At 52.7% G+C, this 246472-nt stretch overlaps 8 protein-coding genes and 2 non-coding genes across 28 annotated transcripts; 4 read left to right on the forward strand and 6 right to left on the reverse strand.

Moving 5' to 3' along the window:
• Window positions 1-11141: 11141 nt before the first annotated feature.
• LOC122366414 lies at window positions 11142-28977 on the reverse strand. Its single transcript, XM_043338661.1, has 5 exons — window positions 28905-28977; window positions 24467-24617; window positions 16078-16334; window positions 14383-15550; window positions 11142-11452 (listed from the first exon to the last, which is right to left on the reverse strand). Exons 1-4 carry the CDS (start codon window positions 28973-28975, stop codon window positions 14398-14400), a joined length of 1632 nt encoding a protein of 543 aa, XP_043194596.1. The 5' UTR covers window positions 28976-28977; the 3' UTR covers window positions 11142-11452; window positions 14383-14397.
• Window positions 28978-29368: 391 nt separating this feature from the next.
• LOC122366407 (sister chromatid cohesion protein PDS5 homolog B-like) lies at window positions 29369-54646 on the reverse strand. Of its 11 annotated transcripts, none has more exons than XR_006253882.1 (25): window positions 54444-54616; window positions 48762-48910; window positions 43860-44060; window positions 43202-43386; window positions 42727-42934; window positions 42208-42345; window positions 41520-41641; window positions 41076-41213; window positions 40407-40623; window positions 39917-40107; window positions 39036-39564; window positions 38450-38671; window positions 38034-38183; window positions 36877-37085; window positions 36497-36620; window positions 35898-36117; window positions 34736-34874; window positions 34314-34437; window positions 33405-33543; window positions 33002-33128; window positions 32242-32328; window positions 31616-31706; window positions 31103-31276; window positions 30461-30641; window positions 29369-29616 (listed from the first exon to the last, which is right to left on the reverse strand). XR_006253882.1 is itself a non-coding variant. In XM_043338643.1 (25 exons), exons 2-25 carry the CDS (start codon window positions 48867-48869, stop codon window positions 29575-29577), a joined length of 4185 nt encoding a protein of 1394 aa, XP_043194578.1. In that variant the 5' UTR covers window positions 48870-48910; window positions 54444-54646; the 3' UTR covers window positions 29369-29574. The 11 variants fall into 11 exon arrangements, 9 of the variants coding, with proteins under 9 accessions (XP_043194578.1, XP_043194579.1, XP_043194581.1 ...); XR_006253883.1 differs by lacking the exon at window positions 54444-54616 and adding an exon at window positions 54276-54356; XM_043338643.1 differs by having other exon boundaries at window positions 32242-32365; window positions 32920-33128; window positions 54444-54646.
• A 4857-nt stretch (window positions 54647-59503) lies between these two features.
• LOC122366408 lies at window positions 59504-64243 on the reverse strand. The gene is made up of 4 exons (XM_043338651.1): window positions 63805-64243; window positions 63363-63608; window positions 62910-63009; window positions 59504-59969 (listed from the first exon to the last, which is right to left on the reverse strand). Exons 1-4 carry the CDS (start codon window positions 63971-63973, stop codon window positions 59918-59920), a joined length of 567 nt encoding a protein of 188 aa, XP_043194586.1. The 5' UTR covers window positions 63974-64243; the 3' UTR covers window positions 59504-59917.
• A 131-nt stretch (window positions 64244-64374) lies between these two features.
• Window positions 64375-73828, reverse strand: LOC122366405 (chromosome-associated kinesin KIF4A-like). Its single transcript, XM_043338639.1, has 16 exons — window positions 73728-73828; window positions 72348-72583; window positions 71839-71993; window positions 71312-71527; window positions 70745-70910; window positions 70170-70369; window positions 69066-69229; window positions 68750-68867; window positions 68335-68370; window positions 67849-68022; window positions 67398-67433; window positions 66978-67013; window positions 66497-66676; window positions 65502-65701; window positions 64446-65273; window positions 64375-64402 (listed from the first exon to the last, which is right to left on the reverse strand). The coding sequence occupies exons 2-16, from the start codon at window positions 72553-72555 to the stop codon at window positions 64375-64377; spliced, it is 2745 nt and encodes a 914-aa protein (XP_043194574.1). The 5' UTR covers window positions 72556-72583; window positions 73728-73828.
• A 7943-nt stretch (window positions 73829-81771) lies between these two features.
• Window positions 81772-83756, reverse strand: LOC122366406 (acid-sensing ion channel 4-like). Its single transcript, XM_043338640.1, has 2 exons — window positions 83749-83756; window positions 81772-83053 (listed from the first exon to the last, which is right to left on the reverse strand). The coding sequence occupies exons 1-2, from the start codon at window positions 83754-83756 to the stop codon at window positions 81772-81774; spliced, it is 1290 nt and encodes a 429-aa protein (XP_043194575.1).
• A 7088-nt stretch (window positions 83757-90844) lies between these two features.
• Window positions 90845-216882, reverse strand: LOC122366404 (dynein axonemal heavy chain 12-like). 5 transcript variants are annotated; one of them, XM_043338634.1, is made up of 72 exons: window positions 216844-216882; window positions 216570-216700; window positions 214385-214693; window positions 213959-214136; window positions 198879-199051; window positions 196632-196787; window positions 194892-195087; window positions 191183-191347; window positions 190405-190582; window positions 184491-184656; window positions 182689-182793; window positions 159992-160114; window positions 159565-159703; window positions 158719-158982; window positions 154288-154421; window positions 153041-153224; window positions 152003-152112; window positions 140792-140944; window positions 138034-138146; window positions 136046-136197; window positions 135607-135877; window positions 135292-135425; window positions 134971-135075; window positions 133032-133130; window positions 132558-132727; window positions 132034-132316; window positions 131430-131549; window positions 131029-131148; window positions 130407-130572; window positions 130004-130227; window positions 129643-129777; window positions 125331-125494; window positions 124854-125040; window positions 124381-124607; window positions 123590-123780; window positions 123118-123325; window positions 122676-122853; window positions 122322-122488; window positions 121787-121979; window positions 120988-121193; window positions 120390-120546; window positions 120052-120230; window positions 119738-119901; window positions 119167-119357; window positions 118732-118926; window positions 118401-118519; window positions 117972-118149; window positions 117400-117504; window positions 117018-117141; window positions 116634-116794; window positions 116075-116305; window positions 115685-115771; window positions 115118-115247; window positions 114510-114645; window positions 114150-114318; window positions 113608-113894; window positions 113168-113302; window positions 112664-112823; window positions 112143-112348; window positions 111809-111949; window positions 111483-111634; window positions 110904-111055; window positions 109989-110213; window positions 109563-109742; window positions 109128-109290; window positions 108567-108682; window positions 106649-106882; window positions 106043-106225; window positions 105752-105907; window positions 102161-102313; window positions 92711-92937; window positions 90845-91628 (listed from the first exon to the last, which is right to left on the reverse strand). In XM_043338634.1, exons 3-72 carry the CDS (start codon window positions 214540-214542, stop codon window positions 91370-91372), a joined length of 11850 nt encoding a protein of 3949 aa, XP_043194569.1. In that variant the 5' UTR covers window positions 214543-214693; window positions 216570-216700; window positions 216844-216882; the 3' UTR covers window positions 90845-91369. The 5 variants fall into 5 exon arrangements, with proteins under 5 accessions (XP_043194569.1, XP_043194568.1, XP_043194570.1 ...); XM_043338633.1 differs by having other exon boundaries at window positions 216570-216882; XM_043338635.1 differs by lacking the exons at window positions 216570-216700; window positions 216844-216882 and adding an exon at window positions 216701-216831.
• Window positions 216883-217131: 249 nt separating this feature from the next.
• On the forward strand, window positions 217132-226501 carry LOC122366410 (glycerol-3-phosphate phosphatase-like). Of its 5 annotated transcripts, none has more exons than XM_043338656.1 (7): window positions 217132-217226; window positions 217652-217752; window positions 219188-219348; window positions 220082-220219; window positions 223458-223665; window positions 223939-224080; window positions 225756-226501. In XM_043338656.1, exons 2-7 carry the CDS (start codon window positions 217671-217673, stop codon window positions 225937-225939), a joined length of 915 nt encoding a protein of 304 aa, XP_043194591.1. In that variant the 5' UTR covers window positions 217132-217226; window positions 217652-217670; the 3' UTR covers window positions 225940-226501. The 5 variants fall into 5 exon arrangements, with proteins under 5 accessions (XP_043194591.1, XP_043194592.1, XP_043194590.1 ...); XM_043338657.1 differs by having other exon boundaries at window positions 217138-217166; XM_043338655.1 differs by having other exon boundaries at window positions 217165-217232.
• Window positions 226502-227567: 1066 nt separating this feature from the next.
• On the forward strand, window positions 227568-235699 carry LOC122366413 (zinc finger protein 628-like). Its single transcript, XM_043338660.1, has 4 exons — window positions 227568-228372; window positions 228683-228802; window positions 229240-229384; window positions 233573-235699. The coding sequence occupies exons 1-4, from the start codon at window positions 227976-227978 to the stop codon at window positions 234345-234347; spliced, it is 1437 nt and encodes a 478-aa protein (XP_043194595.1). The 5' UTR covers window positions 227568-227975; the 3' UTR covers window positions 234348-235699.
• On the forward strand, window positions 234387-234458 carry Trnap-cgg. The gene has a single exon. It is a non-coding gene; the product is annotated as a tRNA-Pro (tRNA).
• Window positions 235577-235648, forward strand: Trnap-agg. The gene has a single exon. It is a non-coding gene; the product is annotated as a tRNA-Pro (tRNA).
• Window positions 235700-246472: the final 10773 nt, after the last annotated feature.

The raw sequence follows: 246472 nt of genomic DNA on the forward strand, positions 1-246472 counted from the left end.
TATCCTATTAGCGACCCTTCCCGATTTGCGACCCAACTCCTCTTGAGTAAATAGGACTGGAATGGAATGGAAATTTGGAAGTAGGTATACACGTAAACAATTGTATTGCATGCATTTCAACAAAATAAGACTCGTGTTCCATTCAAATGCCCTGAGACAGTTTGGTATGAGCCCATAAAGAAAAATGGGGTTGGGAACTCGATTTTTTAAGAATGCATGAAAATGATCAAACTATTTTCACAGAATTTATGGTGCATACCATTGCCTCATAAAATCAATAAGCTGAGAGAAATGGGGGAAGAAAGATAGGAAACTTGTTTTGAAAAGTTCTTGAAAAAAGATGCTCTTGATGCTGTTACGTCACATGTCACCTTCTGCGGTTGACAAATAATGGCGCATCTGGCGCACCACAGATTACATGTTATATCAATGGGTGAAAGATGTTGTTTGCTTCACTCTGCCATTCGCGCTGTTTTTAACTTTAAATTATGCTAAAACATCTACGGATGAAATGTTCAGTGTCAAAAATTGATGTGCCTGCCGTGTACTATATTCCCACTTAACATGAGCGCGTGATAAACATTTTATGTACCTCGAATTTTCAAATGATAAAGATGATGAATCGGAGGATGCTGAAAAGCAAAAGCTCATTCCAATATTTGGACTACTTTACGATTAAAATGTTTACATTCCTGTCATCTTATTGATCATTTATTTGTTCTTTTTTTATGAAAATTACTTAAGGCGTTGAGAACCGAGGTAATTTCTATCTACCGTGCCTTAACTTACCAGCAACAGCAATCTATCTACGCCCTACGGTGGCAAGGGAGACTGTGAAAGAAGCGTAAGATGGATTATAAACAATTCTTTTGTGATATACTGAAGGGCAAAGTGCAGAGAAGAGCGTACAAGTCCTGTTTTGTGCCAGGCTGTTGCAGTAGCACTTACGAAACTCCGAAAACGATCTTCGTTCATGTCCCGAACAACATTACCCTGAGGAGATGATCGTCTGCAATAGCAGGAAGAGCTGATGCAAGTACTTTGAAATCCACTATCAAGTCGGTGCTATTGTTGTAATGATCACTGTGAGGTGAGATATTTTGTGCAAGGGCTGAGTGTAATGCCCAGGAAATGACCTCCATTCGCCCCCTGACCGGTCAGGGTTATAAAATTTGAGTGGATGGCAGTCCGTTTGGGGTTCAGATGTCAATTGTATTTTGTTACTGTCAAACAATACATGTTATGCTGGCAGCGAATGTGTGTAACGTCGTTTTTCGAAACAGAAGTTAGAACTGTAACGGCAGAGTGCTTGCTGGTCTCATCGTAAGTATTGTAAGTGTTGTAAGCAAAAGCATTGTCAATATTGTAAGTATTGTGAGCATTGATGTATGGTAGATATCACCTCACATGATCTCGGCTCAGATAACACTCTCCGGTGTCCCTGTCAGTAAATGGCACCTGGATCATTACAGATAAGATAATTTGTCATAATTCTTAAAGAATTGGGTGGTTTTGACTCGTTTACTCGAGGTGCAGGTCGCATTTCAATACTTTTCCATAGGCTTGCCCTAAAGGTCACGACTCTGACCTAACCTCAGGTCACAGATCAAAAATTCTAAGATATACAAACGACACAAACTGCAGGTACTGTTTTGAAGACTTGATGAGAGGAAATAACTTCGTGAAAAACTCAAGCTCTGACGTGTTTGCAAACTTTTCTGAGGTGGGGTCAACAAACCCGCTCTGGTTACCTGACCTGACCTGACCCGGCATTTTTTTTTTTTTTTTTGCTGAGATGTGCGCAATGAGCATTTAGGAAAAGTCACCAAATATGAGCTGAATGTCTCGCGGCGTTTGGCAATTGTACAAGAAAATCCTGAAAGGTCTCCCCGTCCGAAATAGGGTTAATGTGTATATGAAGAGTTGCAGATGCCAAACATACCCAGATCTAAGACTGCAGTTCCCAGCGCCGCTGCAACGTTTTTAAAACAAACATACATAGGACATACAAACATGTTTATTTGCATCTGTTTTGGATAATAGCAACTCATGGCGCCATCACCCGCGATAACTGTTAGGATTTGAGATATATTTTTATTTAGGCCATTAGTTTGGCTGTAATGTTTATTAATATTAGTTGGCCGGACTTTGGTAGTTTTTTATTTAACTTGTGGAATGTTGTGCTGATTGCGGGTTGTTCAAACCTTTCAAATGTAAGGACCTTATTGAACTCCACCCTACCCCTACACTACCCTACATACGACTGGACGCTTTCCAAGCCCACAAGCATCACGACGCCGAGATGGAATGTAGCCGAGAAATCACCCTCGCCATCTGCTCTAGAGCTAATCGTGTGGGGCGGCGTGTGGGGCGCCGCTTAGCCTATGGGGGTGCACTTCTAGTGGATGGGGGACGGGGGTGCACCTGCACCCCTTTCATATGGAAAGTTACTTCCCTGATTACAGCTCCCCGTATTGCACCTAATCAGGGCACGGCCAGCAAACGAAGGAACAATTCTGGATGACAGGCGAATAACCGCTCACGCAAGGAGCGGAGCTCCGCCCCGTCCAAAGTGGCCAACAAAGCAGAGACAGAGGCAGCATCACATCTTCCATCAAAGAACTGGTTTCTGGCTTGGAAGATGAGCTCCATCTTTGCATCTGAGTCGGTGCTGTCAGGAATCAGCTGGTCTAATGGAGTGAGAGTAGTGAGACGACTAGCTATTGTATCAGAGCTGCCTGGTCTTCGTAGCATTTGCACCGATTCTTCTCGATCGGACTCTGAATTCTGTCCCTCCTGCGTATTACTTGAGGCATTGCTATGTAGCTAAGTCTTTGGCAGAGTTTCATTATCCATGCTTTGCAAACAGTGCCATAACAACAGTTAATTAATCACCAAGCTTCTTTGCAAGTTCCAATACAGTTGAATCGCACGCGATTTGAGTGCAAAAATCAAGAAAAGTGCCAACTTGTTCCCGTGAAATATTTTGAATATTGACCTAAAAAATGAGTAATTTCCAGATAAAATAACAGCGAAATCAGTTTTCGCTTGCCAATAAAACTCACAGATATTGAAGCTCCATTATAAAAGGAACATTTTAGTATATGCCATTATTGATAAAACTTCTTAGCCACGCAATACCAGCGCAAAATAAAGAGACCTTGAAAACACGACCAATCACTCCGATTTACCATAGGAAAATACATAGAAAATGTATGTCTCAACTGCGCCAAATATACAGACAGTTATATACCTACATGTGACGTCATGATTAGCCCGACCAATCAGAAGCAAGTTGTTTTCAGCCACAAATAATTAATTTCTGAACTAACTAGGCATTTTTTTAACAAAGTGATTTTAAATTAAATCATTAAAAATTCTGAGCTTTTTTATTTTACCAAAACATACAGAGCATGCAGATAGGTCCCAACCCTATTGTGATTTCTTACACAAGTAGGCCAGCTTAGAAGTGCTGGTATGTACCTAAATACCGACATTCAAACTGACATGACTGTTTGTTGTTGCATTTATGCGTGCTCGTCGTATATTTTGAAAAGGCATCCATTGTGCTGGCTCATCGAGTTCGTCAGCACTGCCGTGATTCTGTCGCAACATCAAATCCCTATTTCGCCAAGAACAGAAGGGTGGCTAAAATGTAAACGTCAAACTGCATTATGAACACATTACGGGGGTCTCATCCGTTTTATGTTACTATGCTTGCAGATTGCACATGATTTAAGATTGTGGGTATTATTGGCTTGATAATGCGAATACGATTGATTTCACACTTCCTTATGCGTCCGTGGTATTTTTGCTTGTACATTTTTAACTTCTATTATTTTTCGGCTAGGTATCGTACTAAGGCCAGATTGCGTCGTCAACAAGAGAAGTTGAGCCTTTAAATCACTATGATAATTGGTTTTAACATATTCCACCCATATTGAATCCGAAAAAAAAATACCCGAAAAGAGTCATTATACCGCACCGTAGATAGTGTTTAGTATAATAAACCGCGAGAAGGTAGAACAAATCGGTTAAACGTCGGGCCGATAGGCGCGACGTTTATAAGATTTTCTACCTTCAAGCGGTTAAATAATTTTACCCCGTACCGCAAATATCTTTCGGGCGCTTAGAGGTAAAAAATACATTTTATATAACAATGCGACATATTTCAGACAAGACGAAATGTCTACTAGACGCTTAACAGTTTGTTAATCGTCTAGACGCTTAAAGGGACTATCCCACCTTTAACATGGGGTTTGAGTTGAGATAGCCAAGTTTGCGGCGAGGTTCAGAAACCACTATCTATCTAGGTTGCATCCCCCGCGGCCTCTTGGTGTTGAAGAAATTCGTTCCCTTCATTTGAAAATGGGCCTTGTACATTGTACAAGGCCCTATCTTCAACATGGAGCGACCGTTAGTGTGACGTCACCTCGTTTAGTCATTCTGATTTAAATGGGTTTGTTCGTTGAAAAATCACTTAAAACTTGGTCTGAACTTTGTTGTTTATTGTTTATTATTGTTTATTGTTTATTATGCATTGTCAGCCACAGGCAAAACCCAATGACGGCTGAGGTCAAAGTAAAATATAAACACGCACACGCACACACGCACACACACAAGACACACACTATTTCATCACACCTGCCTACGCACATGCATATGCCTATACCCACCACAGACAAAAAGCCGCGGGACACTTTAAGACAGCAATAGCTCGTATAAAAGTGGCAAAAGGCCAAAACACTGAGATACAATTGATATGATTGATGATGATTGATACAGTTGTGGTGCCTACAGAGTAAAAAGAATCAGCTTTATGACAGTAATGTGGCCTGGGGAAGGAGGTAATTTTGGGTTGTGACGTCGTCACATATTTGAAAGTTTGTGTTTGGAATATGGGAAGCCTAAGATGTTAAATGAAAAATAAATGCCAGAACCGTGTTCCTGGTCATCCAATCTATAAAGTCGGGCACAATTTAACTGGTTTTAACCAGGGCCCTATATAGAAGGTATGCTCATTAGGCCAAAGCAGCGATTTCCGTGACGTCACAGGTACGAAGGGTCGGACGGCTGTAATGCAATCCCATGGAAAATGACCCAACTTTAGGGCTCTCCCACATAGCTGACAGACTCGACACTAAGGTAAAAATTATATCACATAAAACCTCAAATCAAGACGAACAAGAAACCTATCTGACGTTTTTACGTATTACTAACGGCTTAGACTCTATTTAAGTATATTCAGGGCTCTGCCTTAGCTTACTTTTTCTGCCGTCAATGCCACTACAAATGCCTGGTCGGCGCACGTGCGCTTGTCAAGCGGGGACCACCAGTCCGGGGATTCGGAGCTGCCGCCCAATCATAACGCCGCAATGCTGTGACGTCATTGGTCGCACATGACACGTTACGGAGATAGGGATGAGACAGCCCGGGTTTTAACAACATTTTAGAAGGTGGGATAGTCCCTTTAACAAATCAGTTACACGACATCTGATAATTTTCTCTCTTTGCACGTGAGGCAATTGTAAACACACTGTCTACGGTGCGGGATAAATTGCTTCACGTGCAAAGAGAGAAAATTATCAGATGTCGTGTAAAGGTCTGGCTATGCTATGCATTTTCTGAGTGCGTTTTTTGCGGGTTTGCTGGTTTTGTGTAATATCGTTCTAGAAAAATAAACGATATTACGTTTTGTGATGATTTTTTCCCGCGCATGACTAGGGTATTTTCCATAACGCGAGTGACGGGGGGCTCTCCAGAGCCCCCCTTCTATCTCAGAAACTACTAGCCCGCGCCCCAGTGGCGGTCTCAGCCAACTTCGCCCTAGTGGGGGGAGGGGGCATATGTTACCACCCACCTCTAACTCAAAAACTAAGAGGGCTAGAACGACGCGGTAAAAAGCAGTCGATAGCTCTCAATGCGTACGTTTGAAAGTATTTCGGTCATTTTTTATCTTAGAGCAATATTTGGTCATTGGAGGTCATCAAAGGTCAAAATTTGTCAAATGTCATTACCTATATTTCTCAGAAAACATGCATTTATCTCAGGAACTATGATAGCTAGAAAAACGCATGGAAAAGCAATCGATAGCTTTTGAACCTTTGTTTTGATAAGGTCACATCAAAATTGACCTCAGGTCAACGGTTTAGCCTCCAGAGGGCAAAAAACTCCAAAAATAGCTGTTTTTACGAAATGTGTTTTTCGACTATAACTATTGGCATAGAAACACCACAACATTTCTATTGCCAGAATCGTGTTCCTCTCGCCGAGACGCGTCAAATGAACTATAATTTGACCTTGAAAGGTGAACTTGAAAATTTGACCTCAGGTCAAGGTCATGACCTGACCGGAAAGGTCATGTTGCATATCACTCGATGCGTCTACTCTCAACAAGACAAACACAATGAGGCCATCCCCAGCGTCCTATCTCAGTCTTTCCAATCGAGAGCTATTGGCAAAAATCTGTTTGTAGCCTAAAATGACCTCGGATGACCTTTCTAGAGGCTCGCAGCAAAAAAGACACCTTGGTCGTCACGGGTGGTCTAAATCCTTGTGATTCTGAAATATTTGAACTGTTCATATGCGTACACACGGATCTAGAGGCATTTTCATTTTTCTCCATTGCCTTATAATGGTAAGGTCACGCCTACTGGTTGACCTGACCTGACCTGACCCGACCTGGCCTTAACCCGCGACCGCCTGGGGGGTCGGATCCGACCCCCTCCGTTTTTCTTGAATAACTCATGAACCGCTTACGCTATCAACTTGAAATTTGGCATACCTAATTCTCCCCCATCAATTTGACGTCTCCTGTGTAATATTTAAGAAAAAAAATTCTAAAAACGTTTTGAGATATATCGATTTTAGTGATTTAACTACATGTCGTTTTCAGTCAAAAAGTGGTGAATGTTTTGAAAAATCGCCAAAAATCAAGGTTTAGAGCAAATTGCAAATTAAGGATAGGGGAAGCCGGGGGAAGCCCGGCATAGTAAGCTCTTTTTCATTTTTATTACATACCATACGTGCTGTATAAAATGTTGATATCCTGCTAGCTAGCTAAGTTCATTGGCCGTGTTTTCCCAAAAATTCGGTTTCGTGGAATAAGTATAAGGTTGAGAAAATCGAGTTTTAAAAAAGTGATGATTTTTCTGGGGTAAGCCCGGCATAGGGGTAACGCCGGCCACCTCCCCAGCGCTTTACAACGAGTTGATGAAACCATTATGTGTTTTCCAAATATTAACCCTCGCCGGACCTATTGGTTTTCTACATACGCGCCGGCCGAGGGGGGGGGGGGGCGGGTACGACCCCCCCCCCTCGCCGTTTCGCCCCTGGTGGAGCTAGCGCGTCGCGGAAAAAACGAGCGTGTGCGCCGTTACGAGACGCAGAGATTGGTACCCGATTTTAAGGTCCTAGGTCAACCGGTGACCTCTGAGGTCAGGTCAAGTGCCCCAAGGTACGGTTCAGTTTTTGGTGAATAACTTCGCAAAAAACGGCCGCAGAGCGCCGATTTTGGCAGCATCGTGTTCGTCTCGCTCAGGCGCGTCGAATGATATACTTTTTGTCTGGGTCAGGTCAACTTGGGGTGTTGACCTCAGGTCAAGGTCAGGTCAGCACCCCCAGGTCACGAAGTTGGTCGAAAGAGGTCATGTCGCATATCATTCGATTCGGCAGGTCTTCCTGAGTCCATTGGTGGCTTTCCCGACTCGCTAGCTCAATTTGATCAAGAGTTATTGACGAAAAACTAATATGACCTTGATGACGTCATAAATGACGTCACGCAAGGTCAACATTGCAAAAGTGACGCATCTAACCTTGCAAGGAGTGCATAAAATCACGATTCTGTGTGCTTGAGATAGTTGGAGATCGTTCCCGGCGCCAGAATAGCAGTTTTCATTTTTCCCCATTGACTTATAATGGTGAGGTCACGAAAATGACCTGACCTCATATGACCTTTAGGAAAAATCCGAGATATACAAGTTGTGGGACTCATAATGGATACTAGATCCTGCAAGTTTCATTTCCCTGTGACATCTCCTCTGGCAGTGAGGGCGTTGCGAAGTTGCGACATCTGAAGACCGTGCAACTGCAGAGGTTCACTTATGACGTCATAGGTCAGTGACCTGACCTGACCCGAAAATGCGGTTGGTGTCAAAAGATGCGGCTTGGATCAAAGGTCAGGTATGCCAAGTTTCAGCTCTCTATCGCCAGCGTGTTCGGAGCTATCGCGAAAAAACCCTATGGGGGGGCGGCACCCGCCCCCCCCCCCTCGGCCGGCGAGGGTTAACGGAAAGTGAAATATTAAGGTACTGATTAGCTCTGGACATCTTAGAGTTTATGTCACTACTGGTATTTTAGCTAGCGTCTACTACATATACAGTACAGGTCGATGAAAATCGTGATGCAAAATTGACAAAAAATGTGTATTTCAAAATTCCTTAGAATTTATTTTTCTTTTTACCTTAATGCATCATATTGCATATCATTCGACTCGGCTGATGAAGAAGAACACAACGACACCATTTTTGAAGCTTTAGCTTCATTGTCTGTCGCGTTATCTGCAAAAACGTAGTTTGACCCTAGTTGACCTTAAGTGACATGACTGGCCTTGTCTATGATAACATGTTTATTCTCGAAATTTATCTTTGATCTAGGTGTAAAGCAAACCTGCTCAGTACCTATTATCTCATGGAAAACAGTGGTTTAGTGGCATTGCTCTCGGTTGGGGGTAAGCTTGGCCACTCGCCCGGGGTTACCCCAATGTGATGATTTTTATTTTAGAACAGCGATATTCGAAAAAATGTCATACTTAAGCCAGCCTGCCTCGTCACCCCTCACTACAAACACTTAAACGGTCCTTACATAACATTCGTATAAATATTAGTACTGTATGGTATAACATTAACAGTGCAACATATCTCACTTTTTAGCTAAAAACCCTTAAAATATCATTTTTGCGCTATAACTTTAACAATATGCAATTTTTGTCAGCCTTAACTTTTTTGCTGGCGTTACCTTAGCTGCCACGCTGAAAGGACAAACAGTTGAGCATTTTATTGTGAATAATTTAGCCGGAAACGGGGTGGCCGGGCTTCCCCCGCGCCCGGGCTTCCCCCGGCTTCCCCTACCTACCTATGAATAGACGCAGCTCAACGAGTTCTTTAAAAATGGCTATCTCGGAATTTCCATAAAATTCGTTTTTTACCCCTAAAAATTCAAAAAAACAATTTCTTGGAAAACAGCTAATAAAATCCAAAATTTTGAGAATTTCAAAAAAACGGAATATATGTTATAGAGCTCTATTAGAACATTAGATGTCCCAAATTTCAACGTTCTATCTTGATTTTTGACCCCCAAATTGTAAAAAATAGCTCCAACATGCATGGGGCATGGTGACGTCAGTAAGGTCATGTGACGTCATCAAAGGTCACCAAAGGTTGTTTGCCAATAACTCCTTACGGGAACAAGATACAGCCGCGCGGATGGTCTCATTGTGTTTAGCTCGTCAAGGCGCATCGAATGATATACCTACATGATGACCTCGAGGTCACGTGACCTGAGGTCAACCTTTGAATTTGACCTTTCGAGGTCAACATACCTATTGTTCGATGCGGATTGACGAGAGGATCACGATGGTGTCCTTAGTTTGTTCCTAGCTTGACCAATTCGAAAGTTATTCGAGAGAAACTCTTCATATCTAGTGCCGCCATTATGACTTTTTTGACCCATGTGACGTCATCTTTGACCTGACCTGAAAATGACCCTCGTAAAAATTGTAGACCTTGTCCGTGCGTACCCAATGCCGTTTACCGCTTGTCGCTGTCTCTTGCTTCGTTCTCGAGATCTCAGGGGGGTCATCGGTCATCGGTCATCCAACCCCCCCCCCCCGTCGGTTCTAAGTTGGCGCAGACCCCCGTCGGTGCGCGGGTTAACCCGCGCCCCGTAGGGCTACCGGCGGACCCTACCACCCGTAGGGGAGGGGGGGGGGCGTTTCGCCCCCCCCCCCCTAAGATCTCAGAAATTTACCGGCCGATTTTCAAAATTCAAACGGCGTTCGATTGCCCCACTCGGGAACTACCTTGTGACCGAAATTCATTGACCTAGGTCAAACCGATGACGTCACAGGTCAGGTCAAAGGTCGGATTTTCACCGTTCACAGGCATTTCAAGAAATGTGTTGTGAAATCGAGTAAATTGGTAAGTAATTGAAAACCATCGATGGTAAATTGTTCGTCAAACACATACTTTGCTATCTGAGGTCACAAATACCAGGTCAGGTCACAGCGAGGTCAGGTCACGGGGGGTCACATTACGAAAGTGTCGTGTGATACATGTTTTATGGTCCATTTTACATGACAAATGCGATTATGTGGGTTAGGCAGCCTTTGGGGCCAGCCTAGGTCACGTTTTGGTGAAGGTCAGGTCAAGGTCAGGTCAAATTAGATCAAATTTCAAAGTTGATATTTTTGTATAAAATGGGTATCGATTCGATGCAGCTCGTCACGGGGAGTCCAATGGTGGTCTTTGTTTTGCTCTACGAGGTCTAAAATTGCCAAAAATTGAGTTTGAAAATTTGACGTCATCATTTTTGAACAGTTTTTTCGCTATAACTTGGCCAAAAAACGAGGTTTCGATCTGAAATTTGGTATGTAGATAGAAGACGGTAGGTACTATCACATATATTCCGGTTTTTTCGAAACTCAAAAAAACTTTTTGGATTTTATGGCTAATATATCCAAAAAATGCATTTTTGATTTTTGGGGGTCAAAACTCAAAAATTTCAAAAATCTGAGATAGCAGTTTTGTAGCCCTGTCAATTCTACACCTTTTATGTCTTGATCATTTTTCTGTATCTTCAAAGTTGTAGGCCTGACAGGTCTTCTCGCGAAGGTCTTTTTTCGGTCGAAAATGGCAGAACATGACGTCATTCTGACGTCATTTGTGGCCAACCTATGAGAACCTCTGGAAAAAATATGTAGTCCCAATGTGTAAAATTGATGCCCGGAGGAGTCCTGAAAGTTTGGTGGCGATATCTCCAGCCGTTTAGGAGATATTGACGGAAAAGGACAGGAGGGGGGCCGTTTCGCCCCCACCCCCTACGGGGCGCTCAGTTCGGAGCCTTTTACATAACATTCCATTGAAACGGGTTTGATTTGTAGTGTATTTCCTGTGCATTGTGGAGCAGCGGCTGGTCACGGCACATTCGTTAGGATGTCTGCATGTTTGTATGAACACTGTGAGCGAGGTATGTCACTGGGGACGGCCGGCGCTCGCGGCTGGTCGGCCGTCGTCTCGCCGACAGGCGCGGCGGTGCGAGGGGAGCGCGGCGACCACATGCCGCTGCTGGACCGCCGCTCGGCACGGCGGCAATGTCGTGATATATCCGTCCGTCTGCCAGCCACCGCCGGACTGCCCTCCGTCGAGTCCTGGAATCTTCAGCAGTCGTTTCAGACCTGACAAAAAGGGTTCGGCAGCTATGTTAGATGGTCTGAAGTCCGAACTAACCATGAATTTTAGTAAACACCTCCTAACCGGGCCTAACTGGGGGGATATTTTCGTTCCCCTATGTATGACATCGATCTGATTTTTATTTTTGTCATTTCCATTAATTTAGTTCGAACTTTTTAATGAAAGGCTTGAGGAAGCCGCGTTAAGTCCGGACACGGTCATATGTCCGGATACGGTCGTATGTCCGGCCGCGGTTACATGTCCGTACATCATGAGCAGGACACAGTCACATGTCCAGACACGGTTACATGTCCCGGTCACATGTCCGGACACAGTCATATGCCCGGACAGCAGGACGCTGTCCGTCCTCCTACTGTCCACCTCTGGTCACCACACGGCAGTAAAATGAACGCGCACACCTCTAGGTCAGCTCGGAGACACCTGACCTGACCCCGCCCCTGACCACTCACCAGCCCTGCGCAGCCATTGACCACTCGCCGGTCTTGACTGCAGACCTGACCCGTCCCAACCGACCCACCACCCCGGCGCTGGTCAAACGGGCCTTTAACCCGGCAGGCGGTGGGCCTACCAGCCACCTTCCGCGCGGTGGGGGGGGGGCATTTTTTGCCCCCCCCCCCGTATCTCCGAAACTACTGGACGGATCCGGAAAATTCAAACGGCATTCGATAGCCCTGTCAAATTTGTCACAAAAAAAACACATTTCGTTGACCTCGGGGTCACCGATGACGTCACAGGTCAGGTCAAAGATAAAATGTTTCACCGTTCACGGGGCTTCTAGGGAAAGCGCTATAACACCGAGTAAAACGCATTTTGTCGAAAATCAGCGATAAGGCGTCAGTTGTCTAGTACATATGTTGCTATTAGAGGTCACTGGTCACACAAGGTCAGGTCACAGGTCAGGTCACCAAAGGTCACCAAGGGTCACCACATGAGCCCAACTTTACTAAGTTTATGCGATGCATGTTTTATGGCCAGTTTTTCATTTCCAACTCAATGGTGTTGGTTATAAGACCATCAGGTACGGTTTAGGTCACTTTCTGGTGGAGGTCAGGTCAAGGTCAGGTCAAAAAAGGTCAAATTTCAAAGTTGATATTTTTGCATAAAATGGGTATCGATTCGATGCAGCTCGTCACGGGGAGTCTAATGGTGGTCTTTGTTTTGCGCTACGAGGTCTAGCCCTCGCCCGTAAACGGTGTTTTGCCACCTTCGCCCATGCAGGGGGGGGGGGGTTGGTGCGACCCCCCCTGGCGTTTGAAAACGGAGCGTCGTAGAGCTTAGCGGAAAAGACCAACGGATTGCTCTCAATGAGATCTCGCGATTGGTGGTATATTTTTTGGTCCTAGGTCAACATTTGACCTACTTATGACCGGTCAAAGGTCAAATTTTCGGAAAAATCTAACTTTTTCAGATTTCCGCGCTGATTGCGGCAAAACGGTAAGAGATATCGACTTGAAACCTTCACTATCGTGATCCTTGATCAATTCTCTATCGTTTGGTGTGTATTTCGATGTCATAACTCTAAAAATGATGCGTTGGGAGCATCGGAAGTCTGCAAGGTCATTTGTGCATTGGGTCACGTCAGGCGTGTGACGTCACTGACCTGACCCTGACCCAAAATGGACTACAAGAAACAACCGACGATGCCTGAAATGGATAGCAAATTCGAATTCAGGGCATCAAAATACCCCGAAAAGGCATACAAGTGCAAGAAGTCATTACAGGTCAACCGAGGTCACTGACCTGACCTTGACCTTTAGTAACCTTGAAAAGGTCAACGGACATTGTGCCAATGTCAAATCAGCCAGGTATGATTCTAAAACAATCCATCAGTGTGTCAGGTCAGTCGGCATTTATACCAATGTGAAGCAATCTCCAATATAACGTAAATCTGGCCGGAGGTTGTTCCCTTTATGACGTCATAATTCCGTGACCTGACATGACCTTGACAAAAAAATACCAAAAGTTGCGCAAAGGATGCCCCATAAGGTACTGAAAATTTTAGCAGGCTATCTGAAACGGTTCGGCGTGTAGCTAAGAAAAACCTCAGGGGGGGGGGGGGTTGCACCAACCCCCCCCCCTACATGGGCAAGGGCTAGAATTGCTAAAAATTGAGATTGAAGATTAGACGTCATCAATTTTGAACAGTTTTTTCGCTATAACTTGGCCAAAAAAAAGAGGTATCGATCTCAAATTTGGTATGTAGATAGAAGACGGTAGGGACTATCACATATATTCCGGTTTCAAAAAACTTTTTGGATTTTTTGGCTATTATATTTAAAAAATCTATTTTTTATTTTTGGGGGTCAAAATCCAAAAAATTCGAAAAACCGGAATTGCAGTTTTGTAGTCCTTTTAATTCTACACCTTTTATGTCTGAAACATTTTTCTGTATTTCTAAAGCTGTAGGCCTGACAGCTCTTCCCGCGAAACCTTTTTTTGGGTCGAAAATGGCAAAAATGACGTCACTCTGACGTCATTAGCGGCCAACCTATCATAGCCTTTGGAAAAAAATTTTTGGTCACCATGTGCGCTAGCTGCTCCCGGGAGGGTACTGAAAGTTTGGTGACGATCGGCGCAGCGGTTCTCGAGATATATTGAAAAAACTAAAGGGGGGGGGCAAAAAAATGCCCCCCCACCGCCCGGAAGGTTAAAGCCGCCCCTGCCCACCCACCGCCGCCGGCCAGTCCCACTCACCGCCGCCGGCGCTGGACAGAAGGGCCTAAGGGGCAGCCCCTGCCCACCCACCGCCGCCGGCCGGGTCAGACGGGCCTTCAGAGCCGCCCCTGCCCACTCACCGCCCCCGGCGCTGGGCAGAAGGGCCTGAGGGGCAGGCCCACCCACCGCCGCCGCCCCTGCCCACCGACCGCCGCCGGCCGGGTCAGACGGGCCTGAGGAGCCGCCCCTGCCCACTCACCGCCGCCGGCGCTGGTCAGACGGGTTTGTAGAGCAGCTCGGTGATGAGCCCGCGACACTGTTTCATGTCGGCGAACCGGATGTCGCGGCCCTTCTCGATGGCCGCCTGCAGGAAGTAGAAGTGCCGGCCGTCGTCCGTCCGCACCCGGCTGGGCCCGCTCTGGCCGCCCCAGATGTTGAAATCGCTCTGGGTGTACTTCCAGCGGTCCACCTTGACGGTCACCTTGTAGCAGCAGCCGCCCTCGACGGCCACCGGCTGGTGGAACAGCACGCGCATGTCGGCCGGCGCCGCGCCCACACAGTCGCCGCTCACACGGTGGTACTGAGAGAACGCGTCCGTCCACTGGACGCGCTCGAACGGGCCCTGCACGCGCACCGTCAGGCCCAGCTCCATCTGGCTGAAGATGTAGCCCAGGTGCAGGCCCACCAGCTGGAGGTCCTTGTCGGCGCGGAAGCGCAGCTCGTGCAGCGCCTCCATGTCGTCCCTGGCCAGCTTGTAGCCGGCGCGGTAGCGGAGGCAGCGCTCGTGCGGCGGCGGCCGGCGCCGGTGCGGCTCCATCAGCATGCGGCAGGCCGACTGGTTGTCGCCCAGGTCGATGTTGCGCGGGATCTCGATGCCGCGCACCATGAAGAAGCTGATGAGCTCCTGCGGCCCGACCAGGCCCGACGGCAGCACCGTCTTGACGAAGTCGCTCTCGTCGATGCGGTCCATGTGCACGAAGGGCAGCAGGTCGGCGCACGTCTGGCGCAGCGTCTCGTGCTGGGCGCGCTGGCCGGCCGCGCGCAGCTGGTGCTCGCCCCACCGCTTCACCGCCAGGAAGACGACCAGCTCATCGCCGACGTCGAAGGTCTCGCGGTCCAGGATGGTGGCCACCATGTCCTTGGAGAGGCCGCTGAAGTCGGGCGTGCCGATGATGCGTGCCGCGTACTGGTCGACGTAGCCCCAGCAGAGCTGAGTCAGCTCGACGTCCGCCACCTCGCGCGAGAACTCCAGGAAGAAGAACAGGTTACCGCAGGTGAGCGGCGTGAACCGGTAGCTGCGCACCGCGTCCGCCACGAACTGCGAGATGTAGCGCACCAGGTCGGCGCACTGGTAGGCGCGACCGATGTGGAATATGTCGCGCGCCTTCTCCACCGACGCGATGATGCACTCGCCCGAGTAGATGAACCTGTCACAGGAGAGGTCAGGTGGTCAGTCGGGACATCGCGCTCCCACTGGGGCTGCTGAGGGCTCAGCGAAGTCGGTAGGTGTTCAGGATACGTTACGGTATCGTAGAAAAAAATTATAGGACCAATAAAATATTTACCCTGATAATAAAATCTAACCTCTTAGCCAAGCAGTTAATGTCGTTTTATATTTTGAGCGACGTACATTTTAGCGCAGACCCTCGGCCCACTCAAAGACAAATGCCTGAATGTGTTTTCGTTTCGCCTCCACTTTCGAGTCTCCGGTGGACGGTGGTAGCGCTCAAGTCCCGTCCTACCAGCTTCATTTGAGCGTATGCGTGTCCGATACCAGGGCGGTGTTTCACGGGCTGCTGCTACCACGCTGCTATCAAATTGCGCGAGCTGACGTCACACTTGTGGTAGTGTTGGAGCAATGGGCCTGTTGATGTCTCCATGGAAACCCAATTTGACAAGTCGTAAAATCGGCGTGCTGCTATCACCGGTGAAACAGGGCCCTGAGCGTACTCACTCGATCATGAGTTTGAACGTGCCGGGGTCCCAGTCCCTGACGACCACCGGCCGCTCGGGTGGCTGGCCGCCGTACAGGGTGTTCTGGAACACGGCGCTGGCCATGCCGAGCACCAGCCGGTGGGCGCCCACCACCAGCGCCGGCCCGTCAGCCGACTCAGAGTCCGAGTCCGAGTCCGAGTCGGAGTCGGAGGGCCCGCCGTGACCGTTGGTGACCGCTGACCGCCGCTCCGGGGGCGCCTCGTCCCCCGCCGCCTGCTGGGGGAGCCAGACCGCGGACTGTTACTCAGGGACACTAGATGGGCCGCTACACAGTGAGGTGTCAGATGGTCAGCAGGGTAGCTGAGAGGAGGTGTCGGACTATATCCTCACCGGTCAGCTGGGGGAGGGAGGTGTCGGATCGTCACCTGGCCGGTCAGCTGAGCAGTAGGTAGGTGTCGAACCGTCACCTGGCCGGTCAGCTGAGCAGGAGGGAGGTGTCGGACCGTCACCTGGCCGGTCAGCTGAGGAGAGGTACCTAGGTGTCAGACCGTCACCTAGCCGGTCAGCTGAGGGGAGGTACTTAGGTGTCAGACCGTCACCTGGCCGGTCAGCTGAGGGGAGGTACTTAGGTGTCGGGCCGTCACCTGGCCGGTCAGCTGAGGGGAGGTACTTAGGTGTCGGGCCGTCACCTGGCCGGTCAGCTGAGGGAGGGAGGTGTCAGACCGTCACCTGGCCGGTCAGCTGGGGTAGGGGGGTGTCGGGCCGTCACCTGGCCGGTCGGCTGAGGGAGGGAGGTGTCGGACCGTCGCCTCACCGATCAGCGACCGTGATGAACGATGGCCGGTGACGCCGGCGACTGCTTCCCCTCCCCCTCCCTCCCCCGCCCCGCTCGTACTGTCAGCGAAGGCGGCGGGACCCCGGATAGATACCGGCGCCGGACCAACACTGAGTGGGTCGTGAGACCAGCGGCTGCCTCCCGCTCCGCTGCACCGTCAGTGGAGGTGACGGGACTCGGGGAACCGGCGCCGGACCAGCCGTGATGTGACTCTGAGACCAGCTCCCTGGAGCTGCCCGCAGAGCCGGCCAGGCGAGAGCGTACTTACCTGTCCGCTACCGTACTTTCCAGAAGCTCTAGGCAGAAACGCTCCTTACCAGCACCCGGGTATTGATCGACACTGAGTTCTATGGCTTCGGCGCCCAGTATGTCGGCGACTCTGCGCCGTTTCTCAGAACTGATCACGGTTAGGTGGTGCCAACGGAGCACTCCTGAGCTGTTTAGTCCGTACCCACTACCCACTACCCAGACCCACTGCGACCAAAAATAACCCGTATCAAATCAGGCGCAATTGACAACACACGGGTTGAACGTCGCCAGCACCCTCCCCTCCCCCCTCCCAAGGGAGGCCCGAGGAATACTCCCCCTCCCTCAGCCGGGCAGGGGGAGGCCAAGGAAATAGCTGGGCTGCCGGTCAGTGGCACAGCTATTTTGGCGCGCGGGCCGCGCGGCGCGGCGGCCGGCGGGGGTTTTTGCCGGGCCCTGTCAGCCGGCCGGCCGGCCGCGCTGCCGCCGCCGACTCGCCCGTGCCGTCCGAACAAGACAGATGCCGCGCGGCACGGCCGCCGCGCCAACAATGGGAGCACGCCGCCGACGGGCTCCAAGTAGGTTGGCGACACCGATTTCGTAGACAACTACGAACATCGGAACACGTTGAAACATACAGCAACACGCATACATTTGTGCATGCATACATACGGAGATACAGACGGACAGACGGACAGACGGACAGACGGACAGACAGACGGACAGACAGACGGACAGATAGACGTGTAATTCTACGGACGGCCTGCTGATCTGTGCAATCTATGGAATCTGTGTCAGCAATCTAAAGAAGGGCCGTCCGTGAATACAACAGCGGGCAGAGCCTGGCGGCGCGGACTGGTGTGACTCCCGTTACGCTCGCCTGGAGCGCCCGAATCGCTGCGGCACTTGCGGTGCGGCGAGCGGTATCGGTGGGTGTCAGCAGAACGCTGTTGGGCCCGGCAGACTGGCGGTAGCCGAGCACTCGCTCTTAGGAGAGCGTCTGGACTGGCAGGCGTGTCCGCTAAGACAGCCTGAGCCAGAGCCAGTGGCAAGGTCCGTGTCAGTATACCGGGTCCGACCAGGGGTACCGGCGTGGCTACAATCAGAGGCGTCTTTAAGGGCGTGTTGCCCACCTCGCTCGACCGTAGCTCGGTGCGACCTTGAAGGTCGGTTGTGCGTGTGTCTCTCCGTCGTCAGCCTTCAGCCTCCTCCGTCTTCCTTTCGCCTCTCTTCTTCAAAGTCCTGCTCCAGTTAGAAGTCGAATGTATTTGCACACAATTGGGCGACCATTGTACTAACAGTACCAAGTGGTAACGAATAGTGCGCATGCGCTATCATGTAGAACGGTGCACAGTTCCTGGAGGTCCACACGCGCAGTGGCGGACACATTAGGTGCCAGCTAGTAACTTTCCCCTTCCCCCGGCTATAGCCACTTGGCTTGCCGGGAGGACAAAAAAAAAAAAAAAAAAGAGAATATATACACGATACAAACATATGACAACAAACATACACAAACAAACATAACATATGTACACTACGCGATCGGGCACAGCTCGTCACTGACTCTGGTGCACTGGCGGCCCGGTGGTGACGATATGGTGTGTCACACTGTGCTTGACTGGTGCCGGGCCGGGCGCTGGCGATGTTACGTCCGGGTAGCGGGCGAGGACGGCGGCATAGCGAGCAGCAGCCTGCTCGTGGATGAGGCGCACGCCGATGGAGCACAGTCGTGACCGCTGGGCGCTGGCGCACACGGTGCCGTCTCGCAGGAGGCGTTGGCTGGCGACGTCGACGACGAGCTGGTGTGCGGCCAAGAAGTCGGTGCCCAGGATCGGTGTGGTGACATCGGTGACAAAAAATCGGTGCTTCAGGCTGTGATGGCGGCTTAACGTGACGTCCAGCAGACAGGTGCCGTAGACGGCGATTGGCGAGCCGTTTGCCGCGACGAGCTGCTGGCCGGCAGGAGCAGGGGTCAGCGTGGACTTCTTGGGCAGGCAGCGGCGTGGCAGCACGCTGACCTGCGCTCCGGTGTCAATCAGAAATTGATGATTGGTCTTCGTGTCCCGCACGAAGAGGAGCGGCGCGGCGGTGGGAAGTGCGCCCGCGCATTGCGCCAAGAGCGCGGGGCCGCCTAGTTTTCCGCCCAACTGCATGGCGATTCGCAGCGGCGTGCCCTGCTGCCGAACCGCTGATGGTACCAGCAGAGGTCGTCTTCGTTCGTCGGCGTCGGAGAGCGCGCTGGTGTCGGCGGCCGTGATGAGCTAGGCGCCCGTCGTCGGCGGGATTGGCTCCGGCCACGATCCCGTCGGAGCGCGTCTTGTAGGCGCCGGTTGCTGGCCTCGAGGCCTCGGTGGCTGGCCTGGAGGCTGTCCATCTTGGCGACTAAGGTCGCTACGACGGCCTCTAGTCCGGCTGAAGGTTGAGCCGGTGCCGGTGTCGCAGGCTGCGGCGGCGGGGCGGTGACGACCGCTACCCTCGGGTCCGGTCCGCTGGCGTCCAGGTATCGGTCTGCCGCTTCTGCCAGCGCGTCCAGTGCGCTGTCGGCCGGCAGTAGGGCCAGGGCAGCGCGGACGGGCTGCGGCAGACGTTGTTTGAAGAGTGTCCGGAACAGCTCCGTGTCCACGGGAGCGTCCCCGGCGGCGGCCAGCTCGTTCCTCATGGAACGGAGGAGCGCCGTCGGCTTTTGGTCGCCGAGCTGCTGTCGGCTGAGTAGCGACTGCAGCCTGTCGGCCCGGGATTGCGCAAGGCGAGACTTCAGCGCGTCGCACAGGGCGGTGAATGACCTTGATGTTCTTATCACGTCCTTGACCTGGACGGCGATAGTCGCTGGCAGGTTGGCGACTAGAAGTTTGTACCGGAGCTCGTCGGAGCTTACGCCGCTGATGTCGAACGCGCATTCGACCTGTAGGAGCCATAGATCGGGCTCTTCTGGCGTGTATGGCGGCAGGCGGAACGAAGCTAGCGGCCGTTGAGCGGTCTCAGCTGGAGGCCCGTTGGACACCGTCGCGGGAGGGGCGCCACGCGGTGCTGCGTTGTCCAACTCCGTGGCGTCCGGCATGACTGGGTTGGAGAATCACGTCGGGGTCACCAGTGTAATTCTACGGACGGCCTGCTGATCTGTGCAATCTATGGAATCTGTGTCAGCAATCTAAAGAAGGGCCGTCCGTGAATACAACAGCGGGCAGAGCCTGGCGGCGCGGACTGGTGTGACTCCCGTTACGCTCGCCTGGAGCGCCCGAATCGCTGCGGCACTTGCGGTGCGGCGAGCGGTATCGGTGGGTGTCAGCAGAACGCTGTTGGGCCCGGCAGACTGGCGGTAGCCGAGCACTCGCTCTTAGGAGAGCGTCTGGACTGGCAGGCGTGTCCGCTAAGACAGCCTGAGCCAGAGCCAGTGGCAAGGTCCGTGTCAGTATACCGGGTCCGACCAGGGGTACCGGCGTGGCTACAATCAGAGGCGTCTTTAAGGGCGTGTTGCCCACCTCGCTCGACCGTAGCTCGGTGCGACCTTGAAGGTCGGTTGTGCGTGTGTCTCTCCGTCGTCAGCCTTCAGCCTCCTCCGTCTTCCTTTCGCCTCTCTTCTTCAAAGTCCTGCTCCAGTTAGAAGTCGAATGTATTTGCACACAATTGGGCGACCATTGTACTAACAGTACCAAGTGGTAACGAATAGTGCGCATGCGCTATCATGTAGAACGGTGCACAGTTCCTGGAGGTCCACACGCGCAGTGGCGGACACATTAGGTACAGAGAATATATACACGATACAAACATATGACAACAAACATACACAAACAAACATAACATATGTACACTACGCGATCGGGCACAGCTCGTCACTACAGACGGACAAGACTTCAGAGATAGGGTAAGGTGCCTAATTAGCGACCCCCTTAATTTGAACCGTCATTGCTCACGCTCTGTGGGTGCCACTGTGTTACTGGCTTGATTTTCGGAGAGATCGTTCATTTTTCTATTAAAATATAGTCATTTTCTGCCCCAATATTCACTAACTTAATTGTAGTGAGCATTTTGGCAAACCATTGCAAAAAACGCTAATAGGGAACACTTCCCGATTAGCGACCGGGGAGGGTCGCTAATAAGTCTATGGGTTTCCCCATATTAAAAATGGCAAAAAAATGCGACGCCGGAAAAGATGAAATATGATCTCAAAAAGATAACCTATACGCAAAGCACTCAATCACTCGAACAGGAACGTTTATCCAACACATTTACGTGAGTAAAAACTGATCACGTGATGCACCGAAGGCGAAAAGAAGGCGGAAACCCACATTTTGCGGGCTATCTTGTATGATATTCGAGGTCCGCCCTGAATTCGGCACCCCTGCAGTCAGTGACGACATTTGGCATCCCCTGCCACACATTGCAAGCTTCAGCAACACCTCATTTTCATTTCTCTCTTTTCCCCTTTCTTTCCCTTCTTGAGCTATTTGCGACCATGTCAGGCGCAAATAGGAAATATGAGTTGCGACACATTTTCAACCCGCGCCCCAGTGGCGGTCTCCGCCAACTTCGCCCTAGTGAGGGGGGGCATATGTTACCACCCACCTCTAACTCAAAAACTAAGAGGGCTAGAAAGACGCGGTAAAAAGCAGTCGATAGCTCTTGATGCGTACGTTTGAAAGTATTTCGGTCATTTTTCATCTTAGAGCAATATTGGGGTCACCAGAGGTCATCAAAGGTCAAAATTTGCGAATTGTCATTATATTTTTCAGAAAACATGCCATTATCTCAAGAACTATGATAGCTAGAAAAACGCTGGGAAAAGCAATCGATAGCTTTTGAACTCTTCTTTTGATAAGGCCATTATCAAAAATGACCTCAGGTCAACGGTTTAGCCTCCAGACGGCAAAAACTCCAAAAATAGCTGTTTTTAAGAAAAGTGTTTTTCGACAATAACTTTTGACTACAAAAAGCTAGGTCATTTCTAATGCCAGAGTCGTGTTCCTCTCGCCGAGACGCGTCGAATGAACTATAATTTGACCTTGAAAGGTCAACTTGAAAAATTTGACCTCAGGTCAAGGTCATGACCTGGCCGGAAAAGGTCATGTTGCATATCAGTCGATGCGTCTCGACAAGACAAACACAATGAGGCCATCCCCAGCATTCCATCTCTTTCCAATCGCGAGTTATTGGCAAAAATCTGTTTGTAGCCTCAAATGACCTCGGATGACCTTTCTAGAGGCTATCAGCAAAAAAGACACCTTGGTCGTCACGGTTGGTCCAAATCATTGCGATTCTGAAATATTTGGACTGTTCCTATGCGTACACACGGTTCTAGAGGCATTTTCGTTTTTCTCCATTGACTTATAATGGAAAGGTCACGCCACTGACCTGACCTTAGGTCACGCATATAAAAAATCCGAGATATACAAATTGTAGGCACCCATAACGTCATGTAATCCACCAAGTTTGAAACCTCTCTGACAAACACTGCAGGCTGGACATGATTGCAAACTTTTTTTTAGGCTTGGTCAGTTAACTTGACCTAGTGACCTGACCTGACATGACCTGGGGTCAAAAATTTCACACATTGTCCAAAATTGATGTATCAAAAGCTACCCCAAGCGGCGCGGCGCTACGCGCCGCGGTTTTTTTATTTATACGAAAAAAAACGCGACAGGGTGGTAACATATGCCCCCCCCCCCCCCACTGGGGCGAAGGTTAACCGCCATGCTGTGCACAGTTGAGCGATTCACTATGGGAAAACGGCAATCAATTAAAAAAGGAATGTCGATTCAGAATAAAAAAGGTGCATCATCCTAATGTGCATCGCTTTTCATCAGAGGGCCCAAACACACACGTTTTGGATAAGAAACTCGTCATTTTCATTTAAACTCACCTGAAACGTCCCACCAGAAACATCGACGACCGGAAAATAATTTAATTTGATAACCAAAGTATGGCTGACCTTTTGACGATGTTTTTACCCCGTCTTCTCCTGCCAGTTTTTCTGTAGGGAGGTAGGTCGCAAATCGGAAAGGGTCGCTAATTAGGCACCTTACCCTACTCATGACTGGGAGGGATGAACAGGAAGTGCGAGTGGGGGGTAGAAAAAATAATCGAACCTTTTAACCCGACGCTTTATGTACCGAATAATAATTAACCCGTCTAATAACTAATCAGTAACCCCTAATAACTAACGACTAACCTGTTTAAGAACTGATAAGTAACCCTTCATAACTAACAATAACTAACCCGTCTAACAACTAATAAGTAGGTAGCCCCTGATAACTAGCAATAACTAACCCTTTTAATACCTAACTAATAAACTAATAATATTAAACCTAACTAATAAATAATAATAAACAACCTCTAATCACTAACAATCAATAACCCGTTATAACTTTTAAAGGTAGTGTGCCAGCTTTCTTGGACCATATGGAGTTAATGACCCGGATAAGGAGAACCGGATTTTTAGAACTTATCCATACCTTCAAAACTTATGGAAATGTCTTAAATTCTTCAAATTTTGAGTACCCCAGTGCGAAATTCGCCCCGACGGGTTGTCGGTCGTACCCCAACCACATTTCACACCACTATGAACAATAAATGCACACACTAAAATCGCTATTACCGACAGGCTCATCCAATCAAGTTTCGATAAACCCGTTCATCATCATCTCCTGCGGTTTCGAACACGCCTGTTAGGTGGCTTCTGATGCTCGTCGAGGTCGGAATTTCCAAATACGCGTGGTGCGTCGGGCCGCGCGCTCTGACTTCGGCCAAGAAAAATGCGTCAGCTGATCATTGTCATTTCTGCCACTTGCGTGTGGTGTAATGGGGTCATTTAAGAGACGGCTGTTTCATATCAATTATTTTACATAAAATCATATTTCAAACCACAAATTAATGTTCGACAGCCAAATTTAAGAAACAATACCAATACAGGCTTACAGTTTAAGGCTCGACATTGTGTTGTCTACGATTAGACAGCTGATAACTCATTCCCGTACGTCGTATGGTCGTAACACTATAATGACCTTTGCTTATTGTCACAAGTGCGCCGCATTCGCGATTGTTGCCCGACGCCTGTTTGCAGGCGAGCCCACTACAGTTGTTATACATATCTAAAAACCGATAAACTTTTAGGCGAAAAAGGCACTATTCCAGGTCCATTTTTGATTTTTTTTCCGATATTAGGTAAAAACAGAAGCTTCTTATCCTAGGAAAAATAAAACGGGAAATCTTTCAAAGGTGGCACACTACCTTTAAGTAAACCTAATAACTAACAATAACTAACCCCGTACATCGTCTCACCGGCTGGCGGCTCGTATATACCCCGTCTCACTGGCTCTTATGCCCGTCTCACCGGCTCGTACAGGTGGAAGGTGACGTCGACCATGATCTGGTTCTCGTAGAGGTAGCGCAGTTTCTCCCGAAACGGAACCGACGCCGACCGCCAGTCGTCGCCGATGACCGGGGACGGCGCGCCGATGCTGCATCGTGACCGCGTCCGCACCCTGCACCGGGAGGCACGGCGCCGGTCATTGGGAAGGGAGCAGGCAGGGGCGTAGGCAGGGGGGGGGCCACTGGGCCATGGCCCCCCCCTTGGGCGCCGAAGGCGCCCTTTGCGATTGGAGGGCGCCGAAGGCGCCCTCCAATCGCAAATGCAATTGTGATATAATCGAATCGAAAAACAATCGCGACTGGAGGGCGCCCTCCAATCGCGAATGTGTTTACAGGGAAAATACGGATGGAGGGCGCCCTCGGAGGACGCCCATTCCAAATACGCCCTCCAAATACGGTTGGAGGGCTCCCTCAGGCGCCCTCCAACCACATTTGTAGGCTGTAGCTCTCTAAGCGTAACGGTGGTCGCCTATGTAAGCCGCTGTCCTGTAAATAAGCGCCCTCTCACCCGAAGGCGCCCTCCTGTAGGTCGCCACCCTGCTACACATTGCCGCCCTTCTGCTGATCGGTGTCCTCATAATTATTGGCGCTCTCCTACCTATTGAGCCCTCATGTGAAATTTTGAAGGCCGCCTTTCTCCCTTTTGGCACCCTCTTGTTCAGTGCCGCCCTCCTACCTATTGGTTCCCTAGTCCTTCCTGTTGAATGTTAATCGGGGCCCTTCTCCTATTGGCGCCCTCGTGTAGATCGCCGCCCTCCTAACCACTGGCACCCTCCTGTTGATCACCGCCCTCCTATCCACTGGCACCTTCCTGTTGACCAGCGCCCTCCGCACAGACGCCCTCCTGTTCGTGTCATCCTCTTGAGCAAAGGCGCCCTCCTCACCATTGCCACCCCCATTTTAATCGTCACCCTTCCGCTCATTGGCGACTTCCAGTTGATGACCGCCCTCCCACCTATTGGCGACCTCTTGTTGATCGCCACCCTCCTATTGGTGCTCTCCTGTTCCTCGCCACCCTCTTACCTGGTGGCGCCCTTCTGTTGATTGTTGATCGGCGCCCTCCTGCCTATTGGTGCCCTCCTGTTGATCGCTGCCCTTCTATCCATTGGCGCCCTCCTGCTGCTCGCCAACTTCCTACCTATCGGTGCCCTACTGTCGAAACTCGGGATGTTGATCGGGGCTCTTCTACCTATTAGTGCCCTCCTGTGGATCGCAGCCCTTCTACCTATTGGCAACATCCGTTGATCGCTGCCCTCCTATCATTTATTTACTCCTTTGGCATGTTTTTCAACTTAGTCGTTCTATTGCACATAGTTGATGTCTTGCCTGTGAAAACTGCCACAAATGAACGTGCATTCAGCACAATGAATGAAGTATCTATACCTACCAAAACTATCTACGCTCTACGATGCATAAAACACGTCTTTGGTCTTAACGGATTGATCCTACTTTACGTGCATCATGGCATCTATATGGATTACGATTAAGTATTGTCAACAGGTTCGGGCGCAACAGCAGGCATCTGAAGTTTCGGTGATTGAAACTGGTTATGTGAGTACACTGTATGCATCTGTGAGAAGGCTATGAAGGCTGGTCTGAGGTAATTTGGATGATGTTTACGCATCTCGCGCTCCGGTATCAATCCGATACGGTGATCTGGTGCGTAGATATGCCACCGCCAATAAACTTTTATACATCGACACCCATGAGCCAAGCTTTCTGTACAGTTTGTGTGGCAGCGGCCCGACCAAACCTTAGGTATTTTTTACACCTTCAAATTTGGTAGAAGAGCGAGAGGAGCTTTGAACAGTGATCGTATAAAAGGCGTGCCTAAAAAGCGGAGGAAAAGGTTGTTTTCAAAAATTTCGCGCGCCTTCGGCGCAGCATTTCAAGAACACTTGACCTTTTGTGACCTGGAGTATAAAGAATACACACGATGCAAAATCAATGCAGCACGACCTATACGAGGTTACGCAAAAAAAAAACTGGTGGCATGGTAAAAAACGCCTCCCAACCCCCCAACCCCCACTGAGCGATTTTTTATCTCGCGACCGTATGGCGCCCTCCTTGGGTGAGGTGGCGCCCTCCAAACCCTTGGCCCCCCCCTTCGCGATTTTCTAAATACGCCGCTGGGAGCAGGGGAGAGGTGCCGCGTCCGCACCCTGTGGGGACGGCCACGTCATGGGTCAATGGTCATAGGAGAGGGGAGAGGTGCAGCGTCCGCACCCTGCACCGGGAGGCACGGTCAAGGAGCCGGTTATAGGGAAGGAGGCCGGTTCCGCATACATCCGCACCCTACAGGGAGGCACGGCGCCGGTCATTGGGAAGGGAGCAGGGGTCGGATATCCGCACCCTGGGGCTATCACGGCGCCAGTCATGGGGAGGAGGGAAGGGGCGGACGGTGGGAGTCATGGGGAGGGGGGAAGGGGCGGACGGTGGGAGTTATGGGGAGGAGGGAAGGGGCGGACGGTGGGAGTCATGGGGAGGAGGGAAGGGGCGGACGGTGGGAGTCATGGGGAGGCGGGAAGGGGTGGATGGCCTGGGAGGTCACACCGGTGCGATGACACTGAAGCTGTGGGCCGTGCGGTGACTGTCCGCTGCTCGCAAACGTGCAGTTATTGCCAAACTGCGCGTGGCAACTGGTACTGTCTATATATGGCCTTGGGTACTGGTATGACGGTGCGTAAATATTTTAGGCTTATGCCGACTCCAGTTGTTCATCACTGTGCTCACACATCTACCTCGTTTCTTTAGCCGTGGCACAGATTCTGCGCCATCCGCTGCTGCGACTCACGACTGTTTGTCACACTCACGGCGCGTCTCCTGTCTTCGTCCGTCTCACGTCTCCCGTCTTCGTCTGTCTCAAGTCTCCCGCGATCAAAGGGTGCTTCCATTCTCGCCCGACCCATTCAGACATTCCTACCTTGAGGCTGGGGGCGGGGTATGAGCCGCAGGCTCGCTGTTACGCTACGGAGTACGGACTGGTACATTTTCATAGAAAGAGCGAATTGGCCGTCATGGGCGCCGGATTTATAAATGCGACATTTCAACCGTCGACTGTTGTCAGCTGTCAGACCTCAACGGTGCCATAGCGGGCCCATATGCTTCGCGAGTCCCGGGAAAGCCACACTTACTCTGAAAGATCGTTCAATTGATGCGTCTCGATAAGAACAGCGCGGTGCTGGTAATATCATTATTGAACATTTTTTTTTTGTCAAGTCATTGCAGAAAAAGCGTTTTCACAGGACGTCAATTTGGATTATTTTCGACCTAAGCCCAGTCGCTAACCCTACCGGACGTTTTGTACGTATCGTGTAGCACATTACTCGAATTTGCGGTTCAATCTGTGCGCATAGGTGGTCGTCACCTACATTTCCAGACTCTTGAGTTGAACTTGCTCTGGGATAGCGTGGCAAAAACTGAGATGACCTCATATAACCTAAATGACGTCACCAATGGCACATCGCAAGACTCAAAATGCGGAGATGAAGTAGCCAGCAAATAAATACACATAGCTCAATTCAAACTGTTTGAGATGCCAGACTTCAAATCCGAGATATATGTACAATAAAATTTACAGTTCCATTGCCTAATCTGTGGAGCGCCCATTTTGACAACACAATCCGAACCAGCTAGGACACTGCTCCTACTTTCTTTTTGTCGGATCATTAGCCCGCGCGACATTGCAGTCGGGCGTAACCGTTCATAGCTCAGTTGTCTAGCTGTCACAGGCAGTCCCGGGCATCCCTTTTGGCCTGGGATTTACTACCTGTCAGTCTCGGCATACCGCGCCGGCGGCGACTGAGCAGACCAGAGCAGCGCGCCGCAGACAGGTAGAGGGTTCACCTGAGCAGACTGCCCCCAGTCCTCCCCTTCTCTCCTGCCGAGACCAGACCGGCAGTGACGCCGACCCACACATTCCCCTGACCGGCACCGCCCCGGCCCCGGCCTGCCAGTTCGCCGGCAGTTCCGTCCCTCCTCCCCTCCCCTCCCCCGGACCACGGCAACTACCGGCCGCCCGCAGCTCCGCGCTCCCTCCCCGGACCGGGGTCCCTCCTTCCCTCCCCGGACCGGGCAGCTCCTCATCCCCTCCCTTCCCCCGGACCACGGTAACTACCGGCCGCCCGCAGCTCCGCGCTCCCTCCCCGGACCGGGGTCCCTCCTTCCCTCCCCGGACCGGGCAGCTCCTCATCCCCTCCCCTCCCCCGGACCACGGTAACTACCGGCCGCCCGCAGCTCCGCGCTCCCTCCCCGGACCGGGGTCCCTCCTTCCCTCCCCGGACCGGGCAGCTCCTCATCCCCTCCCTTCCCCCGGACCACGGTAACTACCGGCCGCCCGCAGCTCCGCGCTCCCTCCCCGGACCGGGGTCCCTCGGGCCGGCTCCGACCAGACAGCTCACCGCTCGTAGCCCACCGTCAGCAGCTCGGGCCCGCCGCCGCCGCCGGCCGCCTCCGCCCCACCATTGTCCATCGCGACTGACCGCGGCGGCGGCGGCGGCGGCGGCGGTGGTGGTGACGGCGGGCTGGCGGCGCTCCCGGCAGCGTCACACCTCTGTGCCCGCAGCGCTCACCGTTTGGGCGGCGCCAGGCGCTCCCTGCTGTCGGCCACGGTGTCTGTGCGGCCCGGCCGCGCTGACCAGCCGGGTCGTCCCACTCCGCCCGCCGCCGAGACTGGACCGCACTGCCGCGACCGCACCACTCCGTCCGGCGCCGAGAGCGGGCCGCGTGTGACGGACGAGTCGGCCGTCAGCGCGGCGCTGTCACACCGGCGGCCGAGATGAGTGCCGACCCCTCCCCTACCCCATTCACCCACCCCCTGTCAGACCGACAGCCCCCCCCCCCCATCCACCGGACAGACGGCGGCCGCGGCCCCAGACAGTGTGTATTCGGTACGGGCGGGGCGGCGCGCGCATTAAAAAACACTCTGAAGTTTGTACGCTTTAACATAACTCGCTCAGTTGCACGGAACAGGCGCGGCGCGGCATACAGTGGCGCAGCACGGCATACAGTGGCGCGGCGCAGCGCGGCGGGCGCCGCTCGTCAGGTCAGGTCCCATCACGGCGGCCGCTCTCATTTTCGCGACCTCGTCAGTCGTGTGTTCTTTCCGGCGGCCTGCGGGCAGGAGGGGGGAGGGGTCAGAGCCCTGCAGCGGTACAGCGTCATACGCACGAGGAACGCAGGATTACTGGCACATAACGACAGACCTTCGTCCGAAAACCAGCATCCGAATTTCGCATTTTCCAATGTCCTGCCCAGAACAGTGATTACTTATAATTCGTAAAGAAATGGTCAAGAGACCTATGTAGAGCAGATCTATTAGATCATGAAAGTCCGATCGTTAACCTTTCTGGGCTTACTGCACATCAATGGGTAAGAGGTAAAAAGGGTTGAATGTAAATATACTTGACAGTTACAATTCAAACGCAGAATATGATTTATGAGACGATGAAACATGGGTCAGCTGTCCGACAAACCCGGGCCAACGGTCAACTCGGATCTACCCGACACATTTCAGACGGGCAGCCGTCAACCGAATCACATTACGACTGGAATCGCTTAAAAAGCATTTTCTAGAACAGAAACTACTAGCAGTAACTCTCTTGCCACAAACCATTTCCGAAAATGGCCAACTCCACCAGCTGTTTACACTCCAGCCAGTAATGTGGAAATGCAACACTTCAGTCTACAAGGCACTTGAAGTGCACACTTAGCTTTGCGATAGTAAATAACACCACACCATGGTCGCGTGCGCAGTATAACTTGAAAATAATCCCAAGCGGTCATTGGAGGCCACCTCGACCGACACGCACAAAAAAAAAAAAAACAGGTGACCCCTCCCCCCGGACTGTTTCGTCCCCACAGTCCTACTCCACCCCACCGTGTGGTCCCACAGCCCCCACTGTGTGGCCCCACAACCGCCCCGGACTGGCCAGTCCGCCAGCCGGCCCGGACTCACCGCGTCCTCCTGAGCTGGCGCGGCGTGTCGCGCCGACTTGCGGCTCGGTTCCTCCGGCTCCGGCTTGGCGGCCGGCGCCGGCTTCCTCTTGGCGGCGGCCGCCGGCCGGGCCGACTCCGGCTCCGGCTCAGACTCCGGCTCCGGCTCAGCCGCCTGCCGCTTACCGTTCACAGAACGAGATCTGCGCGGCCCAGAGAGGGGATGAGTCAGAACTGACGCTACAGCAAACATGGGTCTCAGCTAGTGATGCCAATTACGGTAAATCTGAATACCGATACCAAACCAAATACCAACCAAACCCATGGGGAAATACCGAAACCAAACCAACTTGGAAAAATGAGGGAAATACCAACTTTTTACCGATTTCTTAGCCTCTTATACATTAGTGAGGGTTTATGATACCAACAAAATACCAAACACATTAGGATTGAAATACCAAATACCAAGTTGGTATCGGTTTGGTATCGGTATACCAAAAAGTTGGTATCCGATTGACATCTCTAGTCTCAGCGTGGCGACAGCGTGCGGATGAATAATAATTACCGATGGACAATATATCACGTTCACATGACGGACAGGGGGGACAGATACGAGTGGCACAGGGGACAGGGGGACGGACAGAGGGACAGTGTGGCCACCTACCCAGACGCCTCGGCGGCCTCCTCGGTGGCCGCCGCCCTGGTGCGGGTGGTGCGCGGCGCGGCGCGCTGACCGGCCTCCTCGCCGGCAGCCGACGAGTCGCCGCTGCGGCCGCTGCGTGTCGAGCGCTGACTGCTCGGGGTCGGGGACGCCGTCCGCGGCGCCTTCTTGAAGTAGCTGTGACCGGGGCGGGCCGCAGGTCAGAACTGGTGCACCGAGCCGCTGGGCGCCGCGGGGACAGTCTTAACATCACATACAACTCCTGCCGTCAACTCGAGAGAAATCCCCCACGCGAGAACATTCAGAGCATTGGATTCTATCTTGTTTGTCCTCGGAACTTGCATGGTGATTTTGTTCTGTTTGTCCTTGGAGGAATAATTGCGGGAGGTGTACTTACTGGGTGACAGTACTTACTTGGTGATTTTGTCCTGTTTGTCCTTGGAAGGACTGTCTAAGTGTACTTACTTGGTGATTTTGTCCTGTTTGTCCTTGGAAGGACTGTCTAAGTGTACTTACTTGGTGATTTTGTCCTGTTTGTCCTTGGAAGGACTGTCTGAGAAGGTCGATGACTGCTCCGACAGGTCACCACCGGCCGCGCTATCCACCGCTGCGGCAAACAAATATATACGGGTCAGACATACAGATAGAGACGGTCTCAGAGACAGATATAACGGGTCAGACATACAGATAGAGACGGTCTAAGAGACAGACACAGACAGAGACACGTGGACACACAGACGGAGACACAAAAGGCGGATGGGGATCGGACACTGTAACCTACAACAGCTCAGACGGACGGGCCATAGACACACTCGGTCAATGACCTCCCGACAGGTCCCGACCGTTAAATTTATTTTAGCTTAGTTTATTTGGCTCAACATCAAAGAGCATGTGCGATCAATTACTAGATGAAACCATGAGATAAAACTGGAGGAAAGAACTGAGAAACCAGACGGGCCATCTGACATCCCAACACATATTCAACACGGGCGGACACAGACGTGTGCCAAAATATTGAGCTACACAAACCTATCAGGTCACGTCTGACTGGTACGCCTCAGCACGTCACCCAGCGCCTAAGCGGCATCCTCTCCAATTCTCCATACATTTCCCTCGTCCCTTCCCGTCCCCGGTCCACTCACAGTCGTCGTTTCTGTCCCGCTCGTGGGCGGCGCGCCGGCTGTAGGTGGCCGGAGGGTCCCGAATCAGTCGCGCTGCCGCCGCCGCCGCCGCCCCCGAGCCGGCAGAATCCTCCTCGGTTTCCGCCTGAGCCGGAGGACAGAGACGGGTCAGAGGGGGGTCACAGAGGACAGAGACGGGTCAGTGGGGGTTATACAGGGTCACAACTCACACTGGGGGGTCACAGCAATTCAGACGAAATAGTCACACACCAGATCCCATCTGAAGCCTGCCGCTGCGGGAAAGCACGGTGTGCTCGGATAACTATTGTTGCCTGTCTATTTTTCGCAGGGTTCGATACGTTTTATTGGCGTTATTTCAAAAAGAAAAAAAAAATGCTGAGGTAATATGCAGTTGCCGTGAATCATTACATGATTGAGGCAATTAAGCTTTTACTGCTCGTCCGCTCATAAAACTCGATAGATTAAGGCATCCCCGGACACAGTAATTCGAACAGTAAAAATAACATTGGCTAGGGCCCCCACCGGCAGAAAATCACGCATTATTGACAAGTCTTTACGTAAGAATAGCAAAACTAGTGAGGGAAACAACACAACAGCCAGTTCCAACTCCCCCTTTTCGGAAAATCTTTTCGCGCGTTCTGATTACCGGCAGTGAAGGCTTCCCCTCCCCACACGCACCTCTGCGGCGGGCGACTCCTGCACAATCAGGGTCAGCTCCTTCTCGCCCCCGGTGGCGGCGGCGGCGGCCGCCGCGGCGCCGGCCTTGGAGGCGCGGATCTGCTGCGCCAGCTGGATGCGCTTGTTGATCATGCTGTGGCTGTGCGCCATCGACACCATGTTGTTCCGCTTTCCCAGGTGCTGCAGCTCGGGCGGCAGGTAGATCTTCCCTGAGGGTGACGGAGGGGCGGGGCGGGTCAGGTGAGGGCCGGTACAGACTGCAGCGCTGGGTGAATCAGAAAACACGGAGATATTGCAGTTATCGACGGAAGTTAGTTGTAACATTCGGCCAGAAAACTCAGACATTAGCCCCACGTATCGTTGCAGTTTTCGGAACGCACAATTGATACGTATGTCAACAACTACAACTTTATTAAGGCCAGTAATACAAAAAAAAAGTATCGTCGGCCCCAACCTGCGGCACGCGCTGGTCTACTAAAGCTCACCGTTGACGAAGTTGGGGTCGGCCGGCTTGCGGAAGTACATGGGTGGGATGCGCGGCTCCGAGGGGAACTCGCGCATCTCGAAGTTGGTTGTCTTGGTGAGCAGCAGGCCCATGGCCAGGTCACAGACGGCCCACAGTTTCTGTGGATGGACAGGCCAGGTCACAGACAACCCACAGTTTCTGCGAACAGACAGGACAGGTCACAGACGGCCCACAGTTTCTGAGGACGGAGAGGACAGGTCACAGACGGTCCACAGTTTCTGCGGACGGAGAGGACAGGTCACAGACGGCCCACAGTTTCGGCCGGACGGAGATAGGTCACAGACGGCCCACAGTTTCTGTGGATGGACAGGACAGGTCAGACGGCCCACAGTTTCTGCGAACAGACAGGACAGGTCACAGACGGCCCACAGTTTCTGAGGACGGAGAGGACAGGTCACAGACGGCCCACAGTTTCTGCGGACACTGGACAGACAGGGCAGGTCAGTCGGCCCACAGTTTCTGCGGACGGACAGGCCAGGACAGGTCACAGACGGCCCACAGTTAATGTGGACGGACAGGCCAGGTCACAGACGGCCCACAGTTTCTGCGGACGGAGAGGACAGGTCAGACGGTCCACAGTTTCTGCTGACGGACAGGACAGGTCAGACGGCCCACGGTTTCTGCCGGACCGACCATCGGGACATTGTGCCGGGAACATAATGCGGGATGAATCACAACATAGCACAGACGCCCATATGGCACCAGCTCGCCCACCCGCTCACTGCGGAAGGTGATGTCAGTCCAGTTTCACCACTCGGCTCTGATCGTTCCCGAATACCTGAGCGCTGGTGGTCACAGCCCCCTCTAACCCTTCCACTCACAGCACCCCCCCCCCCCGCTGTGCTATCAGCGCCGCTCCCTCACTCACGTGGTTGGCGGCCTCCTCCTCACTGCGCACTGCGTCCAGGTGGTTCTTCATCCGCTCCACCAGCGCCTTGTAGAAGCCGAAACAGTAGTTGTCGTTCTTGGTGATCAGCGGCTCAAGGATGAACCTGGGAATGGGAACGGGCCATCAGATAGTAAACAACGACGGAAAGACATCGTGGTTCGTTGGGCATAATACCTGATTTGGAACTAACTGACCTCAGGTCCCTAATCAAGCTAAAAACTAAGAAGAAGTGAATACAACGTACGATAGATATTGCAGGTTGTCCGTAAGTATATGCAATAACCGAGCAAAACAAATTTATTAACGTCCGGCCTGTAAGCATCCTAAAGAAATAGGTTGCTTAGGCCATACGGTTTGACACGTTTGAAGAGGCTCGCGGCCGGTTCCACCGGTGTACTGACCAGAGGCAGGCGCGGATCTTGGTCAGGTACTCGACGTCGTCGTACTCGGTAAAGTCGGGGTCGTGCGCCAGGATGGGCACGGCGAACACCAGCATGTAGTCGGGCATGATGTGCGGCAGCTGGTCGGCCGCCCGCTCCGCTGCCAGACAAACAGACACACAGACACGGTCACACACACGGTCACATACCAGCCGTTAGCAGTGGGGCAGCTGGTCGGCCGCCCGCTCCGCTGCCAGACACACACGCACACACGGTCACATACCAACCCTTAGGAGGGGGCAGCTGGTCGGCCGCCCGCTCCGCTGCCGGGCACAAACATACAAACAGACACGGTCACACACACGGCCACAGGCCAGCCGTTAGGATGGGGCAGCTGGTCAGCCGCCCGCTCCGCTGCCAGACACACAGACACACACACGGTCACATACCAACCCTTAGGAGGGGGCAGCTGGTCGGCCGTCCGCTCCGCTGCCAGACACAAACATACAAACAGACACGGTCATACACACGGTCACAGGCCAGCCGTTAGGATGGGGCAGCTGGTCAGCCGCCCGCTCCGCTGCCAGACACACAGACACACACACGGTCACATACCAACCCTTAGGAGGGGGCAGCTGGTCGGCCGTCCGCTCCGCTGCCAGACACAAACATACAAACAGACACGGTCATACACACGGTCACAGGCCAGCCGTTAGGATGGGGCAGCTGGTCAGCCGCCCGCTCCGCTGCCAGACACACAGACACACACACGGTCACATACCAACCCTTAGGAGGGGGCAGCTGGTCAGCCGCCCGCTCCGCTGCCAGACACACAGACATGGTCACAGAGGAGCCGACGCGACGGTGGTGCGCGTAGTGGTGCCGTGGTGCCGACAGCCGCGCCCACCGGTACCGACAACAACACGCGACGAGGGATGGCCCTTCCCCGCGGATACACGAATTAGACCGTCAGTGATGCCAAAATGCGCCACTTGGAAGGAGCATTGCGCTTAATTGTGATAGACGAAGTTGGCGTGATAGACGAAGTTGGCAAGTGTGGAAATCTTTAGGTCGATCATTTTACTTACATTATCGCGCGCTCCGGCCGGCCCTACTCCTGCCCAGTTTTACTTCCCCATTCACCACCCCTCCCTCCACCCTCCCACTACCCCGGCGGACTCACACCCTCCGTTGAGCAGCAGGCTCTTGATGACGTCGCGGCGCTTCAGGATGTCTGCGGCCATGTACCCACGCACGGTGGCCTTGAGCCGCTTGTCGGGCTCCTGGCCGGCCAGCGCGTACATGCCCATAAAGTCGAGCGGCAGACACTTGTGCGGGATGCCACGGCTCAGGCCCTTGTGCAGCTTGGCGGCAAACCGCTCCCGCACCTGGAGACACTCGTCCTGCAGAGCGCAGACAGGGAGGGAGAGGTCAGAGCAGTCACAGCGGCTGACTAGACATCACCGGTGCCCGAACTCACAGGCAGGCCACTTATCGAGTGTTCATACCTGATCCCATCTCAATTAAAAAAAAAATCGGTAGCCAATGCAATCCCCCAACTAATGACAACTTCACGACACTCCGTGTGATAGCAGTGGTCAGCGATTGTAGCACCTCCCGGCAGAGGAGTCCTTCGAAGGAAAGGAACGCCACGGTTTCCATTGGCCCTCGCGTCTGTTCCGACTCGCCCCTGTGTAAGTGAACCCCCTCAGAATGGAGAGTAGACCGACCAAAACTGAGAGGACCGCCCCACGGACCCGGCGCCCCGCCGCGCGGACTCACGGCCATCAGCAGGGAGAGACTGTAGAACTGGTCGGCAGTGAACTGGTCACCGACGCCCTTCTGCTCGCAGATCTTCAGCATGGCGGCGCCGGCCGCGTAGCGCAGCCAGGCCGCCTCCGGCTTACTGTCGGTAGGCGGGGCGGGGCGGCGTCAGCTCACTCCCAGGACGGAGACGGGCAGGCCGACACAGGGTCGGTATGGGCGACAGGCAACGGAGGCCCCGGTCAGTAGCGGCTAACGGGCTAGGACGTTTGGGCATAGACAGCAGTATTCAAAACAGAGCATAATAATCACATGATAGTGATTGCTGTAGGTACTCGTACAAACATCACAATTTATCGCGATAGGCACTGCCTCCCACGGGGAGCGGCTGTACTCACTTGACCTTGCCCTCCTCGAGAAGGTCGCCGCGGTGGATGATGAAGGCGATCAGCATGCGGAACGTCTTCTGCGCCGAGATGACGTCGTCCTTGAGGCCGATCAGCCAGCGCGCCATCAGCTTCATGCCCTCGATCTTGCAGCGGATGCCCTCGGGCAGAGCGTCCTCATCACACCACTCCTCCTCGCTCTCCCCGCTGTCCGTCAGGTCCTGGAGGGGAGAGGGGGGGGGAGTCAGGTCCACTGGGCAGAGCGTCCTAGTCACTGTCCGTCAGGTCCGGGGGGGGGGAAGGAGAGGGGTTATGGGGTCTTATCACACACCTCCCCACTGTCCGTCAGGCCCTGGGGGGACAGAGGGGAGTCGGTCAGGTCCACTGGGCAGAGCGTCCTCGTCACACCACTCCTCCTCGCTCTCCCCGCTGTCCGTCAGGTCCTGGGGGGGGGGGGGGGAGTCGGTCAGGTCCACTGGGCAGAGCGTCCTCGTCACACCACTCCTCCTCGCTCTCCCCGCTGTCCGTCAGGTCCTGGGGGAGGGGGGGGGGGAGAGGGGACTCGTCACTGTCCGTCAGGTCCTGGGGGGGGGGGAGAGGGGACTCGTCACTGTCCGTCAGGTCCTGGGGGGGGGGGAGTCAGTCAGGTCCACTGGGCAGAGCGCCCTCGTCACTGGTTCGTCAGGTCCTGGGCGGAGAGGGGTACTTACTACTTACTCAGATGCAGGAGACAGAGGGGACTCGTCAGCCAGGTCGCGGAAGGGGTGGGGGATAAGGGATCCTGTCGGCTGTCACACACCTCACTGTCCGTCAGGCCCTGAGACAAGGGGAACTGGTCACTGGTCACACCACTCGTCACCGTTCTATCGCCCACCAGATCCCGTCCAGCTCGGTGTCCGGTAATACCAGGCTTGTGAGCAAGATTGTTTGTTTGTTTGTTTGTTTGGGAGGGGGTTAGGGAACAAGATGGGGCAGCGTGTTGGAACTCGAGAGTTAAGGCATTGTAAAAGAAAAGCGTTCAAATCAGCGTTGGTTGAGCCCAAGGAAACGCACTAAAACGTGCAAATGCATCACACCGAAAAGACAAACGGCTATGGCTGCCTAAAGCACAGTGAAGCAACAAGGCATAAAACTCAGCGCGCTGCTACCTCAACCTGTGGACAACTTACCCGCATCAGCAGGTCCTTGACGATTTTCCTGGAGACGATATTTTTGATCTGGATGGGGAACTTGTTGGAGAGGTGGAGCGCGATGTGGCCCAGTGACACGATGGACGTGCGGTAGTGCTCGTGGCCCAGCTCCAGCTCAGACTTCAGACGCTGCGGCCGCCAGACCGGAGTGGTCAGATGGGTGGGCAGGACGGAGAGCAGCACAGCAAATCAGTAAATCACAGGAAACATCGAGCATACTGATCATGAAATCACGCGGAACCACACTGCCGGTAGTTGGTAGTAGAACAAAGGTACACACTGCCTTCCTACCAGAATACGCGGAAATGTTATATTGCCATTTCTAACACCAAACAATTGGTTCCCGTTCCGACACCTTCCATTCCTGCTCCAGCCGGCCCATCCTCGTCACTGACCTCGAGTATCTCGGTGAAGACGCCCTCCTGGTTGTCGGTGACGTTGACGAACAGACAGCGGATGGCGTGCTTGGCCTGCTTGGGCGAGCCGGCCGTGGCCAGCTGCTGGCAGACGGGCACCAGGCTGTCCATCAGGTCGGGGAACTCGGACGCCAGCGGCCGGTACTTGCCCACAAAGTGCAGCACGCCCAGCACCTTGGGCGTCACCGTGTCGTCGTCCGTCTGCCGTGGGCGGTGGAGGTCAGATCACGGGCGGCTCACAGGCGACAGATCACGGGCGGCTCACAGGGGTCAGATCACGGGCGGCTGAGCACAAAATGCTCTGATAACGCACAACATTTAGAGCCGGATGTGGCATGAACGTGAGCAGGCGGATGTTTGAAACTAGCCACTGGTAACTAATTGGCATGCAAATAAGATTGACATGGACGTGTGCAAATAACAAGGAAATCGCCTGAGTAGTGAGTACTTAAAATTGATCTACCCCATTGTTAACGCCTCTCTCGATCACATGCTCGTACAGGCCGACTTCCCCGTCCCGCCTCGTCCCTGCCCGGGAGAGCCTCGTTCCCGCCTCGTCGCTCACCTGGAGCATGCCGAGCAGCACGGCCAAAATGTCAGCGTGCAGAAACTGCGCCGCCTGCACGTACGACAGCACGAACAGCAGCCGCAGGCCGCGGCCCACCGCCGCGCCCGGCTCGATGTTGAGCTCCTGCGCCGAGGCCGGGTCGCGCACCGCCTCCTCCACCATTGAGACCAGCGCCAGCAGCGCGTCGTGGTCGATCATCACCGACGAGACGCGCTCCAGCAGCTGCTTGATGGTGTTGTAGTAGAGGTTGGTCATCACCGGCTGGCCCAGCCGCTTCAGCACCATGTTGACGCTGTCGACGCTCTCCCGGCAGGAGACGGTCGGGTTGATGACTGTCTCCATGAGCTGCAGCAGCGACTCCTCCTGCGCCAGGTGCTGGGAGAACTTGCGGATAAACTCCTGCGCCTTGACCGGGTCCGGCAGGAACTTGGACAGGTGGTTGATGCGCAGCACCTTCTCCCGCTCGCGCTCCTCCGAGACGGGCGTGCGGTGCAGCTCCAGCAGCTCCTGCACCGTCTTACGGACGCTGCCGGTGCACAGACATGGCGGTGAGGGGGGGGGGGGGGCAGATATAACCGTCTTACGGACGCTGGAGGTGCACAGACACACGCAGCAGTGAGCGGTGAGAAAAGTGTACGGATATAACCGTCTTACAGTCTTACTCTTGCATCGAACGGGTTGATAACAAGCCGAGGACCCGTAAGGAATATTAGTGTCCCTGCGTGACTCATATTCAGCCTCATGCACAATGAAAAAAAAAACTGAAAGCAAGCGCGAATCAAATTATCGTATGACTCAGATCGCGGCTAAGGAACGAGAACTATTATCGGAACAATCAACAATGACTGCACCACCACAGTGACTGAATCCCCACTCACGCCAGCTGCTGTTTCTGCATCTCGATGAAGGCCTTGGTGGCGTTCTCGTCGAGCGTGGCAAACAGGTAGTAGAGTTTCTTCATGCGCTCGCCGGGCGGCAGGGTGAACGGCACCAGGCACGTGTTGACGATGCGCTCCACCAGAAGTCGGTCGTCCAGGCTCGTCATGTAGTAGCCGTGCAGGATCTTGTCCTGGGCGCCAGACGGACAGACAATGTGACGTCAATCCGGAATACAGGATATCACTCTGCACGTGGGGTGTGAAGTATCCCCTCCTATTCTCGTAACAAGTCTGATTCCTGACAACAGCATCTTGGGTGTTTCTGCACGAAAGTGGCATACGAGCAAGCGATGTTCGTTAGATACAAAAGTCGCCTGGAATGATCAGTCGCACCTCACAAGTGCTCAAAGCAACAGACTCCGCTGTAAGTACCGAACTGCCGGGAGGGCCGCAGCAGACTGACAGACCCCTAAGACTCACGCGCTCCTACCTTGATCCATGTGACGGCCGTGCGCGTGGCCTCCGGTACGTCCGGGTTACTCAGGTACTTCCGGTAGATCATGGCCAGACCGCACATGGCCTCCTTGCGGATCTTGAACTTTTTGTCTAAGGTGCGCTCCTTGACGAAGTTGAGCAGCGCCTCGCTCTCCGAGACGATGCTGAAGTCTCGTTTGGCCGTGGAGACGATGGCCATCACCACCTCGTACCTGGAGGCGCGGGGGACGGCGGTCAGTCGAGAGCGGCAACTGCCGGCTCTGGACAGGGGGCAGTCGAGACAGGGGCAGAAGAGACTGGCGAGCCGCGGGTCATCCTATTGACGTGCTACGTAGCCAGTTGGAGCGTCCGATGTCATCCTGGCAGTCGTATTTTTTTTTTGGGGGGGGACGGAACTGGTTCCTGCATGTGGCAAGCAAATCCAAAAAGTTTGCAGATTAGAACTTAAAACTGAAAAACATCAGAAAATAGGTGAAAGATGAACAGTGAGTACTGAGTGGTTTAGCACCCCCCCCCCCCCCCCCGCTATCCACCAACAATAACAGCTGCTCAACTCACTGGTTTCTAAACACGAATCAGACCCCCCGCCATAACAATGCACTATACGCCAGCAGTGCCGCGCGGCGGCCGGCAGCCCTGCCCGGCTACTGAGCGGTCCGCTCACCTGACGGCCTCGTCCGAGTCGTGCTGCCGGAATTTCAGCGTCTCCGTGATGTCCGAGCGCAGCTCCGGGTGGTTCAGCAGAAAGTGCATCGAGTACTGCACACACTTGGTGCGGATCTTCACAGAGATGTCGTTAAACCTGCGACAGGGGAGGCAGCGGTCCTTAGCATGACAGGGGCGACATCACTGCAGTATGGTAGGCAAGTAAGGAGCCAGCCATTCAGTATCTGTTTATCGTAGTATTTTGAATATCTGGCAAGAATCTGTTTGGGATATTGTACAACAGGTTTGACGTAACATTTGATAATAGTAATCGGTTTTAGGACGCTCAACTGTATATGGGGCCAGGTCAACATAAAATTTCAACAATTCGTGTTACAAAAAAAAACCGTCCACCGGCTGATGTCAGCCGTCTCTCTCTCTCTGTGGCGCGCTGAGCCCTGACCTGCCGAGGAAGGCGAGCCACAGCTGCCGGTGGTGCATGGCCAGGTTGGACTCCTGCTCGGAGAACATGCGCGCCAGCAGACTGACGGCGTGGAATCGTTCGTCCTCCTCCGTCGACTTCAGCTGCCGGTCACATAAGAGGGGAGTCAGACGTGGAGGGGAGATGGTGACGTCAGAGACGGCGGGAGTCAGACGGAGAGGGTGACGTCAGAGACGGCGGGAGTCAGGCGTGGAGGGGAGAGGGTGACGTCAGAGACGGCGGGAGTCAGGCGTGGAGGGGAGAGGGTGACGTCAGAGACGGCGGGAGTCAGGCGTGGAGGGGAGCGTGAGGTCAGAGACGGCGGGAGTCAGACGTGGAGGGGAGCGTGAGGTCAGAGAGGCGGGGGGGGGGGGGAGGGAGCTGAGTGTCAGACACGGGGGTCCCCAGACACGAACAGACTAACCCTTCAGACATAGAACGAGCATGGCGAGGCCAGACAAACCAACCCCCTCACCGGTGCGGCGGCTCAGTCTACTCGCGGCTCACGGCGAGCTGCGACTGACCTTGAACTCGAGCTGGGGCTCAGTCAGTGGACAGACCCCCCCCCCCCTACCGACCGGCCCTCCCCAACTGACCTTGAACTCGAGCTGGGGCACCACTGCCCGAAGGACCCCCCCCCCCCCCTACTGACCGGCCCTCCCCAACTGACCTTGAACTCGAGCTGGGGCACCACTGCCAGCAGCACGGTGGGACAGATGTGGTTCAGCTCGTAGATCAGGTCGTACACCTTCCTCGAGATGCCCAGCTTCTTCTCCTCCTTGCCCAGAATCAGCACGTGGTTGAAAAACTGTAACGGCGCGCACATGCACAGGTCAGGGATAATGCCGGTAACGGTGCTTGATAGAGTTATACCTATCAGCAGCCGTCGAGTGCTAATTTGCAGAAGTTCCGCTGGACACAGGATGGCAATGAAGGCCAACAACCTAAGCATATAGGCCTATCTGTGATCATTTTCATAATAAATGTTCGCGAATATAACAAATATTAGCCGAAGAACTGACCGGGACACGGGCCACTGACTGGTCTACAGGCTAGCCGTTGGTCGATGACCCGGACCGGGACCGGTCACTGACCGGGGACCATGGACCGGGTCTGACCTGGACCATGGACCGGTCACTGACCCGGACCCTGCCCGGGGACCCGGAGCCGAGTCCCGCTGAGCGCTCACCGCCTGGATGTAGGGCTCCAGTGTGTCGCTGCACTTCATGATGAGCTCCTTGGCCAGGTGATAGGCGTTGCGCCGTGACGACTTGGCCGGCTCCACGATGTTCATCAGGATGATGTCCATCAGCTCGTTGGAGACGACGTCTGACTCGTAGATCAGAGGACAGAGCACGTCCAGCATGAAGCTCTTCACCTTGCCCGAGTGCTCGTCACTGCGGCGGCGGGGAGGGGTGGGAGGGAGGGGGTCCGTGATTTGGATACACGGCGCTTTAGCAGCCATATTTCACGGCGGCAACGGTCTCTGGGATTAAATTCTCAATAAGTCGTTTTTATATATGTTTCGTGATGTGCATTTCTAGTGGGTCGCATGGTATATTTTCAAAGTATATGCGCATGAAACACGACAAAATCGTTGCACTATGAAGCCAGCAATATATTGACATAATTAGAAGTTATGCTTGTTGATCTGAAAGTCTTACTTGACAATTTTGAATGTAAGCGAGAAGAGGCTACAGATGATCTCGTTGCTATCCTCCAGCTCGAGGCACATGTTGAACGACTTGACGTAGGCCAGGTTCTCCAGAAGGTAGAAGTAGCGCTTGAACGCCGGGTCCTTGGGGTCCTTCAGACCGGCCAGCTGCTTTATCAGGAACATGAAGATCATCTGAAACCGAGATAACGTGTGTCAGCGACGATAAAAATGTTCAATGTATGAAAATACGTTCTGCAAACTGCAGCATTGTACGGAGAGACAGGTTATTTGGAACTTTCTGGATCCTAGGGAAATTAGGGATGTCCTATCAACCTCCGTATGTACTCTCCAAGGCGGGACGGTCAGGACGGGGTCGGAGCCGTGCCCTTGACCTGGACGGGATCATCATACGGACGTACACTGACCTTGACCTGAGGCCAGTTTTAGCAACAGAAAAATAGCCGCCTGCCAGAATTTTCTCCCCTAAAGACCGCTTCACATACGGATCGTAAACGCGCTGGGCACGTAAGCGGATAGGGCTTTACCGTTTACGCTCCGTATGAAAGCGGTCTTTAGACAGAAAATTCAGGCAGGCGGGTATTTTTCTGTTGGTAAAACTGGCCTCTGGGCGGGGTCAATGACCTGTGCGCGGCCCGTACACTGACCTTGACCTGAGCGGGGTCCTTGTAGGGCGCCTCGGGCGCGTATACGCGGAGCACGTCGGCGATGCAGCAGGCCACCAGCAGCTGCACGTCCTTGCTGGGGTACTCGCGGAAGTAGTCGTCGGCGATGTGTTTGGCCAGCGGCAGGTACTCCTGGTAGGCGCCGTCATCCTGCACCATCGACTGGTACGTGTGCGCCAGCGTCTGTAACATGGGGCAGGGGAGGGGTCACTACTAGCGTAACATGGGACAGGAGAGGGTCACTACCAGCGTCTGGTAAATAGGGCAAGGGAGGGGTCACAACCAGCGTCTGTACACAGAGAGGGGTAGGGTAACTACCACCTGTGGGCCAGCGTCTGTACGTACACAGGGAGGGGAAGGGTCACTACCACCTGTGGGCCAGCGTCTGTACGTACACAGGGAGGGGAAGGGTCACTACCACCTGTGGGCCAGCGTCTGTACACAGGGAGGGGAAGGGTAACTACTACCTGTGGGCCAGCGTCTGTTCACAGGGAGGGAGGGGACCGTCAGCGCCATCGTCTGCTGATAGTTATCAGCCTTGCCCTGGAGGCGTGGTGGGGAGCTAGCTGTCAGCTCTGCCCTGGAGGCGTGGTGGGGAGCAGGGTGTTAGCTGTGACCTGGAGGCGTGGTGGGGAGCAGGGTGTTAGCTGTGACCTGGAGGCGTGGTGGGGAGCAATGTGTCGGCTCTGCCCTGAATGCGTGGTGACTGGTGAGTGGTGGGGTCATGTGTTTGCTAGGTGTTAGCTCTGCCCTGGAGGCGTGGAGGGGAGCTATGTAGGTGTCAGCTCTGTCCTGAATGCGTGGTGGGGAGCCCGGCAGAAGCCCCAGGCGGGCGCCGCCAATCAATAGCGGAAGTGGCTCCAACAGAGGCGGGAGGCGGCGAATAGCCGGGGACGGCTTCCCCACACTGCTCCCCGTGCTAGATCCGACCAGCGACGCCATGCAGAAGGGGGATTCTGAGATCTGACCAGACAATCGTGCATAGAGGACAATCCATCAAGGTTCGCTGTTTGCTTGTTTTTCCAAACAAACATACATAAACAAGCTGTTCACGAACAGAAGTGTTCATGAGCAAGTGACGTCATCGGTCGAACTTTCGCACACAAGCAGTGAACAGTTCGCGAACACGGTAAAGAGTTTATCTTTGATCGGGGGGGGGGGGGTAAGACCCCTCTAGCAGCTTCGCGCCCAATTGAGCTAGAGCCTTCCGTAAAAATCAAGCGCGTACTCCGTTACAAGATACAGCACCTAGTAACCAATTTTAGGGTCTCGGGTCAACTGCTGACCTCTGAGGTCAGGGCAAGTGCTACAGGGTAGGCGTTGGGTTTTAGGTAAAATAATTTCATTTTAAGTGGTTGCAGGGTCGCAGCACACTGATGGAAGTTTGTGCCGAGCTAGTCGTGCCCGAGCTCACCCAATTCCACGCCAGCTCGACTTTGGAGCGGGAACAGACGGCAGAGGTCATTGGCCAAGGTCACCGCTAGGGCGGCGGCGGAGTTCCAGCGCCCGCCCTGATGTCTCGGAGATGTCTCGGTGAGACATCTCTAACGCCGCCTCATGCGTCTGGCAACGATACTTACAGCACTTACATACAGTACCCTCCCGGGCATCAATTTTACACATTGTGATAATAGCCAAAAAAGGTGTTCGATTTTCGAGGAAAAAAAACGGAATATATGTATGTGATAGCCCCTATCAACTTCTATTCACATACCAAATTTAAGATCAATACCTCTTTTTTACCAAGTTATTGTGAAAAAATGCTCAAAATTGATGACGTCAAATTTTCCAACTCAATTTTTAGCAATTATAGACCATGTAGCGCAAAACAAAGACCACCATTAGACTCGCCGTGACGAGCTGCATCAATTCGATACCATTTTAAGCAAAAATACCAACTTTGAAAGTTGAGCTTTTTTGACCTGACATTGACCCGACCTCAACCACGAAGTGACCTAAACCGTTCCTGATGGTCTTATAACCAACACCATTGAGTTGGAAATGAAAAACTGGCCATAAAACATGCATCGCACAACCTTAGTAAAGTTGGGTTCATGTACTGACCCTTGGTGACCTGACCTGTGACCTGACCTGGTATTGTCACTGACCTCTAATAGCAACATAGGTACTAGGCAGCTGACGCCCTATCGCTAATTTTCGATAAAATGCGTTTTACTTGATGTTATAGCGCATTACCTAAAAGACCTGTGAACGGCAAAACATTTTATCTTTGACCTGACCTATGACGTCATCGGTGACCCCGAGGTCAATGAAATTAGGTCTCCCTTTACAAAGTTGACAGGGCTTTCGAACGCCGTTTGAGTTTTGCGGATCAGTCCAGTAGTTTCGCAGATACGGGGGGGGGGGAAATAGCTCCCCCCACCAGGTCGCTTTATAAACAGACCCCACCGGCGCGGATTAAGCGCCCGCACAGTCAATGGCGTTCGGCTGGAGGCTCAGCCAAGTGCAAGTTAACTAATTTCACACCTAAACTGAAAATGTCACGACAATTATAATATGTCAGACAATTATATTATTATACCAATTGTCCTGTTACTTTTTCGGTTGTGAATGTGAGTTTCTGGGTTCTTAAGCAATTATTCGGCTGGCCTAGAGGAGCAGGATCTCTCGAAATCACGGTAAAAACGAGTAAGTTTTGGCGCGATTCAGCTAACCATAATCACGGCAAGTGCCGACAAGCAGCGCCATCAGCTCGGTAAGACGCGGTAGGAGGGAGCTAACTCGGCACCACTAGGTAGTTCACCGTGATACAACCTGGAAGCACGGGCTCAGAGTGGGCCAATTCAGAGCGCGGGCTCTGAGCGCCCGCACCGCATCGAACGTGCTGCCGTGGCACACGGGCGACTGAGAGCGCCGAGCCAGCATTTCCCGACGCCACGGACCCGCCGTCACCGATAGCACAGGGAGAGGTCACCGACCACGGACCGGCGACACCCAGACTGGTGCGCAGCTCCACAGCTGGTCACCCAATGCCAGACACATTACGGTAACTCTCCCAGTAGTGCGTTGCGGCCTTTCCCGACACGTATGCGGGGCATCGGACGCTATCGTCTGGTGCGCCGCGATACGCCGCCGCGGTCACCGAGGAGTGGGTAACGAACGTCCGAGGTGTGTATCGGGTGTACCGAGGGGGGGGGGGCACAGCCGACGGGGGATATCTACACCCCAGCCCCCAGAGCAGAGCACACTCAACACTATGAACGCTGGTCACACACAGACAGGTCCGGCACCCACACTAATGCATGGGACCAACATCATTTCACATGTTTGAACGCTTGAAACCACGAAAAGAATGCAAACGCGCGGCTAATGCGAGCCGACATACGCCGAATCGCGATTCCGGCCTAACACGGTCTCGAAAAGTAGGTCACAGGTCAAAGGTCATTTGGGTCTGAGTCATGAAATTTTCAGGGTAGGTATAAAATTGATCAACTCGAAGGTACTGTAAGTATCGTCGCGATTGACCGCTTTTTACGCGAGTTATTCGCGAAAAAAAAAACGAGGGCGGGGTCCGTTCGACCCCTCCCCCCCCCCCTATACGGGCGAAGGTTAACCATCGCCGTACCAATTTTTTTAAAAATAGATTCCGCAATTGTATTTCACATAAATTGAACCCACTACACGGCGTGGCGGACAGACAAACAGACGGATCCTGGAAAACCGTACCAATTGGTTTTCTACATACGCGCCGGTCGAGGGGGGGGGGCGGGTACGACCCCCCCCCCCTCGCCGTTTCGCCCCTGGTGGAGCTACCGCGTCGCGGAAAAAACGAGCGTGTGCGCCGTTACGAGACGCAGAGATTGGTACCCGAGTTTAAGGTCCTAGGTCAACCGGTGACCTCTGAGGTCAGGTCAAGTGCCCCAAGGTACGGTTCAGTTTTTGGTGAATAACTTCGCAAAAAAACGGCCGCAGAGCCGCGATTTTGGCAGCATCGTGTTCGCCTCGCACAGGCGCGTCGAATGATATACTTTTTGTTCGGGTCAGGTCAACTTAGGGTGTTGACCTCAGGTCAAGGTCAGGTCAGCACCCCCAGGTCACGAAGTTGGTCGAAAGAAGTCATGACGCATATCATTCGATTCGGCAGGTCTTCCTGAGTCCATTGGTGGCTTTCTCGACTCGCTATCTAAATTTGATCGGGAGTTATTAACGAAAAACTAATATGACCTTGATGACGTCATAAATGACGTCACGCAAGGTCAACATTGCAAAAGTGACGCATCTAACCTTGCAAGGAGTGCATAAAATCACGATTCTGTGTGCTTGAGATAGTTGGAGATCGTTCCCAGCGCCAGAATAGCAGTTTTCATTTTTCCCCATTGACTTATAATGGTGAGGTCACGAAAATGACCTGACCTCATATGAACTTAAGGAAAAATCCGAGATATACAAGTTGTGAGACTCATAATGGATACTAGATCCTGCAAGTTTTATTTCCCTGTGACATCTCCTCTGGCAGTGAGGGCGTTGCGAAGTTGCGACATCTGAAGACCGTGCAGAGGTTCACTTATGACGTCATAGGTCAGTGACCTGACCCGACCTAAAAATGCGGTTGGTGTCAAAAGATGCGGCTTGGATCAAAAGTCAGGTATGCCAAGTTTCAGCTCTCTATCGCCAGCGTGTTCGGAGCTATCGCGAAAAAAAACTACGGGGGGGGCGGCACCCGCCCCCCTCGGCCGGCGAGGGTTAAGCATTTTCCACCCATAGGCCATAATTTGGCAATGAAACGCATGACCTTCGCACCAGTTGCATCCCCCCTCTCCCAGTAGGTGGCAGGTGCACCCACTCCTATTGAATCCAGCACCCCTGCCCTCAGTCTGCAGCCCCTCAGAACCCCTCAGCAGCCCCTCAGTGCACCCGCCTCACCTTGAGGCGCCTGATGAGCTCATCTGGGCCGAGGTCCTCGGTGATCTCGCGGCACCCGGGCGGGTACACGATGGCCGCCGACTCGCTCGACGGCCCCGCACGAGACATGGCCGCGTCCACCACTCCCGCTCAGCCGGTGATGGAACCTCCTGTCAGCACACACACACACACAGCCGTATCAAAACCCGGTGCCGTCCACCACTGCCGCTCTCTGGTACCTCCTCTCAGCACACACAGCTGTATCAGAAATGGCACCATCCACCACCCCCACTTCGTTGGTCATGGAACCATGGTCAGCAAACATCACATCCTATCAGGGGGCCCTGGTGAGTGGACTTCTTTGAACTGGGGATAACATAGAATTGTTCATGAGATTCCAATAAGGCTTCATAATTTCCCAACAAATTTTGCCTGACATGACCTTATCAGGCCTTCCTCATCTTGGCCTGCGCTCGGATGGGCCGTTTTTCGCGTGGAATCAGGCTGAGGAATTCCTCACGAAAACAGCCGCACGCACATCTCGAAACGGGGGGGGGGGGGAATCCCGCGGGATCCCGCGAAACAGACCTGCCCAAACGGCCATTTTCGTGAGGAATTCCTCAGCGTGGAAATTTCACGCGAAAAACGGCCAGTACGAACGCACGGCTGGTCAGACCCAATGCTCCCAGTGTATCACAGGAGGATATAGGTAGTCCCACCACAGTGATTGTTTGCTAACACAAGTTTGTTGGGTACCGAAACTAACCATCCCATGTCAGATCACTGAGCTATAAAGTGCAAAAAGAACAGGCCTTACAGCAGAGCACTTGCCAGAAATAATTAACCAAATGTCATGAATAATGAATATTGTTGAGAAGCGAGGCCTCACTTTAACCCTCGCCCCGTTGGGGGGGGGGGGCATTTTGCCCCCCCCCCTGTGGTTTTTCCTTAATAGCAAGAAAACGGCGGCGCGCAGCGCCGCCAAATTTTCAGTACCTTCCCGGGCATCAATTTGACACCTTACACCAAATTTCAAGTCTTAGGTCACCTTAGGTCAGGAGTTATTGAGGTCAAACTGAGGTCATGTTCGAGCAAAAATGAGCAAAAAACATGCAATCTTGAAATGCTCACCAAATCTACAGTTATCAAGCAATTTCAAAGTTCTTTATATGGTCTAGTAGACAAAAAGCGGCGCTACAAAACTGATATCTCGGATTTTCAAAATTTTGGGTTTTTGGCCCAAAAAATTTCAAGAAATTGATTTTTTTTTGAAAACTAAAAAAATCCAAAATTTTTCCGAATTTCGAAAAAACCGAAATATATGTGATAGTCCCTGCGCTCTTCTATATACATACCAACTTTCAGATCGATATCTCGTTTTTTGGCCAAGTTATAGCGATAAAACTGTTCAAAAATGATGACGTCAAATTTTTGAACTCAATTTTTAGCGATTCTAGACCTCGTACGGCAAAACAAAGACCACCATTGAACTCACCGTGACGAGCTGCATCGATTCGATACCCATTTTATGCAAAAATATCAACTTTGAAATTTGACCTAATTTGACCTGACCTTGACCTGACCTTGACCAAAACGTGACCTAAGCTGGCCCCAAAGGCTGCCTGACCCACATAATCGCATTTGTCATGTAAAATGGACCATAAAACATGTATCACACGACACTTTCATATTGTGACCTCCCAGTGACCTGACCTCTGTGACCTGACCTGGTATCAGTGACCTCAACTAGCAAAATATGTGTTTGAAGAACATTTCCCCATCGATGATTTTCAATGAAATGCATTTTACTCGATTGTACAACGCATTTCTTGAAATGCCTGTGAACGGTGAAAATTGGACCTTTGACCTGACCTGTGACGTCATCGGTTTGACCTAGGTCAATAAAATTGGGTCACAAGGTAGTTCCCTGATAGGACTATCCAACACCGTTTGCCGCTTGTCGCTACGTTGCGTGGTTCTCGAGATCTTAGGGGGGGGCCAAAATGCCCCCCCCCCCCCCCAACGGGGCGCGTTGCTCGGCAGAGCCCAACGGGGCGCGGGTTAATACCTGGAGTGGAGTGTGGCCCAGCTCCAGGTCCAGATACATCCCCCCCTTCCTTGGAGACCAAAAGGGCCCCATCGCGCCAGGCCAGAGGCCCCTATTCCATAGGGGCCCCTGGCTTACACAGTGGGCCCCTGCGACAGATCCTTTAATGCAGCTACAGCCATAATTTGTCCAAGGGATCCCCAATTTTAGAGCCTTAGGGCCCTTATGAAACCAGGGGGTCCAGGTGGATGGGATGGGTCCAACAGTGTGCACAAAATCAAGGTGTAAATAATATGCATATTTTATTGTAGAACATCTGGAGGGCCCTCTGTTAGTCTAAAGGAACCGCTGTTTACATAAGGGGCCCTTTTTGGACCGGGAGGGCCTTCTGTCCGTCTAAGGGGCTCCCGATTGGCCTGAGTGGCCCGTTGTTCGTCCGAGGGGTCCTCTATCAACTGGAGGGGCTTTTCTCCACCTGAGGAGGTCCTCTATCGTCTGAGGAGGTCCTCTATCTCTGTCGGTCTCAGGGGCCCTCTCCCGACCTGGGAGAGGCCCTCCGCTGTTCTGAGGGGCTGCTGCCGGTCTATGGGGCCCTCGATTGACCTGAGAGAGCCCTCTGTTCACCTGAAAGGCCCTCTCTGTTGATCTGTTGGCTTCCAACTGTTGGTCTGACCCTATGTCGGTTTGAGGGATCTCAGATTGGATCCACTATCGATCTGAGGGGCCCCTATCGGTTTGAAGAGGACCTCAAATGACCTGAACGGCCGTTAGTTTGTCTGAGAGGGCCCTCCATCGGTCTGACAGGCACTCTGCAAGTGCAAGGGGGCCTTTTGTCGGTCTGAGTGGCGCTTAGACGGCTTACATGACCCTCAGACGGCTTACGAGGCTCTCATGGGCTGTAGGGGCCTTTAACGGTCTGAAGGACCCTTATCCGACCTACGGGGCCCTCAGACCGCCCTCAGAACCGGCTGAGCGACTCTATGAAGCTATTTGTGGGCCTTGCTTGCCCCCTCAGACCTAACATTTTTTCTTTTCAATAATTTTTTTCCTATCTATTTTATGAAGCTATTTGTGGGCCTTGCTTGCCCCCTCAGATGTAATATTTTTTTTTACTTTTTTAATAATTTTTTTACCCATCTATTTGGGCCCCTTCAACAAAGTGGATGAAATCTGATGACATTTTAGATTTCGAGGGGGTTACCTTGGGCCCCTGTAAGTTTGGTTCCCTCCTTGAGGAAATCCTGGCTACGCCCCTGCCAATAAAATATGGAAAGTAACATCAAACTGTTTGTGTCAAAGCAGTGCAGTGCCGAAGCCAGGCAATGCCTTGGGAGATAGCAGGCAATAATAAGTCATGTGATTAGCTTCTTACTTGGGGATCGCATGGAAAGTAAATTGGTGTTAGGTCCTAAAGTAAATACCTAAATACCTATTATCTTACATCAGTATCCCCAAACATTCATCAAAACTCAAATTTAAATATCCATAGGTAGATAACCCACGTTTCAACAAAGTCAAAGGAAAGGATGCAGTCAATAGGTTAAGTGCATTTACTCATAGTTGATTTAAAAAAAAAAACTTCTGATGAATATTTGCAAAAAAAATGAATGTCCTTAAATACCTAATGGACACCTGTGTTGTCAGAATGGTTGACAAATTTATGCCTAAAATGCACAATAGTAGAAAAGCAGGCAATAGGCATCACACTCTTTTGGCAACCAAGGAGAGGTGCTGTAGCCTGTAGGTTAGGTTGTAGCTTTTAGGTTTTAGGTGGTATGTTTGGTATTTGTCAAGATAAGGTCCAATCTAGAATTGTGGCCCTGTGGATACAAATATGCAACAGCAGAAAGTTTAGATTGTAGGTTAGGTTAGGTTAGGTTGTGGGTTAAAGGTTTTAAGTTGTAGGTTGGTAGGTTTGTAGGATGTAGGTTGTCAAATGTCAGGTTCTAGGTTTGTAGGTTGACTTGTAGGTTTGTAGGTTTGTAGGTTGTAGGTTGGTAGGTAAGGTTAGCTCAGGTTTGATTGTATTTTTTTTTTTTTTTTTTGCAAGCCATGGCATATAAGCATCATTTTTTAATCAGGATGTCAAATAGTGTAAGCATATAAAAAACATCCTTTAAATCTTCTTGGGACTTTATCTTGACATTTAGGTACCTACTGTAGGTTTTAGGTTGTAGGTTTTAGGTAAGGTTAGGTCAAGTTTGATTAGGTTTGATTTGGTTTGATTAGAAATCATCTCAGTTGGGCAAACTAGGCTTCTGGAATAAAAAAAAATGGAGGTATCAAAATAGTGATTCTTAATGACCATATTTGAGCATAAATGTAGACCATTTCTTAGTCACCAATCATCTAAAATTAAGTCAGAATTACAAGAAGGAACATGTCTAATGTTGAACAGAAATGTTGGAACTCTCTACTGAGCACAATAATATTGCTTTAATCAAAGTAATCTGACTTCTTAAGGGTAGTGAAAGGCAATCAATAAATTGATTCACTTTGAACAGATCATCAAAATATTGATTCCATGCTCAGCTGGCTAATCATTATTTTGATTCACAGGTAATGTTAACAGATAGGCAACAATGGCTTGCAAGAATACATCATTTATCTTACTATCATTCTCATTTAGTGGTATCCTCAGCACCGCAACCGATACCTATAGCATTGTTGTACTTCACCTTCACTACATTTGATAACAATTCACAATTTTTAAATGTCAAGAATACAAAAACTGAAGCAACAGGTAAAAACCATAAATTAAGTATAAAAGCACTACAACAGTGAAAATTAGGGGTTTGAAAATTTCATTTTGCCATTTTACACATATACTATTTATCAAGTATGCAATTCATGATACAAAAATAACATAGTGTGATTATCGCAAAGCAGCTTTTATGTGATGGACAGTGGTTCTGTCTTTTGTTCATTCACAAGGTCAAAGTGACAATTTCTTAGTTTTGAGGTAAGACTTTTTGCATACCTACCACATTTACCTACCTATTTAAAGGAAAATCTCATGGTCATTGGCCTTTTTCTAGTGTGACGATACATTTAAAATCAAAAGTGTAGGTACCCAAATAAATCAAAAAATTGATTCCATTCCCATATTTGGTCATGGCTCCTCCTTGCACCAAAATTATTGATGCCTCCATATTTTGATTCCAGAAGTCTAGTTTGTCCAACTGATCTCTGGGCATAGCACCTCTCCTTGGTTGCAAAAAACAAGTGTGACGCCTGCTTTACGACTACCAAATGCACTGCATAAAAATATCAAGAAAATTATTGGCCACTCAGACAACAGACCATCTTTTTAATCACAGTTCTTCAATCACACTTCACAGTACAGACACAATCCAAACAGCCCCCCCCCCTGCCCCCCTCAGTCTCCTTCAGTAAACAACGCAGTGAACGATGCATGCGTATTCAGCACATAAAGTTCAAATCGCTTGGACACAGTAGCAATGCCATGATTCCAATGCAATACTTACCACAAATCTAAAGAAAGGTCACGGTCACGGTATAATTACAAACATCGAGATGGGGCCAGGGGGCATGCACGACGGTCACCCATCGGACGCCGCCATAATTTTACCTGACGATTCCGGCACAAGATGGCACTTTCGCTTGTAAAAATGTTGGCCCGGGAAGCAGCTTACCAGTGACTGGACGTGAAGGTCAACCCTTCAAAGTTGAGCTTGCAATGAAATGAAGATGGTAGTACTTCTAAAAATGATAAAAACGTAATTTTAATCCACAAAACCAACCCTCCTCACCGACACAACAGGAAATGGCGCGACTCCACCGGCAACCTCGCGACGCGATTGGCCGATTTGTGAAGAATAGTTGCGAAATAGGTCACGAGATGTCGCCTACTTCGGGTTCGCTCATATCCTTCGCTAGGTGTCACTACTTCCGCTGCTACGTTTCACAGCTTTCTATCTTTAACAAAAACAAAGCTTTGAAATACTGTGGGTAACGTAACTTTACCTTTAAACAATATTTTGATTGTCGATTTGTAACTACTTTTAACGAAAAAAGCTTTGAAACGCATAAGTCAAAATATTGGAGATACCAAAAAAGCAACGCTAATTTGAAACTGTATGTAACAACTAATGGTAAACGTAATGATACGAACGCTTTTCTTTTAGAAACTGATCGATTCCAGGTCAGTGTCTTCCGAAGAAAAGTGTAAAATCGATTTGTAGCCGATTTACATCCATTCAAAGGTCAAAATATTTATGATATTCTGAGTAAAATCAATTATCACCTTAGGTCTTGGTCAAACTTAGCGCGGGCCGTTTGAAAAAGCGCAATGTTCTTATTAGCGGACATAATCAAATGCTCCAGGTTCCAGTCACTTGCGATTCATCACAAGGATCCTGCTGGAATGCTAGCTCCGGTGCTCCAGAAACCACGGCAGTGGCTGTGGGCATTGTATTAGGTATTCCGGCGATCGTTGACTGACCGCCTACTGATGACGGCCGTAATTCTCGGTCCAGCTAGGGCCTAGGAATTAGGTGGGATGATTAGGACAAATGTTTCTTGGCCGGCGCGGGAAGAACAGTTGATGCACTCCTACGGTTGTTAGGTGAATCTTTCAGAAAATGCTTGAATGGATCGGACGCTCTAGATGATATTAGGTATGTCAGCTAAATTGCTGAGCTTTGACGTCATATGCCTATGTCAGGTCACATCCGGTCCAAATAAGCGTGCTGTGATCTGATCTGAGAGAGTTCCCTAGCTTCTAGCGTTAAGCGTACCCACCTAACTAGTATGTTTCTGTATTGTATTGTATTGAGATAATGAGTGTCAACCCGCGCCGTGCTGGGGGGGGGGGGGGGCGTTTTTACGCCCCTTCCCCGTTTTTGCGAATTTTTCAAAAACCGCTCGCCGCCGTCACCAGCAGTTTGTTTGCTATAACTTTGGATAGAGACGTGCTAAAGCGGTAAAAATACGTCAGATGTGTTCAGCTCGACGATACGGATCGGCTGATATGCATGACCTTTTCCGGTCAGGTCACGACCTTGACCTGAGGACAGTGAGCTGTGAGGTCAACTTTTCAAATTGATTTTAAGTTCAACGCATGGTTCATTCGACGCGTCTCGACGAGAGGAACACGATGCTGGCGAAATAAATGTGGCTCTTGAGTCAAAAATCATTACCGAAAATATGTTTCGTGTAAACGGCTATTCTTCGAGTTTTTGCCCACTGGGGGCTAACCGTTGCCCAGCCAGCCTTCCAAAGTGGGGCCCACTGTCACATGGGCTGTACTGTAGGTATCTCGTTTTTAATGAATCGCGTTGTAAATATCGTGTTTACTGCCGAAGACTCGCTAAAGTCACCAACACAGTCGAAGACAACTAACCCGCGCCGGACCTAGTAGCTTTCTACATACGCGCCGGCCGAGGGGGGGGGGGGTGGTACGACCCCTCCCCCTCACCGTTTCGCCCCTGATGGAGCTAGAGCGTCGCAGAAAAAGCGAACGTGTGCGCCGTTACGAGACACAGCGACTGGTACCCGAAATTAAGGTCAAAGGTCAACCGGTGACCTCTGAGGTCAGGTCAAGTGACCCAAGGCACGGGTTCGGTTGATAACTTCGCAAAAAACGGTCGCAGCGCCGCGATTTTGGCATCATCGTGTTTGCCTTACTCAGGCCCCAGTAAACATGACGACGTCGGCCCGACATCGGCTGGACGTCGGATATGCCCGCATGTTCCGACGTCCAGCCGACGTCGAGCCGACGTCGGGCCGAGATCGTTTGCCTAGGTTGACGAGATCGTTTGTCGTTGGACCGACGGGGCCGACGTCGGCATGTTTATTGGGACAACGCGCCAAAAATATCAACCGGCGGCGGGATTCGAGCCCCCCAGTCGCCGAAGTCGGCATGTTTACTAGGACAACACGCCAAAAGCATCAGCCGGTGATGGGATCCGAACCCAGGGTCATTCGAACGCGAGGTTAGTGCACTAACCACTACACCAAACAGCCAGCTAACGAATTTGGTTTGTTTTGTTGACTTATGCCCTTTCGGTCTGACAAGACCATTTCAGAGCCGGAAGGATCATAGGATGGAGACATTGGTCTTCTTGGCGAGCACCCTGGGTCCAGTTCATATAGAGTCCCTGGTCCCATTGCTGTTACGTGACACTTATTGGAAAGGGCGACCCCACAATGGATTCATATAGCCACTCTTACACACCTGCACCAACGTTTCCCAAAGTGTCCCTTTGATAAGTGGCACTTTGGCAAAGTGACACTTGCCGACTGGCCTTTCTATATGAACTGGGTCCGGCCCTGGTGAGTTGCCGGGGCTGAGCCTGACCAAAGGATAGGCCGAGCAGCCCCCAAGCACTCACGGCACCCGGCTACGGGCGAGCTCGGCTTACGGGCAATCCCAAATGGGATAAAGTTTCCCGTCCAGTCCGGATCAGGGGGTTGCGGCGTGGAGGAAGATTTGAGTTTCCTGAGGATATTTTGAATACAGAAGCTCTTTATGAAACATGAAACATGCATTTTATATTATTTTAACGGTCAAAACAGCGGCCGATGTCGGTCCGACGTCGCCCCGACGTCGGCTGGACCTCAGCAATTGATCTCGGTCCGACGTCGGCCCGACGTCGGCTGGACCTCGGCTGGACGTCGGAACATACGGGCATATCCGACATCCAGCCGACGTCGTGCCGAGGTTGGGCCGACGTGGGCATGCCGATGCCGAGTTGCCGACGTCGGCCGACGTCGGGCCGACGTCGGCATGTTTACTGGGGCGCGTCGAACTGTATAGTTTTGTTCGGGTGAGGTCAACTTAGTTGACCTCAGGTCAAGGTCCGAGTGGTGTTTCACCGATATGAGCACGCTGCTATTACACGTGTCAAATTGGGTTTCCATGGAGACGTCAACAAGCCCATTGCTCCAACACTCCACAAGTGTGACGTCAGCTCGCGGGATGGAATAGCAGCGTGCCGTGAAACACCGCCCAGGTCAGAGGCCCCCTGGTCACGAAATTGGTCAAAGGAGGTCATATCGCATATCATTCGATTTAGCAGGTCTTCCTCAGTCCATTGGTGACTTTCCTGACTCGCTAACTCAATTGGATTGGGAGCTATTGAGAAATGCGGTTGGCGTTGCAAGATCCGGCTTGAATCAAGGGTCAGATATGCCAAATGCCAAGCGGCCTTTCTATCGCCGGGGTTTTCGGAGCTTTCGGCGGCATCCCCCCCCCCCCCCGCTAGGCCGGCGAGGGTTAAATCGCATAGGCAGGAGCGGTTTGGTGTAATGGTACCCAATGTTCAGAGCACAAAAACTTGCCTTATTACCGAGCAGCTCGGCTGCATCCTCGTGGGCGTGAAGACTTGAGGATAATGATGCCGTTTTGTGCTACGTATGTGCTTGTTTATACTTAATTCTTGACTGCTGTAAATATTATAGGCAATGTGTATTGGCATAGGTGCGGTGTTGTTAAAGGGACCCTCCCACCTTCAAAAAAGTTAATGAATTGGCATGAAAGTGATGTCCCTTGGTTCAGAAAGAGCGAAAACGAATATCTACCAAATTTCACCGAAAAATATTCACTGGTTTTCAAGATATTAGGCTTTTACTTTTGTTTACTTTTTGGGATCTCCCCTGTTACTACCGACTTTATTTGGAAGCAATAATTCGGCAGCCTTAAAGTGCGGCAGACGTTGCGCGCAAAGCAGCGTATACCACCACGTGTTAACGATGGTTTTAGTCTAAGATTTAAAAATCGTTAGATCTCCGCTGACGTCACAAATTCTAAGGGGGCATTCCAATGCATTAGCCCCTTAGAATCCGAAAACTGCAAGTTTGAAATTCCATATCTTCGAATTAAAGCATTTTTCGATGTTGTGAGTGCCCAAACCGGTATTTGCAGGCCATGGCCACCAATTTGGCTATCTCAACTCAAAACTAATGTTAAGGTGGGAGTGTCCCTTTAACATTTCGCCGAAGAAAGCAGGCGGCGATAGCACGCGACTTGTCCACTCCACACACGGCCCGCCGCTTCTAGATATCGACGCTCGGTGTCCATGGAAAGGCAGGCGAAACCGGCAATTTCGCCTACGTTTCCAATGGCTCGCAGCGGCGTACGATGCAACAAGGTGCTGGTGGTGCTGAGCGACGAACCGCTGAGCTCCGGTGACCGGTTCCTGTCTGTGATTGCCGAGGTCCGCGGCCACAGACACCCAGACGACAGCAGGATGGCAGGTCAGCACAGACACCCAGACGACACAGCTGCACCCAGACGACAGCTGGGTGGCCGGTCCGCGGCCACAGACACCCAGACGACAGCTGGGTGGCCGGTCCGCGGCCACAGACACCCAGACGACAGCTGGGTGACCGGTCCGCGGCCACAGACACCCAGACGACAGCAGGATGGCCGGTCAGCACAGACACCCAGACGACAGCTGGGTGACCGGTCAGCACCAGGTGCGACAGGTCACGGTCAGAGGTCCGCAGCAATGCGCCGGGGCCCACACACGACCGATCCAAAACGCGAGCTTCAGAGGCACTCCGTCACAGTCCTATTTACATCATTTGCTTTGGACTCTCATCTCACTCAGCCCTTTGATAGTGCCTATACCTTTGATGGCTTCGGTCAGTCCTGGGGTACCACATGGTGGTCACCGCTCAAAGTCACCGGTGCAGCTGCCGCAGCTCGCCACACACAGAGACACACATACAGACAGACAGACAGACGGTGGCCGGGCTATGTTACCGTATATTTTGTCTCCCAGATGGAGCTGGTACGATTTGGCTGGAGGCGGCGGCGGCAGTCGGCCGCCACCGCCCAGCCAGAGATCGCCGGGGAAAGCTGATGGCCGCGCTCGGCGGCGCCACCTTCTAAAACAAGCAGTTAGCGCGCAGCTTCTGATGCAGGGCACTGGCCCCGGCCGGGGCACAGTCCAGCACTGAGTAACAGCGGAGAGTGGCGCGGGCCGGCCGCTGCCAGACACACCACGACCCGCGGCCATGCCACCACGGCGCGCCATATACTATATAAAACACCTTTATTTTAACCGGATTAAAACACATTATATACAAAGCAATGAAACATAGAAAAATAAATCGTCAGGGTTAAGAAGGACGCATTTGGCGTTCGACGGCTGCGATGGTCTCACTGGTTGGCCGGTTTGAGGACGCCGCCCGGCCGGTCCTTGGCGCCCGTCCTGGCGAACAGGGAAGGCCCGTCAGTCGCCACACATTACAACACAACTACAGACGGCCCCGTCAGTCGCCGCACATTGCAACACAACTACAGACGGCCCAGTCAGTCGCCACACATTACAACACAACTACAGACGGCCCCGTCCGTCGCCACACATTTCAACACAACAACAGGCGGCCCCGTCAGTCCCCACACATTACAACACAACCACAGACGGCCCCGTCAGTCGCCACACATTGCAACACAACTACAGACGGCCCCGTCAGTCGCCGCATATTGCAACACAACTACAGACGGCCCAGTCAGTCGCCACACATTACAACACAACTACAGACGGCCCCGTCCGTCGCCACACATTGCAACACAACTACAGACGGCCCCGTCCGTCGCCGCACATTGCAACACAACTACAGACGGCCCCGTCAGTCGCCACACATTACAACACAACTACAGACGGCCCCGTAAGTCGCCACACATTACAACACAACTACAGACGGTCCCGTCAGTCGCCACGCGTTACAACACAACTACAGATGGCCCCGTCAGTCGCCACACATCACAACACAACTACAGACAGTCCCGTCAGTCGCCACACATTTCAACACAACTACAGACGGCCCCGTCAGTCGCCACACATTACAACACAACTACAGACGGCCCCGTCAGTCGCCACACATTACAACACAACTACAGACGGCCCCGTCAGTCGCCACATATTACAACACAACTAGTAACAGACGGCCCCGTCAGTCGCCACGCATTACAACACAACTACAGACGGCCCCGTCAGGCGTCAGTCGCCACACATTACAACACAACTACAGACGGCCCCGTCAGTCGCCACGTATCTCAAAACGACTAGTGACTACGAGTCACGGTCCAGTCAGTCGCCACGTGTTACAATACAACTACAGACAATACGTCAGTCGCCATGCATCACAACAAAAATAGACGGTCCCGTCATTATCATAACACAACTACAAGTACAGACGGTCCCGTCCATCGCTGCACATTACAATGCGACTACAAACGGTCCCGTCAGTCACTACACATTACAATACGACTAGTCACGGCCCCGTCTGTCGCCACACATTACAAGTTACAACACAACTACAGACGCTATATATCACAGCCAGTTGCTAGGTCATATTTGCCGATCAACTTCACGAGGCGGGGCCATCAAAAATGTGGACTGCATTAACCCGCATAGTGCTGGGGGGGGGGGGGGCGTTTTTACGCCGCCCCCTCAAGTTTTTCGCGAATATCTCAAAAACGCCTGTTCATACATCATTTCCGCACACGTTGTTAAAATTTCAGACCCGGGTCGTTCAAGGTCAGGACACCATGTCATGTCAAGCGACCTTACCTCAGAAAAAGTTCAAAGGCTCGCTATAGCTACACCGACTGAACGATCACTTTGATTGAAACTTTCGACAATTGATAAGAGTAGAGTCGCGTCGTCAGAGTCACGTCACGTCATACATTTACACAAATGTATAAAATGCACATCTCGGATTTTTTATGTGACCTAAGCTCAGGTCAATTTTGCGGCCTTTCCATTATAAGTCAATGGGAGAACATTGAAATGCGCCTCTTTTGGACGAATGTCGTTCAAACCGCTCTCAAACATCGGTTCATACGGTACTACGTAAACATGACACACTTGAATCAGAAAATTGCACCTGTGAACCCTCTGTATGCCCCAGAGGTCATCTCAGGTCATGAACGGCCACCAGCAGTTTTTTTTTTGCTATAACTTTTGATAGAGACAAGTATAACGGTGAAAACACATCAGATGTGGTCAGCTCGACGATACGGATCGGCTGATGTCATGACCTGACCCTTTCCGGTCAGGTCATGACATTGACCTAAGGTCAAATTTTCAAGTTGACCTTTCAATATCAAATTACAGCTCACTCGATGCGCCTTGACGAGAGGAACACAATGCCGGTAAAAGTAAGCTCGTGCAAGGCTTGAGTCAAAAGTTACGGCAGAAAAACTGTTTCCGAAAAAATCGGCTATTTTTGCAGTTTTTGCCCCCTGCAGGCAAAACCATTGACGTAGGTCAAATCTTAGGAAAGCGATCAGAAAGAGCGTTAAAAGGGTTATCGAATGCGCCTTTCCGCGGCGCTGTAGCTCTATTGGTTCCCGAGTTATGCGACGGCTTCTTGGAAATTATCGACATTCGACCTGAAAATCGGCGAAATTTTGCCTTCAATGGTTTTGGTGACCTGACCAAAAAAAAGGACCAAAGTGATTTCGTCATTATTTTTAGCGCCCTTTCGAACGCCGCCTTCCGCATATCGCTACGTAGCCCATGAGCCGAGCTAGAAGGGTGATGGGTGTTCAACCCCTTCCCTCCCCCCAGCAGGGCGTGGAAATCCACGACCCCCAGCGGGGCGCGGGCCAAAGCAAAAATTATTAACATTTAGACATATTTACCCTTTGGGCTCTGGCCGCCGCTTCACTAGTCACATCGAGCTCATTTTTTTGTTTATACACTCGAAAGTGGATGCCGATGGTGATACTACCCTGTCGGTACTGAGGATGCACCCGGCATGTTTCAGGTCAAACCTAGGTCAGGCGGCAGAGCCCCGTGTGGTCACCCCGTTGATAACACGACTACAGTCTGACACAGTTGCATAGGAGTTAACGATGGAGCAGGGCGGAGACAATACATGTGTGGAGCCAGTCAGCCCACCACCCAGCTCAGGGGACGCCCGGCAGCCCCCGCGCCGGGCCACGTCGAGCGGCTGCGCCCGCCTGCTCCGCCCCTGCCCAGGTCAGCCCGCCTGCAGCCTCCGCTCCCGCTCCAGACCCACCTGCTCCTGCTCAGGCCGCCAGCTCTGCTACTGCCCAGGTCAGCCCTCTTCTCCCGACTCACCCCCTGCCCAGGCCGGGCGGCCCAGCCCTAAACTCACTAAACTCCCACTAAACTCACCTGCTCCTGCCCAGGCCGAACTTGCCCACCGAGGAGATGAGGCCGTGCCGGCCGGCGGCCTTATCCGCCCCGACGGCTGGCGGCGCCGTCCGACCCCAGGCTGCCGGCACACACAGGTCAGGTCAGGTCAGGTCAGGTCGGAGGGGACCCGGCAGTCCAGGGCGTCTGGGTGAGACAGCGGGAGATGACCAACAAATCAACGAGAAGAAAAAAAAAACATGTCGAAAGCCCTGCGACTATGTACAGACAATTTTCACTCCATTCCATCTTATGCCGGGTTCACACCGGATTCCGGGCCGGCAAAATTCCGTCTGCCAACCCAGAAAACCGGTGTGAACCCGGCTTTAGATCTTTCGTTTGGGAGATCTTTTCCGTCCCCACATGGCACCCCAGACCCCAGCCGCTGCCACACACAGACACAGCACGCGGTCGGCACTCGGAGTCGGCACTGACCAGGCCTGTCGGGCTGCTGGTTCTCGTCTCGGCCGCCAGAGGCGCTGGTGTGCAGGCGGGACGTGCTGCGCGCCTTTTGCGCCGAGAGCGACAGGCGGCTGGGGTTGGGCGCCGTGGCCGCCAGCCGCGCTGACGCCTCGAAGCCGCGCCGGGCGGCCGAGCCGGGAGCGCCGGCTGTCGAGCGCGAGCCGCCGCCGACGCGGCCCGTCTGCGAGAGGTGCGCGGCCGACGCCGAGCGGCTCAGACCTGCCGAGGGGAGGCCGGGCACCGGCGTTACACACCAAGTGAACAAGCACCGACACCAACGAGTTATCCAACGCATTTCTCAGATAGTTATTAAGGGCAAACACCGAGCAGACCAATCCTTACTGGCTTTACTGGTCCCTTAGAACGGACTGCCCAACTCGCTTGTCCTGTGGACGCCGAGATCAGTTCAACTCACCGGTCCTCTGGACGCCGAGGTGGGTGCTGGAGGCGGAGCCTCTCAGGGCACCTTTGCCAGCCACAGCTCGCTGGCCGCTGCCACCAGCAGGCGCACCACCACCGCCGTCCGCCGACGCCGCCAGCGGCACACGAAACGGCGCCGCCTCCATCGTGAACGTCGAGTCCATGTTGGGCGGCGGCGCGGCGGACGGCCGCGTCTTCAGCGGCGTCCGGGTGCGGCGCAGGATCTCCGGGGTGGGCGGCAGGTCGGGCGGCAGCGGCACGTACAGCGCCCGGTCGGCCGGCTCCGGCCGGATGGGGCTGCAGCTGTCAAACGCCGGCAGACCGCCCCCGCCCGGCGCAGCCGGTGACAGGGTGCGCGTGGCGTTCAGGTCCACGGCCGGCGGCGAGCGGCGTCGTCCGGCCGCCGGCGGAGGGCCGACCGCGGGCGGCGAGCGGCGTCGTCCGGCCGCCGGCGGGGGGCCGACCGCGGGCGGCGAGCGGCGTCGTCCGGCCGCCGGCGGGGGGCCGACCGCGGGCGGCGAGCGGCGACGTCCGGCCGCCGGCGCCGCCACCGTCACCGTCGTGTTCAGGTCGGGCGAGGCCGACTTGCGGCCCTGCGTCGTCGACACGGTGACTGTGGCGTTCAGGTCGGGCGACGGCGCCTTCCGCGAGGCCGGCGGCGCCGGGCCGGCGACGGTGGCGCCCAGGTCCACGTTCGGTGACGCCAGCCTGCTCTCGGAGGGCGACATGGTGATGGTGGTGTTCAGATTGGGTGAGACGGAGTGGCGCGCGCCCGCCTCCGGTCGTCTCGGCTCGGTGGCCGGTGTGCCGCCGGCCGCGGCGGGACTGCCGGGGGGCGCCGGCGGACTGTCAGCGCGCCCGGCCGACACCCGGGTACCGTCCCCGGCGGGACTGTGACGCCGGCCGGCCGGCGGACTGTCAGCGCGCCCGGCCGGCACCCGGGGACCGTCCCCGGCGGGACTGTGGCGCCGGCCGGCCGGCAGCGTGTCCGGCCGCTCCGACTCGCCGCCGCTCACCTGCTGCGTGGCCGGCTCCGCAGTCTCTGTCTGCGGCGTGATCGACACCGCGGCGTCTGTCCGCGGTGTGACTGGCCCTGCAGTCTCTGCCTGCAGTGTCGCCGGTCTTGCAGTCTCTGTCTGTGGTGTCGCCGGTCTTGCAGTCTCTGTCTGCGGTGTGGCCGGCTCTAAAGTCTCTGTCTGCGGTGTGACCGACCCTGCAGTGCCTGTTTGCGGTGTGATCGACACGGTAGCGTCCGTCCGCGGTGCGGCCGGCTCTGCGGCAGGAGACTGGGCCCGGTGCGGGCCCGGCTCGCGCGGCGAGGGCACTGTGACGGCCTCCTCAGCCAGGTCCCTGTCCGCCTGCACCGGGCCCGGGCTGGTCTCTGTCTCGGCCACTGCGTCCGCCTCCGGTGGGCCGCCCGGCCGCGGCGTCTCCGGGCCGGGCTCCGCGTCGAAGAACACGGGGCTGCCGGGCCGGTGGTGCCGCGGCCGGCACGGCGTCTCGTCGGGCGCGCCGCCGCCGCCAGCGATCAGCACCTCGTCGTCGGCGCCGCCGCCCAGCGTCGTGTCGCTGGGCGGCAGCACGGACGACAGACTGGGCGGCGTGCCGTCCGGGCAGGGCGGCGGCGGCGGCGGCGGCGCCGGCGTCCGGTCCACCGGCGCCGCCCGCGGCACCGAGCGGCCGGCGGCCGGCTGCGCGGGGGCGGGCGCGGGCGCGCTGAGCAGCAGGCCGCCGGTGGCCTGCCGCAGCGGCTCGGCCGGCCGGTAGGTGGTGTCTGCCAGTCGCAGCAGCGCCGTCACGTCGTAGCTGGGCTGGCCCGGACTGTCGGCGGCCGGCTGCTGCTGGTCCGCCCAGCACACTTCCTTCTGGCCCTCCACCAGGCCCACCACCTCCTGAGCAAACACGGCGAGACGATCAACCGTCAGAACATAGAACTGACACGACACAGCCCGACCTTCGGCCAGGCCACGGGAGCACGGAGCAACGACCGACAGTCGGAGCAGTCGGGTAGGACGTGTCGCAGAAAAAGAGAACAGGGCAAGACTGTCGGGACACCACAGAAAAGGCAGGCCAGACTGATGGGTACCTCGAACAAAATGCGTACATAGAACATGGCAACGCAGTGTGCGATTGGAAATAAACGCATCCATGAGCAGTTTACTATTCAACTATCATTTGCAGCAGCTCAGCCCTCAGCAAAGAAGTGAGTAATGACAAACCAGCGGGCTCTGGGCATGTGCTCTGCACCTTACCGCTGTTATACCATACGTCCACCGTCTACCCACCCGGCAGTCCGTCGAGTGGCGGCGCGCGCCTCGATGAGTGGGCATCTAGTCATGCGCCGAGTACAAGCATGCACCAGACGGCCACCCACCGCGGCGCGCGCCGCAGTCAGGCCGGCCGCTCGGGCACGCCACGGGCAGCGCTGAGCAGCACAGCGGGACGCAGGCCGGCGCGCTGGGCCAACGAGCGCCAGCGCAAATCCCATCCGATGACACCAGGCCCACTGCTGGAGCCCCAATTACAACCGACCCGCATGAGAAATTCACTGCCATCCTGAAATCACCCCACAATGACAGACGCCTGGCTAGCCGCTACAACAGTTGGTGCGACTACTGACACGTGGGGTCGCAGGTATCCTCCTCCCGCCAGCTGTGGCTGCCGAGTCGGCCGTTCAGTGTTCTGACCTTGTACTGGGCCTCCAGCTCGGGCGTCACGAACTTCATGTAGGTGAGCACGCGGTGCTGTTCGCGGACGGCGCCGATCAGCTGGGCCAGCAGATGGTCCGAGCTGGCCAGCTCGAGCTGCAGCAGACGCGAGAACGTCTCCAGGTGGGCGGCGTGCACGCGGCACTCGTCCAGCTGGCGCTGCGGGCGGACACCGGACAGGGCCGTCAGACACCGGACAGGGCCGTCAGACACCGGACAGGGCCGTCAGACACCACCGGACAGGGCCGTCAGACACCGGCGGAGAGACACCACCGGACAGAGCCGTCAGACACTGCTACTAGCCACTGAGAGTGAGGAACGACACTCGTCCAGCTGGCGCTGCGGGCGGACACCGGACAGGGCCGTCAGACACCGGACAGAGCCGTCAGACACCGGACAGGGCCGTCAGACACCGGCGGACAGACACCGGCGGACAGGGCCGTCAGACACTGCTACTAGCCACTGAGAGTGAGGAACGACACTCGTCCAGCTGGCGCTGCGGGCGGACACCGGACAGGGCCGTCAGACATCGGACAGGGCCGTCAGACACCGGACAGGGCCGTCAGACACCGGCGGACAGACACCACCGGACAGGGCCGTCAGACACTGGACAGGGCCGTCAGACACCGGCGGAAAGACACCAGCGGACAGGCCGCCGTCAGACACCGGCGGGCAGACACCAGCGGACAGGCCGCCGTCAGACACCGGACAGGGCCGTCAGACACCACCGGACAGGCCGCCGTCAGACACTGCTACTAGCCACTGAGAGTGAGGAACGACACTCGTCCAGCTGGCGCTGCGGGCGGACACCGGACAGGGCCGTCAGACACCGGACAGAGCCGTCAGACACCGGACAGGGCCGTCAGACACTGCTACTAGCCACTGAGAGTGAGGAACGACACTCGTCCAGCTGGCGCTGCGGGCGGACACCGGACAGGGCCGTCAGACACCGGACAGAGCCGTCAGACACCGGACAGGGCCGTCAGACACCGGACAGGGCCGTCAGACACCGGCGGACAGACACCACCGGACAGGGCCGTCAGACACCGGCGGACAGGATACCACCGGACAGGGCCGTCAGACACCACCGGGCAGACACCACCGGACAGAGCCGTCAGACACCGGACAGGGCCGTCAGACACCGGACAGGGCCGTCAGACACCGGCGGACAGACACCACCGGACAGGCCGCCGGCAGACACTGCTACTAGCCACTGAGAGTGAGGAACGACACTCGTCCAGCTGGCGCTGCGGGCGGACACCGGACAGGGCCGTCAGACACCGGACAGAGCCGTCAGACACCGGACAGGGCCGTCAGACACTGCTACTAGCCACTGAGAGTGAGGAACGACACTCGTCCAGCTGGCGCTGCGGGCGGACACCGGACAGGGCCGTCAGACACCGGACAGGGCCGTCAGACACCGGCGGACAGACACCACCGGACAGGCCGCCGGCAGACACTGCTACAGCCACTGAGAGTGAGGAACGACACTCGTCCAGCTGGCGCTGCGGGCGGACACCGGACAGGGCCGTCAGACACCGGACAGGGCCGTCAGACACCGGCGGACAGACACCACCGGACAGGGTCGTCAGACACCGGACAGGGCCGTCAGACACCACCGGACAGACACCACCGGACAGGGCCGTCAGACACCGGCGGACAGGATACCACCGGACAGGGCCGTCAGACACCACCGGGCAGACACCACCGGACAGAGCCGTCAGACACCGGACAGGGCCGTCAGACACCGGACAGGGCCGTCAGACACCGGCGGACAGACACCACCGGACAGGCAGCCGTCAGACACTGCTACTAGCCACTGAGAGTGAGGAACGACACTCGTCCAGCTGGCGCTGCGGGCGGACACCGGACAGGGCCGTCAGACACCGGCGGACAGACACCACCGGACAGGCCGCCGTCAGACACTGCTACTAGCCACTGAGAGTGAGGAACGACACGCGTCCAGCTGGCGCTGTGGACGGACAACGGACAGGGACTATAAATCGCTGTGAACGATACAAAACGAAAGCCGATCATCTGGTCGGATAAGCCGCATCCACATAGCCGACTGAGATCGGTGACCACTGCTCCTCCAGGCACGGCCAAAGACCGGTGGGCCTGACTGCAGCCCCGTACTGAGGCCGGTAAGGGTGTCACGCCACTGCTCCGACCCGCCGGGTATCCCCCGAGGGCAGTCGCGTGTCCCGGCCGGCCGGCGGCGGCAGCGCTCACCTCCTTCTCCAGCTGGTCGACCAGCTGGTCGGTAGCGGGGCCGGCCGGCGCGCGGCCCGCCTCGGCCTCTGCCGTCTGCACGGCGGCGGCCAGCTCGCCGCGCGCCTGCTCCAGACGGCTGTGGGCCAGGCTGAGCCGGCCCGCCAGCCGGTCCTGCTGTCGGTCGGGCCGCGCGCCGCCGGCCGGACGCAGCAGCGCCGCGCGCTGCACGCACAGCCGGCGCCGGTGCAGCCGCAGCCGCAGCTGCTGCGCCTCCGCCTCCAGCTGCAGCTGGCGCGTCACCAGCGCGCGCCGCGCCGCCTCGGCCGCGCGCAGCGGCGCCGCGTCGAAGGGCGGCTCGGCCGGCGGCGGCGCCGTCTGGTCGGCGGCCGGCCGCTCTGCCAGCTGGGCGCGCAGCTCGGTCACCTCCTGGCGCAGCTCGTCCACCACCTTGGCGTACTGGGCCACGTGCATGTCCACCGACACCACGTTCCGCTGCAGCTGTGGACGGAACGGGGAGAGAACGGTCAGCGGCACACCCAGCAGGGGACTGGGCAGGGAACACTGGATGGGGGGGGGGGGCGGTCAGCGGCACACCCATCAGGGGACTGGGGAGGGAACACTGGATGGGGCGGTCAGCGGCACACCCACAGGGGACTGGGCAGGGAACACTGGATGGGGGCGGTCAGCGGTACACCCAGCAGGGGACTGGGCAGCAAACACTGGATGGGGGCGGTCAGCGGTACACCCAGCAGGGGACTGGGCAGGGAACACTGGATGTGGGCGGTCAGCGGCACACCCAGCAGGGGACTGGGCAGGAAACACTGGATGGGGGCGGTCAGCGGTACACCCAGCAGGGGACTGGGCAGGAAACACTGGATGGGGGCGGTCAGCGGTACACCCAGCAGGGGACTGGGCAGGAAACACTGGATGGGGGCGGTCAGCGGTACACCCATCAGGGAAAGGAAATGGGCAGTTGGTCACGAAGAATCACCATTGTGCAAAACTATTCGGTGGTACTCCCTCTACAACTCGACATTGAGCGAATGGTTCAACATTGTGCAAAGCAACTCGTCAATGGTCGAAACTATTCGTCATGTGCCGAGCTGGCTCGCTCAATGCCGAAGTCTGGCGAAGTGTCAAACTGTTTTGCAGATCGCTCATTTCAGTGTTCAATCTGTTTTGCTGAAGACTGAAATGAAAGACACAACGCCGGAATAGTTGTATTCAATGCCGATTGTCGAAACGGGTCCTCAAACAGTTATGGCGAAGCGAATGGTTGAATTCAAATGCAAAAAGTTGCATTAAGTATCTAGTTTGAGCCTACATTTTCCGTCGTATAGGAGAGTTCACTCGCGATTCGCGCCCGCTGGTCGCAGCACAGCCCGTCCCCCACACTGCTCCGTACGTACTCCGCCTCCGGCCGGTCCGGCGCACTCACCCTGGTCTTGATGGCCTTGGCGCGGTCGGCGTACTTGAGCGTGTTGTGCGTGTCCTCGAAGCTGGCCGCCGACGGCGTCACGTTGGCGATCATCACCGTCTTGCAGTTGCCGCCGATCGAGTCCTTCAACAGCCGGGTCAGCTTGGAGTCGCGGTACGGCACGAACTTCTTGCCGTCGGCCAGCGCGTTGATGCAGCTGCCTGTCAGGGGGGGGGGGGGGAGCGGTCAGTGGGCCCTCGGCACGCACACGAGCGGGGCGGGCAGACTGACGTCTGGGCGACCGGCTTCAGCCATCACCGGACCGGCGGGACGATCACAGGCCAGGCACGTACTGCAGATGCCGCCACCGAAACCACTTTTCCGCACCCGTGTATCTGTTTCAAGGCCTTGTCATGGGTAATTTTCATTCGGAACTATCACAATCTGCACGATCTACCAGTCAGTTGGCCGGCCGGTAGTCAGTTATACTCAGCTGGGCGGCCGGCCGCAGTGCCGAACGGCCCGTCAGCAGCTCCCACCAGGCGCCCGCCGGTCAGCGGTCAGCGGCGGCACCTACCGCAGGGGTCAGCACGTACCGAGCGCCAGCAGCGAGCGGTTGATGTTGGCGCCCTCGCGGAACCGGGCGCCCTTGTGTCCGGTGGCCGAGCCGCGCTCGGATCCGGCCAGGTCGATCAGAGACAGCTTGGAGACGCGCACGTCCTGCGAGAGGCCGGCCGTGCCGTCTGACTGGCGTAGCGTCACCTGCCGAACGGACGGGACGGACGGGTCAGACAGCGTCACCTGCCGACAGGACGGGACGGGAGGGGTCAGACAGCGTCACCTGCCGACGGGACGGACGGGAGGGGTCAGACAGCGTCACCTGCCGACGGGACGGACGGGAGGGGTCAGACAGCGTCACCTGCCGACGGGACGGGAGGGTCAGAGACGGCGTCACTGGGGGACGGGAGGGGTCAGACAGCGTCACCTGCCGACGGGACGGAAGGGGTCAGAGGCGGCGTCACTGGGGGATGGGAGGGTCAGGAGCAGCGTCACCGGGGGACGGGAGGCATTAGAGACAGCGTCACCGGGGGCCAGAGTCCCGAGACAGCGTCGTTTGCCCACTCTCCAGTTTCCCACAGTACCCTGTTGGAGTCCTGACCGACCTGGAAGACGGCGTGCGATCGCGAGCTCTCGGCGTTCATGTCGGTGGGGTGCTGGGTGCGCCTCTGGTTGCCGGCTGCCAGGATGGCCATCAGGTGCTCGGGCCCGTCGGGCGTCTGCTGCGACAGGCCGGCGATGACGACGGCGCGCTGTCCGTCCTCGCGCACGTCCAGCGGCCCGCTCGGCTGCAGCAGGTCCGTCACCGTCTCGTTGTACACCTGGGAGGTCGGGGAGGGGGAAAGAGGTCAGCGGCCACACCGGTACCCGGCGGGTATCACAGCGGTGGACGGAGGTGGTTGTCAGCCCAACACAGGGACTAACCCAGCGGTTGACGACAAACGACAGCCCAAAAATGATACAAGCGACAGATCCAAATGAGTGGTACAACCGATAATTTACGATCTTACCATTCAAGCAGTTCACTAGACGAATGACTTAGTTAAGCGCAGCGCGGCGGAAGATCCGCCATGACCGTGCCCTCTGTCCGGCTCACTCAGCGGCCAGCCGGCGGCGCCCGCAGTGGACGTACCTCCACGTAAGAGACGGCCACCTGACAGCGCGTGTCGGCCATGGCCGCGATCCGCGAGTACAGCTCCATCACCGTCAGGAAGATGATGCCCGGCTCCGAGCTGGTGCCCAGCATCGTGTGCGTCTTCCCGGCGCCCGTCGAGCCGTAGGCGAACACTGCGCGGCGCACAGCGCACGGTCACCCCACCAACAATGGGAGGCATGTGCGCAGGGAAGAGTGACACGAGTACTGATGTACTTTCCGAGTCTGATGATAGGGTGCAATTCATAACACACCTTTTGAGCTTGATGTTACTGAATTAAGGGCGGGATCGATATATAAAAGCAACATTAAAATGACCCAACATGTTTGGCTGATCTACGGTATGCAGTATCTGTAGTAGCTAAATAGTAAGTAATAGAATAGGTTATACTGAGTAGCATTACACAGCATCACAAAGGGCGGATCCTATCGGTGTGAACTGCAGTGGCAGAGTCTCCGTTCCCCGTGTCACGGGCAGCTCAGCTCACCGGAGCAGTTGAAGCCGTCGATGACCGTGTCGATGACGTCTTTGGTGGTGGCCTCGAACAGCTGCTGGTTGCTGTGGTGCGGGTGGAACACGCGGTCGAACATGTACTGCATGTCCTTGCTGGCACGCTTGTTGAGGTCGCGCTGCCGCTGGCGCACGCCCTGGAAGTAGAAGTCCTCGTCCTGCTGGCGCGGGTCGAAGATGAGCATGTGGTCGTCCAGTGGACGCACCACCAGCCTGGCGGCGGATGGACGGGAGGCTCAGAGCAGCTGGGCACAGAGGGTCAGCCGCTGAACAAGAGAGACTCACGGGAAAGGGAGCTCCACATCGTCATAAGCACAGGTACCCACGGTCAATAAACAAAACAGCAATCATCAACCAGCAGGGCAGGCCAGGAGGAGTAGGGGTAGGGTAGGGTAGGGTAGGGTAGGGTAGGGTAGGGTAGGGTAGGGTAGAGTAGGGTTGAATTGAGTAACATCCTAACTTACAAAGGGCTCGAACAACTCGCATGCATCACCATCATACTTTACAGTTCAATTAAAAGCAGTTACCCAGTTCTACACAAATAATACCAATAAAAATGCAAGTTTCTACACCCAAACTAATGCATCCGTTAATCATACATATCAAAACATACAGTTATCGCGTAAACCTGTACCTCTAGCACTGGTAAAGCAAGTATGTCGCAAAGGATAACTGACGAACTAGAGAAGTCTAAGACTTATAGATAAGATACGATAAATCATTGAGACCAATCAATAAGTCAGGACAATTGCAGTATAATAATTAACGAGAGCACTTAAAGGGACCCTCCCACCTTAACATTAGATTTGAGTTGAGATAGCCAAAATGGGGTCCCTGGCTCACAATTACCGGTTTCGGCACTCACAACATCGAGAAATGCCTTAAATCAGAAATATTGAATTTCAAAATTGCAGCATTTTGATTCAGAGGGGCTAATGCTTAGGAATACCCCTCTGAATGTGTGACGTCAGCGCAGATATCTAACGATTTTTACATGTTTGACTAAAACGTTTTGTAGCACGCGGAGGTATATGCTATTTGCGCGCAACATCTGCCGCAAACGCCGCACTTCTAAAATAAAGTCGCTAGAAACAGCGGAGATCCCAAAAAAGTAAACAAAAGTAAAAGTCTAATATCTTGAAAACCGGTGAATATTTTTCGATGAAATTTGGTAGATATTCGTTTTCGCTCTTTCTGAACCGAGCGACATCACTTTCATGCCAATTCATTAACTTTTTTGAAGGTGGGAGGGTCCCTTTAATTTTATTTTTAGCCAGTTACTGACCCCATCCCCCTCCGTTCATCCCCCGGGCAGCGTGTGGCAGCCGCGCCGTCCGTCCGCACGCGAGCCACTCACCGGTAGCCGCCCTGGCTCTCTCGCTCGTTCTCGGGCCGCACGCGCACCACCACGCGCACATTGGAGGCCTGCGCGGCGGCGGTGCCGGCGGCGGCGGCGCGGCCGGCCGCCGGCGCGCGCCGGCCGGCCCGCACAGTGACGGCCGGTGGCGGCGCCTTCAGGCCGCTCCTGCGCCGCTGCGGCCTCTCCGCCGCCGATGCGCGCTTCGTTTTGATGATGGTCATGGCAGAGTGATTGCGGCGCTCACGTTAGGCCGCCGTGGGATAAGGAGATGACAGTCGGCCACCTGATCCTGGAATGACAAAATTACAGGCTATGAGCATGACCAAGAGCAAGAGCACAGAGCACAGGTATTGCTCAGAACAATTGACAAATTAGAAGGCATCGCTAATGAGCACAACAGTTTCAAACTTAATGAAACAGCATTTCCTGGTAAAGGACTGAACATTCATTCCATGTCCTCAATTGAACAGTTTCACACTGACAACAGCAAACAGTGTGTTAAGGAGTTACTAGAGTGAAGTATTCGCCACAATGTGCAAATTCGCCACAATGTGCAACAGCAGGAACAGGACAATCCATCGGCACTAATAGAATGAGAGCCAAAAATGACACCACTGAATGAATGAAAGCCAGTGATGGATTAATCAATGCTAAGCAAACCGTGGCTCCTTTGATATTGAGCTCCTATGGCATCTAGAAACACCAAATTTGGTAGGTAGGTGGGCCCCCTGGAGTTCTCGCCCCTGTGCAACTTTGGTTGCTCTAGGTCAATATTTAGGGGGGTTTTGGGGGATCTAATTAAGATAGAGCAAAAAGAAAAGCACCAGTGAACTCAGCACGTCAAGGCGTGTCGAATGATATACTTTATTGCTTTCTAAAGTGCACTTAAAGTTTTAATTATTAAGTAAAATTGAATTAACTAATTAAGTTCATGTTAGCCAAATTGCATCATACCGCAATCATTCGATTCGGCTGATCACCAGGAACACAATGACACCATTTTTCAAGCTCTAGCGTCATCATGTGCCAAGTTATTCGAAAAACGTCATTTGACCTCAGTTGACCTTATTTGACCTGACCCATGGAAAAGTACAGTGTGTCTAAAAAGAATGTACCGTCGCCACTACGTGGCGCTGGTGTCGCGAGCCGGTAGTTGGCTGAATCCGCACCAGACCACACATTCCCAAGCGCTAGGTGACTAACTGACAGCCGCGCATATCCGTCATTACATGGTGGTCATTATTAACAAAAATAATTACAAGAAGTAAACAACCGCATCTGGATGAAATGACCTCCTCTTTCAACTTGACATATTTTTCATCAAAATTATGTTTTCGATCAATATTGATCATTGTCTGATGCTGCAAATTGAAGTTCCAACTTCAGGCCAAAAAAGGGTATACGTCAACGTTGGACTACCATACAAACAACGGCCAGATAAAAGCTGGTTTATTCTTCTTGTACCAGGTGGCAGTACTTCTTTTCCAAAATCAGTGCTTGTATTTCCAAAATCGTGATTTCCTCGCTGAGGAGTGATATCAGCTTCATCGTTGCCAAGAATAGCTGCAATAGTGTTGGTTGCCAAAAATGGCATGTGCTAAAAATGACAACGATTGTCAAAACCTCCCCCGACTGATCTCAATACATAAGGTACCTACCTAAGTTACCTATTTAAAGTGTACCTACCCAGCACAAGCTGAAGCAGGTGCAAGCAAAAAAGTGGAAGAGCATTATATTCTCACCTGGTATTCTCACCTGGTAGGGTTCACCAAGCCTGACAGCCTTAAGGATAGTCAAGGCAAGGGAACCCAGGATCAAAGGATGCGCCAGTTGAGATAAGAATTCGCGAGTATAGAGGGGTTACATAGCAACTGGAGTTATAGCATCCACATAAATAGCTCATACGAAAAAATACATGTGAATCAAGAATATTTGACACGAAGTTGCTCATCATCAACTACTCCGCAGGCTGGTACAGTTGGTCACGAATCGCATCGGCCAAGGCCCTCTTAAAGCTAGTTAAGTCAGGTGCGGTCACAACGTTTTCTGGGAGGCCGTTCCAGATGTGTATACATCGGATGGAGAAAGAGCGACGACGAACATCTAGTGTAACATGTGGCACGCGTATCTTGTAACAATGGCCTCGAGTGCAGCCGTGTAATTGACGAGAGAAAAATAATAATAAATAATAAATAATAGTACTCATACTCCAGGAAAGCAAAAGGGACCATGCAAGGTCTAATTTGAATTTAAATTGAAGCTAGAATGATAGCATTGGCATTGGTATGATGGCTACAGACTAGTGCATGCTTGTTGTTGTGCTACGAATCTGTAAAAATAAGTGGAAAAGTGAAAAAGCACTCTGCATATCATCAAACGAATTGAAGTCTTACCTTCTCATGTAGATATATCACATCAAACCCCCATTATCAGGGAAATCCAGTCTAACCTCAATAAATTTCGAAAAAACTCGCAAGCGCAACCATATCAACGACGATCACCGCTCTCGCCGCCGCGCAGACTTTTAAAACCAGCGTGCGTCGCGATTGGCTGTTTTTGAAACTCGACGCCAAACATCCTGTGTCGTGATTGGTTACTATTAGGTATCAGGAACTCTGAAAATATAATTTCGAAACCACTCTTTACATAGAAAGATTAAGTGAAAAATACTACCAAGAGTCATTATGAAATATATTTTAATAAAAAAAACAATGCATAAAATAACCTAGCAGATAAATGAAAATAAACATTTAAAAATCACAGCTATGTCGCCATGGTAGAGCAGCTAGTTTTCAATTCCATGATGCTCACTTATCCATTCTTTACATGGCCTCAGGGGCGGATCCAAGGGGGGGGGGGTCACATGGGTCATGGCCCCCCCCCCTTGAGGCCCGGGGGCCCAAAGACCTGCCAGGGGCACCACCGGCCTATCAGGTGTATCACAGTCCTGACAGGGGCACCACAGGACCGCCAGGGGCACCACAGGCCTAGCAGGGACACCACGGGCCTGGTGCCCCTGGGCCCTGACAGGACTGTAACGCCCCTGACAAGCCTGAAGTGTCCCCGGCAGGCACGTGGTGCCCCTGACAGGCCTGAGGCGCCCCTGCAAGGCCGGTGGTGCCCCTGGCAGGCCTGTGGTGTCCATGGCAGGCCTGTGGTGCCCTTGCTAGGCCTCTGGTGCCCCTGACAGGCTTGTAATGCCCCTGGAAGGACTGTGGTGCCCCTGGGCCCTGACAAGCCTGAGGTGCCCCTGACAGGCCAGTGGTGCCCTTGCTAGGCCTGTGGTGCCCCTGGCAGGCCTCTGGTGCCCCTGACAGGCTTGCGGTGCCCTTGGAAGGACTGTGGTGTCCCTGGGCCCTGACAAGCCTGAGGTGCCCCTGACAGGCCCGTGGTGCCCTTGTTAGGCCTGTGGTGCCCCTGACAGGCCTCTGGTGCCCTTGCTAGGCCGCTGATGCCCCTGGCAGGCCTCTGGTGCCCTTGCTAGGCCGCTGGTACCCCTGCGCCCGGAGAGGACTGGTGCCCCTGAAAAGTCTGAAGTGCACCTCGGCAGGCCCGTGGTGCCCCTGACAGGCCCAAGGTGCCCCTGCGAGGCCGGTGGTGCCCCTGGCAGACCTCTGGTGCCCCTGGTAGGTCTGTGGTGCCCCTGGCAGGTCTGTGGCGCCCCTGGCAGACCTGTGATGACTGGTGCCCCTGTTAGGTCGCTTGTGCCCCTCACAGACCTGTGGTGCCCCTGGGCCTTGACAAGCCTGAGATGCCTGGCTATGACAGGCTCGTGGTGCCCCTGATAGACCAGTGGTGCCCTTGCTAGGCCTGTAGTGCCCCTGGCAGGCCTCTGGTGCCCCTGCTACCCCTGCGTCCGGAGAGGACTATGGTGCCCCTGAAAAGCCTGAAGTGCCTCTCGACAGGCCCGTGGTGCCCCTGGGCCCTGACAGGCCCAAGTTACCCCTGCGAGGTCGGTGGTGCTCCTGGCAGGCCTCTGGTGCCCCTGGCAGGTCTGTGGTGCCCCTGGCAGGCCTGTGTTGACTGGTGCCCCTGCTAGGCCGCTGGTGCCCCTCACAGGCCTGCGGTGCCCCTGGAAGGACTGTGGTGCCCCTGCCCCTAGGGGTGCTCATGGGCCCAACAGGCCCGTTGTGCCCCTGACAGGCCTGTCGTCTTGCTAGACCTGTGGTGCCCCTGATTCCTGGCAGGCCTGTGGTGCCCCTGGCGGGCCTGTGGCGCCCCTACAAGGCCGTAGGTGCCCCTGACAGGTTTGTGGTGTCCCTGGAAGGACTTTGGTGCCCCTGACAAGCCTGAAGTGTCGAGGACAGACGCTTTAGACGCCAGGGTCAAGTTCGTCGGACTGACAACGATTTGCTTACCTGATAACGTTCCTGGTAAGTACTCACTACTCAGCGTCCACAACATATATACACATAGCACATTCATATACACATATCACATATAGCACCTACTTGCTTACAATTGGTAAATGTGGTTGTGGCTAAGAGTTAAGATACTGACTAAAAAAAAGAAAAAAAGAAAAAAAAACTGAAAATGGGGGCACCACCAAAATGAAGTGGACGAAATCCGTTGAGTTTTTAATTTTGGGTATAGGTAGGGGCACCACTTCGATTCATGACCCTCCCCTTGGAGTTTTCCTGGATCCGCCCCTGCATGGCCTTGATCAAGATTGCCTTGATGATCCATGCTCCAGTCCAAAGATATCGCTATTTTTCTCGCCTAGTCAAGTGACCCTTAGGAAATACGTATCTTAGACGATATAAATACAATCTGTGATTACAGGCGCGTAACCACGAGTCTGCAGTTATACTGGGGACTACGTGGAGGGCCGCGAAGATCAAATACCTGCCGGTAAAATCAACGTCATACAAGTTTCGAGTCAAAAGTTATGAAACAGAAACCTTTTCCGCAAAAACGCCAACCTGGAAGCTAAACCGTTGACCTTAGGTCAAATCTGAGAGGAGAGAGCATTAGGTACTCAGAAAGACATTTGAAAGAGAGCTATCGAATGCGCTTTCCCGCAGCACTGCAGCTTTATTTGTTCCTGACTTATGCGCCGATTTGTGAAAAGTTGTCGAAATTGGGAACAAAAGTTCATAAAAAATTTACCTTTGGTGACCTCCAAAGACCTCAGCGATGACCTGATCAAAAATGACATAGGTACAGTAGGTACGTAAAAATGACGTACCTACTGTAGCGAACTATCTGATAGTGATGCTTTTTACCGCGTCTTTCTAGCTTGCTTCTTTCCGAGATAATCTGGTGTGGCCAAAAAGCCCCCTCCCCCCCCCCCCCATCGCACTATGGCTCAGGTCAGGTCGCTTTCAAAATGCCATTACTCAAAAAGTCGATTTTTACTATACGCTTCCTAAGTTGGTTGTTTTAGCATAAAATTGATCGGTGCATTCGATGGCGGCCCATGACACAAACGGAAGTCAGTTGTGACACTTGGTTTGTCTACGGAGGCACAAACGGAAGTCAGTTGTGACACTTGGTTTGTCTACGGAGGTGTTCAAAGTGCCAATTCACCTCTAGGCGCAGCACCGTGCCGCTCCATGCGTCTCAGTCTGGCTGTACGGTGTTGCACGGGGTTGAGGTGTACCTATGCATTGCGAGTGCAATGTCCAATGCAGACGCTGGTGGATCCATGGGGGGGGGGGCACCATCCACGGTAGTTCTTCTGCGCTGCATTAAACATCTTTAGAGGTAGAGGTCTGGTTTCCCGTATAGCTGCTTTTCTATCATTTTGTAACCTCTACACCGAAAATTTCATTTTCAAAATTTACATTCTTAGTAAAAGCTCCCCAATTAATGATCGGACATACAAGCTAATATGAACATATCAGAAAACACACAGCATACAGATGCCTACCTACATACAAACAAACACATAGGTCAAACGAGTGCGTTCATAACACTGATCTGTCCGTACAGGCGATCAAATCGGTCGGAAACGCAAAGCGTGCGGTAGCGCTCCCAGCGCTGTGTTCTCGGCTGGCTCGTCATCCGTCCGTCCGTCCCGAGCTGCACAGACGACCGGACTCGTCCCGTCAGTAGTCAGTAGGTACCCACCGTGCGCCGTCTCAGTCCGGTCCGCGGCACACGGCACCCGCGGGCAGATCGCTCACAAACATAAACAATTACCGAGCGTAACCCTAATACATACATACACTATCACTCAAACTTACGGGGACGTTTTGCTCCAGTCCAAAGGTGAGCTATGCTTGCGGTAGACAATGACCTGTAGGTACCTATGTCATTTCAGGTCACATGAGGTCATGACTCATGACCTAACCTCACGGTTATCCGATACACTTGACCTAAGATAAGTCGACATAAATGACCTCGGATGACCTGTGTGACCTCTACCAAAGATGGAATATAGGTAGTTCTTCCTATATGATTTTTTTTAAAATGCCTTTTATAAATATCAGTTATTTTCTTTTCTGATCGTTTTAAGCAAACACATAAAACTGTAGGCAGTAAAAAACTAATTTGATGAAAGTGTTATATTTCTCTTCAATAGCTAGTGTGTTAATTATAGGTACCTACGTAGCCTGCAAACGACCGAGTGCAACATTGTGGGACCCTCCCACCTTAACATTATATTTGAGTTGAGATAGCCAAAATGGGGTCCCTGGCTCACAATTACCGGTTTCGGCACTCACAACACCGAGAAATGCCTTAAATCGGAAATATTGAATTTCAAAATTGCAGCATTTTGATTCAGAGGGGCTAATGCATAGGTATACCCCTCTGAATGTGTGACGTCAGCGCAGATATCTAACGATTTTTAAATGTTTGACTAAAACGTTTTGTAGCACGCGGTGGTATATGCTGCTTTGCGCGCAACAAATACCGCACTTTCAAATAAAGTCGCTATAGGAACAGCGGAGATCCCAAAAAGTAAACAAAAGTAAAAGTCTAATATCTTGAAAACCGGTGAATATTTTTCGATGAAATTTGGTAGATATTCGTTTTTGCTCTTTCTGAACCGAGCGACATCACTTTCATGCCAATTCATTAACATTTTTGAAGGTGGGAGGGTCCCTTTAACTATTCGTAACATAATTGAGTGCACTAGTGGGGAACATATATTGAACAAAACTAAACAAACAAATGAAGTTGACCTTTTATATGACATACCTAAAGGATGTATATACAAAGTTAACAGTAGGTATATTTAAAAACGGTTCTGAATTCGTTTTTTTTTATTCGGATTTTACATTTCTTATGTCGACGAAAAGCGTTACTTCATTTATTTGTTTGAAGCTAAAAATGGCAGCCGCTGCCGGACGCGTTGATCTGGAGCCTTCTAAGCGGACATACACCCTCTCCAGCCGAGGGTCGGACTGAGTCTGACAGCGGCCAACTCCTAGTCGACGCCAACGCTGCGCCGACTGGGTGTCGGGCCGACGGCGGCATGTTCATCGGGTTATTGTCTTTAGCTAGGTACATACCTACCAGGCTAATGTCACCCAAAATAGTCACTAAAACTATCAAAATAAATAAATACCGTATAAAAATAAAATATATAAATTATAATATTAGCAACGTTATATAGGTTATTTCAAAATAAAGCCCATTTTATAGAGACAAACATTTTTGTCCTATAGCTTAGAAAGTCACGGAGTGCTCCCCGAAAGGTATGTTTAGGCAGAATGTGGGATGCGTATGATCACTTTCACTATGTGCCGAGCGCCGTTCTAACGAAATTAGCAGTGTTTACAAATGGTAAAGTTCTCCACGTACAGCCGATCTCATGAACGTTATAAGCACATAATATTTAGGTAGGAACCACTCGCCGCCAATCAGATCTCGAACCAGTGCACTAGCCACTGGAAAAAACGTGCTGCAGAGCATGCCCAATCACGCCATCGTCTTCTCGCCGTTAAGTGTGGCAAGATGTCGGATTTGGACGGGCCTCAGTAGAGTGGTACTTCTCCAGTGATCCAGGTGGCTCAGGACGTTGCTACTGGCACCAGCAAGAAGCAGCCAGGGATGAGGTGCCGAGGCGTCGGTCGGTATAGCACGGGCCGCGTCAGTCGCGGCGGCAGCGGCACCGAGCCGACGCCAGTCCGTCGAGCAGCTCCACCAGCGTCAGCACAGAGGCGCCCAGCAGCAGGCCCGCGATGCCGCCGATGTCCGAGATCAGCGTGTTGAACGTGTAGTCGTACTTCTCCACGACGTCCTCCAGCTCGGCCAGCAGCTGGATGAGCACCTCGGCGTTGACGCCCTGGCCGCTGACCGTGCCGGCGGCGGACAGCTGCAGCCGGTCTCGGCTCTGCACGACGTACATGTCGGCCGCGCAGCTCGGCCGGCACCGCGAGCACTCGGCCACGGCGTGCAGCATCGCCGTCTCCGACGAGCCGCTGATGTTCAGGAACAGGCGCCGGTGGCTGGTGGCCGCCAGGAACTGCTCGTACGAGGTGCAGGCCGCCGTGTCGGCCGGCTGGTGCGCCAGCCAGCGGAGCCGGCACGCGTCGCCGCCGGCCTCCGACCACTGGCACGCGTCGTGGCAGTCGAGCACGTCGGCCGCCGAGGTGTGCGCGTCGCACGGCGCCTGCTCGCTGCTCAGGCGCCTCAGCCGCGTGCGTTTGACGGTGAATTGGCTGATGACCTGCGGCGGCACGACCAGTACGGAGGCGACCCCGAGCACGGCGGCCGTGTCCGACCAGCGCACGTGCGCCGGGTGGAGCGCCACCAGCCAGCCCGAGTGGCCGGCCGCCCGGGCCGCCCGGTCCGTCTCGGCCAGCTGCAGTCGCAGCTGGGGCAGCATGTGTGCGCGCGGCACCGGCCCGCCGGCCGTCAGCGTGTGACACTGACCCAGCATCTGCGAGAACGGGTGCGAGACGCGGCCGGCGGCGGCGCACGGCTGGCCGGCCAGCGTGCACCGCACCACCTGCTCCTCCCAGCTGTAGGAGGCCTCGTCCAGGAACCGCTCCAGGTCGGTGCTCTGCCAGCGGAGCAGCTCCAGCCCGTGGAAGAACCAGTCGGCCTGCGTGGTGTTGTCGCGCGTCCAACGCGCCACGGCGCTCGGCTTCAGACCTCCCAAGGCGCACACGGTCACGGCAGGAAACTCGAGCTGGTCGGCCGACGAGTGCGACCAGCTGCGGGTGACGTCGGCCTCAAGCAGCCGCTGCACGCTCAGCAGCAGCTCCAGCACGAAGATGACCAGCGCGGCGCCCAGCACGAGCGCCCAGAGCGCGCGCCGCAGACCGTGGGCGCGCCGGTCGAGCAGCACACTGATGCCGGGCACGCTGACCGTGCAGCCGTGGCTGGCGGCCGGCGGCGCCGCCTGCGGCCCCGGCCAGATCCGGACCCTGCAACACGCCGCACCGTCACACAACAGACCCAGCCAGCCGCGCCAGCCGTACTGTTCAATAACATGTCAATTGTAAATATTGTGACGCGTTTTATTTATAGGCATGCGGTGATGGTAAACTTGTGGCAATGTTTCAAATCCTCAACAGTCAACGCAGTTAGTTACAAGATAAAGATGTTATTAGGAAAACCGGCTATTTTCACTATGCTTTACCGTTGTAGGCCAAACAGCTGACCTCAGTTCGTATCGTTAGCTATACTTCAGAGAATCCTTCAATGATCTATCTTTTTTTCTGCGACCTCCTAGCTCTCTCAGATCACGAGATACGGCGTCGGATATGACCTCAGCGACCAGTCGGTAATCCACAAAATTTGACCTCTTATGACCTCGAAGTTGTCTGAAATTTGGTGGCGCTACGTGCCACGGCACTCCGCTATAAACGAAAAACCCTCTCTCTCCTTCCGTTGCCGCTAAATGGTCAAATTTTACCCTAACCTTGTACCGGTTCTCGTTTCCTCAGACCTGGTGACCTGACCTGAAATTTGCGGGAACGGTGTCAACAGGTTGCCCCAGATGATGTCAAATTTAGCGGCGCCATTTTTACACTATTCTAAAAAAAATCTGGGGGGGGGGGGTGCATCAACTCCCTCCGGCCGAGAAGTTAATTCTGGAAAACAGCATGCTTACCTTTACCAGGTCATTTTATGCCTTCACATATTACACGGGCAATTTTGCGCTTGTTTTACACTTGTTATCTACACGTAGCGTTGCAATGCATATAGTAATTAGTGCATCTCCTGAGTCCCTGGCTGCTCATGTCATAACGTAAATGACTCATGGCTGGCGCCTGACGCACGCTGTGCCGCAATACATTAATTACGGTAGAATGGGGTTAATTTGGCCACTTTTTGTAGAAAGCGTTGTATATCGGAATCGACACATTTCTGCACTCTATCAACGCTGGCAGGTGTCGCATTCATTTTACTTGTCCGTACAATAAACAAAAAAACATTAGAGTAACTACTTACCTATAGGTACTTAAATTTTGACATTTTAAAAAGGTCAGCAAAGCGGCCAAATTACCCCGCTAGCAGGGTTATAGTGAGCGGAGTTTCACTGTCAGAGGCTGTACTGGTGACAGCTGCTCGGCCGTGCGACCGGTCAAAGGTTTCCCTACCCCACCGGGCGCTATCCCCACTCTACCCGAGCTGAGGCCGGTGCAACTGGGTGCAACCTCTGACATTTCAGCGCGGCCAATTTTTCTTATATGAGCATGATATCAAGCTTTATTGAGCAAAGTAGACATGAACAAATGCAAATAGGTAAATGCATGATGTGAAGATGACAGAGCAATGAATCTTCTGCTCATGTATCCTGAAAAACTCAAGTACCGACTTGAATCGTTAAACTAACAAGTAACAAATATGACGCCCGTTTAGTAGAACGACAGCCGAACCTCCTTGCCGTGGCCGGTCAGGCGGGCCGAAAGCGTCGGGTCTGCGAGTCGATAAGTGTCATTTCACGCTTCTGTGTGGCCGACTTTGGTCCATCGTGACACTGAGCTGTGTGATTGCGCCTTATTGTCGGCTGTGGGAGACGCATATGTTTGGAAATATTGCTTCGCTAAATATTGTTCTTTGGCGTTCAGCTTTCACTGGAACTCAAAAATACGTGTTTATGTTTTCAAGAATGTCTGGGACAGCCCGTTGAATAAGAAATTATAAAGTTTTCACAAAAACGCAATTTTCAAAAAAGGCCATCGATCGATTTTGATAAAAATAACATTTTTGGATTCAGCTCACCGTCAGCTTTCGAATGGTATATATCGTTTCTTTTGGGCCTGAGATGACCTTCCGACGAACCGTGTACCTACTACCCACTCCTGGGGCGTTCCACGACAAATCGACAAGTGCCCTGCACCCTCATATTTTATTTTTTGCTTAAAATTGGTCTAATGGGTTGTGATGGGCGGGGAATCCAGCTGTGGCAAGGATTTTTTTCTTCGAACAACGGTTTCCGAGATATAGCCTCGGGCAATTCCTGGATGTCGCGCTGCAGCCCTATGTTTGGCGGCCCATAACTAAAAAACTATTGGTTTTCTACGATAAAAACTTCATATGGTTCAACTCACAATCAACCAACAAACATTTTGGCTATCTCGGATTTTCAATTTTTGAAAATTTTGATCACGTGACCTTTTGACCGATTTTTCGAAGAGTGACCTTGATATTTTCCCACTGAAAGTTGCAATTTTGTCTGATGACGATTAAAGCCTTATCAATTGTCATGCATATGCGAAAATAAAAAAGTGGATATCGCCCTGCGTTGACCTCAGGTCAGGTCATTTTTATGACCTGTCCATTATTACGAGCGGGAGCGACAGCGAGATCTCGAGAATAAAGCAAGATAGCGACAAGCGGTAAACGGTGCAGGGTACAAATGGATAAGGTCTATAATTTTTACTGAGGTCATTTTCAGGTCATCTCAAAGATGACGTCACAGGAGCAAAAAGGAAGTCAAAATTACGGCACTACATATATATGAAGTTTTTCTCGAATAACTTTCAAGGTATCCCAGCTAGGAACAAACTAATATCACCATCGTGATCCTCTCGTCGATCCGCATCGAAACATATGTATGTTGACCTCGAAAGGTCGAAAGGTCAAAAGTTGACCTAAGGTCACGTGAGCTAAGGTCAACTTTTGACCTTTTGACCTTTCGAGGTCAACATACATATGTTTCGATGCGGATCGACGAGAGGATCACGATGGTGCTATTAGTTTGCTCCCAGCTGGGATACCTTGAAAGTTATTCGAGAAAAACTTCATATATGTAATGCCGCAATTTTGACTTCCTTTTCGCTCCTGTGACGTCATCTTTGACCTGACCTGAAAATGACCTGAATAAAAATTATAGACCTTATCCGTGTGTACCCTGCACCGTTTACCGCTTGTCGATATCTTGCTTTATTCTCGAGATCTCGCTGTCGCTCCCGCTCGTCACGTGACCTAAGGTCAACTTTTGACCTTTCGACCTTTCGAGGTCAACATACATACATTTCGATGCGGATCGGCGAGAGGATCACGATGGTGCTATTACTTTGTTCCTAGCTGGGATACCTTGAAAGTTATTCGAGAAAAACTTTATATATATATATATGTAGTGCCGCAATTTTGACTTCCTTTTTGCTCCTGTGACGTCATCTTTGACCTGACCTGAAAATGACCTCAGTAAAAATTATAGACCTTATCCATTTGTACCCTGCACCGTTTACCGCTTGTCGCTATCTTGCTTTATTCTCGAGATCTCGCTGTCGCTCCCGCTCGTAATAATGGACAGGTCATAAAAGTGACCTGACCTGAGGTCAACGCAGGGCGATATCCACTTTTTTATTTTCGCATATGAATGACAATTGATAAGGCTTTAATCGTCATCAGACAAAATTGCAACTTTCAGTGGGGAAAATATCAAGGTCACTCCTCGAAAAATAGGTCGAAAGGTCACGTGATCAAAATTTTCAAAAATTGAAAATCCGAGATAGCCAAAATGTTTGTTGGCTGATTGTGAGTTGAACCATATCAAGTTTTATCGTAGAAAACCAATAGTTTCTGAGTTATAGGCCGCCAAACATAGGGCTGCAGCGCGACCTGCTGGAATTGCCAGAGGCTATATCTCGGAAACCGTTGCTCGAAGAAAAAAATCCTTGCCACAGCTGGCTTCCCCGCCCATCACAACCCCTTACACCAGTTTTCAACGAAAAATAAAATATGAGGGTGCAAATTAAATTTTTTATTTGTCGATTTGTCGTGGATTTGTCCTGTCCATAAACGGCTCTGGTAGCAGGCGGCTGAGGTACGCTGTGCCGCAGTACATTAATTACTACGCACTCCTGTCCATAGATGGCTCTGGTTGCAGGCGCCTCACGCACGCTGTGCCGCAATGCACCACCATTAGTTCGTGCTCCTGCCCATAGATGACTCTGGCATTGAGCGCCTGACGCACGCTGTGCCGCAATGCACCGCTACTAGTTCGTGCTCCTGCCCATAGATGACTCTGGCATTGAGCGCCTGACGCACGCTGTGCCGCAATGCACTGCTACTAGTTCGTGCTCCTGCCCATAGATGACTCTGGCATTGAGCGCCTGACGCACGCTGTGCCGCAATGCACCGCTACTAGTTCGTGCTCCTGCCCATAGATGACTCTGGCATTGAGCGCCTGACGCACGCTGTGCCGCAACGCACCGCTACTAGTTCGTGTTCCTGCCCATAGATGACTCTGCTATTGAGCGCCTGACGCACGCTGTGCCGCAATGCACCGCTACTAGTTCGTGCTCCTGCCCAATGCCCATAGATGACTGGTATCGAGTGCCTGACGCACGCTGTGCCTCGGAACCAATAAACATACAGCATAAGCGGATAGCTTGGATGAACCGGTGACCACAGCTTGAATAAACAAACCCCCAGATTCATTGATGATAGTTACTGAAAGAACGGGGCAACCGTCAGCCCCAACCCGACATGACCCTCGCTGCCAACGTTGGCGGCTATCACGTGATATTTTCCCCTGCTTCTACACCATTTTCGAACCAAGTTAAGACAAATGACGCCTAATTTAAAACTGTTGATTTTTGAATTAAAACAATCGAAAAGTGTGTTAAAACACGTGACATTCAGCTTAAAACGACCAACACGCGATTTCGCGTGTCAGTTGTTTTAAGCTGAATGTCACGTGTTTTAACCCACTTTTCGATTGTTTTAATTCAGAAATCAACAGTTTTAAATTGGGCTTCATTTGTCTTAACTTGGTTCGAAAATGGTGTAGAAGTCCGTGCATGCCGATGACCGCAAGTAACAGCATTTGCCAGGCATTTCAACTAATACCATTCTATGTAACAGTGAACAAAATTACAAAAAAAACGAGGTATTAACATTTGACCTAAGCCCACGATTAATGAACCTCAAATTACAAATAGTCCAAAACACGTCATAAGTGATGACATTTTTTCTGTTTTACGATTAGCAGTTGACAGAGCCGGTGTAGCCAGACGGTGGTACGTCAATTGATGACCAAATAATGCACACCACCGTACCGATTTGAACTATGAGAATTACGGCTTACAAAACTACCGTCTTTACCAAGCAGGATCCAGAAGTCCGAAAACGTCAGTAAAGGCTTAAGATCCAGACATTTGGTCAGTGAGCGGCACGGGTTCCCTGGGGTAGGTATCCCAGTCAGGAGCTGCGCCTTCCGTGCTCCCACCCGGCGCCGCGCACTTACACCACCATCGGCGGGCCGGCGGTGAGGGGACGGTCGGCTCTGGAGCTGCCGATGCCGACTGCCCGCTGGTCAGCCGACTGCCGCCCGGTCCGCAGGTACCGCCTGCCGCCCGGTCAGCCGACCGACTGCCGCCGGCCGTCACTGGTACTCACCGAGCTGCTGCTGCTGCTCCGCACACGACAGCCCAGGATCGGCCCACCAGGGCACGACAAACGCGCGTGACGACCGACAAATAGAGAAACGACTGTGTGCGCCTCACGCAGTTTATTCATCAGTTAAAGTGGGCAATAAGACACAAGTATAGCTTTAGGCCGCATGTCGTTCAGTGGTGTGGGAATTATTAGCGGCGTCCAGCGACGCCGAATGGTTTGCCGGATGTCGGATATTTGTTCGGATGGTTTGCAAATGCCAGATAGCAACATTCACTTTTGACCGCAGCTTCACCGTGTCTCTTCGCAAACGTCGTTTGGTGCCATTCCAGCTTGGATCGGCCACAGTAAGTCAGTACGGTCCCCGGGACTATTCTGTGAGCGTAGTGTAGGGGAGAGTGGGGCAAAGCGGGCACCCATCGTTTTAGCCCTATATAGCTGGCGTCAGTTCCAATTTATGGTTTCCAATTATACTTCTCTTCACGGTCGTCCGAATGAGCCAGACCGGGGTTTCAGGCCCATCACCATTGTTCTGTGAAACACGGAAAAGCATTTCTTTCCAGGTTACCAACTATGTTTACAATTTTTAAATGTTATGTTTTTCCATAACCGTTTGGAATTTTTATAAGCGTTCTTGTCAATGCATTGCATGGTTATCGTACATGTATTGAACCAATTTTAATGCTTTTTACCCCACTAATAGCTAAGCTGGAATATTTTTTGTCTCGGACGGTATGCGCGGGGCAAAGTGGCCACCCCCCAATTGGCCATAAGTTGCTTCCATCTGGATAAAAACCATTATTTATATTCAAATGTGTCGTCATGCATTCATCTTGGCCACTTTTCAGTTGCATGAGTTACCAAATAATGCAATTAAATGTTAATTTTCATGAAAATCCTTTCATTGTTTACCTACAGGTGGAAGATGATAAAGCAAACATCCATCCTCGCTTAACTTTGTCACCATCAAATACCCTAGTCGTACACGAGGCAACTATTTTGTTTCTCATATCGGGACTGGAGAAGACCCCGGTGGCCGCTTTGCCCCAGGGTATGGGGCAAAGTGGCCAATATGCATAGGTTTAAAGTTTTGTCAATCTCTTTCATATGCGAACGCCCTTGGAAATAAAACGCAGTTGAAATAAAAGGCAACTTAACCCTCGCCCGTAAACGGTGTTTTGCCACCTTCGCCCATGCAGGGGGGGGGGGGGGGTTGGTGCGACCCCCCCTGGCGTTTGAAAACGGAGCGTCGTAGAGCTGAGCGGAAAAGACCAACGGATTGCTCTCAACGAGATCTCGCGATTGGTGGTATATTTTTGGTCCTAGGTCAACACTTGACCTACTTATGACCGGTCAAAGGTCAAATTTTCGGAAAAATCTAACTTTTTCAGATTTCCGCGCCGATTGCGGCAAAACGGTAAGAGATATCGACTTGAAACCTTCACTATCGTGATCCTTGATCAATTCTCTATCGTTTGGTGTGTATTTCGATGTCATAACTCTAAAAATGATGCGTTGGGAGCATCGGAAGTTTGCAAGGTCATTTGTGCATTGGGTCACGTCAGGCGTGTGACCTCACTGACCTGACCCTGACCCAAAATGAACTACAAGAAACAACCGACGATGCCTGAAATGGATAGCAAATTCGAATTCAGGGCATCAAAATATCCCGAAAAGGCATACAAGTGCAAGAAGTTATTACAGGTCAACCGAGGTCACTGACCTGACCTTGACCTTAAGTAACCTTGAAAAGGTCAACGGACATTGCGCCAATGTCAAATCAGCCAGTTATGATTCTAAAACAATCCATCAGTGTGTCAGGTCAGTCGGCATTTATACCAATGTAAAGCAATCTCCAATTTAGCGTAAATCTGGCCGGAGGTTGTTCCCTTTATGACGTCATAACTCCGTGACCTGACATGACCTTGACAAAAAATTTTTACCAAAAGTTGCGCAAAGGATGCCCCAAAGGGTACTAAAAATTTGAGCAGGCTATCTGAAATGGTTCGGCGTGTAGCTAAGAAAAACCTCAGGGGGGGGGGGGGGGGTTGCAACAACCCCCCCCCCTACATGGGCGAGGGTTAATAGGGATCACATTGGTATAGAAAGAATATTTCCAAGTTTAAAAATCAAGCGTTGGCATCGTGAGAAGCGTTAGGGTGGCCGCTTTGCCCCACTCTCCCCTACGCACAAGTCAGCACGCATGAAGTGCCGCCCCGCCCCGCCCGTCCAGGTCAGGCCGCCGAGGGACGGCTGTCACGGTGGTGCGTACACGACCAGTCACCTCCGTGCGGCTCCGGCCATCAGCTCGGTCCTGGTGCCCGCAGTCAGTACACACACACACCGCACAAACACGGACCGGCGAAAAGATGACATTTTATTGGAGATTCGATGATCACATATCGATGGCAGGATGGCAACAAGTGAAATTTGCACAAGGACCACATGATAACAGACGTAAATGCTCGCCAAAAGGCACCGCTGTCTCAAAGAAACACGGTGAGTGTAGCAAAGGCACCATGGACATTGGACATCAAACGAACAAAAAAGACGACGATCTGTAATTAAATGATGATATTTAGCAACTTAAGTTGCTTGAGATCACAAAAATTGATGTCGTTACGCACAATATTTTGCACGTTGACAATCAGCTATTGCACGACCCACGTCGCCTTTAATTTCAATGCTACTTAGTTTTGCATATCAATAATTTGTTTTACAAAATAAAAAGGAGTGTTGAATGTTGCAGTAATATACAGTATGATCGTATGGTATATGTCACACTGCAGTAGGGCCGGGCCAGTTGCCGTTCTGTCGTCTCTCGGGTGCAGCGTTCGAGTCGCGTTGCGTTGCGGCGCTGTGCCGGTCGGCGCCTGTCTCTGGACGGCTCAGTCGTCGAGCTGACAGAGGAGCGCCGTGCCGCGCTTCACCCAGTGCTGTGCCGGCCGCTCGGTCGGCAGCAGGAACGGCAGCACGAAGTTGGTGCTGTGGCCCGTGGTGCTGAGCGTACCGCGCCGCTCGGACGTCTTGTACAGCGGCGACAGGTAGCGCGCGCCCACCTCCAGCTGGTCCTTCTGCACCGGCTTCAGCCACACGATCGGCAGCGGGTAGTAGAGCACCTTGGGCAGCTGCTCGGCCAGGCCGCCGCTGCCCGCGCACACAGAGCCAGGGCAGAGCCACGGACAGGTGTTAGCATGGCGAGAGACCGACGGCTCGTGCCACAGACTCAGCGTACAGGCAGAGGTGTTAGTATGGCGAGGCCGACGGCTCACGCAGCCAAAGCAGCGGCTTAAAGCAATAACTAAAGAAATTACTATATAGCAAGGAAACAATTATGTTAGTTAGAAGCGCTACATTGCATTTGGAGCGATGTTAGATTGGAGTAACAGCCAAATAGATGCACAATCAGAAAGAGCGTTGTGATAAAGCCAAACGCCGTGAAGTGGAAGGAATTTGTTGAACAGAAGAGTGGCAGGGATCCGACGTCTCAATCATTCCGCGGCGGGCCGGACGGGGTCCGCGGCCACCTCCGTCCCTGTATGGCACGGCAGGTGACCGGTGGACCGGCCACCGTCCGATGGGGACGGTCCCACCCGGTCGTCCCAGCGGTCCGGCGGCCGTCCACCGGGAGACGGGCCATCGAACTGGCATCCCGCACCAGCCAGATAGACAGCGGGACCGGCGCGGCGCCACGGGGCCGCCCGCCCGCCCTTCCATCCGTAGGTCCTGACCTTCCCACCAGTCCCACCACCTTTTCTCCCACCCAACTCACGTGTCGTAGTCCCGGTGGTCCCAACCGGCCAGCGCTCCCTGCCGCCCCGACTCACGTGTCGTAGTCCCAGCGCTCCCTGCCGCCCCGACTCACGTGTCGTAGTCCCTGCCGCCCCGACCCACGTGTCGTAGTCCCAGCGGTCCTGCCGCCCCGACTCACGAGTCGTAGTCCCAGCCGCCCCGACTCACGTGTCGTAGTCCCTGCCGCCCCGACTCACGTGTCGTAGTCCCTGCCGCCCCGACTCACGTGTCGTAGTCCCAGCGGTCCCTGCCGCCCCGACTCACGTGTCGTAGTCCCTGCCGCCCCGACTCACGTGTCGTAGTCCCAGCGGTCCCTGCCGCCCCCGACTTACGTGTCGTAGTCCCAGCGGTCCCTGCCGCCCCGACCCAGGTGTCGCAGTCCCGGTGGTCCCTGCCGCCCCGACTCACGTCTCGTAGTCCCTGCCGGCCCGACTCACGTGTCGTAGTCCCAGCGCGCGCCGTCCAGGAAGAGGCCGTTGATGAGCACGCCGTCGTCGGGCGTCTGGGCCGGCTCGGCGGCCAGGTAGACAAAGTCGAACGTCAGACGGTCGATCGGCAGCACGTACTTCCTGGCGAAGTTCTGCATGGCGCCCGTGAGGAACGCGTGCGTAAAGTAGAAGCCCGACAGCCAGAAGATGCGCGGCTTGCCGTGGTCGTACCAGGTCTGTCGGTCAGCGGCGGCGCCGCACCGGTCAGCGCGCGCGGGACGGCCTCTCCACATCGAACGCCGTCAAATGGCGTGCTTTGGCCACCCAAGCGTGGTGTTCATTTAACCCGCGCCCGGCTGGGGGTCCTGGATTTCCACGCCCTGCTGGGGGGGGGGGTGTTTGAACACCCCCCCCTTGTAACTCGGCTCCTGGGCCACGTAGCGATACGCGGAAGGCGGCGTTCGAAAGAGCGTAAAAAATAATGACGAAATCACTTCGGTCAATTTTTTGGTCAGGTCAAAGGTCAGGTCACCAGAGGTCATTGAAGGCAAAATTTCGCCGATTTCCAGGTCGAATGTCGAAAATTTCCAAGAAGCTAACGCATAACTCGGGAACCAATAGAGCTACAGCGCCGCGGAAAAGTGCATCCGATAGCCCTATAAACGCCCTTTCTGAGTAATTCTCTCAGATTTGACCTAACGTCAACGGTTTTGCCTGCAGGGGGCAAAAACTGCAAAAATAGCCGATTTTTTTTAAAACAGTTTTTCTGCAATAACTTTTGATCCAAGCCTTGTACGAGCTTACTTTTACCGGCATCGTGTTCCTCTCGTCAAGACGCATCGAATGAACTATAACTTGACCTTGAAAGGTCAAGTTGAAAATTTGACCTCAGGTCAAGGTCATGACCTGACCGGAAAGGGTCATGTTGCATATCAGTCGATCCGTATCGTCGAGCTGAACACATATAAGGCGTTTTCATCGCTCTAGCATGCCTCTATCAAAAGTTATTTGCGAAAAACTGCTAGATACCATTCGTGACCTAAGATGACCTCAGGGCACAAACAAGGGTCACGGACACCATTTTCATGTTCAGTGTGTCTAAACCACTTGTAATTCGGTGTTTGGGAGTGTTTATAATGTCTTTTGTCCAAAAGAAGCGCATTTCAATTTTCTCCCATTGACTTATAATGGGGAGGTCGCAAAATTGACCTGACCTTAGGTCATCGATATCAAAATTCTGAGATATACATTTTGTACATGCTATTGCTCTTAGCAATCGCTGAAAGTTTCAAAGCGATCGGCCACTCGGTGTAGCTATGACAGACATTGAAACTTTTTATGAGGTGAGGTCACTTCAAGTGACCTGGTGACCTGACCTTGAATGACCTTGGTCTGAAATTTTCACAACATGTGTAGAATTGATGTATGATAAGGTGTACCAAAAACGGCGGCGCGGAGCGCCGCCGTTTTTGAGATATTCGCGAAAAACCACAAGGGGGGGTGTTCAAACACCCCCCCCCCAGCAGGGCGCGGGTTAAGAGCCGACCCGGAGAATAAGGCGGTGACGTCGATTGCCTTAGGTAAAAGGTAAGCAGCGTTCGTGAGCGGGATCCAGACGGCTTACTTTCTTTCAATATCTCGCATGCCACACTTCTAGGAGCTTATCCAGACCTTAACCCTATTAGTGGCAGGCTCCTGGCTACCCCCTATTAGTGGCAGGGGGGGGGGCTGTTTACGACCCTCCTTGATATCTCGAGATCTAACGGGCCGATTTTCAAAATTCAAACGGCATTCGATTTCGCTCAACGTGATCTACATTTCTAAAAAAAAATAAGAATTAAAAAATGTCAATAGGGGGGGGGGGTAGAGGGGGGTAAAAACGGGCAAATTGCAGATACATTTTAAACTGTTTATCACGGCCAGGTTTCTGAACCAATCTTAACGCAACTTTTGCCGATCGATAGAGAATGAACCAGGAATTCACATGGATCCTAAAAATATGCATTTTCAAAAATCATAGGCGGATACAGATCATTGAGATTGGGGGTACACAAAAAGTATAGTAAATAAGGTTTTTGTTGGTACTGTTTCTAAAAAGGGTGGTAATGGTCTTGTTATGTTACAATTTTCTTATGAGAGAACGACTACAATTGTATTGGTCATGCATAGGCGGTGTCAGGGCACCTATGTTGGGAGGTAAAACATAACCCCCCTTTTTGGACGCCTGGATCCGCCTATTATAGCAAAAACGTGTCAAAAGAGGATGCACAATAACTGTATATGTTATCACATAATACCTTTCATTCACTGTTCGTAAAACTGGTGCAGCATCGTGATCTACGCCCAAATGACTCGCTTCACGAATAGGACCCCCCAATTCCCAGTGCTCTGGAGCCGCCCCTGGTAAAGTTATGAACTTGAAATTTTCAGGGAATTTGCCCAATTTAGTTTTAAGAAAAGTCAGAAAATTTCAGCATCGTAGCTTCAGCGGTTTCGGAGATATTCCCGAAAAACCTGAGGGGTGGATAAAAACAACCCCCCCTGCCACTAATAGGGTTAACCCGCGACCTGGTGGGGGGGCTATTTTTTGCCCCCCCCCCCTCCAGACTTTTCGATATATCTCCAGAACCGCTGCGCCGATCGTCACCAAACTTTCAGTACCCTCCCGGACATCAATTTTACACATTGTGACCAAAAATTTTTCCAAAGGCTATGATAGGTTGGCCGGAAATGACGTCAGAGTGACGTCATGTTCTGCCGTTTTCGACCCAAAAAAGGGTTTCGCGGGAAGAGCTGTCAGGCCTATAGCTTTGCAAATACAGAAAAATGATAAAGACATAGGGGAAGGTGGGGTAAGACGGCCCAGCGGGGCAAGACGGACCACCAGCCCTCCCGGCTGAACTGCTGCTGGTATCTACTGCTTTATGCACTCACTATGTTTGTTTTCCTTCGTAACAATGGCCACCTTGGGCTCATGCTGCTAGGATGCATAGCTTTTGAGTTATAGAGAAAAATGTTGTTTTTCGTCAAACCTATCTAATATAAGAGGTCTACGGGTGATTCAATTACGGCGCCTTTCTTGCATGATTAGTTTCTATTTTGCACTTAACTGTGAAGAACAAAGTTATAAACTTAATTATAGTCACACTTTAGGAAAGGCAAGGTTTTGCAATGTTGGGTTATTTGACATATATGTCATGATAATTACAGAATTTAGATTTGGGGCAAGACGGACCACTGTGGTCCATCTTACCCTGTGGTGGTCCATTGTAGGGGAGAGCGGGGCCAGTTGAAACATGGGGTCAGATGAAACATTTCTTTATTTTCAACAGTATGCAACATATGGCGTTGCCGACACCACTGCGCATCCTCGCTCGACCACTTCCTTTGTCAACGGCGTTTGGGCGGCAAACGGACGGTACTTTTGATTTGACACTTGTTTTTGTGTTTTTGAGGGGCGTTTGGGAGAAATCGTTTTTATGAATATTTTGTGATATATCATATACCTTTGTTTGCTGAAAGAAGAACTCCTGACTCCGGAATAACACCTTATTTGGCCCTTCATTCAGCATGATGCCGTCCCTCCAGCTCGTTTGACATACATGCTTTACGGCGCGTGCGAGATGGCGGGAGCGGATGGGGTCAATTGAAACGCTTCTCTGAGGGTCAGTTGAAACAGGGCCACAGGCCGTTTCAATGGACCCCGGTGACCTTTGCAATGGTTATTGTTCAGGGGCTGTAAACATTAAAGGAAATAGTCCACCTTTGAAACGAGCTTTTAAACTGAAATAGTAGTTTAATAGAGCTCAATTTTTGTCCCGTTTTCTTCAGCCTTTTGCTTGAAAGCACACTATAGCCTGAGATATTTCTCATTTTCCTCATCCGCCCATTTTACCATAGTCTATGTACAGGGTGTCCCATAAGTTCGTTCTCACCTAAATTTTACGTTTTTAGGCTCTCTTGCTTAAAGGCACGCTGAAATTGGCTCGTTACTGAGCTTACGTGGTTGCCATGGCTGGTAGAAATATGCTCCACAGTAACTAATTTCTGTAGACAAAATAGTTTTTGCTAGAGAGCCCGTTTCCTACACAGACGGCTAACGCCGGAACTTAGAGGTCTCCAATACGGGTACGTCTCGGTATTTAGTCAGCACGTGACCATTCGCGACGATTGAGGGTGATTGAGGCCTACCAGTCTGTAGACAATGTCCATCGCTAACTGGACGTACAGTCAGCAAGTGACACCGATGATTTGTCGGGAGTCAATCACTGCAAATTTATCCTCTTTTTTTGTCAGCTCTCAGGAGTGAGCCATGTGGCCAAAACTGTGTGGCGCCAAAGTGGCCATCAAAAAGGTCAAAGGGTTAGAAAGTTGGTAAGCAGACTTTTCAGGATGGATTACCAGCTGTCTAAAATTGTTCTTATGGGGTATATAACTCAAGGTGACTTAAGCTTTGCTTACCGGAGGGCTCAAAACAGTCAAAAACGTCTTAAAATGGCCAAACATGAGTTTCGTTGTGCCTGAGGCTAAAAAACTAAAGGGCTGAGGACATCAACCAGGTCATCTGGACTAACTAGTCCACGTTCGAGATGAAACACCCGTCCAAACCCGAAAACAACCCCATAAGGGCGAAGGAGGAGGCCTCCGTTTCGTCCCGTTATGTTCGTATGCGAAAGGCCAAGGTCACGGTATTGTGGGGTTATAGGCGTCCAGACGCTGACCAGGTTGCGATTGGTGTCCCAGAAACAGCTTTGGGAAGCATAATACCTTTTCAAGAAAATCTAGGAGGAGTTTCAGCCCTCAAGTTGAACTCGAAACGCGAGTATGAACACATTTATAGAGGAGAAAATGGCATCCGAGAGGTCGTAGGCCCATCTTCAGGCAAGACAATGCATCAGTGCACAGGTCAAGCAAAGCTTAAAAGCGGTGCAAGGAGACTGTGACAGGCGTTTGTGGCAAGACCACATGCCAAGCACCTGATCGGATCAAAATTTCATAAAAAATTGTTGGTTATGCTGAAATTTAGGCTCGTCGAAGCGTAGCGCTGTTCCAGCCTCGAGGAGTTCACGGCGCATGTCAAGTCAGTCTGGGTTAACTTTAAGCCTGCTATGCAGCCAAACATGCCGGTTGGCATGCCGCAGCATGTGTTCATGTGTTTGCCTATTAAATGGGGAGCACATTGAGGGGTCATGAATATATCAAAACGCAATGTACTCTGTTTCACATGCAAATAAAATGTGAGAACGAACTTATGGGACACCCTGTACTTTATGTCACCTATTATGAGGAACTTTGCACTTTTAGATTTCCAACGACCTATTGAATGTAGCATTTGGAAAAGTAAATCGGACAAAATATCTCCTTAAAAAAGTGGCCTTAAAGAGGAAAACATCCCATTGTTAAGGATAGGTGCAACTGACCCCATGGGCTGGTTCAATTGACCCTCGCATCGGGGTCATTTGAAACGGGCGTAGAGCTGTTTTATAAGCATGCGTTTGGCAGCAAAATATGTTTGAAACATAATTTTACATATCTTAAAATAAAGCCAAAAGAGCATATTTTGTCATAGTATTGTGCATTTTTCGATATGACAACTGGATCTCGCTGTGCATGTCAATATATAAAAAGTGGTTCAACTGGCCCCGCTCTCCCCTACCCTGCATATGGAAAGTTCTTTTCCAAAACATTGACACAAGTTTAAGTAAACTAATTTTTCAGGAAGGAGTCTTTGTTGCCTACGAGCCATGCATGCAAGTGCTCAGTTAGCATGCATTCATGCCAAACGACAATCAACACACATGTTCCCAGCTTTTAGCTGCACTTCCATCACACAGAGTGAAGAATAAAGGCTCATTTTGTTATTTTACCATTCTGGTTACTTTTTCTTACAAGAGTACAGAGCAGAAGTGTAACACACATGAACGGATAGCAGGCACTGCTGGGTGGTCCGTCTTACCCCACGTTTTTTCTTGTCTGAGTTTTTGACATGTCCCTCTTAAAGAGCATCCACCACCTAGATGTCTTTAATTTGAAATTTAGTCTTTACACATATCAACAGAGGAAGGATTGAGCATTCCGAAGACTATAAATAATATGAATTACGAGAGCAGTGTAGCAAGATATGCGGCCTCAAACCTTAGCTGGTCCGTCTTACCCCACCTTCCCCTAAAAGCTGTAGAATCAACAGGGCTACAGAACTGCTATCTCGGATTTTTGAAATTTTTGGATTTGGACCCCCAAAAATCAAAAAATATTTTTTTTTTGGATATAATAATCGAAAAATCCAAAAAGTTTTTTGAATTTCGCAAAAACCGGAATATATGTGATAGTGCTTACCGCCTTCCATCTACATACCAAATTTGAGATTGATACCTCTTTTTTGGCGAAGTTATAGCGAAAAAACTGTTCAAAATTGATGACGTCAAATTTTCAAACTCAACTTTTCGCAATTCTAGACCCCGTAGCGCAAAACAAAGACCACCATTAGACTCCCCGTGATGAGCTGCATCGAATCAATGCCCATTTTATGCAAAACTATCAACTTTAAAATTTGACCTTTTTTGGCCTAACCTTGACCTGACCTTGACCTGAACTTCACCAGAAAGTGACCTAAGCCGTACCTGATAGTCTTATAACCAACACCATTGAGTTGGAAATGAAAAATTGGCCATAAAACATGCATCACACAACCTTAGTAAAGTTGGGCTCATATGACCTGACCTGTGATCCTTGGTGACCTGACCTGTGACCTGACCTGGTATTGTCAGTGACCTCTAATAGCAACATATCTACTAGGCAACTGACGCCCTATCGCTGATTATCGACAAAATGCGTTTTCCTCGGTGTTATAGCGCATTCCTTAGCAGACCCGTGAACGGTGAAACAGTTCATCTTTGACCTGACCTGTGACGTCATCGGTGACCCCGAGGTCAATGAAATTTGGTTTCCTTCGACAAATTTGACAGGCCTTTCGAACGCCGTTTGAATTTTGCGGATCCGTCCAGTAGTTTCGGAGATACGAGGGGGGGGGGGCAAAAAATAGCCCCCCACCAGGTCGCGTTATAAACAGACCCCACCAGGGCGCGGGTTAAGTTTAGGGGAGAAAACCCTATCCCCTACCTTCACAGTTTTTAAAACATCAAAACAAGTTGATTTTCGGTTGAATTCAGAGAGCACACGATTGGAGTTTGGAGAAAACTGCCGAGTTTCTCCGTGCCTTTACGCCACCGCTACCGTTATAAGCAGCAGCCGACAGTTATAAACTTTAACGGGCTCTTCGGTAGCTGGCAGCTAATGAGACATAAACCTCCATGCTGTTCCATGCTAAATATGCAAAGTACCCATTTCATGAGTAAACCAAAAAAGATGCAGGATATTACGTGTCTGTGTTATGTGCATATGTCAAACAGCAGCTAATTCAATATGCCTGTAATGCGAATCGAAATATAGCACCGGGACCGTTCGAGCAGCGTGATGACCTCGATGGATTGGGTCGAGGTCACCTGTATGGCCCAAGTTCCCTTCTGGGCCGTCAGCCCCCGGCCGGCCACAGTGTGCACAACGGGTAAAACTGCCAATACCAGACGTTTGTTCGGCTGCACTGCATCATGATCAATTACTCTAGCGTGTCGCAAACGCGGTATCATGAACACGTAGACATAACTTCCTCTTCGAGCCAGGGTATCCATACGTCATTGGTCAACAAAAGTGAATCACTCAGCACAAAAATACAGCCAGGGAACGCAAACAAAAAGGCGACCGGGGCTTATTCGGCTCCGCCGGTGGGCGACAGTGCCCATTAGTGACGTTATTTCGCGGAGCATCCGTGTGCGGAAGGCTACTGCGCCATTCGGCGGTCCCGCTATTAACCCGCGCCCCACTGGGGGGGCTATTTATAGCCCCCCTCCCGTTTTTCTGCAATAACTTCCAAACCGCTTGACGTATCAACGCCAAACTTTCAGTACCTTCGGCTGCATCAATTTGACACCTTGTGTCAAAATTTGAACTTCGTAGCTACCATAGGTCGGCCGGAAATGACGTCAGAGTGACGTCATGTTCGGCCGATTTCGACGCAAAACATTGAACCACGGCAATCGTTCCCAAGGGCTCAGTTTTTAAGCTAGATCCAATTTCTTTGCATGAGAGGACTCAGAATAGACTGCGCTATCAAACTGCTATCTTGGATTTTCAAAATTTTCAAAATTTTGAAAATTTCATATAATGAAATTCAAAATTTACATTTTTACATTTTTTTCAATTTTTTTTTTGACTTTTCGAAAAAAACCGCAATATATGTGATAGATAGCGTTATTATGACTAACTCTAGCAAGTTTTAGCTAAATATCTTCAAAAATGGCCAAGTTATACGCATTATTGCAAAAAATTTACAATTATTAATTTTTCAAATCAATTTTTCAGCACGTATTTGACATCGTACGCCAATATAAATAGCACCATCGTGTTCCTGAGCTCAAACTGCATCCAATAGACACCTTTTTTGTTGACAAATTTTAACTTCAAAATTTGACTTTTTTGACCTGAAAGTGACCTGACCCTAAGCTAAATTTGACTCAAAATGACCTCGAATGACACAGACGACATCAAATCCGAAATCTTTGGCCTAAATGGACCATAAAACATGTGTCACGTGACCGAGGCATGATATAATATTTTCGTGACCTGTGATGACCTGACCTTGACCTGAAAATCAAAGTACAAGTTTGGTACCCTCAGGGTATCTAGAACATCTGTTCACGAGTGTGTGAACCAAAAATGAGCCTGATCGGACCTGTAAGACGGCGGCCAGAGCCCAAAACGTGAACAAGCCAAAATGCTAATAATTTTTACTTTGACCTGACCTGTGACGTCATCGGTGACGTCGAGGTCAATGAAATTAGGTTTCGCTCGACAGTTTTTCCGGGGCTATCAGACGCCGTTTGAATTTTGACGATCGGCCCAGTAGTTTCGGAGTTAGGAGGGGGGGGGGGCTATGAATAGCCCCCCCCCCCCCAGTAGGGCGTGTTATACGCAGACCCCAGTGGGGCGCGGGTTAACCAATACCCCTGCGCGGCCGGCCCTGTCGTAGGCGCGCTTGGTACGGCTGTTCGTCATCATTGCGTTACGAATTACGATACAACTCATCATCCGGGCATCCCGACAATGTACGCATTCAGTCCCAAGTAGCACTAACGGAAGGTGTCAAGCATGAAGCTTCGAAGCCTGATGCCGGATGTTTTCCACGACAGTGCCGAATCTCATTGGGCGCGCCTTGGCACTGCCCCGGACCAGGGACTGCCGAACGGGCACCGGTCCGCCGGACCAGGAACTTCCGGACGGGTACCGGTCCCCGACGGCCGCCCGGACCAGGGACTGCGGGGTGGGCACCGGTCCCTGAGTCCCTGACGGCCACCCCGGACCAGGGACTGCGGGGTGGGCACCGGTCCCCGGCAGCCGGCTCACCTGAAGCAGGTTCAGCCGGTCCAGCAGGTCGTTGATGTAGCTGCCCAGCGGCTTCCTGCTGAGGTAGGAAGCCTTGGCCCAGAGCGCCGGCACCTTGCCGACTAGCAGCGACTGCGCCACCGCCTCCAGGTCCGGCGACATCACCACCAGCCCCTGGACAGTCAGTAACACAGACATCACCACCAGCCCCTGGACAGCCAGTAACACAGAGACAGACATCACCACCAGACCCTGGACAGTCAGTAACACAGAGACATCACCACCAGCCCCTGGACAGGTCAGTAACACAGAGACATCACCACCAGCCCCTGGACAGGTCAGTTATACATACAGACATCACCACAAGCCCCTGGACAGTCAGTAACACAGACATCACCACCAGCCCCTGGACAGTCAGTAACACAGACATCACCACCAGCCCCTGGACAGTCAGTAACACAGACATCACCACCAGCCCCTGGACAGGTCAGTAACACAGACATCACCACCAGCCCCTGGACAGTCAGTAACACAGAGACAGACATCACCACCAGCCCCTGGACAGTCAGTAACACAGAGATGACCACCAGCCCCTGGACAGTCAGTAACACAGACATCACCACCAGCCCCTGGACAGTCAGTAACACAGACATCACCACCAGCCCCTGGACAGTAGGGGTACCCATTTTTGGGTCAATTTTTCAAATTTTAGGTGGGGGTGGATTTTCCCATTATTTGGTCTATTCTGATTGCATCTGTGCCAAAAATAGCGAAATCAAACGATTTTTAGGGGTCGCGAATTCAAAATGAAAATGCCAGTTTTAGCGAAAAATCGACCAAATTAATGCTATTTTATTTTGGAACAACGCTACCATGCCAACAGGTTGGAGTCAATTTTCCCATTATTTGGTCTATTCTGATTCCATCTGTGCCAAAAATAACGAAACCAAACGATTTCTGGAGGTCATGTATTCAAAATGAAAAGGTCAATTTTAGCGGAAAATCGACCAAATTAACATTATTTTATGTTGGGACAAAGTTACCATGCCAACGGTTTGGGGTCGATTTTATCATTATTTGCTCCGTTCTGGATCTAGCAGTGACAGAAATAACGATATCAGACCACTTTAAGGGATCGCGAGCTTGCATTGGAAGTTTTAATTTTACTTGGAAAAATGACTTTATGCGCAAAGCCAATGTGTTGCAGTGGTATTAATGACTGTTTGACACCGTGCAACATTGCTTTAGTTGTAGGTATATTCGACTTGCAGCGGTAAAAGAGAGTACCAAAAATATCATTTTGGTCAATGAGCAGCATATGCTCATTTACACTCACTGTGGCTTAGACCGTCATTAGTACCTACCTACACAAGACCGTAACTCTTAGAACGACTGGCTATGTAGTCAGAGGGCTAAAATCAGTGATCGAAGCTTTTTCATTAGGACCATTTAGTTTTCAATGAGTCGTCTTATTCAGCAAAAGAAATGACTGAACCCCAGGACGTAAACAATGAATATTGACACAATCTTGGTGGGAGGGGCATTAAAAGCCGTTACGGATGTGACGATATAACTCGTGTGTCGTATTGTAACGGAAATATGGCATGGAGTAGATAAATAAGTTGCTAATGGCCTATTTATATCTATAACGAGATGAAAACAGCACTGAAGCTATGCCGGTATGCATGACCTATTGCCAATTCGCTAGCCGACCTCCCCTAGCCCCGGAGTTGCAGACACGGCTGAGGGAGGGGCGCAAGCTTTACACCACCGCGCGCCGTTGGGTGACTGCTGTATGAGTGTAGCTTTGCCCCTCTCCCACAAACACCCACACCCACATACAGACTTTTGTTGAGACTGTTGACATAACTATTGCTGACTTGAGACGGGTGCAGATATCATGTCAAGGAACTAGTGCCTGGTGATGGCCGCTGCCAGCAGCATCCTTGCAAGATAACGGACCTTACGTTGCACTCTACAGGCCCAGTCCAAACCCTCAGATGGTGCTGAACTGAAGTCGAATGGCATTGGCTAAAGCTGAAAATTGGGAAGGTGCCGAGAGCTAAACGACTCAGCCAACTCCGAGGCAGATCCGTTTACTGACTCCTGGCATTGCCTGGGGGCCGACACATTGGGTGGGCCACGGACCTTAGGTGGCGGACCTAGTTCTCCTCGTCTTCAGCCTCTGCACGCACACTCCTTTATATGACGCCGCGTCCTGGTTACCACCATACGGCCCATGCAGGATGAAAATCTGCTTCATTAGGTTCTTCAGATTCAGACGCCAATTACCTCAGATCACAAGTGATCTGTGCAAGGAGCTGTGAAAGGTCTTCGTCACGTATCAGCTATGCACGTATCAGCGCATGGCTAGTCGCCCGTGGTCGAAAATGTAAAGTCGTAAATGATGTGCACTGTATCGGAAACTCTTACACTTAAGAACGGTGTGTACTCGTATCTGTCCCCACTGAAGAAATGGAATAGTAGGTACATGGTTGGTAGGCATGGAAAGAATCGACGCTTTGGAGTTTATGTTTTTGGATTAGAAGTTGATATTTCTGGGTAGAACACCCAGATTTATTCTACCTTGTCTCATAGGTTTATTACATCGTAGCCGTCAGCGACAGTAGCGGTGGAACACCTTCAATTAAGGGGGGCACTGCCGACTTTTGGTCCCATTTTTTCCATGCAACGCCCCTAGGGCTAATGTTAAAATGCCAAAATCAAAGGGGGCACGGTGCCCTGGTGCCCTCCCCGTTCCGCCGCCTGTGGTCAGCGATCAGGACGGCTTTTCTTGTGGAAGTATACGGTCAAAACTCAAAATGGTTTGATCGTTTTTGAATTACATGGTTTGAAATCCATTCGGAGCCATGATCTGTGAGATGTATCCTGAGCTAGTTTGCGGAAACTTAACTTGTATGGACACAAAAAGCCTGTCATGAACTGAGATGTGGCAACTGAAACGTCACATTTAAGTTTGACCTCACAGGTCATCAAAGGTCACCAATACCAAAGGTCACCAAAGGTCACATGAAGGCAGAAGATATCAAAAATGATTACACGCCGACCAGAATGATACCAGCAACAGGAGCAAAACATCACGGCGCTTTTCACCAAATGTTGCAATATCGACTGCAGTATTGATCGCTATATAGTAAAGCATTTAAACGGAACCACGTGATGGAGCACATCGATCTGGATGAAAAAGGAGCGTTCAATGACCCCTGTACCCGACTTTCGAAACAAAAAGTTTGCCTTTGGTGCGATTTACGATCAGCGTAAAATAGACATATTTCTAGGTAAATACGCAAATTTCAATCTCAATTCGCGACCCCTAAACCACCTTTGATTTCAATATTTTTGGCATCATTGGAATCAGGAGCCGCGAAATAATGGGAAAAACCACCCCCACCCTGAAATTTCCAAAATCGGGAAAAATGGGTACCCCTAATGAACAGGGAGGTGAGATACATCACCATCGCTGCCCATCCCCTGTTACAATGGACACTCATGGACAGCGGACGTCTGAGACAGGCCCCCATATTCCGACTGCACACCACGACAGCCCGTCCCTGACCACAGCGCGCGGCCACCGGTGTGCTCGCCACATACCTTGACGGCCTTCTTCAGGTTCTTCAGCGTGGTCCTGATGACGGAGATGAGTCTGTTGAAGCGCTCCATCTCCTGCACGAGCACCGTGTTCATGGACTCGTTGTAGGCCACGGGGAACTTGGCGCCAGCCGCCTCCAGGTCAAACACCTCCGGCACCTGAGAGCGGGGCGGCGGGGTCCGTCAGGGGCACACCGAGACCAGAGGAACACACCTCTGGTAGCGATGTGAAAACGACTCGGCACGCGAGTCGGCCGTGCCCGGTGCGGTGCGCCCGGCCTCCCTCACACTGACCTTGTCCAGGATGTCGGAGGCGATACCGAAGGCGGCGTCGATGTTGGCTCCGGCGCCGCCGGCGCCGCCGCCCTGGATGGTGAGCACCGAGTCGAACAGCAGCCGCGTCTCGGCCAGCTCTCGGCTGATGTCCACGTTGTCGTGCATGCCGAACACCTCGGGCCGCTGCGTGGTCGGCAGGTTCTGCGGCAGAGGGTCAGACGCCACGGGTCACACGGTGTCAGTCGCGCCACGCTGCGCTGTTGACCCGCTATTGACCCGTCCCAGTGCCCTCAATGGGAGAACGGTGCGCACCCAGTGCCCTCCGTGTGTCAGTACCCAGGCGCCCTTAGAGTCGGGCGTACTACCCGTGCACGGGCCTGCTGATGCGCCGCACGATACAGCTAACACATCAAAAAGCATTATATTACTCGAACCACGAACGGGTCAACCATCAAAGCTGCTAGCCAAATTGGCATGCATCCACCGACCCCAAGGGACCACCAGCCACAAAGGAAACAGTGCAATTAAGCCGTCTCCTGCCCAAGCCTGTTGACGATAGGGCCACCGATGTCCCCATTGTACACTGTAATCAGCCCGTCGAGCGCGGCCGCACGGCGCATTCACCTTGATGTACTCGACATAGTCGTCGTAGTTGATTTTGTTGGGCACGTAGTAGTCTCCGGACGGCGAGAGTCGGTACTTGGTCTCTGCGACCAGGCGCGGGTTGCAGAAGTCGGCCAGGATGGTGTTGAGGGTGCGCCGGTCCCAGTCCTCAGTCACACGGCCCCCGTAGTTGCACTCGCCCGTCAGGTAGGCCAGCGCCGCGTACGGCACCGACTCGTACTCGTTAATGAACATCTGCTCACATCAGACGCACCACACACACCGGGCGAGGTCAGTTAATGACCCGCCGACTTGTACTCGTTAATGAACATTTAAACAACAGCACAGACAGACACAGGGGGAGGTCAGCTGTCTGAGGGCCAGTGACGTGTCCATCGGCGACTGCAACGGGCGGGACGTCAGCCTGCTGGTCGTCACTGGTAAGGTGAACTGTGTATGTATTTATGGAGATAAGGAGGGACACGGCGCTACACAACGCTGGCATGAGCACACTCATATGAATCACACGAAGAGAGACCGATGCCGGCCTTGTTCCCCGTCTGACTGGCATCCCTGCTAAGACTCCAGCAGTCTGGGTCGGGAAGACAATTATTGATGATTGGCGATCTGCAGTCGAGTCGCTAGACAATGACGCGTGATGCTTCACGTCCGTACGTGACGTGGGTATGCCATATTGTCTGTATGTATGTACTAGAATGCTGTAGGTGCGTGTGTGCGCGTGTGCGTGTGTGTGTGCGTGTGTGTGTTGAGTTGGACCCGGCCCAGCTCCTTGCCTGCAGCAGTGTTCGTCATGGGCCGGGCCAGCCCAATGGGCCATGGGCTGGGCTGGGCTTCGGGCTGGGCTGGGCCCTCAAATATGCAGGATCGATGGGCTGTGGATGGGCTGGGCCAATAACTCTCAAGTGGAGTCAGGGATTCGCAACTGAGACAATAACTACCAGTATAGCGCCTTTTGGGGCGACTAACGGAGCGAGCGAGGGGGTGAGTCTTGCACGTGCGAAATTTCGAGGGGGTACCTCCAACTGACTTGTGCACGGCACCCTACTGACCGGTTTCTAGCAATGTGCCAAATTTGAGCACAATCGGCCCAGCCGTTCTCGAGATCTGGGAGCGGCACCCTGCACGTGCGCACGTGCAAAATGGGTCCCAACTGACTTGTGCACGGCACCCTACTAACTGGTCCCTAACTGTGTACCAAATTTGAGCGCCATCGGTCCAGCCGTTCTCGAGATCTGGAAACGACCCCTGCACGTGCGCACGTGCAGCAGCACCCCAACTCTGGCACATGGATATGCAGTGCCTAGTGGGTGCCTACCTACATGCCAACTTTCAGCGCAATCGGCCAAGTAGTTACCGAGATATTGCAACAATTACAAAAGTGACACCTCTTCGTTTTGCACGTGGCACGTGCATAAGGGGTCACCCACATGCATCGGGAATAGTCCAATTCTTGGTAGAAGGAATGAAGCTACCCTACAAAAATTATCGCATGTAAATCGGTCAAGTGGTTGCTGAGATATAAGCCTCGCAAAAGCGTCCGCACGGCCGGCCGGCCGCTCATACTCAGAAATTTCCGTTATTTTACGTAAGACTCCGCTCGCTTCGCTCGCTCCGTAATAACTACACGGCTCATTACTGTGCAAGACGAGTTAATCGCATGTATGTAGAGTAGAGCAATCGCAAACGAGTTATTAAATCACGCATGCAATGTGTATTGTGCATGCTGCTCGCAGAAGATTGTTTCTTTGCTACCTTTTGATGCCTGTGTGGTGTCAATAGTTTTTAATACCTACATTCATTTTTGACGGGCTGGGCTTTGACGCTTTTACCATGAATGGGCTCGGGCTGGGCTGGGCTGTGAACCCATGGGCCTGGGCTGGGCTGGACTGGGATTTTACGGCCCGTGGCGAACACTGGCCTGCAGCTGCATGGCCGAGATGCGCAGATCCGACTCGTTGAATCCGTACGGGATGTTCCAGCCCTGCGGACCGAACTTGCGCCGCTCCTGCACCAGCGCGTGGAAGAAGCATAGACCTGACCGGCAGGCGGGGATGGGGGCGCCGATTACGAGCGTGACACAGAACCATTGTACAGAAACACTGACCATGAATGGAAGGGGCCGGCACGCCTCGAAATTAATGAGTACAGTACATACAGCATCGACACTGGCAAACAAGATATATTGCGATGAAACGATGGTTTGTAATGGGAGGGATAGCCAGCCATAAACTCAAATTTTAACCAATAACACGAAGCGGAAAATGTGCCCAATAAATACACACGCTGTGTGGGTAAACAGTTTGACAGAGAGCTACTGTAGGCCGGCGGCGCCACTAAACGAGCCGGACCTGGGCGTCCAGTAGCCCAGTTTAGCCCATACGTCACACGGCCGCGGCGTCAGTCAATAGGGCGGCGCTAATTCGGCAAACACGGCGGGACCGGGATCCGCGCCCCGCCCCGTCCCGCTGTATACACTGACCGAACAGCAGCTTGGCGAACACGCCGTCCTTGCCGGGACAGCCGCTGTAGAAGGAGTCGTCGTTGATGGGGTTGCCCAGGTAGGACTGCAGCAGGTTCATGCGCAGCCCGGTCGGCGGCTCGTTAGTCATCTTGACGCCGTTCTGCAGCACCGTCACTGGGAACTGGGCGGACAGAAAATCAGACAGAGCACGCGCACCGTTACAGCGACTGGACGGACGGGGAACCAGACTGAACACCGTTACACAGGGAACTGGGCGGCCGGGAAATCAGACCCGACTAGCGGGAAAACGTTTAATGACAGCCAATTCTTTTTTTCGATGATATTCATTCAGGCAGCGACGCGACCTGTCGGAACGCACACCACGCCGCAGGTTTGATTCTGAAGCCGGGTCACCTCCGACCACGCGCGAGGTGGTCCTAGCTGTCGGCTCACCTTGGGACTGGGGTAGCTGGTCAGCCACAGCCGGAAGTTGGGGCTGGTGTCCTCCATGTTGAAGTCCTCGCAGATTTTCTCCAGTGTGGGCATCCAGGAGACGGCCAGGTGGCAGTTCTGGAGCGCCACCCAGGTGCCCTCCTCCTGCGCCTTACGGATCATCTCGGCGGCCACCGGGCCCTGTCGGAACGGGAGACGGGAGGGGGTCAGTGCAGTGGTCGCAGCGACAACACACAGACACTCCCCCGGCACTGCCAGCCACCGCACCCTGCCGGCGCGGGGGTACATGGGGCTCAGTAGTCGCACTGCACGGCGACACCTTCATCCCACGACACTGCCAGCCCAGCCCCGCCGCCCCGCGCCACCTCCCTCCCCCGGCACTCTGCTAGCCGAGCGCCGCCGCCCCGCGGGCCGCGCCCCACCCACCTGCCCCTGTCCGAGCGAGATGGCGTTGAACTTTGCGCCGCCGTAGCCGCGATCCTCGGCGAACTTGAGCAGCGCCGCCATCGGGTCGGCGCCCGGCGAGAGCACGAAGATGAGCGGCACCAGGCAGTTGGAGTCGGCGTACGACTTGACCAGGTCGAACGGCGGCGGCGACACAAACTTCTGGCCGATGTTGTTGGCCACGAAGTTGGTCACCATGGGCACGATCTGCAGAGGGCCAGCGCCCAGACGTCAGAGGTGGCCCCGGACGGCAGCACAACAGCTGCAGTCCTCTCGCCGATTGTGCAGCCCATCTGAAGGCTAATCCATTGGCTAACCACGCCATTTAAATAGCGTCAAACACACGGCGGCGTCCTGGCGTTTCTATAACTGCCGCAAACAGGATTAGGATGAGCAAAACCCTCGGCAGTGATTCCGTAATACTCTTGGCCAGTTGTACTTACCTTGCCATCACGTACCTGGCAGTACCTTGTCGGGTCGTATGCAGCGGAGAGTACAGTACCTTGTCGGGCCGTGTGCAGTGGACAGTACAGTACCTTGTCCGGCTGTATGCAGCGGACAGCACAGTACCTTGTCGGGCCGTATGCAGCCGACAGTACATACCTTGTTATACTTTGTCGGGCCGTATGCAACGGACAATACAGTACCTTGTCGGGCCGTATGCAACGGACAATACAGTACCTTGTCGGGCCGTATGCAACGGACAGTACAGTGCCTTGTCGGGCCGTATGCAGCGGACAGTATGAACAGTACCCTGTCGGGCCGTATGCAGCGGACAGTATGAACAGTACCTTGTCGGGCCGAATGCAGCGGAGAGTACAGTACCTTGTCGGGCCGTATGCAGCGGACGGTACAGTACCTTGTCGGGCCGTGTGCAGCGGACGGTATGAACAGTACCTTGTCGGGCCGTATGCAGCGGACGATCATCATCCTCTGGAACTCTGTGGTGTTGGCGTGCCACGGCTCTGGCAGCTGGGCGCTCTGCGGCTCGGGACTGTTGTACAGTTCCTGCCACTCGGACAGGCTGGACTCGAAGCTGGAGACAAAGCCTGCGCGCCGACCGACCGGCGAGCGCACGTCACCGTCACAGGGGGACCGTGAGAGGCACCAAGATCAAAGAGCTATCCCAAACGATACGCCCCGCACAGAAGAGATCACACCATAAAACTGATGGAAAGAACGATTGCACTATGATGCAAAGATTCAGTTACCCTCTCCCTCCCCCCCCCCCCCACACACACACGCATCTTAAGCACATGCCATTCAAATAGCAGTTTCCGTCAGCTGGACTCGATGACATCTCTATCCTCAACGAAGGCGGGGGCTCATTTTCCCCTGGCCCACTTCAGAGGCGGACACGTCCCTCAATAACCGCCCGCCCACCTCTAAAGGCAGGCAGGTCCCCCCCCCCCCCCCCCGATTCCGCTGGCCCACCTCTGAAGACAGCGTGTCCCGCTCAGTTCCGCTGTCAGTCACCTTTGAAGGCGGGCAGGTCTGCCAGCCGGCAGATCTCGTCCCAGGACTTGTCGTTGAGCCAGTCGGGTGCCGGGTTGGCCAGCGGGTTGTCCAGGCCGACGCCGCCCGTCAGCAGGAAGGTCGACTCGCGCTGGTCAATCTTACCCTGCACCCTGCGGCCCAGACCGGACAATCAGGCGAGGGCACGAGGCCCCAGCATCGCCACCGCAGTCGGAACGGACAGCTAAAACAACAGCCCAGCCGAGAAGTTGGTAGGCACCTGAATAGGAGGCAAGTTTGACGTCTGATGCGATAAACAGAGAAGAGGCGGCGCGAGCCCGACTCACATGAGCAGGTTGCAGCACAAGATGAACGAGAAGAGCAGCTTGTCCTTCTCGAACAGCGAGCGGCACACGTTGCAGTACAGGTTGTAGGTGAAGTGGTCGCGCAGGTGACGCAGCCGCTTCTCCAGGTTCTTCGACTTGTTACTGCAATGCACGATCGTCAATTGTTTAATCAACTCAGAACAGCTCACCAGCTCATTGGAGGTAACACGCGAGCGGTCCGATCGTTCCACTGAACTCCACTTTAGCAGAAGAGCCTACCACCAGTACGGGCGCCTCAGCTAGCAGAAGAGCCTACCACCAGTACGGGCGCCTCAGCGGCCGCCTCGGCACCGACCTGCTCTCGATGCTGTTGATGTAGAGGTTGACGAACCAGGAGAGGCTGTACTGGTACATAGGGTCGATGTTGGGCAGGTCCGTGATGGAGAAGAACAGCACCGACGAGTGGCTGGCCATCGGCCGGTACTCGAGGCGCGACACCTCGATCGTCTTCTCCGTCTTCTTGGCCACCACCTGCTTCTTGTTGATCTCGTCCGAGATGGACTGCCGGCGACGGCGAGCGGCAAGGAACAGTTGTAGGAGCAGTGACCAGGACCACTGACCAAGTCATAGAAATAGTGAGACACGCAGGTCCGAAATGGACTGTAGGCAGCGGCGAGCGGCGCCGGATAGAGAAACAAGAGCTAGTGTGAGACACAAACGTCCGAGATGAATTGTCTACAGTGGCCCGAGCGGCTGACGGTTATTTATGTGATATACTAACTAGTCGGTAGCAGCTCCAGTCACCGTTAACTATAGTCGCTATCTCGCTATCGTGACATTGAAGGATACAGAGTGCCGTGGCAGACGGAGGCTGACCTTTGACGAGTCGAGGACCTGGATGGCCGTCTCGTCCTCGAGGATATTCCCCTCAGAGGAGGACAGCGTCTTCAGGATCTTGTCCTCCACCTCCTTCAGCGCCCGGTTGTTGTTGGCAGTCTGTACGATCAGCGCCTGCCGCTCCGCCTCCAGCTCGGGGCTGAGGGAACAAACACCGAAACAATCACCAGTCAGCGCCTGCCGCCCCGCATCCAGACCTGGGCCGAGCGAATAAACACCAATACAAGAACTTAACAAATGGTCAGAACAGACCTGGCGACAAAACTCGAGCACATGGTCAGAACTAGGGGAACAAACGTAGAGTTATACACGTCCGAACAAACACAGCTCAGAGCTGGTGGGTGCCGTACAAGATCGACAGTTTAGAACAGGGATCACACGAGCGACATGCAGAATTGGGGCCGGGCGAGTGCGGCAGTTCAGCCGTGGGGCCGCGCCAGTGCGGCGGCTGCAGTCAGCCGGCGCCCCTCGGCGGCCGCTCACCGCTCCTTGGCCACCACAATGCCGAGCAGCTGGTCCTCCAGACCCTCGGGCGTGATCATGAAGTTGAGCAGCGTCACCTTGGTCGAAATCTCCGGCAGGTAGTGCGGGTTGCGCAGCTTGGTCGTGATGAAAAACCTGACGGAACACGCGGCGACAGTTTAACTCTCCGAGAGCGAGAAGCCCCGACATAAAACGCACTGAAGCGTCTCCAAACACGTCCGCCTTCACCTGTGCCCAGACATAAACTTGAATAATCAAATGGCGTAAGCAAATATTCATCGATTGTTGGACAGATAAGCAAGCCTCAGACCAATTGCACAGCTTACTCATCAGTCATCAGAGGCATCGAGTCAGTCTCACGCCGCCACCGACCGACCAGTGCGAGTATATCCCGAGATAGCGCACCTGAAGTCTGGCGAGTATATCCCGTGGTAGCGTACCTGAAGTCTGGCGAGTACTCGATGACGGCCTCTCCCAGTTTGAGCATCTCGACGCCGCCCTGTTTGAAGGTCTGCCGCAGCAGCAGCGGCTCCAGCGACGGGTCCAGCTCCTCGCCCACGTTCTCCAGCAGGATCGGGTTGCCGAACTGGATGGCGTTCTCCAGCGCGCGCGAAAAGTCGCCGTCCGACAGCTTCACCACGCCCAGCTTGTTGTCCCGCTCGTTGTTTTTGATCCACTTGTTGGCCTGGCCCTGCGGGTCGATCATCAGCGGCCACCGGCGGGACACCTGGCGGTGCGGTCACACGCGGAGCGTGGTGTCAGAGGTCAGCAGCAGCCGCAGGGTGAGTCGGGACCGTACACGAGTCTAATCCAGGACAGGTTGACTAGCTGAGCCCAGCTGGCGCAGGAACACGGAACGGTCAGCGCTAACAGATCGTTGGCGAGCCTGCGCGCCCGACTCGAGGGTTACACTGTATGCATGGCGGATAACCTGGAGAACTACTGAGGTGATGACCGGAACCGAGTCCCTGTCTCAAATCACCTGGATAATGACGGCGTTGTCGATGGAGAACGAGTCCTTGGGCAGTCCGTTGATGTTCCACGCCTGGATGGCGATGGGGGAGCCGAGCGTACCGCTGACGCTGAAGGTCTCCGACAGCTTCAGGTCCTTGGAGGCCACGTACTTGAGCCAGTCCTGCAGGCAGGCGTCCCTGCGGATAACGAAACGGTCAGACAGGCAGCACGCTGAGGGAAGAGATACATATCTGACAGACTACCTATTCTTCCGCACCCCTTGCCTGAAGTTGGCCGTGTACGGTCCCAGGTAGGCGATGTGGCTGAGCTATTCCCCCCCCCCCGCGTCCCTGACCTGAAGCTGATCGTGTAGTACTCTGCCCCTGACCTGAAGTTGGCCGTGTACGGTCCCAAATAGGCGATGGCGCCCGACGAGACCAGCACGTCGCCGGTCAGGTTTCCCAGCACGGCCAGCAGGTCGGCGGCCGCCGTCGACCAGCGGTCCTTCTCGCCGCCCAGACCGCCTGCCGCCGGAGGGAGGCTGTCAGCGGAGGGCCCCGCGTGCCGCCGGAGAGGGACTGTCAGCGGAGGGCCCCGTGTGCCACTGGAGGGGGGGGGGGGGGGGGCTGTCAACGGAGGGCCCCGTGTGCCGCTGGAGGGGACTGTCAGCGGAGGGCCCCGTGTGCCGCCGGAGGGGACTGTCAGCGCCCTGGGAGGGACTGTCAGAGTACTGGGAGGGCCCACCGGAGACTGTCAGGGTCAGGTCGAGAGAGACGCCTAAACTACTGGTCCCGGCGGCCGCTGTTGGTGGGGTGGGCGGTCAGCCGGGCGGCACTACCGGGATGGAGGGTAAGTTGGGATGGCACTGACGGAAGAGTGCGCAGCTACTGTGTGTGACAGGTCAGTCGGAGCCGCGGAACTGGAAGGCGGAGGGGACAGCTGGAGTTGTTTCTGATGGTCCAGTAGGGGAGTCACTGCGGGTATTCGGCGCGTTACCGATCAGTTTCTGGGCGCGCTCCAGCTTCATCTCGCAGAGCTGCACCTCCTCGGTGAGGTGCTGTTTGCGGTCGCACGCCTCCTGGAACTGGTCCTTGAGCTGCTGCAGCCGCGCCTCCAGCGCTGCCACCTGCCGGCCACGGGCGGAAACACGACCGACCGTCAGCGACTCGCGGCGGCGGCGGCCGGCACCACAACCGGCTCCCCAGCTAATTCTACATACACATCGCAACCATCAGCACTGAGAATCGTGGTGCCATAACGCACCGCGGTAGGCTTTGTCGACAGGGCTCGCCTCGACCGATGCTGCCTTTATATCATTTAACCGGTGCCCGATAAAATCAATAGTCACTGGATGAGAAACACCTAAAACAAAGTGCTTTCCGATGACAAATAGCACCAACAACATTTTTTTTCTCGAACATTAGACTGAGATGCGACAGAACGAGCTGACAGGAGGCAGTCTGAGCACACAAGTTAGGCACACCCCGCCCCGCCCCCGCCTATTCCACTCACGGGGACTCCCACTCACCCCACCCAGCCCCGGGCGTACGGTGTGGGACCGACCTGAGCGCGCTTTTCGTCCAGAATGGCCATCGTCTCAGCCAGCTCGGCCTCCGCCTGAGCCAAGTTCGCCTTCTTCGGCGCCACGATCTGACGGACGGGGAGACGGCACAGGGTCACCGACAGACGCCACAGGTTGGCGGCATCATCGAGACATTGACGGCACATTGTATTTTGATGAGTGTTATAAAATATATTATATATTTTCATTGGCGAGATTAGAAGAAATCAACAAGCAGACCAGTGGAGGAAGGTGCAGCGCATAAATCGATGTTCCCGTGATAGCACCATTCATTTATCACCCTGAGCACACAACAGACTCGAAACGTCAGCAGATGACTGCAGTCTCCAGCCCGTCCCGGTTTGGCCCCTATCCCGGAGGTGTGCACGTACCTTGGCCACCCTGTCGTAGCTCTCCATGGCCTTGACCCACTTGCAGAGTCCCTCGGCGGCGCTGGATGCCTTGGCCACCACGGCCGGCACGAACAGCGGGTCCTTCATGTACTCGCGACGGATGCGGTCCATCACCGCCGGCGGGATGTTGTCCTTGTCGTACTCACGCAGCGTCGCCAGGAACGCCGTGTCCGTCAGCATCTTCTGGCTGGGGCCCCAGTAGTCGTTCATCTGGGCGGCACGGACGGCCAGGGCCAGGTCAGCTCACCATGCCATGAGAAATGACAAACCAATTGACATATTAACGAAGGCAATTCTTCAATTATTTCCTTTGCAGATATTCGCCGGTCATAAGATGACCAGTGACAGTAAGAAACCAGAAATATCCGGTCATTTAATCGCGCTATGCTGTCAAGACTCAGCTGAGCTGCCCCGTCCCCCACCTTTTGTCCGGGCTCCATAAAGCTGCCCCACCTCCCATCCTTTGTCCGGGCTCCATATAGCTGCCCCTCTCTCCCACCTTTTGTCCGGGCTCAGCTGAGCCGCCCCTCTCTCCCACCTTTTGTCCGGGCTTTTTGGGGTCGTTGACGCGGTCCGGTTTGACCTCCTTCATAACGCAGACGGCAGCCAGCACCACCTTGACGGCGGCCGGCGGGTTCTTCATCGACTTCACCAGCGTGATGTCGGCCGGCTTCAGGGTGTCCAGCGCGGCCAGCGCCGCTGCAGGGAGGCGACACGGCGGTGTCAGAGACCGACGTCGAACCAAGGCACTGGACAGGTGGGGTAAGGAGACCACCGACCTCTCTTCCGGACTGACATTTCTGGGTAAACTCCATTAGAGAATATTTCACTAAGTGGCATGCCAATAAAAGAGGACTCAGCAGTATGAACAGCACAAACGGGCTCCTCCCCCAGAGCGAACACTCCAACAGCGGCCACGGACCTTCGAGGGCAGGCAGCGCCTCTGCCAGGTCTGCCTCGCACTCCTCCTTGAGTTTGGTGGCGGCCTCGGCCTTGATGTTGGCGGCCGTCTCGTCCTCTTTCACCTTGGCAGACATCTCGGCCACCTGGGGAGGGAGCGAGGGACGTCAGCCGCGGGCGGCGTGGAGCGCGGCGTCAAGTCGGCACAAGTGCAACTGACCTAAGAGAGCGGATACAACTAGGCAAAATCATGTCACGGCATTAGTGCACACCACGACAGCAGCACATCAGTCACTCGGTCTCGGGAGGGCGGACGGCGCATGGCTGTCCGGTCGTGGCGCCCGGTGCCTTCGGAGCAGTATCAGCTCAGTGGCCGACAGCGTGGGTGTGCGTGGCGGACTGACCTGGGCCGACTCGATCTCGATGACGCGCACCATCTCCTCCGTCTCCTGGGCGGCGGCCACCAGCTTGGGCTGCAGCGCCTCCAGCTCCACCTGCATGTCGTGCACCTGGACCGGAACGGAGACACGTCACCACTGGGGCACCCGGGAGCAGACACCCAGAGTTGCAGCGCCTCCAGTTCCACCTGCATGTCGTGCACCCGTATCGGACCGGACCGACAACGCGTCACCATTGGGCGCCCGCTCGTCACTAACTGAGACTTTGTGGTAGCTGTGACCCGATCCATGGTTACGGGATAAAATCGAGACAAGACTTATATTCTCAAACAGCACAGTCTGAAGTCATTATCACTAAATAAGATCCAACCTTTTTAACGTACCAAGTGCTAGAGTGCCGTGCTGGCGGCAGCGAGAGCTTCAAGCTAGGCGCGAGCCTCACTAACCGTCCCACACCGAATGCACAGCGTCCCACTAGGCCCGTCCAACCCCCGATTCCTGTTGACTCACTAGGTCCGTCCCAACCACGCAATACGCTGTCCAACCACGGTCCCGCCCTGACCGTCCGTCCCCGGTACCTGCTGGGCGGCGAAGGCCAGCTTGCTGAGGCCGCCCAGGTAGCGGTTTCGGGCGTCGTTGGTCTCGCGCTGGCGCTGGCTGATGAGCTTCCTGAAGGCGTGGATCTGGTCCAGGAAGGAGGACGGTGTAATGTACACGTGGCGGCCGAGCGTGCTCAGGAACCGATCTCCCAGCTCCCTGGCGGCGCGCGGAACGGGACCGGCGACTCAGTTAGCCGGGGTCACATAGAGCGCGGCGGCGGGTGTCTCAGCCAAAGGAACACACAACGAGGTAGCCATCTGCAGGTGGCGACACAATTATACCGGAGGCTCACAATGAACTCTGCTTCATCGCAGCTGCGCCTTCCACTCAGGCGGCTGATGTAATGAAGTAGGTGCTTTGCTCTGGTGAGTGAGAGACCAGCGGATATACTGCTCCAACAAACTCACATGGCCGACTTGTTGAAGTACTTGCAGACGTCGATGGTGGCCACCTTGACGTTATCCTCGAGGTCGACCGTTTCGAGGAACTTCTGGGCCACTCGCTCCAGGGCCTCCTCCGGCCACGGCTGACGGCGCACAGAGACAGACGTGGGTGAATACGGGACAGAGCGGAAAGAAGGGCGTGAACAAGGACAGAGACGGACACATCGGGACAAACGAGTGTGAACACGCACGGATACAACTGACGGGTAAGAACACGGACAGAGACGAAGAAGGTGCGTGAAAGGAGCGTGAGCACGGACAGAGCACCTGGAACCGGTCGATGGTGCAGCAGTACCTGGAACCAGTCGATGGTACAGCAGTTGACCAGGGACGGAAACTGGCGCAGCCGGTTCCTGAACGCGTCGCCGATCGGGCTGAAGGCAATGACAATGTGGAAGAGGTCGCGGCACCGCTGTACGAAGAAGGCGAACAGCTGCAGCGGGCTGATGTCGGCGTTCTTCTTGCCGCCCGTGGCCAGGTTACGGACCAGCTGAAAACAGAGCAGCATAGACGACTGGCATCAGGCTTAAACTCAGCCAACGGCACATGCTACTCGACGGAGGGTCATATAGTCTGCCCAGATAACGGGAAAACGCCACTTGGATATTACACGGTAGTGACGAGAGTCGCTGATCTGCTTTCCGGGTGTTAAGCCGACATCCACCGCCACGTGATGATGGCATTAATTCACCGCTGCCCTGCCCCGGACCGCGGCGTGTCTCGTACGTACCTCCATGACCTCCTGTTTCTCGTCGGGCGGGAACAGGTTGGGTACCTCCCCCGAGTTGAGCAGCGAGTCTATGTCCTCCAGGAACGACTCCTCCTTGATCTGGGAGTCGGTCAGCAGGAACACGGTCGGCTTGCCGAGGCCGCCGGCGCTGCGCAGCGTCGCCTTGATGTCGTCCCGCCACTCCTGGCGGCCTGAGGCACACAGGGTCACATCAGAGTACTAGGCCACATCAGAACACGGCCGCAGCCAGCCGCAGGGGGATCCACTAGCCTATGAGATAACATCGACCCAAACGAATACCAGCACACTGCGGCCTCTCCATAGACTGGCTGGATGATACACTGGTACACCTTACAGATAATCTAGCATGTTTCAATAAGCTGCTAAAAACGTAGGGGCAATCGATATTTATACAAACTGACGTTTCAATTGTAATAAATGTGTAGACGCTGTAGGTCTTACAAAATTTCAACAAAAAGGTGCATGGTCTCCCGATGCATCGCCGCCCACTGCACATCAATCCCAGCCACCCCACCCCATCCGGGAGTGTTCCCTGGGGCCCGCTGCGTACCGTACTGTTTGCTGATCTCGGGCTGGAAGAGCTGGAACTGCGCCATGGAGGCGGCCAGCCGCGTCAGCGACTGCCGGCCGGAGCCGCCGACGCCCACCAGCAGCGCGTTACCGCCGGGCGTCGAGAGCACGCGACAGATGCGGCACAGGTGCTCCAGCACGTACCTGCGGGGAGCGGGGGCGGTCAGTCACCACACCGACCACTGCTTGATACACTGCCGAACTCCGTAACATCCTTCTCAAAGTCCCTCCGGCTCTCACTACCCCTCGACCTCCAGCCACGTCCGCTCTCCCGCCGCGACGTGCGCTGCGCACCTGAAGAGGACCAGGTCCATGCCGGTCTTGTGCGTCATGTTGTACTCCTGGAGGGCGCTCATGCAGACGTCCTGCATCTGCTCCAGGTCGGTGATCTCCTCATAGCGCCGCTCCTCGGGCAGCAGGTCCGGGTCCATGTAGTCGCCAAACATCAGACTGTCCAGACTCCTCTCAGTCACCTGTAATGGCGCAGCGCTAGTCATTTGACCATGCGCGCATTTTCAGACCTTGTCACAGTAGACACTACGTACTACCCAGATCTGACCACCAACGGCTCCAGACTGTGTGGGACTGGCAGCAGGCAGGCGCTGGCTGCGCTTAGAGCTGCAGACACGCACCTTGCCGGGCTGCGAGGCCAGGTGCTCGAACACGGTGTCAAAGTTGTCCTTGAAGTGGTTTTTGACGCACTCTCGGACGAGCTGGTAGAGCCAGGAGCGGTCGGCGTCCTCCACCAGACGGTCGTAGAACACCCGGTACACCTCGTGCACCCACAGACTGTCGGAGGGGGTAAAGGTGTCACCTGGTGAGCCTCGTGCACCCACAGACTGGGGGGGGGGGGGGCGTCAGACGGCGTACCTCGTGCACCCACAGACTGGGGGGGGGGAGGGGGTTCAGACGGTACACCTCGTGCACCCAGACTGTGAGAGGGGGATGGGGGACAGGCGAAAGACGATAGGGGACAGACGATAGAAGTGTCGTAGCAACATCGATCAGACATAACGCTGTGTAAATATGGGCAGCATGTCAGTGATAGTATAATCCGTACATTGCATGCACACACTTGTACAGACCTTAGACGCGATTAGCGAGGAAGGTTAGCCTGTCCCTCAATTCTCGCCGCGTACCACTGCCACCGTGGTACGCGGCGCCGTCCACTGCCACCGTCCCACTCTTCCCACCAGCCCGCCGCCCCCCCCCCCCCCTCCCCTTACTGACCGTGTGAAGACGCGCTTGTTGTCGACCGACTCTTTCCTGACCAGCGTGCAGCCGAGCACGACACGCGCCAGGTCTCGCAGGTTGAACGTGTAGTGCGACTTGGCCGGCGTGGGCAGCAGGTTGGCCATGGCGGCGGCATACACCTCGATCGTGGCCGACACGATGGCCGACGCCTGGCTCAGCATGTCCGCCGAAAAACCGCAGTTCTGCACCGACATGGCACGGGGCGAGGGTGGGGACACAGGGGTATCCGGCGGTCAGAGGTCGCATTACCAATGGTACACGCAGGGCCGATGGGTGCTGCGCATATAAATAGTCACCGACTGACGAGGCACGCCACCGTTCCATGCTTCTATCCTCAGGAAACTGAAATCCTTCTCCTCCACGCCGCAACCCCCCTCCGGGCTGGACAGACAACTTTATCTCATGCGGGCTGCTCCCTGGGAGCGGCACCGCTGCTCCCGAGGGAGCGCACCCCGTAGCCGGGTGCAGTGAGTGCCTTGGGGCTGGGTGGCCTGTCTTCGGACGGGCTCAGCCCCGGTGACTCACTAGGGTGCCTGCCCAGACCAATGTCTCCCCCTATATCCTATCATCCTCCCGGCTCTGAAATGGTCTTACTGGACCGAAAGGGCCTAACCCAACAAAACAAACAAACAAACGAGGCACGCCGGTGTCAGCCTAACCGTGTATAATTACGTCGATACCACTATATTCTGCATACAAGCACACACTGCACTTGGACATGTCCAGTAACCACAATGTGTGTGTGTGAAGTACGAACACACAGAGACGGACTCACGCGCATGTAGACGGAGAGCAGTGTGGTGAATATCTTGCTCATGGTGGCGTCCGAGAAGGCGTTGATTGAGACGACGTTGAAGTGTCTGACGAAGCGGGGCGTGATCTCCTGTCGGCTGCCGCCCGGCGGTCCCATGGCACACAGGAACTGCACGTCCTGCAGCACGATCTTGGAGCAGTCCTTCCGGTCGTACCTGGCACGGCGCAACACAGAACGTGACTACAACAGGGACGGGGCGAAACTGGGGACAAACGTGTCCGCACAGCAGTCGGAATGAAAAATGCCACTGGATCGGCCGCGATGAGAGGGACCCGCGGACCGGACCCAACGTCTGGCGCTCACCATGCTGCCGTGGTGAGAGGGACCCACGGACCAGTATTGATGAGTGGGACCTGTGAACCAGATGGACCGGCCCGGCCCGCACCAGACCCCGGCACTCACCAGTTGCCGTGATGAGAGGGACCCACGGACTAGCACTGATGAATGGGACCTATGGACCAGACTGGACCGGCCCGGCCCGGACCCCGGCGCTCACCAGTTGCCGTGGTCGAGGAACTGGCGCAGCAGCTCGATGGGCGGCTGCGCGCCGTATATCTCCCGCACCGGCATGTTCAGGTCGTCCACGAAGATGACGCAGCGCTTGCCGACCGGCGGCGCGAACAGACCCCGCTTCCTCTTGTCCAGCCGGGACATGATCAGGTCCTGCGAGCACGCACAGACATCACCGTACTGGGACAGCAGCTGACGAACAGAGCCCAGAGCAGCGAGACGTCCAGACACCCCCCCCCCCTTTCCATACAGCCAGCACCGCTCCGCCAACTACATACCCACCCACCACCACCACCCCTCAGCGCCCCGTCGAGCACGACAACGCCATGTTTCGCCGCACCTGCGTCTGGTTGGCCGTCGTCTGCGCCGAGAACGTCACGAAGAAGGGCACAAACTGCTCGGGGTCCAGGTGGCGCATCAGCTTGTCCTGCACGTAGGCGCTCTTGCCGGTGCCCGTGGGGCCCACCATGAGCAGCGGGCGCCGGTGGCGGATACACAAGTCCATCAGGTACGTGTACCTGTGGGTAGGGAGGGAATGGCATCATACTACACAGGTCCATCAGGTACGTGTAGCTGTGAGTAGGAGGGGATGGTCACACATTACACAGGTCCATCAGGTACGTGTAGCTGCGAGCACGGGGAAGAGAGATACACATTGTACAGGACTATTATATAGTCGTGTACCTGTGTGCATACATATAGGGACAGGCACACATATACGTACATCAGTCACGTCTACTGCCCGCCCCACGGCCCAGTCCAGCCAGGCAGTGTCTGCTCACCGGGCGGTGTCGATGGTGGGCACGATGATGGCCCGGATGTTCTTGTCCTCAGTGCCCGCCTGCTCGGCAAGGCGGGCCAGGTCGTTCCAGTGCCGCCACTGGCCCCGCGCCTTGTACTCGAAGTAGAAGTCATAGATGCAGCCCTCGGGCGGCATCGGCACGTCCATCTTGCCGACCTCGGCCGGCACCGGGCACTGCTCGTCCTGACCTGGTGCAAACAAACAGACACACACGGTCAGATCGGCGGGCACTGCTCGTCCTGACGTCCTGATGCGAACACATACACACCGTCAGTTTATCAACGGAGGAATAGACCAACCGCTGTAGGCAGAACACGTCTGCATCTGGGAGAACATAATAGCACATTTAAATTTACCATTGACCCATAGGATGACAATACCGTGCCAATACCGTGCAATACCGTGCTCGGGCCCGGAGTCGCCCGCCGGGGGTGTCGGCCGCCGCCACTGACCCGAGTGCAGGTTCTTGAAGAACTCGTCGAACTTGGCCCGGCTGGGCTCGTCGAGCACGCCGCCGACGGACCAGACGGTGGCGAACACCGCCGCCGAGATGAGCCAGGTGCGCAGGTACTTGTCGCGGTCCTTCTCCTTGCAGTCGGCCAGCGTGTCCGTCACCGTCATCTCCACCAGGTTCATCAGCGAGCTGGCGGCACACGCGCAGCGTCAGACGGTCAGTCCCTGCTGGCGGCACACGCACAGCCTGCATCGGGCGGTCAGTCCCAGTTGGCGGCACACACACGGCGTCAGACGGGTGCAACTGACACAGTCCGAGCTGACACAGCGTCAGACGGGTGCAACTGACACAGTCCGAGCTGACACAGCGTCAGACGGGTGCAACTGACACAGTCCGAGCTGACACAGCGTCAGACGGGTGCAACTGACACAGTCCGAGCTGACACAGCGTCAGACGGGTGCAACTGACACAGTCCGAGCTGACACGGCGTCAGACCCACGGTCCCAGCTGACGGCACACACACACAGCGTCAGACGGTACCGGCTGACACAGAGGGAATAGGAGCGGATCCACAGATTCTTCTCTGTATTTGTAAATTCGCCACAGACAGCGTTTCAGTCCACCAGATCAGAGCCAAAATACCGGCTCTGCTCTAACACACGATGTGTAAGGGTACCACCCGGGCGTAACCTGTCACTCGCGCAGTCCCGGTCTCGCTCACCGGGCCAGGCTGGGCACACCCTGTCACCCCTCCCGCGGTCCCTGTCCCGCGGTCCCGGTCTCGCTCACCGGGCCAGGTTGCTGGCGCTGGTGGGGATCAGCTCCCGGCAGTGGTGGCGCATGAACTCGTAGCTGGCCTCGAAGAGCCACTGGATGGCGGCGCGCAGCAGCGGCGCCGCCTCGGCCGTCCAGCCGGCGTCCAGCTGCGCCAGCCACGACTCCAGCAGCGGCCGCCAGCCCAGCGTGCGCGGCTCCACGTAAATCATGCCGCACCGCGACACCGTGGCTGGAGACGCCTGGGCGAGCCGGGGGACGCGCCGTCAGAGAGACGCACTCGACCGCAGGGACGCTCGGCGGTCGGCAAAAGGACATCCGAACCGGCACACCACCGGTCCGAGTGCAAGTCAGTTACCGTCTCCGGGTCGGCAGACTCCTGATCTAACGACACCAAAGTACATACGTCCGAAACGCCCCGAACCGACAAACCCAGTGACCTCCCCTGCGACAGGTCCGTTCATGTGTGACTGGCCCATTGACCTCACCTGTGACAGGTCCATGACCTCGAAGATGAGTGACATGGTGGCCGACATCTGTATGACCTCTCCGGACATGAGGCAGAGCTTCTTGTTGTCGTCGAGCACGGTGTTCATGTTCTCGATCCAGACGGCGTCCACGGGCCCGTCAAACACCACCCACTGCCGGTCGGGCAGCTCGCTGCTGGCCATCTGCCTGTGACAGACATAGAGAGCACACTGAGACACACCGGTAACACCGGTAACACCACCCACCAGCGGCGCCAGGTAACACACCGGTAACACCGCGTCCAATTACTGCCTAGGAGTCATGGAGTCAAGCATTTTGACGACCAATAAAAGCTATAAGTATTGGTCTCATGTGATAAAAAAGTAATAAAAGTAGCACTACTGTAATGTGAGCTGCATTTTCAGCAAACCAGCTATCCCATGTTCAGCACGGCTGGCGGCCCGCGGCTCCCTCCCAACTCCGGACCCCTGACTGACCTGAACATGGTGGCGCACACGCCGTCGGTCCACTCGTGCGAGACGGGGTCGAACTGGCCGTACAGCTGACCCATGGTGACCGCCTTGGGGTTCATCCAGCCCATGTGCACCGCCAGCTCTTCCTCGCCACTGTCGCGCATCAGACCGAGCGTCTGAGCCAGGACCTGGACCAGAGACACAGCAAAATCAGACCGAGCGTCTGAGCCAGGACCTGGACCAGAGACACAGCAAAATCAGACCGAGCGTCTGAGCCAGGACCTGGACCAGAGACACAGCAAAATCAGACCGAGCGTCTGAGCCAGGACCTGGACCAGAGAACAACACATCAGACCGAGCGTCTGAGCCAGGACCTGGACCAGAGACACAGCAAAATCAGACCGAGCGTCTGAGCCAGGACCTGTACCAGAGACACAGCAAAATCAGACCGAGCGTCTGCGCCAGGACCTGGACCAGAGACACAGCAAAATCAGACCGAGCGTCTGAGCCAGGACCTGTACCAGAGACACAGCAAAATCAGACCGAGCGTCTGAGCCAGGACCTGGACCAGAGACACAGCAAAATCAGACCGAGCGTCTGAGCCAGGACCTGGACCAGAGACACAGCAAAATCAGACCCAGCGTCTGAGCCAGGACCTGGACCAGAGAACAACACATCAGACCGAGCGTCTGAGCCAGGACCTGGACCAGAGAACAACACATCAGACCCAGCGTCTGAGCCAGGACCTGTACCAGAGACACAGCAAAATCAGACCCAGCGTCTGAGCCAGAATCTGGGCCAGAGGGCAACATAATCACACCCAGCACCAAACACTCAGAGCCAACACATCAAAGTCAGACCGCGCGTCTGGGCCAGAGCCTGGACCAGAGAACAACACATCAGACCGAGCGTCTGGGTCAGGGCCTAGACCACAGACACGACACGATCAGGCCGAACGTCTCTGCCAGACCCAGCACCGTGCCAGCGTCCCAGCGCATCAGCATTGGATCCGCATACTCAGCACCATCAGCACCATCAGCAGTGGAACCGCACACTATATCGCACCATCAGCACTGGATCGGCACACTATATCGCACCATCAGCAGTGGAACCGCACACTATATCGCACCATCAGCACTGGAACCGCACACTATATCGCACAATCAGCAGTGGAACCGCACACTATATCGCACAATCAGCAGTGGAACCGCACACTACATCGCACCGAATGATCTGAAATATTTGGGGCCGGATAATGAAAGGCTCCCACCACTAGCACAAAAGTCTGCCCTAATGTGGGTGAGACTGAGAAAATTGGACATCGGGCAACTTAAAAACAATATCACAATTCCTTTCCACAAAGAAAAAATAAAACAGTGTAGATAACGACATTCAGACCACGTTAAGCTGTTTATTGTAATTGATAATGCTGGTTGATTATCATTCACTTCAGGGCAGACGATGTGCGTCGGACGTGTTTGGGAAACTTTGGCGGTACTATTTGGTAACGGAGAGCCCTGACGCCGGTCACAACTGACACCCCATCGGCACCCCAAGAGCGAGTCCAAAGTTGGCGACAGCCGCCTGTCACATCTGACGGCCGCGGCAGCTCGACTCGGCATTTAATGACACCACACACGACTGCGAGCCAAACATACACTCAAACTCGGCGGCTGAAAGTTGTCACCCTCTCTGTGTTTGTGGGCCGCGGTCGGCCGGGAGACCCAGCTCTATCCGTCAGTCAGTCAGTCAGAGCCCGCCGGCCGGCCAGCGGTGGCTGACCGAGCAGTGCCAGCCCCATGCTGCCGGCCACCGTCTCCCTCCTGCTGGGCGCCGCCCTGGCGTCGGCCGGCCAGCGGTTCGAGCTGCGCCCGGACCGGCCGCCGGCCGCCTGGCTGCGGCGCACGCCGGCCGTCTCCCTGGTCGACTGCGCGTCCCGCTGCGCCCGCACGGCCGGCTGCCGCGCCCTGGTCTGGGCGGCCGACTGCGGACTGGCCGAGAGCACCGGCGGCCACAGCCCGACGGCGGCCCTGGTGCCCGTATACACAGTGACCAGCGCGGCCGACGGCAGCACCGGCACCGCGGGGACGTCTACTGCGGCACAGGTGACGGCCACATCCACCTCCCAGACCAGTCCGGAAACATCTACCACAGCACAGGGGACGGCCGCACCCTCACAAGACACACAGTCCACCGGCCCGGGGACATCTACTAATACCACAGCACAGGGAATGGCCACACCCGCACCCGCACCCCACACAGACACGCAGCCCATCGGCCCGGGGAGCGCGACAACCGCCGGGCCGGCGCCTCCGACAGCGGCCACGGCGGAAAATACCGCTGTCATCACCACACCACGTGTGAGTGCCACCGAACCGAACCCAGCGAGCGGAACTGAGATTGGGGAGGGACACCAGTCGACGGCTACATCTGCCTCTGCCTCTGGTGGTAATACCGACATACCAGCGTCAGTAGCGGTCACAGCCGAGGGCGGAACTCAGCCAACAACGTACACAGCTGCATCAGCAGCTGAGGGAGGAACACAGCCAACAACGACTACAGCTACATCAGTAGCCGAGGGAGGAACTCGGTCAACAACGACCACAGCCACGTTAGTAGCTGAAGGAGAAACTCGGTCAACAACGACTACAGCTATCTCAACTCGGATAGGAGCTCAGCGGAAAACGTCTGGCGCCATAACGACTGAAGGAGAACAACCGAGAGCGACTTCAACTGTACCGACAGCTGAGGACGGAGCATCGGCAACAGCTGCTACAGCCGCTTCATCACCTGGCGTGGGAGCGCAGACAGCCACCTCGGCTACATCAGCAACTGAGGAACGGACCCAGCCAACAGCGACTGCAGCCGCAACAACTAAGGAAGGAGAGCATCCGACGACTACTGCCGCTATATCAACAACCCGGGAACGGAACCAACCAACGACTAAATCGGCAACAACTGAGGAAGGAGAACCAACGACGACTTCAACTACATCAACAACTGAGGGAGAACAACCAACGACTGCAGCTACATCAACAACTGAGGGAGAACAACCAACGACTACGCCGTCAACAACTGAGGAAGGAGAACCAACGACGACTTCAACTACATCAACAACTGAGGGAGAACAACCAACGAATACACCGTCAACAACTGGAGAACAATCACCTGTGGCCACCACGGCGGCGCCGGCGGCGCCGGCCGGGCCGTGTCCGCCGCCGTGGACGCTGGTGGACGGCCACTGCTACCGGCACGTGTCGCTCGGCGCGCCGGCCGACTTTGCCGCGGCGGACGGGCAGTGCGGCCTGCTGGCAGCCGGCGGCCGGCTGGCCAGCCTGCACACCGTGCGGCAGCTCGAGTTCTGCTGGCACCACCCGAGCCGGCCGGCCGCCCAGCAGTGGGTCGGCCTGGAGCTGTTCATCATCATGTTCCCGCCGGCCACAGAGTTCAGGAACAGCGCCGACGGCAGCCGACCCGACATCGCCCACTTGGAGGAGCTGATCGAGGGCGACCCGGCCGGCTGGTACCTGAGCCTGCCGGCCGACCGGGGCGCCGGCCGGCTCCTGAGGACGTCGGGTCTCACCCGGCTAACAGCGGCCGTGTGCGAGAGGACCGCCGGGTAGCGCCGCCCACGGGCCACGGACGGTACATGGCCGACAGCCAGCGGCGGCGCAGCACCCTATGTACATAATAGCCGTTTTCATGACGGGTGGCGAATGAACCTAATTTGACCAAATCTGCACCAAATCTTCACCAAATGTGTACCAGATGGCCGTCGTGAAAACGGCCAATGCTAGTCATCAGTACTTGTTCACACTCGCACCTTTACTTTCAGCAGCATCGGTAAAATGGCCGGATTAATCCTAGCGTTCTGCCGCTCAGATGTTCTTACTACCCAGACAATTAGGTGTTAATTTGGCTGAAGCTGACAAAGTGGCATGAGGCTCCGTCGTTCTCTTGTTTTGCACATAGACTATATAATGTTTCGTGGCGCGACTGAACCTCTGAAGATTATCACGTGTGTATGTTGGGGGGGGGGGGGTGCTCCATGAATGGCGGGACGGCCAGACAGCGGAGCCCGTAAACGATGGATACTGGACACTGGACAACAAACAAAGGCAGCTTCCTGAGCTGATAAGAGGACGCATGGTAACAAAAAACACGAATGGCTAGCGCCTAGCCGCAATTGTAAGCGTGACATCGAAATGGCATCTACACAGTACTCACTACTGACGGAGCGCGGTCACATTGCCCACCCGGCCTGTACTGGCCCGTCACCCCGCCCCGGTCGGCGGCCTCAACAGGCCCGTCACCCCGCCCCGGCCGATGGCCTCACCTTCAGTATGGAGGTTTTGCCGCCGAACGGCTCCCCGACCAGCATGAAGCCGTGGCGCACGATCATCATCTCGTACACCTGGAGCACCTTCTCGACAAACACGTCGGCCGGCTGCAGGTTCCGGGACGCGCACGCCTGCCGACAGCAGTAGACGAGCGCCGTGACACGGGGAATATACAACACACCGTGGAACAAGAATGACCATTGTGTTACGGGCAGTTAGCACCATGCTTCGGGGAACGAGCAGTGCGTCACGTGGGATGAGCGTGGTGTTACTGGGAACCAGCACTGTGCCACAGGGAACCGGAGCGGCGGCAGGCGCAGGGTACACCCTCTCACCCCCGTCCGGCCCGTCACGCACCTCCTCGATGGCCTGGACGTATTTGCCGTAGTCGGGTTTGGGCAGCGTCACGCCCGGGAACAGGTCGCTGACGATGCCCTGGAACAGCGGGATGTCGTGCGCCAGGAACTTGGGCAGGTTGACGTCGATGATGGAGCGCAGGATCAGGATGTCCTCGCGCTCCTGCTGGTACTTGAGCTTCAGGTTGCCGGCGGCGGCCAGCACGGCCTTCACGGCGCGCATACCTGCCGCGGACGGAGGGAGGGAGCGGGTGTCAGATGTACGGCCGGTGGATGGGACGGCGCGCATAGCTGCCGAGTATGCACGGAGCGGGTGTCTATTATCCACGTACTACTGTCCGGAGAACAATTTCACGCCCCACGCGCTGCAGACCCCTGCCAGGACGTGCCGTGCGCCGGCTCACCGTAGTCGTAGTGGAACTGAGAGGACAGCTGCTCCGAGCACAGCTTGTACGTGGAGACAATCTTCACCGACAGGCTGCGCGCGTCCACGAAACCGAACGAGTAGAGCGAGATCTCCCCGATCAGCGTGTAGTCGGGCACCATCATGGCCACGGTCCGGAACAGCACCTGCGGGACACCGGGGGTCACCGCCAGGGACCGGGGGACACCGTCAGGGACCGGGAGACACCGTCAGGGACCGGGAGACACGGGGAGACACAGTCGGGAACCGGGAGACGCGGGGGGGGGGGGGTAGGACAACGTCGGGGACCGGGGACAGAAGCGGGCTCCGCCAGGGACCGGAGGACGGATCAGGGGCCAGGGGACACCAGGTGAACGCCGGCACCACTGGGCCTATCAAAACAACCGTCAGGGAACGGCGACAATCGGCTTGGACGATGGGACGTTAGGGAGCACGCAAGGATGACAATATTTCTTAGCTATCCGTGAAATAAAGACACATCATACTAATGCACTGAGCTAGATAACCGTGCTGGCACCGCACTAGCTTCCAGGCGACTCGCGCGTCGATCGATGAACTAACGAAAGTAGCTGGATTAGTCAGCGCGGGCACACAGTACGCACCTTAAGGTTGTCGGGCAGCTCAGAGCGTCCGGCGTAACCGGGGTTCATGGTGATGCAGACGTAGCAGGACGGGTTCAGGCGCAGCTCCGTGCCCTCAAACACAAACGTCTCCACGCCCGCCTGGCGACATTGAGAAGAAAAAAAAAATTATCAACACACACACTTAGAATTTGCATTGTATGTACAGGCATACCAGCAGTTGACTGAAAATCAACAGCAAATGACGCAATATGGGAAGTGTAAACGCATAAAAGAAAAAAAACTATTGCCATTAACCCGCTTCCTTCAGCCGCTCGCCGGGCTCGCCGGTCACTGGCCCACCTGGACAGCTTGGTAGACGGAGAGGATCTGCTGGCCCCATATTAGAGTCGTCCGTCGGGCTCGAGAGACACTGTTCTCACCTGTACGGCGCGGACGATGGAGAGGATCTGCTGCGCCACCACCGAGAGCACCTCCAGGTCGATCCGGTTGAACTCGTCGAAGCACGCCCACGCGCCCGACGACGCCAGTCCCTTGAAGAACTGCCGGTCACAGAGGGAGGGGAGGGACTGGTCAGCTGAGGCTCGCTGAGCGGAGGGCCGGCCCGGGCGGGCTGCCAGGGTGAGCGGAGCGGGGTTCCAGTGGGGAAGACGTCTCGGAAACAAACTAGAATAATATGAACGCGCAAACGACAATGGAGGCTGGCAAAACTCATAACTTGAATAGGTGAACGCCGAAACAAAAACATTTTTGATGTCATCAATATAAATTTATATCAGTGACAGCACCAGGACCACAATTTGCACCAGAAGTTAGGATGACTGTGTACCCTTCCCTCATCGGGTCCATCCCTCATTGTTATTATCTTGCACCCCACCATCCTAACCACGTCGCTCCTGGCTGGCCTTGTCTCTCCACTCCTGCCGACGCTCCGTCCCCGTCCCCACACCCACCGCGCCGCTCCGTCCCCATTCCTGTTCCAGGGCAGTCCCCTTCCCACACCCGCCGCCGTGTATAAGAGCGCACCTTTCCCATGGCGATGTAGTCGAGTCCGTCGGAGCAGTTGAAGACGATGCACTGGACGGCCAGCGCCTTGGCCAGGTCCTTGGTGGTCTCGGTTTTGCCGGTGCCGGCCGGTCCCTCGGGCGCGCCGTTCAGGTGCAGGTGGTAGGCGCCGATCAGCGTCCGGTAGCAGCGGTCCGTCAGCGGCGTGATCACCAGCCGCGGCGTGTTGCCCAGGTACTCGCAGGCGTACGGCACGGTGGCGTTGATCAGGCGCACCTTGCAGTTCTCCTCCTCCCAGTAGTACCTGGCCGGCGGCGCCGCACACCCGTGTCAGCCGGGGCCGCGGAGACCAATGGGGACCGACGGACAGGGAGCAAGCGACATCGCTGGTCAAGTCGCTAGGTAATGTACATTATGTAAAAGAATATGACCCACAGCCAGGATTCATTCGTAGAATTTTATCCACCATGCCGTGGTACCTGATCCAGCCCCCGTACAGTTTGTTTACTATATCTCCCCCTGGAAGTCTAACGTCCGTGCGTCACCTGAGCTGGGCCAGCCACTCGAAGTCGCTCTCGGAGCTGACGCCCTTGTCGGCCAGCTCCTGGACCACGTCCTTGGCGTGCACGTCGATCACCACCAGGGCGCCGAGCGTGATGCGCGCCTGTTTGCTCAGCTGACCGCGCACCAGGGCCACAATGTCCGTCATCTGCTCCTGTGGACGCCGCACGGAGACCGCATGGTTAGGTAAGCAGAATACGCCTGGCATGTCCGGCAGCGGCTTACCAGACGCGGGACTAGCAGCGGCACGGTTAGCTGGAGAGAATACAGGCGGGGAGAATAGAGAGAAATCAGGCCCAGCTCATCAGAGCTCAATTGTGATAAAAACGTGATAAATCAAAATAATAAACGACGTCAGTGAACAAGGAAATCGATGTGATCAGGTTTTCTGGCCATGACTGTGATTAGTGCTTTTTGGCTTTGCAGGCCAGAGTCGGCGGCGGCGGCGGCGGACGAACCTGCAGTTTGGCGTGGTACTCCCTGAGGCCGTGCACGCCGTCGTGTATGGCGCGGTGCACCTCGGCCGTCCAGTAGATCTGCGACACGCAGAGGATCACCTGGCGACACAGCGCGGGCCGTTAGACGGGGCGCAGCGAGTACTTCACAGCAGCTGAGCAGTAACGCGACAAATAAAACATGGATGTATTTAGCTCATCGCTCAATGGACATGACCTCTCCCCCATCCTGCCGTCTAACTTGTCCGCCCCACTGGATGACTCAGTGGTATGGTACTACACCAGTCCCCTCCCCAGCCTCCTGTGACCTGCCGTCTGACCTGTCCCGGCCACTCGATGACCCAGTGGTATGGTACATACACCAGTCCCCTCCCCCAGCCTTCTGTGACCTGCCGTCTGACCTGCCCGGGCCACTCGATGACCCAGTGGTATGGTACTGCATCAGTACCATAAATCCCCAGCCTCCTGTGACCTGCCGTCTGACCTGTCCGCCCCACTGGATGACTCAGTGGTATGGTACTACACCAGTCCCCTCCCCAGCCTCCTGTGACCTGCCGTCTGACCTGTCCGGGCCACTCGATGACCCAGTGGTATGGTACATACACCAGTCCCCTCCCCCAGCGTTCTGTGACCTGCCGTCTGACCTGCCCGGGCCACTCGATGACCCAGTGGTATGGTACTGCATCAGTACCATAAATCCCCAGCCTTCTGTGACCTGCCGTCTGACCTGCCCGGGCCACTCGATGACCCAGTGGTATGGTACTGCATCAGTACCATAAATCCCCAGCCTCCTGTGACCTGCCGTCTGACCTGTCCGGGCCACTCGATGACCCAGTGGTATGGTACTGCACCAGTCCCCTCCCCAGCCTTCTGTGACTTGCCGTCTGACCTGTCCGGGCCACTCGATGACCCAGTGGTATGGTACTGCATCAGTCCCCTCCCCAGCCTTCTGTGACCTGCCGTCTGACCTGTCCGGGCCACTCGATGACCCAGTGGTATGGTACTGCACCAGTCCCCTCCCCCAGCCTTCTGTGACCTGCCGTCTAACCAGCGATGACCCACTCAATGACCCAGTGGTATGTTACTGCACCAGACCCCTCGGCCCCCAGCCTTCTGTGACCTGCCGTCTGACCTGTCCGGGCCACTCGATGACCCAGTGGTATGGTACTGCACCAGTCCCAGCCCTCCCTTCTGTGACCAGCCGTCTGACCTGTCCGGGCCACTCGATGACCCAGTGGTATGGTACTGCACCAGTCCCCTCCCCCAGCCTTCTGTGACCTGCCGTCTGACCTGTACGGGCCACTCGATGACCCAGTGGTATGGTACGGCACCAGTCCCCTCCCCAGCCTTCTGTGACCTGCCGTCTAACCTGTCCGGGCCACTCGATGACCCAGTGGTATGGTACTGCATCAGTACCATAAATCCCCAGCCTCCTGTGACCTGCCGTCTGACCTGTACGGGCCACTCGATGACCCAGTGGTATGGTACGTACATACGTACACCAGTCCCCTCCCCCAGCCTTCTGTGACCTGCCGTCTGACCTGTCCGGGCCACTCGATGACCCAGTGGTATGTTACTGCACCAGACCCCTCGGCCCCCAGCCTTCTGTGACCTGCCATCTGACCTGTCCGGGCCACTCGATGACCCAGTGGTATGGTACGGCACCAGTCCCCTCCCCCAGCCTTCTGTGACCTGCCGTCTGACCTGTACGGGCCACTCGATGACCCAGTGGTATGGTACTGCACCAGTCCCAGCCCTCCCTTCTGTGACCAGCCGTCTGACCTGTCCGGGCCACTCGATGACCCAGTGGTATGGTACTGCACCAGTCCCCTCCCCCAGCCTTCTGTGACCTGCCGTCTGACCTGTACGGGCCACTCAATGACCCAGTGGTATGGTACGGCACCAGTCCCCTCCCCCAGCCTTCTGTGACCTGCCATCTGACCTGTCCGGGCCACTCGATGACCCAGTGTTTGCGGGCGCTCTGTGCGTACGCCTCGTGTGAGACGGCCACCACCTCTCGAACGGAGGCCAGCATCACGTCCTGGACCTGACAGACACAGGGCACAATCTGTCGCAGGCACATCTCAGTGGAGAAATACAAATTACAGTAAACATAAAAACAACATACCATATCGTTCCCGGCTGGCAGTAGCTACTTTTCCACACTGCCCCTGGCCTCAGCGGTGGAGGCGGGGTCTCTCACCTGGAGAAGCCACTTTTCCACGCTGCCCTTAGCGTCTGCGGTGGAAGCGGGGTCTCTCACCTGCAGAAGCCACTTTTCCACGCTGCCCTTGGCCTCAGCGGTGGAGATGACGCTCACCAGGTCCACCTTCTCGCCCTCCGAGCTGAACATGGCGTGGATGTCCAGGGCCGTGTCAAACTCCAGACGGGCGATACCTGCCGAGCACCGGCCGAGGCGTCAGCCACGCTGGTTGCAGAGCTCCGACCAACATTACATCTACAGGATGATTTTTTAGACTTCAGATTGCCTTACAAGAGGCCACCTTGGGGACTCAGCGTTAAGGTATATCAAACTCCTCTACTATCTCGATTAGACTATGTCATCGCCGGGGCGTACCTTCGAAGCACTTTTTGAGGTGGGGCTGCACCCGGAGCGGGTCCTTGGTCTCGGAGAGGATCTCCAGCATCTCGTCGTTGGAGAGGAAGAAGAACCTGGGGAAGAAGAGCCGCTTCTTCTCCAGGTAGGCGTTGAGACCCTTGTTGATGCGGTCCAGCATGCCGTTGCACTCCTGCAGCTTCTCGAGGAAGCCGACCACGCCGGCGGTGGCCAGCACGTGGGCGTCCTTCTCCACCTGGTGCATCATGCTCTTCCAGTGCTTGTCCACTTGCTGCCGCACACAGAGACGGTATTGGGGTCAAAAACATACCAGCGTGCTACACATCACACTTTCAGCCGTGACCACCACCACGACCAGATCAGCTGGTTTTTCATAACAGTAACGAATCAAAGCAGTGCTCTCGAAGTGACCAGCGACGCGTGCCAATTAGATCCGTACCTTGAACAGTTTGCTCTCGTCGGGCATTTGTTGTACGATGTCCTCGGACGAGAAGATGGGCTCCAGGTAGAGCCACTGGGCCTGCACCTTGAGCCACTCGTCGATCGTCTCCTGGATACGCAGCAGGGTGGCCTCCCACTCGACAATCTCGGCTGGGGGACATCGAATACGGTCAGACACACAGACCAGGGGGCGCCACAGACAGGAGTGGCCTCCCACTCGACAATCTCGGCTGGCGGCCAGCAGTGAGGCACACAGAGACCAGGGTCACCACTCACCACAGACAGCAGGGTGGCCTCTTACTCGACGATCTCGGCTGGCGGACATCGAATACGGTCACACACAGGGCCAGGGGGGCGCCACATGGCAGCCCCACTGACTCGGTCAACGGTCACACGGGGGCGCCCGGCGCGTGCTGGCCCAGGGAGCGCCACTGAGCCGGCCGACCCGGCCCGACTACACACACTCCCACACCAGCCGGGAGGTCCTCTGACCCGGTCACACACAGGGGCGGGCGCTCGGCACGTGTCAGCGGGGCATCTTTGGGGTCAGGTCAATGACATGAGCCTACGAACCTGTAGGATGTTGATCATAATGAAAAAAAAGATTCGGGAGACGGCATGGATCTAGATGAATCGCAGAAGGCGCGTGTACGACTATGGAAAATCTTTGGTTGCTTCACAGGGATCAGAAATTTCAAACTAACCAGCCTGTTGATCTCACCTAGCCTCCAGAAGACCTGCAACTTATAAAAATAAGTTTCGTTGTAACCTACCGATTTCGAGTTTGCTAACGACAAAAATAACAACAGTAAAAACAAAAACAAGTGGACTCTAACAGAGCCCACCCGTGTAACCCGAGTATACCCGTGCAACAATTAAAACGACCCACAGTCCGCCGAACGAACGTATCGATAACTAATGGAGCAGGGAAACTGCTCGAACAGCGGCGGAACTATTGCCCTGCGAGGCCCATCTCATGCGCGTCCCCCTCCCCTGTGACCCAGTCCCCGCTCTGAGCTCATGAGCGTGCTGCGTGTGACCCGCCCCCGTCCCGCCTGCGCGTGACTCGCCCCACCCTCTCGGAATATGACCCGCCCTCCCCCTCGTCCCCACTGGAGTGTGACCCGCCCCGTCCGGTCGGCTGTAACCCACCACCCGTCCCCACGGCGTGTGACCCGCCCCGTCCCGCCGGACCCGCCCCGTCCAGTCGGCGAGTGACCCGCCCCCTCACCACGGAGTGTGACCCGCCCGTCCGGTCCCGCGGCGCGCCCATCACGGTGGGACGGACGGACGGACGGCCCGGGCTCCGTGTCGGCTCGAATGGCCTATCGCGGCCAATGGCAATAAACAGCCGCTCGCGGCGGTCCGTCGACGCGGCGCGGCGCGGCCCAACTCACCCTCGGACGGTCCCCGGTATCCTGGCTCAGACAGGCGCGGAGCAGACGCTCGTCACACACAGACACTCGGCATACGTGTACACATCGGACACACACACAGCCGCTCAGTGAGCGACGACTGGGCGCCAATGGCGAGCTTTGGTTCAGTGATTTAAATGACAACGCTAGAAACTCTGGTACAACATGACATTCACAGCATTAGCGACAAATCAAGTTTCATTCAACATATATTTTCGTAAGACGTTGCAAACAATTACACTCGAGCTGACGGTATGATCTCACAATTCATATGAAAGGCACATCGATGCAACGCGAATGCGCGTGGAAACCTCCATTATCTAGCCGTAATATGTAGTCTCCCAGCCCATAATGAGTTTTCCACTTGGCTGGCTAAGCACGTCTTTAGTCAAGTTCTTGATAAGGCTTACAGAGCACAGAGCTTGACAAACAATCAACCTTGCCTCACAAGTCTTCATATAGAGTTGATAAGTCAATTACTGAAAGTTGAGTCCGTTGCCGCGCTCAGGCCGGCTCGGATTTAGCCCGGGCTGCGACTACACACAGTAGGCAGTAGCGCCGGACGACTTACCCTCGAACGGTTTGATGAACACGGAGCCCTTCATGGTCATCGTTTTGACGATGTGGTCGTCGAGCAGGATCTGAATGTCGTCCAGGGCGCACAGGATCGACACGCCCGTGTCTCTGCCGGACCAGAGCACAGATCATACAGTGCCACCGTCACCGGAGGGGGTAAATGTTAGGGGTGGCAGAATGTGAAAAATTTGGGAACCAGAAGCGAACCAGACCCGTCTGAACATATCTGGAACCAGTCGGACCCGGTCTAGGTTTGAATCGGAACCAGTTGGACCCGTTTCCCAATTTTCAATTGATACAAACTATTTGTAGGTATCATTAGTTGCATCATGTAAGTTTTTCCCCCTGGGAATACTTATGAGCTGCAGTGTGCAAAGAAACATACATGAGCAAATGTTTTATTTTGCATTCACTTCATAGGTATTTTGCAATCATGCGTAGTATGCAAGGTGTATGGTTTATGGTAGGACCCGGTTGGGCGGTTGGACCCGTCAGAAAATTTCCAGGAACCGGTCTGGACCCATATGGGTCCAGACTGGTTCTTTGGACCGGGTCCTCGGGTCCACATTTTGCCACCTCTAGTAAATGTACAGGATCGCCACACCCGTGTCTCTGCTGGACAAGAGTAGTGCCGCTGGTAACGGAAGGGGCGGAGCTGGGGGTTCCGCACAGCATCCACACGCCGTTCATGATTGTACATTGTGCAATCATGAACGATCCACATGCTTAAATTGCGTGGTGATTACCGTTCAGAGTCCACACAATGAACTCCCCCCCCCCCCCATTCCGCAGCTATTACAAAGGTCGCTTTGTAGTGACTACGACGATGCGACGGCCCCAATAGACCTCAATTTGCTATCAACTCCCTACGGTAAAATCGACTCCCTATGATAAAATCGGCCGCGTCTGACGGAAGTCACCACCCGGCTGTAGCGTCCTGCCGGTGACATCGGACGTGACTGGAGCCATTGTCGGACGCGCCGTCTAAATTCTGCGTGCGGCACAGAGTCGCTCCGCCGCCGCCGTCCTCGTCCTCGTCGGCGGCGGCGGCGATGGATTGTTTGCTCAGGAGACGTCATGCACACACGCGGCCCGTCAGATGGGCGGACTGGGCGCCACCGGCCGAGGCCACCCGTCCGACGCAGACGGTCGGCGGGCAGACACGGGCCGACACCGACCCAGTACCGACACGGACCGAGTACCGACACAGACCGACGGACCGACACCGACCGAGTACCGACACAGACTGACACCGACTGAGTACCAACACCGACCGAGTACCGACACACGGACCGAGTACCGACACTGACCGAGTACCGACACGGGCCGAGTACCGACACACGTATCGAGTACCGACCGAGTGCCGACACCGACCGAGTACCGACACACACCGAGTACCGACCGAGTACCGACACGGACCGAGTACCGACACGGACCGAGTACCGACACTGACCGAGTACCGACCGACACGGACCGTGTACCGACACCGACCGAGTACCGACACACGGACCCACACCGACCGAGTACCGACACAGACCGAGTACCGACACGGACCGAGTACCGACACGGACCGACACCGACAGAGTACCGACACAGACCGGCGGACCGACACAGACCGAGTACCGACACCAACCGAGTACCGACACGGACCGAGTACCGACACGGACCGAGTACCGACACCGACCGAGTACCGACACAGAACGAGTACCGACACGGACCGAGTACCGACACGGACCGAGTACCGACACGGACCGAGTACCGACACGGACCGAGTACCGACACAGACCGACGGACCGACACAGACCAACACAGACCGAGTACCGACACGGACCGACGGACCGACACAGACCGAGTACCGACCGAGTACCGACACCAACCGAGTACCGACACCGATCGAGTACCGACACCGACCAAGTACCGACACACGGACCGACACACGGACCGACACACGGACCGACACGGACCGAGTACCGACACCGACCCAGTACCGACACGGACCGAGTACCGACACGGACCGAGTACTGACACCAACCGAGTACCGACACCGACCGAGTACCGACACAGATCGAGTACAGACACCGACCGACACAGACCGAGTATCAACACCGACCCAGCACCGACACGGACCGAGTACTGACACACGGACCGACACCGAGTACCGACACAGACCGAGTACCGACACACGGACCGACACCGACCGAGTACCGACCGAGTACCGACACCGACCGAGTACCGACCGAGTACCGACACAGACCGAGTACCGACACGGACCGACACCGACCGAGTACCGACCGAGTACTGACACACGGACCGACACCGAGTACCGACACAGACCGAGTACCGACACACGGACCGACACAGACCGACACAGACCGAGTACCGACACACGGACCGACACAGACCGAGTACTGACACACGGACCGACACCGAGTACCGACACGGACCGAGTACCGACCGAGTACCGACACAGACCGAGTACCGACACAGACCGAGTACCGACACTGACCAAGTACCGACACACGGACCGACACCGACCGAGTACCGACCGAGTACCGACACAGACCGACACAGACCGAGTACCGACACGGACCGAGTACCGACACGGACCGAGTACCGACTAAGCCCGAGTACCGACAAAGTCCGAGTATCGATGAATACTGACCGGCGGACAGGCACGGCCGGCGACTCCGGCTCCCCCGGACCGAGAACTGAACGGTGGGGATATCCTTCCACACGGCGGGCCGGACACTGACCGGTAAGTGCTGGTGCTGAACTCGATCTCCTGCCACTCGGCGATCATCTTCGTCAGCGCCCGGTCCAGGCTGTACTCCTTGGTGGCCGCCGTGCTGATCGACTCGAACTTGGTCACGAACGGCTCCAGGTGCATCTGGATCACCTTGGCCAGACTGGCGGCGGGAGGGGCACAGCGCGGGGTCAGGTCACACAGGGGAGCACACAGGGCACACAGGAGAGAGGGCATACAGGAGAGGGCACACAGGAGAGGGCACACAGGAGAGAGGGCACACAGGAGAGAGGGCACACAGGGAGCACAGAGCACACAGGGCTCCGCCGTTTCCACCCTTAGGATACTCAAATTCTTTTTCTGCACACCTCAAACGCCCTGTTCCATGCTGGACGGTCACCTTTATCCCACATGGGTAGCTCCACCCCAGGAGCAGGTCCATAGCCGCCAGGCACGGGAACCGTCAGGAGGCTGGGTGGCCTGTCTACGTGATGGGCTCAGCGGCGACGGGTCACCAGGGTGTCCGCTCAGACAAACGTCTCCCCCTAAATCCTAGCATCCTCCCGGCTCTGAAATGGTCGACAGACCGCTTTTCCTTCAGTTTGAAGACACTTGGAGTTCATTTTGAAAAAGATGCGCTACAATTTGAAAAAAAAATAGTTATTTGTTTTACTTGAAGTACATCGTTTCAAATTGATCTCCAACTCTTTCATACTGAAGGAAAAATTGCGTAGTTAGACCGAAAGAGCCTAACCCAACAAAACACACAAACACACATAGGGCAGCGTCAGGTCACCGCTAGAGATTCACAGGGGAGAAAAACAGCGGTCAGGGTTGGGTCAGGCCCTCTAGTAAGAGCACAGAGGTCACTGTCAGGTCCCGAACAGTCAGCGAGCGGGGCCAAACTCGGAGGAGTTCAGAGCAGGGTAGGACCACCGGGGGCAGAGGACTGCGTCCAAAGATAGCGCAGACGGCGAACGAGCAAACATTACCCGCCCTAAGACATGTTCTCCAAGACAGCATTCGGGACACCCCGATCGATTCGCATTTCAAAGCTCTCCGCGTGGGCAGTTTGATGTCGTGCCAAGACCATTCGCTGGATACTCAGATATTTACAGCTGCAGTTGGAAAAGCAAGACGTAACCGCACGAATCGTTCGGCCAATTTTACCACGGTAGCTTTCCTCTGGGTGACTCAAATCTGTCAAGTCTGGAAGGTGCCCATTTCGATACTGTGACCTTTGTTGCTAGGCATATGTGGTTCAAGAAAGTCACTATGGGTGTCACCGAGCGGCTCCGGAAAAACTGCCTATACCGAAGTGCAATGTTCAAATGATTATAAATTACAAGACCTTAGAGTGTCCGATTCTGGGCTAACTGCTGAATCCCGCCCCATTATGCGCTGAAATGGGCTGCTTTGAGGGACACTAACAACGGCTACACCACTTCTGCCGATTGCGAATGTCGAACAACAAAGCACCGGAATCGTCATATGACACGAACCGAAATTGAAGCCGAGACAGATAATGAGTGAATTTCCAGGGGAGCAAACGTTGCCGAACAGCATTCACTCCTCTGGAAAAGTCACTGGAAAAGTCTAAGAAGATATTTTCGATCACGCGTGTTGTTGTTACTCCTCCAATGTCCAATGTATTACAAGTCTGCTAAGTTAATCGATGATTGCCTTGTTTGCAAGTCACAATAATCGTTCTTATCTCCCCGAGATCGACCCGCCGCCGTCCGGCCTCCGCTCCACTCAGGACCGTGACGCCGTCATGGATAAGACTAATTACAAGGTAATCAACCTGTCGCCGTCCCGGCCCCCACCCTACTTCGCTCGGAACCGTGCCAACGTCATGGATAAGGTCTACGAGGGGGTACCCAAAAGTAACGGGAATCGTTCTCTGTAGGCCAAGCCAGTTGTAGCTCGGCATTGCCCTGCTAGGGGCAAACCAGTCTGGTCCCTGGGATTTAGTCTGCACCGTGAAGTGACGAAATAAAGAGGCGCGGCCGCGTGGCGCACGTATTTATTGAAGCACTCCCGCTCGATCCGTCGTTTTTTATGCATAGCGGTGAGCAACAACACGCATCTGTGAAATTTTGTTTCCTGCTGGGAAGGTCCGCGACTGAAACGGTTCCAATGCTTCAAGCAGCATACAAATATGCTGCCGTGAGCAAGACGCGGGTTTATGAATGATTTTCGCACTTCAAAAGTGGTCTAATGTTATCCCAAAAGCGCCCCAAAAAAGCTTGCCAAGTGAAGTCAAATGTCAAGACAATGCTGATTTGTTTTTTCGATGCAAAGGGAAGTGTGCAAAAGGAAATTGTTCCTCCCTGATCAAACTGCCAATCAGACGTTTTACATGGACGTTCTGCGGCGTGTGTGAAACACGGTGAGACCAGGGGCGTCGCCACGGATTTTTGAGTGGGGGGGGGGGGTCAGGTTTCTAGTCTTCACCCGATGGGTAGGGGTGCTTTTTTTTGCCACACTTCCCAGTTTTGTGCGTGCGTATGTGTGTGTGTGCGTGTGTAACAAATCGGCGCGCAGCGCCGCCAAATTTGGTATAACCTATTAGGTAGGTATACCTACCTACATCACTTGCGTAAAAATTATCACTGGTCACTTAAGGTCAGGTCGCCATGTCAAGTTCAGTTATACGGTATACCTCTATAAAAACTTTCCTGAGTTTCCCCTCTCGCCATTCTTGTAGCTTTTATCCCATAACTTCGAAATTTGGTACACTGTATACTATAGTGTATAGGTACCTAATGTATGGGGTTATACGTGTCAGCAATTCATGATTCTAACTGAGGATTTACATCTATGATCTGAAGGCAGGTCAAATACGTGACCTCATCATTAGAAAATAATGAGAAATTAGAAAAAGCACGAATGCCTCCTGCTTTGAAAAAGTTCGTCAGAAACGCAAAATATCTTTGGAGCCATGACAAATCAGCTCATTCATTGCCAGGGACAGGGTGCAACTTATGGCGAGTGATGACTCGAAAGGTCATTAGTGGAAATGTCCATCGATGGCCACCAGCATTTTTTTCTACAACTTTTGACGAAGACGCGGTAGAGCGATGACAGCCCCTGGAAGGTGTTCACTGTTCAGCTCAACAACACGGATCCATTCATATGCAGCAGGAGGTCCTTTTTCGATCAGGACATAACGTTGACCTGAGGTCGTTTTAACGTTAATTCTGAATGGTCAAATTTTAACTCATGTGACGCGTCTCAAAGAGATCAAGACGGTGGTGACAAGACAACATACGTACATACCATACAAATTCACGGAATCGAAAGTTATTGCAAAGCAGATGTTTCGGCAGAATCTGTCCAGTTAGCTGTTTGCCTTCTTATGGGCCAAACATAGACCTGAGATGAAATCTAACGCGAAGCTAGCGAAAGAGCGTTAAAAGAGCTATCGAATAGTTTTCTGCTTCACTGTAGCCCTTCTATTGGTGGTTTCCCAGTCGCTAACGTATTCAACGTATACTAAAGTAACGCTGAGGCATGCTTTCGACCCCTGATCGATCTACAGGTTTGCGGAAAAAAGAGCATGCTGCCCGTGACGAGAGAAAGCCGATGGTACCCATTTACAAGTTTTCGGGTCATCTCAGGACTCAGGTCATCGCCAATAAGTAGAGAAACTCGGGACCTGCTAGAACTTAACGAATGTAAGTTGTGATGGTTTTTCGAGGTTCTGATTACGAATGTTATCTTAGTTTTGAACGAAGATGATGACTCCATGCATTTGGGGTAGATCAGGTCAGGTCAGATCGACCAGTACCTAATAGTGGATGACCACCACCGATTGCTTCCTGGCATGTTATATGAATAAGCAACACAACTACTTCTTAAATGTTCAGATGGGCGCTAAGTTCAAAATCAGCTCCAAAAACTACCCTATCAATTAAAAGCACGTTATGAAAAAGTGAACTAAGGTCATCTTTATTTGAATCAGGAATATCGATTTATTTTAAGTAGGTGATTAACTCGAGCGCACCGGAAGTTTTGTTGCAATCGGCTCCTTTTTGCGCGACTTCTTTGCGAAAGCCCGAGACGGTTCCATCTGACTCCCTTTCCCCTACATGTGCACTGTACAGCTAGTTGTGACGGTAGCCATGGGGCTGAGGCTAGTTTGTAGTTTTGTAGTTAGGTAGGTACTGATCCGACGAATCGACTGCGACCATTTTTTTTTTAAACGATCAGACGAACGCTCGGGGCAGTTTTGGCGCGTCCAATCCTTTGAGGGATAAAAAGGTATATTAGGATGGGGGCTACTTAAAAACATTGTTGTGCTGGTGTTCCCCGCCCACAGCTAATTGACCTTTAGGTAATTGGCTAATTGGCTTTAGGGAGCTCTTGAAGCGATTTTGAATCTGATGTATTTGTTGGTGTTGCTGACGCCTGCTTCACTGACATAAAAGCTAAAAAAGCATACTCAGCATCGCAAAAAGTGGGGGGGGTCGACACCCCCAGTTTTCAAGAGTGGGGGGGTCACGACCCCCCCCGACCCCCCCGTCGGCGACGCCCCTGGGTGAGACGAAAACTCCCCGACAGGTGGCGAAGCGGGGAGTGGTGATTTCATCGCGACAGTGTGCCAGCGCACACCGCCTTGAGTGTCAGACAATTTTGGACAAAAAATGCATGACCCCACGGACCCACCCTCCCTATTCACCGGATTTGGCACCCTGTGACCTTTTCCTGGTCCCCAGAATGAAAAAGACCTCAAGGGAAACCATTTCGACGACTTTGATAAGGTAAAAGCAAAAACGACGATGGCTCTGTAAGGCATCACCTTGCAAGAGTTCCAGAGCTGCTTTGAGAGCTGGAAAACGCGTCTGCATAGGTGCATTGTCTCGCAGGGAAAGTACTTTAAGAATGACATGAGTGACGATGTGTAGGGATCAGTGAATAAACAGATATGAAACAATTCCCGTTTGGGTACCCCCTCGTACGTGTTGCCGCCCTCAGACCGTGCCGCCAACCGTGCCGGCCGCCCGGTCGGCCGGTCCCAGTGACGCCATCACCGCGGATCGGCAGCGGCGGCAAAAAGCCGTACCGGCTCGGCCTCTGCGCGGCGCTCCCACCCCTCCCTTCAGTAGCCACCCATAACACGGCGCCTGACCGCGGCTGACGGACCGCCGACCGGCCGCCGCGCGCCGCGCTATGGGCGGCTGGTGGCAGCGGGCGATATTTCCGCGACCCTCCGGCAGCGCGAGCGGCGTCCGCGACTTCCAACGAACGGGAACGAGCCGGCAACTCAGCGCAGCGAAGTAAACTGACGACATCCGAGAATATTTATTATCTCCAGATTTGGAAGTCGAGTGAGGTGCACGCGAGCGCTCGAAGCTGGTGTTTTAGTGGAAAGAGAGGATCGCTGGCGGATCTAGAAGGCGGTCTTGGACGCCGCGGGGGCATACCCCCCCCCCAAAAAAAAAATTCTCTAAGTTACAAAAACTCGTTGGGTTTCATTCCACTCTTAACGCACTGCCGGACAGTTCAAAATAAACTTTTCCTAACAAAAGTTGTTTAGTTTTCGTTTAATCGTAAAAAACGATTTTTTTATCGATTTAGGGCGCTGCGGGGGAGGGAGGGAAGGGGCATTTGCCCTAAATGCCCTCTGGCTCCGCTAGTGAAGAGGAAGCAGAACATGTTCCTTTCTTAGATGCGTAAAAACGAACACATGGCTGATGAAAAAAGTATAGGTACGTTACGTAACACAATATAACCGCCCACTGCATCTTACAAAGTATCTATTAGACCAAGAAAGCGGGATCTTATCCTCAATAATTATTTGCACTGTGCGGTTTCTGTCGGCTAATTTCCGAGCATTTACACTCGCAGGCAGTGGCGCAGCCAGGGGGGGGGGGTCAGAGGGTCAACTGACCCCCCCGAAATTTCTGTCAGGGGCCCGCTCGAGAGAGAGAGTGAGAGAGAGAGAGAGAGAGAGAGAGAGAGAGAGAGAGAGAGAGAGAGAGAGAGAGAGAGAGAGAGAGAGAGAGAGAGAGAGAGAGAGAGGAGAGAGAGAGGTCCTAATCTAATCGGACGAGCCCGCTTCGAGAAATGCCCACTGCGACACCTCGGGTGAGGGGTCGGCCTGGGGCCCCAGGTGGACAGGGCCCGGGCCCCCAGGAGAACGGGCCCGGCCCCCTGGGTGGATGGGACCCGGGCCCCCTGTAGATGGGTCCGGGCCCCCGGGTGGATAGGGCCCGGGCTTCCCGGCGGATGGGGCCCCGGTGGATGGATCCGAGCCACCGGGAGAACGGGCCCCGGGTGGACGGGGCCCGGACCCCCGGGTCCCGCGAGAACGGGTCCAGGCCCCTCGGGTGGATGGGGCCCGAGGCTCCGGGAGAGCGGGCCCGGGCCCCCCGGGTGGACGGGGCCGGACCCCCGGTTGGATGGGGCCCGGGCCCCGGGAGAACGGGCCCGGGCCCCTTAGGTGGATGGGGCACGGCCCCCCCCCGGGTAGATGGGGCCAGGGCCCCCCGATGGATGGGTCCGGGCCCCCGGGAGTACGGACCCCAGGCCCCGGGTGGACGGGGCCCAGGCCCCCGGCTGGATGGGGCCCGGGCCCCCTGGTGGGCGGGCCCCGGAGCCCCGGGTGGACGAGGCCCGGAGCCCAGGTGAACGTGGCCCGGGCCCCCGTATGGATAGGGCTTGGTCCCCCATGTGGATAGGGCCCGAGCCCCCGGGTGAATGGGGCCCGCTAGGGTGACCCGCTTGCTTCGCAACGCGAATAAGGGGTATTTTCGATCGGTGGGCGTTTGGTTGGTCTTGTGTCTGTGGGTTATGTATCCATTACGGTCGATTGCCTTTTGACGGCTAAGCATTTTGGTTTTGGGAAAAATATCCATCGCATCGAGGTGCTCGTGTCTGATAATAACCATGCGTTCTACTATAGAACATGCCAAGTGTATTTCATGACATAGGTTGGCGTAGGTTATTGAAGAGTGAAAGCCATCGATGAATTACTATGTAGAGGTTTGAAACATTTATATTCTTAAGAATATTGTTGCTCGTCATGCAAAAGCGATGATTGGACCTTGGTCACAATTGAATGCTCTTCCAATCTATGCCCATTTCAATTGTCAAACATACCAGGTTATGTAGCAAAACCCCTGTAATTAAGTAAGTCATAAGCAAATGCTATTTTCTCCAGCAATTTGTTCCACCTTGTTTTTGATCAATTAGCTTTTCACAATTTTCCCATGAGAGGCGGTAGGTACATTTTTCTTGCCAACAAGCGTTGTTTGAACCCGCTCCGTCTGACAGTCACCCAAAAATAGCATTAAGTCCAAAATCCGTCCAAAACGTCAATTTTTCAAGCATAAGTGCCCTCACGGGTGCACGTGGCGCGTGCCATCCCTGCACCGCACACCATTCGATAGCCCGTTCGATTCTCATGCACGATACTGTGTTCCTCGTGCCGATCGGACCCACGGTTACCGAGATACTGCACGGGGACCGGACCCGTGTCGGGCAAGTTGAGCCATTGTCGCCCATTTTTGCAAGCCGATTTATGCATGTAAAGTCTATGACGCGAATTTGCACTTTTTGAGCACGCGCCATGTGCTCACCACCGGCCCGATCGAGCTGTGACTCTTCACAGGCACGTTACCCATCCTTGTTCTATAAGTTGCGCGAATTTCAGCGCACTATGGAAGTTACGTCGCGATCAGCCGCTTTTTTACGCGAGTTCTTCGCGAAAAAAAACCTTAGGGGGTTGCATCAACCCCTCCCCCCTGTGCCGGCGAGGGTTAAAACTTCTTACGAGCGAATTCACGTAATGAAGAAGAATAAAAGCACAATCTACTACAGCAGCCAATAGATGACTTAGGACAGGCACATGGGACTACTTTTAAATCTTGTGCGACAGAAGCAGGCAACAGTTCCGATTGCATATAATATGCTATGCATATTGCGGAATTGGGGCTCATATCGGACTCGAAAGATACGAAGTTATACGTCATAGTAACATATTTCTGTCGTGGTCAATTTGCGTAAAAAGTGAAGACCGGGTGATTAACGAGCTACTGTTCTATGCAAATTTTCTGATTCAAACTCGCTCAGGGTTATCGTGCAGGTAAAGGGGGCCCGCCCAGCAGAATGCGTATGAAATATGGAGATATTCTGAAAAATGGGTGGGGGCCCGCACACTAGGGGGCCCGCTTTGGAAGCGATGACCCCCCCCCCCCGAAACGAAATCCTGGCTGCGCCACTGCTCGCAGGCGGGCGAAGCTGCCTCCAACTGGGCCAGCCACATTGTAGTCAGTCACCTGGCAAAGTAAATAAAAGGAAAACCTGAAAATGCTTCAAAAACTTATCTTTCCCGTATGGCAAGTCGCAAGTGGAAAGCACTTTGCGTTATTAACTCTCCTCAAAATCAAACAGAGAAGTTTTGCTCCATCATGCTAACTCGCGGCAATTTTTATCCGTCCCACCATCTACTTTGGCAGGTTGATGGATGCTCGTAATAACGATACCAGAGCGATTTCTAGAAGACATCCATATGCACTGGATATGGGGCCGCAGCGGTCGAGGTTCGACATCCTTCGTGACAACCTTGATACTAGCATTGTTGCCACTAACGAGCATCATTATAATTTCAGTAGGTACCCGTTTTCTGTCCCGAAATTCGTGCAGAATGATGCTGTGAAGGTCGTTAGTCAAGATGTTCGAAAGTTCACATGAACTGGTTGCACATGTTTCGCCCGCAACAATTTTGATGTTTACGCCTAGGCCCATTTCACGGTGATTAATTACGGAGCGAGCGAAGCGAGCGTAGTCTTTCGTAGATTAACGATATTTTTATTATGAGCAGCCTTGCGAGGCTTATATCTTAGCACCACTTGTTATAGAAACTCCACCTACATTCAATGAGTTTGACATTTATAGTAATATCCAATATCGTTTTGGCCTCTCAGCAGGCGTGGCCCCGCTCCGCCGTGGGCTCACCCGTCCGGTAGCTGGTGTGTTGGTGACTACTCACGTGGTGCCCGAGTCGGCGGTGATGTCCGCTCAGCTCCCTCCCGTGGCCCCGCTCCGCCGTGGGCTCCGGTCAGTGTATATGTTACAGGCCGTATGAAAACTCAGTCCGTTTGCAAACGGCCTGGCCCGATTCAGGCCGTTTGCAAACGGCCTGGACAGCCCAGTCAGTATGCAAACGGACTGAAAAGTCAGGCCGTTTGAATACGGGCTGAAATTCCAGGCTGTATGCAAACCGCCTGAAATTTCAGGCCGTTTGCAAACTGTCTAGGCCGTATGACAACTTTCCAGACACCAGGCCGTTTGCAAACGGTCTAGGCATTTTGAAAACAATTTGGTCTGCATAAAGTTACAGCTGGACAATGTTGAGTTTATTGAAGCACGACCGTTTCATGACATTACATGGCACCATGAAATCCTGAGGTGCATTCGGCATCCAGAAAATATTGTCACTCGGATATTCTCCGTCGGAAAATTATTGTTGAGCGCCTATCTTCAGCATGTCTCGTTATCGCGATACCGTTCGTGATCCCCGATGATTCTCGCTAGTTCCGGAAAATTCTCCCTGATGTTCCCGATGACGAATGCAGGCCTGGTCAGGAAGAGATTAGCAGAACTGAGACCCGGCCCGTATAGCGCCCGGTCGACCCGGGCTTCCCCCGGACTTCAAAGTTTCGCCTTCCACCGCAATGGTCAAGTACATTGTCTTGACCATTGTCTTGACCATGTCTTGACCAGTGTATTGCCGGCGTACGCCACCGGCCAGCCGCCGGCGGTCGACCGGGCGCGGTGAGGACTCTAATGTGAACCAGTGGCACGGGAACTTCTTCCAGACTGGGGGGGGGGGGGGCTGAACCATAATTGAGATCAACCTAGGGTATCCCCCAAATCTAGTTTTCTCACCGGTTTTAGGCCACTTATTTTTGTAAAAAAAACGAAAATATTTGCAAAAAAGTCAGGTATTCCGTCTCAGCTGAGTGAAGAAACTACCGTTTTGGCAGCCTGGAATAAAGGTTTTAATCTGCCAAATCAGTTGCCCAGCCAGTGAAAGAGGTGGATTTTTCACTTACATGCTTTCTTCCTTTGTGACCCACAACCCCTAATTAGGGGAGGACAAGCTGCCCCAACGGTTCCTAACCTCATGAAAAGTTGTGGGGCACCGCCCCCACGGCCCCAGAGCTGTGGGAGCAAGCTTCCCTCACTGCCCCCTCCCCCGGTTCCCGCGCCTATGTATGAATCTATGAAATTATGTTGGTAGATTTCCGATTTCGATTCCTCCAGCTGGGAGGGGGGGGGGCTCAAATACATTACGAGCCCCCCCCCCCCCAGCCGAAAAGTTGGAGGGGCTCAGCCCCCGCTAGCCCTCCCCCCCCCCCCCCGGTTCCCGCGCCACTGATATGAACTCTGATGTCCATTGCGCGCTCCGGCGTTTTATGCCGCAAAATAATCGGTGAGTCTTGTAGTGATACGTTTCACCAGACCTCACCAGTAGTTACTAGTGGCTTCAGCAGGCTCCATCAACTGGATGGCCGTACCAGGCGGACCGTGAACTTGTATAATTAGTAATATTGTCGAAAAACGGCCGGGCCGAGCATCAGCACAGTAAGAAAATGTTCGACGTATGTAGACGAGTCATTCGGCATGGAATGCGCAAGCATTCACATGGATGCAACCTGATCATCGACCAACCTGGATCCATTAAGTCCAATCTTCAGAGGCTGTTGTACTTCGCCAGACCGTTTGAAAACTGACTAGGCCGTTTTCAAACTGTCTAGGCCGTTTCAAACTGCCTAGGCCGTTTTCATACGGCCTGATATTTCAGGCGGTTTGCAAACGGCCGGCTTTTTCAGGCCGTTTTCAAACGGCCTGACTGGGCCAGGCCGTTTGCAAACGGACTGGGTTTTCATACGGTCTGTAACATATATAATCAGTGACTACTCACGTGGTGCCCGAGTCGGGGGTGATGTCCCCTCCCGTGGCCCCGCTCCGCCGTGGGCTCCGGTCAGTGTATACTGTATATAATCAGTGACTACTCACGTGGTGCCCGAGTCGGGGGTGATGTCCCCTCCCGTGGCCCCGCTCCGCCGTGGGCTCCGGTCAGTGTATATAATCAGTGACTACTCACGTGGTGCCCGAGTCGGGGGTGATGTCCGCTCAGTCCCCTCCCGTGGCCCCGCTCCGCCGTGGGCTCACCCGTCCGGTAGCTGGTGTGTTCGTGACTACTCACGTGGTGCCCGAGTCGGGGGTGATGTCCCGCTCGGCGATACTGGACATCTCGGCCCAGTGTCGGTCCCGCATCCCCGGGTTACAGAGCACCAACACCAGCGGCAGGTGCGTCTGTGAACGGACGGACGGCACCAGTCACCAGCGGGTGTGTTACAGAGCACCAACACCAGCGGCAGGTGCGTCTGTGAACGGACGGCACCAGTCACCAGCGGTATGTTACCGAAGGGCAGTCACCAGAGGGTATGGTGCAAAGCACCAGCACCGGCGGGAGGTTACAGAGCACCTGAGCGGCACCGGGCACCGAGCGGTGTGTTTGAACCAGTCACCAGCGGGAGGTCGCATTCTGCAACCAGTTAACTAGACAGTTGTATGATCCAATCGTTATGGGCGGCAGCACACCGCCAGTCCTCCGAGGCGACAGGCGGCAGCTGTGGCGGGCGGAACACGCTGCTCCTCAGACCCGCGCGCCGGGGCGGAGCGGTGTCGGCCGGTGCCGCCGCCGGCCGCCCCGCGCCCGTCACAGTAACCTGAGCGGACGGCCGCGCCACAAACAAACGCCGACAGCTCGCTACATCACACACCTCGGCGCCACCCGCGGCACTCCCGACACCGGACAGTAATGGACAAAACACGACAGCCGCCCGCCTATCGGCGCCGGCGGCCCTTTGTCCCAAACAAACCGACCCTGGCAGCGGCCAAACGCGGCGCTTTACTGGAGCAGCCGCCGACCAGCAGTTCCTTTGTGGCTCTGGGTCGTTCTAGGGAAGCGATAAACGATGAGCCGCCGCAGGGCGACTCACTTCGTTGGCGAGCTAAATGAAGCGACTAGATGAAAGAAACACCCACCGCGCTGAACAAACACACCAATACGCGGTAATACTTTTCTGTCATCAATGTTAAATGAATGTCACACAATGTGAAAAGCTCGACAGCAATAAATGTGTCTATTCGCCAGCAAACTAAGCACAAGACCTGCCCTAATCACCATGATAAGCCCGCCGCCTGGCTGGCGGTGCCGCAGCGGCAGGCATGTACCAACCTTGAAGGCGTCGATCTGCTCGATGGTCTTGCAGCAGATGCGCAGCGGCCCGGGCAGGTTGTCCGGGTTGGGGTCGTCGACGTTGATGCGCGGCCGGCCCTCCTCGCGGCCGCGGCCCGACGACTGGTCGATGATCTGCTGCTTGAACCGCGACTTGATCACCTTCTGCAGCTTGTACATGTCCCTGACGGCAGTCAGTCAGACAGTCACAGTCACACAATCGGTCAGCGGACAATCAGTGACTCAGTGCCTGCCACTCAGTCACAGTCAGGCAGTCAGTCAGTGCCTGCCGGCGGACGGCCAGCCAGCAGACAGCGGACGGCCAGCCAGCAGACATTCAGTCCGTCAGTCAGCCCCTGCCGGTCCGTCAGCGGGGCGGAGCTGCCGGCTCATGCAACATTGCAACAGTATCACCAGTTCTCACCGACGTGGTGCGACCCTCACTAACATCGGCTCAATATCATCCATGACTTTAATTATAACGCATACATACTCGCTAGGATGACTCGACCCGGTTGGTCGTAGCCATCCCATCCTGCGATATAAGCTCAGCGGGCCGTGCAGCGATCGACGGTGCGCGGCCTGATATAGGTGCACCGTAGACTCCGGCTGCAGTAGCCAGCTCTGCCCGGATGACGGGTTGGCAGGCAGCGATAGCGGCTCCTCCATGAACGGCAATCAGCTACGACTATGTGCTAGGGCTCATCTGCATGGGTCTTATTGACAACTTAAAGCCAAAGGAAAAAGACTTGATGAACCAATGATAAAAATATGCATTAGACATAACACAAATAAATAAAGCTTAAATAAAAAAATGTATGTACATGGGATCCCAGAGTATACCGCCAGCGCACAGTTGTGTCCACTGCTCAAATTCAGCCAAATTGGTAGATGGACTCCAGGCTCAGCAAGTACCTGAAGAACTCCTCTGTGTCGACTCTGTAAGTACCTGTAGAGCTCTGTGAGTACCTGTATAGCTCTGTGAGTACCTGGAGAGCTCTACTCGTATAAGTACCTGTAGAGCTCTGTGAGTACCTGTAGAGCTCTGTAAGTACCTGGAGAACTCCTCCGTGTCGACTATGTTAGTACCTGTAGACCTCTGTGAGTACCTGTAGAGCTCTGTACGTACCTGTAGAGCTCTGTAAGTACCTGTAGAACTCTGTTAGTACCTGGGGAGCTTTGTGATTACCTGGAGAGCTCTGTAAGTACCTGGAGAACTCTGTAAGTACCTGCAGAGCTGTGATTACCTGGAGAACTCCTCCGTGTCGGCCTCCACGCTCTCGCCGTCCAGCTCGAGGAACGCGCCGTCCAGCCACTTTTTCAGCGTCTTCTGCCAGCGCAGCGTTAGCGCGAACAGGTTGGCGAACGGCTCGATCGACGCCTGGGGAGTAGACGGCGGTCACGGCCGGTCAGGTCAGCTCTGCGACATTCGTAAAACAAATCATTCGATTTAGCAACTGCGGGTACCATCAACAATCAACATATAAATGAGCTCACAAGCCACCCACCAAAGTTCGTAGTCCACCAACGTGATTTTAGGGCAGCCGGACTTGAGGGTCCATCAGCTTCAGAGGCCATCCACCGATCGAAACTCGTAATGCATAAAATCTTAGCCGAACCGAGACGAAACCCACTGAGCTCCAGGCTCCACATGGGTACTTTCCGACCTGGTGCTGCCTCATCGGCCTATTGCGTCGCCTCCCCCCCCCCCATGCCACTCCATGAGACGCTCTGAGCCCGTCGCGGCCCGCGCACCAAACCAGGACATCCACATTGCACATTGCACACCACAATTGGGAATGGTCCACATCTGTCTAGTGTCCACCCCCCGGCGCTGGTGGCGGCTGCGATGCCGGCCGCGGGCGCCCCAGACGCGCGCCCGACGTCAGCCTGCAGCCCCCGGAGCCCCCGGCGGCGTTATCCACCGACACCGCAGCGGCGGATGGAGAGGCTCCGGCGCCGGCGGCGAGCTCCGGCGCCCAGTCACGCCAGGTGGCTACGTGCCGGACCGACCACCGAGCCGCGTCAACACCGTCACACCGGCGCCGTATCAGTGACTCTGTGCGGGATTACATCACCGACCTCAGTGCATAGCTGTCCTGCGACTCGGGTAAAATCCGAGCATACTCAGCCTATCAACATGCTTAGATGCAAGGTCCGCTTATAAAAAACACCGGTATGTAATGAATGCATGAGTGTATGCATGAATGAACGAACGAACGAACAAATGAATGAATGAATGAATGAATGAATGAATGAATGAATGAATGAATGAATGAATGAATGAATGAATGAGCGCATAAATGAACGATTGCATGAATGAATGAGTGAATGAATGAATAAATGAATGAATGAATATTTGCATGCATGAATGAATGAATGAATTGATTAGTAAAATGGAAAATAAAGCCATACGTCATAACTTCAAAGAAATCAACATATGGCATACACAAGTTAAAATGTTCAAAAATGTAGCTACATGACTATGTGAAATAAGCCACATCCCCGCTTCTCATCATGAGCGTGCCCAGTGTGTACGCCATTACCTCCACGGCAGTCGTCTGCCGGCAGAGCTGTGATGAGGCGCAGGGTCTGTCGGCCGGCCCGTATGACCGGTGGCGGCGCGTCGGTCCCGGGAGACCTCATCAGACCTCACCCAGTCAGCGCCAACACCTGATACGGCGGCCGGTGTGTGCCCAGCAGCGCGGCGGCCGGCCGGTCGATCGCTGCTCCTCCGCCAGCCCTGCCACCCACCACTCGATGGATGGCGCCGTGTCCAGCCGGCCGGCGGCAGTCCAACAGGTCACCGTATTGTGAGCACCAATACGGCGGAGACGATCGGCCGGGAAGCACACCGCTCCGTGGGCGGCCGGTAGCTTCGGAATCTCCCTCTCCGTGTCTCACATCATCAGACGGCGCGGTCACATGACGTAAACGTCTGACGTCATCGTCATATGTTTTCGGTCGTATTTTACGGCCCCATTGCAACTACGATGGCTCGAAGGCAGCGAGCTCAAACAAGAGTTTATGGAGCACGCCTCGTGTGCAAGGCATCAACATTTAGTCGGCGTGTAGCCGTGTCACTAGGCATACAACCGCTGTACCATCTGGTGTGACATTATCGTCAGTTCGATGATAGAAAGTGGGAGCCAAATGAGCCGTATCAGTATAGGAGCTCAATAATCATTGATCCCAGTCAGCTGCCGTTTCAACTGTGCCAATCATGTAAAAGACATGAGGTGGTGATGAGCAAGCAGTCGCGGCGACCGATTGGGTTCAGTATGAGAGGCCCAGTCCAGTAAGGCCCGATTAGTTCCACAGCCTTGCACTTCGGCAACCGCCCAAGCGATCGACAAGCGATACTCCTTCAGTCATGAATTCAAAAACATTTTAGGCATACGAAGAACTGTCTCGGTAAGTTCCGCTTGCGAAATCAGTTGTCTTTAGCAGGGCTGCAGAGTCGGGGTTGGTCGGAGTCGACAGTTGTGACCGGAGTCGGAGTCGGAGTCAATTTTGGAAACCGGAGCCGGAGTCAGTCACCGAAAATCCATCGACTCTGCAGCCATCCCAGGTCTGCGGAGTCGGAATCGGAGTTGGGGTCGGTCGGGTCGGAGTCAATAATTCTGCCCGGAGTCGGAGTCGGAGTTAGTTTTTGAAAGTCGGAGTCGGAGTCGGAGTTAGTTTTTGAAAGTCGGAGTCGGAGTCGGAGTCGGCGGAGCGCCAAAAATCCATCGACTCCTCAGCCCTGGTCTTTAGTGCTTCGCTTGCAACAACTATATTATGCAATGACTGAATAAATTACGCCAAAACTTAGCTTAAAGTGTTTGAATCAACTTATTTGCAACTACTAACAAATGCAACAATCAAGGCTCTCCGTCGCTACGCGCCTTGAGGTCCGACAACAGTGACAAGGCAACCATTGGTGCCACGTAGGGGAAAAATCAAATACGAATCAATAACGATAACGAGAGACTCCTGATTAAGCCAGGTCTTTGTATATCGCCGATGAATGCCGATCATCGCCCACAGACGTCTGCCGGATTAACCCTGATCAGGTAATTACGAGCCCAGTCCTGCCGTTTAAAGGCGCATTTTCGGGTCTGGGTCGCAGATGCCGGGCGCCTTCCCGCTCGATGAATCCGAGTGCGCCGTGCACCTCTGACCGTACAGTCGGGAGCCCGTGACGGACCGGGGACTCAGCTCGGAGACAGCCGCCTGTCCGGCCCGGGCGCTGGACAATCATCGGCCGGAATGGCCCTCTGACGACATGGCGCCGGCCGGATCTTGACTGGCGGCCGGCGGCCGACCCGCCCTCGGCGGTTAGAGGTCGGGGCGGGGCGGCCGAGATAGAGACTTCTATACCGACCCGCCCTCGGAGGGAGAGGTCAGTGCGGTGGCGACAGACTCGGATATACCGACCGGGCGACCCCAGCCGGCGGCGGCCGGGACGGGACTCCCACACCGACCCGGCGACCCGGAGCCGGCCCGTCAATTAAGCGGTCACGTCGAGTGGCGCGACAGAGGCCATTTCGGACAGGCCATTAGCCGGCGGTCGATCATCGCAGCCGGTCCACGGCGGCGGACGCAACAGGCGCCGCACCGGCGCGGCGCCGGGAGCAGCCGCGGCGGAGCTCCGGGCCACACCGGCGCGGCGGGGGCCGGGGGCAGCCGCGGCGGAGCTCCGGGCCACACCGGCCGGTCCCACCGAGCCAGCCTGGCGCCGTGGACAGAGCACCGCCGCGGCAACTCCGTGACACGACACGGCGGCTCTAATCACGGAGCAAACGCAAAAATATATCACAGGGCAGATCATACTAATAGGACAATGACCACGAGACACAAGAGTCATCTGGGCACGCCACCACCTCGTCCGTCTGAGTCGGACAGACGGAGCCTGTCTGCCCTGCGGGCAGTGCTGGGAGCGACCCTGCCAGTTTCTGCAGCCCCGTCGGCGCCCGGGCCCCTCACAGCACCACGGCAGCGTGTCGCCGTCGTGTTTTGGTGCTGGGTGGGAGCAGTACTCGGCGAGGTCGGTGGCCCGGGCGGCAGGACGTCAACAGCCAATTAAGAGCTCCGTCCGATCGCGTGCACCTTCAGGTCTCGGGAAGGCCTTCCGAGCGAACAGTGTAAACGTCCCGCCACCGGCCGTGTAAACTGCTGGTCAAACTGTCGGCTGTGTCGTAAAAAAGTCTTTCGTCGTATCAAATGGGAGCTTGGAAGCGTCTGGAGAAGGGAGCACGTTCGCCGTACAACAGACATCATCGTCGAGGAGACCGCCCGCCCACAACTGTGTAAACTTGCCGTCAGCTAGCGCTTACCGACGGCGCACGTATATCATTAGGGGCGCGTCGGAAGACGAGCGTCACGAGCGCCCGTCACCGCACTAACGACACCCAGTGACTGGGTCGAGCACCAGACGGCGGGGAGGGCCCCGTCTGGTGGCGCAACATCCTGAGTCACTGACGTACACACTTTCAGCCGGTCCGAGTCAGCCCGCCGGCGGTCCCCCGCCCTATCCTCACCCAGTCGGCAGCGTGTGGGGGTAACGGTACCGACCTGCAGCTGGTGTATCTCCGGGTACACTGACCTGCAGCTCATCTGTCCCTGGGTACATACACTGACCTGTAGCTGGTGTATCTCGTACTGACCTGTAGCTGGTGTATCTCGTAGGTACTGACCTGCAGCTGGTGTATCTCCGGGTAGGTGGAGATGGGGAACTTGAAGAGCGCCTCCTGCTCATTGATCCACTCGGTGACCCCCTCGAGCTCGGTCAGTTTGCGGCGCAGCGCGCGCATGTCGGACACGTAGACGGCCATGTTGTTGACGTCTCCCAGGTCGTCCAGCTCGCGGACGCGGTTCTTCAGTTTCTCAATATCCGAGACGAGCGCCTCGGTGCGCTCGGTGAGCGCGTCCTCGAACTTCTGTTTGCACTGCTCGATGACCTGGGTGGGACGGGCGGGGAGCGGGAGGTGACACGGAGCTCCGTCCCGGTGAACGGCGGGAGGGCGGGGAGCGGGAGCGGGGCGTGACACGGAGCTCCGTCCCGATGAACGGCGGGAGGGCGGGCCAGAGGAGTGGTAGCTGCTGGTGGGCGTGCAGAGATACAGTGTATCATACAGAGATACAGTGTAGCATACATGCCTCGCAGAATAGGCCGGTCTAACACCACTTTATCGATCCAATACAAACTTTAAAGGGTTACGCCAAAAGGATGACCGATTAAATGTGTCCATGTGTTGTATCATATGTGACTGATAATGCTACATACACATTGTTGGGCTACCGTTTAAACTTTAACATCTACGAAAAAATGAAACAATAAAATAGGGTGATAAAAAAGGAATAATGCGGTAAGATCATCTGCCTTAATGAGCTCAAATATGGCTCAAGGATAGTTCCCTTCAGTTCTCCACGGCATAGAGACAGCACCGCCCTCCCGTACTGAGCAGCCCATTCACTCCCCATTTTACTACACCGGCCACCGACAGGCCGCGCCCTCTCTGGATTAGCACTGGAAGGCTCACCTCTGCGCTGTAGTCGAAGGTGGGTTTGATTTTGTCCACCCAGAGAGCGGTGGCGGTGTTGACCTCGATGTCGTCGGCGGTGAACTCGACACAGTCGAGCAGGTACAGCATTCGCGTGACGCTCTCCTTCACCTTCTCCCTGCGGTAGCCCGCGCGTACAGCGTTCAGTCGCACCGACCACCCGGCAACCGGTGCCGGCGACCAGACCCCAGCAGCGACCCGAGTCGGCCGAGCAGCCATGGAGGGTCCAGTGAGACAATCCCGACAACAAAGCTCTATATCTTACTTGGTAAATACGAGGAGCCAGCACCATCCCACTCTCACAACACTTAGTTCCCCCCCCCCCCCTCCCGGCCGGTGTCAGTCGCTCCCCCGGGCCGGGCGGCGCCCTCCGCCGCCGTGCCGCGCCGCGGCGCCCGCCACCCACCTGAGGTGCGGCAGGGTGACGCCCATGGCGTTGGTCATGTACTCGGCCAGTCGGATCATGGCGGCCGTGTCGGCCGGCGGCTGGTGGGCCGTCCGCTCGATCTCCTCGAACGTGTCACCGATCCTGCCGACACACCAACAGCGGTCAGCAGATCATACACAGGCGAGTTCACAGCCGCCCACAGCCGCGCACTTCCACTTACGGCGAGGGACCATCGGGCTCACACGTCCACCGACGGAAACCGACTGTCTCAAACTGATCCATCGAAACAGGATCTGAGTCGGGCCGGCGGACACCGGAGGAGGGACGGGGGGGGGGGGGACGCTGCCGCCTGGCCGCCGACTGGGCCCCTGTGTGGTAGGCAGACCCGCGCGGCGCAGCAGCCAGCCACCTAGCCGGGCTGGGCCCCTGAGAGCAGACTGTCCCGCCGTACAGGAGGGCCGGCGCGGCTGGAACAGGAAACAGGCAGGCTCCCACGACGCGGAGAGGTTTGCACTTTGCACCGTGAGTGTCATGCAGACTCGGTTGAAATTCATGAGTTAACTGTCAAAACAAATGTGCATCGTTCAAAATATCGCCCGGTTGCAGTCGAAGCACAAGAAGAGCAAAAAGCTGACCATGAAGCGAGCAGATAAGCTGACTGCATCTGGCATACAGTCTTCACCAAGAGCTTGGGACATGCATGTATTCATTCCTTCGAAACAAGCAACGTCTCAGAAGCGTCGTCCTATAAACGTTCATTGATTAGACTAGACCCTCTAAAACGTCCCATTTATGCTTTTAGTCCACATTGGCCGTTTTCACGACGGAATAGCAGGCATCTATTTAATCCCCATTTGATCCTTTAGTTCCTCAGGAATTTTAGTAGTTCTTTTTAGTAGGTTCCCCAGCTTTCGAATGAATGGTGCGTTAGTTTGCTATTTTTCTATTAAATATCACATCGATTTACTTTTTCTAAGGATTTATCACTAATATCAACATAAAGCGTAAGCACAATTATAAAATTATGAAATTATTAAATACTAGTACAATAGTTAAAAAAAGATACTGAGTTGCCAGGCTACAAAGAATATATTCATTTATGGCGCACGACAGACATTTAGAAAGCAGCGCCCTGTTTTATTGCACGCTGCTAGCCGCTTCCATTGGGTTTTGCAGGCCGACGTCATTGGTCGTTACACGTATGATGTCACGCGACTTGTGGCCTGTCACGGCTCTTTAATGATCTCCACTAAATGAATTCAACAGTGGCCTTTTAAGTTGATCTCTGTGGCCATCTGTCTATGGAGCGACCAATATGAAAGTTGGGTGAATTTACCGGGGTTACATGACTATGAGCAAGCAAATGTGTATCAGGAATGGATTTAGGTGGAGAATTGCGCTGGACCATGAGTGCTCGAACGCTCCCAATTTCACGCCGGTTTGGCTTTGGAGCCGAAACAGACGATGCGGGTCAAGGTCACCGCTGGGGTAACGGTGGATTGGCTGCGCCCGAGCACCCGTAACGCGGCACAATTCTCCATCTATGGATTTTCCTATTCGCTCAGCATTGTGATAGGCGTTCGTAATAGCATTTACTCTGCTCATGTACCTATCCCCGGTTATTTAAAAGAAGTTTTTTTGTGGGGGAATATCACGGCTTTAGGTACTCGGTGGCCCTATTCACGACTTTCAAAGAATGCTCCGATAACTAAACACCGCACAGACCTACTGCATTAGTGAATCTGACAGAAGGTCTGTGGAATTACATCCCCCCTCACCACACCCCTAAAAACTCATCCAGTGTCCAAAACCACTTTTATCGACTCGCCAAAAAAAAAAAAAAAAACACACACACACATACACACACAAAGCATGGGGCATGTCAGCTCTCAGTTCATTTATCATTGTCTTTACCATGGTTCAATTGCATTGCGCGATTTAAAGCACGTGAGTGCCTATATAGTACACCTTTTTGCACTCAAAATAGGCATCTTTTCATTCAATTTCGGCGAATTGCATTCAATTTTAGCGATCTCTCTATTCAAAGCAAATGAGAGATCGCTAAAATTGAATGCAATTCGCCGAAATTGAATGAAAAGATGCCTATTTTGAGTGCAAAAAGGTGTATATATGTAGAAAATAATATCTACAGCAAAACATCCAAAATTACAAAGGCTACAATGCTTAACCCGCGCACCGACGGGGGGGGGCGGATATCCGCCCCCCCCCCCCCCTGAGGTTTTTCGCGAATAGCGGGAAAACCGCGGCGCTTAGCGCCGCGAAATTTGGTATGACTATTCCCTTATCAATTTTACACATGGTGTGCAAGTTTGAACCTCCTACCTTTCAAGGTCAGGTCACCAGGTCACTTTGAATGACCCAACCTCAAGTCACTTTTTTGCAACTTTGTCACCGTGCCAGAGCTACAGTAGATGTCGGAGGCCTTTGAAAGTCGCAGGATGTTATTAGGTCATTAGTAGCTACAATTTGTATATCTCGGAATTTTGATATCGGTGACCTAAGGTCAGGTCAATTTCGCGACCTCCCCATTATAAGTCAATGGGGGAAAAATCAACTCCCTGTTTTCACCACTAAAACGGGTCGGAATGGCCCCATATACCATGCATGACTTCATATACGATCAACCTTCACTACCTTGAGGTCTGTTTTGCTGTTGGGCAGCTGTGAGGTCATGTGACGTCATCAAAGGTCACCAAAGGTTTTTGGCCAATAACTCCGTACAGGAACAAGATACAGACGCGTGGATGGTCTCATTGTGTTCAGCTCGTCAAGACGCATCGAATGATATACATGATGACCTCGAGGTCACGTGACCTGAGGTCAACCTTTGACCTTGACCTTTCGAGGTCAACATATATATCATTCGATGCGGATTGACGAGAGGATCACGATGATGCCCTTAGTTTGTTCCTATCTTGACTAATTCGAAAGTTATTCGAGAAAAACTCTCTCCATATCTAGCGCCGCCATTTTGACTTTTTCGACCCCTGTGACGTCATCTTTGACCTGACCTGAAAATGACCTTAGTAAAAATTGTAGATCTTGACCGTGCGTATCCGATGCCGTTTACCGCTTGTCGCTATCTTGCTTCGTTCTCGAGATCTCAGGGGGGGGCGGTCATCCGCCCCCCCCCCCGTCGGTACTAAGTTGGCGCAGACCCCCGTCGGTGCGCGGGTTAAAAAGTAGGTTCATCAAGGAAGCCCATTTTTACTTGCTTTGTGTTCCCAACCATGCGATTCCAACGCGGGCTATTCGCAACGTCTGTTAAGGCACGTTAACAACTGACAAGCCGCCACCGCTGCCACTTATTCATAGATGGTTGATATCGCAGCTTGGGCGTCAGCAGCGCGGCCCACAACGCGTCGGCGCCAGCGCACGCAGCTGTTGGCACTCGGCAGCCGGTGTTGCGACTTAACGGCCGGCCGGCCCCATGAAGGAGAAGCTCTTGGTGAAGCTTTGTGATCGCCTCATAGCCGCCTTGGATGTCATCTTTCTAGGCAGATCCATCCGTTCAGATGGTACGGTGCAGTCTGGATAAAGGACGAAGTCCAACGCCGCTAACCCTGCGACCGCCACCCCACAACGTGGCCGCAGACCGAACGGGCGTGAGGGCCGTAAGGGCCACCCCGCCATCCGGTAGGTGGCTGAGCAGCCGGGCGCAGCGGCGCCTGGGCGGCGGCCGCGCTGAGATGAAGTCCCAAACCGCCATGTCGCCATCACCGCCATCACCATTGCTGCAGCTGTTCCCAACCGCCTCAATCGCCGCCGTTTTGCCAGCAGTCGCGCCGCGGAATGGCAGAAGTTCCAGAGTAGCCTCCAGCGCCCCTCTCCGCACGTGTGCAGGCGCACTGCGGCCGCCGGGTCCGACGTCCAGGCAGAACATGATATTTCCATGCTGCTCCGACGGTGGGCTGGTCTTGTTTGGGCGTTCCTCCACTGTGACGTCGGTCACGCCTGCCCCGGCCAGGGCGCAGAGGCCGACGTGTCACCATCCGGTTGCAGTCCTCAGTCGGGTCGTAACGTGTACCTCTTCCGCAGCGTGGAGCGCGCTCCCGCTGGGCAGCGATACAGCCAAAAGTAGCATAGCATGCGGGCGGCCAGCGCTGCGCCGGACAGCGGACCCATGCCGGGGGTATGCCGGTCTCGGCCATTAGCGGGGTCGTCGGGGCTGAGGCTGTACATACAGCTGGTGACCGCGTGAGCCGCCAATCGAAGCTCACGGCTTATAAGCTCGACGCGGGCATCACACGCCGTCCCGATGGGAGCTCCACGACGCCGCCGCGAACTCCAGCGCGGCTCGCAGCGCGAAGACCAGTACGGACGGCCGGGGCAAACGGCGTGCGGGAGTCGCAGGCGACGTTCTGCGGACAGAAAGGGTTGGGCATAAGCTGGTCGGTAGGACACTCTTGAGCCGAGCCTTTGATGTAATTACAGATGATCCAGAAGCATGCACAAAAATTCATGACACACTATTCTCATTTATGTATTTGCTACATATGATATGATATACCAGCTCATGATCAGTGACGCATTCTGGGCAATATGTTCTAAAGTGAAGTAACTGAAGTTACAGCTTAAAAGCTTAAAAAAAAAACAGCTTAAAAAACACACACACACATTCGATAGCTTATGAGAATAACATGCCTTGTGTGCTTAATGCAGGAAAATATTGTTTTCACTTTTTTAGAAACAGCAAAAAGTTGTCAACAAGCCATGTCAACTATCTAAACAATTTTTATGGAAACTGCTCTAGCTAGCTTAAAGTTCCACAACGTTTCCGGAGCACCGTACCCAAACTCAGTTCATGTTACAAGAAAAAAACAGTAATAATGCCTCCTAATTTTGAATGAAATATAGGTATGAGTAATTTGATTTGGAAAGCAACAAATTTCCGCACATCATTTTAGCAAAATTACTATTTTCTTCAGCCATCAGGTTACACAAAACTATAGTAAACTTTATGATCTAGTTTACACAAAACCAAAGCCCCGATTTTAACAAATGTAGATAAAATTTAAACAATTTTAAAAAATGTATCGTGGAGAAAATGAAAAGTGTAGATTTGTAAAGCCGGGATATTTCAATTTCACGGATTAGGCACTTAAAGAAATATCTTCACCTTTCTTTGAGCCACCAGCCTTCACCCAAGTTTTACACGAATGTAGTGAAGCAGACAATGTGGCAACTCAAAATTGTGATGGTTTGAGATAATTATGACGGTAAAAGAAAAAGCAACACAAGGTTCCTTACCCTCGTTTTTTCACATGGGTTCAGATGAGGCTTCAACTGTTGCCGACCTGAGGAGCTATAGGGACTTGAGCTTTCCAAAACTCAATTTCTAAAGGCACTGAGCAGTGTTTGGCTTTCACACGAATGCGATAGTAAGTTATATGAAGTTGACAAAGCAAGCAAAGCAAAGCATGATGCCCCGCGCGTCCGCCCGCGACCACGCCCCGCGTCCGACTCCCGACCGCCGCGTGACCCGAGGCGCCCGGCGGTCACGTGACCTACCGGCCGGGACTGCAAACGGCCTTCACCACCATTCTTGTATGACGTCATATCGTACTGAGGTGCTGATTGGTCGGAATTAGATACCTGAAGGTAATTATCTGCCGTAGTTATTTTTGTTTCATTGTTTTGCGTGTTTTCTTATATGAAATGTAATTAAAAAATTTGTCATATTTTAAGCACCATTAAAACATAACTGAATAGGTATAAAAGAGAACTCGATATATACTTTCCTTGTTTTTAAGAATTCCGGAATTAGATACCCGAGGGAGCAAAGAGGGAGCAAGTTGCCACGCTGATTTAATACCTCATAGTCGAAAGGTGGGCTACTAGAACCAAAAATTGCTGTGTTTGTAAATAAATAAGTGATTTGAGGGCAAAAAATGCCCGGATTTAGACTTGTAAAATTATTTTGAACATAAAATATTTCAGTTTGAGGGATGTTAAGGCCTCTAAGGGTAGGTACTTTTTAGGTATCAAATAAGTTCCTCTGCGAAAGTTCCGTCGTGAAAACGGCCATTGAAAACTTTTTCTTGAAAGTTCTGCCTCAATCATACTGAGAAACCTTCGGGTACGTCCACGTCGCCGCTTGTGTCCGAGGAGACGATGTCGGGTGGCACCAAATATATATATATATATATATATATACAGGGATGTTCACGAAAAACTGACACATTTTATTTCCGAATTACGAGAAAACACTTGCCCTCAGAACGGTGATCATGCTATGGGCAAATAGAGTGGACTTCTAAGTTTGTATTGACATATTTTGGGATCATGTCATTTTCGTTTCTAAGAAGTTACAGCGTATTTTGCAGATGACGAGTTTTTGGAGCAGTGCACGACTCAGCCCGAAACAGGAAATTATTCCCCGTTTTTGGGCACGTGCCTGGAGAATTGCAACACCTCTCACTGCACTCGTCGGGAGGTTTGATGTCCTTTGGGCCGCTGCTACAGATCATGTCACTCACGTGACCCCACAGGAATAGTCCACGGAGTTGAGGTAAAGCGAAATGGCCGGCTATGGGTGAGAGGTGATGCGCGAGACAAGTGCCCCCTCCCCCCTGTTCTCGTGTGAGACCGATGATCGCCGTTACTGTACGTAGGGTGGCCCTGACGTGCCAGAACCACCAAATGGTGTAGACGTCGACCCATTTCCGCTACAGTAGCTAACAGAAGCTGTTAAAAGATGGCACGGTACCACTCTACAGTGACTGCCAGCATGCGGCCATGGTTTCTGACATCAGCACTTCCAAGCCTGCCAATTTTGGCATTCCTTAGGAATTTGCCCACAATATGCCAATAGTATAAAACATAATCCATCGAAACATTAATATGTCAAATTTTAGACGAATTCGTAGACTGGTTCAGTCGTGGTGGCAGATGGCAGCCGCGAGAGCTTCATTGTTTTTCCGTTAAGTTTTGTCGCCAAGTCAAATTTCCCCATTTTAACGCTTTCTTATTTATTTGGAAGCTCATGTGATGCTAACTAAAGGAGCTATGCAGATACAAAACTTTTTTCAACAGGCTTTCGAATGGCATGCAAGTCAAGTCTCCGTGAGCTCTCACATGCTCACAAAGTCGTTTTAAAATGTGTCAGTTTTTCGTGAACATCCCTGTATATATATATATATATATATATATATATATATATATATATATATATATATATATATATATATATATATATATATATATATATATATATATATATATATATATATATATATATATATATATATATATATATATATATATATATATATATATATATATATATATATATATATATATATATATATATATATATATATTAGGGTGGCACTTAGCAATAGGGTGAATTCTATGTTATCCGATTTTTAGGCGTGCGGGTAGTTTTCTGGTTCCATTCCCGTAAAAAATAATGTGTGCAAAATGATTTTGAAAAATATTGATATTTAGGGGTCGCGAATTGAGGTCAAAGTTGGCAGTTTTGGGGAAAAAATCAACTTTTTGGAAACTACTTTAAACCTATTTGGAATGACATATGTGGTCATTAAGCGTCATATCCGACGTATTTTGACCTTTATTTGTATAACAATTGCTTATCCCATCACTTCCGGTCGATCGTAGCCAGTCCAGGTCAGGCCAAGACAGGTCTGATCTGGGCTGTTTTACCCATGTCAGGCCTGTTTTTGGCCTGCGACCGGTGCCTTCTCACAGTGGAGGTCATATCCTCTTATAAGTGTGAGGAGTGAATGGTCTCTCCTGTTCCAAAGGGAGGACGAGCCCCACAGTTCTATCGGTTCTTGAGACATGCTCCTTTTCTGTCAAAGAGAATGTGAAGAAGTTGGAGTCAGCCTATCGCCGGCGGGGGAAAGCAGAGGCGAGAGTGGGCATTGAGCTGCACTGGTTTATTGTGCTTTCGGGATGTTCTTCCGTGGGCGCTTCTTCCGACTCTACATAGTGCCAGTGCCAGCAACAGACTTACCCGGCCGTTGCGGCGCGCACACGGAGGGAACGTCTTTGACGATGGCGACCATGAGAGAGAAACGTCGACTCACACTCCCAAGCGCATGCGGGCGAGTGGACTTCCCCAACAGTGAACTGGCCTCGACCGGGCCAAACTGCCCAACCGTAATATGTGAAGAACACGTGAACCTGTTATCAACTGCGGCACGGAACTTCTGATACGACTCCGGCTGAACCGCGAGAGAAGGAGCGTCGACCGATTCTAGGTCCTGGTGATGGGGGGGGGGATTAGGGTGGCCAAGCTCCTCGCCGTTCCCAAACTCCCCTCCATCCAAGCACAGGAGGCCATGCTCACAGCGCTGGGGGGCTAGGAACTGTAGAAGCGGAACTGCGGCCTTTTGCTTCGACGCCACGACGCCGAACAGCATGCTGGTGAACGGTACTTTAGCTCTTATCGAGCAGAAGCTGGATCGGCCCGTCCTCCAGCTGGCCTGCCGGCACCACGTAAAAGAGCTGGTCCTAGAGAAGGCCTTCTCCACCTGCCGTAGAATCTCGAGCGGCCTCTACATCCGGCTGTTTTAAGAGGTTCAAAGGCGGGTGGGAGTTCATGCTTCATTGACAGGATCACACCGGTGGCGTTCGCCGTCGACGCCGTTCCGGAGTGGGACAAGCTGCTGGTCAGCTTTCATCGCTTCCATCGCTGGACTATGCCTAGCACCGGGAAGACTACCGAAAACTTCTGGAGCTCTGCGTAACTGCTCTCGGTGGAGTTCCAAGCACGGCATCCGTTTCTCCGCCTCAGAGTACTCCACTGAGTTAGGTGGATGGCAAAGACCATCCGTACCGTGGGTGCCTTCCTCTTCAGGGAGCGGCTCCGGCTGACGGCGGCCGAGGCCCAGGTCATCAGACGCTGTGCGCTGTTCGTTGCCTGCAAGTTCGCCGCCGCCGCCGCCGCCTGGTCTGGGACTCTACTGCCACTGCGCCGGCTCTGGACCTGACCTTCGTGAACTCGTTCTGCACCTACCCCGACAAGGAGCTGTCGAAGACGACAGTCCCGGTCTTCGGCCGTCACCTGTAGTAATTGAGGGATCGGCTGGTGACTCTGGAGCTTTTAGACCCCGACCCTCGGGCTCAATCAAGACATGGAACGGGCAATATAGACTTGTAGGAGAGGGGACCCGCCCCATAAGTACTTAGTGGGCACTATGAACGCCGCTCTCGCGACCGAGACGTTAGCGAGCTTCCTCACACCATCGTTCAAAAAGCTCTCAAGGATACACGACCTGGACGCGGGGCTCATCATCAATGACCAAGGCCACTGGGAGGACAGCAGCTACCAAACCGCAGCTCGTGTAGTCCGGGAGCTGCGGGTGGTGAATGACTTCACCAGGCGCGGTATGGCGCTGATGTAGGACTGGCACTCATGGAAGACAAAAATTAGCGCCAGTTCTTCCTCCATGTCGTTGAAAAGATCACAGAAAACGCTAACCTGACACCCGAAGATCGACTGCAATTGCTAACCAGGCTACACACAAAGTGATCTGGGTGCCCGTTGCCCATGATGCCCCTCCCTCCAATGAGGCGCCAATAATCTAGGTAGTAAAGAGGAGGAACTGGAGTAGTGGAGTACATAGACCAGCGTTCTGGCGTGGCCGAAGCTGCATGGAATATCAATAAACAATATGAAAATGACTAAGAAATGCCTTATTATCATCCGATTATAGCGTAATAGGAAACTCAGAAGCGATTTTAATGATATTGAAATATGCTACCAAAATCTCAATTTTGACCTTGATTCGCGACCTCTAAACATCAATATTTTCCCATAAAAATTTGCCTCCCTTATTTTTTACGGGAATGGAACCGGAAAACCACCCGCACGCATCAAAAATCAAAAATTGATTTTTAAGTGCCACCCTAATATATATATATATATATATTCTTTTGAACAGAAAGGCGTTGTTCAAAACGCCACTGACAGTCCAGTCATACCTACCTAATAACGAGTCAGTGACTGACTCATTATTAGGTAGGTGTGTTGTCCGGCCAATAGTCCGGAGGAAGTGCGCTGTTCGCCTTCGGGCGAGGCTGGTGGAGACCATGTCAATGTTGATGCCCAGCTGACAGCTCTGTTCGGAACTAACTAGCCACCACTGACAATGGAAAAACTACGGCGCTGTCAGTTCCATTCCATAGCTGGAGCAGCTCATGCATCACCTGCTCCTCCGCCGGCCTGTCAATTACCTGTGCTGGCAGTGACCCGTTGACAGGAGATGACGGTATCTACATACACTCGGCCTGCGCGCTGGCAGTGACCGGCTGACAGGAGATGACGGTATCTAGTATCTACACTCGTCCTGCGCCTCTATCGTGCAGGCCCGACGGGGCGACGGACGGCGACGGGCCGTTTTTTATTGCCCGGCTTTGTGGTGGCACGCAATATGCGCCGACTCAAAAGCAAGGCAAACAGGCTATACCCGTCCTGTCGGCGCGCTGGTGACGGCGCGTACCAACAGAGCAGGACCAGCCTGCGGGCCATTTCAGCCATCGACCCGTGTTACCTCCGCCGACACGCTATTTTCGCCGCGAGATAGGCTACGACAGTCCATATGGGCTGCCCATCCACAGTCATAATGGACGACTAAGTGAAATAGGCAAATAACTGTAAAGAACTTGAGCATAAGACACAGAATTATTTCGAAACTGTCTGGCAATGGATTCACGTTTCATTTTGTGCGCCCTAGCTAACAAGGCTAATGACATTTCAAGAAAACGTACTCAGGGAACGTACAGGAAACGTACATACATACATGTAATGTGCAGTTTTCATTGTAGTGTGCATTGTGCATGTGCTGTGTCACCTAGTTTAATCATGACTGCCACTATAAATGGGCTACAATGCCTGTAGTCGGCTATTACATTACAAATACAAATGCAAGATGATGCCTAAACACTTTGATGTTTGTTGAAGCTCTAGACCCCAGACGCATGTTCACCTATCAGCCAGTGAACCAAGGAAAGGCGAACTCTGATCAAGGGTCACTCAGGTAAAAAAAAAAAGACAAACTAACTGCCAATTCGGTTTTTCGCTTTTATATATATCGCAGAGTTGTACCTCTGGCCTTCGATGAAGGCGAGACGGCCCCTCTCGCATCTGATCTATACGAGGAAGTGGGCAGCTCAAATACGTGGAGCGTAATAAATAAGTAGTTCCTTGCATAAGTCAAATAGCGGCAAGTCGCCATATCCGACACAATCAAACAGGACTCACTTTAGATGTTCATAGTTCCTTGTCTTTGTTCCGCCCTAACTATTGTATCCTACATAATTGACTGCTAAGTTACTAACGAACTGTCGGTATGACTGACAAATCAGCAAATGCGCGTGTTTGCCTGTGCGGTAAGGCCAGAGCCCGCGGGCCCAGCTGTGACAAAAGGCTCAGCACGGCCCGTGAATCAGCACTCAGCCAGGAACCGTGCTGTTTGACCACTCAGCAGTGTTTCACAATGCACCACGGCACGCAGCCGGCATTTCAAGCAGCCGAAGGCGCCGGGGCAGAAAGGACGGCAATGTACATAGGTAATGTTTGACAAGCCGAACTACACTCAACGGAGCACGAAGGAAATCCAGTGACCAGGCATCGCAATCAGAATACACAACGGATCGTAAAATGGGCCTAATTTTGGGCAGCAGTATGCAGACATTGGTCTATTGCTTTTGGGGAAAAGTTTGGTAAAATTCGGAAGTGTTCACTGGAACAGCATGACATGAAACCAGCCAGCTTCACCGGCATGAAATACATGTAGCTGCTGAAAAAAATCAAATAATCGAAGGTAGCTAGGCATTCGATAAACATTTGTATGCCTAAGAAAAAAAGCATGTTTAGATGCACACAATAGCAGATGAGGACTGTTTTCGAGTCCTTTACCGTGCATACAAGTCTGATAGGTATTTCACATCGGCGGACATGTGCTGGTCGCAATTCATGGCTGAATGTTGACGAGCGCTAAATATTGTGTATGTCGTCGGCAAACGCTTTCGCCGACACGGACTCTATCAACAATGCAGGTCATGAGCTGCTCAGTCAGTGTTTACAAGCCGTGATAGATTGAGGATGATGTCCACGGCGAATAGGCAATAACCCAGTCTGCGGCGGAGTTAACTCGTCCATAGTCTCGACTTTATCACACCCGCGAGCCTTTGCCCTGCTGTGGTTGTACGAACACCTGAATCACCGTTGTTTCGGAGGGAACCACCGGCCGCCGGCGGCTGAATCAGTGTGGTTCGCGGAGTAACCGGAGATCGGCGGCACACCTGTGTCCACCGCAGACACTCGCAGCTGCTGTGTGGTTATCTGCGGCCACTTCGGCCGACAGTCTCACGGGCGCCACCGGTGACACACGCCGGCCGAGCCTCTGCGCCGGGTGACCTATAGTCTCTCGCTCCCCGGACGGAGGGCCGCTGGCCGCCGGGCCGGCGAACGGCCCGTCCGCCGCCGACAGACAGTCCGGCGCTGTGCCGCCGCAGAGCTGCTCTGGCAGCCAGCCTCGGGCGGACCGTCTGGCTGTGCGTCGGCGTCTCTGTGTCTGTGTGTCTTTGTGTCGGTGTGTCTGTCTCTGTGTGTGTCTGTGTCTGTGTTTCTGTACGTCTGTGTGTCGTTATCTGTGTGTCGGTCGGTCTGTCCGTTGGTCCGTCGTCGGTCGGTCTGTCCGTGTTGGTCCGTCGTCTGTCGGTCTGTCCGTTGGTCCATCTGCCTGTCTGTCTGTGAGTCCCAGTCTCGCCCGACAGCAAGGTGTTAGTCCGTGACTCAGCTAGTGCAGTGAGTCGCTGAGACGCGACCGGCTCGAGAGGGCTCTGTAGACGGGCGTCCTCAATCGGCCGATAAAGGATCCACTTCGGTCACCAACCGTTCCGTTTGACATACGGAGTCAAGGTCCACGCATCGTGTCATCGGAATTCAGCGCGGTGCATGATATGTGATCGACCACATTACAAAATGCGACTGCAAGCAATGTAGATTAGAATATCTTATCACTAGCCCATTAGGAATCTCAAATCCGCTAATGACACGTGAAGTCTTGAAAGGTGTCGCTGGCAAGTGACAATGGTTTAGTTGCAAAAGAAAACTTTTCAAGCCTGTACGAGAAATATGTGCATTTTCAATTCGGGCGTAGCACTGAATGTAAGCAAAGTCGTACAAAACAATATTCGAATGAGAACCCGTGCGCAGCAAATGAAATGGAACAAAGGTCGCATCACGCCAACACACATTACCACTTAGCGTGAAGTGCTGGAAACAGTACATACATCGACAACAGCGACATTATGCAATCAGACACGCGTCTCTCGTACATTTTGGTCACGACACGGTGCATTATATGCCGCACACAGAGCGCCGCCCGCGCCGCGCTGTTGGACAGCAGTATATCACAGATACGCCGCGCTATCGGCGGGCCGGCCGCAGCACCAGCCGTGTCCGGGCTCATCAGCATTGCCGCCGGCCGGGCCGGCCGAGCCCAGACAGCCTCCGGTGGGCACAGACCGGGCGGCGCGCGCGCGCCGGCGCTGGCAGTGCGGTGGGCGGAGCGCGACCGGATCCGGCCAGCAAGCCCGTCCAGGCGGCGCGCTGTTGACGCTGACTCAGCGGGACGATGAGGTCGCACCTCCGCCGGCGCCCCGTGTATGTGCGTTGCGTCAGGACCGACCTCCGAAGGCACCGTTCACACTGACGACACCGGGCCGAGAGGAGGTGACCACGCCACCGCACCAGACGGCAGCGGTCACCACTGACCACACGGCCCAGAGCAGTGACGACAATGGAAGGCCGCCGCGGCCGGCACAGGGATGGAAAGTCCGCCGAACGTCATCCGTCACCGTCTGTCCGCAGTCGGTGACGATGGTGCCGCAACGGACGATTTGTGGTCGACAGTTTACAGTTTCAGGGAGCTCGGGGCCAGCAGGCGGCCTCGGTGCGCGGTGGAAAGATCACAGAGCCCACGGCCGGCGCGGTGTGAGAGCCCCCACTGTCAGTGGCGCCGGCGACTGGCCGGAAACCTCAGACGGACGTGTCCCGGGCCGGCCGCCGTCAGTCGGCCTCGGCTGCCATCAACACGGACAGCTGGCAAATAAACAGCGCCGCACTATTGCGCCAACATCCCTGTGAATGGGCCGGTACCGGCGCAGCTCGCCGACCACCGGCTGGGTGCCATCACATGGCCAACTTCATAGCGCGACACATGTTCAGAATACGACACACTGGCACAAACGAGCCGGCAGGATTGCACACATTTGGTCCATGACCGAATATGGAGGAAAATACCTATGGACGTAAGGCTCTGGCCTTACGAACTGCTACATTTCTGAAGATGCCTTCCAAATTATCGTTGTACATAATGACCTTCAGTAAAGTAAAGCCATGCAGTAACTATAGGAATATATGAACGGTCTAACTTGTTCTGAAGGAGGATCTCATGGTGCGTTATGAATGGCATATTCAACTTCTCGCTATAACTTAAATAAAACAGCGTAAGCGACATTCGATACCCGTTAAAGTTACAACACAGACGACACATAGCACAGACAGCCATCACACCGCCGCTCCTCCCTCCTCTATAGCACAGCGCTCCACATCAGCAGCCGCGGCGCCCCGCCCTCAGTCCCGGCGCGGCTCACACGGGTGTCGGCCTGGGCACCAGGTCGGGCGTCTGGGACAGCGCCGGCGGCGGCGGCGGCGGCACCAGCGTCTGGCCGGCGCCGTTGGCCACCAGCTGCGAGCCGCGGCCGGCCTTGGACTCGGCGTCGCTGCCCGAGGAGGCCTGCTCGCTGCGGCGCACGGTGACGCGGCTGCCGGACGTCTCCGAGGGCGACAGCGGCCGCCGGCAGAGGATGTGCAGGTAGGCGCGCCGCAGCTCAGCGCACCACAGGCCGAACACCCAGCCGTTGAAGATGTGGTACACCTGGCGCATCACACCCGTCACCACGAACACGACGGCCGTGCAGTGGCCCGGCGCGAACAGGTACCAGTGCAGCGCCGCCTGGAACGGCAGCACCAGCGCCAGGAACAGCAGCACCAGCTTCAGCACGGCCACGTAGCTGCGCAGGTGGACGTTGCGCGCGGCGCGCGGCGGCGGCTTGCCCGAGCGCTGGCTGCCGGCTAGTAGGCGGCGGCGGTGGTGCAGTGACACGCAGATGACCGTCAGGTTGAGGCCGATGATGCCCAGCACGATGACGTCCGTGGAGAACGTGGAGACCATCAGCACGGCCGGGTGCAGCGCCGAGAAGGCGTCGCAGCGCCCGGCCGGCGGCAGCCGCTGCGACTGGGCCAGCGCCAGCAGCGCCGACTGCACGCCGCCGGCCAGCCAGCAGAGCGGCGCCAGACGGCGCGCCCGCTGCGCCGACATGTGCACGCGGTGCCGCAGCGGACGCAGCACGGCCGCGCTCCGGTCGCCCGTCAGCGCCAGCAGGCCCAGCATGCTGGCCGTGTTGGCCGCCAGCCGCACGTAGCTGATGAAGACGCAGAGGGCCGGCGGCGGCGCGGCCACCAGCTGCTGCAGCGCCACCGCCGTCAGCGTGCTCAGCGCCACGCAGATGTCGCTGGTCGCCATGCCGGCCAGGAAGATGTACATGTTGTGCCGGCGGATGTGCTGGTAGCGCAGCACGGCCACCACGGGCAGCAGCGAGTTGAGCGCCACCAGCGAGCAGAGCAGCACCTCCAGCCACGGCAAGGTGGTGCGCACGGCGCTGCGCGCGTCCTCGTCCAGCAGGTCGGTGGGCGACGGCACGCCGCCCAGCCGCTCCATCAGCTGGCCCATGGCCGACGGCCGGCGGCCGCCGTGCCGATTTAATCACCCGGCTTTAATCACGGACCCTGTCAACACGCCTGACTGCCCACGCCGAGCCGTAACAGCCGCAGCTGGCACTGGAGACTGGAAACGGTCGACGGAGCGGGCCCGCCGCCGCTCCCCGCACCACCTCACTGCACTGCAGCCGCTCACACACCGCGGAGCCGCCGCTGGGACTGGGCCGGCCTGCCGGGCGGCGGAGGTGACGCGGCGGGGTCGGATGTGCGCCGACCAGCGACGGTGGACCGCTGCCAGCCCGGTCCGGCTCGGTGACTGATGATTACCTCCGCCGGCACACCCCACTTCTCACAGCAGGCCGCAGGTCGGGAGAGCAGCTGGCAACCACACTCCCTAAATGACGCGATATATTTATTGTTTATGTTGATTCTTGTGCATCAGTCGAAGGGCATCGCTTTCTTTCCAAGCAGTCTTCAATCTAAATTACAAAGTCAGGCAGGATTGTATAGCTGTCGCCTGTCACCCAAGTTAATACTGAAAGTGCAGCCAGCACGCACACGTTCTGGCCACCCCGACCTTCTTGACAATTGAGCACTGCGCCAGCGGGCCGAGTGTCACAACACCTTCGTCACTAGCGGCGCCGTTGCTCCTCGTGCCACCGCAGTTCCGACACGGCCCGCCGGCGGACCTCATCTGACGGCTGTCCGCAGCACACTGTCGGCGGTAGCTGCCGGCTGCCCGGCGGCGGTGGCGGCGGCGCGCCGACGGCGGACGGCGGGCGGGCACCCACCGGGACCTGAACAGTGCACAGTGCACAGGTGCCACGGCAGCGACGCCACACGGCGGGAGGCGTTCAGATAGCCGCTCAGACTGCCTCAGATCGAGAGCCGTGGAATTCGTCAGTGAGCCGGCGGAAACTGGCTCAGCCCTGTCGCCATTTGGCCCCGGCTGGGGTGCGCTCGTACGGCCGCCATCGAGCATGGCGAGGTAGGTGCCCCCCCCCCCCCATCCCCCCTGATACCGCGGAAGGCTGGCAGCCCGGTGAGTCAGCACGGCTGCCGTCTCTTATCACACCACCTGCCACTGCACTGATCTCGAGTGCCCCCAACATAGGTTAGGTACTATAATAGTCACTCTCATATCGCGCGCGAGTCTCATGGCGACGCTGAGCAGTAGTACCAGCCATTCAAACTCGAAAGCAGCGGCAGGAATTGGGGAATCGCCACACCACACATGAGCTGTGACCGGCCATATTCGAACGGCAAATGTGTTTTGTGATGATTTTGTTTTCTAGGAACTTCAAACCAAATAACTGACGAGGACTGCAGCGGACTTGATAAAGCGCTGCACTTTCAAAAACTGCAAATAACAAGCATTTATGACTAAGGTTCGAGGGATGATTCGACCTCTTCACATTCTCCCTGATCAAGGGACGTCAAATAATAAGATACCTACTAGCCATTTACCAAAGCATTCAACGTAAAAATGTCCAAACAGTAACGCCTTCGTATGTATGTTTATTTGACGAAGGCTGACCATTTGTTTTATTTTCGTCATTACCATACCATTTCATACGAGCTGCCTCGTAACTAAATGTGTAAACGTAATTGAATCCAATCTGCCATCTAATGGCCTTGTTCCTTCCGTTGCCAGCCACCGCGGTGCACAATTTGTCTCGCTGAGTGCCATAGTGACGACAGGAAGTCTCTATTTGAGTAGTTCCCACTGCGCTCATAACGCACTGCCGCTGAGATAAGACAGAAAACACCGACACCATTTTCCACTTAGCAGCGAAAGGGACTCGGCGGCGGGCGACCACAGCAGCCATCCGTTATGGGTGTGTAACTAACTGTGTGCCCGCGGCATTGCCACCGGGCGACCACAGCAGCCATTCGTTATATGTAGGTAGATGTGTATGTCCCCGCGGTACGGCCACCCGGCGGCTGCACGGGCGGACACGGACACGGACACGGACAGTGACACGGACACGGACACGGACAGTGACACGGACACGGACACGGACACGGACACGGACACGGACGCCTCCCAAAAGAGCCGACGCATTCCCAAACAACTACCGCTCGACGTCACAAAGCCCAGAATAACGTCACTGGACGTCAGCCCGAGACGTCATCGTGACGAGGTAAACAAACGGGGAGCACACATCAGCAGCAGCTGGCGCATGCATGTCCATCGTTTATTTGCAATTACGAAATGTGAACTGGCGAGCACATTAAGTACCCAACCAAAGCAAATATCGGCACAGTAAGTGGGTATGTCTGCAAAATCAAAACAAACTGTGAACGCTGGAGAATGTTGTGCATTTCCTCTTAATCGACCCGCCTGCCCTTATCTTCTTTAGAATTGCCGCGAGGGTAGCCAAGTCTGACCCTATCGCAATTCTTATATTTGTTACAGGGAGTATGCGATTTCAGTTAGTTTGCAACGACCCTAGGGTGGTTGTAACCTCCCTGGACGATCAGTTTGTTTGCAACGACCCTAGGGACGTTACAAAATAACTGCTCGTTCCGCGGCGTTGTAACGAAACTAGGGTCGTTGCAACCTCCCTAGTTAGTATGCAACGAACCTAGGGTTGTTACAAAATAACTAGGGAGTTTAAGAATTCATCGAGTCTCATTTCACATGAGGGCCGTCAGCAATCTTGTCCATTGAAAATCTTGTTCAATCTAGTTCATTTAAAAAGAAAAGAAGAACAAAATTTGAACATTCAGCTCAGGAGTATTTCACGACGGCCATCTAGTACACATTTTGTGCAGATTAGGTGCACATTTGGTGCAAATTTGTTCAAATTAGATGGGCATTTGCCAGGAAGCCCTTCGTAAAAACGGTTATTATCCGCTCGTTTCCAGTCTTTTTGTGATTGTTAACGTTCAAACATGTGAAATGATGATAATCCCATGCATTATAGTGGGTGTCAAGGTCACGTGAAGGTCAGGTCAAGGTCATTGACCTTTGATGACCTTAGTTCACTTCTTCTGGGTTCATATATTCTGTAGGCTAGTTTTTGGAGCTGATTTCGCATTTAGCACCCATTTGAACATTTAAGAAGTAATTTTGGCGCCTTCGTACCATGTCACGAGGCTGTCAGTGGTGGTTGACACCTACTATGGACAGCTAGCAAGACGCCTACTGGTTGACCTGACCTGACCTGACCCGACCTGACCCAAAAACATCAAGACATCATCGGTGATCAAAGCTAACATGAAATTCGTGATCAGCGCACCGAAAAACCTCGTAACAAGCTAACTCTCCAAAGTTTTAACAGGTCCCGATTTTCCCGACTTCTGAGTCACTGACCTGACCTGGAAAGTCAACCAATAACCTAGCCCCGCCATGTGCGTTTGCAGCTAGCAAAACACCAATAAGGGCGAGAGTTAACCCTCGCCCGCACATGCCATTTTCCCATCCTAGAACCACATGGGGGGGGGGGGGGGGTTGCCACTCCCCGCGCCATTTCGTTCCTGTTGGAGATAGAGCTTCGCGGTAAAGACCAAAACGATTCTTTCATGGGAAGAAACGAATCCAATTATACCCAGTTTTACCTTCTCAGGTCAGTCATTGACCTTCCAGGTCAGGTCAAACTAAAAAATGTTGCTGTTTTGGGTCACCGTTGGATATCAAGTGCGCTGCTTATCATATAGCGATGACGATGCCGTTTTCTGGTGCCCAGCTAGCTAGAACCTCTTTGTCACACTACCCGACCAGATTTTTGCTGCTGAGGTCATTTCAGGTCAAGTTAGGTCGAGGTCAATGATATGTGTTTGTATGTCTGTGTGTGTCTGTGTGTATAATGATGTGTGCACCGATTGTTTGTGTTCCTATTACATGAAATCATGATCTGAGAAGCTTTCACCAAGAATGCAGTCAAAAAACTTCACGAAAAGTAAATTCAGCTTGCCTAAAACGCAATTATTTTATATGACCTAGGTTGACCTTAACCCTGACCTTGACATCTGTACATCGTCGAACAACATGTTCCATGATAGGTGGGAGGTAAGACTGGCAAAAAAGGCCGAAATCAAGGTGTCAAAAGCTCACAAGGCCCATAGCCAACGCAAGATGTTGAGAATTGGCCATTTGGGTCATGACATGGCCTGAAAAACAAGGTCATATCTCCGAAACCAAAAACCACAAAAACTTGAATTTTTTAGTGAACATCTAGAAAGGATAGAGGAGCAGCTATACTAAAAATCAGGCTTCTAGCTCTAAAAATGTTGAGTGCAGAGCAGAAAGACTACCTGGGGGAGTGGCAACCACCCCCCCCCCCCCCCCCATGTGCCCCCTGTGAAACGAGACTCGATGATTTCTTAAACTCCCTAGTTATTTTGTAACAACCCTAGGTTCGTTGCATACTAACTAGGGAGGTTGCAACGACCCTAGTTTCGTTACAACGTCCCGGAACGAGCAGTTATTTTGTAACGTCCCTAGGGTCGTTGCAAACAAACTGATCGTTCAGGGAGGTTACAACCACCCTAGGGTCGTTGCAAACTAACTGAAATCGCATACTCCCTGTAACATATTGCAATTAAAGGGACACTCCCACCTTAACATTAGTTTTGAGTTGAGATAGCCAAATTGGTGGCCATGGCCTGCAAATACCGGTTTGGGCACTCACAACATCGACAAATGCTTTAATTCGGAGATATGGAATTTCAAACTTGCAGTTTTCGGATTCTAAGGGGCTAGTGCATTGGTATGCCCTCTTAGAATTTGTGACGTCAGCGGAGATCTAACGATTTTTAAATCTTTTACTAGAACGTTTGGTAGCACGCGGTGGTATATGCTGCTTTGCGCGCAACAAACGCCGCACTTTCAAATAAAGTCGCTAGGAACAGCGGAGATCCCAAAAAGTAAACAAAAGTAAAAGTCTAATATCTTGAAAACCGGTGAATATTTTTCGATGAAATTTGGTAGATATTCGTTTTCGCTCTTTCTGAACCGAGCGACATCACTTTCGTGCCAATTCATTAACTTTTTTAAAGGTGGGAGGGTCCCTTTAAGTGACAAACCGCATGGATATGAACAACATTGCTTTTTGTTAAGACCATGCAATAACTGTATGATCAACAAAGTAAGATATTTCAAATGATTTTTGTTGCGTTTTCTCATGAATAAGTTCCATTTCGGCTCAAGAACAGCAAACTTTATTAATTATCAAAGTGGCAAGTTAGAACAGTAACGAAATCAGCAGAGCCCGGCAGGTTCAAGAGCCCGCGTCTCTACTCCCCTGTCAGCCTATTGCTCCCCCGGTGACGGGTCGGGGAGGTGGACGTTGACCGGTGACGGAGCGCAGCGCACACGTCACGGCCGGTCACCGAGACGGCGGACAATGGACGGCGGTCGGCGGGGCGGGCACACGTCACGGAGCGCCGGCCGGACGCGCCGGATACCGGCGGGACATGGTCAGCTCCCGGGCAGCAGCGAGCCGTCAGCACGGTCAACAAACGGTGACCGGCGCCGCGCCAGTGATCTGATTATGTAAATCGCACCGGGCCCGGCTGGTAAGTACAACACGCACTGATGTCAGCGAGCCGAGCCAGCCGCCAAGTACAGCCCTCCCGACACCTCGGAGAAGCACGACAGAAATGCGGGGATAAGGCGCCGGATCTAATGGGAACAGATGATGCAACACTCATCGGCTGTTTTGGAACGAAAATCAATACATCAGTATTTAAATACGACTTGTCTGTAGATCCAAGTATGAGTGGAGTCAAAAAAGCTGTTGCCAAAATTCGAGCATGATTTTAGAACTAACACTAAGGACGATCCCAAATCTAACACAAGAACAAGCAACGGGCAAAAAAGGCAAAAAAAGAACAGGGTCTACTAACCTAAAATTACTGGTTCCACTAAAGAAACGTCAATCTATTTGGCCATATGCGAGTCAAACACCGATTCAGAAACCAACGACAAACAGCGACAGAACTAAGTTATTTGGTGCCAGTCAGCGCTGATGAGGGGACTGTCGAGTGTCTGGGCTGCCCGGTCCAGTCCGTGCCGTCCCCAGTGACCGTGGGACCGGTGACGGTGCCCGCGGCCCGTCCGGCCGGCCAGCACACCAATCAGACCGACTGACAAACGGAGGGTGCCGCCGAGACGGCTCCCATCCCCACTGCACTGCCGCCGGTGGCCGGGAGCGACCACTGCAGCACGGCCCGGGCGCTCCGGCCGGCCGAACCGGGCTACGGCCGAAGACTGAGGGCTCGGCCGGGCGGGGAGAACGGCTGCCAGAGCCGCTTTGTACCGCTGAAGGAACGATGTCCTATAGCGTGGCCAGTGGAGCGTGTGCCACCATCACCGAGATAGCCAGCCTTTCTAGCACATACGGAATAGCTTTTGATATGATGAAAGTAAATGAGCATTGTGTGACGCTTAAACCTGGAAAGAAAATGCCAAGAATGTTATTTCCTGGAACCTGCTGCAAGATCTCATCTCGGTCAAGACCAAGGCAAAACTGCTGCAGCTGATTGATCCAGAAAATGTATTTAAGTTTGATTTGTGAATTACTTGCTTTCATAAAATGTCATGAATGCAATGGAAAGCCAACGCGAATATCGACTGACGGTTCAACGGAGGTCGAACACCAGGTGGGAAGTATCTAATGTTTTTATCTGCTTGCATCAATTATTCAATTCACACATGTAATGCGTCGCAGCGGTACAAGAATGGACGGAATCCCCTGCTAAGTATGAGCGATACTCATGAGTGACCTAGGCACCGCAGCATTAGAGATGCGCTGAACCTATAAAATTGGACCATGGGTGGGACCGTCAAGGTGCGTTCGTCCTTATTTATGCGTTATGGTATGTACTTACATACCTACATACTGTCTGGTTGTACCTGCTGGGCCCGTAGGTCGGTACCCACTGCTGTACCGGCCGGGCCCGCTGCGCTGGTCGGTAACTCGGTACTCACAGTTTGTTCTCGGAGCGGTGGTACTGCAAGATGTCGTTCAGGATGCGGTTCTTCAGGTCGGTGATGAGCTGGGTGACGCCACGCACGAACTCGTCCCGGTCCAGCCTGGGGCGAAATACAGACGTCAGAGCGGCGGCGCAGACAACAGAGACGTGAGAGCTGCAGAACAGAGACGTCAGAGCGGCGGCACAGAGACGGCAGTCGTCCGAGTTCAGTCTGGGTCGGGACAGGGACGTCAGCCATTTTACATAGTCCAGTCTGGGTCGGCACGGCAGGTCAGTCGTCCGAGTTCAGTCTGGGTCGGGACAGGGACGTCAGCCATTTTAGTCCAGTCTGGGTCGGCACGGGAGGTCAGTCGTCGGAGTTCAGTCTGGGTCGGGACAGGAAGTCAGTCGTCAGACTAATCCCGGCCCACTCTCTCTCTCGGGACGTAACAGGGATTTCCGCCGTCTAACTGACCAAATCATCGGAAATTGCCCGTGAACATTAAATTTGTACATACATAGGCAGAGTAAGCACAGTACGAATTAATATTAGCCAACGTATTAATTTGCCTTCTGACAGCATTTCGTAGAGATATTGATATAATTATCATAACCGATGCGATGGAGAAACGTCATGGGACGCTACACCGAGGCGGCCGAAGACCATCCGTGAGTTGTAAAATACTTACATGCAGTTGTCAAGTGAACAGCGATTCACTTGACAGCTACATCAGAACGGAATCAAAGATTTATGGCCACCTGACAGGTGAGAGCTCACTATCAGGACAATGAGTCACCATACAAATGACTGAGATTTCGTCTATTGGCATCTTTATCGTCTAGGAATTTTTCCTTTATCAAACGTAACGGCATGGGCTTGGACTGGTCATTGGACGCTGTCAAAGCAATTAGAACATGGCTCACTGGTTGAGTAGTAAAAGACAAGTATACATATTATGTATTATGTATGTATTATGAGACGCACACAACACATTGGGGTGGACGCGTTTCGTCGAGACTTCTTCAACACCCCTTCCGAAATGGAAGCAATACAAGCACACACAAGAATGTGTGTGCTTCTTGTGTGTGCTTGTATTGCTTCTATTTCGGAAGGGGTGTTGAAGAAGTCTCTCGACGGAACGCGTCCACCCGAATGTATTGTGTCCGTCTCATAGCTCACTGGGTAATGGCCAATGGGTAAGCTCATGTTTAGTTTCAAATGTCCATACTTATTCATAAAGTTATCCGTTTTGTTGAAATGCTTTATGTATAAAAATAAACACAGATGCAAGCAAATGACATCTTTTGAACCAAGGAGAGCGTCTTGAGACAAACAAACCCCGCGGGCGATGGACGCAGCGGACCTGTCGTGTCTCTGCCGCTGATGAGCGGGCTCCCGCCGACCGCCGCGCCGGCGGGCTGGAACGCTGCACCGTCCGGCGGTGGCCGGGGGGGGGGGGGGTCGGACCAGTGCAGAGCGGCCACACCGGATATTGGCTGCCGGCCGGAGGGTCAACACAACACCGCCAGCCAGTTCAGCCCCGGCCGACAGGACACACTGAACCACCGCCCGGAACAAACCGAACTGACCGCCACCCGGGCACACCGCCGCGTACTTACACAGGCTCGGACAGGGAATGGTGCCATACTCAGGTGACAGCACTGGCGGATCCAGCGGGGCATCTGTGGCATTTGTCCCTCCCACAGGTTCCGAAATGAGCGTTTTGTCGTTTGCTTCTTCGCCTTCTTCCCCTGTCCCGAACACTCTGCCCTCACCTGAACATGCTAGTGGACCATGCTCAAGTACTTAGCCCTCACCTGAACATGTCGAAGTACTCGATGGTCTCCATGCCGGCCAGTGAGTGGAGCAGCGGCTCGAAGCTGGCCACCAGTGCCGTCTGCTCCTCGAACGGGTGCTCCTCGGAGAGGAACTGGTCCACGCCGGCGCTGGCCTCCCCGCTCAGCAGGATGTTGTAGGTAGCCGCTGCCGGGCCAGAGGCAGACGGCACGGTCAGCGCGCCCCACACACGGCACAGAGGCGGCTGACAGTTGAACAGAGCGGCACAGAAGCAGGGCGGCTACTACTATGAATAATGTCGCCGGCGGCTGGAGACGGACAGCCCGCCTGGGACACTTACTCATCTGAGTGATAGATGGTGTGGTTGGTAGAGTGAGGGAGTCTGGCGGTCCCTGCGGACGGAGGAACCGGAGGCTGGGTGGTGCAGTGGGTCTGGACTGCAGCGGGGTCTGGACTGGAGCGGAGGGTCTGGTTTGGAGCGGAGAGTGCCCACGGACGTGAGAGGCTGGGTGGTGCAGTGGGTCTGGGTTGAATTGCGACAGAGGGTCTGCGTTACAGTGGAGAGTCTGACGGTCCTTGCGGACGGAAAGAGAAGAGTAGGCGGCTGTCATTATTCTTAGTCTTACCACTCTGCCGGCGCTGGGTAACAAAGCCACAATCGTGGCAAACACCAAGCGTTAGTAACTCGGGGAGAATGGAAATAAATGTTGGACGCCTTGATGTTCTTGATAACGCTCAGCTCAAACCGACCACGAGCATGTGTTCAGTGAGATTTCCGAGGAATGATAGCGCTGTAAGAAGCGTGATATATTATTAGGAAATGTAAAATCGAGCTTATCAGAGATACAAACCGCACATTTCTCCCAATGATCTGATATCAACAGGCTATAGTGTAGTCTCGTAATTCAGCGTCACCCACCAGTTAGATTTCAGACACAACAAAGGATCGACGGGATGCAGCGGCTCAAAGTGCTGAAACGTCCTGCAATCCGCACGAATAGAGTGCCTCGCAGTTTCGGATCGAAGAGCAAAGCTTTTGAGTAAATTCTAAATCCGACTGAAGAAAATGCTGAAGTTTCAATCAACGTGCTTTAAATACCAAGGACATATGGCAGTCCAATGTGTCGCAAAACACTAGCCAAAGTCTGTCCGTTGCTTTCTCGTGGCTACATTTCCTCGCAGGTGAATGTAAATGATACCGTATGTCAATGGTGCCACAAAGGGTCTCCATCGAGTCTCCGCTGCGCGGCGCCAGTGGCCGGACGCGCGCGGGGACGCTCCTGTCACCTCACCGGCTCCCCTTGGGTCCCGGTCCCGTTGGGCCGGCTGCGTGTTTGGACCTCATCCGCGTGAATGAGTGACTGAGTGACATTGAGTGAGTGATCAGACGCGACTGATTTATTGTGTCGTGACTGCGTGGCGTGACTTTGGGCGTGGAAGCGCATCTAGCGGCCTGCGTCGACTTACCGGAGGGAGGAGTGCTACCGGCGGATGATGCTCTGAACATACGGCGGCTCCGTGACGTGACGACTTTTTCAACACCCTGCACAGCACCACCATGCACCCAGATCTGCTGCACTGGCTGACTGTGCTGGCGGTGGCCAGGCTTCTGACGCTCGCCGCGCTGCCTGCCCCGGCCCCAGCGCGACTGGTCCGTGCGGAGCGCGCGGACAGAGCGGCCGAGTTTGACCCACTGGTCGAGCGAGTGACCGACACGCGGCCGCCCCGACCTCGCCCTGTGGCAGCGGCTCTCCCTGCTCCCCCGCGACCGGCGTTACCGCGCGGGACCGCCGCCGACCCTGACAGGCCGCCGGCCGCCGACAGGGGCCCGTCCAGGCCTACCCGGCGAGGGGTGTGCAGCCGGCGGCGCGGCTCCAGGGGCGGGCGGATCTGGAGAGCTGGAGAGCGGCCAGATCAGCTGTACATCGCCCAGCTTAACGTGCAGTCGGTGAAACCAAAACTGCTCGAACTGCGTGACGACATCGCGCAGCACAATTTTGACCTCATTGTATTATGTGAGACGTGGCTTAAGCCGGCCACACCCGATCGACTTTTACCGGTTCCCGGCTACCAGCTGCTGCGGAGAGACCGAGCTGACGGCAGGGGCTACGGCGGTGTCGCCGTTCTGGTGAGGGAGGGGATGGTGGCCACCGTGCTGGACGGACCTGACCGAGTCACAGCGGACTCCAGGCTAGAGTCGCTGTGGGTCCAGATCGGCACGGGCCCGCAGAAGGTAGTAATCTGCTCCCTCTACCGGCCGCCGGTGCAGACACAGGTCCGTGTCACCGCGGACCTCGACACACTGGAGCAGCAGCTGCAGCACCACATCACTCGCCACAGCGGACCGATCGTCATAGCCGGCGATATTAATATCAACACCGCGGACGGCGGCAGCGCTGCGGCTACCAGACTCCGAGAGCTGTTTACCGCCTACGCAGTGCACCAGCATATCGACGGGGCCACGTTCCGGTCATCAGGCTCCACCATCGATGTGATCGCAACGAATCGTGGTGTTGAGCGGGCCGGGACGCTGCACTGTCACTACAGTCCTCACAACTTGTGCCGTGCAGTGGTGCCGACCCCGGGCCGCCGACCGGAGCGGTGCACTCTGACAGGACGGAGCTGGCGCAAACTGGACACCGCCGAGGCGAGCCGCCGCCTGTGGGCTGTGGACTGGAGCCCTGTGTACCGCAGTGCTGACCCGGGCGAGCAGTGGGACTATTTTATCGCGGTGACTATGCCCATTATTGACAGTCTGGCCCCGGCCAGACGGTTCCGAGTGCGTAACCCGACGGCGCCCCCAGTGACGGAAGCCACAAAGGACCTAATGGCCCGGCGGCGGGCGGCGCTACGTGCCTCAGATCGTGCCTTGTATAAGGAACTGAACCGGCAGGTTAGGTCGGCCGTCCGCCGTGACACGCGAGAGGAGATCGACCGGCGCGTGCGGGAGAGCGGGCCGAGCTCCTTGTGGCGCAGTGTCCGGCCGGTCATCGCGGGGAAGCGGACGACCAAACCTTCACCGGACGCAGACACGGACGCAGTGAACCAGTAGGTACTTCGCCAGTATTGGGACCGCCACGGCCCGACAGGTGGACTCCGCGGGGCCCGAGCTGGCGGTGCGGCTGCCGCGCGTTTCCACCGGCCGTTTCCAGGTGTCACCCGTTACACCGGAACAACTGTCGCGTGTCGTTGGTAGGATGGCCAGCAGTACATCGTGTGGCGCTGACGGACTATGTATACGTTTTATCAAACAGTGTTTTGGCTCCATCTATCCCGTCATCACCCACATCGTCAACTCCAGCATCAACAGTCACAGCGTCCCTAGCTCATGGAAATTAGCCTTGATCCATCCCATCCAGAAATCACCCAAATCCACAGACGTAACCAACTTCCGCCCCATATCAATCCTTCCCACCATCGCCAAAATCACTGAACGCGTCGTTTACGAGCAGCTTTTTACCTATTTCACCTGTCATCATTTATTCTCGTCTAGTCAGCACGGTTTTAGGACGAACCATTCTACCGACACCGCACTTTTAGATGTTACAGACCGAGTGTTTGAGGCTATGGACCGTAAGGAAATCACACTTTTGTGTCTTTTAGATCTGTCCAAATGCTTTGACGTCGTACCGCACGCCGGACTTTTACGTAAACTCGAACTGTACAATGTCGACACGCGCTGGTTTGAGAGTTATTTGGCTGACCACCAGCAGCAGGTGGTAGCTGAGAGCCACTCTGGCTCTCGAACTCTGTCGGCGGCGCTGCCGAACCCCATCGGCACCTATCAGGGGACATCGCTCGGACCGCTCTTGTACAGCATCTATGCTAATGATATGTCGCTATTCGTTGATGACGCGAGCATCGTGCAGTACGCGGACGACACTCAGGTTCTCGTGGGCGGGAGGCCCGGAGACATTGGCGCCCTGATCGGATCCATGGAACGAAATTTGTCACTGCTCTCGAACTGGTTTGGCAAAAATGGTATGAAAATCAACGCTCAGAAAACTCAGCTCATTGTTCTCGGCACTCGTCAAAATCTCCGGCAGCTTCCAACAGTCAGCATCAACTTTATGGGCGCCACTGTCTCCGGCTCTCCCGCGGTGCGGAATCTGGGTGTCGTATTTGACCAATGTATGTCGTTTGCCGCCCATACCGATGATGTCGTCCGGCGCTGCACAGGTATTTTAATCGGATTGAGTCACTCTAGACATACTTTACCGCATTCGACGCTCACCACCCTAGTCCAAAGTCTAGTCATTTCGCTCATCCGCTATTGTATCAGTGTGTACGGCTCCTGCAATACCACTCAGCTCGCACGTCTGCAAAAGCTGCTGAATTTCTCAGCCCGTGTGATATCGGGGCGTCGGAAGTTTGATCATGTTAGTGACGTCCTGCGTGACCTGGGATGGCTGTCCGCGCGTGACATGTACTTATACCATGTGCTGACCCTATTGAAACGTATGCTGGTCACTGCGCAGCCCGAGTCAATCGCGAGTAGAATAGTGCATAGACGTGACGTACATCAGCGAGCCACAAGACAGATAGATATGCTACATGTGCCCAGAATCAAATCGGAGTCCGGGAGGAGACGATTCCTCTTTACCGCCGTGACAGCTTTTAATAGCCTACCACCGGCGATGTGTGACCTGAACCTGCGCGCGTTCAAGGCAGAGTTGCGCCGGCACTTGTTGCGACAACAGGCGGCCGACCGTTAGCAATACTTCATGACGACACGTTTGTGACAGAGTGACTGCGAACGAAAGTCTGTCTGTGTGCGTGCGTGCGTATGTTTTTCCCACGACACCCATCATTTTATATTGCGACCCTGGTTCAGGAATAGCCATTTTTGTGGAATGAGCCTACGATGTCAAATAAATAAATAAATAAATAAATAAATAAATAAATAAATAAATAAAGGGTTTCATCTACCCCAGGAACAAAAATACGACAGCACACTGAGAGCAAACGAGCGTGACAAACCCGGCGCGATGGCCATCACGGCGCCGCTGGCAACTTCGGCCGCACCGGGGCTAAACATGGCTCCAGCTGCCAAGAGCCACAGTCAGACTGGGCTGATCCTCAGAGAGGGACGGACGGACGGACGCTCTGGCGCCCGCCGTTGTCAGCTCTCCGTTCCCGCCGACGGACGGGTTTTTGTGCGCCGCGCCGGCTGTTGTTGCCAACCGAGGCTCGATGCCGGCCGGCGACACTGCCGACAGCGCTGGCTCTGTCGGAGGCCGGGCGATCTGCTATCGACAGGTGTGCAGTCTTCCCAGGACAGCCAATTCACTCTCCGGCAGTGGGACCACCAGTCAGAACCAATTGCATTTGGGACGCCGCGTAACAAACCGAATCATCGCTATCACACACCGGTCACTTACGGTGAAGGCCGTAGTTTTCATCCCGTCTCAACTGAAATACACGCATGAGTTAAAAGTCAGCCCTCCTCCTACGGTAGCTCTCCCTCTCCCCGAGCTGTACCGAGCTGGTGGGTACGGGGACCCGCAGTTGCTACTGTACACGAACCCCAACTTTAGCCGTCAGTGTCCTGTCCAGTAACAGTAGCGGCGGAAAACCTTCAATTAAGGGGGAGCACCACCGACTTTTGGTCTCATTCTTTCCATGCAACGCCCATAGAGCTAATGTTAAAATGCCAAAATCAAAGGGGGGCACGGTGCCCCAGTTCCCTCCCCGTTCCGCCGCCTATGTCCAGTAACAACAGATAACAATGATATCGACTGCCGGTCCCTATACAAGAGCAGCTGAGGTTTTCTGTGCGTGCCCTCTGACAGCTTATCGTTGTTCCCTGTGAGGGTGCTGGGACAATTTAATTTACTCAGGGTCGCTGTACAGTAGCAACTGCGGGTCCCCGTACCTCCCCCCCCCCCTCCCGGCTCCCTCCACCGAGCTGGTGGGTATCTCCCCTTCACCCACCGAGCTGGTGGCTCTGCCGCAGCGGCGCCTTGAACAGGTGCCGCACGTGTCTGCGCACCGTCTGGCGGGCGTTCTCGAGAAACACCTCGGGGATGTCGACCGTCAGGTAGCGCGAGCTGGCCTCGTCGCCGCGCAGAAACACCTCGATGGGCAGCGTCTGCTGCAGCGAGGCCGCCAACTGCGCGCACACACACAGACATACAGACACAGCAGTCACAAACAGACATGTGCATGGATCCGAGAAAATGGATCTGGGATCCGATCCCACCGATCCTGATCTCGGATTCGACATGATCATAGATCCAACTCTTTGATTTATCGAGAGATCCGTAGGGATTATAGAAACGAATCTTATTTTTTGTGCTTGCGGCGACCGAATTACATACAACGCGGGAAAAACTGCAAAAAGTGGGATAATTTGATCCGTCTGCTGACACAGACCTAAATTTGGTTCAATTAATTGATCAACTGCTGCGCCTATGAGTATACAGCGGTTCCACTGCTTCTGAACTCTGCCTAAAGCATCAAGGCGCTGTCTTAGCGATCATGGATGCAAAGAGTGCCCTGTTTGTCTGACAGCTCTAATATGCTTCCTAGGCCCCGTTGTGATGTGATGCATAGCAACCCAGCCTGTTTACTGGCGGGGAGACTCGAGAGACAGCGATAAAAAAGTTAGGAGTCAAGGTCACGGCCTGACTGCCCTCTGTCTAGGATAGCTTGTCCCGCAGCCGGGTGAGCCGCCAGCCTGCCCCGGGCAGAGGGAGGGACGATGGCTGACCTGGTCGATGGGGAACAGGGCGGCCTCCTCGATCTCGGCGTACGGCGGGTAAAAGGTGACCGTGTGTCCGTCCAGGATGAGGTCCACCTCTAGCAGCGGCAGCATGCTCGGCTGCTCAAACAGCTGCACGTACGCCGTCACTGTGCGCATCAGCACCGCGCGCAGCTGCCGGACATACGGACATCAGCACCGCGCGCAGCTGCCGGAGATACGGACATCAGCACCGCGCGCAGCTGCCGGAGATACGGACATCAGCACCGCGCGCAGCTGCCGGACACCTACGGACATCAGCACTGGACATCAGCACATACGGACATACGGACATCAGCACCGCGCGCCATACAGACGTAATGCACCACCGTAATGCGCAATACAGACGTAATGCACCACCGTACTGCGCAATACAGACGTATTGCCGGGATGGGACAATACAGACGTAAGCACCGCGCGCAGCTGCCGGAGCACACAATGGGTGTTCCAGCCGCCTCCAGGTAATAAGAGGCGGGCACATCTGGATCAACAGTATAACTAAGAGTTTACATATAATGAAAACTGACTGGAAAGTGTTGAAATCAGGTAGTAATCCCACGGCATTCTCATTTTGACGTTTCCATGTTCGATTTCCATTCTAATGATTGAAGTTTCATGTCCCACGAAGTTCAGTGTATTCTAATTGCTAGTTTGTATCACTAGGAAATTAGGAATAGACATTGAATCGCCACCTAATGTATAGGTATGATCAGACCCATAAAGCTAAACGGGTGTAGGGGAAGGTGGGGTAAGACGGACCAGCTAAGCTTTGAGGCCGCATATCTTGCTACACTGCTCTCGTAATTCATATTATTTATAGTCTTCGGAATGCTCAATCCTTTCTCTGTTGATATGTGTAATGACTAAATTTCAAATTAAAGACATCTAGGTGGTGGATGCTCTTAAAGAGGGACATGTCAAAAACTCAGACAAGAAAAAACGTGGGGTAAGACGGACCACCCAGCAGTGCCTGCTATCCGTTCATGTGTGTTACACTTCTGCTCTGTACTCTTGTAAGAAAAAGTAACCAGGATGATAAAATAACAAAATGAGCCTTTATTCTTTACTCATGTGTGATGGAAGTGCAGCTAAAAGCTGGGGACATGTGTGTTGATTGTCGTTTGGCATGAATGAATGCTAACTGAGCACTTGCATGCATGGCTCACATGCAGCAAAGACTCCTTCCTGAAAAATTAGCTTACTTAAACTTGTGTCAATGTTTTGGAAAAGAACTTTCCATATGCAGGGTACAATGGACCACCACAGGGTAAGATGGACCACAGTGGTCCGTCTTGCCCCAAATCTAAATTCTGTCATTATCATGACATATATGTCAAATAGCCCAACATTGCAAAACCTTGCCTTTCCTGAAGTGTGACTATAACTAAGTTTATAACTTTGTTCTTCACAGTTAAGTGCAAAATAGAAACTAATCATGCAAGAAAGGCGCCGTAATTGAATCACCCGTAGACCTCTTATATTATATCGGTTTGACGAAAAACAACATTTTTCTCAATAACTCAAAAGCTATGCATCCTAGCAGCATGAGCTCAAGGTGGCCATTGTTACGAAGGAAAACAAACATAGTGAGTGCATAAAGCAGTAGATACCAGTAGCGGTTCAGCCGGGAGGGCTGGTGGTCCGTCTTGCCCCGCTGGGCCGTCTTACTCCACCTTCCCCTAGTAAAGAAAAAAGTGAGTGCATATATACTACCTAGTTAGCGGTGTGCTGAATAATTGCGCAACCATACGTCGAGTACACTGTCCGTAATAAAACGTGCGTTTACTTTCATGTCTTGAGTTGCTGAAGGTTCGAAGCAAATCCCTTCCTTTTTATTCATGTTGTGAACATCGTGATAGCTCAATAACGTCTGAATTAAATCTAAGCGGCATATGCAGCAGGCAATCTGCACAGTCCGGCACGGTTTGTATTCTGGAGCCGTCGTGCGGCGTTCCAGGCAATTGGGCTCGGTGCGAGCGGCCGCCGGTCGGGAATTCGGCGCCGAGAAAACAGCCGCCGCTGCCGAGCCGACCCGGCGCGATAGGAGGCCGCTGGGTGACTGGCCAGCAGCGAGCGCTCCGCACAGGTCCGACGGCCGTCCCGCATCGGTTCGTCCGGTATTGGCCAGAGGTGGGAGAGCGATAACCGATCGAGAGCGGAGCCCGCTGTATAGAAGGCTATGAGCCCGCCGATTGTAAGTCACACAACAGGGTCACGTGCCTGGCCAGGACCGTTCTCGGAATAAGTACACATCTAGAGAATCGGGCTCACTAGGTGAAAAAATAGCAGTCAATTCCTTAACTGCAGCCACCAGCATTCCTCTACATGACACGATTATGCCCAACACAGCCATGCCATACTGTCAGCAACGTGAACCGGGAGCGTTCTATCGCAGCCGTTCCTCCAAACAAACCAAGGTAGTCAGCCAGCCGATCACCCATTCATTCGACATTGAATAAAAAACAGGAGCGCTTCGCAAAGAAAAGAGCTCACCAGCGCGCCATCATTTTTTATTCAGCAGTGGGCCAACTGCATTAAAAAGGCCCTCCGTCTATTTTTCGGTGGTTTCTGCCTTCTGAATTTAGGCAGCTTCGCAAGAGCGACGGCGAACGAAAAAAGAATTATGGAAATACAGCGACTGACTTTAATCCCAATGTCGCCGCGGTTTTACTAGGGAGTCAGCTTGTTCAGCATTCCGTCGCAGCCTTTCGTTTTGAGCCAGCCAGCCATCCGTGGTTCTAGTGCAGTGGTCCGGCGTAAGCAGTGAAATCCGAGCACAGCCAGCCAGCGACAAACGAGAGCAAATGTCCCTGGCGGTGCGGCGATGTTCGGATCAATGGGACACATTAGCCGTTTTCATGAAGGCTATCAGTTATACATCTGGTGCAAATTATGTGCAGATTTAATTTTATTCTCATTTTATCGTCACAATTGTTACTTAATTCGCCTGATAACCCGTCGTGAAAACGGTTATTATCAATGGAACGTGCTCTTGTATGTAGGAACTAGTCTGCTGAGCTTGTTACCAAACTTCAGGGAGGACATATGATGGAAAACATAGCTGCCTCACACGGAGTCATATCCGCCCGGGACCACGGCACGTATGTACCCGGACCCGGCGGTGCCCCCTGTCCCCTATCCCAAACATCCGTGTGTCCGTCCCAGTCGATAGTCCGGCTCATCTCCGGGTGACAGTCACCGATGAGCCTGTGGCCCGGCCGTCGTCACGCGATACAGCAATGCCCACCGCGTGGACAGTATTGGGTCGACGTTATAGAGACAGTTCTCTCCCTTTGGCACAAGATAGTGAAAATACAAGGCTGAACGTCTAGGCATTTAGTTTCGATTTTTTTCGTGCATATTGCGATAATGCTGCGTATTTGTGAAAACTGATTTTGGGTGTCAACTAAAAAATTCACCAGACCTTGTTCATTAACACGTCATTAGCTCGTTATACCCAATGTGTGAAGCTCCGTAATGGAGCACATAATCACGTGCATGCTACCAGCGCTTATCTCAGCTCGTGAGGACGCGGCGCCTAATCACCGTGGCGTGGCTCTGGTCGTGTGGGTGGCGGTGTATTCCAACTGTGTCGTGGCTCGGGTCGTGTGGGTGGCGGTGTATTTCGCCGTGCCGTGGCCGTCTGCCGTTTGTCCGTCCGCCGGCGGCGCGCACCCACCTCGTTAGCGGCCAGCGTGTTGGCGCAGAGGAAGATGCGCTGCTGGGCGCGCCGGCCGCCGCCGCCGGCCGACGCCACCGAGTTGAAGATGTCGACCAGCTGGCGGTACCAGGCGCGGTCCAGCCGCACCTGTTCCGACTCACACTGCTGCACCAGCGTCTCCTTCCACGAGTCGACGCTGAACTGGCGAGGGAACCTGCAGCGGCGGGGAAGGGAGTGTCAGCGGCGGAGACATTGGTAACGCCGCTGTCCTCCCCCCTCCCCCCCCCCCGTCAGTACTCACCTGAACTGGGTCCAGTCCAGCAGAGTCGTGTCCAGCAGCGTGGTGCGACACAGGCGCTGTCTCCCCCCCCCCCCCCCGCCAGTACCCACCTGAACTGGGTCCAGTCCAGCAGAGTCGTGTCCAGCAGCGTGGTGCGACACAGGCGCTGTCTCCCCCCCCCCCCCCCCGCCAGTACTCACCTGAACTGGGTCCAGTCCAGCAGAGTGGTGCGACACAGGCGCTGTCCCCCCCCCCCCCCGCCAGTACCCACCTGAACTGGGTCCAGTCCAGCAGAGTCGTGTCCAGCAGCGTGGTGCGACACAGGCGCTGTCTCCCCCCCCCCCCCGCCAGTACTCACCTGAACTGGGTCCAGTCCAGCAGAGTGGTGCGACACAGGCGCTGTCCCCCCCCCCCCCCCCCGTCAGTACTCACTCACCTGAACTGGGTCCAGTCCAGCAGAGTCGTGTCCAGCAGCGTGGTGCGACACAGGCGCTGTCCCCCTCCCCCTTCCCCCGTCAGTACTCACCTGAACTGGGTCCAGTCCAGCAGAGTCGTGTCCAGCAGCGTGGTGCGACACAGGCGCTGTCCCCCTCCCCCCGTCAGTACTCACTCACCTGAACTGGGTCCAGTCCAGCAGAGTCGTGTCCAGCAGCGTGGTGCGACACAGGCGCTGTCCTCCCCCCCCCCCCCGTCAGCACTCACCTGAACTGGGTCCAGTCCAGCAGAGTCGTGTCCAGCAGCGTGGTGCGACACAGGCGCTGTCTCCCCCCCCCCCCCCCGCCAGTACCCACCTGAACTGGGTCCAGTCCAGCAGAGTCGTGTCCAGCAGCGTGGTGCGACACAGGCGCTGTCTCCCCCCCCCCCCCCCCGCCAGTACTCACCTGAACTGGGTCCAGTCCAGCAGAGTGGTGCGACACAGGCGCTGTCCCCCCCCCCCCCCGCCAGTACCCACCTGAACTGGGTCCAGTCCAGCAGAGTCGTGTCCAGCAGCGTGGTGCGACACAGGCGCTGTCTCCCCCCCCCCCCCGCCAGTACTCACCTGAACTGGGTCCAGTCCAGCAGAGTGGTGCGACACAGGCGCTGTCCCCCCCCCCCCCCCGTCAGTACTCACTCACCTGAACTGGGTCCAGTCCAGCAGAGTCGTGTCCAGCAGCGTGGTGCGACACAGGCGCTGTCCCCCTCCCCCTTCCCCCGTCAGTACTCACCTGAACTGGGTCCAGTCCAGCAGAGTCGTGTCCAGCAGCGTGGTGCGACACAGGCGCTGTCCCCCTCCCCCCGTCAGTACTCACTCACCTGAACTGGGTCCAGTCCAGCAGAGTCGTGTCCAGCAGCGTGGTGCGACACAGGCGCTGTCCTCCCCCCCCCCCCCCCCCCCCGTCAGCACTCACCTGAACTGGGTCCAGTCCAGCAGAGTCGTGTCCAGCAGCGTGGTGCGACACAGGCGCTGTCCCCCTCCCCCCCCCCCCGCCAGTACTCACCTGAACTGGGTCCAGTCCAGCAGAGTCGTGTCCAGCAGCGTGGTGCGACACAGGCGCAGCGCCGCCTGCAGACTGGGCCGGGTCAGCATCAGGTGACGCCCGATCCGCTGGCGGGCCTCGGCGAACGACTCGAACCACGGCGAGAAGCCCACCCAGCTGCAGGCAGAGCCAGCGGGACAGAGTCAGAGCCGGGCAGAGCGGGACAGACAGAAAGGACAGACCCGCACAGATCCGGACAGACCGAGTCAGAGCCGGGCAGAGCGGGACAGACGGGGACAGACCCGCACAGATCCGGACAGACGGGGACGGACTCGGACAGCCCCGGTCAAACAAAGACAGAGCGAGTCAGAGCCGGCTGCAGAGTCGGGTGGACTTGAACAGACCCTCTCAGATCCGGACAAACTCTGACTGCCTCGGTAAGATCAGCTGGACAGAGACAAACTGTCAGACTCGGACTTACGGTCAGACCCGGTCAGACTCCGACGGACATGGTCAAAGACGATCAGACTGCTGATCTGAAGATATAAATAGTATATGCCGTAGCCCTGCGTGAGTGCTGTGCAGCGGAGCCAAACAGAGTGAGGTATAAGCGGACCTGCTACACCCGGAAGGTCAGAGACAAGCACGGCGCGCCGCGGCGGACCGGCACACTGGCGTGTGGCTGAATCCAGCCGCCATACGCGGTATTCGGCACCACACCGTGTGGGCCGAGAAGTCCTGTCGATTAGAGTTGCAAAATTTTCCCAATGGGCTGCTACCGGCACCGCCCCGCCCCACAAACATTTTGTGGGATACCGGCATGCTACCACGCCCCAAGCAAAAAAAACCGCCAAATTACCGGCATACTAAAAAACCTGCATTCTTGATTTTGGCTTACCCCTACATGAGATGCCACATTTTGGCAATTTCAGTAACCGCCCCACCCAACAGCCACCCATTGTCCAACTTATTACAATTCAATAGCCTCTTAGTGTCCAAAGTTTGAATCATATGCTGATAATTTTTTGTGCAAAATCAAAAATACCGGCATGCTACCGGCAAGACATGCCAGATACCACGAAAAAACCTGCGGTAGTGAAAAATTACCGGCATGCCGGTAGTGCGGTAGGGAAATTTTGCAACTCTACTGTCGATCGTGTGAGACGGCTTCCAGCAGCTGAACGTACACAGTGTGTTATCACAGTCAGGATATCTAAGCTCGATGGTTCTCAAACGATCCGGACCCTCCCACCTTAACATTAGATTTGAGTTGAGATAGCCAAAATGGGGTCCCTGGCTCACAATTACCGGTTTCGGCACTCACAACATCGAGAAATGCCTTAAATCGGAAATATTGAATTTCAAAATTGCAGCATTTTGATTCAGAGGGGCTAATGCTTAGGAATACCCCTCTGAATGTGTGACGTCAGCGCAAATATCTAACGATTTTTAAATGTTTGACTAAAACGTTTTGTAGCACGCGGTGGTATATGCTATTTGCGCGCAACATCTGCCGCAAACGCCGCACTTCTAAAATAAAGTCGCTAGAAACAGCGGAGATCCCAAAAAAAGTAAACAAAAGTAAAAGTCAAATATCTTGAAAACCGGTGAATATTTTTCGGTGAAATTTGGTAGATATTCGTTTTCGCTCTTTCTGAACCTAGCAACATCACTTTCATGCCAATTCATAAACTTTTTTGAAGGTGGGAGGGTCCCTTTAAGAACGGTATCGAGGAATGGTGCGTCATTCCTACCACGGATGCAACAGCCATTAGATACTGAGCAGGAAGCCACAGCAAATCCCCACGATTTTCATATCCCAGAAAACAAACCCGTCACTGCAAGTAGTCTGGAGTGGTAAATAGTGCCTAACAGGGTAGCCACTAACCGGTTTCTAATACCAGTTAGCACTATTCCCCGATATCCCGGTCCCTTCAAGTCAACCAGCTCGCGATCAGTAACTCAATTGTGACTGGCTAGTGGCTACGCAAGTAACTGCGGGATAGTCAGTGGAGCGTTTAGTACGAGTAAATTCATGATCCAAAAGCGGTGAAGGATACGTTTTAAAGTAAACAGCATATTAAGTGTCATCCATTCTTCAATATTAAAGATATACTGACAGGAGAACAATGTTTGTGATTGCATAATGTTTATGTAATGATCTTAATGTTTGTGATTGTATAATGTATAAAACAAAATAAATGATAATATAGGACAAATGAAACAAATAACGTCAGGTATCAGGGTCGTCGGCCGACCGCCACTCACGGCAGCTCGGCGTCCTTGGCGCGCGGCACGGGCGGCTCGACGGCCGGCTCCAGGTCGGGCACGGTGCGCACCACCAGGTCCTGGCGCAGCCGGGTGGTGAACTCCTGGCGTACCTCATCGACCAGCGCCGCCACGGCCGGACCGTACCGGCCGCTCAGCCGCGACGGGATCAGCTGGCACACACAGACGGACAGACAGACGGTCAGTGGGCAGAGGGGACGGTCAGCAGACAGAGAGGGGACGGTTAGCAGACAGGGGACGGTCAGCAGACAGACAGGGGACGGTCAGCAGACAGACAGACAGGGGACGGTCAGCTGACAGACAGGGGACGGTCAGCTGACAGACAGGGGACGGTCAGCTGACAGGGGACTTATGACAGGGGACGGTCAGCTGACAGATAGGGGACGGTCAGCTGGCACGATGCTTAGTGCCGTCCCTGTAATTATATATGGTCGCTCTCTGCAGGTGACCCGTCACCTTCTCTGGGACCATCGGCACCAAACATGGCTGCCAGAAAGGACCGCAGGCATGTCACACATAAGTGAGCAGGCTGGCACCCGTCGGTATCAATTATTTACACAATAATATCGGAAACTGTAGCGGCCACCCGGCCTGATTCCCTGCAGGGCTGGGAAAAATGCTGAATCTGCTACATACCAGATATTACGAGAAACTCTTTATTAGCTACATTGCCACAAATGTTCCTCACATCATTTCTGCTAGAGAAAATGATTTTACAAGTAATCAAAATTCTGGACAGAGCTTTCCACTTTAATTTTCTATCTATTCTCAAATTGAGCTTTGAACGTTTTTATTTAGTTGGTTGCACAAACAAAAACAGATACAGTGTTTTGCTTATGCCCCCTGTGAATGTTCTTTTTCTTACTTTTTACTCTTCGTAGGTAATCACTACTCAGGTTTAGAAAAAGCATACAAATATCAAAATAAGGTGCTGTAGGTCTTTCTCAGGGCAAGTTCCAGCACCACCTGAGAGCACCAGAGAGCTCCAATGAGCCCTAGAATTTTCCTATCAGCATTCCAGCAACTTCAGGATTCAGATGGTATCAACCTACTCAGACAGAAAGTATTTGAAAGAAATCAGGTTGATTTGGCTGCTGAGGCTGCTCAGTCTGGTCAACAATTTACAATCATTGTGCATGCCGAACCCGCTGTACAAAAGTTGCCAGTTGCCACAAATCAAGGTTTAGAGTTAATACAATAATTGAACATGCAAAGAAGTAAACAAAAAATTCTTTTCTGGGCGTTACTTGATCAATATTTCAATCAGATCTCACCTTCTGCGCAAATTCGATCATAGGTATCTCCCTATAATCTTCACACATCTTGCTTTGCGTGCTGGGCGACTACCATGCTCTTTAACTGTGTACTGCACGCCGCTTTAGGGACAGTTGTCATTGCAACACTTGAAATTAGGCCTGGAATATCGCACTTTCCTAAAATAGAGGCAAAAATAGCTGAAATAATTCAAAAACACCCAGGAACACTCATCAAACTCAACTGAACGAACTGAACTATCCACGCGAAACGACAACTAGAATTGTCTCTAATGCGCCAGAAACAATGCATCAACAAAATACACAAAGAGGAATGACGTAATTTGTATATTTTTTACAAGATGTCTTAACAAGACTTATCAAAAATGTTTATTATTTCTTTAAAACTCTAATTTAGTTTATATAAGTATGATTTTAACAATAAAATACCTTAAAAACTGAATAAAATTGTGTATGACGTCATCAAAAAGGATTAAAGACGTTGCCGGACACTGTATCATAAAAGATGGCTTTTTAGAGATGCCATGGGCAGAATGAGTTGATTCTTTTCGTATTTTTATTGATCATTGAACAATGCCCTTTTAAAAACAATTTGTTTTGTTTCGTAAATATGTTATTTGAATATTTCACAAATAATGAAACTCCTTTTTGCAATATTCATAAGAAAGATAGCGCATAAAAAGGCGTAGCAGATACCTTTTCTTACACGACTCAGAGTATGAAGAATTAGTGATGCTAAAATGGAAACTGCTACAAAGAGCCGCCAGATTCGTCATAAAATGGAGCACAAAGCTGACGTTTTGAACTTGTGTTAGTCTTACAGATGTTTTGTTCTTATTCGCCCACGAGATCACTGGCTGGTGGTACCTCTATTTTAAAAATGTGCGAATTTTATGTTTTTATTGTATTTTTCTTTATGATGTACGGAAGAGAGAAATGTTGATTTTGCTACAATTGATGGAACAATGAAGCGATATCTGCTACCTACTGGGGTATGAAGGTATGAGAGATTTCCCAGCCCTGATTCCCTGACATGTCGGTCGAGCTGCACAAGCCACCGACACAGACTGGGCCGCTGGCACGCAGCACGGTGACGCCCGCGTGTCATCCACGGAAGCCTGCACGTGCCTAGTGATGACCGCCCGGCGCACAGTCCTGCTCGCGGTCTCCGCCGCTTACCACACGGTCCGCCACGCCTCCTATCATATCGTGTCATATGCGCCAAACACTGCGACCGTCAGCCCCCGAACACCACCAGACGTGGCGGCACACCGGCTCTGGGGCGCCGGACGTGAACCCCGCTGCATCATTGATGTCCGTGTGAGTCGGCAGTGGCGCTGGTCAGGCGCGCTGTGTAGCGCCGCAGTGCGGTCAGGGCCAGTGTGGTGAGCGGGGGCCGCCGGTGACCGTCATACCGCCGCCGGGAGTCACACAGGGAGATGGTCGCTGCAGGGACCGGCCGCACGGGCACGGAGCGGTGATGGTCGCTGATTGGGCCGGCACCCCGCGCGGCGCCCGACGCCGGCCATGCCGCTCGGCAGACTGCCGTGTGTGCGCCTGCTGGCCGCCAGGGCCGGGCTGCCGCCGTGGCGCGCCGGCCTGCTGCTGACGCTGCTCTGCGCCGTGGCCGTCACCAGCTCTGTGCTGTTCTACCTGCAGCAGACCAGGGGCCCTCTGGACGGCCCGCCCAGCCGCGAGCCGCCGGAGCCCGCAGACTCCTGGATCACACTGCGGACCAGCGCGGCGCCGCGGAAGACGGTGCTGCTCTACACGCCACTGCAGGGGACGTTCGCCAACTGGCGGCGCCGGTTCGGTGACGGATTCGACGGGTGTCAGTGGTCGCGCTGCGAGCTGACCACGGACCGGGCGGCGCTGGGGCGCGCCGATGCCGTGCTGTTCTCGCTGTACGACATGTCGCCGGACGAGGAGCTGCCACCGGCGGCGGCCGGCCAGCTGTGGCTGCTGCACGAGCGCGAGGCGCCGCCGGCGCTGGGCCGCCGCCACCCGTACCGGCTGCAGGCGGCCATCGCGGGCCGCTTCCACTGGGCGCTGTCGTACCACCGCGAGGCCGACATCGCGGTGCCGTACGGCGCCGTGCTGCCGCTGGCCGAGCGGCCGCCGCCGGGCGCCGACCGGTGGCGGGCGCCGGCGGCGGCTCCCGGCCGGCCAGAGACGGCCGCCCGCCGCGCCGCCGAGGAGCACCGGCTGCGCCAGCAGTGGCGGCGCGCGCTCGGCAACCGGACCGCGCCCGTCGTCTGGGTCAGCTCCCACTGCCGCACCGACAGCCGCCGGGAGACCTACGTCGAGCAACTGCAGCAGCACATCGACATCGACATCTACGGCCAGTGAGTGTCCGGCGTGACGCAAACTGCGCTACATAGAGCAACGGTTTCCTTGTCCATTTATCGCGCTTCTACGCACAATGTTTTATCTTCAGACATATGTACATACGTGGATGAAAAACCGCAATGTCGCATTCATGTGAAATGAATGAATGAATGAATGAATGAATGAATTTATGATGAATCCATTCATCGTCACTTTCAAATAGGCATCGCAATGTCTTATCTCGCAGTTTTCTTCATTTTCCATCGTTGAAGACTGCGTCACTATCGTTCCTTGTGTTTCAGGTGCGGTAACCTGAGTTGTCCGCTCAGCAAGAAAGGCCTCTGCATGCGGCTGTTTGCGCAGCACTACACCTTCATGCTGGCCTTCGAGAACGCCCTGTGCGATGACTATGTGACGGAGAAGTTTTTCGGCGCGCTGCAGCACGGCCTGGTGCCGGTGGTGCTCGGCGGCGCCGACTACAGCCGCCTGGCGCCCGACGACAGTTTCGTGGACGCGCGCCGGTTCGCCGGCCCGGCCGCGCTGGCCGCCCACCTGCAGCACCTACTGGGCCGGCCGGCAGAGCTGGAGCGGCTGCGCGCCTGGCGCACACACTACCGCGTCTACAGCGGGCCGCGCCAGCTCAGCTGGTGGCCGTGCGAGCTGTGCCGCCGGCTGCACGACCGGCGCGCGCGCGTGCGTCGCCGAGACCCGTACCGGGCGCTGGCCGACCCGCGGCAGTGCCACGGCTCCTGGGAGCGCGCCACCGCCCCCAGCGGCGGCCAGCGCCACACACAACAGGACCCCGGTCAGTGAGAGGGTCACCCACAGCGCCACCGTCCCCAGCGACGGCCAGCGCCACACACAACAGGACCCCGGTCAGTGAGAGCGCGCCATCACCCACAGCGACGGACCGGGCGAAACGAAACAGGACCACGACCGGGGAACGGGCGGGTCGCTCTATCACCAGTGACCATAAGGTTACGTTGAACGGTACTGTCACAGCGTCACGCTTTTCTTGGTGCTCAATCCGATTTCCCTGGGAAAATTGCTTGCGGGCACTCAGTGGTACCTATGTTTAATAGAGCTGTGGCCAAAATGCGGCGAAACATTACCAAGTTGCGTCTACTGTGTCAATTTAGGTGTATTAATAAGAATATGATTGTTTGTTTCACCTGAATCGTACGGTTGCAAATAACAGTCTTTATTGAAAAATTAGGAAGGTACGTTTATCAATTGAGATGCCCCTGCATATCTGCTGACGACAAGTTTATCGATCTTCCAGGCTGAATGGTGTTACTTACATTTTCATTCTGATGTACTGACATTCGATAAGTCTCGTTGTAAAAATATTATTGATAGAAGAGGATTGTCAGAGTGTCGCTCGACCATTGTGGCACCGGAGTCCGGACGAACGCCGACAGAGAAGCTGACCAGTCGGCGCGGCAGCAGCGTCTGCCTTCACCGGGCATTTGTTTTGTTTTGTTGGGTTAGGCCCTTTCGGTCCAATGAGACCATTTCAGAGCAGGGAGGATGATAGGATATAGGGGGAGACATTTTGGTCTGGGCAGGCACCCTACTGAGTCACCAGGGCTGAGCCCGTCCAAAGGACAGGCCACCCAGCCCCAAGGTACGTACGTACAGTAGGTCTACAAAAAAAGTCCCCCGCTCCAGAGGCGGCCGGCCGGCCGAACCCCCGGATTCCAGCCCCGACTCTATTGCGCAGGTTACGGCAGCGACACGGGTCAGGTCGCGGCGCCCGGCGAGTGGGTCAGTTGGCGGCGGCCGGCCGTGGAGTGAGGACCCCGTGTGTGGAGCGCGGAGATGCCGCAGTGCAGAGGAGGGGAAGATAGTGACTCTGCACGATGCCGGAAATGATGCCTTTAGTGATCTAAATTAAACACCTGCAGTGCATATCCTCCCTTGCCCCATTCCTATTTTATCATAATCCTTCAATAATCCGTAATGACCATTCAACGCAAGCAAGCAAACAAAACAACCCGTTTAGCGGCGACATCATCTTGGATAAAAAAGCGACAGTGATGATTAGAATAGACTTAGCGCGAGGGCAAATCGAGGAGTATATATGTATCACATACCGAGTATTTTATTCCCATCTAGCGAATTAAAGGAAATAGTTCACTTTCCTGAAATTAGTATTTTGCTATGGATTTCTGTTTTTTTATGCTCAAAATGATCAGAAAATAAAACAAAACGTTTTTGTAAAAAGGATTATTTTCTATATTTTAGTATAAGAAGAACTATATTCTATATAAAATAATGTTTGACGCGGAAGCTTATTACGCGTTGACCAATCATATTGCGTAGGACAAACCCATCGGCTGTAAGCAGCATTCTGATTGGCTGACGATGACGTGACTGCATTCCTCAGCAAGGCACGCATTCCTCTGCAAGGCACTCTTTTCAGAACGAAAAATGGAATATCTTCGTCTAGGGTGATTGTTGGGCCGTAAAAGCTTCTGATTTGTGCTAGTCTCAGCGCAAGCAACAAAACTGCTATTCCAGTTCCAAACCCCATGTTAAAAGTGAACTATTTCCTTTAAGATTGGGGATCTTGTCCAACAAGTCAGCGGCCGCTCTAGACACAGATAAATGCTTTGTTTTCGGTCGCATCATTATCTGCAATAATTCGAAGCGAGGTTTAACCCTCGCCGGCCGAGAAGAAGGGGTGGATGCCGCCACCATGTATTTTTTTGCGGTAGCTCAAAGCAACGCTGATGATAGAAGGATGACATCTCATATGCCTTACATTTGATTCAAGCCGCATCATTTGACATCAACCACGTTTTCAGGTCAGGTCACTTATTTATGATGTCTTAAGTAGACCTCTGCACGGTTGTCGGTTAGAAAATGATGGATATCCGCAATGCACTTAGTGTCATATAAGCATAATGGGGAAATATGGAAACTGTTAATTTGGCGTCGGAAATGATCTGAAACTATACATGCCTCAAGCACATGAAATCGTGACTTCATACATTCTTAGCAAAGTCTAATGCTTCACTTTTGCATTGTTCACCTTGCGTGACGTCAGTTATGACGTCACTAGGCTCGTAGGAGTGCTTCGTCAATAACTCCCGATCAAAATGAGCTGGCCAGTCGGGACAGCCATCAATGGACTTTGCAAGACTTGCCGAATCAAAGGTTATGCAACATGTCTTCCTTTCAAGAGCTTCGTGACCTGTGTTGCCCTAACACTTGACATTGACCTGAGGTAAACATCCTAAATTGCTTCACCTAAACAAAAAAGCATATAAATCGACGCGTCTGAGAACAGAAAACACGATTGTATCGAAATGACGATAATGCGACCATTTTTGCGAAGTGATTTACCAAAAACCGATCCAATGCCTTGGGTCCCTTGACCTGCCCTAAGAGGTCACTGATATTTTATAATGGGGCACCAGTCGCTGCGTCACGTAACGACGCAAGCGCTTGTTTTTTTCCGCGAGGCTCTAGCAGCTAGCTCAATTATAGGAGCTAAACATGGGGTTGGGGAATCGCTCCCTTCTCACTTACTATTTGGCCGGGATAGTGTTTGCAGTTATTGTTAAATTCTAGCATGTTAGGATTTCAAATGACCCATTTTTTCCCGCCCAAGCCTTTCAATTGAAGGTCATAAAACCAGGTCACGTCAAGTGACCTTACCTCAAGGAAAGTTCCTGCACTGAAAAAAATTTTTACTCACTTTTCTGAGTAATGACTGAGTTGCCATTTTGTCCAATGGTAAAACTCACTCTAAATCCGCGTACTCAGGTAAAACTCAGGGCGGAACGCAGGTAAAACTCGGGCAAAACTCATTGCAAGTGAGTAGCATGTGAGTAACAAAGTGAGTTGCCATTTTGTCCGATGGTAAAACTCAGATAAAATTCAGTAAGTACTCATGCGTAACTCATGTCCTACTCAGACAACTCAGGCCAAACTCAGGTATTAGTAAGTCATTACTCATGAAAAACTAGGAAGTAACTCACATGTAACTCAGCTGGTACTAATGTATAACTCAGGTGGTAGTACGGCCATAACTCAGTTGGAACTCATCGGTTATTCAGTGAAAACTAGGGCTGTACTCAGGACGTACTCACGTCGATAACTCATACGATACTCGGGTGTTACTCAGGCGCCGCCTGAAACGGCTGATCTGATTCGTTTTATATTGGCTCAAGCCAATGTATAGGCTCGCCGCCCATGATAACAGCTGCCGCATCAGCATTATGCAATATGCATGCATGATGCTCATACAACAGCCACTACCAGGCAGCTAGTCTATATATTGGGATTGGCCAATATATAACGAATCATTGCCCAAAACCAGCATACATATCTGTATTATACCATGCCCGACCAACGTCTAGTCTTGCACTATTCGCCCCAGCCCTTACAAGAAATACATGTTTGTAGAAACGGTCGCATTGCGCTGTATTTCAATTCTGACACACGCCAAACTGCGTCGGGGGGGGGGGGGGATCGACTCCACGTCAGCTCAGCTTCACTCTTTTGCCAGCTTCTCGACCTCAGTCTTCGCGGCTACAGGTGGCTGGCGCTCAGCATTGAATGGTGTGTGGAGCACATGGATACACACAAACCACAGCGTGTTTCGCACTTTGTGCGCCGTTTGTTGACTGAGCACAAAGTGCGCCGTCGCCCACAGCAAAAGACTCCCTTCCAAACCATGGATCCCCACAAGACTTCCGTTCGCTCCACGATGAGGCGGCACCGTTCGTTTTCTTCGGACTTGTTATGATAGGGGTGATCCAAATTTTCGTCACCCGTGTACGCCACCACTGACGCCTTCTCCGCCAAGATGCAGAGGAGGCTCAATGGGCCGTTCCCTGAAAACACAATAAAAAAGTCAGATTTTCTTTTGCCAGTAAGAGAAACGGAAGTTATAGGGCATGCAAGGTGATTGAAATATCAAAAGTTATCAAGTTACTTCAGCTCAAAATTAATGTTAAACCGCGCCGTGCTGGTGCTCTGAGTTTACCGTGATGTACTGGGGGGAGGGGGTCGTCTTCACGTCCCCTCTTCTAACTCGGCTGTTGGGGTTGGGCCACGTAGCAACACGCCGTAAGCGGCTTTCGAAAAAGCATTAAAGATATTTAAGGAAATACTTGGGTAATTTTAAGGTCAAGTCAAGTGCCAGGTCACCAGAGGTCAGGAAAGGCCAAATTTTGCTTATTTCAATATTTTCGAAAAACTGGTGCTTAACTCGGAACCAAAAGAGCTGCCCGCGGAAAAATGCAGTCAAAGCCCTTTCGACTTTTTTTTTGCTGGCGTTTGATCTCAGATTTGACCTCAGGGTCAACAATTAAGCCTCCAGAGAGCAAAAACTCTAAAAAAGCCGTTTTTACCAAAATGTTTTCTGTAATACTTTCCACTCAAGAGTCACGACATTTATTTTGCCGTTAGCATAGTGTTCCTCTCGTCGGGACGAATGAACTATAATTAGACCTTGAAAGGCCATATTTAAAACTTGACCTTAGGTTGACCTGACCAGGTCATGTTGCATATCAGTCGATCCAAACCGTCAAGCTGAACACATATGAGGTGTTTTATTGCACTAGCAAATATATTTTATATGTACATGCCGTAAGGTTGATACTTGAGACATGGTGATGGGACAGTATCAAAAACGCTATACAATGAAATCCGTTCGATATTTTTTTGACATTTTACCTCAAACTGGTGTGAAATCGAGCGGTGAATTCCCTGAGCGAAAATGACAAAAATATCGAACGGTTTCCATGGCACGTTGCGAACGGTGCGATCGTCAGCGACCATTGAAATTTTTCCGATGTTAAGTCATTTGACGTGACCTGACCTTGAACGACCTGGGTCTAAAATTTCTTCACATGGAGAAACAAATGTATGAGCAGGTGTGCCGAAAATGGTGGCGCTGCGCGCCGCCGTTCTTAGATATTCGCGAAAAACCTGAGGGGGCGGGGTGGGGGGCGTAAAACGCCACCCAGCACAGCGCGGGTCAAGGTCGGATGGTCACCTTAACAGTCGGGTTTTAGTCTCGCAAAACACTTCCATGGGCGTCCAATATTAAAATCAGCTTGAAACAATCACATAAAATGTGTTATACTTAACAGTAATGGAAATAAGCATGTCACGTCCAAACGCGTCTCGCCGCGGTATCTAATAATCTAATATGTAAGGAAGGTTGAAAATGCTCGCTGAAATCGAATAGTGTACGAAAATATGTGTGTAGGCATTAAAAAAAAAAACAGTCGGAAAAAATAATAACAGTGGAAAAATAATAAGCACAAACGAGACAAAAGAATCTTAAACGGTTCAGCGAGCGGAATTAAGACCATGGGCTCCACCACCGGGGGGGGGGGGGGGGGAAGGGTACGGGGGACGTGTCCCCCAATATTTTACATTTTTAACATTGTGCCTATGGGTGCTGCATGGAAAGAATCGACTTCAAACCACCTTCGCCCCCCCCCCCCCAAAAAAAAACATCGGGTCGTGACGGAGTTCTTGTTTAAAGAAGTAAAAAGGGTCAAATGAACGTTCTTTTAGGATAAGGACAACATTATCCCACAAACATGTTTTTTTAACCCTCGCATGTGTAGGGGGGGGGGGTCGGATTGACCCCCTTTCCCCATGGTTTTTCGCGAATAACTCGCGTAAAAAGCGGCTGATCGCGACGAAACTTTCAATACCATCGCATTGATCAATTTTACACCTACCCTGAAACTTTCATGACCCTGACCCAAATGACCTTTGACCTGTGACCTCTTTTCCGAGACCATGTTTGGCCGGAATCGCGATTCGGCGTACGTCGGCTCGCATTAGCCGCGCGTTTGCAAGCTTTTCGTGGTTTCAAACGTTCAAACATGTGATTTGATGTTGCTCCCATGCATTAGGGTGGGTGTCAAGGTCACCTGAAGGTCAGGTCAGGTCACTGACCTTTGGTGACCTCGGGTGACCTCGGTTCACTTTTTCGAGTTTTACATGTTTCTAGGCTAGTTTTTGGAGCTGAATTCGAATTTAACAACCATTTGAACATTTACGAAGTAGTTTTGGTGCCTTCGTAACATGTTACGAAGCTGTCAGAGGCGGTTGACACGTACTACGAATACCCGTCACGACGCCTACTGATTGACCTGACCTGACCTGACCCGACCTGGTCTAAATGCTTCAAGACATCATCTGTGATCAAAACTAACACGATATTCGTGATCAGTACCCCGAAAAACCCCTTAGCAGCCACACTTTACGACTTTCTAATAGGTCCCGATTTTCCCGACTTTGGGTCATTGACCTGACCTGGAAGGTCAACCAATGACCTAGGACCTTAAAATTGGGTATCATCGGCTTCCTCTCGTCACGGGCAACACGCTCGTTTTTTCCGCGAAGCTCTAGCTCGATCAGGGGCTAAACGGCAAGGGGGGGGGTCCAACCGACCCCCCCCCCCCTACACATTAGAAGCTGGAAAACGCCGCACACATGCAAGGGTTAAATTTAAATATAACATAACTCACCTCTTCTTTTTCGAACTATGCCGGGTAGGTATCCCTCAGTTTCTCGATCGATCTGCTCCGCCGTTCACGGTTGGCACCGACCTCCTGACGCCGGCGGGGAATGTCTGCTGGTCCATCAGTTCACCTCCCTGTTCTCCGCGGCGCATGCGATTGATAAAAGCTTCATCGACAATCACCGAGCTCTTCACAGATAACTTACCCGTCCCATCCTTCGCTGCACGCCTTCCCCGCTCCTGCACTCTCCCGCACAATTTCACAATAGCCTCAACAATTCAACGTGAACTACGCGAGTCACCGCGCCACAACGGACTGAAGCGCGCGCCGCGGTTTTCGAACGCAACGGCTATAATACTCATCACGCGAACTCACGCATCACGCAGGACACTCACCCTGCCGCGCATGCGCGCATCTTCAAGCCGGGGGTACCTCACGCACAACTGCACGTGAATTCGCGAGAACTCATGCATTGCGCAGGAAACTAGATTTGCCCAAGCAAAACTCATTTCCGACTCAGTTCGAATTCACGAAACTAAGCACTCAGAAATCACGCATAACGAAGTCACCCTGGTGATGTGAGTTAGATCAGCCAATAAGTGAGCACCACTATCGTATTCACTGAGTTTCTTCATGAGTTATTACTGAGTAATGCCAGGCCTGAGTAAATTTTTTTTTCAGTGTGTGCTCAATCTAGATACACCGACTAACCGATCGCTTTAGAACTTTCAGCGATTTCAATGGGCATTGGTATATGGTATATGGTATAGGGCATTCAATAGTATATGTAGGTATTTGAAACGTTTACTTTGCAAGTTTGACATTGTTGACAGAAATGAGGCCGGGTCAATTTTGAGATAGCTCAAGTCAATGGGAGAAAATTGAACTGCGCTTTTTTTGGACCGAACGCATAATTAAAACTCTGAAAACATGTGGTGCTCGATGAGATACAATACTGAATGATAAAATTGTTTGTTTTGTTGGGAGCCATCTTTTTAGGTCTGAAAAGGCCCTTGCAGAGCTTTGACATACCTATGCTCTGGTGTAGTAATTGGGTTGTGCGAGCCAGCGACAGTGATCTGCGGAAGCGAAACTGTTCCCGTGGGACGATTGCCCTGTCAGGACGGTCCAGCCGTCTCCCAAACGGTCACCCGAAGAGGATTATGTGTCCTGCAGGATGGATCCGACATCAACTACAGGTTGGCTGGTGGGGTGACCTCCAGTCCAGAGAGGGAAGCATGAAGACTAGGGGCGATGCGGATTGGTTTTTCCTGAGGATAGCGAGGACGGAAGGAATCTAGCACCCTTGACCCTTCCTTATACTGAATGTATCTCAGGCTGTTAAATCTCCTAAACGTTTTTTTCTCGACATCGTCAAGGTGTCATTAATAAAAATATGAAATCCAGGAGGATAAATCAAATATAGAAATTGTGGCCTACAGAACATTATCAGTTGCGTTCAACATACTCGTAAGCATGATCACACACCCAGCTTACACATGAGCCATGTAATAATTATTTTTTATAGACATGCTTAAGTTATGAAATCATCTGAAGTGTTTGTAAAGTTCCACGATACGGATCTAATATCCTGCTATGCATCATGGCCATTTCTGGTCAGGTCATGTCTATGAACATAGGCCAAATTTTTCAAATGACTTTTAAAGATCAACTTGTGATTCATTCGAAGCGTTTTGAAAAGAGGAACACGAGGCTAGTAAAATTGATGTCATGCAAGTTTTAAGCTAAAAACTTTTAAGTGTTTGTGGAAAAGCAATTGGTTTTCTCATAATACCGATGGTGGCAGTTGTTGTTATTTACATGCTAAGCCGTTGACCTTAATTAAATCTGACAATATTATTCAGACATAGCGGTAAACGAGCTTATTGCTGTGTTGGGTTAGGCTCTTTCGGTCGATTTCAGAGTGGGAAGGATGACAGAAATTAGGGGGGCAGGGGGCCTGGGCGGGAATCCTGGACCTCATACTCCGTTGGGGCTGAGCCCATCACGTGGGCTGGATTGCCCTGACACATAGATAACCCTGGGCGGTGTTTCACGGTCCCGCGCTGCAGCACGCTGCGCTGCGCTGCTGCATTGTTGCGGCGGTTGATATGAATTCGGCTCCACGCTAGCGTTGCGAGCTTCCGAGTATGTTGATGTTTCCATGGAAATTGGAAACCCAATGCACCGGTGCGCGCAACGCACCCTGTCCAAGCAAAATGTTACCAACGATGACATCTGGTGACATGACCTCTGGCTCTGACCCGATCTAAAATTGACTGAAGTATTTCTTCTTCTTTTTGCTACCTTTGACGCTACTTTGAATACCACTTAAATGCCCAAAGCTGAGTTATAAGAATGATGCTCAATCCCCACTTCCCCTCCAACAGGGCGTAAGAGTCTAGGCATTCCTGTGGAGCATGGGCTAACAATGACTATCTCATAATCATTGTGACCATGAACATCTACTGCCATTCTTTGACACCGGTTTCGCTGCGCTGAGCGGTGGCCGTCCCGTTTGTTGGATTCTACAGCTGGCTGGCGGAAAGCGTTACCGGCCGCCCGTCCACCGCCCGCGGGCCGGACCGAGCGGTCCCGCTGACCCTACCTGACCTGAGCCCGGCGCGATATGGGACAGGCAGACGGGGGTTCGGCTCAGCGAAGGCAGCGCCCACTGGTGCTGGGGACTTTTTTAATAGACCTACTGTACCTACTCACTGCACCCGGCTACGGGGTGCACTCCCTCGGGAGCAGCGCGGCGGTGCCGCTCCAAAGGAGCACCCCGCATGAGATAAAGTTGCCTGTCCAGCCCGGAGGGGGTTGCGGTGCGGAGGAGAAGGATTTCTGTAACCTGAGGATAGAATCACGGAACGGTGTGTTCACCGGGCAGCCACGGCCCTACAAACAATATACCTACCGGGCGGGCGGGCGGAGTGCAGCCGAGGTCGCCGGAGGGCTGCAGGTGATTCACCCCGACAACGGTCTCCGTGAAATAGGTCGGCGATATCAGGTAGGGGTGACCGCGGCAAAGTGGCCACCCTAACGCTTCTTTCGATGCCGACGCTTCATTTTTAGGCTTGGAAAGATTCTTCTCTCGCCAAATATGATCCATATTAAATTGCCTTTCATGTCAACTACCTACCTACGTATGATAGCTAGTTATTGGTATCACTAAAGTCTAAAAGCACCTTACTCTAGCCACATTGGTGCTTGCTGCTAATTTTTGTTCTACACAGGATGCTCGTTGCATTCAATAAGATAAATATTTTCTCGTCATCCAGTAATACCTATCTCATCGTGGGTCTTTATGCGTAGGCCCCAGCGTGAATTGTCCAATGTCCACTGTTCACAACAGTGATGGGTGAGACTTGTCGGACCAATATCGGGCCCGGAACCCGTGCAGATAGTGCCCTGGCGTCCTGGACCTGGCTGTATACCTGTCAGGGCCGCTCCGGACCACACTATACAGAATGCACCAGTGTCGGTAAAGACCGACATCGGTATACACCGACATATGCACCTGACGACGTGTCGTATGCACCGACATATACGACATGTACAGTACACCGACTACACCGTCCTGTCGGGGGCGCTTCCGACTCGACCCTATGCATACCTGCCGGCGCGACAGGTTATGAAAATAGGGCCCTTTTTGGTCCCAGGCGAGCTGTATGTACAAAAGATTTAGTTCTCCTTCATAAAAACATGCTGTATGGCTCGGAAGGTTTCAAGTCATTCATCCTATATGATAAAAATGCATTCCAGCAATCCGCAAACATATTACATTCCATCATGCATCGCAGTAAACGATGTAACGTCCCACTCCCATTGTTACAAAATGTGGCGGTCGGGTGGCTGCGGACCGGACCGGACTGCCGGCGGTGCCTGGCGTCGGCCGCGGCTGGGCCCGGTCCGGCGGCACACCGCGCGGCGTGCCCAGCCTCCCGCGACTCACCTTGACCATGTTGGCGAGCCAGCGCTCGGAGACGGCCGGGATGGGCGCCAGCTGCACGCAGCCCTGCAGGAAGCCGATGTGGTGCTGCTCCTTGAGCGTGGGCTCCCAGCCCGACGGCAGCGGGTGACGCTGCAGACGCTCGAAAACGCGCGCCTTGTCCAGCATCGCGCGCAGCTCCCTGGCAGGCCACACCGTGGGGCAGCGCTCAGCCACGCAACAGGGGTCAGGTATGGCTGCAGCTGCTGACAAAAGACGGCTAATCTTCGCAACATAATGAGCTTAAAACACTAACGCCTCTTCAGGCAAAACGGAATCAGTATCTGTTGACACAAAAGAGTGAACTATATGAAGATGTGAATTAGCCAAAAACACTAAAAAAGGACTCAATATCGTTAATGCCAATGTCGACGTCAATGCTCGACTTACAGATGTCGCTGCAGTTTGAGCTGCTTTTGTTTTTCTGCCCTGAACTTCAGCAGAAAGCAGTCCTTGTACTGGTCTCTGGCGAAAGGTCTCGGACTGGCATCCGGTACGGGCGGAAACTTGACTTGCGATGAGCTGGAGCTCTTTCTCCGGAGAGCCATGACGCTGTTTGAGTTCTTCTCGGGGTCTATCCGTTTACTCGGCTAGCTTTATTCACGTCATGCTTGGTTTTGCTGGCATGACACGCGTTACCAAGTGGTGTTGAGACATTTCCTCCTTTACAGCTTCGTTCATCATATATTTTCGATATGGCTGCCAGCAAAGATCGCAATTCAAATCGTTATGATGTGCACGCTAAATAGGCTTGTCGCCATCTTTATCTAAAAAAGTAATATTTCAAATTAACACGAATACACTTATTGCTGCACTAGGTCCTGCTGTAGTCTGTACTAGGACCGACCTGCTGTAGGTACAGCCCTCATCTCACTGCGTGGCAGGTATTCTTTTTTTTTTTAGACAAAACCGATAATAGCTCGAGGGCTATGTTTCAGTCGATCGAAATTCATAGCACAGAGATGTACCATGCTCCGCTCTTTCGATTGGGTCTATCACTAAATAACTTACCTTTATACAAAGTGTGGCAACAAAAGACCAAAGCTTGTTTTGGGACAAATGTAAACTTTCGTGTATTGTTGGCAAACTGTATGAATTTTTTTTTACCATGATGAGCTCAATCTACGGTGTGAACTGTGAAGCCTCGCGCGTCTTGGTCTTACGACAGATAGCATAGTTTTCGCGTTATTATCGGTTTTCTCGAAAAAAAAGAATACCTTCCACGCAGTGAGATGAGGGCTGTTCATAGGTAACACTATTCAACAAGACCGTTTCAGGGCTATGTTTTACGAAAACAACAACGGGACAGTCTGGTGGAGCGCGGCCACCGCTCGGTCCATCCCGAGGGACTGGTGACCAGGTCGCACAGCCAAGTATTAAGTAATCTTCACCACACAAACGGTCACCCCCATAGTCTTCAGTTCACCTCCACCGACCCCCCCCCCCCTCCCCCACGGCTCAGAGCTCCCCCACCCCCACCCTACCCTAAGTCTTCTCCGGTTACCGGTGTAAGGAGCCGTCGAAACTCGAGCCCAAGCCCGGAACATGAAGTGGACGGTCGAGAAACGCATTGGTTCTGATGATCAATGATCATGATGAAAACGGACGGTTCAATTGTCACATTTTCATAACCGAGCAATAAACTGTGAAAAGGTATCTGAAACAACTATTTCCAATCATAACAAATAAACTCATTGTTTAAGCCTGTCCCGTAGTTCAGTTAGTGGAGCATTGGGCTCCCGGTAGTAAGAGCCCGGGTTCGAAATCGACTCGAAACCGAGTCGCTACGGCGCTCGATATACGAGACTCATGAACATGATTGAGATTGGAGATGGTCAACTTGCTGATGGTGGGTGTGGGAGAAGCCGCAGCCAGTCGGTCAGTTGCGTGGGACAGGCCGTATCCTTGGTCAAACCTATACAGACGTAGAGAAGAGAACAGAGCTTGGCATGTCTTGTTAGTGGCCAGCTGAAAATAGGATTGAAGCGTGCCTCTGACGCCGTCTAATATAGCGCATTACGCGTTGGTTTGGTATCTACCATCTGCTATCTAGGTCTGGCTTTTATGGGCACGTTCAGGTTCAACTTTGGCCATCTAAATTATCCCGTTTATAAAAAAAATATCCTGTTTCGAACTACTCGTAAATTTATGAGAAGCATGCTCACTTTTCCAAATGAAGGGTTGGCTGAGGAGGTACGGTTGGCCGGGACAGTAGTGGCGGAACACCTTCAAGTAAGGGGGGGGGGGGGGCGCCGCCGACTTTTGGTCCCATTCTTTCCGTGCAACGCCCATAGGGCTAATGTTGAAATGCCAAAATCAAAGGGGGCACGGTGCCCCGGTGCCCTCCCCGTTCCGCCGCCTATGGGCCGGGGCGATAAAAATCGATCTTTATCTTAGCTTAAAAATGATCAAAACCTACAGGCTACAACCACTCTAAATCACCTCAATTTTCGAGTCATCATACGTCTACGATAATGCATATGTAGGCATTATACAAATTACAAAATACAACTTACAATCACGGTCAGTTATGACAAAATGAAAAATCTGAAACATCCGGACAAAGTGCACTCACCAGTCACCGACCCGGACCGTCGTCGCATCCGCGCCCGCATCCGCCGTCAGCTATGAATGACTGAATCAGAATGAATTGGAATGAATGGGATTCCTCGCGTTACCTTCCGCCTTGCAATAGCATTGCATTACCTGGTGAACGGAAGGTGAATATCAGTTACATAGTTCGGTGTTAGTCACTCCTGCCCCGACTGCATTTCTCGTTCGTTGAGACTTGTGCAGCTTTCATTTCCGGCCATATCACTGATCTTGAACTTCTATTTTACCGATTTTACCGTTATCATCGTTATCATCCTCTTCCATCAGCTGACTGCAATCGACAGAAAGTAAGCAGACCGGAAATCAGAGGAATGTTACTATGGCAACCGACCTATCAAAACGCACACCATTATTCAGAGCATATTATTCTTATGTGAAAAATTGCATCATTTTTTCAAAGGAAAAAAAAAAACACAAAAAATTGCGAGTAATCTTTCGAAGCCATCAAATAATTATAAAAACAATGATTCGGGCAAGGCGTTTCAGGAATTTTTGATTGGTTGCGTTTTTGACGCATATGAGCCATTCACCAAAAAGCTGTTTGCTTCGGCCATTATTTGTACGGCTACGCGCCCTAATCCACGAAGAAGAAGGCCATTATTTGTAGCACAGTCACAGTGTTGGTGTAGGTCAGAGAGGGACTATCCAATTTACTGTAACTATTCGCGAAAAACCTGCGGAGGAGTGTGAAAAAAACGCCCCCCACCCCCCACCCCACCCATCCCAGCACGGCGCGGGTTAACGAAAGCTAAGGCATTATTTAGATTATCTTTTAATTTTCAGTGCCCTTGGAAATGTAGTAAAAAAATGATTGAACATTTATTGCGGCAAATTCATTTGATTGTCGTTTTGTACTTCGGTTTTTGCAGAGAAGGTATGCCTCTTGAATGAGGCTTTTGATGGATTGAACCACTTATTCACGAACCTACCTTACAAATGTTGGCTACCGTTGTCTTCTCATCAAATTAATGGTAAACATATCATTTCCTCTCTACCTTTCAGGGTAGATTGGATTACAACATTCCTTCCGATGTTGTGTTCCAGAATCCGCACACTGCGCACGATGAGGCAGGCAGTTCCGCTGGATTGTGAGAAGGCCAAGGCTCTGCTACAGTCAACAGATACATTCCTATTCGACTGTGATGGTAAGACACTTTCAGCTGTGTTATTAATTAATTTGTGATAAGACCCTTTGGCTTGAAGATTTTTTTATTTAGTCTGAATGTTTTCAGTGAGTGAAACTTTAACATCATCATTATTGGTGTTTTGCCAGCTGCTGATGTGCACGGGGGGAGGAGGGGGATATCCATGGACCCAGCCGTTCGGCCCCTGATCGAGCTAGAGCAAAAAACGAGCGTGTTCCCCGTGACGAGAGGAAATCACTGATGTCCAATTTTAAGGTCCTAGTTCATTAGTAAACATTACAGGTCAGGTCAGTGACCCAAGATTCGGGACCTGGTAGATTCTTAGGGTGAAGCTGTGTTGTGTTTTTTTTTGGGGGGGGGAGGGTCATGATTCTGAAATTTACATTAGTTTTGATCAAAGATGATCAAATGTATTCATGCATTTGGATTAGATCGGGTCAGGTCTGGTCAACCAGTGGGGATCCCACTCACTGTCCATAGTAGGCGGAAACCACCACTGACAATTCATAATAGGTTACGTAGGCTACTTCTCAAATGTTCAAATGGGCGCCAATTTCGAAACAAGCTCCAAAAACCACCCCAGTTATGTGTAAAACTAGAAAAAGTGAACCAAGATCATCTAAGGTCAATGACCTGGACCTGGCCTTCACCGGTCATGTGACCTTGACAGCCACCACACTGTATTGCACAACCAGCATTTCACATGTTGCACGTTTATAATCAGCAGAAGTTTTGATCCGCTCGGATAATATGCGCTGACATGCGCTGAATCACATTCCGGCCTGACATGGTCTAGAGTAACAGGCCAAAGGTCACTGGGGTTAGGGTCATGAAATTTTCCCTGCAACTCGAAACCATTTAAATTATTGTGTCAGTTTCAGACAATTGTTTTTAGATTTATACACTTTCCAAAAGGGACTTTTATTTAATATAAGCACAGACATGTAAATCAAGACGATGAAGCAGTCTCCCGTGGTTGTTAGGGCACTCACGCCAGGCTCGCCAGGCTGGGTAACGAGGCTGATCTCACATGATCAGCGATCTCACGGGCTGCTCTCGCCTGCAGGTATTCACCACCAAATCTACTACGAATTCATCATTTTTACACACGTTTCACACGTTACAGCACACAAGCTCTTCATGTACATAGCTCCATGTAGCAGCTTTAAATTTTTACACTCTGCAAGGATGTGGGATGTTTGCTCTTACCAATTTCTTCAATGCCATTTTTTATTTAACATGGTGTTTTAGTTTGTGTTAAATTTTGAAGTGTGATACAAATAGGTGATTCCTGCTTGAAGGCATTATGTTTGCATGCTAATTTGGTGAAGTTTAAAACATAACATGTTTAAATAATTTAAAATACAATTCATTGATTTCGAGAGATTATTTTAGTTTTCAAGTGACATGCGGCCGCCATACCCGCCCGTTTCAGGCGTCCTTTGGAACGGTGGTGACGTGATAAAAGATGCGAACGCCGTCGTAAACAAACTGCAAGAACTTGGAAAGAAAGTGTTTCTGGTAACGAATAACAGTACCAAGACAAGGGACGAATATGTTGCCAAATGCGCTAAGTTGGGATTTAACTGCAATGAGGTGGGTGCGGCGCTACTCGAGGCTATTATAGTTGTTTCACAGTTATTCGCTCAAACATGGAAACGACATTTTCTGTTCCCTTCAATCTCATGGCGGCAGGCGTCTTCACTTGAGTCATTTTAACCATTGGCTTTGAGATGTTGATTTTGGAAATTATTTTTTTATATTGAATTATGTTTATGTGGCTAAACGTCAGATTCAAAAGATGTTCCTCCTCATGATCTTCCTTCTCCTCATCAAGGCCTCATGGTGTTGTAATAAAAAATTGATGTGATATTGGGAGCACATAACTGGTTCCAAACATGTAGTAGCTACTTTGTTTGCGGGGTCGGTTTCTTTCACTTGGTAATAATATACCTTATATACTTAACTTGTTATGTTAATAAACGTACAAGCATTATGTTCACTTTCATCCATGAAAGGTGTTTTTAATCAATGACAGAAACTGCATACTAAGTCGAATAATACCTGAGATTGAGGAGCATTTAAAGAAGTCCAGAGGTAAATATTTTCCGTCGTCCTGTATGGGCGCGGTGGCGCGCTCTGTCGGCTCATGTCGTTTGGAATGCCAGTGTTATTCGGACGCGCACAGATGTCGCTGTCACCACCTCTGTCCAGTCACTGGCGAGAATAAACACATTTTTCTGCCATGGTAAGCTCAAGGGATTGCTGCCTTTTTTGTGTGACAGTGGTTGAATGTCCTCAAACCATCTTTGTTTCCGGGTGTTTACAGCCTCAGGTGATCAGCACGTCCTATCTCACGGTGCAGTACCTCAAGTCGTTACACTTTGACAAGAAGGTGTACTTGGTGGGCTCATCTGGACTGAGTCGTGAGATGGACGCAGCCGGCATTCGCCACCTCGGCGAGGGCGTGAGTGGTGCAGGGGTTCGCTTCGTAGGGACATAAGAAAGATAATGATCTGTCTGTCATGTTTCGTTTTTTTACGTGATACAGGTATGTACTGGATACTGGGCAGTTTATTTCGGGTACCTGGATTTAAAGGGACCATCCCACCTTAACATTAGTTTTGAGTTGAGATAGCCAAGTTTGCGGCCAGGCTCAGAAACCACCATTTATCCTGGTCGCAACCCCCGCAGCTTTATGGTGTTCAAGAAATTTCTTCCCTTTACTTGCAGGGTGGGACCAGCTTAGTCCCTATCTCTTAACCATTAGCGGTTTTTTGATGACGTCAGCAGTCATTTCAACGCCCGCCATTCCTTGAACCCGAGTTTTGCTGACCTTGAGCTCCCTTGTTTATCAACGTGAAATCCGTCGTCGGCGCTGAGAAAGCATGTTGCTTTTCATTTTAATTTGAATATTAGAAGATACCCACCACTGGAACTTGGACTGATATTATACCAAGGCCGAAGATGATCAAGCTGCCTGCTATATCTGGAGCTTGGTGTTCAACTTCAACATGGAATAAAAAACAAAATATCAAAGCAAACTGGATATGGTACTGCAAGTTAAAGTCCAAAGAAATTTGAAGAGCTGACAATTGACATTAATTCTTTTCCTGCAAGGTTTCCATATGGAGATCAAAGTCACACCATGAAGAAATATTTTTGATGTTAACAGTTGAAAGGGGATTTATCTTCCAGTTTTGACGAAAGACGCTGCTGACTGTCTTTGGAAAAGGATGTCGGCATGAGGTGCAATTGTGCTTGTGAAGTGGTTATAACTGGTCTTTTCACAGTATTAAATTAAATGTGCCATTGCAGCCAAGTGTGTTATCATGTAAGGTAAAATCAAAACTACAATGTTGGTTTTACGAGCATTGAGAAGGCTGGTAGGTAACACCTGCCTGTGCTCGTAAATCATGCTGCCAGAGTATTCTAAATTAATTTTATCATACACTTTTGTTGTCCAGAATGGTTGCACTATTGTTTGGTATCATATTATTCCATGTAAATATGGTAGTGTAAAGTCCGACCAACATGTTACCAGATTTGAAGCTGTTACGTTACCTAAGTACCTGTTTTTTACTGGCGTGGTGAATGTCACCTGGATTTTGTTTTGAGGTGCAGACCTAGTAACTCTGACTACATGGGTTTGAAGCTATTATCTATTCTGTTTTTACTGGCCTGGTGAATGGCGACTGATGTTGTCCGTGGATGGCACTGAAACAAATTTTGAGTGTTTTGTACAGTGTTTTAATACAATGCTGAGGGCTGAAAGTTGTCTTGTTTAGAGTGGTGAAAGTTCTGGATATGCCAGCCACCATGGTGGGTCAGAGTTAAATGTGTTGCAGTCAGTTCGGCTTCGGCAAGCACACGGATGGGCATACGCATCAAGACCTGCTCTGCCATACTTTCAGCCAATTTAACCTCGGTAAGTCTTTTCTTTTTTCTGCCAAAAGCTATGACATTGTGAATTTCAGCACTGTGGCCTGTGTGTAGCTTTCAGGAAAGCAATTCTAAATAAAGCTCTGATAAAGTGCAAAATCAGCAATGCAGCCCTCTATTACATTTTCTACAACATCTTACTTGTTCCTTGCATGGAGAGAAAAATGCAATGTTATGAATTCGTTTATTCACATAATTTGACAAGCATGCAGTTACCTGCTACTATCACTGCACAAAACAGAGCAGAAAACATCAGTTGATCAAACACAAGACATAACAGAAGTTTACAACATAGGGCTGCCGAACCTGCTTCCTCCCACCACAGTTGATGCCATTTCCTAGCCTGGCTTGATGTGAGCACTGAATAGCTGCTTTGTCTAATTACAGCTCACTACCATTCAACTTAAACTACTCTCTTTAAAGTAAGAGTGAGGGCAGCTCACTCTTTCAGTGTTCATAGCAGCTCGACAGACGACAGACAACAAACATCTTGACAAACCAACCAGTATTTGATTTGGCTAATGATTTATGTGCTTGTTGTATCATGGCCAAAATACTTTAACAGCAATAATCCCTGTTTCATCTTGATCTTGCTTTTATTTCCATTTGAACTCAGATCTTGAAACAATCATCTGAAGTGATATCAGATACTGGCTTCTGTTTCTCTTGAAAGCAAGTTAAAACAACAATGATAAACTAAGGCAGGAGATGTGAGTTGTGACAGTAGATTTTTGATTCAACATATGTCAACCTTATATTGCTTGAGACCTCTGTGACAGACAAATATTTATAGTTTTTTGATAGTTTGGATTCTTGGCTTGATTTAGCAGATCAGCTGTGAACCTTGACTTTGAAATCACATAAATGTCATGGTACCCGAACGAATCCTCGCATGACATTTCTTCGTAGCACAATTTTTCGTCCGCATTTCTTCGTCTACAAATCTTCGTCGGTGCATTTATTTGTCCCTCAATGCTTACTCTTGCATATATTTGCGTTGAAGAAGAAATGCGAGCCGATTTTCATATACCCTGGTGCGAGACAAAGTAATGCGATAGGTACGAATAAATGCCCTGACGAAGATTTGCAGACGAAGAATTGCGATACGAAGAAATGCCATAAGAATTGTCCTGGAATCCTTTATTGGCCATCATATATTGACCTTGATAAGATAAACGCATCATTCGCGCAATATTTGTCGCACTTTGATACCAAACTATTGCTTCCAAATGCCGACGTAAAGAAAACCTTTATGTGACGTCATAGAAACAGCGGATTTCCCAAAAAGTAAACAAAAATAAAAGTCTTATATCTCGAAAACGGGTGAATATTTTCCGGTAAAATTTGGTAGATGTTCATTTTCGCTCTTTGTGATTCACGCTACATCACTTTTATGCCAATTCATTAACTTTTTTGAAGGTGGGAGGGTCCCTTTAAATGGGTTTCAGTCCCCTTGGTTAATCATTGATGAGCGGCCAATTCGAGCCGCTGCGCTGGCCGATGTTTTCTCCCAGCGAATGCGGCTTGCTGTCGTTGGCGGCGGCCGCATTGGAGGCGGGATGAACTCGATGGGTGGGGGCGGGATGCGGGAACGCTCGTTTTTTCTTGTACTCGGAACTTCCCGTGTTGGCGGTAGATGTCAGGACGCGCGCGACAAGCTCCGTCTAGCATGGGTTACGGCCTTGGAAGTATGTAGTTATGTCACACAAAGGTGTTTTAAGAAATGTTTGAAGGTGTTTTAGAGAAACGTATGTTTTCTTCAGCCGGACGTCATGGAGGGTAACGTGTTTGACGGCCGGCTGGACCACATCCGCCTGGACCCGGAGGTGGGCGCCGTCGTGGTCGGCTTCGACAGCCACATATCATTCAACAAGATCCTGAAGGCGTCCTCATACCTGAAGAACCCCGACGTCCTCTTCATTGCCACGAACCGCGACGAGCGCTTCCCCATGGAGCATATCGTCTGCCCAGGTGAGCGAGTAGTCCGCCCCGGCCGTGCCTTTTGTCGAGGGCTTTCGCCATACCTGTAAAAGGTTGAGGTAAATGAATTACTTCAGTCAATAAACCGGAAATAAGCTCGGGGAGGGCGTATTCCGTGATGAATTTCACATGCATGTCGAACTTCTGATGACTGTTGAGATGCTTCAACGAAAAAGTATATTTTATGTAATACTTCGACAGGCTGTAGCTGTCCTCCGACAACCCGTTCTGTGTACCGATGTGTATGTGTCGTCTCGGCGGCAGGCACGGGCACCATGGTGACTGCGGTGGCGGTGGCGTCCGGCCGCGAGCCCACCATCATGGGCAAGCCGTCGCGCGAGGTGTTCGAGGCGCTGCGCCGCCAGCACGGCCTCGACCCGGCCCGCACGGTCATGGTAGGCGACAAGTGAGTGACGCGGTCAGCACCGGCTGAAGGCGCGCGGCGCAGCGGGCACCGGATAATCAGCGACGCGCTGAGAGGCTACTCATCATTTGCCGTCTAAATGCAGTTCTCCTAAAAGCGACGCGACGACAAGCTGTTCAAGCCTCCCGTTGTCAATCGCACACGTTTTAACAAACAAACAAAAATGGAGAGGTTGACGGCCCTCATGGACCCTTACGTCCAGCTCGCCGGTTCCTGGATAAAGTAGGATGGTGAGTCGCTTATTCTTGCGGGTTCAAGACATACAATTTAACGCAGTGTAGAAGATTTCAAAAGCTAACTTTGGTTTTGTGTGGGAAAGATGAAACCTTTGCGTCATTAAGGCAATATACCGGGTGATCATTTTTGAATGATACAAAAAGAAAGTCGCCACGTGCAAAGATAGGACAAGATATTTTGATTTCACGTGCTGGTTTACATGAGGGACATTTGGACATTTTGTTTTTTATCAACATTGTCCAAGTCCGTCCTAAGGTACGGTAAATATCATCCGTTTTTATAGCATACCCTTTTTGGACATCTTAGTGTAACGATGCAATATCTCAGCTGGATGGCTTTGCAGCACAACCAATTTTAGTTCATGGCGCATGTGCAAAGGCAATAGCACGGTTATACGGGCTTCCTGGAACCTGCAAAGGATCTTGGAGTGCACGAAGACACTAAGAATAACAAAAATTCCGAAGTGGACATTGTTGATGGAAGTGCGTTCGAGTGCACTGGTTTGGCGGACCCGGGGACGGTACGGCCTTCTAGAGAATGCTGTAACCTGTCGTTTGGCCGGCTTTGTATGACTAATTCACGCGTCTCCGACACTCTTTTCAACAAGACTGTGCTTCTCCACACACATCCGCGCCTGTCATTGAGTTCCCGTGCCCCAAAGCTGGTAAGCCTGCAGTTTGCGAATAAGCGAGCACGACCGCCCGTCTTACAGCCCGGACTTCTCGTGACTGTACTTGAGTGTCTGGCCTCACCTAATGACAGGTGTGGTCAGATGTGAGCCAAAGACAATTGCACATCTAATAGTGGTAGAAGGATACTTTACCCGGAGCATGGGACGGCGGCGATAATCAGCAGAAAATGGTCAGACAAACCCGGCATCGAGCGGAGCTCAGCTGGTCGGCGGTCCGCGAGGGGTGCACACTTTGGGCACCTCCTCTAAGCTGGCTATTGACATTAATGACTGACTGTGTGTTCCAGATAAAATGTCCCACCGTACGTGTTCGATGGGTGTGTTTGGTTTAACTATCCAGCTTAACACATGGCTGATATTAACAAATGTTTTTGTATCATTCAAAAATGATCACCCGGTAACAACGCTGTGAACAGTGAAGGACATGAGGTGGTCGTCAGTTGAGCAGGTCGTTATGGACAGATGCGTCGCCATATTGGAACGTGCTCTGTGCCCACCCACGCACCTGTCTCCCTCGGAGATTAAGTCGCCTGCAGAGCGGGCTCTGTCTCCGAAATGAGTAGTTGTGTTGCGCACCGCTGACTGGCTCTCTGCGGCTGCCTCACGGCGCTGCTTAGTTTGTGGACTGTAACATTTATATTTAAATATCAGGTTACGTTGGTGGCCGTAGTTGTCACCTGGTGTACTCGTGAAGCCCGCGGACCGAGCACGGTTTGTTTTCCCCGGCAGCTGCAAGACGGACATCACCATGGGTAACGTGTGCGGTCTGCGGACGCTGGCCGTGCTGACGGGCGTGACGACGCGCGCGGACCTGGAGCGGCTGGTGGCGGACTCGGCGGCCGACGGCGCCCTGGCGCCGCAGGTGCCCGAGCTGGTGGCGCCCCAGATCGGCGACCTGCTGCCCTTCCTCTGATGGTCAGCGGCGGGCGAGGGGCCGCCTCTCCGGGCCGTCACAGAGGACGAGGGGGGGGGGGCTCTCGGCCGGGCAGCTCCGACAGCCGCTCTGCTGCACTGGGAGACGCGGCCGGGGCTCCCTCAGGGATAGCAGTAGGTACTGCCACGCAGACGGTAACGGGAAACACTAGTCGGAATAGATAGCCACATTGTTAGTAGCCATGACGGTTCCCTGTTAAAGGATATAAGAATCAATGATATTATTTTATTCTCTTTTAGCGGCAGCCTGGGACACAGACGTACACGTCTCGCCACGGCGTTAACTCAGGACGTGTCCCCGCGAGTCCGCAATGTTTGTCAGCAGTTCGTTTTACCGGTACTATCTGGCGGTCCTGTGAGCTGGGCCAGCCGGCCGTTCCTATGGAACTGGTGCTTTAGCTCCCCTGTCTCACCTACCTGGTCATCTCAGAGTTCTGTGTTACAGGCCACATCATATGCCATTCGCCGTGTTGGTGTAACGCTTGTATGTCTCTTACAGCTGTAAGCTCGCAAATAAATGTAGCATTGACATTTGCATTCTAGCCATCGATTTTTGAGCGCAACATGAGCAATACCTGTGCAATGTTTGTTGAGCCTTTCACTTTAATCCGGAATGGAATGCTCCATGTTGACATATGTGTTGCCTAACATCGTGAGTCATAACTGGCCAATGGCCGCGCGTGCCGTCAGTCGCCAATTATTTGCATTGCAGGGCGTAGGCGCCGACTAGCTGCCGGTCGGTTATTTCCGGCCGATCGCCGGCATACCACAAGCCGTTTGTTTTACGTGATAGTCCGATGGCCCGGCGTCCACCCCGATCATGAAGTCATGTTTGAACGCTACTACGAGCCGGCGCCAGATATCGCCCACACTTAGCGCACTCCAACCAGCGTACCCGGCCGGCAGTTACAGCACGTGGTAGCGTCCCCCCACCCCCACCCCGGCGGGGAGGGGGACGCCGCGTCTGTCCGGCGCCGGCGTCCGTGGGGCCCCCGCCGGTTCTTTTTACCCAATGTTTGTGCACTTGTCGCGCGAGCGCGGGTGCCTCCGGCGTTATCTACCGGTTGGCGCGGTTAGTTCAAGGCGTTGGCGCCAAGGCCACGGTAGCGGCGACGCTGGCGCACGGTGGTCTACGCGAAACTCATTCCAAGCAGAAATGAGCCGGCGGCGCTGAGGACGAGAGGAATGATTTGATGTTCAGAAAACGACAAATCCCCTAAAAAAATAAGCGAGGCAAAAAACACGCATAATTTGGACCTAGCATAAGGAGAATTGCGTTGGGGATTGCCGCGATGAGTTTGACATGAATTTTGAAATGAAGTGAGAGGGGCGTGGTGAAAGGTGATAAACCCATAAATTTTGGCGGACCTTTTACAGCTGTGGTCAAGCTCAAGGTCTCCACCACCAGCGGGCCGGGGGGGGGGGGGGGGGGAGTCGCGGCATCCGGCCACCAACAATTTCGCCACCAATACGGCTTAGATTTGGAGGTAAAGGTGTGCATTTTCGGGTGCCCCCCCCCCATTCCTAAGTCCGTTTCGGAGCCCCTCGCTATGGCGACCATTTGCAGATCTTGCAAGTCTGCATCGCACGGGGGCGATGTCATGCACTCGCGAAAAGTTGGAGATCCGATTTGTTATTTATCTTTGCGTACAAAGCTAACTTCAATGTATGGGGGGACACGAAACTCAGTCCACTAATTTTGGTGTAAAAAAATGTTTTCAAATTAAAAAGTAAAACTGGCTTTCCTGCAGACCAACTAGTTTCCGGTTTAAATTCCACTGTGCGCCGACGGTACCCGTTTGCACGTTTGGAGCGTTCCTTTAACCGGTCACGTGATTTAAACGACGGACCAATGAGGAGCTTTAAATCGCGTTCGCGCGCCAAGCGTTTGAGCGTTTTGGCGGACTGGCGTCGCGGTGCTCCCGGAGAGCGGTGGTGTCTTTAAATGCCAGTTTCTCGGACTCGGAAGGAAGTGTGTTTTTGTGGTCGCAGCTGCTGTTGATCAACAAGTACGAAATGGAGCAGGTGTCAACACCTATGGCAGAACGTTTGAGAGACTATTTGTGCTACAGCCACGACGTGAAAGTCTCTGGTGACTCACTGAATGTCCAGCCTGGCTACAGTGTGTATGACCTACTTCAGTCCAGCAAGACTAAGACTGAGGCAGATTTCAGCAGTGCACCTCATGAAACTGATGTATCAACTCCAGACCAAAAAATCCCTAATGCAACACTGGACTCGTCAGGCTCAGGTGATGTGGATCACCTTCGTCGCAGAGGCCGTCCAAGGAGTGAAGACATTGAGCTTCTTCAAAATGTAGGCAAGAGGGCTAAAAGCCTCATTCAGTGCAAGTTCTGTTTCAGGGAGTTTCCTAGGGAAAAATCACTACAAGCACACATTCGTGTTCACACAGGTACGTCGTTCAGTGCTCCCAGTTGGTACCTATCCTTCCCCTGTAACTTACAGCCATTCTAAGCCATTAATTGAAGAGCTTATGCAATCACAAGTCTGAGTGACTTTCACTATTTCCATTTTGAAATTCACCTCCAATTTATAGATAGTGTGGCATTGCAGGATATTGCATCACATGTATAAATAATAAAAGTTTTAGGTCGAATAAGTGTGAGTTCATGTTAAGGATATGGAAGTCATTGTAATGCCCCCAGAAAGATGTCTTACATTTTGTCATTTTCCACTGACGCAGATGGTGGTCTGATCCGCAGGTGAACGTCCATTTGTATGTGACTACCCTGGCTGTGGCCGGCGGTTCACCCAGAGTGGCCAGCTGAACACCCACCAGCGCCTCCACACGGGGGAGAAGCCGTTCACCTGCTCCACACCAGGTATGTGTTGGCACGCACTTTCTATGCAGTTCAAGTTCTGTTTTCACTATTTTATATTATGCTTCTGTTTGATGCCCTTTTTTGTTATATATAAGCACAGTCATACAAATGCATTTGCGTAGGTACAAGAGCCAATGTTAAAAATGTTTCAGCCTTTTAGGTACATCTGAAAGGTCTGCAGATTGATCACAGGGTCCTGAATTGATAAGATTCAAAGAAATTAACAAAAAAGTTACTTTGGACTTTTGAGTCAAAACATTGCAAATTTAATGGAAGGCTGTCCAAAAAGTAGAAAACACATTAATAAGATAGGGTTTTTTTCCATTGCAAGTATTGGAATGAGGCTAAATCTGACATGAGTAATGATTGTGTTATGATAGTGAAGAAGCCAGTTCAAGAGAATGGCGGTGGTTAAGGTGCTTGGTGTTTTGTCCCAGGGTGTACGAGCCGGTTCACGCACGCCAACCGCCAGTGCAGCCTGCACCCCAAGTCGGCGCTGCACCGCGTACCTCCCGAGGACTGCGTGCCCTGCGCCAAGATCCTCAACGAGGCGTCTCCCGATGTGCGAGAGTGGTTCCAGAGGTGAGTCACTGGAGCCGCCCGTCAGGAATCCGTAATGGCTGGCTGGTAAGAAAACGTATGTAAGTATTGTAGCAAGCATTGCTGATAAAGTACAGAAGAATTCGCTTAATGAATCCACCTTGGTGACAAGGCGTTTTGGATTTAATAAGCGGTGGCTTTATTAACCGGAGTAGTCATTTTGAAAAAAGTATGCATCGCAGCTCTACAGTTGACTACATGATGATATTCCACAGAAAACAAACAGAACTGTCTGAGATGATAGACTGTGCAGCATCACGCATGCTGAGTAACACAGGACCTAACTCTCGCCATAGATACAATGAATTGTGTGATAGGCGGCAGACTACGGCTTAGTCAAGCGTTCCGTTCCACTGGTAGATAGTAAGAGGTGTAACAAGCAGATAGATTACCACTCCTCATTGCCTGAGGGCTGTTGGGCCCTGTGTGCGGTCGGACCGCACACAGCCTCCAAGCTCCGCCCACTGCGTCCCTACGTCAGCCTTCCGTCACCGCACACAGCGATCGCTGTGGCCGGTCGGGACTGGCCACAGCGTACCGTCCACCGCACGCAGCCGTGACGTCAGAGCCGCCTACCCGTCCCCTACCCCCACGCCTGCTGGACCCACCGCACACACCGCACGCAGCAGTGTGCGGTGCCCGTGAACACCCCTCAGATTTATTCCAATGAAAGCGACCAGCGCACACCAGGCTGTCACAGTCAGCGATAGCGAAGTCAACACATCCATCCACGATCACTCTCCTGTCAAGCCTGCCATGCCAACGAAACAGTCGAGTATTGCCTGTTTTGCCGGGAACAGTCAATTTTCAAACAACGACAGCTGTGATGACTCAGAAAAGCAATCAATCGCTCTCAATAATTTATTTTTCAGAGGCGTAACGGTCATTTTCAACTTGGATCAGCCCTGATTTCACTAGATCAATTAAGTGTCAAATTTTCCCGCCAATTTTCCCGTCTTTCGCATTTTTTACAAATGATTCATGAACTTTTCGAGCTACAGCATCGCGGAAAAGCGCATTCCATGGCTATTTGTCGAAGCTTTTTGGCAAGAATGTCCCCACATTTTATCCAGATTTGATCGAGGTCAAGGGTATGGCACACAGACTGCAATAACTGCCAAAATAGAGGAATCTTGCCGAATCGATTTTTCCGCGTCATTTTTTTCATCATTGTTGGACATTTTTGTCACCATTCTGTTTCTCTCCACATCTACAGGGTGTCTCAAAAGTTCGTTCACAGGTACCAGCCATGCTTTTTTGTCAATAATTCTGAATCAACAATTAATTAACGGTCGAAATTTTGCATGGGCATTCGTAACAACCTTCCTCAAGCAGTCTCATCGTTTTCAAGCGCATTCCACCCTTCATGAGCTCACAAAAAGGGTTCATCTCTGACCATGGGTCAGGCATGAAAATAGAGGTCGCAAAATCGGGTCGGCTGAGAAACTCTATTTCAGGAGTAATGGGAATGGTTAAGTCGGAAATGACCCATGGCAAACTGTCGGCGAGGATGAGTACAACATGATGATCATCTGATAAAAACGGTGGCTAAAATTTTTGAAGGACAAAACCATGCGAGACTAACAGCGTTTTGAACGACCCTCGTACGGCAGCAGACTCGTGCTCCGGAAAGCAGCTTAAAATGAAGTCATAACTATTGAAAACTGACAAGAAGCTTACAGACAGAGGTTACCCAGTTTCAAAAATTGCAGGTCATCGTAAAATAAAGACAAAGTATCATTTTAAATTGTTTATCATATCTATAACGCTAAATTTTGGGGGAAAATAACACGAAAATCGTCAATGCCAAGGACAACTGACCCTACAAAAGTGTCAATTAATGTAAATTTTTATCTTACGAAGTTTCAAGAGGCAGATCTGGAGCGAACAGCTTTCTTTTAGACACAAAATCCCGACAAAACCGCACGATGGACAGGTTTTGGCCGTTTACAAAGCAGAACCTCTCCTGAGGAAAACACTCCGCAACCCAGTGAAGATCTTGTCATGGGGAATGATGAGCGTTTGGGATTTGCAAAATTTGCACAACGTGTCTAAGAAACAGATGGCCGACACATTCTTCTACGATATGCTGCGAAAAATTTGCCCCTGGCACTTCCCATTTGTTCAGGAATGGGGTTGTTTTGAAAAGGAAAATGGTGCTTGGGAGGTCGGCGCCAGTCATTCATGAATGAGTTAGCGCCAGAGAAGACCTACAAAATACTCACGGATGGTGTCGATGCAAGCTGACGGCTTTCAGGGAGAAGCGGATGTTGCCGGGGAGCTCGTCAAACCTAAATCCGACGCAGAAACTGCAGGGGATTCCCCTACAAGAGCTTGAAAGCTGGTAACCTTCTATCAGCCTCCGGCAGCTGACGGAGCGACGAAAATCGGTATGGACAAATATTTTTGGAGATACAGCAAATAGTTTGATTTCCAACCTTCCGAATCAGTTGTCAAAGCATGCATATTTGTCTAGTGTGCACACAGACACCAAAACCTTAGATTTTTGGCCGGTTCTTATATGCTTTATGGGCATGGGAAATGTGTGAACGAACTTTTGAGACACCCTGTAGATGCATCGAATGAACAATAATTTGACGTTAAAGATCAAGATGAAAATGTGACCGCATGTCAAAGCTATCTCTTAGCCGGAAGAGGTTATACTCCGAGTTGAATACGCATAGCAATCGATCGGTATTGCTGAGTTGAACGCATCCCATTTTCCAGGTGCTATTATGAAAAGTATGAATACTATTATGAATACTATTATGAAAAGATTATTCTTTTAATGTGAAAAATTGATGCAGGATTAGCTCTCAAGTTTCTAGGCGTGCATTTTCTGCACGCGTAATGAAAACTGTAGTGTGGCTTCAAACGGTGGCGGGAGTTTTGCCTTTGGGCTAGAAACGTGAATTGATAAATGATTTTAGCAAATAGTGGTTTTCAAATGTCGATTTGGGAACATTATGACGCCACATTTTTTTACTTGTAACTCTGAGTGGAATGGGTAGGCACTGTGGTCCAAGTAAGTTAATAGCTAGGTGCTTTGTTGGACTTTGGGGGAAGTGGCCTGCGAAAGAACATTTGCTTGGCGTTGGCTCAGGCTCTGTCAATCGGTTCATTCAAAATTGAAGCTACCTTGAACCCTCGCATGTGTAGGGGGGGGGGTCGGATGGACCTCCCCCCCCTCATGGTTTTTCGCGAATAACTCGCGCAAAAAGCGGCCGATCGCGACGAAACTCTCAGTACCCTCGAGTTGATCAATCTTGCACCTACTCTGAAAATTTCATGACCCTGACCCGAGTGACCTTTGACCTGTGACCTATTTCTCGAGGCCATGTGTGGCCGGAATGGCGATTCGGCGTATGTCGGCTCGCATTAGCCGCGCGTTTGCAAGATTTTCGTGGTTTCAATTGTTCAAACATGTGATTCGATGTTGCTCCCATGCATTAGGGTGGATATCAAGGTCACCTGAAGGTGAAGTCAGGTCATTGACCTTTGGTGACCTCGGTTCACTTTTTCTAGTTTTACATGTTTCTAGGCTAGTTTTTGGAGCTGAATTCGAATTTAGAAACCATTTGAACATTTACGAAGTAGTTTCGGTGTCTTCGTACATGTAACGAACGAAGCTGTCAGAGGCGTTTGACACCTACTACGAATACCCGTTACGACCCTTACTGGTTGACCTGACCTGACCTGACCCGACCCGACCTGGTCTAAATGCTTAAAAACATCATCTGTGATCAAAACTAACACGATATTCGTAACCAGCACCCCGAAAACCCCTATAGCAGCTACACTTTACGACTTTCTAACAGGTCCCGATTTTCCCGAGTTTTGGGTCACTGAACTGACCTGAAAGGTCAACCAATGACCCAGGCCCTTAAAATTGGGTATCGTCGACTTCGTCTCGTGACGGGCAACACGCTCGTCTTTTCCGCAAAGCTCTAACTCGATCAGGGGCCAAACGGCAAGGGGGTCCAACCGACCCCCCCCCCCCCCCCCTACACGTTAGAAGCTAGCAAACGCCGCACACATGCGAGGGTTAAGTAAACAATAAAATTGATGTAATGACACCACGGCTCAGAGCATACTGTATCGGCTGCGGCTCGGCACCCGTTGTGTTCCTAGCAGATGGGTCGTCCACTGACAGCGGCCTCTCTGCGGTAGGTTCTACCGGCAGCGGATGGAGCGGACGCCGGCCAAGGGCGCGCGCCGGCCGGCCGCCAAGGAGCAGTGCCAGACGCCGACGCGCTCCACCGAGCTGGACGGCGGCCGGCTGTCGCGGCTGAAGCGCGGCCTGGCGCCGCTGCTGCAGCAGCACGGCGAGCCAGAGCCGCCGGCCGAGCCCGACACGCCGGCCGAGCCGCGGCGACCCGAGTGCCGCGAGCAGCCGCCGCCGCCCGAACCGGTGAGGATGAGCCCGCGCAAACACCCGCGCCCGGTGATTGTGTCGCCGCCGCGGCGGCCCCTGCCTGTCACAGAGATGTTCCCCGAGCCGCTGAGCCTGGTGGTGCGCCGCAGCCCGCGGCGCCACCCGCCAGCCAGGCCCGCGGCCGCCGCCGGCTGGGACAGCGACGAGAACACGCCCGTCCGCCAGAGCCCGCGCCGCGAGGAGGCGCGCCGCCGCTACCAGGCACTGCTGGCCGGCAGTCCGGTGCGCAACCCCAAGAAGCGCTGGTTCATCCAGTGTCTGAAGGATCAGATGTCGGGCACGCTGTCGCTCAGTCCCGCCAAGACGCCGGCGTCGGCGGTGGGCTCGCCGGCGGCGGCGCACGTGCCGACCATCACGCAGCGCCGGCTGAACCTGGACGCCATCGACGACCCGCCGCCGCGGCCCAGCGTCATCCGCGCCGGCGCCTCGCGTATGGTCGGCGCCATGGCGCTGGTGGAGCTCTCCAACACGCGCTGCTGGGAGGGCCAGGCAGCGCCACCTCAACAGTGAAAGTGGGTCTGTTCTGCTTTCCGACCGGTGGGATAGCGCGGCTCGTTGGTCTAGGGGTATGATTCTCGCTTCGGGTGCGAGAGGTCCCGGGTTCAAATCCCGGACGAGCCCATTCGCGTTTTCGTGTTCGTTTTGATGCGCTGTGAGCTAAACCTGTGCTGTTTGGTCATACTGTTTTGTAGCAAGTAGTTCCTGTCTTATCATAATACTCGTCATGCGTCCAAGTCTCTTTCATTTTGCCTCGGTTTGACCCGATCATGAAAGCGCTGGTATCAGGGAGAGGACTAGTCTAATCAATTACCCTCCCCCACTTTCCTTGACTACGTGTCCGCACGTATGGTTCCATTCCTAGTATAGTTTGCCTTAGAATGTGTTTAAAAAGTGGAAATCGGGATGTATCCTGGCTTTTGGTATGAATTTATGTGTTGTGCAAACACTGCAACTTTTTGCGCAGAATGTTGCATTGACGAGGAGGTTGTTTTGTTTTAGCGCTGCTTTATCAGACCCCCTGAGGCACCTTTTTGCAGTTACCGTCCTTTCGAGCGATGTTCCTTTAGCGATCGCGATTCGCGAACACTGGAGGTGCTGGTTGGTGGCTGGCACCACTGAATTGTTGAGCCAGATTTGGGGGTCGCTTTTACTTTTGCCTCCTGACTCGCGCATCTTGCTTTTAAAATCGTCATCTCTTTTGAGAAATTTTGTGTTTGTATTTATTACTTTACGTAGCTACTGTTTGTGCGTCGTACTGTAAATATGACAATCTGCTAATGTTGCCGCTCTCGGCGCTAGTGCCTATTATAGTGTGCTTTGCTCGCGTGCCGGCTCGGGACAGAGCTCGGCGCTCGCGCGGCTGTGTGTGCCGTCCAGGGAGGTATGCTCGCGGTGCACTGGGGTGAAATCGTTAGCAATCACCTTCATACTTCTCAGAGGCTGTCTTGTTTGCACTTTGCTCTGTAGCATCGTAATCGGTTTAATCCAACTTCTTGATCCGCCGATGGGTCGTGCTCCCGCTTTGTAGGCCAGTTAAGCGACTAAGTGTTCCATGTGTGGGGGGGGGGCGTGATTTGATGCTGTCGCTCGTGTACAAAACGCCCGTCGGCTGCGGCTTGTAGTTACAAGTCGCGGCGCGACCGGAACCGGCTGTGTGGTTACTTGTGGTCTGGTTAGCGAGGGGATGCCTGGCTTGTTCTACTCGGCTGTCTCTCAATCAGCAGGGATGTTTGGTAGTTGGCTCGTTGGTCTAGGGGTATGATTCTCGCTTAGGGTGCGAGAGGTCCCGGGTTCAAATCCCGGACGAGCCCTTGCTTTTATATTACTTTTTGTAGACATAACAATAAATTTTAATAACATGCTGTCTGTCTATTGGTGTGAGAAATGGCCTACGCTCGAATTGCCCCGTAGCTATCAACGACGGCAGGGACTCACACGCGCTTGCGTCTTTCGCCATTCTGTGTTTAAACAATAGAGGTAGAGGAGCTAGAGGAAAATGGCACCCGTGGCCCCTCCCTATGTCCTTGAGGTCATCTTAGGTCACAAAAATGGTATGCAACAGTGTTTCGCTAAAAGCACACTAGAGCGATGAAAACGCCTTAGATTGTATTGATATCTTTGTGGGATCCAAACAATGTTGGCTTTTACCACCACAGTGTCAAGTTACCCAGTAAACATGACGACGTCGGCCCGACGTCGGGCCGAGGCTCGGCCCGACGTCGGCCAAACGTCGGTCCAACCTCGGCCCGACATCGGCTGGACGTCGGATATGCCCGCATGTTCCGACGTCCAGCCGAAGTCCAGCCGACGTCGAGCCGACGTCGGGCCGAGATCGTTTGCCGAGGTTGACGAGATCGTTTGTCGTTGGACCGACGGGGCCGACGTCGGCATGTTTATTGGGACAACGCGCCAAAAGTATCAACCGGCGGCGGGATTCGAGCCCCCCAGTCGCCGACGTCGGCATGTTTACTGGGACAACACGCCAAAAGCATTAGCCGGCGATGGGATTCGAACCCCGTGTCATCCGAACGCGAGGTTAGTGCGCTAACCACTACACCACGCAGCCAACTAACAAATTTGGTTTGTTTTGTTGGGTTATGCCCTTTCGGTCTGACAAGACCATTTCAGAGCCGGAAGGATCATAGTTTGGAGACATTGGTCTTCTTGGCGAGCACCCTGGGTCCAGTTCATATAGAGTCCCTGGTCCCATTGCTGTTACGTGACACTTATTGGAAAGGGCGACCCCACAATGGATTCATATAGCCACTCTTACAAATACACACCTGCACCAACGTTTCCCAAAGTGTCCCTTTGATAAGCGGCACTTTGGCAAAGTGACACTTACCGACTGGCCTTTCTATATGAACTGGGCCCGGCCCTGGTGAGTTGCCGGGGCTGAGCCTGACCAAAGGATAGGCCGAGCAGCCCCCAAGCACTCACCGCTCCCGGCTACGGGCGAGCTCGGCTTACGGGCAATCCCAAATGGGATAAAGTTTTCCGTCCAGTCCGGATCAGGGGGTTGCGGCGTGGAGGAATATTTGAGTTTCCTGAGGATATTTTGAATACAGAAGCTCTTTATGAAGCATGAAACATGTATTTTATATTATTTTAACGGTCAAAACAGCGGCCGATGTCGGTCCGACGTCGCCCCGACGTCGGCCCGACGTCGGCTGGACCTCAGCAATTGATCTCGGTCCGACGTCGGCTGACGTGCGTGAAGTTAGCGTCGTATTCCGCGACGGATTCAGCGTCGAGTCCGAATTTCAACTAAACCCAACCTATCCGATGCAGTTTGGGACGCTGATTCCGAATATCGTATTCATTTCAAATTTCAAGGTCATCTTCAAGGTCAAATCACGGATTGAAATTGAGTCCCCGATTTTTCCTACACCGATCGTCCGATCCGATTTCTGAAGGTCGCATTCGAAAGCTAGGGTCAGAATCTCAAATTCCCTAATATATACCTTGTTAAAAATATTTGACCTTAAAGGTCAAATCACGGATTGAAATTTTGAGTCCCCCTATTTTTTCTACACCGATCGTCCGATCCAATTTCTGATGGTCGCATTCGATAGCTAGGGTCAGAATCTCGAGTTCCCTAATACATACCTTATTAAAAATATTTGACCTTAACCCTCGCCCATGTAGGGTTAAGGTAGTTGGTGCAACCCCCCCCCCCCCCCCCCCTGAGGTTTTTCGGAAATAGTGCAAAAACGGCGGCGCGCAGCGCCGCCAAATTGTGGCTACCTTATGGGGCAAACCTTGCGCATCTTTTGATAAAAAAAATTTGACCGGGTCATGTAAGGTCACGGAGTTATGACGTCACAAAGGGAACAGCCTCCGGCCGGATTTTCACAAACTGAGTGCCAACGCCCGAGGTTTCCTGCCGGTGGTACGGACATCGGTTGATGGATTGTGATGAAACTTCCCATGCATGTTGGGGCAAGTATTGGCTATCATATGGTATAAGAAACTTGACCGGGTCAGGTCAGGTCACGGAGCTATGACGTCACAAGAGGAACAGCGTCCGGTACTATTTTTGAAAAGCGCCCGAACCACTATTTTGCTAATTCTTGTCACCTCAATGGGAATATGCAGCAATATTAGCTTCTATAGGGAGCAAATGGACCTTCCAAATCCAAAAATACAATCAGATTTCAAAAATTTAAAATTTGATTTTTCGAATTTCTGCCGCCGACTGTGACCTTGCCGACTTCCGGCGCTCCCAACGCGCCATTTTTAGAGCTAGGGAAACGAAATACATACCAAACGATAGAGAATTGATCAAGGAACACGATAGTGAAGGTTTCAAGTCGATATCTCCCACCGTTTTGCCGCAATCGCCGCGGAAAGTTGAAAAAAGTCTATTTTTCCGAAAATTTGACCTTTGACCGGTCAAAAGTAGGTCAAATGTTGACCTAGGACCAAAAAATATACCACCAATCGCGAGATCTCGGCGAGAGCAATCCGTTGGTCTTTTCCGCTAAGCTCTACGACGCTCCGTTTTCAAACGCCAAGGGGGGGGGTCGCACCAACCCCCCCCCCTGCATGGGCGAAGGTGGCAGATCGCCGTTTACGGGCGAGGGTTAAAGGTCAAATCACGGATTGAAATTTTGAGTCCCCCTATTTTTTCTACACCGATCGTCTGATCCAATTTCTGATGGTCGCATTCGATAGCTAGGGTCAGAATCTCGTGTTCCCTAATATATACCTTATTAAAAATATTTGACCTTAAAGGTCAAATCACGGATTGAAATTTTGAGTCCCACTATTTTTTCTACACCGATCGTCCGATCCAATTTCTGATGGTCGCATTCAATAGCTAGGGTCAGAATCTCGAGTTCCCTAATATATACCTTATTAAAAATATTTGACCTTAAAGGTCAAATCACGGATTGAAATTTTGAGTCCCCAATTTTTTCTACACCGATCGTCCGATCCGATTTCTGATGGTCGTATTCGGTAGCTATGGTCAGAATCTCGAGTTCCCTAATATATACCTTATTAAAAATATTTGACCTTAAAGGTCAAATCACGGATATTCGACCTTAAAGGTCACATCACGGATTGAAATTTTGAGTCCCCCCGATTTTTTCTACACCGATCGTCCGATCCGATTTCTGAAGGTCGCATTCGATAGCTAGGGTCAGATTCTCGAATTCCCTAATATACCTTATTAAAAATATTTGACCTTAAAGGTCAAATCACGGATTGAAATTTTGAGTCCCCTATTTTTCTACACCGATCGTCCGATCCGATTTCTGAAGGTCGCATTCGAAAGCTAGGGTCAGAATCTCAAATTCCCTAACATATACCTTATTAAAAATATTTGACCTTAATGGTCAAATCACGGATTGAAATTTTGAGTCCCCTATTTTTTCTACACCGATCGTCCGATCCAATTTCTGATGGTCGCATCATTCGATAGCTAGGGTCAGAATCTCGAGTTCCCTAGTATATACCTTATTAAAAATATTTGACCTTAAAGGTCAAATCACGGATTGAAATTTTGAGTCCCCCTATTTTTTCTACACCGATCGTCCGATTCAAATTCTGATGGTCGCATTCGATAGCTAGGGTCAGAATCTCGAGTTCCCTAATACATACATTATTAAAATATTTGACCTTAAAGGTCAAATCACGGATTGAAATTTTGAGTCCCCTATTTTTTCTACACCGATCGTCCGATCCAATTTCTGATGGTCACATTCGATAGCTAGGGTCAGAATCTCGAGTTCCCTAATATATACCTTATTAAAAATATTTGACCTTCAAGGTCAAATCACGGATCGAAATTTTGAGTCCCTCAATTTTTTCTACACTGATCGTCCGATCCGATTTCTGATGGTCGCATTCGATAGCTAGGGTCAGAATCTCGAGTTCCCTAATATAAACTTATTAAAAATATTTGACCTTAAAGGTCAAATCACGGATTGAAATTTTGAGTCCCCCATTTTTTTCTACACCGATCGTCCGATCCGATTTCTGATGGTCGCATTCGATAGCTAGGGTCAGAATCTCGAGTTCCCTCATATATACCTTATTAAAAATATTTGACCTTAAAGGTCAAATCACGGATATTCGACCTTAAAGGTCACATCACGGATTGAAATTTTGAGTCCCCCGATTTTTTCTACACCGATCGTCCGATCCAATTTCTGATGGTCGCATTCGATAGCTAGGGTCAGAATCTCGAGTTCCCGAATATATACCTTATTAAAAATATTTGACCTTAAAGGTCAAATCACGGATCGAAATTTTGAGTCCCCCAATTTTTTCTACACCGATCGTCCGATCCGATTTCTGATGGTCGCATTCGATAGCTAGGGTCAGAATCTCGAGTTCCCTAATATATAACTTATTAAAAATATTTGACCTTAAAGGTCAAATCACGGATTGAAATTTTGAGTCCCCCAATTTTTTCTACACCGATCGTCCGATCCGATTTCTGATGGTCGCATTCGATAGCTAGGGTCAGAATCTCGAGTTCCCTCATATATACCTTATTAAAAATATTTGACCTTAAAGGTCAAATCACGGATATTCGACCTTAAAGGTCACATCACGGATTGAAATTTTGAGTCCCCCGATTTTTCTACACCGATCTTCCGATCCGACTTCTGAAGGTCGCATTCGATAGCTAGGGTCAGAATCTCGAATTCCCTTATATACACCTTATTAAAATATTTGACCTTAAAGCTCAAATCACGGATTGAAATTTTGAGTCCCCCTATTTTTTCTACACCAATCGTCCGATCCAATTTCTGATGGTGGCATTCGATAGCTAGGGTCAGAATCTCGAGTTCCCTAATATATACCTTATTAAAAATATTTGACCTTAAAGGTCAAATCACGGATTGAAATTTTGAGTCCCCCTATTTTTTCTACACCGATCGTCCGATCCAATTTCTGATGGTCGCGTTCGATAGCTAGGGTCAGAATCTCGAGTTCCCTAATACATACCTTATTAAAAATATTTGACCTTAAAGGTCAAATCACGGATTGAAATTTTGAGTCCCCCTATTTTTTCTACACCGATCGTCCGATCCAATTTCTGATGGTCGCATTCGATAGCTAGCGTCAGAATCTCGAGTTCCCTAATATATACCTTATTAAAAATATTTGACCTTAAAGGTCAAATCACGGATATTCGACCTTAAAGGTCACATCACGGATTGAAATTTTGAGTCCCCCGATTTTTTCTACACCGATCTTCCGATCCGACTTCTGAAGGTCGCATTCGATAGCTAGGGTCAGAATCTCGAATTCCCTAATATACACCTTATTAAAAATATTTGACCTTAAAGCTCAAATCACGGATTGAAATTTTGAGTCCCCCTATTTTTTCTACACCAATCGTCCGATCCAATTTCTGATGGTGGCATTCGATAGCTAGGGTCAGAATCTCGAGTTCCCTAATATATACCTTATTAAAAATATTTGACCTTAAAGGTCAAATCACGGATTGAAATTTTGAGTCCCCCTATTTTTTCTACACCGATCGTCCGATCCAATTTCTGATGGTCGCGCTCGATAGCTAGGGTCAGAATCTCGAGTTCCCTAATACATACCTTATTAAAAATATTTGACCTTAAAGGTCAAATCACGGATTGAAGTTTTGAGTCCCCCTATTTTTTCTACACCGATCGTCCGATCCAATTTCTGATGGTCGCGTTCGATAGCTAGGGTCAGAATCTCGAGTTCCCTAATACATACCTTATTAAAAATATTTGACCTTAAAGGTCAAATCACGGATTGAAATTTTGAGTCCCCCAATTTTTTCTACACCGATCGTCCGATCCGATTTCTGATGGTCGCATTCGATAGCTAGGGTCAGAATCTCGAGTTCCCTAATATATAACTTATTAAAAATATTTGACCTTAAAGGTCAAATCACGGATTGAAATTTTGAGTCCCCAATTTTTTCTACACCGATCGTCCGATCCGATTTCTGATGGTCGCATTCGATAGCTAGGGTCAGAATCTCGAGTTCCCTCATATATACCTTATTAAAAATATTTGACCTTAAAGGTCAAATCACGGATATTCGACCTTAAAGGTCACATCACGGATTGAAATTTTGAGTCCCCCGATTTTTTCTACACCGATCTTCCGATCCGACTTCTGAAGGTCGCATTCGATAGCTAGGGTCAGAATCTCGAATTCCCTAATATACACCTTATTAAAATATTTGACCTTAAAGCTCAAATCACGGATTGAAATTTTGAGTCCCCCTATTTTTTCAACACCAATCGTCCGATCCAATTTCTGATGGTGGCATTCGATAGCTAGGGTTAGAATCTCGAGTTCCCTAATATATACCTTATTAAAAATATTTGACCTTAAAGGTCAAATCACGGATTGAAATTTTGAGTCCCCTATTTTTTCTACACCGATCGTCCGATCCAATTTCTGATGGTCGCGTTCGATAGCTAGGGTCAGAATCTCGAGTTCCCTAATACATACCTTATTAAAAATATTTGACCTTAAAGGTCAAATCACGGATTGAAATTTTGAGTCCCCCTATTTTTTCTACACCGATCGTCCGATCCAATTTCTGATGGTCGCATTCGATAGCTAGCGTCAGAATCTCGAGTTCCCTAATATATACCTTATTAAAAATATTTGACCTTAAAGGTCAAATCACGGATATTCGACCTTAAAGGTCACATCACGGATTGAAATTTCAATCCGTGATTTGACCTTTAAGGTCAAATATTTTTAATAGGGTATGTATTAGGGAACTCGAGATTCTGACCCTAGCTATCGAATGCGACCATCAGAAATTGGATCGGACGATCGGTGTAGAAAAAATAGGGGGACTCAAAATTTCAATCCGTGATTTGACCTTTAAGGTCAAATATTTTTAATAAGGTATATTAGGGAACTCGAGATTCTGACCCTAGCTATCGAATGCGATCATCAGAAATTGGATCGGACGATCGGTGTAGAAAAAATAGGGGGACTCAAAATTTCAATCCGTGATTTGACCTTTAATGTCAAATATTTTTAATAAGGTATATATTAGGGAACTCAAGTTTCTGACCCTAGCTATCGAATGCGACCATCAGAAATCGGATCGGACGATCGGTGTAGAAAAAATAGGGGACTCAAAATTTCAATCCGTGATTTGACCTTTAAGGTCAAATATTTTTAATAAGGTATATGTAAGGGAACTTGAGATTCTGACCCTAGCTATCGAATGCGACCATCAGAAATTGGATCGGACGATCGGTGTAGAAAAAATAGGGGGACTCAAAATTTCAATCCGTGATTTGACCTTAAAGGTCAAATATTTTTAATAAGGTATGTATTAGGGAACTCGTGATTTTGACCCTAGCTATCGAATGCGACCATCAGAAATTGGATCTGACGATCGGTGTAGAAAAAATGGGGGACTCAAAATTTCAATCCGTGATTTGACCTTTAAGGTCAAATATTTTTAATAAGGTATATATTAGGGAACTCGAGATTCTGACCCTAGCTATCGAATGCGACCATCGGAAATTGGATCGGACGATCGGTGTAAAAAAATAGGGGACTCAAAATTTCAATCCGTGATTTGACCTTTAAGGTCAATATTTTTAGTAAGGTATGTATTAGGGAACTCAGATTCTGACCCTAGCTATCGAATGCGACCATCAGGAATTGGATGGGACGATCGGTGTAGAAAAAATAGGGGGACTCAAAATTTAAATCCGTGATTTGACCTTTAAGGTCAAATATTTTTAATAAGGTATATTTAAGGAACTCGAGATTCTGACCCTAGCTATCGAATGCGACCATCAGAAATTGGATCGAACGATCGGTGTAGAAAAAATAGGGGGACTCAAAATTTCAATCCGTGATTTGACCTGTAAGGTCAAATATTTTTAATAAGGTATATATTAGGGAATTCGAGATTTAGACCCTAGCTTTCGAATGCGACCTTCAGAAATCGGATCGGACGATCGGTGTAGGAAAAATCGGGGACTCAATTTCAATCCGTGATTTGACCTTGAAGATGACCTTGAAATTTGAAATGAATACGATATTCGGAATCAGCGTCCCAAACTGCATTGGATAAGTTGGGTTTAGTTGAAATTCGAACTCGACGCTGAATCCGTCGCGGAATACGACGCTAACTTCACGGACGTCGTCGGCTGGGCCTCGGCTGGACGTCGGAACATGCGGGCATATCCGACATCCAGCCGACGTCGTGCCGAGGTTGGACCGACGTCGGGCCGACGTCGGCATGCCGATGCCGAGTTGCCGACGTCACCCCGACGTCGGCCGACGTCGGCATGTTTACTGGGTACATAAAGACAAAGGTAAACAGGGTGAGACTAGCAAACACACATGTAAAAAGAGTATTAAAAATAGAAACCCGACTTCTAATTGCCGTTTTAACCCTCTAGTGCCCCCGGTATCATATCTGTAAGTCAATTTGCAGAAAATTCGCCTGCTAATCATAGAGGTGAAAATTGTTGAAAACCCTGCTGTATCAGAAGTGGTACGTCTTGGCAACCACCTGTTGGCAAAATTTTTAAGTAATGATTTCTCAGTTTCCCACCAGGTGATTTTGAAGAGGGTCAGTTTGTCCTTTGCCGAAAATCAATTTGAGATGCAAGTTAAATTTAAGCATTTAGAAAACAAAAATTAGTTATTTGGAAAGAAATTTGGTATACTGTGAGACAAATGTTCAACATATATCATAGTATGTTGCAAAACATCGCAACTTTTTCAGGGTCAAAGATATGGACCCCTATTTCTGGGGATAGGGTAAGGTGCCTAATTAGCGACCCCCTTAATTTGAACCGTCATTGCTCACGCTCTGTGGGTGCCACTGTGTTACTGGCTTCATTTTCGGAGAGATCGTTCATTTTTCTATTAAAATATAGTCATTTTCTGCCCCAATGTTCACTAACTTATTTGTAGTGAGCATTTTGGCAAACCATTGCAAAAAACGCTAATAGGGAACTCTTCCCGATTAGCGACCGGGGAGGGTCGCTAATAAGTCTATGGGTTTCCCCATATTAAAAATGGCAAAAAATGCAACGCCTGAAAAGATGAAATATGATCTCAAAAAGGTAACTTATACGCAAAGCACTCAATCACTCGAACAGGAACGTTTATCCAACACATTTACGTAAGTAAAAACTGATAACGTGATGCACCGAAGGCGAAAAGAAGGCCGAAACTCAAATTTGCGGGCTATCTTGTATGATATTCGAGGTCCGCGCTGAATTCGGCACCCCTGCAGTCGGTGACGACATTTGGCATCACCTGCCACACATTGCAAGCTTCAGCAGCACCTCATTTTCATTTCTCTCTTTTCCCCTTTCTTTCCCTTCTTGAGCTATTTGCGACCATGCCAGGCGCAAATAGGAAATATGAGTTGCGACACATTTTTAACCGCCATGCTGTGCACAGTTGAGCGATTCACTATGGGAAAACGGCAATCAATTAAAAAAGGAATGTCGATTCAGAATAAAAAAGGTGCATCATCCTAATGTGCATCGCTTTTCATCAGAGAGGGCCCAAACACACACGTTTTGGATAAGAAACTCGTCATTTTTATTTAAACTCACCTGAAACGTCCCACCAGAAACATCGACGACCGGAAAATAATTTAATTTGATAACCAAAGTATGGCTGACCTTTTGACGATGTTTTTACCCCGTTTTCTCCCGCCAGTTTTTCTGTAGGGAGGTAGGTCGCAAATCGGAAAGGGTCGCTAATTAGGCACCTTACCCTACTAGATATGATACAGTGGGCATAGCACTCCAATATTTTCTATGAAATTTTCGCCGCTGCAACATACGGTGTGCCAATACCATAGTTCTCTCAGGTGATAAGCATTGCAATGGCCTGTGAGTCATTGCAAATGACGATGGTACAAGATGCATAAATTTGTGAAGTTCGCACCTCTTGCGCCAGATAACTCTATTTCGCTCCAGACTTAAAATGTCATAACGATATTGGTACACTTATGCCGCCTCTCATCCTTGTCAATCTTCCAACATCTAGCTTTCTATTTGTGGCCTTACATGCCTCATACATCTCGACTTTTCTAACGCTCATAGGAATATGGTTTTGCAACTGTTTGACGATGACAATAATGAACTTTTTGATCTGCAGGACACTAGCAGACCATCTTCTAAAACCACGTTAGGAATGACATGCTATCGATGACAAGCTTGTTGATTTCAAGGAACGATCATTCGTGCGAGCATTGATACTCGTAAAACAAAAAATTGAGGCTTGATGTTAGGGACAGGAGGATTCAGCGGTCTCTTGCACAATTTCGATATTCCAACAGGGGTTGTGGACGGGCTTATTTATATCTTGTGGGTCTATGTGTTAGCTGGGCATGGCTGAAGACTTGTATTAGTAGCCAGCAGCATTTTTCATTCATATTGGAGAGCGACTCACAATTTGTTTGCGATTCAAATCTCCTCCGTTCATCCCAGTAGTAAGAGATTGAATGTGGAGTGGAAAACTATATCGTCATCTTCAGAGGAAGCTGGCTAAACGGGCTCGCCATGAAGACAGACTCCGGACCGAAGGGCGGGTTCCTTTGATTTCCTATCTAAGAAGTAGGCAACCATGCACTGCTGCCAGGCTCCAGCAGGTGCCTGACACCTGGCAAGCAT

This window comes from Amphibalanus amphitrite, unplaced genomic scaffold (assembly GCF_019059575.1).
Source record: "Amphibalanus amphitrite isolate SeventyFive unplaced genomic scaffold, NRLGWU_Aamphi_draft 000804F_arrow, whole genome shotgun sequence".
Taxonomy (NCBI): domain Eukaryota; kingdom Metazoa; phylum Arthropoda; class Thecostraca; order Balanomorpha; family Balanidae; genus Amphibalanus; species Amphibalanus amphitrite.

Excerpts from the sequence above, each read along its gene's own strand:
- LOC122366407 (XM_043338643.1), bottom strand. The coding sequence starts at position 48,869 with ATGTCTCGTGCGGGGCCGTCGAGCGAGTCGGCGGCCATCGTGTACCCG. Across the intron at positions 39,565-39,916 it reads ATGCAGAAACAGCAGCTGGC|CGTCCGTAAGACGGTGCAGG; the intron begins GTGAGTGGGGAT and ends GTGCACCGGCAG. Across the intron at positions 31,277-31,615 it reads AAACAGGACAAAATCACCAA|CTACTTCAAGAAGGCGCCGC; the intron begins GTAAGTACACTT and ends CCCCGGTCACAG.
- LOC122366404 (XM_043338634.1), bottom strand. The coding sequence starts at position 214,542 with ATGGCTCTCCGGAGAAAGAGCTCCAGCTCATCGCAAGTCAAGTTTCCG. Across the intron at positions 132,317-132,557 it reads GAGTGGCTGGCCCAGCTCAG|GTACTACTGGGAGGAGGAGA; the intron begins GTGACGCACGGA and ends GCCGCCGGCCAG. Across the intron at positions 119,358-119,737 it reads CGAGATCAGCAAACAGTACG|GCCGCCAGGAGTGGCGGGAC; the intron begins GTACGCAGCGGG and ends TGTGTGCCTCAG.
- LOC122366414 (XM_043338661.1), bottom strand. The coding sequence starts at position 28,975 with ATGGACAATGGTGGGGCGGAGGCGGCCGGCGGCGGCGGCGGGCCCGAG. Across the intron at positions 24,618-28,904 it reads CTGACGGTGGGCTACGAGCG|GGTGCGGACGCGGTCACGAT; the intron begins GTGAGCTGTCTG and ends CTCCCGGTGCAG. Across the intron at positions 16,335-24,466 it reads CCTTCCACCTGTACGAGCCG|CAGGCGGCGGGGGACGAGGC; the intron begins GTGAGACGGGCA and ends TGGCTCCCCCAG.
- LOC122366410 (XM_043338656.1), top strand. The coding sequence starts at position 217,671 with ATGAGGCAGGCAGTTCCGCTGGATTGTGAGAAGGCCAAGGCTCTGCTA. Across the intron at positions 223,666-223,938 it reads GGAGCATATCGTCTGCCCAG|GCACGGGCACCATGGTGACT; the intron begins GTGAGCGAGTAG and ends TCTCGGCGGCAG. Across the intron at positions 224,081-225,755 it reads ACGGTCATGGTAGGCGACAA|CTGCAAGACGGACATCACCA; the intron begins GTGAGTGACGCG and ends TTTCCCCGGCAG.
- LOC122366408 (XM_043338651.1), bottom strand. The coding sequence starts at position 63,973 with ATGGACTCGACGTTCACGATGGAGGCGGCGCCGTTTCGTGTGCCGCTG. Across the intron at positions 63,609-63,804 it reads CCTCGGCGTCCAGAGGACCG|GTCTGAGCCGCTCGGCGTCG; the intron begins GTGAGTTGAACT and ends TCCCCTCGGCAG. Across the intron at positions 63,010-63,362 it reads CCAGCAGCCCGACAGGCCTG|CCTGGGGTCGGACGGCGCCG; the intron begins GTCAGTGCCGAC and ends GTGTGCCGGCAG.
- LOC122366413 (XM_043338660.1), top strand. The coding sequence starts at position 227,976 with ATGGAGCAGGTGTCAACACCTATGGCAGAACGTTTGAGAGACTATTTG. Across the intron at positions 228,373-228,682 it reads ACACATTCGTGTTCACACAG|GTGAACGTCCATTTGTATGT; the intron begins GTACGTCGTTCA and ends TCTGATCCGCAG. Across the intron at positions 228,803-229,239 it reads GTTCACCTGCTCCACACCAG|GGTGTACGAGCCGGTTCACG; the intron begins GTATGTGTTGGC and ends GTTTTGTCCCAG.
- LOC122366405 (XM_043338639.1), bottom strand. The coding sequence starts at position 72,555 with ATGCTCATCTTCGACCCGCGCCAGCAGGACGAGGACTTCTACTTCCAG. Across the intron at positions 68,868-69,065 it reads CCGCCCTTCGACGCGGCGCC|CCGTCTGGAGCAGGCGCGCG; the intron begins GCTGCGCGCGGC and ends CCTGGCCCACAG. Across the intron at positions 66,677-66,977 it reads GTCGTTCCTCACTCTCAGTG|CGCCAGCTGGACGAGTGCCG; the intron begins GCTAGTAGCAGT and ends GTCCGCCCGCAG.